Source organism: Xiphias gladius, chromosome 10 (genome assembly GCF_016859285.1).
Source record: "Xiphias gladius isolate SHS-SW01 ecotype Sanya breed wild chromosome 10, ASM1685928v1, whole genome shotgun sequence".
NCBI lineage: Eukaryota > Metazoa > Chordata > Actinopteri > Istiophoriformes > Xiphiidae > Xiphias > Xiphias gladius.
Window position 1 is genome coordinate 11,155,636 of NC_053409.1, and position 288,358 is coordinate 11,443,993.

Genomic DNA, 288,358 nt, shown 5'->3' on the forward strand with positions numbered 1-288,358 from the left:
TTGCATACACCATGTTCAGCAACACTCCGCACTGTATGTAGAGCACATGATGATAACTTCAAAGCTTAAAAACAAGTATCTTGTTAGGGTGTGATTAAATCTACAGTTTTTTTTTTTTTTTTTTTACCATTGCAAGCAAACTGAAAGACTGGTAATAATCTAGGTTAGAGATTAGAGATCTGGTTGCAGCTCAGTAAACTTCTTGCTTACAACAAATACATAGTTACACAGTACTGAATTTTTGAAAGTATGTAATGTATGTTTAAGTCATATAAAGTATGGCCAGTTCAAAGGGAAAATAGCTTACTAACAAATGGTGTAATTCTCTTTGTTAAAGGTTAGAGGATGCTAGATGTAGCCATAAGAATAGCATCGGATGTGTATACAAACATAGCTACTTAAACGGGCTAACTGGTAAAAGTCTACCAAAAATCTACCACCCATTGTCCTTCAGCATGATCTGACAACTGCGTGGATGGCTTCACAGTCGCAGTACCTGTACTGCTATATAACTGCTTGAATAGATAACTAAATCGATAACAAGCTAGCAAGCCACTGCTTTAAAAACCCAGACTGGTCACTAATAGGTTTTGATAATGTCATTGCTACTGGTTAAGGACTAACTAACCAAAAAAAATGAATTAGTTAACGAAATTTTGCCAGAGCTAATTTATTTAAATGCATTTTATAATATAACATGTGCTTTTGTTGCCTAGCAACACAATTATCGATCTTGACTGATGAAGTGACTGACCACAAGAAGATATCTGTTGAATGACTGATAAAACCCTATGTGAATACAAAAAAATGACAAGTTGGAGGCAAAAAAAACATGATCCAAATATATGAAAAGAGATGAAGTATAAGTGAAAGAAATCTTGACTTGAACAAAGAAACCAAAACTGAAAACTTTTTTCCTCTGATAACATTTCTAGTACTTTGGCACACTTTTCAGTTTCAACACTCACTTTCAATCTTTTTCAATTTCACAACTTTTTTTTTTTTTTTTTTTTTTTTTTCCAAAATCTTTCTCTACATGCCCTAAATTAAGCATCAAATCCTGCATTTTAACTATATATGAGAGCAAGGGATAGAGGGGGACTAGGGATAAGAGAAATTGGTACAGAAAGAAACAGATAAGAAGAGAGAGATGTCACAGGCAGAGAAAGAAAGAGTATGTGTACAGTCAGTTTTCTTGAGGTCTGGAGTCTTTGATGTCGGACGAGTAGTGCCCACATGTCCAGCCCCTCTCTGCCAGGAAATTACAACTCCGTCCCCCTGGAGCCCCTCTGACTGCTGCGAGAAACACTCTGTGTTTGATGTTCTAAAGAGGGATCTCCAATGCAATTTAGCCTTTCATCTCTTTCCTTTTCTTTTGTCTGTGATTCATCCAGACACTAGCAAAGTTACCAACATTTTCACAAGTCAGAAGTAATATTACACTGCTTTGTAAAATAAATAGCTTGTGAGACAAAGAGAGAAATGCATCAGTAAGCAGAGGGATATGGAGTATGTATAACCAGACATCAATAATAGTAATTTGTATCACTATCCCATTTATAGTAAATTAGGTAACTGTTGTTGATTTTTTTTTTTTTTTTTAAACTCATCCCAAGGACCATTTGGAAGCTGTCCTGGAACTTTCAATCAAATCAGAATTTTTTCAAATTTCCACATTTTTCTGGCCACTTGGGGGCAGCACAACAAACTGTATATATATGATTGAAAGCCCCTGAAAAGCTACTAAATGAGCACTGAGGTGAGAATGTGCTGTCAAGTGCCGTTTCCAGGTTTAAGAATGAACATTGCACCTAGGTTTATTGATGGATATCATTTTGGGGGCTGTATCTTTTGGCTGTAACTGTTCTTCACTTTGCTGATTTCAATCTTATTAATTGACTGGGGTGACCTTGAGGTAGCCAATAAGTTAGAAATGCAACATGCCCTTTCCCTTCCACCCTTTTGACAAGTGCAGCTTTTTTTTTTCCCTCGGAGCCTCTGTTTGGACCAGAAGCTGATTCAGCTAACCTGCCAGTGTACAAATTCAAGATCCAACATCTGCCTTATTTCTATTGTGGAAAGAGCTTGGCACTGGTTTGCTTTGGACAGGGTTCAGTTTCACATTTTATACTCAAACCAAAAAAAGAAACTGGCTTCTTAGGGTTCATAAGCCAGCGCTGATGAGTTTCATGGAGGCACCAACAGCTGTTTTGTGTTGCCCTCCATTTGCTCTGAGTTTTATTAATCAGCTCTTGGTGATTTATGATACAGGAACAGTCTTGCATTGGACTGAAAAAGGAGGGATTACATATAGACTGCAGACCCAGCTGGGGGTGTTTGCCTGTGCACTGAGTCGGATTAATGTTCAACAGGCTGTTGTTTGGCTAAAGGGAAGATTGCTTTTCAAATGTGGCACCGCCCAACCTCCACTTCATATCACCACCACATCCCTCTGCCCACTTCTCTGTAACTGGTGTTTGCTGCATTCATGAGGTTGAGTGGGAGGGCCAGGTGATAAAACCAACATTTACTGTTTGAACTTCTTCTCTGGTATGGTTTATTCCTTCTAATGTGACTCTGCGTAATCCTTTTAGCAGTGAGGCAAAATAAATAAATGCGACCAAAGCAGAGGATCTGATTGTTTTGAATAGAAGGAGACCTTTAATGACATGGCCAGAATGTCACCACCACTGTTGACAAGGTTTTATTCTGAGACTCAGGTTTTTCTATTATCACTGGACCTCATCCTGGACTCCTAAGAGTTAAGGGAATAACAGTCTGGCTCTGTTTGACCCTGGCAAGCATTAGACCCGTCCCCTCTGACTCTGGTTAAATAGCCTCTTTGTAAGTCTACAATCCCATAAAGCAGAATATATCAGACTAATAGCAGCGATGGACAATTCCTTTCTCTGAGGTGAGACAGCTGCCTTTGACTTCAAATGCACTCAAAAGTGCAAAGACTGGGCAACCTGCTTGTGTGCACAGTCACAACAAACAATGTAATTAGCAGGTCAGTGAGAGTACTGATGAATGATGACCAGTCTGACAATATTTGACAGTATGCAGGTATATCATCATTACCTAAGCCAAACAATACCGGCCCATCTATTAGTGAGTTGTACTTCTCCTAATTGTATACGATTGGACTGTGCAGTCAGGGGATTTGTTTTGAGTTAGCTACAACCTGAAACATATGGAGCACTATAATTTCTTGGCAGGCTAATGTGGCAAGTGCCTGACCTCTTCCTGTGCTTCTTTTGTTCTGAGAGGGGCTGAGAGGTATCAGGGGATTGCTTATCACTCTGACACAGGATGCCAGCAGGGGTTCATGGTGCAAGAGGGGAAGTGACAGTGTGGCACTTGCTTGTTTTCATAAGGAATGAGGCGATATTGTGACACACGGCTGTGCACCTCATCGAAAACAGGAACCGTAATGACGTCCCCAAAGCTTGTCAACTGCAATAGGTGTTGTTGCTTTCTGCTGCATATTTGTCAAACGTAATTGTGCTGAGTATGGCTTTTTCTTTTAATGTTGCTCATTGCATTTTGTCTTTGTCCTCACTTCGGTTTCAGTTGTCATTAAATAACTGCACAAGTTCATAAGACACTAGACTCTTAGAAGAATGCACAAGACTCTAGAAGAATGAAGACAGCAGGGATGGGGCAGACATAGTGTCATGTACTGGTTTTGGGTGTATGTGCCTGATGAGGGGATGTGGTTCTCAGGTCAGGCTTAGACAAGGGGGTTATAATCTCACTCTTTCACAGGTGCATTTCCCTCGAGTATCTGTGGTTTTACACACGACCCACACAGCTGTGTGTTTGTTCTCACTGTGTAACAAAGACACGCCAGCTGCCAGAGCTTCAGTAAGAAAAGTGTGATTACAATGACCAAACTGATTTCTAGATGCACAACTGACTTTTGGACAGGCATGTTGCTATTAACTGGTACATGGCCTTGAGTCTCTGACATGTTTTTTGGTTGATGCAGTGCTATTTACTGTAACTTATTTACATGCTGGAATATGGTGTAGTTCTGAAAACAGATAATTTACAATACCTGGACATGCTCTTCACTAGCTAATGAGAAATTGCAACTGTCTGGGTCAGTGGTGGAACAAGTATTCCTTTACTGCTCCTTTACTTGAGTAAAATCCTGCAGCCAGACTTTCCTCTAATCTTTGCTTTTTGTGAAAAATTAGACAATTTTACAATTTTTAGGCCCCAAACAGATATTTCAAGTGAATCATCTAAGACATTTAGAGGGGAAATGTCTCTTTAATGGAACTGTTAGACATCTGAAATATGACAAAGGGGCCCCAGCTAGACTGTGCTTTTTTGTTAAAAGTGAAAAGTGCTGTTTTACAATATATTGTTTTCATGAGCTTTCCGTGTTTTTTATGTAAAATCTCAACCTCAAGTTAAATACAAGTTCCTCAAAACTGTACCTAAGTACAGTACTTGAGTAAATGTACTTAGGAACTTTCAACCAATGATACAGGTGACTGTTCCAATGCAGACATCATCACTTCAGTAAATAATGTACTGATGTTCACACTCTCTGGTCAGTCAAATACATATTCAGCACATACCAGCTGCAACAAGATGAAACAGCAGCATAAACATTCAAAACTAGAGTTTTGCAGTGAAAGTTGCATTTTAGTTCACAAGTACTAAGTGGAAAAAGGTTAAAGACATAAATGTCAAGCCAGATAAAAAGCTGTCCATGAACAAAAGTATCAAATCATGTGTAAAAAAAAAAAAGTCAAAAGTCCATTAGCTCATAAATCATAGTTGAACATGTTTGTCTTGTGACTGGCCTCCACAAAAAGGAGAACAGAGGTTAGAGCTGGTCAAAAGCCTCCACCCCTGTGACCTCTTGACTTCTGATCCCCAGGTCCCCTTCAGACCTCAGACTGGGGGGTCAGGGGTCTGACCTCAGTCGCTTTAGCTCGGCAGGCTAATGGCCTGCCACTGTCACTGCCTGCCACAGTCTGACGGCTCTATGAGGCCTCATCACACTGAACGAACTTGAGAGCCGGGCCAAGGGGGAGGCGAAGGGGGGGTTCATCTGTGTGCTTCAGATCTCTATATGCATTTGTGTGACACAACACAGATTTCTGTTAGAAACACACATGAACACAGAAGCCATAGTTAAAGACATGGACACAGAGGGATTGTGTTTATAGTCAGTGAAAGCATGTGGAAGCATGTAACCCACAGAATATTAAAACAAGGGCGACTCTGGTGGTTACGCGAATGGCAATGCAGAGGGAGAATTGTGTGTGTCTGTGGTAAGAGGTCCTATGATGTCGAACAATGGTTCCTCTTCATCTGGTCATGTGGTGTGTTTGTGTGTGTATGTGTATGCACGTGTGATTTTGTATGCAACTGTGTGTGGTTTGGTCACATGAAAATAGTGCTAATGAGGGACTACTGTTCACAGCTGGCACCAGTGGTCAGACCTCTGCTGCACACACACTGCCAGAGATTAGAAGGTCTGCAAGGGAATAATGACAGTGACATATTTTCACTGGGCCTCATGGAGAAGGTACATCCTGTCGTCATGTGACAGAGGTCACACGTTTTGTGGGCTTCAACACACAGATATGGATGAACGATTAATTGTACAGCTAGTAACTGTGAATGCTAGTGTTGCTTTAAAGCTGTAATTCGTTTCTAGCCATGCTAATGGCTTGGCTCTAGTGATGGCAGTGGTGGGCTGGTCTGCTTTTGGCCCAGATTTAAATATCTCGACTACTATTAGATGGGTTGTCATGAAATTTGTTACAGATATTCATGGTGTCCAAAAGATGAATCCTTAGTGATCGTTTGACCCTTCCTCTAGTGCCACAAGCAGTTCAAAGCTTTTGTTCATTTACTGGATCATTTGGCAAAAAGTTTTTACGAGGAATGGTTCCCAGAGGAGGAAGCACACTGACTTTGGTGATTATCTGACTTTTAATCAAGCACCATCTTCTGGTCAAAATTTTCTTTTGTCCAGTATTTTGGTTTATGACTAAATACCTGCAAATTTTCTTTTACATGCAAATTAGCAAATGTTAGCAAGCTAACATGCAAAAAAAAAAAAAAAAACTAAGATGCTGAAAAGGTTAGCAACTAGCTTGTGAAGAATGTTAAGCATTTAGTAAGACTGTGAAGTTTGGACTTATATTCATCAGGTGACCAGACACAAGTGAAGGCTAATGTTGCTCTGTGAAATTTTTTGCTAACATGATAGCCAAAGCAACATTACAGGCCAGTGATAGGTAGTGGCAGTGTATGTCTTAGCTTGTTTTGGCCTTTGGCCCCCCTTTCTCTGCCCCTTAGTGTCCGAAAAAACATATTATGATAGAGTCAACACTGGAGAATAATAAAAATAAATAATATTAAAAAAAAACTAAAAAAAAACATGGCAGTTGGGTACGTTTCCTCTCTTAAATTGCTTAAACAAGTATCCAAAATGTTAGCAGTAGAAAATGAATCTCCCGAGGGAAATATGTGGCTCTTTAGCTGCTAAATACTACAATATGTTCACCAACTAGTCACTAATTTGTCTGTCTGCCATGTGGTGCTGAACAGGTATTGTATTGTGGGTTTTTAGAGCTTTTTTTCTGAAAAACAGCTGTCTGCTGTGGCTGGAAAAAGATTCTGGTAAAAGCGACAAAAGTGAACCAAAAAAGTGAAATTAGCTGAAACTCGCATGCATCTATGTAGAGAAATCTTTAGATTTAAGATTTATTTTTTTCATGTGGCATTTATGTTACTTCCATTAGTTATTTCTTTCTTCTGTTAATACACATATCCTTTTGTTTTGTCTGATGGCATTTTTATTGTTTGACCATTGTAGTGGAGGCTGCAGAGCATTATAGGAGCAGTCAAAAAAGGGTTTTAGTTACGGGTTAGTTCACACTGAGTGCATAAACTTAAATGTGCTCCCACAAGCAAACATACACACATGAGTATTCATTTATATTCATATGTGCGCACCAGCACATACAGACATACAGGCAGTTGAGGGCCTATTGTACCAGTTGGTAATCACTGTCGAAATTAAAAGGCTTTTGGCCTTAGGGGGTTGTTTTAAAAACCTTAATCCCTTATCACAGCAGGGGGCTTTTGCTGGCCACTTCCCATCCTCCAGGTAATACATAATAGGAGAGCAGTGGGTGCGATTTTCTGTGTGTGTGTGTGTGTGTGTGGCTCACACTGGAGTTTTCTCATTGGAAACTAGCCAACTGACTAGTTTCATTTGGCAGAGCCTGGCAGAGCCTGTTGAGTCTTTGTGTGAAAACTTTCCTCAGCCAGGAACCAAACGCACTGTGTAATTGTTGTTCGTGTCAGACAATGTGCAGTTATTGCAGCCAGATGAAGATGGATCTCCATGTTTGCGTTATTTCGGAAAACAAAGCATCTTGGGCTTTTTTTGTGTTCGTTTGCTCTGCTGGTGCCTAATTAGAGAGTTACATTAAAGCAACCAGCATGACTCAAGAGCAGCCATCTCATCCCGGCTCCTTTTGATGGAGGAGAGCCGCTACTTTAATTACTGGTCTACATTCACTCATGTTTCACTCAACGGTCACATGATGGAGATTAACCGCTACTGGTGGTCATAGTTGGTTGTTTGAAGATCACACAGCTTCTGATGCACTGATCACACAATCACACCAACTAACAAAACACTTTCCCTCATCAGCTTCGGCTCATCAACACATTATACTGCCTGATGCAACACGAAATGTTTAAGAAATCAATGCTACAGTATAAAAGATCACATCTTCATGCCATTTATCAAAGTGCATATTTAGGAATCCCTGGCTGGTAAATCAGTGTAGAGAAATATTCAACAAAGTTGTACAACAGAAGGAATAATGGAATAATTCAGTTACGGACTCTTCTGAACTTTGGATTGCGTCTCTGGATCCATGTGTGCTTCTGCTGTAGCTCTGCTGCTCTGTATGCAACATCAGATCCTGCAGGGAAACAAGATGCAGTTAGTCCATATAGCACACTGGTCAATACTAAGGAAACGTAGGAGAATGATTGCTCCTTGGCAGTATTTCTGCTGATGAAAACCATACACAATTCCTCCAGCCAGAGGGGAAGATGTGCAGTGGAAACAGTAGATGAGCCGGAGGCCATGAGTGATACATTACTGTCTAACCTTGAGGGACTGCTTGGCTGACAGTGGGATCAGATTAGTGCAATCAATGCCACATGCTGAAAGGAGTGGATGCATGCAGAGTGGGAATCCATCACATATCTGTGACAAGACAGTCTTAAAGTTATGTTTCTGTTAAGAAATGTCTTGATATGGGGTTACTGCGTGTGAATCTACACATGTGCGCTGAAACAGAAATACAAAACAAGCAAACCAAAAAAGAAAAAAAAAAAAGGGTTAGTGCAGAGGGGTTATTAAAAGCATGTGTTTTGGGCAGTGCCATGCAGCAGTGAGTGCCAGGAAAGCGAGATGGAAGGGTGATTTTGCAAAACTTTGCATTGGCTCTGGGTTTTAATCAGGGAGTGACAAAGGTTTAAGGCTTGGGCAGCGGAGATGCATGGGGGAGGACAGCGTGGCAAGCTTTGGTCATGGTGATGTGGAAATAAAGTTTTACATCCCCAGCTGTTTTATAGTGCCATTTACTAGAGAGCAGGTGCAAGGCTATTAAAATCTCTCTTTACTAGTAAAATCACATCAGAATGAATTACACAGCCGGTCTGTGTCACGACAAATAAGGAGTTGAAGCAGGGCAGTAGCAAGTGAAGATGAGAAGCGGGGGGAAGCATGGAGGAGAGGAGGAGTAGTTTCTGAGGGTTAGAGGTTAGTGCTGCAAGAGTTGAATCACCCCAAGTTCACAAACTTATCTGTTGTTCAGCTAAAAGTTTGACTCTTTGTCTGACTTCTAGTGCTGCACAGAGATGTGTGTAATTACTCCCTCAATTTCTTACACAAAACGCATGTGTATCTCCTCAGACACAAATCAGCGAGGCACGGAAAGAGAGGCACTCCCTCTCACGCAAAGAGCTGTGATTGTGTCAGTGCATCGGGCGTCCTGCCAAAGGGAGGGGGAGTGAAAAAGTTTAGGAGGGGGAGGGGCCCACAGGTGCCGAGTCTTAAGCCTGGGGGAGGAGTGGAGAAGAGAGGAAAAATCGGGGAGAGGCAAGTGGATGCACTAGGAGAGAGGAGAGACAGAGAAGGAAGGGAGCCAGCAGCTCCCCTCCGAACTTTCTCTCCTGGTCTTTGATTATCCTGAGAGGATGGATAAATGAGGGCCAGCACACATTTTTATGAGTATATAACAGCCAGTGGCTTCAAACAGGACAAGGAAGCCAAGAGCACGCCAAGGCCTGTGAGAGAAAAGCCTAAAAGGGAATAGCGTGACATCCGAATGTGTCAACAAAAGGAACTGAAGCGTTTTCTAAAGATATCCGAGCCATGACATATGCTTGCCCGCTGCATGATAAATGCTTTCCATGAGCTTTTCCAAAATGAGTATGAGAGAAGCAGGAATGACTCTCAACATGAAAACGTACGTGTTTTGAAATATAATGTGCGAAGATTCTGTATTTCAATACAAGTTTGCTCTTGCTTCTCTGTCCCCCATTCAAATACATACACACATGCACACACATTAAATTAACTCCTCCAAAAGAAGAAAGACAGAGGAGGGGGGGAAAAAACATGCTGGTAGATTGTATTTGCTCAGCAGAATTTAATATGAGCGAGCTGGAGGTGCTTTTCTTCTGGGGGCCAACTCCCTGGAGACACATCCATCTCTGGGAGATGGTTGGGAGGACAAAGGAGGACTGCCCTCAAGGCTCAGCCCAGGCGTGCTTAAACACACACACACACACACACACACACACACACACACACACACACACACACACACACACACACACACACACCCACACAAACACACACACACACACACACACAGCATGATCACACACGCAGATATCAACAGTTTCAAGCACACACATAGACATGCACACAGATGCATGTATTCACACAAGCGCAGTGCTCAGACAGAGACCGCCTTGTCTGACAACAACTACAGACTTGGTCAAACAGAAGAAGGAGGAGGGAGAACGGAGTAGAAAAAGAGTTGAAAGGGACACTGAGAGGTAGAGACCTATACTATAAAGTAAATGGATGGACTTAAGGAGAAGGCAATTAATAGAAAGAGACATGTTGGATGGAGGGATCTGAAAGGCAGTGGAGGAGAAAGAGAAAAAGAGAAAAAAATGAGAAAATTGACAGGAGGTTGTAGTCAGCAGTAATGCCCCATGACGGCCCTGTCAGACATAGGAAAGAGCATGAAGCCTTATTTACACGTAGAGTTGTGGCAGGCCTGCCAGGCTGCCTGTGCTGCATTTTGGCCCCAACACGCCACCTACTTACTCTCAGTAGCTGTCAGTCGTCTCGGACACCTGTCTGACAGCTGACGGTCCAGGTAACAGTGGTGCATATTCTCTGAAATATCAGATATACTGATAAAATGGAAACTAAAGACCAGACCTTGAAAATAAGCAACTCAAAGAACTCCAAATGGACACTCCTTCAAATGTACCCCACAAACTTACCTCACCATATCAAAACCAACTGCAACCTATTATACAAGTGTAATATGTAGTTTAGGGAATTGGGTAATTGTGTTTTGGTTAGTTGGTATAAAAAGTCGCGTAATCACTCTAGTGCAAACCCCTTGGAGAATTCATGCTCTGGAACAGCCCCTAGCCCTGCTTAGTTCATTTCCTGTTCCTGGCGGAGGCAATGAGGGATAATAAGCTCTACGCTACGCTTACTGCTCTTGATGATGTGGTCACACAGCTCCTCTAATACGGCAATCAGAGGAGAGTTAGAAAGAAAAGGCAAGACAGAGAGCTGTCTCGCTAAATCCCCCTGTTCTGTGATGGATGTGACGGATACAGAGAGTTCCTCCAGAGAGAACTAGGAAGACTGTGTTAAAAACATGTCATCAAGACCACAAAATGCGATGCAACCAAAAGGAGATCGCTCATCTTCTTGTCTGAAGTGACAGCTAGAGTCAACCACTCTATGTGGTGTAGTGTGGCATAGACAGCCAGTCAGATATAAAAGCATCGGTCCCCTTAGGAATACTGGCAAGACAGGCTGTTGTCGACAGAAACTTAAAAAGATCATATTTCTGGCCAAGGGGGTTCGACAGTGCTGTCAGACAATTGTGAAGAGAGACAAATAGGAGTATGCACTGTCAGTGACCAAAGCGTGTGTCCCATAAAGTCACACGCTAGTCTTTCAAAACAATTACAACAAGCTATAACACGTAAAATTCTGCTGCGGTTGTTAAATAAAAAATACTCCAACAAAGCACGATTACACAAAAACCAATAAAAACGGGGGATGTCAGTGATTCATATTACAGTCCTGCAGCTCGAACCAAACTTAAATGTGATTGCTACTGCAGCTCCACTCACATCCTCCCTCCCCCACAGCACTCCCAAAATCATAAACAGATCCCCAGCTATTCTACAAATGGTGGTTCCGCCTGGGTCACATTCACCCTAGCGGGGTCGCAGATACCCATGACCAACATTATTACACACTTACCCAATTACCTAGTAAGACTGGGCGGAGGGGGCATACACCACATGCATACATATAAGACCATAAGAGCATGCACACAGGGTTAGCAGGAGGCTACGGGGTCGTCAAGTGCACAGACAGTGTGAGTGGATACTGACAAAGTGCACTGAGTTGTGTCCAGGCCTGGCTTCTTCTTAGCTGGCTTTGGGCCACGATACAGGTGCCACACTAGATCACCCCCCCTAGAACGCTCCACCCTATACCCCCCTCACATATCGTTGTCCAGCCAGTGTGAGCCTCCACAACAGGTGCAGTAGGTTAGGCTGCAGGCCTCAACATGCAAGGAAACAGACTGTTATTGTGGGCCTTCCTTCCATCATCTCCTTCTCTTTTTTCTTTCCCCACCTCTTCTGTTCCGAACAGCCCCGGGGAGCAATCGAGACGTCCAACCTGAACATGTAACCTGAGCGCAACTCTTCTGTATTGTGCAAGGATGTTGAAAAGAGGAGGGGGAAAGTAGAGGATATGTTGCACATGCAGAGGATTGGACATCTTGGCAGTGTGTTCGTGTGTGGATGTGTGTGTTCTTGTGCGCGTATTTGGTGTATTTTGGAAGCAGTAAATACAAGGACCGTGAAATGATAGACTCCTAACCATGTGGCTGGCGTTGGTGCAGTAAGTTGCAGGATTAGACACACTGCTTTCACTTGCTGACATAAGACGGTAATTCATCCATCTGTCATTTTCTACCAATAGTAACAATATAAAAACTGTGTGTGTATGCTGTTTGTATGTATTTAATTGTGCGTACACATGTACTGTACATAAAGTTAACGGTCTAGCGCCAGTTTTTTTTTTTTTTTTTTTTAAAACAAGCCTTAAACGTTGCCATTCACAGTGACTGCTTTCTACTGTATTGTTGCACAGGAAAACTTTGCAGCCTACTGCATTTCATTATGAGAAATCCAGATGTGCTCCTTGGCTGCCAGTGAATGTCTTCAGCTGTGTATGACACTGTTGCTGGCCTCCCTGCACTGAGCGCAGACAGAGAAACGACGCCTCAGGGCAAGACTTTCTACTCTCTCTCTTTCTCTCTCTCTCTCTCTCTCTCTCTGTCATCTCTCCATTTTGCTGATCTCTCTCTCCTTTGTCTCTTTCTTTTACCCCCCACAACCTTTTCCCCCGTCTCACCTCTCATCTTTTTTCCCTGCCTTTGCTCTGTATTGTCCAGTCTTGCTTTTCACCCTTCTCCCTCATCTCCCTCTCTCTTGCTCTGTCTTTCATGCTCTCTCTGCCACTCTTATCACATCATCTGCCTCTGGGAGACAAAGTTGGTCTGACCAGTGACAGGTAGTCAGAGGGCATGCGGGAGCCGGCTCCAGAAAGTCTGCCCCTATACCTACTCTGACACTGGCTCTCCTTCTCTTTCTTTCTCCCCTCACATATGCACACGTTTTTTTGAAGCCTGCATGGAGGACCAGTCACGTCAAATGTCAGCTAACAAATTAGTCACATTCTTCAAAGAGAGCAAGGTGTTGCTAATATCTATCGAGCCAAACACTTGACATTTCATAGCTGTGTTATGAGATGAGTCCTAGTTTTGTTCTCCTTTTTTTTTACTGAGACATACACAGACAAGGGACATCACTGCAGTGACCACTTCACACCAGTGGAAAACCATTGTTCTTTTGCCCTGTGGGAAACACTGCGAGATATTCAGTAATGGTGTAAGTCTTAACACTTTCTCTGTGAAGTTATTCTGTTTGTTCTACTTTTTCTAGCTGATCAATAATCATCTCACTGTGCCCTGAAATTATATTCTTACTCACTTCTTTGCAGTTGACAGTGACCTCAAAGCAACCCACTGGACTGGATAGTTGTGCCATTGTGCCCTCTATTGATTTAAACACGCCACTGCAATATTAAATTAGTCTAAAGTGGTTGTTTTCTCTTAAGCGCAACACTTCAGATCATTTCAGTGAAGTCTTTTTTAGGCAAAACACAGCTCATCATCTTCAGCTAAAGCAATATATGACCGAAAAAGCACCTAAATCCACATGATCCTCAACGGGTGGGATGATGCTGGAAAAATGCAGTTCACAAAGAGCAGGATGCATCAGAATTCACCGAAGCCAAGCTTCAGTAGTCTTGTTGACCTCTGCTAGACAGGTCACTTGTCATGGCTGTTGTTGGGCTGCACAGTGAACCAGGTCTGATACAGCTGACAGACCACTGTCTAGACAAAGAGCAGACCCCTTCCTAGTATTGTTTGTTGGTGGTTAGTAGTGGGAGAAAAACAGGAAGAGTGCGTGACTAAGCCAGTAAAAAACCTGAGCCCAGGAGGAATAAAGGCTTCCTGCTTTTAGACATTTCTTCTCACATGAGCTGGGTGAAAGGCAGAAATATTGTCATCTTGATGTTTTATGTGATAAAATGAGCCCGAATACCAAGATGAGATGAGCCTCAGGCTACACTGCACTGCCTGTATTGAATCACATGGTGGCAGCACCACATTAAGAAACAACGAGGTCATTTCAACAATATTTCACCATCAATCACGTTTACACTTACGCTTACACAATACACTCAGCCCCCTTTCTCAAATTCAAATTGGCTTTATAGATTTGCTGAAGCCCAATGCTGTCAAAGCAGGATGTACAAGGTTGACAATTTGAGGATAATCAATCATAATAATTTAGTGGACACACAGTCTGGTGGACGTTTTATGCCTTTCCTAGAGTCGACATGGAATGAGGGGGAGAGAGAGATTCAGAGTGAATGTCCCTGGCAGGGCTCTAACCCTGCAATTGCATGTTTATCACCTTAAAAGAATAGTTAGGCATTTTGGAAAACATGTGTTTTCACTTTCCTGATGAGAATTAGATAAGCAGATCAATACCACACTCATATCTGTAAGGTAAATATTAGGCTGAGGCCAGTAACCAATTAGATTAGGTTGGCATAAAGACTAGAGGCAAGGGGAAACAACTAGCTATGTCCAAAAATAATGAAATCTACCGGCACCTCTAAAGATAACTAATTAACACATTATTGCTTGTTTGTTTAATCAGTACAAAAACCAAAGTGTAAAAATGACAAGTGGTGGTTTTTGGGGGGATTATGAGACAGACTAGTTCTAGGCAGGGCACAATGACTTGTTCTTGCAGTGTCCACTGGTTTCCTGGCAACCTCAAGGTGAAAACAACACTGCAAGGAGTTAATTAGTGAGGTCTGAAAATGTTGTTAGATGGACCTTTGGACAGAGCCTGACCAGCTGTTTCCCCGTTTCCTGTGTCAAGCTAAGCTAAGCTTACCGGCTGCTGGCTGTAGCTCTATATTGGATGAAAAGATATGAGAGCTGCATCCTTCTTCTTATCTAACTCTTAACAAGAAAGTAAATACATGTATTTCCCAAAATGCTGAAACTATTTCTTTAAAGCCTTAGGCAATCACAGTTTACCCTTCAGAATTTTAAAGAAAAAACACAACACACATGCACATTGCTACAACACTTACTACTAATCATCCTTTCCACTATCATACACGCCAGGAAGCACGGTTTAAACAATTTGAATCTCTGACGTGTGTTTTACATGTCAAGTAAACATAAAGTTTATGGATTTACAGAGTATTTATACAGCACATAAATTAGATCCCCCCCCTCTCATTTGACCTGTATCTACTTTCCTTTGGCCCAGGTGACTGCAAGTGCGCACATGCCGGGTATGGTAATGATGTCAACTCGTTGCTTCACCGTCATAAAGGTCAGAGTACTCACACATTTCTCACATTCTTGCTCTTGCCGCCCGTCCTTCCCCCCACAAAGACAGGAGTAAATCTGTGTTCCAGACATAACATTAAGCCGTAATCATTTTCACCTTGCAAGGTGGTTGTTTCACCTCAATGTTTGAGTTAGTGGCACTGTAATTATGTCACAATTTACAGCTGAAACACAGGTTGTGACATTCCTCTGCCAGCTGGAGGTCTGCCTGTAAATCTGGCACCTTTACCTGAGGATCCTCCCCCAAAGCCCACTGAAACTGCTAGAACCATCTATATACAATCACAGGTTTATGTTTGTATTTGAAGGGGGAGAGCAGGATTTAATATGTTCTAATCAAGAGGAAAGACTGCAAGGACACAGGGTTACTAATATTTTATGAAGAACCCTCATTAGCTTGATTGATTTTCACAGAATGAACACTGCAGATTTTTTAATGAGATAATGCATTAATATTTAATGACTTTGGTGAAGATTATTTACTATTGTGCGCTCATTTCCTTGTTTTTGTCAAGGTTGGAGAGTTCATAATTCAATTCTTATCACTAACTGGGTTAAATAATCTGTGAGGTTTGAGGTCTTAGACAAATAAAACATTTGGTACCTGATAACATGTTGATAGAACTGGGGATTGTAATGTAAATTCTAAGAATGAAACTGAAACATTAAACATGAAAATCTGAAAACCTAATCCCCTCTTCCTCCTTCTAGTTTCTCCATTGCTGCCAGAGAAGAGGAGATCAGCTCTATGTAATAGAAAGACACCATCTGAGAAATGGATCTCTAACAGAGAAGACAGTAACTCCAAAATAATTAGATGATGGAAAGAAATCAGTGACACATGATGAAAAGTGAAACTACTGTAATGTCCTAAATGTAATGTATTTTAAAGCTGCACTCATCAATATTTTATAATGAAAAATGGGTCAAATTATTACATTTAATGTGAAAGGAGTAGCTCATAGTGATGAACTCACAGAGAATTATTACCTGAATCTGCATTTCCCCTCAGCTCTACTGAGCATTTTAGTGTCTTTCAGCTCATTGTTTTGGCTTCCTGGCCCACAGCTTAACTGTTTTTGGTTAATTCTCATTGCTCTTGTCAGTGTTGTTTTGTGACCTATCTTGATATTTTTCTCGGGAACTGGTGAAGACCAAAACAGAACTAAAAGGAGTGTGAATATTAAACTTTGTCGCCAGAGTCATGTCCAAATAAATGCTAATGTTGCTCCGTGTCAGCCGTTAGCTGTTTGCTAACAAGGTGACAATATGTCAATAGTAACTATAACTTGCAACTATGTAACTTTAACAAGATCGCGGTACTATGACATAGATCGGCACAGTAACGTAACCAGCAGGAAGATGAGGGTTGGTTCATTTCCGACACCATGACCCACATCAAGCCACCAAATACTTTGTCTGTAAATTTAAACCTTTTACTTGTGGGAAAAGCAGTTCAAGCCCATTGAGATTCGTCTATGAGAACTGGACAGACATTCAGTCATAAGCACAGGACAGTTTCAGTTCATCTACATGACAAATACCTCCAGCTACACCCTCTCACAGTACCTTATGACCAACAGAAAATTTGGGTTACAGCCTCGCCCTCTACTCATTTATTGTAACCGTATACCCTTCAAAGCTCAGTAGCTCAGTAGTATCAATGATCCCATGTATGAAAGGGAAGATTACACTGGGCAGGTGTTGTGGGAATGGGACACAAGGGTTCTTTTAGGTCCCAATCCACTGAGGAATTCATCATCATCACATAGATCTGCAGATTAAAACTTCTGAGACATCCACTTAGCGTTCCGCTGGAGCAGGACAGAGGTGAGCAAGTATGCCACTTATAATTGTCAAACAAGCTGGTGGCCGTTGGCAGGATCTCACGGTAGAGGGGATGGGGGGAGAGTGAGAGGCCAAGTATAACCTGCAGTCATGACTGTACGAAGGGTCTGGGGCTGAATCATAATGACTTACGGTGCCAATCGAACTCAGAAACCTCATGTGTCATTACAGTTCTTTTAGAAAGTGTTGATGTTGTTGGTAAGAAAAAATGTTTTAAGTTGACACTGTATGGCTGTCTTAGACTTTGTTAATTTATCCATGCTATCACCAGTGCCAAAATGCAGATGTTTACCATATTAACCACCTTAGTTTAGCTTGTTGACATGCTAACAGTTACTAATTTGCACTAAATATGAAGCAAAGCAGAATATGGTGAGAATGTCATTCGTTTTGCATGTATTTCATAGTAAACCAAAGTATTGGACATACTGAAATTTGTCCAATATATTAAACTCATGGTGGTGCTAGAGGAAAAGTCAGGTGATCACCAAAGTTATTAGGATTTGTCCTCTGGGGACTGTGAATGTTGGTAGAACATTTAATGGCAATCCACCAAGTAGTTTTTGAGATATTTTAGTCTGGACATAAGTGGTGGACTGACAGACCAACATTGCCATCCCTAGTTGATCAATCCTGTGTATTCGTGGCACGTGAAAGGCTCATGCTCCAACACTTGTCCAATGAAATCTCATCTGTCTTGCCCTCCTCATGAAAACAAATGAGAAGAGATTCATGTTACCTCAAATAGCAGTGATTTACATGTCAATATCTATGATGTACTACTCACTAGATGACCAGGCATCTGCTTAGATTTACGTCCTCTCCCCATAATTTCACAGAAAACAGCCAATTCACAGGCTACAAAGCCAAAGTGGCGTACCTAACCCTCAGGGCTGTTTGAACTCACTGAACTCTTTAATGTTCAAGCAGGACTGCTTACAGCCAGAAGAAGAAGGCGGGGACTCGATGTGTATCATTGTGTTGCTATTCTGCTGCTGTGATGACTCTGGGGGTTCTGCAAGACAGAAAGAAGATGACTGCAGGAGACCTGACGGTGTCAAAACACATTATTATAGTCCCCGCAAGGACAACAGCAACTGGACCAGACCTCACAGAGAGAAAGAGAAAACACAGCAGTACAGAGAGAGCAGAGAGGCAAAAGAGAAAAAAAGGAGGACAGAGGGACATAGATCCCATAAAAAGAGAAGAAGACAACATGAATAAAGACCAAGAATCAGCTCTGATCTCTTACAAGATGAGTTACTCTTTCTGTTGGACTCTCACTATTTCCAAACTCTTTCTACAGAGGTCCAAACAAATGAAGAGTGCAAAGTGAGGAACAAAAGCACTTGTGAGTCCCTCTGGATGGCAGTAATGGAAAAGAAAAGTAATCACCTCTGTTGATTATTTCTTCAATATGCTGTACAGCTGTCTGTTTCAGAAGAAAATCATTGTGTTGCATCTGTTAAACGTTTTGGCTCATTTTCCGAAAAGTTTTGGTTCGTTCAGACCTTTTTGTCATGTATCTTATATTTTTTTTGTCTTATTTATGCTGCTTGTGTAAAAAAAAAAAAAAAGACCTAATCTGTTCTGAGTTTGAAACAGGCCATTCATTAGTATATGTGTTGATTAACCTCCACGCTAAATGTTACATATTTGCACTATTTAGTAGATGTCTGAATAGCTTTGAAACTCCTTCAACTGTCAGTATAGATTGCCATTATACCCCCTCAACCACCCCCGCTCCTCACCACTATCTCTTGGCCTGGATCTGAAAAGTATGGCTCAGTCCAGCACCCTGTTCCAGCTCAAAGATAAGCCAAGCAAGGGTGATAACCACCACTGTGCACTGGGGGAAAAATCCCCGAGCACATCCTGACTTGTAATCAGGTGTGCCGCACGCCATCCACTCAACATGCACTCAACTCTTTGTATCACACTCCACATTCAGCCCCGTGTCACCATCAGTCATGTATTGCTGCTGCCAGTTAGTTCACCTACAAACCATCATTCGCACCTATCGGCATCTTAGAAACACTTCCTCCCCACCAGCCTGAAGCGTCCACAGAGGCAGGGTGTAAATCAGCTGCCTGTGCTGCAGAGACATGAGATGCGACAGGAGTGGGTGACTGCGGTTGACTGGACCACCTGAAACTGTATCGCCAAGCCTGGATCACAATTATCACAACAGGGACTTCAGTGTAAGGGAGAGTGAAGCTGGCGCCCCTACTCCTGTATTTTCCAAGGGATCTGTGAGTCAGAACATTATTAGCACACACACAGTACAGTTATTAAGGCCCTGCAAATGCTTTTCACTGTCCAACCTTTTCCCTCCTGCTTGGGCCATTCAGAGACTCAACACCCAGGCACATGAAATAGCAGATTGTGCTCTGGTTTTAGTGAACATGGCACGATAGAAATCTTATTAGTTTTGTTTGGGCCCAATTTGACACTTATTTGAAAATAAAAACAAAGCCAAAATGATGGATAATCTGACTGTGATGTTTGACACCGGACTTAGCAATTGGGAGTATTTCCAAATACCACATTCATGCAACATTTGACAAAGGGCATATGCTCAGAGTGACTCTAATGAGGATGTATTCTAGTTTGGTCCCAGTCATTGTATTGTTTATTGTTGCCCCTCTGAGGGAGAAAGGCCCCCATTTATGATCCCGTTTGGCATTTACACATCTCATTACTAGTATAGATAGATAGAGGGAAACCAAGTGGTGCTGTGGTGACCTTTCAGCTGGCCAGAAACAAACCCTTGGTCCATGATAAAAGGATGAGGGGCCTCTGTTGGAAGCCAGCTGGCCCCCTTTGAAAGCCCATCGCCCAGGCAAATGGGTAAGCGCTGCTGGGCCACAACCTGTGCAAGTGAGTGGAAACCGAGGCTCTCCAAGGTCCTGGTCTGATCTGTTGTTAACCAGCAGTGGGTGTCCGTCCAGCGGTCAGCTGGTTGTCCCATTTGACAAGAGCTTTAAGGAGGGGACAGAGTGAGGGAGGGTGGAGGGAGAGCAGGAGGACAAGAGCTGAGTTGTGTTGCAAGGGCTGATTATGCGTGCCGTGGGGCTGGTTTCCTGGATGTTGTGTTTGTGTTGGAGCGGATGGCTCGGGGCAGATGTTGCAAATGAAGGAGGCGCTGTTGTGTGTTGACACTGTGGGGAAAATCATCCCAGATGACATCTGATTGGTGTTTGAAGAGGAATTGTTTCCAATGACAGTGAAGAAAAATCCGCAGTACTAGACCATCCTAATGCTTTTGATATTTGATATGTCTGTACTAACTGCTTTCCAGGTATTCTTATTAGTTGCTCAGAGTTGGCAGTGACCTTCATGTAAAGCAGGCTTCAGTGTTACCATCAAATGTAACTAGTTCTGAAAACTAAATGATCTGTCACCCAGAGAAAAACTGTCTGCTTTGTCCTTGCTCACTTGTGCAGCAGAAAAAAGGGAACAAAAAGCGTTTTTATATTTTGTTTTTTTCAAGCAGTATTGTTTTCTCTGATTTTTTAGTGGCACTGTCACAGTCAAGCCTCCAGCTGTGCCCACTGCCCCCCAACCCCCCCCCCCCCCCCCCCACATACACCATCCATCTGCCAATGTAAGCACACAAACACTGCTTCAACAAACATCAGATGACCCTTTACCTTCCCAAAGCCACCTGCATACACAATGTGACACCTACAACACACAAGTAGGCACACGCTCGCACACAAAAGGGTAAAGCTGTTGAGTGAAGTATGGCCTTGAAAATGCCTGATATGTTTGATTATGAAGCTTTGAGAGATTTTATGGCTGTATTGTTGAAATACGAAATGAAACAAGAACAATTAGTATAGTGGTGAAGGGACTGTAATTGCAATGTGTGTGTGTGTGTGTGTGTGTGTGTGTGTGTGTGTGTGTGTGTGTGTTAGTTATGTAATAGTTTAATATGCTGTAGTTTAACATACTTTTATTAGGTAAGTTCACGGGGCTCTAGGGCTTTAGATTCATCATTTACATAAGGGTAGGACCAACTCCATTCGTTTTTAATTTGGTTAACTTGCTGTGAAAGCCATACTATTTCTCCAGATTACAGAATATGAAGAGAAAGGGGGAACTTGCATTCAAGACATTCAAAGTTGCATCATTGCGCAACCCAGAGACGGAGATAAATCACTTCAAATCCTCCCTCCTTTCGCTCCTTCTGACTGGTCGGCGCCCGTGTCAGTCAGGGGGAGGGGTGCACCGCTAATTTCTATATGCCTGTATGTCAAATTAGGGCTCAGATTGCGTTCTCGTGTGTGGCTGTCAGCAGCAGCAGCGAGCCTCCGTGGACGTCCACAGCCTCGGTCTAGGATTTCTGCATGTATTTCATCAGATGAGACCCTCGGGACGTGCATCTACCTGCGCCTCTGGATACCGCTGCCACTTAAGACACACTTCAGTCTCGTGGTTCTTTTTTTTTTTTTTCTTTTCTTTTTTTTTCTTTGCTTTTGAAGCGAGCTGCTGTGTAATAAACAGCGCGCCCGAGGGACGTCCCATCACTAAACTTTGAAGAAGACTCAACAACTTTGGCAACATCTCGTATTGCACGTCGCTGTGAGTTCATGCGGCTTACCATCTGACAGAAGCGGGCCATTTCCCTGGGAAACTTACACACGGCTTTTGAAATATGTTCAGCAAGTGTTCCGTTGTGTTATTGAATGTCCTCTTTCTGGTGCGGGCGCTCTCGGCTCACGAGTGCACGCCGTGTAATCTCCGGACTTGTCCAGTCAAAGCCCCGCGCGGCTGCGAGGGTGGCCGGACCTTGGCCAGGGATCCGTGCGGATGCTGTGACCAGTGCACCCGGCTGGAGTGGGAGCCCTGCGGCGGACAAGACTGGACGCACGGCTACTGCGCCCTGGGGCTGACCTGTGCCTCTGTCAACAAAACCGGAACTGCCACAATCCCCGAAATTGGAGTATGCAAAGGTGGGTACAAGTGTGTCATTTGAACCTAATCTAAATTGTTTCATTTTTATCGAGTCATGAGCAGTGACCCGAAAAAGAGAAAACTGTTTATGCCGTTGCTGAGTGCGCAACAAAAGAACTGTAGGCAACCAGCCCCTTCATTTAAGTGGCTCGAGGGCATCACCATTCAGATGTCAGCGCAGTCCTGACTGCGGTGACTGTGTCACTGTTCACCTTGTCTTTGGCCGCCGGGAGCAGCTCCCCAGGTCTGAGGGGCCCTTGACTGCCAGGAGAGGAGTCGTGTTCAGCTGCTTCTTCTGCTCCTCAAAGCTTCATTCACTCTCAGCTCGGACGCACGACAATAGGTTTGGCAGCAGCGATTTGGCACTAGGCTACACTTCAGCTCTAGTAGGTGCTGTGCTTTTTTGCCTCGCAGCTCAAAGGAGACTTTCATTAGGAGACAGTGAATTGAGATAAGAAAAAAATGACAGTTTGAATCTGAGCGAGGGTTAAATTGTGATTACCCATGGCGTGAGCAACAATGATTGCTTTCTTAAACTTGGAATACACTATAATTTAATAATTAAGCTGCTCTTTTCTTGTCTGTATCGTTTGTGTCAGACCTTCAATGGTTTGACAGCACGATTACAAAATTCCCCAGCAGATTTTCATTTGCAGTCCTGTGAATCCACAGTGCTGTTCTCCTCTGTCCCTGCCGAGCAGAGCTGGGCTGTTATACTGTGGATGTGCTCATTTTACGCGCAATTTGAGCAACTTTCCGAAAAGAAATGTGTAGGGTGTCAGGTTGCACACAGTGAATGAAGTAAGTAGCAATGCCCCCCCGAGGAAGAAATAACCTGTGGGAGGACCCCGCAGCCCCTCCACCTGCACTCTGTCCAGCCTGTTTTGGGATGATTGAAGAGGACTGACAGGACTGTAGGAGAGAGTAAGCAGCTCTCAGTGGGTGTCTGGATCCCATGACCCTGCACTGCCATCATCCATCCGTGGGGTGGTCCGAGTCATGGCTCCATGAGGGTTTTTCCAGGGGTCTCCATCCCAGGAGACGCTGCCACTGATTGTGCCCTGTGTACAGGTTAGGCTTGCGTCTGGAGGACATCTCTGCAAATTAACAGCTTTGGACTGAGTGAGAGGCCTAATGGCTCCTCTGATTGAGTCGTGCCTCTGGTCCTGTGGCTCCAGGGGCCTCGGAGCATGCTGCTGCCCCCTAAATCAGACACATACACATGCAACCTCAATATCCCAGAGGGTCTAGGTGGGGGTAAATCAACACCTCCCAGTGTGTTTTCAGGGGCCATGGTAGGCAGGCTGCTGGAGGCTGATCCCAGATTTCCCTCCTCTAGCTGCAGGGGTCTTAAAGTGATTAGACTCCCAATCAGGAGTAGGGGGTAAATGTTTCCGCTTTCTGATCCGCTGGCTCTCTTCTCACAGTTTGGATTTTCTGGGTGGTCAGAATCTGTCAGTGTGGGGATGCAACAACCTTAAAACACAGGTGGCACGTTGCATATTATATGAGAGGAATACAGTCAGTCATTATATGGTTATTGTTCATTGGCTTAACAGGATTGAAAAACTCAACAGAAACAATTGTAACACTCAGGGTTCCTGCTGCCAAGGGGAAGCTGCAATAGTTATTGTATGTTGAGTTTTCCAGACTTGGAAATGTTATGTAAGATACTGATATCAAAAAGGAATTGGAAATGAAATGTTAACCCTTTTTTTCTTTTTTGTTTTATCTGGGGAAGTATTTAGTTCCATGTTTTGTTTCCCGTAATCTAACTATTTTGAAGGTGAAATAAACAAAAATAATTGCACGAGCCTCCCAAAAAGGTTTGTATCTTGCCAAATACAGTACATGGGTTTTTATATTTAATGTAGCAGCTTCAGGTTGCAAGTTGTGTCAGTTTCCTTTTGCAACTGTCCTATGAGCATTCAGGCTCCTGTTTAAAGAGCGAGATCTTGGCTTTTCACCTCATCGTTTCTGCTTCAGCGATCAGCCCGTCAGTCAGGTGAAATCATTCGGTCTTCGCAGCTAAATTATTTGTTCTGATGTTGTCATTGTATTTTCGTGTCTCTCCTCCCACACCAAGTTTCCCCAAGCTCTAGAGGCACTTAACATACCACGTAAGAGAGTGTCTGTCTTACAGGGACGCTATGTCCACTGCAATCCTTCACATGCCTTCTACTTCTCCCTCTGGTATTATCTAATGTTTCAAAGACTTCCTTTTTAGCTCGCTATCAGCCAGAGGGCCTCTAGAGGTCAGCTTTCCCATCCTGGCTCTGGATGCCAAGACAAGCAGTCTCAGTGGCTGAGAGAGGAATCCCCCTGGGACGAAGCCATAGACCTTGGCTAGAGTCATGCCAGGCCAGATAACAGATAACCAGGCTAGACCAGATCAGGCCAGGGTCAAGCTAAAGAATTCAAGGCTGAGACAGACCAGCTTAGAACCAACTGGGCTCACTGGGGTCAAGCTAAAATTAGTTAATGAGACAATGTTTTCGGTGCCCAGGCTTTCATTAATTGTTTTGACTCCTACCTCCTCTTCTATGTGCCAGATTTAGCACCCCACACAGACAACCACCATCTCAAATGAAAATACCCTCCCAGGCACAGGAAAGCCTTGGGATGGAAAAAATCTGGAGGTGAGGATCATTTAAAGGTGAAAGGAAATCACAAGGAAAGTTTTGGCGCGGTTTATCGAAAAACCAGCTTGTGCCAGTCCCGCTGGCCGTTGGGGAGAGCTATTAACAGCACAGACTGGCTCAGGTTAAAGGTAGTTTTACCTTCACTTCTTTCACTGGCTGCTGTTTACCATAGGGCTAGTTAGCATCCTGCATCACACAGGAGTCACCCACATTATCAACCCTAAGTTGGGGAAAGTGTTTCCAAGGATGTTTGCTTCTGCAGTCACATTGATTCACAGTAAAATTTATTATGGTAAGAGACTGGCTTTTTCCTGTGGTGGGATATCTGTTTTAAATGAATATGGATCAGCATATGTGTTTTATTATGATTTACCGCATTTAAAAGAAAAACATCAGCCTATTATTGTTTCTTCAACCCCTAACTGAGAATGAAAAGGATTCTCATTTTACATGGCTTTATTTCAGGTAGGATCACCACAGTAGTCAGGTAAATATACCATGAAGTGCTCATGTTTATCTTGGATAGTTAAACCTTAACACCTTTCCTCTTGTGCATTGTTCTGGTGCGTAGCTGTTTGGAGAAGAAAGGCAGAGTATTATGATAAGCTCCAATCACGCTTCCACACTGTTGATTTGAAGCCTGGGAGCTAAATGCTTGGGAAGGGGTTACTCAGTGTTACAGTTTGTCTCATCCTGTTTACTCTGCTGCCACTCTTACTGCTCTAGAACAACTATGAAGGAGGGTAATTTAGGGTTATATGTGTGTTTATTTATGAACGAATGTGAAAGGGATACTATGAATGATGTGTATTTTGGGGTCCTTTCATCCCAGGGTTTTGGTGGTTACTCAGCTCACATGGCACTAACGTGACACATTATACCCTTGCACATTCCTTCCTATCGTAAAGTTTTGTCCATATTGAGCTAAGTCTTGACGTGCCATCTCAGGGGGTAAGGCTCACAAGGCGAAGGCGAAATATGTGGGTATGGTGCAAGTGGAATTGGTACAGAAGAGGCGTTCCAGCAACGGGCAGAGATGGAAACCCTGGGAGGGCCCCATGCTGTGGAACAAAAGCAAACAAATTGGCTCAATGGCTCAAGTAGCGTGGCACGACGAAGAGGGAGGAGAGATGGCAGCTCAGAAATACACTGGTCAGTTCAGTAACTGTTGTGCCAAGGCAATGTGTTACAACAGAGGCTGTAAGCCGGCTAACCCTTCAGCAATTTTGGGAAACAAATCTCGGTTTCTGGCGCATTTTGCCTTGTGATTACACTTTACCTGTATCTTCGTCCAATGTCTGTTTATTCACAGTCAAAATTAGTAAAGTGGACAAACCTATCCTAATGTCCTCTCTTCTTGCTACTGTCCCCCGCAGTGCTCCCTGACCATCCAGAGGCAGGTCTTGAGGACGAGCGCTGTCCCCTGATGACGGGCTGTGACACAGCTGGAGGACAGTGTGTGTGTGATGCCCGTCATTCCTGCTTGGGCTCATTCACCTTCCCAGACCAAGAAACCTGCATGAAGGCCAGCAAGACAGGTGAGCCCACTCCTTCCATCGCACACACAAGCACAGAATCTGAGTCAGGGGGAATAATGCTGTCCATTGAGAGGAGCTAATCCATAACAGATGTGGCTCTGAGGTGACTAATGCTTATTACATATCATAGTGATGACAAACATGCTAAGGCTTTGTCTAGTGGTTCCCCACTCACCCTTGAGTGGTGCCATTCTGTGTGACTCACTGATAACTGCGGTTTTTGTGTGTGTGTGTGTCCATGGCTGACTTTCAGAAGGTCGGAGGCACGAGCACCGGGAAAGACACAGAGAGAAGTATGTGGGACCATCCAACCCGGCCTGCATGTTCTCTGGGTGTAACCTGACCGCTGAGGGCTGTGTGTGCGAGTCTCAGAGCTGCCACCACCACTTCGCCTACATCAACCGCAGCCAGTGCCAGGAAGCCGCAGGTAACCTTCAAATGACCTGCAACTGGAAGTGACAACCACATAGCAGCCGACCAGTAACTCTACTTAGTTCAAGTCATTAAGTGTTAAGATATGGAGATTTATACCCGAGTCTGAAATAGATTCCGCATTCACGAAGTTACTTTTACATAACAGAATTGATCTTTCTCCATGCTTAATATAAACATTGATAGAGCTTTGCTCTTCTCATGTACAAATCACCTTTGAGTGGAACAATCATTGTTCCAGTTCATTATGTTTGAAGGGAACCATATAGTCACTGGCAATGAATCTCTCGTGAGTCTAAATTTGGTCACCTTTGATTTTACCTGAAGGGACCCTTTGAAGTTCAAGTGCTCGATCAGTGTCTGATTGTAAAATCAGATGCAGTTTTTGCATGGAGTCACTTACCATCTATCAGTCTGGTACTACCTGAGAAAGCTTAACATGCACAGCGCTTTATAACGTGCAGAGGATGGGAAATGGAATGGAGGAGGAAGAGAGAGACAGAGCGAGAGAGCAAGATTGATGTCATGAGGAGAAAATGAGAGAGAAAGATGTTGATTGTGGTTACCTCTGCTCTTAGCTGGCTCCCTGATTGACACTTCTAAGTGAAAGATGCTATTGGCACCGTGACTTTAGTTTCCTCATTTGGATTGTGAGGTGTCTGGTAGATAGGCAGGCGCTAAGTGTCGGCTTCCTCCGGAGTGACATTTGCAAAATAGGACAGGACTGCCACTGAGTGAACTCAGTGAACCTCTATGTATGCTGGGTAAACCTCATCTTTCTGAACACGCTTTGTAAAGACAAAAAAATGGAAAACTTTGCTGAAACCTGGAGAACCAGTTTGGTGCTGTAGTCAACAGATTTAAGTCCAAAGCCTGCGACTGTGACTGCTTCTGTTTTTATCCACAGGTTGCTCTCCTGTAATAGTCAAGGTTCTTCCTCTCTTTGCAATTTGCTGATATTTCAATTGAAGAATGGCTGTTTAGATGGGCAGTACTGTGGCTGGCAATGCGCCATGGAGACATATTTGAGATTACTTAGGCTGCAAGTAACACAGAGGTTATTACAGTACATTTAAAGCACAGCTGTGTGGATGTTTGTATTGAGCCATTTACTCAGTAAATCCCACAGGAAGTGTGTTCATCAAACATTTTATTGTTTATACGCATCATCATTAAAGTCTAGTGTTCCAATGAAAGACATACTGTTAGTCTTCTGTGTTTTGTAACTGCCTCATCTCAAAGTCTGAGCCCAACGGATGACGGTTTAAACTCACACTCAGTGAAAACTGTAAACAACATTTTTCAGCAGCTTATGAGTTTTCACCACAGCACACACCCACCCCTTCTGATGGCCCCTCATTAAGTAAGAGACCAGGATGTGTGTGTATGTTATGTCTGTAAGTGTGCATGTGGAACGATGCACACATGCGCATGCTTGCATGTGTTTATAAATCATCATGTGTTTGAAATGAGCCTGTATTTGTGAGCATCTGAGCCTGCTTGTCTGCATCTGTGTTTGCGCATGCGTCTGTGTGTGATAATTATCTTGTTTGTCTAGATGTCTCGGCAGAGATTTTCCTTTGTCTGTCATCAGCCGGAGCTTCCTCTGTGACCAGACCGGGACACTGTGGTTAGGATCTTATTTGCTTATTTGGACTCCATGGTGACTCCATGGTGACAGTGTCCATCAACCCCTCGTTTTCTTTAGATGCAGGCAGTTATTAAGATCTGTGTTAGCATGCCCGGCTAGAGTGTGACAGCAAATGTATCCTGTAAACCTGCTCTCGAGGCACGAGAGCTCCACTGACTGCACTCGTCTTCACATGCACCAGGACATTAAAGAAGACCTTTGGTGCCAACAAGAAGCCTTTTTGAGTCATCATTAAAGTTGGATTCTCTTCTTGAGACTCCTAAACTCACACATTGAGGAAATAGGGCCATTCACTTTCTCTCTGACTCACTCAGTGGTCCTGTGAGTTCAGCCCTCCGCCATGACTCACTGGGATCTTTTAAAACTCAACATCTTTTCAGCTTCATCACTGTTGGTGCTGATCACCCAACTTTGCCTCTTGTAGTTTTAGTGGGATATTGTTCTCTGCTGGTATAAAGGACGCTGATGTAATTTGGCTGCAGACGTTCAATCAGAACCAACATGGTGCGCCACACATATCACCCGCATGTCAGGGAGTAAAGAGGATGAGATAAGTGAGGGAGAAGGAGGGGGAGGTAGACGCAGGAAGACAGGAAATCACAACTCAGGCCAACCATTTTCTTGAGGTATTTGTGTCAAGTCCAGGCCCCAGAGTCTTGGTAGGGTGGTGTATGGTAATTTTAAATTCTAGGATGGTTTACATATTTCATTCATGATAAGAACCCTAAATGCTATTTCAGAGGAATTCCTCTGTTGTTACTCACTGACAGGAACAAGCAACCGCAGTCTTCAACAGACAGAGAGGTGGTGCCGGCTATGATGTCATGACACAAACCGACTTGTTCCCACAAATCTACTTGCCCACCTAAGCCACCATCGTCCTGCCTCTCTCTGCCCTTGTGAAAGGACTGTTAGTTCTGCTCGGCTGCAGCCTCTTTGTGGCAGGGCTATTACTAGCCGAGCCAGACCGCCACTGCCTGGAAGGGACGCAAGACGTCTGAGCACCGTTTGTTTGTGCACCGTCTGCGGAAGCTGAGGCCCCTGTTGTACCCGGCAAGGTGCTGGTTTGCCAGTGTGTGCGTATTTCTATGTGTGTGGGTAGTGATTTCAAAGAGGAAACAAACCTCTTGTGTGACAATCAAGACAAAGAACTTCCCTTAAAGGCATGTTGGGATTACTGTCAACCCACTCACTACTCATGGTCAGCCGCTAACAGAACCAGCAAGCATTAGGCCAGCAGGAAAAGCCAAGACACACAAATGAAATCTTAGAACATTCCTGCGTGTCCAGCTCTAGCCTTCACCCCATTCACTAAATCTTGGTCTAAAACCCAGCTTAATGACCCAACCATAAACATTAACAAATCAAAGACGCCACGACCAAAGCCCAAGCCAGCTCCTGGTGTCCCCCAGACCCATTTCTCCTATTATCAGCTATTCTTTTCAGATACATAAGGCCAAAATTCATACATAACTCAACTGCCTGTTCCAGAATTTGTTCAAGGCCGTCTACCCCATAGAGTATTTTCTACATTTGCTACAGATTATGGCTGAGTTATTTTTTTAGCTACAGTGTCCTCTTTCGGACAGTACACATGACAACTGTTTAGTTTTGCTTTCCAGTGCTTTATGTATAGTATCCTGTAGCAGAATATGTTCCCCCTTTTCATACGCATTTTGTGCCAGATAAAGTGACAGAACATGCGTAGTGTTGCTCTCTGTCTGAGTGACAGGTCCTATAGCCTGATAGAGGTCCCGCACGCTCTTTGTCGTAGGCCTAATCTTATTGTCCATCTGATGTTAAGGAAAGGGTGTGTTTCAATGGAATAGAAAAATGCTATGCACTCTTGCTATGTACACACACAAACACATACATGAATACATCTGTACATCTGCAAATGTGCACCTACACGTAGACATTCTCATTACCTCACCCAAACATGCTCATTCACAGCTGCAGCGATGTTGCTCAGGACACTGAGATCACGTTTTTCATCTGCAAATATTTAGCCAAAGAGTGAGAGAGCAAGGCGGGCAGGCAGCAGATTCCAGCTCGCTGGTTGCTGTATGTCTACGCCTGGCTACCTCAAGCTTCTGACCATGGTGTGAAGTTCCCACCAAGTGTTTCTTCCAGGTGACCCTGTCTGTGCCTTTTGGCCTGGACGCCCTCCCAGGCCTGCTCCACGGTCCTTACATATATACTCACACACGCTGATACACACAGTCAACAATGGTGACTTTCTCAGCTGTAACTGCTGGTGAGCACTGGGCCAGACCCCCACAGCTTTACGTGAGAGACGGCCCTGATGTGTCCCCTTGCGGAGCAACTTTATAAAACCTTAGGATAGACCAAAAACCCACGGAGGGCAGCTGGACTGAGACAGCTTTGTTCACCCCTGACTTGCTTCCAAAGTCAGTCGGTGAACAGAACTCACATTGTGCTCTTTTTCCATGAGTAAACTCAGCCCTGTCAACACAGCGTCCTCTGCCTGTCCGAGCCGCTCCGGTTCAGATACTGCACTCCTTGTATCCGAGCTTAAAGGGAAGAAAAAAACCCATTTAGAAGGGAGATGTTTTTCTTTCTTCAATGAGCTGCTGAGATGCCAGAAATTTGCATTGTTTACAAAAGTGACTATTTTGTGGTAATGAAGCAATTTCCGTATCCCACCTCTTCCAGAGCAGCGTCAGGTGTGTGGAAATTGCTTCACCTGTGAGTGTGTGTGTGTGGGTCAGTATATTGCTGCAGGTTGTGCATTGGGGTCAAAGGTTTTCCATTCTTTGCTATCTTCCAGTTGTACAAGAGCACATGTTGCTTAATCTGCAGAGGGAATTTATCAAGCATACCAAATCAGGCCTTTTGTGTTTGTGCAAGCTGGAGTATGGCCACCATTGTGATATGAAGATTGGTTCTGTGGTTGCTGACTCACTAATTACAGCCATTTATGCTCTGAGTTAGAACAAACAGCACAGGATAAAATCCATTTGCTGCAGACTTTTTCCATCTTCTCTGTCTGCCTATTGTGCTTATAAATGTGCCCGCTGGAAAATGATATTAATTGGAGATGCAAGGGCTGGACCGTTTCCACAGATGGATAGAATTCTATTCATTTGAATGACAATGGTATGTCTGCCAGCTGCTTTTCCCAGCACACTCTAACCCCAGCCATTATCACAACTGAAAGAGTAATCAGCCTTCTTTGGGACACATAAGAAACACAGAAAGTGTTTTTCAGTGCAGAACATTGTGCAAGATAGTCCCAGGGCATTTTCTATGGCTTTAAACACTGTGAGGTTTTCATATGCAAAACCAGTCTTTAACAGAGCAGCAGCAGACTGCATTAGATTTTATTGAAAGTAAAACATTCGCCAATCAGGGCTTCCAACTGAAGTTTATTTAACTCCAGCATAGGAAATAGGCCAAAAACCGTTAAAAGGTTTGTAGCCTCCCTTAATTCAGGGGTTTTCCCCTCTTTTTCTATGACACTATTCAGCTACGAAGTTTATCAATGAGAGCTTTGTGGTGGCCCTCACTGTTCCCAGCTTGCTTGAGTAAACAGTACAGTACAGATACCTCACACTCCTGATCTATTAATCTTGAATCAGAAAAATTCAACATTTCCCCCATCCTCAATTTCATCTGCCAGAAATGTTACCCCCACCCACCAAAATACAGCAGTCACAGTCTTGCAACCCCTTTCCTCAGTCAGGTAGACATTAAATGGCTACTTAACCGCAAGGACAGCAGAGCATCAGGTCAGACCAGAGAGTTCATCTTATGAAGCTGGAATCATGAGAATATACAGAACGATTCAGAGGTCCTGCTGTAGAGTTGAGGACTGGCAGAACAGAACTATTATCAGGGGATTAGAAGGCTGAACCCCGAACTGCTCACCAGTTCAGTTTCTCCATCTGGTGGCAGAACCAAGGGGGATCCACTTACAGGTCTTCAAATGTCAGATATGAGGCACATCCTCTGAGAGTCTTGTGTTCCGCGGTGGAGCCAGCACCGGTTTGGGAAGACCATCAACAAAACTCAGCTTCTGGAAACATTACCAAGACCCCAAGCACAGTTACGCAACCCCAGCCTGTTTTATTCCCTTTCCGCAAAAGCCATATGTATGCAAAGATTGTCAAGTATTCCTCACGACTAAAACATAACCCACTTCATTTAACTTTCTTAGAAGGCAGGCATTTGTTGACATGTCTCCTCCTTTAAATGTCAGTGATGATTAAAACTAGATGTACAATGACCAGACTTTCCACATTCTCATCCATGATCTCTGCGCTAGTTAATGCTGCCTTTAAACTCTTCCTCCTAGTTGTAAAAGTGCAACCAAGTGTGTGTGTACTATGCTTTCAGCATCAGACCTGGTAAATGACTGGATGTGATACTGCTCTCCCCAATCCTTCTCTTTTGCCTGCACTGTATACATTACAGTGACACTAAGAACCAAAATAAACACGTCCCTTTGGTTTGGGTAATCCAATCTTTGTAAGGTAGCTACTGTTCTCATACAATGTCTGTACAGAGGGGAGCTCCACTTTTCTTTTCCTGAACAGGCTCCAAAATATACGCCTTAGCCCCTTGCCTAGATTTCCAGTACCCCTGCACCTCTTTCCCCCCTAACAAGGGGTATCAGAGCTATTATGTTGGCTCTGGCAAATGAATAGTCGAACACATCCTGGTATGCTAAGTGAAGGGGAGATTCTAAACTGGCAAGAAGAAAGGCTCTGTTGAAAGTTGGCTGGTATTAATGACTGGTTTTAGAGCGTGAGGGGCTGTTTGGATTGTGAGCCAGTCGAGCCAGGCTGGGTGGGATCAGAGGCGCGTAGACAGGATATGCAGAGAGCCTTGTCGTGTCTAGAGCGCCGCTCTCACTTCTCTGACAGGATGCTGTAAAGCTGTCACGGACTGAAGTGGGGATCTGATGACTGTGCACAGAATTTGTGTTGGGTGACTGTGTGAACTCAGCTTTTAGACCGTAACACAAGTAGCGCTGTTCTAAAGTGGCTCAACTGACACTACGAGGAGTAGGCAGACCTCACACACACACATATGCAATCCCTCCTTCCTCTAGGAGAACAGTGTGGGCACTGTCAGAGTCTAGAGCAGTTGAAGGAAGTGGAAAAATTAAAAAGATGCCAAAGCTGTGTCACTGTTTTTGTTTGCATATTCTGTTTTCTGCATAGCCACCTGTATCTTTGAATGGGAATGTGCATCCATATCCGTGTGTTTCAGAGGAGCTGAGGTGTGCCGGGGTGACATGTCCTGCTCTGCAGGTGCCCTCCTGCCCCCACGGTTCAGTCCTGACCAAGAGTTACACGCCACCTGCTGGTTGCTGTCCCTCCATACCTCCCCAGTGCACATGCGACATCCATGCCTGCCAAAAGCCCCAGTGCCCGAGCGGACAGCGAGCCGTGCCACTCAGCCAAGCCAGCGGTCAGCCAGGAGACTGCTGTGATGTCCTTGAGTGCCAGAAAGGTGATTACACTGAACTGCACACTACACAATCTGTTTTGATTGGTCTCCCGCTGGGGGTAGCAATGGCACAGTTGGTGTGAGATTCATCGCCTTTGAGGAGACAATTATTTTCTTCAGAGTAAGGCTTTCCTCCCTGCTGACCAAATGTCTACAGATGAAAAGGAAAGTTGCTGATTGGATAATTACTTTTGGGCTGTTTATCAGGCTTGGCCGATGCCTCCCAGGGTGGCATGGTTCCAAGATATTTTTTCAGGGGTGTAGCTGCAAATATTTATATTGCTTGAAGGGATATTAAGTATAATGGGTCTTCCAAAGAAGATTGCTGGTCTGAAATGAGCTTGTGCAAATATTTTCTCACCAGGTGAGAAAGAGACAGAAGAAATACAGGAAAAGAGAAGTGAGAGAGAGCAGATGTTGATCACACACAGGGAGACTTCAGCGCTCTCTGTCGTGGCCCAGAGGCAATCAGGAGAGTCAGGAAGGCAGGGAGGGGACCTGTGGTATTGGTCTGTTTACTCTGCGCTCCCAACAAATATTCGCTGTTTTACCAACAGAACAAATTCCCATTCTGGCCCCTCCACATGTATAAATGAGTGCCATGTCCCGGAATTAATGGACTTAACGAGCCCAGTGACCAGAAAAGTGCTTAGGCTACGAATTTGCTCAACAGAAGTGCAGTGTCAAAGGGTTCCTGTCTGGTCACACATCCAAAGGGAAAAGGTTCAACAGTTCATTGATGGGAATGCTTTTTATGTGCTCCAGTCTGCCAGTGGGGAGGGTAATCGAGTCCGGCAGGCCAGCGGGGGCTGAATGACAGCCGTGGGGGCCATGGGATCAGTGTTTTGATAACAAGTGTCTGCTGCTCTTTGGGCCTGGGGCTTGATGCCTTTTGTGCTGCCCCCACCGTCTGTTAGGCCTGCATGACTGCGCGCCGTGTCAGAAAGCTCCACAGACAGGGACATGGACAAGGACATGCACTAGACCCCCTAGTCACCTCCCCACTCCTGTAAAGGCCCCCAAAGTACTAGCTACAAATACTGTAACTTACAAATATAGGCTTTAAGTTGCTTTCAAATAACATACCATATCCTGTAATGGAACGCACTTTAAAACGGGCCCCCATTGTCTCTGAGTGTCAGGCTTGGACTGATTAACTTGTTTCCATTGCCCGCTTGGCGGTGGCCTCATATTTAGCCAGGGTCAGTGTGTGTAGTGACAATAAGCCCCACCTGTGTGTTTTGGCCTCCATCGATGATAGACTCTTTTCACTGTTGGCTGGAGAGCAGCTGTATCTGGGTGGCAGAGCAAACCTGGCAGCGCCGTCCTGACCTGACGTCATCTGATGTTACAGATGTCTCTGTTGGATATTGTTTAGCCGTGGTCTGCTGTTTATCAACACTTCAGCTGGCGCATACCCTGCATACAACCCCCGTAGTTTGCCCTGGATACAGAGTAGGTTCGGGACTGCACATGTTCTTTTAAGATTTACCCCTGTGTTAAGCAATAAGGCTGAGATCCCCACACTGATGGTCCTCCAGGAGGTCAGCTTTGTTATAAACATACAACAGCAATGCCCTTGGACATGAGTTAGTGGTTGTGTTAGTAACATAAGTTAAACTCATATTTCTACATTGCCATTTTATATTCTGAACTGATAAAAAGTATCACTGTAGAGTAAATCTTAATAAGTCCTTTCATTGTTCTTCTGTAAGCAGTGTCACGTTTCCCACTGTGGTTTTGCTTTATTTGCCTGTAAACCCAAAGAAGCACCAGTATGACAGTCTGTTGTGAATGATTATGACAGCCTTTGGGTCAGTGTTTTATGGCCCATCCATCTCAACATCCAATCCTCACCTCAATTTAGAGAAGACTGAACATCACAAAGCATGACTGGAATTTAGACTCTGTGCCGCAAGTTGTTTTAGGGATTACTATTAACAAACACTGCGGAAATCACATGTGAGCATCCCCTCATGTGACTTCCTATTGCTTCTGTGAGCGTTAAAAAACGTTGCCGTGCCTTTTGATTTTGGCCAGCTAAAGTGCTTATTGCATTTTCTCTGCTTGGTTTTGCTGCACGCAAAGCAGGGCGGCAGGAATACTGAGTGAGAGAGGAAAAGGCAGAAAGAATGGAACAGAAAAAGGGTGAGGAAGAGAACAAAAGATGAACAAATCCCCACTCTACTTTCAACTCAGTCGGCCCACCTGCTTTGTATTAGAGCACAACACTGGTTGTCGGGAGGGATGGGGTCATTGGCGCAGACACTTTGAGTCTGCACTCAAAGGTATGGTATACAGATGCCACTGTAACCTCTGCACTCATTTATAGAAACCACTGCCCCACATATACCTGCATCTACATTTACTCGTTTGACTAGTGTAGCTACTCCTCTATGATTCTGGAGACTTTCTTACATAATGACATTGCCTCACCTACCTCATGTTGGAGTGTGTTTAATGAGAAGTCACTGTTTGGTTATTAAAGATCTTATAATGTTGAGATGTCATGCTGTCATCTTCCTGTTCGCAAAACTAGCATCATTCATTTTGAATGACTGATCACATTTGTTTCATTTTGTAGAAATTGCAACTGAGGACGTTATTATAGCTATTTTTTAGCTTTTCTTTGTCTTTGTTTTTCTCAAAACAAACTGAAACACATACACATTCCTGCAAGAATTCAGACACCTTAAGTGTGCGATTAGCAGGTCAAGGTTTTCCTGTACGTGTATGTGCATGCTTTACTGGGCCAGTTGTCTATACACAAGATCAAAGCTTGGTTTTCCAACGGTGCTGTTACTAAGATCATTTTATTTCATAGTAGAAGGAATGCAGTTTAAAGAGGTTCTAAGTGCTTGGATGCTTTCGGTGAAGGCAGGCCAGAGCATTGATTCACTCCACCTGTCGCCAGCCTACTGAGCACAGAGTCTGCCAAAATCCGCAGACCCACTACTGTTTTCTTTTACTCGGCACTGCAAGAGTCCAACGCCATTTTGAGACTTGATAGATCCCTGTGAAATCCCTGCTCATAGACTTGGCTTTGTTGTCTGATAAATGCCATTCCACTCTACAGGCTTAACCTCAGCCATCAGTGTCTACCTCAGAACTATTTGGTTCAGATAAACATTTCCATCAATAGCAGAAAATAAGGGGATGTTTATGAATTGGTTGTATACAGTAGCGATAGCCTCTCACTGATCAAGCTTGACAATTGTGATGAAAACTGCATTTTTCTGTCGTATAGTCATGAGGTGATAGTTCTGGTGTTAATCCCTGCCAAACGTGAAGGACACCTGCAAAGTGCACAGTGCCCTCATTCGTCAGAGCAGAGTGTGTTTCGCATTATCATCCCCACATGGTTTTCAATTTAAGATTGAGAGCATCTGTCTGATTCTTATTCTTCTTTTCATTGTTCTTCTGCTTAGTGTCTCCCAAGTGTGTCCATAATGGGAAGGAGTTCTCCGAGGGAGAGGTGTACCGCATGGACCCCTGCTGGCTGTGTCAGTGCAGAGGAGGAATCTCCTTCTGCTCGAAGGCAGAATGTGTTGAGCTGGACTGTGAAAACTTCTACATTCCTGAGAACGAGTGTTGCCCTGTCTGCATAGGTACGTTTGTTTACTTGATGTGGCAACTTAATTCTTCATTTTGACAAACATGACACTGTTTAAATGAGGAGTTTCGGATTTACACTTATGTTTTTGAAGTTTAAGCCACTGGTGATATGGCAAACAGTGGGCCTGTGTGGCTAGTTGGCGGAGTGGAAAGCTGATGCAGGAAGTGTAGAAGTGATATCAAAATCGACCTTGCCTGATGCTTACCTTCAATGACCCTACCTTAATGGCTTCTTCACATAACCAGCTTCCACAGTTGTTAATATACCAGGCATACAAGGGGCACACGAATTTCCACTGGGGAGAGTTAAGAACATAAAAACCCTCTTTCAGGATGGGTGCCTTGGCTTTGTGATATCTGACTCTGGCTTAATAGTGGGGACCCACGCGCAAAAAACACATGCTCAAAGCCAGGTTGAGAGCTCTGATATGTGCACTTTAGATTGTTAAAAAATGGGGTTGCAGCACATATGGCAAACACATTACAGTATGACAGAAGCCTGTGGATGGAGACAGTAGCCAGCCTTGGCCTGTACCTGCGGGGCTACAGGTGATCGGGCATATGAGAGAGAGGGAAGAAGACAAAGAGCAAGTCTGCAGAGGAGATCATGTTATGTCAGTGTTGGAGGTACACCTGGAATGTGCAGGCATTTAGACGGTATGGAATGCTTTCATCTTTTTCTAATGGAAAGCTGCTCTTACTTACTGCATGGCTCACTGCAAAGAGCATTGGCTGTAATGTTCAATCTGGATTAAGAGGTGTATTAAAGGTTACCTGGTTGTGATTATACTTAAAGCTGTACTAATCAGTATTTGAGTATTACAATAGATCATTGTGAAGGGGTTGCTTGTAATGATAAACCCACAGAGAATTATCACCTCTCTGCAGTTCTCCTCACCTCTATGAAGCGGTTTAGCATCTTTTAACTACTGGTTTTGGTTTTAAAGCCCACAACTTTACTACTTTGGTTCATTATTACTACTCACTTCGTTTACAACTCTTAGGCAGCTGTTTTTAGCAAAGAACACTTTGTATGCTAAATGCCCGGCACCGAACATCAGACAAAGTTAGCAACTAGCTGGTGAACATAGTGGAGCATTTAGCAGCTAAAGAGCCAGATATTTCTATCATGAGTTGATTTAGACCAAAAACAGAGTTGAAAGGGATGTGAACATTGGACTTAGATTTATCTGGTGTCCAGAAACACAACACAAAATAAATGCTAATTTTGTCAAGTCTTTTAGATGTGTAGATGCTAACACATGCTAACTCATTCATCGTAACAAATTTATGAAGTAATAATGGATCAGTGCCCTGACCTGTGAAAATCATTGAATGCAGTTTTAATTAAGAAGTAATTACCAAAAGAAACCTGTTAGTCATCTATGACATCAATAGCAAGTTTGAAGTGGATTTACTTTTTTTACACTGAAAACTTGATAGCATCTTTCATACATGACTATATGACTTAGCCTGTGAAAATAGTTGTGGAGAAGCTTTGTCATGTCTTTGAGAATTAATGAAGTGTAATTTTGGCTTGGACTTGGAGACAACAGATTTTTAACAGAAAGCAAAGTGAAAGAAGCTATCGAGCTGCTTTATGGGAAGCGTAGGCTTTAGGGTGTTTGGAGGTTGACCAGCATTGGGGAGAAAAAAAAAGCAGGATATCTTGGTCGCTGCTGCATCAGTTTCAATCATTCTTTTTTTTTTTAGTCTGTCCCTTACAAGTCTCCCACTTTCATGGAAGTGAAATGCTAAAATCATGGACTGACACTTTAAAGTTTCAATGTAAGGGTAATGGTACAGCATATGTGAGATTTACGCAGTGAGAGAGAATGTGAATTGGAGAGAGAAAAAGAGTTCCTGTTCAGGTTAATCACAGCCAGATGGAAGGAACTTCAGCAGTCCAAACTCGGCTGGGATCAGATAGGGCAAATAAGACCCCTGTGTGAAGTATACAGCACCCTTTCTCCCTCTGACACACATTCAATAACGCACTGAACACGTAAACACACAGAAATAAGTACACACCTTCCTTTGTTTCACACGGACACACAGAGAGAAAATGCTGAGACCACCTTCTAACCTCTGCTGCCAGTAAACGGTGTAACAAAAACAATTAAACTGGTTATTGTAAGTGAATAAATTGCTTCCACAACTGGGCTCAGGCATGAGTAGAATGGCTGCACAGATCGGCTTTTAAACTGTCAAACTTTATTGTTCCTACTAATGGCTACAGATCTAACATTTTTTAAAGTGCTGTCTTTGCTTTGGAGTGAGATTTATGGTATCAAACGCTGACCTAGCCTTTGACCCTCATAGCTGAAAGTCACATGGATGAGTTCAAACTTTTAGCCAAAAGATGAGTGGACACTAAGGAGACTAGCAGTTATGAATGTCATCACCCTTGCTGTGTTTCTAATTGTTAAATCTCTCTCAGGACGACAGAGCAATATCCCAAACTTAATCTGTCTCATTTCAACTTAAATCCTTACATATGTTATTGTAAAGCCAGGGGCCTCTCCCCACTTATAAAAGTAAATAAGTCACCTAAATTTGAACATGTTCTCTCCATAGTTCTTGGTGACAAGCCAGTTTCCATATTTTGTTAGCTCCCTCATGGAGTATCCTACTTCCCTCAGCTCTGGTCTCACTTTGTCTCCTGTTAATTCAGTTACAGTAGAGGATGTTGCTTATGATACATTGGACTTTAGCTTTGGGCTTAAATTCCATTCATGGTAGCCAAACCAAACTATACATGTGACTTACCTAAGAATCAGATCAAAGATTCTCCTTTTCTCTCACTTTATTCCTTAACCTACAATGTGTATATCTCTTTCTTTCCTCTCAGATGTAGAGTTACTCTCGATGGACAGCACTAAGGCCAGTTGCTGGGTGAATAATAAGCTGCGAGCTCATGAGGAGCAGTGGAAAGAGGATGACTGCACCTTTTGCCAGTGTGTGGATGGAGAACCGCATTGCACAGCAATGGCCTGCAAACAGAGCTGCCAAAATCCTGTCAAGATCCCTGGAGAGTGCTGCCCTTTCTGTGAAGGTATAGAGAGTTATGTTGCACCTCAAACCTTATCTTTCATATTTATCATATCTGGTGTTTAGCTCGTATATATATGAAGTACACATTAGCCAACATACTACGTGTAGGAGGTTCCTGCGGCCCTGCAGCTTTGCAACACGGGCCGTATCGCCATGGGCTCATTAAAGGGGAGGCCACAGAGCATTCTTCGAGCTGCAGGGTTCTTTGTGTTCCTTTATTACCCTTGCCCACCAAAATGAGACCCACCTGTGTGTGTAAGACTGGCGTGCTTTTAACGCAGGAGGCTGCATAATTGAAGTGGATCCTTTTTTTTTTTGTGAGCGTAATCAGTTACAGCTCATTGGGCTGCTCCTCCCACTGAACGTGGCAAGAGACGTTTGACGGGAATGGCTACGGTGCATGTATGTGTGTGTTGTACCAAACCGTCCTCATTTATTGTGGCTTCTCAGTAAAGCTGGCCCTGATTCAAGATTGTCTGGGCAGTGCCAGAGCCTGACTTCACACCAGGGGTACACTCCATTATCGTCAATGGTTGTCCTAGACTTAAAACACAAGACACATTCAACTTATTAATGGGAGACAGTTCCACACAATAAGACAGAGAGGTATAATCCCCCTTAGAGTGTGACCCACCCTGGTGTAATTGCTCTACATTTATCTGTAATTACTGTTTACTCCAAAATAAGAGCAGTGTAAATAGGTAGCTATTACAGTTGGCATAAAAACCATAGATGAGGTATTACACCTGAGGGGATCCTTGCACACATATATAAAACCAGAACAAATTCATTAGAGGATGGTTTGTTCTTTGTTGTATACTTTGAATATTGTTGCACTCAACAGCAATTTCTCAACCTCATTCTTCTCTTTTGTTCTCCAGAGCCTTCTTATGAAACAGTGAGCCCCATGCTATGTCCTCCCCTGGAAAACTGCTCTCTGTCAGGGAATGAATGCCCCTATGGCTTCCAGCAAGACAAAAGTGGATGTCTTCTCTGCCAGTGTCTCAACAGTAAGTTTACTTTCCTCACATTTTGTTGTACCTAAATGGTTCAAGTTGCAGAAGCATGAACATGACAAATTTCCTTTGACATGCTGCTTCTTGCACTTTTGCACTTTTGCATTAAAGTGGTGTACATACAACACTGTGTTTACCTGTTTGCTCCTGCTGATGTCAAAAAAAATATTGGCAACCACTTGGTTTTGACAGCAGCAAAGACATGTCCATATGCATCCATGGCTACGGTCTTTGCATGGTTCTCTGTCACAGGAATGCTCCTGTGAGCAGCCCCATAGCAACTCATGCCTTTGCCTTTGATGGATTGTTGTGCCCATGATCAGATGACCTCCCCCTCAACTCTTTCAGATGACTCCTGCCCTGAACTGGGAAAATACTGCTCTCTGCAATGCCCATTGGGATACGAGAGGGATGATTTTGGCTGTGAGGTGTGTGAATGCAGCATCCCCGTGCCCAAGTGTCGACCTCTGACCTGCACTAAGACCTGCCCCTATGGATATGTGTGAGTACACCCAGTGACCCCGTGGGTTTCTCATCCCTACTTGTCATCCGTTTTTTCATTTGTCATCCGTGTTTTCAGCTTGCTTAAAGGCATCTGTGACTGTCAGTGATGTAACATGCAGATACATGAAGAAACTATACACCCTGCTCTTACAAACTCATAAGACAGAAAAATCTAAGTGGATAGTAGTATTTGGAAATTCTATTATGACTGTGACAAGTGGTCAGTTTCATAACGTACAATGTGGAGCAGTTTTCTCTTCTTACTCCAGGGAAAATGGAGATTGCCCCCCAAGTCATTTTCACCCAGTCACTTTCTGCATTTAAATTGCTATGGTTAAATAAGAAGTACGATACTTATATTATCAAGTGATGCTCAGAGGGGAAGTGCCCGATTGGTCATGTTCAAAAGGAAGCACAACAGACTATTGCAATAGTAGTTTGGCATCTAAGATCAAAGGGCCTACCTTGGTGGCCAGTCCCAGGTCTCTAAATCTGTGTATGAGAATCTGTGTGCATATTTGTGTGTGAGTAATTCACTGTGAGCTCCACACTGGCCTCTCAGCCCCCTGCAACTCCTCTCCTCCTAATCCCATATAACCCAATCAAACATCTGGAAGTGCTCTCTACTGGGACACTTGGTCCCCAGGCACAACTCTCATTTCATAAATCATCACCCCCGCCTCAAAACAATGATCAAAAACACGTCACAACAAAAGCAGCCTTTATGAAACGTATACAGTTGAGATTCTTCTGGTATCTCAACCATGCTCACTGGAGCCACAGCTCAAGATGGGCCTGATGTGTTTGCATAGGATGCCAGAGGAGAGGAGAGGAGAGGAGGATGAGGGGGATCCTGCAGGGAAAAGAGGAGCAGGAAGTCCTGGCTTTATCCTTCATAAGCAGCTGTTTAAGTCTAGCTTCAGAAGTCTGAAATCCTCTGAGAGCTTGCCAGCCTTAAAATGCAGATCTGTCTTCTCACACAGGACCCCTGCATGTAGCCACAGCAAAGAAACAAAAGGCACAAAGAATCATTGTGTTTATACTGGTTGTATTGATGACATCCCATGAGTACTGTAATGTACCTATTCAAAACTGAAGGCGCAGGCCTCCAAAGCAGGATGAACGTAAAGCTTGTAAATAATTTTCAACCAATTGTTGAACACTCCTCTCATGTGTTAACAGTCTAGATGACGGACATTCTCAGGGTGGTTCTTATGACTGAAGTTGTGTTTTTATGGGACATTAGTGTGTTTTCCATCCTTCATAGCTCAAAATCATCACTGTGACCACATGGGTCATGAATGGCATTCTTCTGGCCATCACGGTTGCGGTGCACTGGAAATTGTGCCGAGCCAGCAGTCCCAGGGCCGGGGCCCCCAGTGCCTCCCCAAGCCCCTCTATCCCCCTGGAGCCTAAAGTGCTGCTTGGCATTCCACACACCATCTTTAAACAAAGCCTTGCTCTAAGGTCGCAGCACTCACTGTCTCTGTATTTGTACAGTGAGGCACTGGCCAACCCCTCACAATGTTGTTTCAAAAGCTGTTATTGCTGTTTCAGCATAGATAGCGTCCCCTGTTTGCTGAGCCTGACATGCTCTGTCCAGTTTATGGAACCCAGCACTGCTCATGGGTTCAAGGGCATCTTTTACTTACATCGTCCTGGAGGATGAAGATTTATAGAGTAATTGGCCAGGCCAAATGAGGCCACTGCTTCATAAAATAGGTATCATCACTTACCTGGACTGTGAGACAGAAAGGGAGGCTATTTGTTTGGGAGAGGATGAATGAGAAAGGGAGGAACAGAGGGGGAGTCGAAAATGAGAGAAGTATAGATACAGGTCATTCTTTCATCTGGGTTTTGACAGTTTATCAACCTGCAGCTCATCTTTGTTTTATTAGGCAGATAATTGGATCCAACTGGTCTATTTCCAGCCTCTGAGGCTTCTGCCCTTTGTACTACTCTCCCCTCTGTATGTGAGGATATCCCTTTAACGCTGCTGTGCTCTGACAGCTGGACTCAACTTTCTTGTCTGGTCAGCTTAGTAAAATTGTCACTTTATTTTTACAAATCAGTGATCATCTTATACATGGCCATCATAGGGTGTGCTTTTCTGTACTCCTCAATCAACATGCTTACATTAGGTCTAATCTGGCCCCTGCTCTTGCGTGCTCTTATATGTCTGCCAAAGGCTTTTGAAGCAATAAGGATGGCAACAGGGTGAATTGAAAGCATCTGAATGGGCTTTAGATTGCTTCTTTCGGAGTCTTTTGGGTTGGTATGATGTGCAAACCACAGGGATCTCATGTGTTGGCCTTTTATTTGGCTTTCTTCAAAGGCAGCTAATATAGAGAGGGGAAAGCAGGTCCAGATGTTGATTATACCAGGCTTGAGCATCTGGGTCTCTGTATCACAACACCATTGATGCTCCATAGAACTATCTTCATTTTGGAGATATCCTCAATGTGAAGCAATTTCAAACTCTGTTTGAGTGGCATTGTTTTCTTTCTAACATTCTCTTTAGATAAATGAGTTTAATGTGTGTGTGCTTCATCTGCTGAACGCTTGTTGCTCTGCAGGAGGAACAAGCATGGCTGTGAGATGTGCCGCTGTGTCAAGTGTCCCCCCTTCACCTGCGACAAGCACTGCATCGACGGCTATCGACAGAACCGGAAGGGCTGCTCCATCTGCATGTGTAAAGGTAACTGAGCTCTTTTAGGCATCAGATGCTAAATTGAATTACTTAAGTGTAGTACAGCCTTTAAGATGTATTTCATGCATTTCTGGTACATGAAAGTGTTACCTTCAATAGGCCACTGCAATATTGAAATGCAGTACTGGTGACCCCATAACTTTCATCTAAGGCCTTCACAAGAACAAAATTTCAACTTTCTGCAAAATTCCATGGAAATTTACTCGTCAGATTTACTGAACTCATTCATGTTACACAGACAATATAAACCTTTTGTATTCGGACACTGCATTAGATTTTCTTTGCAACCTAAGGTCATAAGGTTTGATTGTCATTAAATTTCATGTGTGTATTCACGGTCCCCAGAGAATGAGCCCTGCTTATTGTTGCAAGCTCTTGACCTTTCCTGTACCACCAGACCATAACACACATTCATAGATTATCCTGACATTTACTTAACATGCTCCCTAAAGGATAAACCTTATCAAGATATATTTTGGCAGTTTAAATGGTAGCGGATGGAAGGAGATAGGAGAGCTCTGTTGGCAGAGTTGAATTTTTGCCACTAAGCTACAGCTTTGATTTCCTGTGACCTTTTGCTGCTCTTTGATGGAGACTTTTATGTCTGCTTGTTTTGGTTCTTGATGGCGTTAAGCTTTATCCAGGGGCTGTGTGTGCAGCTTTAATTAGATTCCCTAAACCCATAAGTTTAAATAAAGTATGCAGATGCCATATTTATGCTCTGCCACATTTTATTTGATGTGTTTATTTTGCCAGTTTAGCTGTTGTATGAATATTTCAGGTTCAAATATACTTAAGGTTTTCTTGTTTGGTGAGGTTATCAGTTCAGCTGGTTCCTCATCCCCGCAGAGGGAAATACATAGACCAGTACCTACTGCAAATAAACCGCGGTTTACCTGATTTTGAAACTCTTGGGTCAGACTCTCTGTAGACTGTTAAAATATTTAGGGATAGGAAACCTTTTTGGAAGTATGGTTTTTTTGTGTGTGTGTTTTAGAAAAACTTAAATAAGTGAGAAGAGACATCCAAACATATGCATGATCCGCGCAGCTTCGTACAGTTCACTTTGTTTGGCTTCGTTCAAGATCCCAGTGGATCCCTACAAGCTTTAAAAGTCATGCTGAGTTTAACACATTCTGAGGCCCAGTTACTGGCAACTTTGGCTCTTCATAAAGTGAATGTGTCCCTCATTTTCAAAGCTTTTAGTTTTTTGTTAGTTAACAAAAATTGTGAGAAAAATGATTAAGTTTTACTTTTGGCTGGATTATAAAATTATTACTGGGAAATAAAAGGAAGATCAAATATTCCTGACTGGTGAGTAGAACCATAACCACTGAGCTCTCACTTTAGCCTCTAATGAAACAATAAGGACAATGAAGTTTCCATATTGAATTTACAGGAGTTCTTGCCGTAGCAGGCTTTGTTGCTTTTTGAATTTTTTGCACAGCTATTCCACAAGTTCTTAGCCACCCCAGTAATGTCTGCACTTTTATGTTTGTGTCTCCAGAAAGTGCCCATGTCCCGAGCACCACCGTGCCGGCCCCAGTGCCCAACTATTGCCTCACCTCCAATGGGCACCGATATGAGGAAGGTGATGGCTGGCATGACGGCTGTCGTGACTGCTACTGCCACTCTGGACGGGAGATGTGTGTGCTCATTTCCTGCCCTGTACCCAGCTGTTCTCATCCAGTTGTCAGGCCTGACCAGTGTTGTCCTACATGTGAGGGTACGTCTCTGCAATTCAAACATGACTTTATGTCATATCCAGCATTAAAGGATAATTCCTGGTTATTAGGAATTGGATCATATTTTCATTGCTTTGGTCATCATTACTATTGGTAATGCTCAAAGGAAGTCTGATGGGGCAAGAGACACAAGACAATCAGACAGGTTTTAAACAATGCCCCAGGTCAGTCATACTTATTTGGACGAGTAAGTGAAAGAGAGTGCTACAGTTATTCCTCAAGCTATTCATCCAGTACAATAAGGGATTATGCCAACATCATGGGTGGACTCACTTTCATGACTTCATGAAAGCAATCCTGCCGTGTTTCCAGATCTCCGCATTTACATCTTGTGAGTAGGGTGTTATCATAACAAATAAAAATGATGTCCAAAACTAAGAAAATAAGACTCAAGTTTTAATAAAGTGGAATAATCCTTTAAAAAAATACATTCTACCATTGGTTTAAGATCAGTTTCACTGTTTTTTGCAGTTTGACTACTCAAAAATTCTAACAATATAGTGAATCAAGTATCAACATTCAATATATTCTTTTGTTTAAATTAAAATAATGCTTTAGGAGTCACTCAATTACTTACAGTTAGGTCACATGCTTGCGTGCGCACACACATCTGGCACTACACAGTATACAGTCCCCTAACAGCTCATTCAGCCAAAGGCTTGGGATCATTAGCGAGCTTTTAGGCCGTAGACTTGCCGGCCACTTAAACTCGCAAACGCACAGTCTCTGTCTGTTTCTCTAAAAATGGAAGGCACACTGATCCACACCAACACTTTTTTATCCACAACCCTGCGACTCATGCTGGATATTTATGGAGGAGTGGCTCAGTTGGCTGTTCAAATATTTAGGAGTGAAAGAATGTCTACAACATTAAGAAGCCGCACACACTTTGCAGTCAGGGGACAGCAAGCAAACTCGTTACAGATGTCTGCTACTCTGCTGGACAGAAAGATGTTTTCAAATAAATTAGTGTCAAAACAACTTGTACACTACACTACCCTACACTGCCTGAGGCCTCTTTTTAATGGATAGTGGACTCCCGTGCATCCTTATTCTAGTAACCTATGACTCTGTTTACTCCCTCAAGATCTTTGTTTCCTTTCATTGTGTAACGGTTATTGTTAAGAGCTGAATGAATTAATGTTTGTTTGGCACTGAAAGCAGACCAGAATTTGAATGTCATAGCAGAGCACACACATGACTCTCCTTTCCCCCCCCCCCTTTTCCTTCAGATGAATCAGGCAGTGGTCAGCCAGAAGGGATGGACATGGTGGTGTGCAGAGCACCTGGGGGAGAATTTTACGTGGAGGGGGAGACCTGGAACCTGGACGAGTGCACACGCTGCACCTGCAGGAAGGGACGTGTCCTCTGCGACACTGAAGTGTGTCCCCCAGCTCTCTGCCAGACACCAGTCAGGAACAAGGACACCTGTTGCCACGTATGCCCAGGTATCAGGAAAAAGGCCAGGCTATAGTGAAGAAGGGGTCATTTTAGATCAAAACATTTTAAGCTAATGAAGGGGTTGTCAGAAGTTGGGGAAATAGGTAGAGACGTATAAAGCTGTTTCGAATGTGCTATCAGCATGTGGGTTTGGAAGGTCTTCCAAGTTGCACTCTGTCGGGCAGTTTTATGTCAGGCACACAGGCTCATAAAGAAACCAGCCAAGACCGGTTGGGTTTACATAGTGATCCTCCAGGCAGGCAGCAGCACATGTGGACTGCTTTCATCCAGCGACCCACACTGGAGGTTCATCTAACTCCCTTACTGCTGGAAAGGCAAGAATGTAACTAATCTCTCTGAATGTGTGCTGTTCCTCTGGTTATGGGAATACACTCTGACATAAAATGTCAGGGCAAACACAAAACCACACACATATTTTATTTACAACTGCACCCAAACACTCAGCCTCTCTCATACACTTAGAAACAACATATCCCAAGCACTCCCAAGCATGAGGCCCACAAATCAGCAATGCATGACTGTGCCTGAGAGCTGCTCCTTAAGAATGCCGTCGTTGCCTTATCACTGCATCTCCCCTCACAAAAGCAGACTGTCAGAGGCCAGCCTTTGATATATGTATGGGCTTGGTCACAAGGAATGTGGGAATAAGACACATCTCACTGACAGGCCCTATGATGTATGGGTATACAGTAGGCTAGTACAGTGTGTACATGCTAAGTAAGTCTTTGGTCATGAGAAGGCCATAGATCTCAGGCCTGCGGGGGTTTCTTGGGAGAGAGAGATAAGATCTGAGACTGAACTGACATCGCCATATGGAGTCATTTATGATTGTGTTTAACATACAGTAAAGCATCTTATCTTGAACGCAACTCTAAAGGCCAAATAACTTTTGTGGATTGCGATGTTATACAGCAGGGCTGAATGCAGGAGTCATGTAAGAACAGGCCTCTCCGTGTAGTTGCATAAAACTCCGACTAAATAAGGTTTTTCCTTTGGAAACGGCAGTACGCTACAAGTTAAACTGTAGCTCTAACCCTACATTACAAAGTCCTATTAAGTTAGAAAAGAGGCTGGAACACAGCCCCATGTCTTACCTTAACCTTAGTGTGTTTTCGTGATTAACCCTATTTATACCTGTGTGCCACCACAGAGGAGACACTGAGCCCCTTGCTGCCAGTGAACAACAGCCAGCAGGAGTACTGCATAACCAGCGATGGAGACGTGCTGCTGGCTGGAGACTCCTGGAAGGCGAACGCCTGCACCAGCTGCACCTGCAACAACGGCACCATTCAGTGTTTCTCTCAGCGCTGTCCGGCTGCCAATTGCAGGGTGCCCGTCTTACGCAAGGGCCAGTGCTGCCCACACTGTCTCGGTGAGTATTTTGGTGTGTCTCAATAACGAGAATGCTGCCTTGTGCCAATGTTGCCTTTAGACTGGAGTCATTTTATTGCACTAAAAATAAATGAAAGTTGTAGTCTATACATACTAAATGTGGTTTATATTGCATACTAAAATGTAATGCTTCCACATACTGAGAGAACTGTCAAAGTTGTGCAAAACTACCATTCTTTATATAACAAGTGGTACCACTGAGACAAGGCGCAGCCTGTTGCTGGGAAAGTTCTAATTCATAATGCTACATGTCAAACAGAGGGAGTAACTGAGAAAATGCCAGTTTCCAGACCGCGCGTGTGTGTGTGTGTGTGTGTATGTGTTTGTTCATTAGACTCAGCCACTCTGGCGCTACACAGGCAAACACGATCATTCGCAACAACATTCCATGTGACATGCACACAAGGTCCACTCAGAGAGAAAACATTCCTTGAGCATCCGCACATTCACACGTGTTTCCTGTCTGCGGCTGAATCGGCCCGCAACACTCTCTCTGTGGCGGCACAGGAAGGCAAAGCTCCATGTCAGCTTTTCCTATAGAGGAAAACCTTAGCATAGGCTATCATTGTTCACCCTGACATGTAGCTGTTTCACCAGGCCTTTTGTTTTTGCTATTTGCCAAGTGGAAAACAGAGCTTTTTACGTAATGCCTTTACAAAGCGGTACCATGGAAGTTAAGAGGACAGTTCCTATAAACACAGCTTATCAATTGAGAGACTAACTCACAGTTAGACATGTTAACACACCGGCCATATTGGCCATACTAGTAATGGATCTTAATCCTGTTTGAACAGAAATTACAACGTCCGTGCCGGTGATGGTGTCTACCAATGCCCCCAAGACAACGGTTACTGCTACAGTGGAGAGTGCAGTGTGGCTCACCACTGTCACCATTCCGCCCATCATTGCTGATACAGGTACCTGCTTATTAAATCACCACCTAATCAGCCATCCCTCTGCACAGATACCCAGTCAATGTCTTCGTTACTCACCTCCCTATTCCCTTTAACACACTGCATAGTAACCCCATCCTAGTTCTTTGGCATCATCGCCATACTCTCCCTGCCAATCCCTGTGGGTGTTTATACTAATGGAGGGTGTTTGGAATTCCTTGATAAATGAGTACAATGTAAACTAACTAAAACAACAATGATAAATGGACATTGGCTAAACGTGAACTCTCTTGAGACCTCCAGTTTCAATTTTTTAGCGTTGAGTACTGAGCTTGGATATTTGCCGCTAAAGCAAAGAATTAAGCTGTTTGTAATTTAGACTTGGTAAATGGGCAGGATACAATAATGGGAAAAACTTTCTGTGTTGGGATGGATATCCAATATCAAGGTTGTCTGTGTCCCACAGATGAACCAGGTTTGGGTGAGAATTACCCCAGCCAAACGGAGATGGCCCTCATCTACCAATCAGCTGCCTGGATCCTGGCAGGTCTCCTCCTGGCGATTATCATCTTCCTCATCGTGGCGTTACTCATCAACAAGAAAAAGAAGTGGGTGCAGATGTCCTGCTACAGTGCACCAAAGAAGGTGAGAGGCCATCTGTAAATCACATGAATCATCTTATTATGTTGAAGAACTGGATTAAAAAGGTGCTAAATTATGCAGACTCCATCATACAGATAGCAGTGAGTGCAGTGTTAATGTTTGCGTGGGTCAGGGGGAGTTTTCCTTGATCTTCCACCATCTGCTACAACCAGTGCTAAACCTGTCATGACATTAGGATTAATGTAGTTTTCCTTTGCTATGTGCTTTCAACTGGAACAAGTTCATGTGTGTTGTAAAATCTACAACTCTACCACGAAATGAGATTGTAGTGTCAGAAAATGAGAATTTGTCAGGGACTATTTTCAGAAGTAATATTTAACGAGAGCAAGCTTTTATAAATTAGCAAGCTTTCATCAGTACGTGCTGCCTAAACTTGCATTATGAACAGGCTTCAATCTAAGAGTAGTTTTCCAATTTTTTTCCCCTCCTTAGACGGTGATCCTAAAAAAACATGTAAACAAGAACTCAGTGGTCTACATGGAGCCCTCCAAGGAGAACAAATTTCAGAATGTGAAGAACGACTGTGGCATCATCCACTTCTCTCCAGAGATGAGCTCCCCGTGTGCAGACAAGATGACCATTCCCAGGGCCAAGTTGAACATGGGCAACGACTGGACGTCGCGCTAAAAAAAACCAAAAAAACCCCACACCACTCAGACTCGGCCGATCAGAGCTGTCCGGCACCTCCCACTCTCTCTTACTGCTGTATCCAAGGTGATTTATGTAACTGTGCACACCTCGGGTATCATCATGTTCCCAACCTTTTCTCTGTGTGACAGTAAAACCGAGGATGCTCTACATGAGACAAAGCAAGTGACTTCTGTTTCTTTTATCATATGTCCATATTCTTCTGTGTTCGGACCTTTTGCTGGAGGGAGACGCTGGGAGGTGGATGGACGGGTGGACATGTAAAGGACACAGCCACTCTGGCCTCTGCTTTAAAACAGAGAAGGAGGCAGCCTGAGAGGCTCCTCTGTCAGAATCAGACTTTGACTGTGAACATTGTAATATTATTGCTTATTATTGCCTCTTTTGAAACTGGAACTTTGAGGCAGTAAGAGGAGCATAAAAAGCTTTAGGACAGGGGTTTGGGCTGTAGTTTGAAGGGGACAGAGAGGATCCTGCCCCTCCGAGTGCAGCAGTGCTTCATGGATGTAATCATTATCATCAGCAGGGAGGCCAAAGGAACTGATAATCCAGTTGGATCAAAGTGAGTTCAGCAGCCAAATCAAGTCAACAGGCTTTATATAGACCGCCAGATCCAAACCCCTGCTTTAGAATGTGTGGTTTCCATCTTAGTTTTTGTATATTTCTACAGTATTTGTACTAGTTGTAGTGTTGTTCTAGGCCACCTCATGTTTTTATCATGGGTGTCTCCATGGGGCCAGATTGAAACATTTTGAAATTGCCCATCTAAACATTCCCCCCATCAAGTTCAGGAAGGACACGCTTCCCATATAACAGCCTTGTTTCTACATTCAGTTGACCCGAGTCATTCCATTCAGAGAACCCCAATAACAAACCACAATTGTACGAAAAAAATGTGTGAATACGCTCTCTACACTGGTCCACCATGCTGTAGCCAATAATCCTCGTCTTTCCACTCGGCCTCATCTGAACTGGGCTGAAGCCCATCAATTGTACTTCATCTCAAAAATCGCAGTTGAGTTAAAGCAGAGTGATATTCATCCTGGAAGAATGTCATTTTATTGACTGCAGAGGAGGCAAAATGGTGCCAGACACTTCATCTGGACCTGTGAGGAATGGCTTTGATACCATACCACAGTTCATAACTTCAATCACAGCTCTCTCTCTCTCTGTGTTTGTGGAGCTACTGTTCTTACCGAATGTTAGTGATGGTTAGTAATAATTCTTTTTAAAGCCTTAATTCTATAGCCTTAATGCATTTTCTTTGTTGATATCTTGTTTTCATTTAATAATTGTGTTAGCCCATATCAAGAAATCAAAAAACAGTAATTTATTCACCCATTATTGAGATGAACAGATTATGTTTTACAGCATCACTGATGGTTCCCTTCAGCAATTATATGATGTGGGGACATTAGAGTTTAAGGGGAGCTTATTTGTAACTGTACATAATGGTACACATTACAACATCAGAGCATGTTAAAGAGACAAAAGCACTTTTCTTTGGAGCCAGTGTTTTTTAGAAAGCCCACTGCAGGATTCTTGGAGGGATAAAGGCCCTAATCAGGGATTTGATAGGCATATTAAGCACACCACTTAAACCACTCAAGTGAACACGCTGTTGCAGCTAGAGGCTCTGCACCAATCTGATCATTACGGGGAAGGATGGAATCTGAGAAGCATTACACAACAAACTGAGGTTTCATAGGAAAAAGGTTTTGTATCAGAATTCTCAATCCATTGCCAATTTCTCAATACAAAGACCATTCTGATGCCAAATTGGTCGGAGGACAATTAATATTGAAGTGTTTTAGTAACAGTAGATAATCTGTTTAATCATGACCATGTGCTTTAAAATGAAGAGGTGACTGTAAAAGCTTACACAATTCTTTGTTCTTCTATGTGTAAAAAAAAAAAAAAGTAGTTTAAATTAGTAGGACAGAAGAGTACCTTATTTATTTTTTCACATAGCTTTATTTATTAATACTAAACTATAGTTTGAGATTTTTTCTTTTTGAAAAATGAACTTTTGGTAGCCAAAGCTGCTGTACATTGTAGACCATTTACCATTTCTATCTGCTATATTCTATACAACCTTATTTATTTCACTGTCGCAGACCCTGTAAATATGTTTCCTAGATGATGAACTGTAACATTTACAACTATTTTGAAAAATAAATGTGTGAACCAAAGAGGCCCTCAATGATGCTTAAAATGGGTTGGAGGAGCAATCGCCTAAGTGCAGTGATGTCATCCAACATGGTGTCTGTTAGTGGTTTTTACTTCACTCGCAGAGTTGCAGACTCATGCACATCTGGTCCTGGACTTCTGCTCCAAATGGGAATTTGTCTTCTCTTAGTTCCTTTAAATCTGATTGTTTTCTCTTGCTTACCGTGGTTGTTCTCTTATCTCAATAGCACAAGAAGATGTATTTAATGTTGTTAGGTTGTTTCTGAGGGGTTCCTCTGAGACGTGAGTGCTAGGTAAGAGCAAGTAGACCACTCATCTATCAAATGGTCTAATAAAACACCGGAAAACACAAAGACATGCAGGCCAGACCTGGAAACCTGGATAATCCTCAGTGCAGTCTGCACTGTTGTTTTGACTTGTCCGTGAAAGCTTGCTCATAAACTTCAAGGTGAGGAAGCATCTCCGGAAGGATCAATAAAGCAAACAGTAAGGTCAGTTTCCCAGACCTTGAAAATGTAAAATACTACATAAAGCTTTTAGACTATCGCACACACACACACACTTAAAACACACACACACTTAAAAACACACAATAAACAACACAGAATGTGGGGAAAAAAGTGATTTATTCCAATTATCCATCATGTTGCTATTTAGAAATGTAAAACCGTTGAATTCATCACACATAATCTTCAGTAAAAAGCCCTTTCTTTTTCAAATCCAACCGTTGTATTAAGGCAAAGTCCATTAAACCTCTTGATTACTTTTGTCTTAAGGAGACAACAAAACACTGGAAACTTTTAGGAAAGTTATGGAGCTTGGGTGGAATAGCTCAGTTACTATTCAACTTGGTTAAAAAAAAAAAAACAAAACAAAAAAAAACCTGTCTTTGGGGCTTTCGCTTTCCAAATGGAAAAGGTATGAATCAGTCAGTCTTCAAGCAGATTCTGTAGGTCCAAGGTAAAAAATGGGCTGTGGGGGTCTACTGAGCCTTTGTCAAAGCGGAATGTCTCCCAGTCCAGTAGAACAACTTGGTTTTCATAGAAGGATCTTGTAGTAGTCATCCCTGTAGCTGTACAAGACCACTACAGCCACCCTGCAGAAAGACAACATCTGTCATTTAAATAATTAAAAAAAACATTATGGAGGACTTCCAAATGGAACATCTCAAAATGATATTCAGCTGGGATGTTTTCCAAGATCTTTGATTCCTCTTGGTTAGGAGGTCAGCCCTGTTGGATTAGGATTCAACCCTGCCAAGAGCCCATGTCCAAGGCAAGAAAGTCCTCAAACTCAGTGTAGGAATGAACACTACCTAAATACTTGAAATGTAAAATCACTATTATTAAAAATATTATTTTTTTAAAGTCAAAATTACTCCATTTATTTTCCATTATCACTTATTGTCCAGTTTTTGGCCAGGCAAGTGGAATGGCTCAAGGGATGGTGATGTCTGCCAATTGGTCAGTCAGCCACTTTGGTCCAGACTGAAATATCTCAACGACAATTAGGTGGATTGTCATTAAATTTACATTAAATTGTAATCACTTTGTGGCTTCCTTAACGGTTCATCTGGCAGCATCAAAAGGTCAAAATATCAATTTGTCCAATACTTTGGTTTATGACCAAATACCTGCAAACTAATGATATTCATCAGTGTCAGCTGTACTTTGTGTTTAGTACTAATTATCAAATGTTAGCATGCTAACATACTAAGATGGTGAACGTGGTAATTATACCTACCAAACATCAGGATGTTAGCATTATCAATGTGAGTCCTGTTAACATGCTGAATATTAGCATTTTGCTAAAAGCAGTGCTGTCCCTAATGCCGTGTTCATGTCACATTGGAATTGTCATAATTGAGTTTCTGACTTGGAAACAGCATTCGCATCCAAGTCGTAATTATAGCTGGGAAACTGGGATTTTTCAGAAAGCTCTGATATATCCAACTTGGCACACACAAAAAACCCCAAATATGGATGCCTCACATTAGCAAAAGCAAAAACCCAAACTGAAAAGATAAGGTGTTCTATAATCAGAACACAGTATTTTAATCCTTACACAACCAAATCTTTAACCATACAACCATCTTGATAACGTGAACCTTCAGAAGTTGTTGACATGGGAATCTTTCCCATTTCTACCATCCATTCCATTTGATGTGAACATGGCATAAGTAAATGTTAGCATTACTGTAGACTCTGGAGGTGGTGACCTTACAGGCAGCAGTTTATGGTGCTGCTGTCAGGTTGTACATGCAGGTCTTGTCCACTGTAGTTTTGGCTGAATGGAAGGTTCACTGACGACAAAGCCCCTGGGATAAGTTTAGGTTATGGTCTTGCTGTAGCCAACTGAATGCCTACATTTGACGAAAACAACTAAACAAACATATGCTACAAATGCTGAATATATTCATTGTTGCCTCCATGATGGCCATTTATCAGTAAAGTGCAGCACGCACGCACGCACGCACACAGATGGGAAGCCAGAAAGAGAGGCTCTGATTTTTTTGGTCACCATCTCATTCATGAAAGAGAAAATCCGTTGAATCCTTCACAGGTTTGCTCTCAATGGGCATTCAACACTGAGGATTTAGGCTGGGATTTAGAAAAAAACATTCAACCGCTTCATCCACAACCACAGTACTGGAAGACGTTACCCCCCCCACAATCTCAGTGTCAATCAACTGGGGTGTTAAGACAGAAACATCAGGAGTCCAAACAAAGAAAATCGTTCTTAAGATTTCACCTCAGGAAATGGGATCAGCTGAGGATTTAATGTTCTGCAAGGCAGTAGTTATCCGTCTAACAGCTCTCTTTGAAGGACTGACTGTCACTGTTCCACCTGGAGTGTGTGGGCTTGGTTGAAGCATTGGAATGGCAGCTGCCCGTAAAAGAAAGTGCCTCTTTTGCCTTTTTCGAAGTGGTCTCTAATGTATTCCACTGTTTGCCTCAGGTTTCATTTTAATAAAAATAACCTTTCAGTAGTGGAAGGAAACCTGTGGGAGTGAGCACAGAGGCGAGGCTGTGGGTCTCTGGCTCATCTTCCACGAGCGCTCCTGCTGAGACAAGACGTCAATAGCTATTTGTTCAGAATATGTCTGTACAGTATCAAGTTCCTGTTGTTTCTTTACTTTTGAGGGTAAAAACTTGAATGTAAAACCTCTGACAATAAAGACGAGGCTGAGCATGTGAAAAGAGAGATTTAAAAAAAAAAAGGTTTTCAGTGTTTTGTTTGCAATTTTCTTGTCTGCATTCCATAATTTCCTCATTTTTAATTCTTTGACTTGTCCAAGATTCATTTAGTTATTCTTACATATTAAAATAATTTCTTTCATTCATCAAAATCCTTCAGGGTAAAGAAGCGAGTAGCGCATCAGGCTGTGCTATGACAGTTGAATTAATAATATACTGCTGTATCACCACAGCAAACATTAAACACTGACAGACTTCTTTACCAATGCTAATGCTAATGCTAATGCTAAGGAGGACTGGTAAGATACATAGCTAAATGTGCAAGAATTTCTTTGCATATAAAGTCACACGTGCCAACACACCTTTTCGTAATTTTGTAATGGTGGATCTCATCACAGATGGACTTTAGGTAACGCTGCTTTGGGAGACGAGACAGCAGAGTCTTCACGCTGCTGTTGAACTGCTCCTCACTCTCAAACTGGAAAATAAGGAGAGAGGGCAGAGACTAAAACAACAGAATGAGTAGGAGTGAAGGCTATGTGACGACGTGCTGCAAAAACATACACCAAACTCACTGACGATGAACAAAGCCCAGCGCAGTTCAGCTTTACTGTCAGAAATGTTGACTATCCAACAACATGCTTCATAAGCTGTCATTTTCTACGTTTGTTCGGACTTCAGAATTAAAAAGTCGACTGCATTTTGCAAGAAGGAATGGAGTTTTTCATCTGCAGCCTTTAGAGTATATTTTTGCATGTCAAGTGTACCAGAACAGTGATGCTACAAAGCTACATTGGGTTTATAGATTTCCTTGGTTCCTTGTGTGACTTGCCATATATGAAACAGGCCTTTCCGTCACTCCTGGCTATACACACTGTGTATTGTTATGCGTTTTATATGCTAAATGTGTTTTCTTATGTGCTGTGAGGAGCTAACTATATAGGCTGCCCAATCATTCATGGAGTGGAGGCTTTTGCTTCCACTCCAGCAGTGTTAAGTGCATTTTTCAGCTTTTTTCATGTTTCTAAGTACAATATAATTAAAGTCTTTTTTTCTTTTAACCTACATCGAAGGGAACCCAGTTTTTTTATGAGTGCAGTCTTGGTCAGGAGTTTGGAATGTGAATATTAACACCTCTAAAGTGTGTCTTTTGTTAACCGTTTTCCGCGTCTGTCGCATAAGTGGGCCTTGTTAAAGGAGTGTGAGTGAGACCCTCTAACAGGTTTCCCTGGCTGTCGAAAAAGGCCGGGGTGTTCCCTCACCGCACTCCTCAGACAGGAATGTAAGGAAGGAGACGGGATCCCCTCTTCCTGTCTCAAATTCTGACCTCTATTGGCCGTTCTTTCCACTTCCCCCCTCCCTCCCACCCTTCATTATGATGCAGCCTTTTATTGACTCCGCAATGTTCTCGATGAATCCAGCGGGGCACCAACCTCCAGAGACAGGAAGTTGATCAGCGTTTCCTTCTGCAGGTCCACCTGTGGGATAAAACAAAAACAAGCAGGGTTACACGAAAACACAATGGAGTCTTATCTCAAGCTGCAACAATTCCACAAACTGTACAGAACACAACATATTACACATTTTGATAGGAAATGGCCATTCTATAGTCGAATACTGCAGTCATGATCAAACTAAATATCAATCCTGGCACCCGCTGCCAAACAGGTTGTGTAATTCTTTCAACATAAGATAATCCAGGCCACTCCAGCATCAGAAAATTACTTGTAATTCCACTTTCATAATGCTCTCACCAGGCCTGAAAGCACTCCATGTCCCTTTTCCTGGAAGGGAACAATGGTGTCCTGGATTTGTCATTGGAAACTGAATACTGTTGTGGTCCAGTCTGACTGATGGACAGGCATGCTGCTGACATGCACCAACGAAGAGTTACAGGCCTCTGTGACTGCCTGCCGGAATCAAGGCGATTATGCCTGTTAGGTTTCCATAACCCGTATTTACCGTTGCGTCACTGATGCAATCCAGACCCCAGCAGGGATGACAAATGTTTTTGGAATATGCAGCAATATGGTAAATAAGACAAGCAGAGATGATTTACTTTGAGAATATCTGGCCATAAATATAGAGCACAACCACAAATAAACTCAATATGGCAGCCATTTATATCCCCCGAAATGACACACTGGCTGCTGTCTTTATACTGTTCATTGTTATGTAGTGACTGGAATGGATTCTCAGCCATCTTACCTCCAGCAGGGGATTTTAGTGCAAGTCAAATAACTATAAAAGGACTGCTCCCAGTGATGTTTACTGTTCTAGCTATCAAAAACTCTTTCCTCGCTCTGTGATTTCACACATGGATTCAATAGATAAAGTGGGAGAGCAAAAAAAAAGGGGAGCCGGGATTGGGAGGGATAAAGGGGTAAACAAACAAATCACTTACCGCCAGAACCTCAATGTCATTGCTCTTGTTCTGCAAATTGCTACCGAGATTCTGTAATCTGGTTTGAATCTGAAAAAGAGAGAAACAAACGATTCGAAGAAAGTAAGAATTGTTCCCATGATCAAAATAACACGGCAGGAAAAAAAAATCATCTTCACATGCAGTCATTTTCTAAGCAAACAACAGGCGCTATATTCTTAATGACGAATGCGCCAATGTTTAAGACAGACACGCAGGGACACACAAAGAAGAAGAGAAGATGGTCACAGTGAGACCACTAATATGCAGAGAGAATGCAAATACTATATATCCTGCATCACAGCTTTCCCTTAGTGGTCTTCAATTAAGTAGTAAAACCGCTCTTCATATCCACAATAAACACTAAAGTACTTGAGTTTAAAGTCAGTTTTTACTTTAGAGACCTATTACACCAGCAAAAATAACTGAAACTGAGAGAAACATGTGTGTGTGTGTGTGTGTGTGTGTGTGTGTGTGTGTGTGTGTGTGTGTGTGTGTGTGTGTGTATGCATGCGCACGCATCACAAACCTGAGTCTCATAGCGTCGTCTAGAACTGGAGGAGACCTTTTCCGGGCTGATGACGTTCACATTCATGTTCACGGTGCCACTGCTCCCATGCTGCTCCGAAGAGCCTGGAGCCCAGAAGAAAACGGACCATTTCCACATTTTATCCAATTATAAGGCTTTTTACATTTCCAGTCTCTAACAGTTAATCACACCTCGAAGCCACAACGACAATGAAAACTGCCCTTGTTCAACTATTGTTCACTTTAATTAGAAAAGTTTGTTGGCTCCTGGTTTGTTTGTGCCAGAAATGGTGTGAAATTTAACACTTGAGCTTATCCTCCTATTTGTTCACCACTCGGGGTAACGAATCGGTTAAATGCCACAAGTGTAAATGCAACACTTGAATCCGTCATACTTTACAGATAGCACATTCAGTACAGAATTCTGACTCACAATTTAACACTTCAGCTACATGCAGCACTTTGGTGGAGTCAAAGCCCAACTGTACGAAAACAGAGGTGTGACTGTCTCCATGCTGCAGTAAGGCTTTAAAGTTACAAATATACAGCATATAGGAGCTGACTGTAAAGAGTAAGCTGGTAATCCGACGGGGCTGGATACAGTACCTGTGGTGTTGAGCAGTGAGGCTTTGGGGTTCTGAAGAGACATGCTTTCAGAGATTTCTCTGCAGGAGCACAAGGACAACATTTATAAGAACAACCCCTTTACGTTGTTCATAGACATCTGAGGGGCACATTAAACCGAAATTTCTTTACCTGATGTTTCTCTCCTCAAAGAATTTGGTCCGACATTTCTGAATGATGTGGTCCACCAAGTCCGACTCAGGAATCCGTTTCTCGGACTGTCTGTCCTTCTCAAAGGATTTTACCTGAGGACAGAAAATGACTTTAACATATGCTTCTGTACACAACAATCCCATAATTCCCTCTTATGAGACTGTCTAACAGAAAGGCTTTTTTCTTTAGTGAAGAGGGCTGTTTATTTCTTGTAAAACCTAGTTTGTTGCTGCCAAGTGTAGGCAAATTAGATTTAAGATGTGAAAGAATTCCTAGATAGGACTGAACTATACTTTGCTGCATTGAAATGCTGGTTTACCTTCACATAGTTTCCCTCCTTGTCAGACACCAGGGCCATGCAGGTGATGCCGGCCAGCCTGCAGTGCTCCAACAATGTCTCCTGAGACTAAACACACAAAAGAAAGGCTAAATTACTCACATACACTTTGAGTGGTGGTTTAAAGGTGTCCAATATAGTCACAACAGACTACACGCATTCACTGCTAGAAGTCGAGTAGAGTACTCCAAACTGCTGAAAGCTTGCAGCCCTCATACAAGTTTTACAGAGTTCTTCTTCCATTAATGACTAAAAGAATTACAGGTCAAGCTTAAAAACATTTCAAGCATTACAAGCTACAGGAGTTTTATAGTTGCCCATTTCAAATTGTGACTGATTTGGCTCCTGAAAGACTAAGAAAAAAAAGTGCACTGTTGAGATACCACTAGTCTAAAGCATGAAAGTTGGGAAAATCTCTTAAAGGTGAGAGCCCATTCTGGGAGAACACTGGTCTGGTCCCCCAAAAATTCTTCTATCGCAGCAGTCATTCAGCTTAAGTAGAGTTTGGCTTGGATCGAAAAGAGTGCGCACTGAGCTGCGATTCACGAACAAAACCGGTGTTTATTCAGGTAATGCATTCAACCATGACAGTGTGAATGTATGTATATGTTTGTGTCAGCCCAATTTATTCTCATTAACTTCACTTTAGCTAAACGAGCTTACGGTGGTGCAGAACAAACCTTGCTCTGTACCACAAGTGCGTGTTCGTCTGTGTGTTTGTCGCACTTTGCCACACCATAATTTAAGCCTTAAAACCTCCTCTTTTTCTTACAACTTTCTCATTGACAGAACAAATTAAATCAAAGGGAAGTCACTGCCCGGAGGCTAATGGGCAGCTCTGGGCTGTGCGCCTTAGCTGACCGCATGTGGAAGGGGTTTGCCAAATTTGGCTAATAAAAGCTAAAAGAGTGGAACCGTCTCCTGAGGTAGAATTAAAGCTGTAGATTCACTCTTTTAAGAGGCCAGCATGTGAAAGGTGTTAACAAAAAGTCTAGCGAGGAGGTCCAAACAAGGCGTTCTCACCATCTCGCCACTGGTCAAGGCACCAGCCTGCATGCAAAAAAAAAAAAAAAAAAAGACACAAACACTCCTGAAAATTTGGAACTTAAAGCTTCTGTTTTCAGCCAAACCCAACCTTTCCTAATTGTGTTTAAGGACTCAGGGGAAAAGAAGGCCACCAATCACATTTGTCCTGGGCCAGAACAAAAGACAATGAAGACCATTAAAGCAAACACTTAGCCACTGCAGAAGTAGAAAACTAAAACAACGAGAGGTTATAAAGAGTAAAGGAGGAAAAAACAAGGAGTCTTAAAATGTGGGCACAGGGCTATGCCAGGGAGGGCGTTTTACAAACACACACTCACTCACGCACTCACTCACACACTAACGTACACACACACACACACACACACACACACACACACACACACACACACACACACACACACAAACAGGGCTGACATCAGTTTGTCACATAAACATGAAGAATGTGACGGAGGAATGACATCTAGAGTTTTGGACTAGAGGATAAATAACTTCCCTCTGCAGGGAGCGATCTCAGCTTGTATGAACAAAAGTTCAAATAACTTTAATATTGGAAGCTTGTCTAACAGATGATGATGTGTTGTCCCAATGTGGCCAGTAAACCTCGGTCAAACCCAACTGCAGCTCTTTGTCTAGGATGTTCACTATTACTGATACCGACATGATGAGTCTGGTGCTGGCAGAGAGGGGCTTTTTCCTCAACAGCGGAAGCCGGGTGTTGCCCCCTGTAGGTGGGATGAGGTTACTACAGGACAGAGTAACCCACTCAGGAAATCACCCATTTTACACAATGGCCTATTCCCGTCATCTATTCAAGGATCTACAAACTCACAAACATGATTGAGTTTAAACATGCAACAAACATGAGGGATCAATAGTGGATGAAGAGAAACTCAATGAAATCCTTCAGCTTGAACTACTACATGTATAGTGCTGCCATACCTACATCCTCTTTGCAGATTTTGTTCCTTGCACAGATCCGGAAGCAACAGAAAGGGAGTGACTTACTAAGAGATGGACTCTGCTTCCGTTAGCTGAGATATATTTAGGCTTGGGCCGTAATGGCTCTTACTAAACTAGATTTTAAGTAGTTGTTATGCATTTCTACTGCGATATTGCATATATACATATTGACTGTCTGCACTTTTTGATCTTTTCAATTATGCTTTCTCCACCACAAACGCAGCTCCATCTTTTGGACAATCGGTGACAAGCCAAAAAATATTTAAAAAAAAAACAAAACAAAGATTACAAGCCTTTATGGCTAATGGTTTCACACTATTCCACTGATCTAAAGGTGGTGTTCACGTACTAAGAGATGATGTGATACACCAGCACCAGATACACCAGCAAAGAAAAAGACTGCTAGCAAGTGAAAACAGCTGCAAACAGTACAGGTTTCAACACTTTTTAAAGACCTGAAGGATATACACAGTGCATTTTGGTGAATAACACAGAATGTAAACATAATTTTGTTAGCAAGAAAACTCCACAGAGCACCTTTAAATCAAAACTGGCTTGATTTAGGTTCCAAACTGAAACATTTCAGACAGGACTACCAGACAGGTCACTAACCTGTGAGACATCGTAGGCGATGTCTGCAGAGACGCCGGTGCTCCACAGCTTCTGGACAACGTTGATGGCTTTGGACATTGAAGAATGCCCCACTGGGACCACGAGGACATCGCAGGAGCTCACTGATGGCTGATGTAGAGAAAAAACAGAGAAGGTAAAAAACAGTCAAATACTGAAAGATGTAATGAATTGTAGTAAAATTACATGTTTGTTATAAATGAGTACTTTCAGTGGTCGTCTCTGTCTTCAAACTATATGCAGTTTTCTGGGCACATCATTTCACAATCGGATTCTGAAATATAGAACACGATGCTCTTCCAAAAATAATTCCAGGGCGTCAAGAGTCAGAGTGATCATAGTTATTAACATGTTACTAAAAGTGGCTGTGCGGCAGCCGACTGCTGTCATAAGGCATCATTAAATATGAAATTCTGTCTGCTGCTCCTTCATTACGATAATAAGAAATGTCAGAGTGTGTGTGTGTGTGCGTGTGTGTGTGTGTGTGTGTGTGTGTCTCTCTCTGTCTCACTGGCTCCTCCATGATGGCCATAGCAGCACAGACTTTGTCCAAGGCCACACTGGCCCCGACTGCAGAGGGGACTGGCACTGTGGAAGCTGGCCCTCGAAACTCCAGGATCTAGCAGCAGAGAGAACGAAGCACATAAAGATACCAGGGAGACTGCACCACCAACACTGCATCATATGGAAATAATGTTATACAGACAGACAAGCTATATCTGAGGTGGGCAAAAATATGGCTCACATACAGAACAGTATGTGTGGAAGGAAACGTTTTACCCACATTTTTACAATAATAGCTGCAGATTTTTGTCATGACTTCAAGTCAGCTTATTTGATAATTTTAACATGTGGAATGTGGATGAAAGACTGTAAAACCTACCAAGTGGTCGTAGCGTCCTCCAGCAGCCACTATATCAGGAACAGTTCGCTTGCGTTTCCTGATGAAAGCCACAAACTGGAAGATGACACCAGAGTGGTGCTGCACCTTGTACACTAAGCCTAAGTTGACCACAACCTAGAGAGGGGATACATCTACGTTAAAAGGACAGAAAATGAACACATTAGCTCTTCTTTTAACCTTCATTTCCTCAGGCTTTAAATCACCTGCAGTTTAACTCCCAGTCTGCGCAGAAGCACTGTGAGCTCCTCCAGGTCCTTGAGGCCCTGCTTGGCCAGCTGGGTGACGGCAGTCTTCTGTTTGGTGAGTGATGTCAACAACGGCGCCAGGTCCTGCAGATTCCCCTTCTGTTCTATGTACTTGTACAGTGTCTGCAACTGGACGCAAAAGGGGAGGATGGATCTCGATGTTTATGAGCAAGTACAAGTGTGTTGATTGGTTCATACACCCGTTGGACACTTACGCTGTTGGTTGACAGTGAAAAGTTGCAGAACTTTGCCTCCACCTCACGTTTGGTAAGCTTTTCACTCTGAAGTAAATACACAAACAAAGGCCACAGAAATGTTATACTACCATACGTGGGAAAAACACTGCTGTATATGTTCAGGATATCAACAACAGACACGTAATGTGCATAACATCTGCGATGCACGTGTGACCTGCACTGACCATGGCGTCACACAGTATGTTGGAGGCCTGGCTCAGTCTGTCCTCAGGGACTCCGCTGTGGAGCAGGATGGCCTTCAACAAGCTGGTGTGGTTCAGGTAAATGTTATAGTTCCTTTCCTGCGGTCACAAAACACACGCAAACACACCTTCAACCCTCTCAGCTGCAATTACTGTCAAAACCAAGAATTTTACTGTACAATGAGCGCCTCAGTGAATAATGACCGTTGTGTCCGGCTGCCCTCTCATTCTATCTGACTCACGTATTCTTAAAAGCTTTCTCACAGAGAGCTCGGTAGTGAGGGATGAACTAGAGGCCAGACCTAAGGTTGACGGGGTTCATGTGGACAGGAAATGGATTGTACTGGGAGGGAGGGAAGGAAGTGGACAGAGCTGCACATAACAGATTTACTAGGTAAATAATAAATACAGTGTAAATCTATCAGGCTTACACATACTTTGGTATGTTAGGAATGTGAGTGGGAAGTAAAAAGGGAAATAACAACAGCAGAACGGATTGGGATGATGGCACTGTAGGAAAAAGAACAATGATTCATCCAGCCCATCCACACACTGTTCTGGGAATGTGAATCAAGATGAGGCAGTGCAAGCACAAACTGTCAGCTCACTGGATCATTTCAAAATACAGTCCGTTCATGTGTGTAACCTGAAGTGCAGGGAATTCCTGGACTATTTCAGAGATGGTGTAAATGGTCTCGGCATCAGGGAGCAAGCTGTTGGTGACGGGTGTGATGATATCAAAGGCACACTCCAGAAGCTCCCTCGGGTGTGCACGATCCAGCTTCCTGGGCCGGAACACACGTTCAATGCTATACCTAGAGCAAGATGAAGAGAAACACAGACACATTGTGTTTATTCTCAATATGAATGAAATGTGTCTCAACATATACAGAAAATTGATCACTTTTTTTAGATATTTTAGGTCAGATTTTAATATGTACTTGATTCAAAACATGCTCAGACAAGTGTGGTGAATGTACTTGACACTGTTTTGTTCAAGGTAGTCAAAGAGGCACTCAGGTGATGCCCTACTTAATCTGACCGACACAGGGCACCAGCCCTACTGGTGATGAAGCTAAAGATAAAATGAGTTAAACTGTCCAACATTAATACAATGAAGAAACCCTAAAGCTCTAGGTTTTATCACAAAGACATCACCTACTTCATGATTGCAACCGATTATATTAAAAGATCTTTTAAGTAAAAAGAAAAGAAAGAAACAAACAATAGAGCAGTGAATTTAGGCACAGCTGTACAGTTTTCCTAGTTTATACTTTAAAACAGACAGTGGCATTTATAAGTTACCAATAAATAAGTCAAATATAAATGAACTTGTTTGCAGAAGACTTTGTAAGGCCATTTTGAAAAGAGCTATTGCCGTACAAATGATCATTATTCCCACTAATGGATAAATAAAGCATGGCTTGAATAAATATGTTTTAAATCACAAAACTTTACCTTTTCAGATGAGTAATATTATTGCGGGCGACGAGTCTTGCAAACGCCATCTAAGGTGAAAAGAGATTTGAGACATTGGGTGTGCTTGTAAACTGACAGTGAAGTCAGTACATGCCAGGCTGTAATCAATCACAGTGTGGAAACTGCCATTTAGTCCTCAGGGTTTCCTGAGGTAGCAGGATCTTAAGGCGGCTGCTGATTGCTGCCTCACACTATGTCTGTTTGCATTTGCTGATGCAAATAGTCGGATAATTAGAGCTTGTGTGCAAGCGCGGATATGCACACCTGTGTGTGTGTCATGTGTGTTTGCGTGTGTTGGGCTCACGCGAAGGTCATAGGGCAGTGTGACCAGCATTCCACTGTGGTCCATGAAGCAGGCCAGCTCGCTGCCATCATACAACTTCCTGTTCCTCGGGAGGAGCAGTGGTGTCTGGAGACGCACCGCACCTGAGGACAAGCACGATGTATCACTGCAACATCTGCATAAGATAACATGACTAAAAGAACTGATGCATGTGAACAGATACAAAGTGAGATTAGAAAAAAAAGTACAGCTGGACATCATCAGCAGCGTGCACAAAAATAACACTCACACCTGCACGGAATCTACGCTGCAGAACAATGCACTTATTGTTTAGCTGCTGCTCACTGGAGCAGATGCTGGGGTCCTTAAAACGGGCTTACAGCGGGTCAGGAGTCCAACTGGTTTGCAGTGTAGGGTCAACAAAGGCTGATGTTCGCACGCACACACACACACACACTTAACAAGCATAGTGTACTCACCATGCTTCTTGAAGATCCTGGTGATTGTTTCATACACATGCTGCTGCAATTTGGCACTGTTGAAGCTGAAGTTGCCCTGGAGGGGAGACCAAACAAACAGACTCTGTTAGGGATCAGGAGACATTGATTAAGCACTAACAGGCCTTCTGCTGGTCTGTCATACACAGACCAGATGAGGGAAGTAGCATAGATGGGGTTGGTGCAGCCATTCATATGTCTACAGTGACATCTAAAGGCAGCGATGGGAAATAGTTGGATGTAATTTTCTCAGATTGGTACCCAAACCATGTTAGAGCTGCGATTATTGAGTGTGGGTTTGCTTTTTAACTATAATTAACAGTGAAGTCTCCTGTTCTGTTGGTTCCAACCCACAAACTCAAATAAACTCAATAATTGAGGATATTGCTGTGATGCACTCTTACCTGTGTCTCTAAGGTCAGTGGCCCATTAAATAAATTCTATCTTTACCAAATTCGAGTGGAACCCAACATTTTCAATGGCTCCTGGTTTTGTGTAAAATATGTCTAATGTTCTTCCTAACAAGAAAACTAACACCAGATATCAAGCCGAAACGACTTTTTAATAACAAATAAACCACACATGGTTTATATAAATAATGTCTAGCACAAAACTGGTGCAGTATGTCCACATATAAAAAACAAAGTCCACTATCAAGAGCGTGGTCAACTCAAGCAACAGCCATACCTTATGTAGGTCTATGTCGTAGGTGTAATCTATGACCGGTGAGGTGTTCTGAGCGAACAGCTGGCCCACCATGGTGCGGTAGGCCTTTCCATTGATGTTGGCCATGGTGTGCTGCAGCACCTCATGCAGCTCTGACTCCTCCATTTGGGGCGGAGGCAGCAGTTCACTCTTGAGCAGCTCCTGGGTGGTGGGCCGCAGAGCTGGGTCGTGGTTCAGCAGCCACTGGATCACCTTCCTCTGTGAGACGCAAAGACGGCACGGAGAAGTATTCTACTGTTAGACTGTAATTTCAGGGAGGGAAAAATATTCATATCAACTGCAGGCTACGGCCATCCTCACCTGTGTTCCTTGCTCAAATGCAGTAAAGTCCTCGGGGAAGATGATGGGCTCCTGCAAATGAGAAGAGATGAGTTGAGGTGAGTAAGAAACAATTTTTAAAGCCATACACATCTTAAATTACTTTCCCGGATTATTTCTCTGAATATGGACGTACCACACGTAGCTTGCTCAGGACAGAGATGCGCTCGGCCCCGGTGGTCATCGGCCGGTAGCACATCTCAAAGAGGATGATTCCGAGGCTAAACAGGTCAACTTTCTGAGGACAGAACAATAAAAAAAGAAGCATTCAAAAACTCAACGTGGTGTCAACTAACAAGGACAAACCAAAGCCACATAGCGGCAACTGCACAAGGTTCAATTATACTGTATTTGGCCAGATAACTTTGTGGTTATGAACTGAAGCAGAGAGGAAAATCAACATTTTAATTCCTTACTTGGTTGTAGGTGGCTTTAGTATTTCCTTGAACCTCTGGACTGACGTAGAGGGCAGTTCCAACCATGCCTGTCATGTTACCTGGAGAATGTGATGCAAAGGCAACACAAAGTGTTGAAACATTCATATCAGGCACTTCAGTTATCAAAGGTCAGTGATATGTGAATATGTTCAAACCTGTAGGGTCCGGTTTGGACATCACTGCAGAGCCACTCTCCTCTACTTCAAATTTACCTGCAGCCTGAGAGACATAAACTGTTTCTCCACAGGTTCAAAACATCTTAATCACTGGCTTTATACATCTTTATATAGCTGCAAAAGCTACAGTTTGGATAAATACTGAGTAAAGCAATGATACAGAGCTACACAGGTTCAATACTTCACAGAAAGTTCTTCAAATTAACTCCACACCGCAAGCAGTAGTTAGCCTGTCAGCAGGGTGAAGCTGTTGACTGCCTACCACATTAGCAGGATGGTCTGTAGCCAGGCCAAAGTCTCCAATCTTCACATGGTCCTGTGAGTCAAGGAAGATGTTGACCGGCTTCAAGTCCCTGTGAATCATCCCCTTGTGGAGAAGAAAACGAAAAGGGATGTGCTTGGTCATGGGTCATGAAAACCTTGCTTCTTTTTTGTTAATGTTTATGTTACTGATATACTGCACCTGCTCATGGATGTAAGCAAGGCCGTCCAGTATTTCCCTGAACAGTCTCCATAGCCGATTCTGGTCCTGATGCAGGCTGTGGTCTATTGTGTCTCTTAAAGTGCTCTTTTCACAGTATTCCATCTGTCAGGAACAGAAAACATGTGTTACATGTGGGGCAGAAACCTCTAGTGGTAAAATTGGAGCATGGAGGTGAAGCTTACTTGTATGTACAAGTAATGTGCTATGAGGAGAGGTCGATCTGAGTCTGTGCTCTCCGTTGTGTCAGTCACTGGCCTTTTGCTTGGCTCAAACTGAGGGAAGACACATCTACGTTTTTCACACTGTGTAAGATGCAGACACTAACAAAGACAAACAATAGAATAAATACTGAAGGGTCAGTATTCAAACCTGTGACATCTCGTCTGTGCTTTCATCGCCATTGTCAAAAATGATGTCACTCCTCGAGTCACTATCTGACGGCCTAAACGCAAAAGAAAAAAAAAAGATCCAAAAATGTATCAATAGTTTGAGCAGGAGTAAGTCTCGCCACTGGGGAAGAAAAAGAAAACTTACAAAAAAGAGGCACAAAACACATCTTCTTCATCATCATCATCGTCGTCGTCCTCATCGTCACTGGACTGGTGTCCACTACACTTGGCACTGGAGGACCTCTCGATGGAGGTGGACCACTCCACAGAGCTCGACAGGGCCGGAGGCGGCGCGATGTCCTCCACATTGTCAGGGAGGCCAAGTTCGTTGAGGCGCTGCGGAGGATCCCTGCCCAGAGGGGGCTTGTTGGCTGTGCTCTGAGGCTCGGAGCTGTCGGTGTTGCTCAGCACCCCTGTGGAGGGCATCTCATGCCGCTCGATCCACGCGTTGTAGTAACGGACAATATTCTCATGGTTGAGGCGCGAGAGCAGCGTCACCTCGCCTTTGATCCGTCTGAACTGCTTACTGGCTGGGTTGACCTGGATGCGCTTCACAGCGTAGTAACAACCATCTAGTTTGTTCTGGACCTGGTGGTGCAAGACAGGGAAAGAGTAGTGGACACTAAGAAAACATAGTCAGCTGTCTTGCCAGTGTAATGCTAGTGTAGGAAGTAAAGGTAGGTACCTTAATTACAGCACCAAAGGCTCCTTTTCCCAGAAGCTGCAGCTCCTCAAACTCATTGAAGTAGCGTGAAAACTGCCTCTCCACCCCGGAGCTGAATGGAGCATTGAGGATGTGACTCCGCGGGATGACCGATGACGCAAAGTCCTCAGCGAGGTCTGAGATGACAAGGAAAACAAAAACAAGTTGGACAAACTATTAAATTTGTCTCTTTAGAGTTTGGACTTTTAACCTACAAATCCCCTCAGATCTCTCTCATTTATTTATTTTCTGAGTGTTTTCACTATGACTTGTGCCACAGTATGATATCATAGATATCAGCTCTACTGATTGACCAGAAAAATGGAAACACCTGTAAAATTTAATGTGATAATGTACAATGAACCTGCAATAAATATTAAAATACTAAAACTTAATCAATTAATCTGTTATATGCCCGACAGGAAATTCACTGACAAACAATTTTGATAATCCAACAAAAATGCCACATGTCCTCTTATTTTCAGCTTCTCAATAGTGAGGATTTGCTGCAGTTATCTGTTTTAAATCACTGTACACTGCATACCTTTAAATTTTGCTATTGTTTGGGCCAAATGAGATATCAGACGTCCACCAATGCATATTTTTCACCGTTCACTGTGTATTTTAAAAACTAAATGGTTAATCAAAAAAATTGAAACGGATTAAAGAATAATAAAAACAATTAATTAGCTGCAGCTCTAGTAAAAACTACTTCAATTAAATTTTTAATTTTTGTACAAAACCTGTGCTTTACTTGTTTGTTAACAAGTCTAGGTCATGTGGAATCCCTTAAGGTGGGTTATACTTGGTGGTTTTTGTTGCACTGGACTTCTTCTCAAAAGGTTTTTCTACTATTTTGTCCACCTCATTTAAATATTGTACAGGGAGGTGTGTATCACCTTCTGGGCTGGAATCCTGGTACCGTGGCAGGTTTTTAGGTGACGGGGGCTTGAGGAAGGAGTGGTCCAACAGCTGCTGGGTTGTCCAGCGTTCAGCATCAATCAGGCAGACACACCTATAGCACAGAGACACATGCAGTATAACGGACAGTTCCACTGTACAGTGAGCTCCGGCATTGATCTGGAAAAATCCAGTCTGATGTACTAATCCACATTGTGCTTGCGGTCTGCTCACAACACAAAGCAGACATATTGTATCAAAAGTACGGAGACGGTGGCATAATCTAAATGAACCCAGCAAGTTAGTTTGAAGCCTCTATTGCGATGAATTCCATGTATAAAACAACTTAGTCTGAAAACCATTTTTAAACAGCCATTAATGTTGGCAGACAGACAGTCTATAAAACACTATGACCTGAAGGAGCAGTCTTTCTGCATGTTTAGCCTATTTACAACTAATCAGAAATCAAACAAATCAAATCAAATTACTGCTAACCACTTTCCAAGGCATGGTGCTCAGCAGAGTGTTCTGAATGTGTTTTTCCTCCCTTCCAGTTTCCATCCATTTCTGTGCGGCATGAAAATCATCTCATAGAGACATGAAACTTGCTTGAGTTTTATTCGATTAACCAATTAGTCAAACTAAAATTGGTCTTACACGGTGGTTCATTGAATAATTTTGTTAGTCAGAAGAAACAAGACATTTGCTGATGTCACCTTGGGCTCTAGCATATTTTGACGGGCATTTTTCACTGTTTCAGATGTTGTCTAGACTTGAGAAAATAACTGACTGATCAATCGATAATGAAAATAATCATTAGTTGCAGCCCTATGAAATTATGTTGAGACTTTTTAAATAAAAAAAAAGGACATTTGCATTTCACCCCCAATGATAAAATGACTCTGGAGATGATTACCTAGAAGAAGAACAAAACTGAAATCTAAAACATTAAGCTTTGGAAATTGGTTGGCACTAATGTAAAGTATCAGTACATGATTTACAGTAATTGGGGCTAAAACTCTGGTATAGTCGTTTAAGACGCTGGCAATGTGTCCATCCATACATACTTGTGTAGGAAGTCCTGGAAGTCAGCAGGCAGGCTAGCTGGCACGGTGACTGGATACTCCTTCACTTCCTTCCCCTGACTCAGAGCGAGCAGCATCAGCCCGAGGTTCCACACGTCCCCTTTTTTGCCCGTTTTCGTCGGCATCGCTGTATCCTCTGAGAAGCGCACGTGGGCTTGCTCGAAAATGTCTTCTTTGCAGATGTCAGCAAATCTCTTCGATAAGCTGTAATCAGTCAATCGAACGTTGCCCTCGGAGTCCAACAGCACGCTGGAGGCCCCCAGCAGCTTGTGGACTACAGAGTTGGAGTGAAGGTAGTCGAGAGCGGCCAGCAGCTGGGCCGTGTAATGGCAGAGTTTATCTAAAGGGACCGGAGTGTGGCTGACCAGACTTTGGTTCAAGTTGATACCGGAAACGTGCTCCACCAGCAGGTTAACCACGAGGCAGTCCTCCTTCTCAGTAGAGCTCAGTGCCATGTAGTGCACCAAGTTTGGGTGATCCAGCCTCAGGAGGGAGTTGAACTCATTTTCTGCCGCGTGGATCTACACAGGAATTCAAATGGAAGTAGCAATTTGTAATAGTTTTAAGCAGGTTTAGTGGATATGGCTTTCAGACGAATTAGGCCTGACTTTACTCCGTCTACTCTACTTGCCTGCTTCTTACAGGACTCAATCTTTCCTTTTTCCTGGCTGGTGAAGAACTTGCCCATTGTTTTGTTCCAGCACAGCGACCACTCGTAGATCACTGCAAAGTCTCCTGAGTTTGCCTCAAATCCATTATAAACATTACGGCCGAGCCTCTTGCTTCCACCTGTCACAAACATGAACACAGACACAAATATACCAAACAGCTTACTAAGGACAATATTAAGCTGCTTTGCATCATACTAGCTGCATTGTCTCAGACAGCTCTCACCTAAACTCTTCCCTCTGTGGACAACAAGTTCTCCAAAAGTGCTGCTGTTGAAGTGAAGAAGCTCCTGTGAGCGATGGTTGTCTTCATTAACCGTGTCGCGTCTGGTAAAACAGATGCAACTCTAAGCGTTATTACAATATTTCTTAAACATGCGAAGCATTTTACTCTACTGGGAAAGTGCTCAGTTAGCTTGCTGTATACCTGTGGCGTGTGTTCGAGGTAGTCCGACGGCGGTTACCGACTCCTTTCTTAGCTTCGGTCAGCTCAGGAGGAGCTCCGCCTGGACTGGGTGGGCTCTTCCCTAACTGGGAAGAGTTAGCAGGGACTGGCTGCTCCATAGTCTCGAGTCGCTCCTGTGAATATTAACGCCACAGAAAAAGGAACATTACAACAACAAGTTTGCGAGCTTTACTGCTTTTCTGTTGAGATCAGTAAAAATTTTGTGGCTCAGGCACCTGTTTGGCTATTTCCTTTCTTCTCTTCTCCTCTCGCTTCTCCTCCTCTCTTCTTTGGATTACAGCCATGATCTCTTTTTCCTAAAAGGGTGAAAAATACCTCAGTCAACATCCCATTCAATCAGAACTTCTGGCAGGTGTTGGGGGTTCAGTCATTTCAGGAGATACAAACAAGGTGCATGATGTGTCATGTCATCAGTATTTACAAGACAGACAAGTTAAAAAAAAAAAAGAAAAATATTCTATCATTTTCCAAACTCAGAGTTTCTAAAGTAAAAGCAATACAATTCAAAGTGGCACCGATGTTAATCTTATGACAGTTTTTTTTGCAAATAAATTATTATAAAGTGTGCAGCAAAAGTACATTACTCTGCTTTTTTGTGTGTGGTTAGACGAATAAAACTAAATACTAGATTTTCTGGTGATTTGGCTATATATAAATTCATTATTCATTGATTAGCTGATGTATCCTGCTTATTCAAAGTGTTAATGGTTTGGTTTAAGTTACACAGAAAAGATAAGATAACCTTTATTGCTCCTGCAGGAGTAAATTCAAGATCCTTTGTGAATGGGATTGACAAATCATCTAGAAATAAAATTAGCGCTCATTCCCTGATAAAACTAATCCAGCATGAACAGCTTTCTGTATCCTTTCCCCACCATCTCCTCCTCCTGTTTGCGCTGCTCGTCTATCCGCAGCTGCTCCTCCAGGGCTCGTTCCTCCTGCTGCCTCCGCTGGTTCTTCAGCATCTCCTCGTGGAAGGAGCGTGATGGAGGCTTGTTGTGCTCACTCAGGAAGCCCTGGATATGGTCCGCTAGTTCGTAAATCATCACCTAGATGGACAGGTGCAGAAGTTCATCGTAGGCTGTGTGTACGCAGCTAGGTATGTAAGTATTTGGAAAGTGTCACAATTTTCGTAATTGTGCCTTTTTACACCACCGCAATGGATTTGAAATGAAGCCATCAAGAAGTGATTGAAGTGTAAACTTTCAGCGTTAATTCAAGTTGTTTAACAAAAATATCATTTTAACTGTTTAAAAATCACAGCCATTTGTATACAAAATACTTCATTTTCAGAGGCTCGAAAGTAACTGGACAAACCAACATTATTTTAAATATAGGGATTATTTTTAATATTTGGATGAAAATCTTTTGCAGTCAATGGCTGCCTGAAGTCTGAAATCCACGGACATCACCATATGCCTAGTTTCCTCCCTGGAGATGCTTTGCCAGGCCTTTGCTGCAGCCACCTTCAGTTGCTGCTTGTTTGAGGATCTTTGTGCCCTAAGTTTTGTCTACTGTAAGTGAACAGCATACTCAGTTGGGTTGAGGTCAGGTGACTGACTTGGCCATTGAAGAATATTCCATTTCTTTGCCTTGAGAGGCTCTTGGGTTGCTTTTGCAGTATGTTTTGGGTCATTATCCATCTGGACCACGAAACACCGTCCTATCAGTTTCGCAGCATTTGGCTGAATCTGAGTAGAGAGTACAGCCCTTTACACTTCAGAATTCATCCTGCTACTTCTATCAGCAGTCACATCGTCAATAAACACCAGTGACCCAGTTGCATTGGCAGCCATACACAATTATACATTATATATGATCATGTATAAAAATGGCTGCGATTCCTAAACAGTTAATGCAACATTTTGTTAAAGCCCTTGAATTAAAGCGGAAAGTCTACACCTCAGTCACATCTTGATGGCTTTGTTTCAAATCCATCATGGTGGTGTATAGAGGCAAAATTATGAAAATTGTGTTACTGTCACTTGTATATTTAACTGTACTGTATGCGTTTGTTTGTGTGCTCATTTGTGTGTGTCTGTCGGTGTTTGTGTGTGTGTGTGTGTGTGTGTGTGTGTGTGTGTGTGTGTGTGTGTGTGTGCGTGCCTGCGTGCGAGCACTCAGCACGTCCTCACCTCCCCGCATCGCACCGCTGCCAGCTTGGTGAGTTCACTCTGAAGGTTCTGGAGGTTGTCGTTTGAGAGGCCTTTGGCATTCTTCAGCTCCAGCTCTGGAGGCCTGTTGGTGCCCCAAGGTATTATGCTACCAAGACTAAATGATCACGAGTCAACACTGAGATGACATTTAGAGCTCCACACTTGGTCTTTGTACTGACTGCCTCTAGATTACCAACAGGCACATGGGGCACTGGCCCTGGAACATTAAACAACACAGTTTTGTAGAGAAATATGCAGCATATTTCTCATTTCTTTCCTATCCATGTGAGCCCTTCCGGATAAAAGCAAAAGTAGTTGTTTTCTGGTTATAGGTAGAATAAAATATAAGTAATTGAAAAACGTCAATATTCATTTAGTTGTGACAGAGCTTTCGTTGACTCTTGCCCTGTGTACTTCAAGCCATATTATACATAATGTGTTCACTATATATATAATCTTATTAGATGGATATTAGATCCAAAATTTGGGTAACAATTTCCTCACATCTGACTGAACTATCTGATCAAAGAAAATGTAAACAGGCGTTTGGTATTTGACAGCTGTTGATTATCGGTGCTGCAGGTTCAACACCCAGCACTCTTAAGACACCTTACTGCCTGTATTAATTATCAATTAAGAATTTTTTTCTTTGCTTTATCTACTTCTTCCTTTTTCATGGGTTTACCGGTATTAAATTAGGTTGGATTTATAGATTTGTAAGAAATTCCTCTTAAAAACTGTTTCACATAAAAGACAGAAAATAAGGGTCTATGGCTAAACCAAAAAGGTTGCCAGAAGTATTTTCGCCCTCCAAAAATCCTGCAATGTCACCTAATAAAATCCCACACTCAGATAAATATCTCATGCATTTTGTGGCTTTTCTGTTGTTTTCTGAATTTCCACAGAGGTCAAATAAGTCGCCACATTCTTGAGATTGGGATTTTCTGAGGCACCTCATCTTATGAACAAAGACCTTGCCAAGAAAAATGTTAAGGTTTACAATGAACTGAAGTTTGGAGTTGTTTAGTGAGCATTAGATGTAGGCATCCCCAACACCGAGTTTCTCTGACAAGCAGTTTTCCAAATCTTTCCAAAATCTGTATTTTCCAAAAAGAAGTATTTGGACAGCTAATGAATAGTGCTCTGTCGGCACAGTCTCCACGTTACAAATGCTACATTCTTGTCTGACGTGAGGACTTGGAGATTTCGGAGACAGCTTCAGTACAGTGAAAGATTAATAGTGAAAGAGAGACTTATTTCAGTTCACTTTTTAGAGGTGCTGGTCATGAGCATGGATGCCTCGCAGTGCAGTGGCAATAATGGCCATAGAGAATGCATGGAAAAAGGTCAGGGGGTCAGTACTCACACGTCTGGGTATGTGGGAGGACATTTGACCTGCAAGTCCACATTCACGTAGCACTCCTGCCCATTGTTCAGCCCGTTGGGGCGCAGGCAGAGGTGCATCTCTGGGGGTCTTTTAACCTGAAAGTAAGAGTCAACGAATCCTCACTTCAGTTTATTGCCGGAAATCGTGGCACTAGTCAACTTTTGCCCACCATCAGCTCAACACAGGCAACGCTAACATCCCTAGCTACCTTCCACGGGTCCTTGTTCCGCAGATCCTGGAAGTCATCTCCGAAGATAGAGGTGAGGGCTTCTAGTTCATTTTCCTGCTGGACCGCGTAGTCGTCTGTCCCAGCTGCTGGGGAGTGCTGACCGCTCATTCTTCTGCCTCAGCTACATGGCAGTGCCCCCCTGTCCTGTCACGCTCACACGGCCGTCAGACAGAAGCAGGAAGAGCGTCCGCTCGGCGCGCCGCTCCTCCTTTCCGTGTCTACACAAACCCGAACTTTAGCAGACAAGACACCTCGCCGTCACTCGCCACTCAGCAGTCGCGACCATAACACTGTCGCGAACGGCGCATGGCTGCTGCAAGCGGGGCTGTGTCGCAGGTGAAACGTCACCACGTTGCTCGCATTCTCGGAAGCGGCCTCTAGGGGGCGGGCATTGTGCCAAACCGGTGCTGAGAGAAGCACTTGTTAGCCTCAGGTCAGATCCTTTACCTCCAGCTGAGACAGAACTACCGGACTGTAGAAATACTCCAAAAACCCCTGCATTAAAAAATGTTCTACAAGTAGAAGTATGTACGTATTACTGGCAAAGTGTACCTCAAATATCATAAGTAAAAACACCCTAAATCCTAGTAATTATACTGTAACGTACTGTATGTAGTGGAGTAAAAAGTACAATATACCCATCTAAACTGTAGTGAAGTAGAAGTATAAAGTAGCATCAAATGGAAATGCTCAAGTGAAGTACAAGTATCTCAAAATTGTACTTTTGTACTGTACTTAAGTAAATGTACTTAGTTACTCTCCACCTCTGAAAACAATTTTATAAATATGAGATGTGCAGGTTTGTTATAGACAAAACAGAATGGCTCCAAGGCCTCCAAAGGCAAAAGAAAAGAAACACTGATCCTGCATCAGTGAGAGGGTCAAAGGTCAAGATTGATGAATATTAGCACTACAGTTGTTGATGGATGTGTATGCTGACTAAATGTATTCCAGTGATGAAAATCCTGGCCACTATATTCCTGCATGAATGAACAATCAAAGGTAACACAAGTGTTTACTGTAAGGCTTAAAATGCAATGTGATGTTACGAGCGCTAGAGGATGGAGGCTACATAGCTGGAATTGTTGTAGCGCTTTGTGCAGGATGCATCATGAACAGGCCGTGCCATCTGACTTGTAAAGGCTACATGAAAATGTTCTCATAACTCTTTACAACTGCAAGTAACTTATTTAGTGCCTGAAAAATATATATTGTCCCTGTAGGAGCCAAATCAGGGTATGTTAGACCAAGCAGGTTTATCACTCGTCATTCTGCTTTGCTTTTGCTGTGTCATACGTTTCAGTGATATAGTATAACAATTTTTTTATAACAATTATGGGTTTAGAAATGGAAATTGTGTAATAAAAACCTTCAGCTATCTGAAAGGATACAGCAGCAATAATTTAACATTGTTCTTCCATAAAGTTGGGGGACTCGGAATAAAAAAAAAACGGATGGTTTGTTGGTCCAAGCAGAAGAGGCTAAGATAATTAACATTTAACCTTTAGCCCCCTAGTGTAGTTCAGGTTCTAAAAAAATGGATCCTACATTTCTCACAATGTAACCAATAGCATCGTTTCTCCCAATATTAAATGTGACGGCTTTCAAACCCACATTTCCACTTTGCAATCATACTTTCTGTTATAAATTTATAGTCTCCATGTCTAAATCCATATAATCCTGATTACATCATCAGGTGTATCTTGTCCGATTTGACAAAGATGACAGAGACACAGACGACACTTTTCAGTGGCATCTTTAGCTACGAAGCTTCAGAGAGAACGCTGTCTCTCACTGTTGCTTGGTAGAAAAGCGTGAACATGAATCACACCTCCCCCTTTTCATGTATCAAAACAGCATTAATCCAATCTATTAAAAGTATTCTTTGCCAAGCAAATAACTATGAGATACTTAAACTGCATCCAGCTTCTATCTGTGGAGATAGAGAGGAAATGTAGCTATAAATAGGAGGCACTAGTATCTGGTGTGGCAGTGTGGAGTTGAAGAATACTCTCACATACCTTCAGCTATGATATAACCTCACATATTATACACTGCTCTTCTACATTTGAGTCATTCTTCCTTACTATAAATAGGAGGCACTGGTATCTGGTGTGGCAGTGTGGAGCTGAAGAATACTCTCACATACCTTCAGTTATGATATAACCTCACATATTATACATTGCTCTTCTACATTTGAGTCATTCTTCCTTACTTGAAGGCCTGAATCAATACATATATTTTATCATTACAAAAAATGTGCAGTATTCCCCCTAGATATGACCATATATGATATTTTCTTTGGAAACAATGTTGTATTAACAAACAATATGTCAAATGTTTGTATGATTCCTGCATAGATGAGAGTATTACCTCATAAGGTACAGTGTACATCAGGGAAAATATAAGTTAAGTGGGTGGCACAAATATGGAGTTCCTCTTTGCAAACTCGCAGCGCATGAACCTCAGTGGCTGCACAATAATGACACTGCTGCTCACCATAACCCTACAAGGAGACAGCTGGGCCAATCAGGACGTAGCTCTGACACCAACAGGCCACTCAAACAGCCAGATCAGACACAGAGCCCGGCTGGCATTACCATCAGCTGTTCCACACATTGAGGAGGCTCAGCTCACATACCAGCAGCATGGTTCACAGACATATCCTATGTTTTCCTCTCCTTTACAAGACACCAGTGATGCTGTCCTGACTGGGTCATCATATTGGGCCTTCTAGGTGGTTATGAGTGTAGTAAAAACTCTTAAGAAGTAGGGAATATGTATCCCTGCCTGTTGTAGAGTCATATTATGCATCAGAGGAACAGAAATTACAGTATTTTAAAACACTTATTGCATGATATTGACACTATCTGGATTCTGACATATCATTTAAGGGCTATAAAGAAATTACACTGCAACACACCTGCAAGTATGCATTGTTGTAAGGCATGAAGTTATATATTTCATAAAGCTCACGAAATATGCTTTAATCTTTAAAAATGCACATTACTCTTTATGTTCCTTTCAGAAATGGTTTTAATGTTAATGTTTTATGAGATTAAATATTACAATAAATAATCAGAATGAGGACAGATGCCCGCATGATAAGGACCCGCACACTTCTTTTTTTTGCTGAGAGCTACCAAAAATATTACATCACATTATTTTTCTGAATTTTTTTATTCCTTGCCAATGTTTCATCAAAACTGTCAGTCAAGTGACCTGATTGTAGAGAAGTCCCATCCATGTATGTAAAACACACGTTCCTTTGACTTGTTGATTTTTGCTGGCAGCTCTTATTTGGACTTGTGTGAACCCTTGGCCCCACCCCTGGTCCCTAGACCCGGTCTGGGTCTTATTTAAGGGGCTCTCCTCACCCTCAGCCTTTGTCCCAGTGGAAGCATCCGTCTACCAGTGCACTTTGGTGAGTACATTTCACAACTTGTTTCACTGTGTTTATCTGTGTCATTTGCGTGATCAGAAGTCCATTAGTTGTGCTTTGAGCTGACCATACTTAGATGAATGAATGGAGGACGTAACTTCGGCTGACTAATGTTTTTCTCAAGTTGTAATTACTGACTGAACTTGTTGAGTACAGTTAAAACTGGAGTTACTGGTTATGCTGGCTTGATTGCCATGGACATGTTGAAATTAACACTGTAATTATTAGATGATGTGATATTCCTTGATGAATATACTCCATGGTATGTAAAGTTTCTGTGGAAAAGCATAGACAGATCTACATATATCTCAAACAAATCATAACAGTCCTCAGAAGCTGGGGAGAAGTTGGCCAAGTTCATTTATGCCTCAATGAATGAAGTTAATCGGCAGCTGGTGTACACGAGCCACGTAGTAAAACAAAAGTGTCACAGTGTGGCGACAGATGGCTGCTGCCGTGGCTCTCTGACAAACTCTCTCAGACCTCAAGTAGCAGGAGATCCATGTGTCAGTTGTTTCACCCTGTTAAGCACAGTGGGGGTGCTGAGCTTAAAATAGATCACAGGTCTCTCTGTTATGCCCCTTTTTGGTGCTACCTCAGCAGCTCTGAAACTTCCCAGGAACAATCATGGCTGTAGAGATACGGTATCAGTAGATGTACAACAACGTTAGGACCAAAATAACATCCAGAGGGATGTCTAATTAGTTCTCTATAGATAGCACCTATTGAGGTGGGTTGTGTTTGTGTTTGAAAGTGATAATACCTTAGGAACGTTACCTGCCAGATAGTGCTGGCAGGCCTTCAGAGGCACTCTGGATTACAGCTAATACACCTATTAATCATATGAGTGATTGACTGATTATGTCAGTAACTTTTCCAGATATAACGGGTCTAGTCACATCATCACATCATCAGTCACTTCAGTGATAAAGTGTTTGTGACTATTCAATTATAACAGGCCTTCATGCTATGTATTTCATGATGGACAGTTTAAACAGCTGCTCTTAACACCCAGCCTAAACCTTCTCTCCTTGTGTTTCCGGCCCTCCACCGCCACCCCTCAAATTTTAGACCACCCCAGTAAAGCATAATCATGTGTGACGACGATGAGACTACCGCCCTTGTGTGCGACAACGGCTCTGGCTTGGTCAAGGCTGGATTTGCCGGCGATGACGCTCCCCGTGCTGTCTTCCCTTCCATTGTTGGAAGGCCCCGCCACCAGGTATGCTTAAATCTGTCCCCTTTTAGAGTCCACAGAATCTTATTTTAGGTCATGAGTAAGAAAAGGTAAAAGTAGCTTCCTATATTTTATGTTCCTCTCATGCTTCCTCCCTCAGGGTGTGATGGTTGGTATGGGTCAGAAGGACAGCTATGTAGGTGATGAGGCCCAGAGCAAGAGGGGTATCCTGACTCTGAAGTACCCCATTGAGCATGGCATCATCACCAACTGGGATGATATGGAGAAGGTGTGTGCTGACAGTGAGACCCATTTACGACATTTATGGCAGCCGACCTGCCACATTCTTGAGAATTTACAGCCACCATCATTAAGGCTGCTTTATTTTTAGATTTGACACTTTGTCTAAAGACCTAGTTGTTATTTACTCAGTTGAGAGTTGTTTCAGCCCTGACATCAGCTGTTCTTTTGTCAGATCTGGCACCACACCTTTTACAATGAACTGCGTGTGGCCCCAGAGGAGCATCCCACCCTGCTCACTGAGGCCCCCCTGAACCCCAAAGCCAACAGGGAGAAGATGACTCAGGTACATTAGAGTCACTACTCTCCGCTCTGTTTTCACATATTCGTTCTTGAGTTAAGACAAACCTTTGACATTCTGCTTGCTTTTTCTTGCAGATCATGTTTGAGACCTTCAACGTTCCTGCCATGTATGTGGCCATCCAGGCTGTGCTGTCCCTGTATGCCTCTGGCCGTACAACCGGTCAGTGCTCTGCAGCTTTTTCACATGTACCTAATTTAGTTTATGGCCAGTTATGCAGTAACTGCAGTAACTAAAACAAAAGAGAATTGTTTCTCCTGCAAGGGAGAAACTGTTAAGCATTGACACTCTGAGGATGTCTGTCATCTGGATAGATTCCTGTCTCATTGTGAAGGGGAAGTGTTAATCCCTCTCCAACAGGCTGTATGCCCGGTGATTCCAGCAGCATTGTATAGTTTATGATGTGAGACATAGTTGGAGACGGCATATTTGTATTTAGCTGCCAATCCTCACCTTTGCGGGCATGCATAGCTGAATAACTATGGACCTTTTCTGCTCGCTAAAGGTATTGTGCTGGACTCTGGCGATGGTGTGACCCACAATGTCCCCATCTATGAGGGTTATGCTCTGCCACACGCCATCATGCGTCTGGATCTGGCTGGTCGTGACCTGACTGACTACCTGATGAAGATTCTGACTGAGCGTGGCTACTCTTTTGTCACAACTGGTAGGTCTATGCTGTCATGGTAATTTAGTTTACTGCGTATATGAGAGGTGTTCGAGTGTTGTTTCTCAATATGTGAACTTTCTGCTCCTTAGCTGAGCGTGAGATTGTGCGTGACATCAAGGAGAAGCTGTGCTACGTGGCTCTTGACTTTGAGAATGAGATGGCCACTGCTGCCTCCTCTTCTTCCCTGGAAAAGAGCTATGAGCTGCCTGATGGTCAGGTCATCACCATTGGTAACGAGCGTTTCCGTTGCCCAGAGACCCTCTTCCAGCCTTCTTTCATCGGTGAGTCATTGGTTACATGTGTTTTTTGATGGTTCTAAGCCATGCAGTATTTTGTCTCTGTGACAAAGCTCATCTGTTTTGCTTGCCCTCTACCAGGTATGGAGTCTGCTGGTATCCATGAGACTGCCTACAACAGCATCATGAAATGTGACATTGACATCCGTAAGGACCTGTATGCCAACAATGTGCTGTCTGGGGGTACCACCATGTACCCTGGTATTGCTGACCGTATGCAGAAGGAGATTACAGCCCTGGCCCCAAGCACCATGAAGATCAAGGTGAGAGAGCTGCAAATGTTATTAGGCATGAAGTTAATTGACTAAGGGCATTAACACTCAGTAAAACTTAAACTGTGTTTATTCCCTGCATAGATCATTGCTCCACCTGAGAGGAAGTACTCTGTCTGGATCGGTGGTTCCATCCTGGCTTCCCTGTCCACCTTCCAGCAGATGTGGATCAGCAAGCAGGAGTACGATGAGGCCGGCCCCTCCATTGTCCACAGGAAATGCTTCTAAACACACAACCAACCTCCTTTTGTCCATGCATTTGTACGTCGTTGTCTCCTGTATATATATCTGTATGTTATATTGTAATAAAGATAAGCCCTTGTGAGAGTATCTCCTGTACTGTTTTTGTGACAGTTAAAGAACCTTTGAAACGTGAGCAGGGACAGGTGGGGTATTTGAGCTGTAGCTGGAAAATAAACAAGTGATAATTTGGAAGCATGTTCCAAAAAGAAGGTTTGCTAAATTAAATAAAAAAAATTGAGTTCATTTTGCAAATGAAGTTGGACTACATGACTTTATTATAGCCAGGACAGAGGAACTATGAGAGTTATCAGTTTCTGGCTGAACTTCTTGTGCAATACACAATCTTGTTATCATTTATTGCCTCACAGTATTTGGTGTTCCAATCCATTACAACATTGAATTCGTTGGTCCTAGTATTTATTAGGATTGGCCCTGGACATCTTACATTTTTCAGTCCACTACAGTCCTCGCATAGTGTTTTATTAAACATGCGGAACGTCGTTGTCAAAAGCCGGATACTGGCTTACATTACATTTAATATCAGAAGGTGTACACAGAGAAAAACCACAAGTGCCATTAGTGCACAAAAACAGCGTGAGGGGAAAATCGCCAGCTAATAATTAGAACTTAAACTGGGCGGTTGTCTGTTGAAATGCATGTAACATGGTCGTGATACTTGCAGAACAGTTGCTTTACTGTGCCTGTGCATTTTCCATTTTAAAGGTGCGACTGGTTCGAATTACAGAGACAACCGGTTGAGAAGAAGCGTCCACGTTAACGTTCACCTGGCCCAACATAAAATCGCTCCGCCTTAGTGAGGCTGCCCTGGTTTATAAAACACGCGCCCCAGGGAGTGTTATTCGAACCGTTTCCAGCCAATCAGAGCGTAGAGCACGGGGAGCGCCGCTGTTTGAATGCTGTGCGGAAACAGGCAGCCTCGCAACCGAGTTGACTAGTGAACTATAGCCCAATGCAGTTAGCTAGCTAAAGAATTAAATGTGGTGCAATTCATGCGTTACCACGTTTGAGAAGAGGTAGACAGCAATTTTAAGTCGTGTGACGACGAGCATCTCTTTTGTTTTTGCTTTTTTCGACTGATACTCGTTAATGAGCTAACCTAGCTGGCTAACGTTAGTTAGCTAACTGCATTGCAACCGCAGATAGCTATTAGATAGGAGCTCCATAATGTAACGCTGGTCAAGCCGTTTGCATCTCTTTGAGACTGAGTGGCATTGCAGTTGTTACTGTTGGGGTCACAGTTGGTAGACCGTTGTGGAGAGCAAACGTCTTGAGAGCAGTCAAGATCCACGGGAGGATGAGTTAGCGTCAGACTTCTGAAGAAAGTGATTAGGTTAGAGAGGCTCGAGTCGGGACGAAGCTGATACAACCTCGAATGCCAGGTTACTTTGGTCCTGACAGGAGAGGGGACGGACTGTTGTAAAGTTAATTTGAAAGTACGCGATAGAAGTGTAAAATAAAGGTCATGGAGAGAAATGTGATGCGTCTAGTGGCTGTGCAGCACCTCCGCACAGCGTACGGGATAAAGACAAAGAACTGGAACAAAAACAAAGCAGCCAGCTGTAAGTCGACAGCCAGCAACTCGGTAAGTTTAAAGAGAACAAGTTACCAACGTAATAGCACGATTTACTTGCGTTTAATTCGCAGAGACTGAAACTTTTCGGCTTGATAAACTATTATGACAGGGCACGAATCAACGAGAGTTTCAGCCTTGGACGCACTATTGTTTAGTCTGTTGCATCGAATTAGCATATTACTGAAAGCATGTCCCCAGTGATGAGGCCCATTTGTTCGCATGCTGTTGTCACCCACGTCAGTCACTGCACGCGCTTTGTCTGTTCTCGTGGTTATTCACGCCGTACACTTCTTTACCAGCGATAGAAAGCCAAGTCCAGCAAGACACGAAAAGGGCAATGTTTTCTCCTAAATCGTCATGGCACGTTGTTATGATCTTTTTGGATGTTTGGGCGATAGAAACTTGTAATTCAGGCGGCACAGTTTCACCTCTACAACATATGCCATACTGAAATAACAGGCAGTTCATTTGAAAATGACCACTGAAGGCCCTCTCTCTCTTTGTTCACTGTGCTCTTGATTTGTCCACAGCAGTCACGAGGTTTGTTGCAGGAGATTTTGTGACTTTTCAGATGAACATTGAACTTCTGCATTTGCTTGATTATGCCCTAAAATATGGGGGGTGCGAGGCTTTAGCTCAGTGAGTGTGAAGAAAGCAGGAACTTAAATGAAGCAGTTCTGCTGCACTGAAAAACACTGGGCGGATTCAGACTATTGAGGTCAAAATGCAACACAAAGTGGCTATTGCTCCTTTCGTCATTGTTCTCTTAAACAGGAATGTTTGGCAGCCAGCAATCACACCTGACTGATCAGAGGTAGTAGAAACCCAAGCGGTGAAATTCCTGTCATGTGCCAGAGAGCTCTTAGTATTTTAATCAAAGTGGTTAGGGGAAAAAAAAACAAAAACAGTGCTTCCAAGGTTTTGGCATAGATGATGACATGTAGGACGTAATGCTACTGATAGGTTATTAATCAAGAGCTGACTGTAATTTTTCTCAAAGTTTAGCCTCCTTGTTTCAAATCTAACACTGAGCAGAATTAATGTCTTTTTTTTTTTTTTTTTTCTTCTCCAATTGTTCCCCCAGACAAAGGTTTTTGGGGTATCTCTGGAGAGCTTACCGTACTATAATATGGAATTTGGAAGCGTGCCCAGGCAAGTGGCCATGCCTATTTACTTATTTGTGAGTTGGCAAGTTGTTTCTTGTCTCCATTTTGTACAATTTATACTGACATTTTTCTGCCTTCCTAGCTTTCTGGTTGATGCATGTATGAAGCTGCTGGCACATGTCGACACAGAGGGCCTGTTCAGAAAATCAGGCTCTGTCATTCGCCTGAAAGCACTCAGGGTGAGTGATGGCTGAAGCTGACCTTTCTTTTAATTGAGGGACCTTGACCCTGGGAACTGTCTTAACACAACAGAGCTGTGTTCACTCTGTCCAGGCAAAATTGGATGCGGGTGAGGAGTGCCTGCCCACTGCGCTTCCCTGTGATGTGGCCGGTCTGGTGAAGCAGTTCTTCAGGGAGCTGCCGGAGCCTGTGCTACCAACAGAGCTACAGGAGGCCTTCCTCAAGGCCCAGCAGCTCCCCACTGAGGAGGAGAGGACCTCTGCCACCATGCTGCTGTCTTGTGTACTGCCCGAGAGAAACCTTTGTGTCCTACGTCACTTTTTTAACTTCCTCCATAATGTGTCTAAGAGGTGCCGTATTTACATTTAGTTTGATTACTTTATCGTTACATTCAACATCTTTGTCTGGAGTACGTACAGACATCCAAGTACTATTTTGGATTTTTTTATTCCTTTTCCTTCTTTAATCACAGGAGTGCAGAGAATAAGATGGATAGCAGTAACTTGTCTGTAATATTGGCTCCCAACCTCCTTCACACTGGAGATGGCACAGAGAAGATGAATGCCAACACTGAGAAACGCCTCAAGCTACAGGCAGCTGTAGTACACTGCTTCATAGAGAATGCCCTCAACTTTGGTATGACTCCAAGCATCTCACCTGCACATTCTCTGCGTGTCGGTCTACACTGTTGCTTTAAAGCACTAAAATGTTGTTGTTTGTTTGTGACAGGTGTGTTACCACAGTTCCTTTTAGCGAAGGTTCCAGCCATGATGGGCTGTGAGGCGGGGGTTCTGTCCCCTGCTCAGGATGAACTTGAGGAGCTGGACTTAAACTCAGGGATGAAAAAGAGACACAGACGCAGCTTCGGAGGTAAGACTACATCTTCAGAGATTTAGTCTCCCGGTGAAAGTTATGATATTAGTAGTGGAAATTTCTGTATTAAGCTGTAAATGAATAAAGGAAAAAATAACACAGAGAAAGTGTTGATGTGTTTTGAGTTAAATTGAATTGCGCAATAGAAGGAGAGAAGCCACAGTATACAATACCACATGTCTGGTCAACAGCATTCAGTCGTCAATGGTACATCTGTGTTACAATGTATTTATACCCAGCAAGCAGGCTACCAGCCCGCTGTAACACACACACATACTAAAACATTGTCAGTTTCTACATTCTGTCCTTGGTTTGTCTCACATTTCAGATATGGTCAGTGGTGCTCTGAATAAGATAAAAACTAATAGAACACCCACACATGCCACCCAGTCAGACAGTCTTGGTATGTACTGTGGTCAGATGACATAACTCTTGCTTGTCATGTGGCATGATGATTGTAATACACCTGCATTATCCTTAAAACAATAAGCTTCATGTTCCTCAAACAAAATCATAGTCAAATTATTAAGCTTCTAAAATGCATAAATTGTCATTGATTAGCAGCTGCCTAGATAATGAATAAGTGTCATTTAAATAATTTGAGATCATGCTTGTCTTTATTGCCTTTGCCTGCCTGCCTGTCATTTGCATGAATCAGATAATTGTTCTCAGTGCTTTGACTCAGAATCGAAAGAGTAAATCCAACACATTCAAGGACATTAATTCTTTTGTGATTTTTGCCAGTATTTTCTTCCGCAACTCCTGTGATTGCAACACCAGCATCCAAGCGAAAACTTCCTTTGGAATCTGGTCATTCTTTTGGATTCTCGAACAAGAAACGTAGATCTGTCAAAAAGAACCTTGGGATAGATTTACTTCCCAATACACTGTTCAGCGGAGTCTCCACTCCTGGATCAGGTATTGATAGAGGTTTGATCAACTAGGCATCGACTATTCTGCTATCTCTAAAACCTGTGGTTAAATTTACATGTTTTGTGCCCTTTTCTGTACTCTAGCTTATAGTGCTTCGGGAGTCTTGGATTCTTCCCAAAATGCCGTGTCCTCAGCAGGGAGGTCCAGAAGGCAGTCAGCTACCTCTGCGAGGAGGAAGAGTCGACGACTTAGTAACAGACATGCTGTCAACAGGTACGCACTTTCTTTGTCTTCAAATGATCATTCAGAATCTTCTGAAACTTCTGCTAGATAGAAATTACACTTATGATGCAGTAAAAGACATTCACTGAATAAAAAGAATTAAGACAAAGTCATGCCATGTTTGTGTTTAAAAGGTTAATTTAAAGAGAGATAAGAGTTTGTAAAATATTAACTTAAAAGCTATCAGGTATTCTTGACTTATCTTACTGGTATTTGAATTCATGTCCTTTTTCAGAGTTGAATCTGGAAGGGCTGGCTGCTTTTCTCCTAAAGTCAGCAAAAAAGAAGCACCACGCAAGTCTCTGCGCTTGCGTTTTAGCCTGGGGAAGAGCAGCAAGGACGCTGTAAGTGTGGTTGTCTGATAGACTTCACATTCCACTTCTCCGGTTCACAGAAAACCAGTGAAAGATGGTGTTAATCAAGTGAATTCAGGCATTTTCTGCAATTAATTGTATTAAAATTAAATAATATGTTTGCACATGGGGCGTGATGTTGGGGTAAACTGGTGCACAGTAGCACTTTCTTATTGTGTAACATTCCACACTTACTTTAAGTAGCTAACATGTTTAAACTAACGTATGCATTAAAACAAACCTGTTTTTTCAGAACCTTTACATTTGTAATGTTAGTACATAAGTTGTGTTTACAGTTGCATGGTACAAAGCCATAGGATATTTCCCCTGCCTGATTTTCAGTGGTTTAATATGTTAAGCACTCAGGTGAAAGAATGTTATATACTATCAAGTATATACACGGAAAATACTGTAACCTGTTTTCGGTTCAACGGGTGAACTGTCAAGGTGCATGGCTTTCTAATGTTCTATAGTTCTATGTACATTCATGACTTAATAAAAAGTTGTTGACCAACAAATCCAATATCTTGTTTCTTCTGAGTGATTTTTATCATCCTCTGAAGAACTAACCACAAAAGTCATGGAATTAACATATTAATGGTTACATTTAGGGGTAACATCTGTGGGCTCCTTTTTAACAATAATAATAATCTAAAGTTTAATCCTCTTTAAAGTTTCTTCCATCTTTCATTTCTCATTCCATGCTGGTGCTAAAGGGATCTGAGTCGATTGGCTGGCGACTTGCCACTCAGGAGAGTACCACCAGTTTTTGTTTCACCAAAGAGACAGAGTTCAGTCCATCAGTACTCCCCAGAAAAACTGAAAGCAAGAGTGAGTATCCACTAAAGAAATCAAATTATTCCTAATTGAAAATATTTTTTTAATTCCATGGTAATGTTGCAAAGTACAATGTAGTCTTCTGAATTCTAATACTTGCTAATATCCCACTTATTTTCAAAGGCACCAAGTACATCAGCAAGTCTGAAGACAACTTGCTGACCTCCCAGTGTGACTCAAGCGCCCACCAGACCTCATGGAGTGAGGAGACCCATGTAGGAGCCCAGGCTTTCAGCGGAGGGTTTTTCACAGATACACCCATGAACATGTGCCTTAAGAACAACTACGTGTCTGAGCCAGCCATTGTCATATCCAAGCCCCCAACTCCGATCAGCCTTCCAAAGAAGCTGTGTTGTGCTTCTAGTGCTGTGAGCCTCGAGAGCGAGAGCTCCGTCGCTGAGCCCCAGAGACAAACCGGTCCCACCCTACTGAAAATCAAAAAGGCCTTCACAGAGTCAGGTAGCGACCTCCAGGCTGTCGCACAGGACTCCTGCACCTCTGCTGGAGCAAATATGACAAAACCATCAGACAACAGCCAAGTCCGTCCACCTGGGACTCTTACAGTAAGTGTTTGTCCACTGTCTGTGGACATTGAAGCCTCCAGCTTCCCAGCTCAGCAGAGTCTTCTGGCTAATGAACAGAACATTACCTTTGGCCAGATTGAAATAGCTGCTTTGTCTCCTTTGCATATTGATAGTGTAGTATTTGAATCGGGTGCATACTGTAGTCCAGCAGTAAAGGCTGATAAAGGTTCTCTTAGTGTAGCTCCTATCAGTAGCCTTAATAGCTCCATGGTGGGAGACAGTGAAAGTGAGGCACAGCAGGTGAACTGCAGCAGGTTGATCCATGCGCTGGACATCCACAGTCCTGCTCACTTCAAACTGGGTGTCACCTCTGGGCTGCAGTCCACTCCATACGAGCCAGGCCTGGAACTCAGACATGAGCTTAGTACACCTCCTAGAGTTGGTACTAAAATCAGAATGATGCCTGAACAAGATGAATTTTCACCGGAGCTTGGTACCAGAGCCCAAAACCAACAGCCCCTCTCACCACAAAGCCTGGAGACTGAGATGTGCCGGGTGGCAGACCACATTCAACACTTCAATAGTCTCACCCTTCACTCTCCCAGAGGCTCCAAGGCCAGACAAATCAGGTCACCTCTCAAGTTCCAGCGCACCCCTGTGCGTCAGACCGTCCGCAGGATAAACTCGCTTCTGGGAGACAGACCCACTAGGACTGCAGGACTCGCCACCAGCCAGAGCGGTCAAGTGGTGAAGGCGGTGAGCCTTGAGAGCGGCCTCTCCCCTCACCCACAGCTTCAGCCTTACTGGGGAGAGCCACAAGAGGCACGGGCCAACAGCATGTGTCCCATAAAGAAACCACCTCCAGTCCCACCCAGAAAGTCAAGCACCTTGGCCCGTAAACCCAAGCCCTGTGCATTAGGCGATGTGACCAACACAGTCCAGCCAAAGACCAAAGTGGACTCTTCTGTCCTTGAAACATCAGGAGCACAGAAGCCTCTTGTGCAGCAGGTTGCAGAGAAAGACATGAACCATTACAGAGGTTCACCTAGGAACCCTCTCAACCAAGGACGACTGCTGTCTGCTACCAAGCCTGTAGATTTATAGTTCATATTCTTTTTGCCTTTTCTGTTTCCACTTCCTATGCAGGTCTTTGTCTGGTAAACCTACATGACATTAAACATTCCCTCTTATTTTATCAATATTTTCAGGGTTTTAATTTATTTTTAGCCACAGTAGATGCTGTTTGTGTTTTGTTAGGGCCTTATTGGGAGACATTCATATGCCTTATTTGTTTTACTCTAGTAAAACAAGTTTAAAAGCTAAATATTGTCACACATCAGCCTGCAAGATGATATGTTAAGTAGTGTTTAGACTGTAGTGTGCATGGCAAATGATATGACATGTGATTGATGGTGTGACTGGAAATGTTTTGATCAAGTCGTATGCTTTTATTTATGCATTTCATATCTTATCCATAGGTAGATGTTTACTGAAATTGAAGCTGTATCTTTTTTATTACAGAATATTTTCTTACGTTTTTTGTCGGGAACAGAGAGGAGGAAAAAAAACGCACCTTTTCTTGAATTTTATGAAAGGAGAAAAAAAAAGCCAAGCAGTATTGATCAAATCATCTGTCTATCGCAGTCCGTTCATTTCAAAACCATCAAACAGTAAAATGCTCTGCCATGTGTACTGCTTTAGACCAATAAAATCAAATGACATATGTAACTTTCTGTTTGGTTGATTTCTTCCGTTTGGAGAAATTATTGGCACTTGTTGGAGCCACAAGGGGGAGTCATACAATTACTTGTCAGACAAGATCAGAGTGACATGTTTGGTGAAACACCTTGTTCATACTGTAACAGGGCTCAGGAATTAATTTCTTTTTTTCAAAACCATAGATGTGAAATGACTATATGGATATAATGTATTAACAGTTTGTTTTTTGTTTTTTTGCAACGTTTCTTTGAACAAAGTTGGTTCTGGTACATGCAAAAAGATTTCTCTAGCATCTCTGGAGATTTCTTCACTAAATAGACGTTTCTATCTGGAAAATAAACTCCCAGCTACTAGTAGAACGGCACAATACAGTTTGTCAACCATCTTAAAGCTTCTGTTGACATGAAAGAAATATTTATTTTTTTTTTTTTGCTAGCAAAGAATCTGAAGTTTCCAGTGATGTGGTGAAGGTCAGAATCATTCCTTGAGCTTCATTCTCCGCAGCCCCTTTGGAGGCTTGTATGCTTTTCACGTGTAGCAGGACAGACTGAACTTGGACAAAATTTCATGTTCAAATCTTCCCTGTTACTGTTACTCCTCAGTATCACTGCAGTGGTCGTAAATGGACTAGAAGCTTGGGCCGAGGCCATGTGTTAAGCAGATGAGTTTCAGGTCAGAAAAGATGCAATGTTAGGCCAACAAGTTTTTTTTTGTTTTTGTTTTTTTTTTTAACCCTGCTGAAGCAGCGTGAAATATATGAACATTTATCAGGAATGTACAGTAGCCCACAAGGAAACTCCAGCAACGGACAATGTTTAAAGTAAAGGGTAATTACGATGCGGGGGAATTTGATGGTAAAAATTCTGCCCCTGGACCAACAGCAGTGTGGGTAATGGAGTTTTATCTTCCAGAATATCGAAAAGAAACAGATCAAACAAATCACATTTTCACTGATCTTGCTATTTTCAGATATTTAAACTTCTCTTTCTATTATAGCGCCCTTTGTAACTGGTTCATAAAGTGTAAGTGATGCTTTATAAATCGTTAATAACTCATTTAATAATCTTTTCTACATCTGTTAAAAGCCTTTGATTTTTAGTTGCCAGGTCGCGAAAAACCTCAGCAGCTGTCCATCCTACATCAGCAGGACACTTGATTATCTCTCTGGATAGTTTTGTAGTTTCTAACGTAGACATTCCGATGGAAAACGAACCCTCCGGAAAACCTGCAGAATATCTGGACCCCAAATCAGTTTGTCAACAGCTTTTTTTTAAATAACACTAGTGGCTTACTAGAAAAAAGCAAGTATTCATTAATAGGTTACCGCCATTTCTACAGAAAGCTCATCCAGTGGGATTTTTCACAACCTGGCAACCCAAAACAGCTACTCTTATTGACTGGTTAAACTGATTTATAAAGCACTGGTAAATGCTTAATAACCAACAAAAAATACCGCTAGTTACAATTTCTAAACCGTTTTTAAAAAGGTGACTTGTTAGAAAGTAGTACCAACCTTTTTTCTTTAATTAATTTGACCAATAAAAGATATTCACATCGATTTAATGACTGAGATCACTGATAACTCATTTGCATAGTGGCCCAATTATTTGAGAAATTTGAGAGTGCGTAAGTAAACGTACTCTTGTGAGCATGCGCAATATTTTAGAAGCTGTGGCTATCTAATGGAGCAAGGAATACTGTCTGTATACCACACTGCATTGCTGCTGCATGCGCCAGGCTCCTGTTTGTGAGCAAAAGAAGTCCGTTTTTACGAATGATGCAGGAAAAAAAAAAAATTGTCAAGCCAATCTGAGTTTCATGGATGCCTCAGTTGACCAGGCTTCTGTCATTCAACGGATCAGTGAAATGAGTTGGGGTCGCTTTCTTGAGTGGAGGTGTGTGGCAGACAGCCAGCGACCGGTGGCTGTGCTGAGGATTCACAGGTGTGCCGTGATGTGGGAGTCCACTTCGCCGGCTGAGCTCGCGCTCAGGGCGCATGCCTGTCCGGCGTTTGCTCGAGGAGCGTGGACGCCCCAGTTCAGTTTTCAAAATGTTGACGTATTTGATAGCATTATCATCAAGCTCCTTGTGATAAAAAAAAAAAAAAGTATCAACCGTTTTACTTTTTCCATGTGCGCCTAAACTTCAGGCCTGTCCGCGCGCAGCTCCCCCCCCCCCCTCCTCCTCCTCCTCCCCTGCCTGCCCTCGCTGTTCCTCGGTTGTCTGTTTTCTTGAAGTGGGTTCAGGGAAGTGTTGAGGGGGCGGATAGTTCTGATTTTCTCTACATCGTGCTTAGCCAATAATGTAGAGGGAACTGTTGTGCACATCTCAGCTGGCAGACATTTAAAAGGGAGACAGTCCGGCGCTGGAGCAATTTGTATTAAACCCCCCTGGCCCCTGTCTATGGAGCGGTTAGTCTCCCACCCATCCGCAGTCCCGCCAGAGTACAGTCGACAGCAGTAGGTGCCTATCACCTCGGAGGGTGCCTTACAGGACTGACAGGATCAGATCATTGCGCTTGTTGCAGTGGAGGCTCCAACAGGTGAGTGAATTTGGACTATTTCTAATCTTAACATCCACGCCGCTTCCTTTTATTTTATTTTTTAAAACTTGGTTTAGCTTTATTGATCATGGGAATTACAAAACTCCATGCTTGTTATCCGCTGCTGTGCATGTGTGGATGCGTGGAAGGTTTATTATATGCATGAGGTAGCTTTTGCTTTGGCTAAATATGGTAGCATTCTTTTGCGTAATGGACAATTTATAGCTTAACGAATGTGAGTTGCCTCATTGTAATTACATGTTAATATTTCTCACTCAGATATTTAGACTGCTGTAATTCAACCATACAGTGATCATGTTTTTGCACTTCAGCTTCGTTTTGCATGTGGTTTCAAAAAAAAGAAAGAAAGAAAGAAAGAAAGAAAAAGAAAAGCGAGCTCTATCTGTGCGTCTTTACGCAGCGTAAAAGCTCTGACAGCTGTGCGTAACCCGTCCAGAGTTGAAACGGGGTAGGTGATGAATTATTTTCTTCTTCCCCCCAAGGATGGCCAGCTCCACGCGTATCCTTTGCAGTATGGTTTTCATCATCGGGTTGCTGTCCTCTCCCGGGGATTCAAAAAGAAATCGGGGTTCGCAAGGCGCCATTCCTCATCCTGACAAAAACAACCCAAACGAATCGGAGCAGCAACCGCAGCCCCCGCAGGCGGGCTCCGGGTCCCGGCAGAGGCAGGGCTCATCCTCACCGGCCGACGAGGTGCTGGAGTCCAGCCAGGAGGCCTTGCATGTGACGGAGCGCCAGTATTTGAAACGGGACTGGTGCAAGACGCAGCCGCTCAAACAGACCATCCACGAGGAGGGCTGCGTCAGCCGCACCATCATCAACCGCTTCTGCTACGGACAGTGCAACTCCTTCTACATCCCCCGGCACATCCGCCGGGAGGAGGGAGCCTTCCAGTCCTGCTCGTTTTGCAAGCCGAAGCGTTTCACCACCATGACTTTCACTTTGAACTGTCCGGACCAGCAGCCACCCACCAAGAAGAAACGCATCCAGCGCGTCAAGCAGTGCCGCTGTATATCCATAGACCTGGACTAAGAACACGCCGCGATGTGATGTGTGTACGCGTGTGTGTCTCGTTCACTTATTCTTCGCGGACAGGGAAAAAAAAAAAGAAAAAAAAAGAGAGGCTGTCACACAGCCAAGAGCACGTGCCTGTCTCCACCTAGGGATATGCTCCACGTATGTGTGTGTATGTATGTATGTACATATATATACGATGATTCTCCTCTTGCACAACGTGCGAGCGAACTTGGACATGCAACTCACAAAACCGATGCTGATCTGCTTGACTTCACTCCTCACCAGTTTGCCAAGTCCGAAAACAAGCACCGCTGCACCGGAACGCTGACTTGGAGGGGGCGCGTTTTAGGCACGGCCTCCCCGACCCCCAGCGGGACCGCACCAAGCCCCGGTTTTTTCCGACAAGCCAACTGTTCCGGACACTCGTCGCGACGGGAACGCATTCCTGTCCAGTTTCGCATTTCGCGCGCGTTGAAATATGTTTGTTGAACTGGATGTTTCCACTGTGTGGAATTCGATGGCTGAGTGGGGATATCTGTAGATGGGGGGAAAATGCGATTTTGTTTCGATATTCCCGGAATCCTTCGGTTAACCTGATCGATTTCTGTGAATTCCGAAGAACACCAGTAAAAAAATGTTTTGGTTTTTTTTTTTGGAAAGTTGAGTGCCTATTCAAATGTAGAGACAACAGGCTTCTTTGTTAGTTTAATGTACGGTCAATGTACAGGGATGGTTAATACAGCATAGAGATGAAATTGTTGTAAAATGTAAAGCCATCTTTGATGTAACCGGTTTGTTTATTCCTTTGATTAAATGATCCAAACATCGAATAAAGGGATGACGGGATATTGCGCATATTATTTGCAACTTTACAGCCATTCGCGTGGGGAGATGCAGTTCACGATGTGTTGACTGCCCCCTGCCCTCCTCCTGCATGGACCCGGTATCTTCACACTCAGAACCTGGAATAAATTTCATCCTAAAAGTATTGGGTTTTATGAGATAGGACGCAGTTGCCTGTTGCAATTATGCAATTATTATTATCAAATGTTGATTTGTTTTTTTTTTAAATGAGAGAACGCATTATTCCTCAGCCATCCAGGCTGAATATCACCCTTATGATATATATATATACAGTAATCCAGAATCTGTATGATTATTTTGGTGTTTGAATAACTGGAAGGTACAGAATGACTCTTAGCGAATCAGCCATTAGGCTAAAACACTGTAATAATGTCCATCTCAATCAGTTCCACGTTTCTAAAATCTGACTTCTCCTAAAGCAAACTTCCCATGGCCTAACCAATTCCTTATGACTGATGTAATTCTGAGTCATAGTTTATTGAACAGCCCTGCAAAACTGTGAATGACATATAACATTTATTTTCTCGGCGGAGGCCTAATGGAAGTGTTGACAGCAGAACATTAAGAGAAACTGGTTTTACACGGATTCCAAAGTGCAAGGCTTCATCCAAAACGAGTCGGATTTGTTGCGGCATCCAGTTGTTTATTCTTGAAATTTAAAACAATTCCATAAAATTACAGAGCACCTATATGAGAGCTACTGAGGGTAACACGAACTGACACACATACATACAGTAGAGGCTACAACAATTCCTTGGTCAGTATCAGCTCAGTTTTTTGTTTCTCAAACCCTCTGAAGTAAAACAGCAGTTTAAAACTATATAATATCTCATTTTTATACAAAATAAACGGCACACGTGAAAGACTTTGGAGGGTAGAAAAAGTAATTCAAGGTGCAGATTTAATGTTACTCTGATAATGGAAGTCTATCTGAGGTATAGCAACTCGCATGGCTTCAGGTGATATGCTTAAATATTCTCATTACCCAAAGTACAACCCTCATCTCTCCGACATACAAGTAACATCCATGTGAAAATATATCTTTCATCTAACTGACGAATCAGGAAGCTTCTTGGTCGATTCAATCACAACTGAAGAAAATACAGCCTCAAAGGGAACAAAGCTGATAAATACATCTTTCCTTACATAAATATACTTTTTCTTGAATGATACAGGAGCGTGGTTACATCTTACATTTGTGAAAATAAAACGTTGAGCTTCATACACTTTATTAGAAATGAAAAAAAAAAAAAATCTAAAGGGATTTCATCATGAGGCAATACGATTCACGAAAGTTGTAACAAGGAAACGATACCCTTGCATAGGAAAAGAGGTGCGAAAAAAGTGCAAGACATCAGAAGAAATGCCGATAACATGGGAGTGCGGCCGATGGCGAGCTACAACATACAACTACTGCAAGCAGGAAAGTGCTTAAACCGGTGCCGGACATACAGCACTCAATGAGGGATTAACAATTTTGCACTAAGTACATTTCAATTCTCGGGTGAGCGGGTGCATGGCCAAAACTGGTTGTGTCCTTCTAATGGTGTGTGTGTGTGTGTGTGTGTGAGTGTGTGAGAAGGGGTCTGAGGCTAGGGGCCAGACTCGCTGCCAGGTTCTGCTCTTCTCTGGCCGTCAGTCTGGTTCAGTGAAAACACGCATTACAGTGAAAACTCCACATACCGATTATGTACGCACGCACGCACGCACGCACGCACCCACACACACACTAACACACACACACACACACGCACTGACTCACTCACACACACACACACACACACACACTCGTTAATACACAACATGTCTTCATCTGCACTTGAAACCCAGCGCAGATCATTTATCATACTCCTAAAACCCGCACGGTCCCTGACGATTCTACAACATGACATATTTACAAGACTTTTAATGGGCCATGGTGAATGAACAGCTATTCACTACAGCAGAGGACACTGTGAGCTGCTTTCCTACTGCCCCGAGAGAAAGATCTGTTTTGTCAACAGGGATTTTCCTCTGAGCAAAAATCAAGGGGAACAGCAACAACGTCTTAACACTTTGATTTTGTTGGAGCATTTTCAATACGCATGCCGTCTCAGGTGGCGCCCGCAGATTTGAAAGGAATGGGTTCTCAAGCTCTTGTAGATCCAGAAGGAATCTCGTGGATGCGTCAGCTGGCACTGTTGTGAATCCCACTGACCCACTGAGACCTTTCAGGAGCTGGGCACTGAGAGGTCACGCCTAGCTGGATGAATGAGGTCAACCTTTAGCCTCTGAGACTCTCATCACTTTGGCTGTGTCAGCCATGCATCCTTGGTGCAGGAGTTCTACAGAGAAGGCTCTACGTGAGGGTGGACGGGGATGGGTGGGGGTGTCCGGTGCAGAGATACAGCAGTGGGAGTAGTAAGAGTCCAGTGAGGTTTTGTTGTGAGTTCGTATGGGGCACAGAGGGCAGTCCAGTGTTTTTGAGGCAGGTGGTAAACGCAGGAAGAATGAGGCCTGCACACTTTCTCACCTGAGATCTCGTCCAACTTTATTACCACCACCACTCATTTCTTCTTCTGCTTTGTCACTCGTCATTTCAGCTTAAGGGCACGCTGGCTTCCTTCTGCCGCAGCCTCTCTTTCTGTTGGCAAGAACCACAAAAAGATCCGATTTACTGATTTCAGCGCTGACACAAAGAAAGAGCAGCTTTCAGGAAACTCCATTTCTCTGCTGTATGTAGATCAGTTCTTACCAGACTGTTGGCATTGATCTTCTTGGTTTCAACTCTCTTCTCCGCTGTGATCTTCTTGATGTTTTCTTGAGCCTCCTTCAACCTATGGGGAAAAAAAAAAATGCTCTGGAACAAAGAAAATGGTACTTGTGTAACTTGTGAAAATAATATAAAGTCAGTGGCCTGTCATCACTGTGTAACTTGCGAAGTTGTTTGTAAGAGCAAGATGTATAAGTATTTCCCTAGGGCACCCTGTCATGGAGCCTTGTAGAGACACAGACACACACACACACACTCACACACTCAGGAGTTTGCGGTCAGTGAAAGCCCCATGAGTGTGAAGCAGTAGAGAATGACAGTGGGTTGATGAGATAATGAGGCAACCTTTAAAAAACACTTGGCTTTTATGAGTGCGCAAACAGTATTTAAAATAAAGTTAATTGTACATAAGCACAGTCAGCTGTGAGTAATGTGGGACGCGATTACCTAATAAACAATTAAGAGAGAGCACATGGATCCATGGCAGCCAACTCGCGAGACAAAGGCTCAGTTCAGAGTGAAGCAGCTTTGACGATGTAAGCGTAGCGTAGGTGTCGAGTGTAAGCTCACATTCTTGATAGGACAACTTCAGAGCGTGAAGAGCCAGGAACGTACTGCATGATACTTAAAACTGCAGCCCAAAGTGACCATGCAGTTTGGCTGGACAGTACCAACAGCTTCTTCCATCGCTTCAGTACCGTTGTTGTCTCCGCATGTGCATCTCTTCATCCGTTCTTCATTCTCCCATAACGCACGGCCTGTAATGGCCACAGGCTGCTGTCCACCTCCTAGTAAAGCCAGGCGGCCGCCAGGAGGGTCTGCCTTCCCTCGGTGGAATGCCCCGCCCTCCCCCTCCCAACCCCCCAACCCTCAGGTCAGAGGAAACATCATAAATTCAGGCACGGGGCCGAGGCCTCAGCTACTCCCGTTCGCCTCCTCTTTGATGGCCCCCCTCTTTGCGTTTAATTACGACCCAGCACCAGAGCATCACCCTCGCACAATTAGTGCTAATTTGACCTGAAGTCCAGAGGTGTTAAGCATCTACCCAAAGGTGACAGAGACGAGAAGTGTAACGTGCGGATGACATGGTTAAGCCTTACGTTATAGGCCAAGTTTGCGTTTTGCTGGGGTGCATCCACTGACACAGAAAGAAGATACTTCACACAAATCTTTCTGCCAGAATTAAAAGTACAATCCTTAAGATTTTCATGTAATCAAACACAGTTTTTATACTATTTACAGTTGCCACTTTGTCAGCAATAGCCATTATTACATTCTGTCATTACCCCTCTATACATTCCTGCTCTGGATTCCAATTGCCTTCACATGCGCATGAAACAACACATGCATGCAATCAAACCCTGTTGTTTTTAATTTGATCTCTGTGATATCAGCCTCACTGTTTTCTGTTCACTCTCCTGACGTTCAATAAGAGCTGCGTTAAGTTACTGCTAATGCAAAAGAACATTTCCGGTAACTGCTGCTTCACACGGGGGGGCTTTTATTATTGACTGACTTCTTTATTAAACAACTTCTGGTTTTGCGTTTGATTACACCAGTTGATCTTTAGCTGCTCGATGAGTGTTTACTGTTGTATCAAACCACACTTGCTGTTACCACTGTAATGAAGGACGTCACCAAATCAGCCAGAGTGTAACTTCTAACAAGTCAGGCTTCACCAGAGGTAGCAGCCAGCTTTTCATGACCCTCACTGGATGGAGAAGTGAGAAATGGAGCAATCTCTCCAGAATCCAACTCACCTCTCCTTGGAGATGTTCTTGCTTTGTCGTATCCAGGTGTTCTTGAAGTCATTGCAAAACTCATACCAGAGCATAAAGACGTACGTCGGGGCCACTTCTTTCTCCCCGGATTTTGGCTTAATACCAAAGTAGCTCACCATGTCCTGGAAACTGTAGATAAAAACAGAGTGGCTGCACAAATACCGTTGTCTTATCATATATAAACACTTCTTATTATATAAGAATTATATATAAGTATATAATTATATACAGTTATATTATATAACAATTAAAGACATAAATTACAGTATGTTTCATTGAATTACTCTAGATTGAAAAGTCAAAGCTGTAAACTAGAAACACAGACAAACAGAGGGTAAAAACAAACACAGACACAGCACACACAGAAAAAGATGGATGGAGAGTCAGGCAGAGAGGCCAGAAACAGAGTTGGAAGGAGAGTGTCCACCCTGCTGGGCCACGGGGGAGAGCCAGTAGCGGCAGCTCCATTATCACATTGACCTCCACAGCCCGCAGGGGAAGACTGCCAGAGGAGACGGAGACTGCCAAGACCAAGCTGCTACTCCTCCAGACACAGCAACACACACGCACTCACACACACACACACACACACACACACACACACACACACACACACACACACACACACACACACACACACACACACACACACACACACACACACACACACACACACACACACACACACACACACACACACACACTCTCACTGTGAACTCACACCTACAGCTCCAGGAACATATTTACTGGCAGACGGTCAAAGATATGAATATGATACAATATGTGCACATGTGAGTTTGCTCAGACAGGTGCGCACACATTAAAAAAAAACAAAAAAAAAGAAAAACATAGCGACACATCAGATCTGTGTGAATAAACAGACCCTGGATTTTCTGTTTTCTGTTCACTAGGCCAGACTGTAGCACTGTTGTAGGCCTAATTCAATTGTAACCAAATCTGAACTCTTTGCAAAGCTCTCAGCAGCACACACAAGGCTTGAAAAGCAGCCTGCTGCTTCAGACTCCCTCCCTAACCCAAACATGAAAGACATTTTCTAGCCGTGGCCGTCAAAGGGTCAGTAAAAGTTGGCTATGATTCAAGGGATGCTCCCTGTCCCGTTGACACCCAGATAGGTTCTGACCTCCAGATGCTAAGTGGCTTTTCGCAACGCTAATCTAAGACATGCTCATGTTTTGTGAAACGGTGCAATATGCGGCCCAGACGGCATCCTAAAAGCTGTGGAGAAGAAAAAAATTAAAAAAGGGATCCTGCGTGAGCCTGCTTCCCATTTCCCAGAGATGCGTCATTTCGCTGGGATGCTCAAAAAAGGAGAGCGCTCTAGATCATCCTGTATGCCACAGAAGAAATCAGAGGCTCTTGGATGTTTAGATTGACCAAACAGACGAGCCGTCCTAAGTAGCTTTGTTGCAGCCAGCCTGGTCTGGCATGATGAACAGGGTCTCTTCTCCATCAGCTCCTCTCCTGACCCTGGGTCATCATGTCAAAGCATGCACAAATCAAGCAACAAGCTTTTCCTTTTAGCCCTCTGAGCATATGCAACAAGCAGATACACAAAGCTTCACTCAAAACAGATGCAAACACACTCACACATGCAAGGATACCTACAACATATAAACAAAATCAAGCAGAACTGAGTTCATGTGCGAGCACAGAATAATTACACTTATACATACATGCACAAACACACACACACACACACAAACTTTTGTAATTCATGCTATGATGCCATTGCCGTGAGAGGGTTTACAGCAGCACCCACAGCCAGCATTCCTCACTGACAGCTATAAAAAAAGACCCATTACAAAACCATGAGCAGCCGTGAGAATCGGGAAATATTTGGACAGGCAACTCTGCATTCCTTTGTTTCCAGAGTAAAAAGATTACAGAAGTAAACTGCATGTTGTTGGCCGAGTCAGCAGAGGCACTACGCCATTTTGTGCCATTGTCTTCATAAAATGCCAGAGAAGACTACACCAACTAGCTTCCATGAAACCATAACTGCATGGTGGCTGTCGAGGCGGCAGTCGGGCCAAATGAAATTGAGCATGATGGGGGAGAAGAGAACTTAATGAGACGGAACTGAGGACAGCACCAGAAAACCTCAATGGGACCAAACTTGAAGCAGACAAATTAGGGCTGCAAGTCGAGGAAAAGGCCTCAGTGCTCGTCATGGATAGGCTGTGCGCCCCAGATAATGGTTTTTACAAAAAGTGAAAACCCAGAGATGAACTTGATAGAGCTGTCTTTCTCATGAGAATGACACTATTGGTCATTCAGACGACTGAATTTTGTAAACTGACGAAAGGATGATCACAACGATCACATGAAACTTTCGCTCAGCCCGTACCGTACAAGGTGACATTTTCCCTGAGCTTCATTGTAAAACAAATCTGGAGCAAACTGTGATTAAAAATGAACAAGCTGAGCTTTTCAAGTTGTTGTTTTACATGTGGGAAATGTTTTACCTCAAGTAATGCATAAGGTCACTGCACCAACGTCAACTACATTATTTCATATGTGACTGTGCATACATTTGCCATAGACATCTGATATGTATCGATACTGGAATAAGGCTAAGAGCCCAGAGCATCACGAGTTGCTCTGTGAGGCTGTGCACAGCAGTCCTTTGAGCGAAATGGTAACGCAAGCAGGGTAACATGCTCACAATGACAATGCTAACCTGCTAATATTTAGCAGGTATAATCTTCACCATGTTCGCCGTCTTAGTTCAGCATGGTAGCTGGTTTTTGCAGGTATTCATTCCCAAACCAAAGTGTTGGAAAACTTAAAATTTTAACCCTGAACTCTGAAAAGTTATATTTCTGACAGACCAACTGAAATCCATACAGCCACACCAGTGGCATGGCTGAAAATGATTAGGGCTATATATACACATTTGATACGAGTGCCAATACGATACCCGAGTTGCCAATACTAAAATACTTTTTTCCCCCACTTTACTTTTGAGGAATTTAAAATTCTTTACCTACAAAACTGCGACTGAAAATCGTTGAATAAAAACACAAGCAGCCATGCAAAACCTTCACCTGAAAAAGACGGTCTTAAAATGGCAAAACTCCAGTTTATATCAACAAGTGTCCGATCAAATAGTGGAGTCAAGGCAGTTTTATTAATATTGCCCAAAATCACTCATGTCCATGGGTAAGGATAAGCAAGGTAGAGTAAAAATCTGACCTGACATTCAGCTTTTGGCGCTCGACGGTAGAGCTCAAACAATTTGGCAATTGATCAGAGTCGTACGATTGAAAATTAGTTGCCAACTATTTTGATAATCGATTATTCATTAAGTTATTATTCCAAGTTAAATTCTTAAGTGGTCATTAATTTAATATCTTTGATGTTTAGACTGGTGGTCGGACAAAACCGGCAATGTGAATTTTCGTGGACATTTTTCACTATTTTCTCTCATTTTATAGACCAAATGAGTAATTGAGAAAATAAGCAGCAGATTAATCAACAGAATAGTTGCAGCCCTGTTTAACAGTTTTCATTACTCTGTGCTACGGACACATTTAGGTCAGAGCCAAACATTACTGAGGTTTGACACTCAGCCATAATTCTTGTCCATATCCCGATGCCGATTCATATCACCCTGCCCCACTCACTCACAGGCGTCTAAACTCACTGACTCTTCTTGAGGCTGAGGTATTAGGTAGCAGTAAGGATGTGCTGTCTGTTTCCTTTATTAACACAGAGCCATAATATTTGTTTCTCCTGCTGCTGTTGTGTGTTTGTGTGTGATTCTTCCTCACAGCGCATGCAGATGTGGCCAGGGCCCCCAGTGCCCGCTGACGCCGCCATATTCATCAAGCACGTGTCTTTTTTTTTAGTGGCTCTGTGGTGGGAACCTGAGAGCGAGCCCCCCACCCTTCCCTCCTGCTCTACCTAGCGCCAGTCCGCCAGCCTTCGTCTTTAGATGAAATTAAAGGAAAACTTCATTAAAGGCAAAAAGGTGCTGTCAGCCGCGGGGCCCTTTTGATCAATATTTCCCCCCCAAGCTCAACACCTCCATTACAGTGGTGTCACTCGCGCACATGAGGGTGCACGTGGGGACACGCGCAGGTGTGCGCGCGCACACACACACACACACACACAGAGACACAAACACACAAACGCACACACGCCAGTCCAGTCCAGTGAACAGAGTAATCGCTATAAGGTGAGGGTGGCAGTGAGGGACCAGGACAGAGAGCGAGAGGTGCAGTCTCCCCTCAGGTGCCCTCTTGGCTTGAAAACAGCAACATGAAACAGAACACTTCGGAACCATTCACCGAGTTGTAGTGTTGTCCAAAGCAATCAACATCCTGATCGTTTATAGTTTCCATTTTCTTGCAACAGGCGTCTTTCCCTTTCTCCTTTATGTGTTTTCATGATTTACTTTGGAAGTGGGAGAGTTACGATATAAAGCAAACAATTCTGCTCTCTATCCAAACAAGGCAAAAATAATCTATTTGCTTTGTTTGTCTGCTCCACCATCTTTTTCCAATATGAAATGTTCCAGATATGATTTTGCTCGGACAGCGAACTCAGCGGCTGCCAGTGTGTCTTGCGTCTATAAATCAGATGCCTCTCAGAAAACTCTTTGGGAGTCTTCTGCACAAAACATGGCAGATAAGAATGATATGAACTGAAGGGGAGGAAGCACAGGGTGTTCAGTCTTAACATACAGTATGCCGCACATTATTTATGTGTAGAAATTCGTTGCTGTTTCTGTTAAGGACGGTCTCTTGTTTATTTGTCCTTAGACAAATTACAAAAGACCTAGAAGTTAGCACAGATGCATTTTATACTTGAAATATCTCCTTGTGCGCATAAAAAATTGTGCTAAATCCTTCGAAATAAATCACTTCATCCCGCAACTTTCCACTCAAGGTTGGACTTTCTCACCAAACCAGTGAAACCATGATACTGAGAAGCCCCTACATCTTACCAGAAACTTTATCAGCTGCCTCTAATAACTGTATACAACTATACAAATAGCAAGCATTAGTGCTGTCAGATACCAGCCATCTTATCTATGTGAAGCATGCCAAATAACTCAACACTGTTATGTGGTGTTTGCAATCCATAACACTTGTCTGAATTCCCTTGTTGAGCGATGAAATCCAAAGGAATTATAATTATTTTCTATCCAAACATGATATTTCATTCATAATTTCAAATGCGGCTCAACTTGGGTTTGTTAAAGTCGGTTTCCTACCTGTTCTGTGCTGAATTGAGCTGGTCCTCTTCAGCTGAATGCTCCTTTTGAGCTGTAAAAAGAGAAAATGTCAGATTAATACAGATTATGGGACATGTTATGGGGGCTTTTGGTGACATAGACGACAGCTACTGAAAACTCATCCCAGGTCACCAGTGGAGTCCAGAGGGGGGCACTGTGTTCATTAGCCATTCTTAGAGTTGTCAAGCGAAGGGAGGAGGAAGAGGAGGAGGAAGAAGAGGAAGAGGAAGAGTAAGAGGGGGCTTTGGGTTGAGATGTCATTGACAAAGCTAACATATGATCCGAGTGACAGTTAAGCGCATTGTAAAGTTTGACATGCGTCGGTGGGTGCTGACGCATGAGAGTGTGAGCCTGTGACGCCTGGGCTCGGGGCGGGGAGTGGGGGTCTGTTTGTGAACGTGTGTGTTTGTGAACGTGTGTGTCCACATACATGTGCACGCTCTAAGCAGAGCTGAAGCAGGGGCGCAGGGTTGAGCAGAGAGGCCTGGGAACTGGAGGCTCCTGTGGACTCTTGCCATGTAAAAGTGTCTAAATGCAAGGCAGATGTGTGCGGCGGGCCAGGCCGAGGTGCAAGAATTTATCTAAGGCCAGAGAGTGCCTGTGATCTCAGATTTATTGCATTTTTCCAGATTCATCCTTTTTACAATGATGGGGGACCTTTCCTACTTGAAGATTTAAGAGGGGGAAGTCTCCAAAAAATTGTTCAAAGGCAGGTTTGGGGGTCTTCTGGGAGAAGGTGAGCTTACGCCTCCGACCAATCAACCTTTTTACTTCTTTTTTTTTTTTTTTTTTTGTACATGTACGTGGGCAAGGGGGCGTTTTTTTTTACATGTATGAGGTAAACCTAATGAAGGGGGTGGTGGCCATGTCTGGGATAGAGCGAGGAGGGGGGGGGAGAGAGGAGAGGGGCCGTGACCAATGGCGTTAGTCTCAGTGGGGGTCAGGCTGGCGCCTGAGGTACCTCTCTGGTGCGACTGTGCAGAGGTGGCACTGGAGCCGAGAGGCTGAGGGAGAGAAAGAGAGAGAGAGAGAAAGAAAGAGAGAGTGGCCCAGAGTGAGAGGATGTGTGAAGTTTCTCTTCCTCCGCTCCCTGTGTAAACATGAAACCAGTAGTCGCTAACTAGAAAGTTATGAGACGTGCATGCTGAGAGGGACAATAAATTAGGGCTTTAAAACTCTGACACACTTTTCCAAACCGCTGCTTTACCTAGCAGCCAGATAACAGGGAGATAGAGAGCGATCTAAGAGGGATGCCGAGGATTTCCATAAAGCATCCTCTTCCATTTCTCTGTACTACTTCTGTTTAGGACTCAGATGCATCTTTAAGACTTCATCAAAAACAGGACCCTTGGAGAGCTGCTATCCGCAAATGTCATACGCGCTATGTAATTCGGTCACAAGTGGAATTTGGGTTATTGGGTTGCGACTTACTGACAGCAAAACGGATGTGATGATACACATGAATTTCCTAAGAGAGCCAGTGAAATGAGACTTGCCCAAGCTGAGATTAAAAGCAGGAATTTGTTTTCAATTAGTCATGGCGTGTATTCAACATGAAAAATATGCCGGTCAGAGTATCCCCAGAGGTTTCAAAGAGCTCCTATTAACAAGAGAAGGTGGTTGATTAGATGCTGGAACTACTGCATTCAGATCAGGGAAAGCTTTTTTCTCCTTTTTTATGAAACCTTATACTTTTGGATGAGAGAAACAAATTGTACTGGAAATACAAAGCCAAATTCCAGAAAGTCAGTGAGCGAGATCAGATCAACTATGTAAAATCCAGAGTATGCACACTTAATACAGCATTCAGGCAAATTCAAATGGAAGAAAAAGGGCAAATTCCAGAGCGTACGTAGGACTTGGCTTTTAAGAGGAGCAAAAACAATGATGGAGAAAGGCCTTACAAGATTTCTGAGGTATCCCTTGTCAGATCTGGGAGAGATCACACAGTCAAGTTTAAGCGGCAGAGCGCAGGGCGTTTGGGTTCACCTTGCAGGCCCCGCGGTGCGCGTCTCCGCAGCCTGGCTTACGGGTCAGTGCTACTCAGAAACACAACTCTCTTTGCAAAGTTCTGTCTCTATCTGTTCACTCTCTGTTATACTTTGCTCCTCACGTACAAGGAAGAAGTTATGCTACACAGTTCATTTCAATATCCAAAATCATGTGTCAAACACATGTGTCTGTGGTCAGCCCTCCTGAGTGTCTACCCAGGTGAGAAATTCACTGATTCGCTGATGAGTCAGAGTTTAAGAGTCTCCGATACGCTTTGATGTGAGAACTGTTGCTTTGTTTGCGCCTTCTGAAGTCATGGATTCATCACGAACGATGATTAAGACACCGTTCCTCCTAAAGCATGGGCAACAGCTCGAGGAATTCTGTTTATGAAAGAAAGGTTTACAAGTATTCCACTGGAAAGTTTATGTTCAAGATGTGCCTTTGCAAACCAATGCTGTTTTATAGACAGTGGCAACCGCAGTGATTTTAAAAGCCTTCAGATATTTTGCGATACTTGCCAAAGCTCAAGGGAAAACTTTAGCACTCAGAAGTAGTCAAGGTGGATAAACTAACTAGAACAATGTCATGGCACAGACCTGGTATGCAATAACAAACATCTTTTCAGGAATTATACAGCAAACATGGACTCAAAATTCTCACCCTGCCCTAGAAACGTATGGCTAAAATCTCCTGGCCAGATACCTCATCTGACTCTTTACATAGAGAGAGGGACTCTACTGTGCTGCACACACTGTGGGCAGCTTACCAACCTTTAATGTAGGCTACTTGTTGCATGATAGAGGCACTTGACTTGACTCTGCTGAGGACACACACTGTAAAAACATTAGTCTTTCACTCCAGAAAGAGAACTAAAGAGCTGCTTAGCCCAAATGACAAAAAAATGTATGTTTTAGTGGTAACTATTCGTGCAGATATTTTGGTTCTGGTCTGCCTCGAAGATGTCCGCTGCCGTCCCAATAAAATGGAAGTCAATGGAACTTTGTTTGTGGTGCTCATGACGCTGACCCTCGCTCGCTGCTGCTGAGTTCACTGTCGTCGGGCGCTGGAGCTCAGTGAGCATCCGATGTGCTTTGGCTTCGCTTTGACAGTGAATACTCGGGGAAGCTAACTAGCTTTATTTCAGCCTTTGGAGGGCACTGATGACGTGTCTGGTCTACCCTGCAGGCTTCTTTGTGGTGTGCAAGAAACGTTGAGGTTTTCACTCAGCAGCAAAGTAATCAGGACAGATGGTGGAAGTGGCAGGAAGTGGAGGTTTGCCTCCACCGCTTTTTTGGTGACACTTTTACTGTTTATTTATGCACAACTAGATCTAGTGATGTGACAGCAGGAGAAAGAGATGGAGCCCTCTGTGGCAAACTTAGACGCCTTAATGGCATTCACTCGAATACGAGGGAAGGTTTGTGTATAATAAAACTTGAAATAAGCATATGGGTGTCTAATGGGCAGCATGGACCATCACTTTAATGATAACGGAGCCATAACTCATGGAAATGTGTACATAGTCACTTTCAGTAATGGAACTACCATTGTACTTGTGTTTAAAAAGTAGAGAAGTTTGAGCTTTGAATCAGATGTGGTGGGATTCTGTGTTTCCTTTTTTTGTGTTTGTTTCTAGGGATTCTCATCCCTCCAAAGTGAAGTTTGTAGACTTGATTCTTTCCAGTAGGAAGGCACGAATTTAGGATATTTTATCAGTATGTTACAAGTGGAAGCTACTACAACAATTATATAAAGGTGGGATGGAAGAAGGTAGGAGATCGCTTGTGTCTTGGTCAGAAAGGGGACAGACGGCAAATGATCAGTGTGTCGGGGAAGCTCTGCTCCTGTCCCGGTGGTCCCCAGGCCTGATCCACTAAGGCCGGCCAGTCTTTACAAGGCCACAGCCAGAGATGTCCTGCCAGCTTTATGGCAGCCGAGAGTACATGAGAACCATGTTAGAGGCAATGTGATCCCTTCTACAGGCCTGTAGACCCCTGTCCTCATGCTGTCTTACAGCGCACTGAGACGCCCTCTCTCAGCAAGAACACACACACACACACGTACACACACACACACACACACACACACACACACACACACACACACACACACACACACACACACACACACACACACACACACACACAGATCCTGCACCACCCAGCTGACATGGCAAAAAAAGAAAAAAAAAAAACAAACAAAAACTAAAACATAATTATACCTTTTGCTTTTTAAAAGGTCCCATGCTGTGTGGCTCGGTGAATAAGGGGCTTTTCTAGTTCTGTGAGCTCAGTTTCATGACTATCTCCTCACTCACTAAGAATTTTCATTACAAGTTTACATGAGTCAGGCCAGCTTATAATCAGGACTCGGGGCAAACATCCATCATCGCTATCTGGCTATCTGGCAGTCAGGACTTCATTGTGTGTCACTGTCCATGATTTGGAGGGATTGGGAGAAGATTAAACAATTTATCCCTTGTGAGTTGGGGGGAGGAATAGAAACTATTTTGGAGACAATCAGAAAAAAATGTAATGTAAAACAGAGCTACAAAATTAAAGGGACATTTATTTGAATACATTTAGTGCAATTTACATCTTTTAGGAGAAGAACCTCCTTATTGTTTATCGTGGAATTATAAAAGTAACTATGAGGTGAAGAACAAAATTAACAAGTTTTTAACCAGCGTACCATATATGGAATGATGTTTCTCTGATTACTGTTGTCTACTGCTATGCAGAAAAAAAAAAAAAAAAAAAAAAAAAAGACGAATCTTAGCTTCATTCACCTGCAGAGATAAATCCCTTCATCTTCTCCTGGAAGGGCTGGAGGTGTTCCTCTGACGAGTTGGCACACACCTTCTGCACTTCCTTCTCACAGGCTGGAGGAGAGAATAGTAAAGAGATGGGACGGACATGATAAATGACCACAAAGGCAGAATAAGATTTAAAGTGGGAGGAAAAATGAGCCGAAAGTGTTAATGTAAAAGTCATTCAGGGATATTATTAAAAACTGGAAAAAAGTAATTATTAACATGATGTAGTTAAACACTGTGAAATTAGGGTTCATCCAAATGTGGTGAAGACAAAGACATGATCACTAAAAACGAGCTTGGTCTGTCTTTTAAGTAAGAAATGATCATTCCAGTAAAAAAAGGCTAAAACATTTAACTTGATCTATAGCTTATTCCCAAAAATAGATTTGATTTGATACATGATTTATTGCTATTACCCTCTCTTTCTGTAAGTGTCTTCTTTCTCCCTTTTTTTTTTTTTTTTTGGCACTGTGGATTAGTGCACTGAGAAACAATGTGGGATGCACTCCCTTACTTAAATGAATAGAAAACAAGAGGACAAAAAAGGAAATTTCAGGTCACTTAAAGTGTAAACAGTGTGTGCTTTCGAGTGGGATTTTAAAAATGAAGTTGTAGATTTATTTGTATTTTGGTTATTTAGTTACTCTTCTTCCCGCTTGGCGGGGAGCATCCCATGGTTTACGTATCAGTAATACTTGTGTGTTGTTTTACATGTTTTACACTGCAGTGGACAATAAAGTTGTGTTGTACTGCACTGTATCCAGCGCCGTCTGTACATGTGAGTGCAGCAGATGTGTTTGTTGTTTGTGGACGGGGTTTTTCTTCGCGGTGCCAAATGACGCAACTCGCATGAGCTCAGACGAAACGGCCGTGACTGAGTGTTTTCCTGTAAGCCTGGGTTACTACACTATACACACATAGACGCCTGGTGAAGTGACTTTTTGCACATTCCTCTAACCTCATTATTGGCTGCAATAAATACCTAAACTTGCTTATGACTGCATATCTAAATTGTCCTGCAACACAACAAGAGCATTAACCGGTCTGGCTGCTGTCTCACTTCACTGCGTCGCTGCTTTTTAGGTCTGAGTTTGGCTCTCATGTGTTTGCATGTGGAGCCGCTGCACCTGCAGTTCAGTAAACTCACTCTATTACATCTTGGACGTCTTTATAAATCAGACAGGAAACACAAGGCCTGAGCATTAAAAGTGTGGAGTAACTACGTGCAGCCTCACAGTCTGGATTCCAGGACACTTTTTACATTGAGGGATAGTGAGAGCCAGAAGTTATCAAAATAAAAAACAGAAATCAGCAACCATACAAACATCACAACCAAAATATCCTGTTTGGACAAACCACAGAACCGTACCAGAAATCCCCCAGTGCAAAAGGACCCATTAAGACAATGTTTAAAACACAGAGCCTACAATTTAGAGGCGGCCCTCTTTCAAATGTGGTCCAGACAGCAACGGCCGCAAGGAGGAAGCCCACAAAAACACAGCAGCTGTAAAGAATGAAAACTAAAAGCTGCGGTTTGAGACATTGTGTTGGAGTGATAAGACATTTTTTGAAGGTGCATTCAAAAGGCGGATTCTCCTGTATCAGGCTAAACACAAGACCTCAGAACTTAAGGACCGTTGCTAGAGATGTTTAAAGTTCTTCCGTTGTCACAAACGAAGCCAAAATGTGTGTTAATGGAGCAGTGAATGTTAATATGGTCCTCTTTTGCACAAACAGAAAAGTACCCATCTCACAAACTTTGATGGGACAAGCCAAGAGAAATCCGATTCAACAAGAGAGAAAATTGTTGTACTGCTGTATTATCTTTTCATTTCATCTATTTTTACAGTATTTTCATGTATATTTTGCTTTTAGAAATGTTTTTGTAAAAGCTTTTATTAAAGTAATTACATACATAATTATATGTATTATACGTACATAATCTCTGCTTGGATGGGCTGCATAAATAAAAAATATCAATATTTTTTTATTTTTTTATTTTCTGTATTCCTTAACATTTGGACTAATAGCGTAATTTTGACTGAATGGTTAATAATTCACAGGCTTAGTAAGATTTTGCTTAAAAATGCAAAATTAGCATCTATCTATGTATATATCTCCAACGACCTGACTGCTTAGAACTCAAATCTTACATATAATTTAATCAGTGGTAACTCCATTTTGGATTTTTAATATCACAGTAAATGCATAACCATTTGTGTCAATAATAAAAAAAAGTGAGAATTAAATAATTCAAACTAAAAATAATAATTAAAAGGAAATTATATCTTGGATTAACATCATGGCTATTATTACAGTAGTTATATACATTGGTAAATATTTAGAAATGATACTGACTCATCATAACTGAAATGCACGTACAGATGTAGTTTGACTAGTAACAATATAATTTATATGATGAAAACATAACTATCTGCAATCAGAGACTGAATGGAAGTCAATGGTAGTTTTGTCTCTAATAATTCAATTAGAGACCAACAGAATTTATATTTTGACTAATCCGACCTGAATAATGCACATTTATAATTCATATTTCAATTACAAATTAATTATACATTATAAAATACACACACACACACACACACACACACACACACACACACACACACACACACACACACACACACACACACACACACACACACACACACACACACACACACACACAAAAATAACAGTTTAACTAGTCAGATAGGATATCTGGACGATTTTTCTGGTTAGTGTAATGTTTTTTATATTTTTATTTTTTATAAATTATATTTACATAGTATAAAGTGATAACAAAAATCTGATACAAATATCTAATAATCCAAACTTTCTCACCCCTATTTGTTAAGTGTTAAAATAGCTTGTCATACATTTTATCAAGGGAACAGTTCTGACCCGTAATTTCAGTATTAAAGGATATCTCGTAGTTGCTTCTCTGTTCGTGATCAGTGGGGCAGAGACATGGTGGGAAATTTGACAACAGCAACAGCTACAATGCAGTCTCGACTCTCGGCTGCTGGTGGCACAGTTTGCACCATCAGACACTCTGTCCCGTCATGCAGCCACAGGGGGCTAGTTTCCCAGCAGAGACAGACAGGATAACGGTTGGAGACAGAGCTCGGATCTTTAATGGCCTTACACTATTACTACAAATGAGATTACAGGCAGTGGACTCGGCATCTTTAGAACTGGGGTGCTAAAGAGTCAAGACATTATTCTAATAATTGATCATGGATTTGTGTATGGCTGTAAATCACTTATTTAACCACTTATCTAACCTTTGTCCCGATGGGCATTAACTGATTGATTGACGAGTGTTTTATGGATGGCGTTAAACCAGCAAAAAATTAGAGCTTTGATTTGAACAACAATGTGCAAAATCATCCAGTAAGAGCCACAGGTAAAGTTGGCCACACTGTGGGGATAAACAGACTGTATCAAAGCCGAGGCGCTCGAGCAACACTTACAAACATGCATCTACCGTATATCTCTGCGACCATAGGACAAGCCGTCATATCTGAACGGGAGAGAGTCGACTTGCCTTTGCATAATGTGAGGGGGTGATAGTGGTGGGAAGAGAGAGCCTTCTGATCCAGGATTTACCCACTGTGGTCTGTAAAACGGGTGACTTTGATGTCAATATGTACTTGTGATTTTAGTGCAGTGGACAACAGACCCCACTGCATCCACCAGGAAACACATCAAAACAATACTGAACTGTGCGTGTGGATTAGTGAAAGTGCTTAAGCAGTGGATGGGGAGCCCTTTTTTTTGCACCTTGTTGTAAAATCAGCTGGCAACTGATCTTTTCAATTTTACAACTACCTGTAGGTAGAATCAGATGGTGAACATCTTAGTCCCTGCTGCAAACAACATTTTGGAGGTGCTTGGTAAATATTTTATATTTTATCAGAGGTTAAACCAGTGCACTGTTCCAGCATGGCATATTCTAGTTGTTTCTACCTGGAAAGTGAATTCTCTCACTGATCCCCAATTATTTTCAATGAAGCAGTTTTCAGTGGGTTTGTAAAGCAGTTAAAAAAATTATATATTAGTTTGAAATTTGATCAGACTGGATGTATAAATGTACTTGTACTGTTAACCTAAAAATAATGAATATAAAATTACTTTTGGATATAGTAATTAGTCCGTTTTAAAATGCATACTGCTTTTAAATTTCATTAATACACTTACTGCCTAACAATGTGAATTCATTTGTTTCCTGTCTATAGATTATCAAGCTGCTGGATGGGAAGCGTTCACAAGCAGTTGGCATCCTCATATCCAGCCTGCATCTGGAGATGAAGGACATTCAGCAAGGTGAAAACTATTTTCTGGTGTCAGCCGGCTCAACTTTTCTAGAGGCTTGTGCACACCACAGTATGATATCAATTTGATCTCTTTCAAGGAATGAGCTCCTATTTAGATTTTACAGTAGTAAACTGGATTTACAGTCCCATTCAACAATAAATTGTGGATGACTCCTGATGAAACGCAGATGGAGTTATTTTTAGAGAAGAGATAGTGTGGAGAGCCCTGCAGCAGAGCGTTATTTCCTACCAGTTGACAGCTACTAATTTGTAGCTATAACTAGAGACAATTTTTTTTTTTTTTTTTTTTTGGGGGGGGGGGGTTAATTTGTGTTTCAAGGGGAATATGGATGATTTTTCCAGTTACCATGGTGGGAAAGAAAATGCCTTGATTTGTCACAATGTGAGTAGCATGAAAGCAGCCTTTCACTTTTTCTGTCAGGCTGCTTGAAATCCCTCACTGGTGAAAATCAAATTGGCATCTCTTTCATATGAAGAACTGTATGGGCTGATTGCACTCTTGGTATTTCTGTGGAAAATGCAGGCGTGTTTGTGGAGGTGGCTGTATGTCTGTGTAAACATGTAATATGTGTGTTGGGGACAGTGTAGATGGGCCAGGAATTGGTCCTGTCCTGGGACTGTGGCAGAGAGTGCCTGCCGCCTGCTAGTCTGAGCATGCGGCCAGCAGATCTGTTTATTGTAGCCAGTGACGGTTTCCACAAGCCTAATGGGACTGACACCCCGCTAATGATCTAAGCATGTACAAAACCACCTTCTGCAGTTAGCAGACACTGCCCTACCACATAAAAGCCCCTCAAACACAAGCCGAACAGCTCACAGCACCACAACGCCCATTTTGTTTAGACTGTTTTTTTCCCCTTTCCATTCAATCCTTTACTCTGTTTGAGTGTCAGTTTGTAGAGGTGGTTTGGTAAAAAGGCCTGATCACACCCAGCGTGAGGCTGCTTCCTTGTGCCTTAATGGGAGGTGAATGTGAAATGGACAATTTGGATTTGACAATGGAGGACAGTACCTTAATAAGCACCTCTAAGGGTTCTCGTCCCTTGCCTCGCCTGCTTCCCAGCAGACTGTCAGATGTCCAGATCTTCTTTCCATTGGGATGAAGTCTACTATTCCCCTTCTGTGAGGCCAGCCAGGACACAGCCTCAGCAGGAGAAGGTAAGACCCTCTCTCCACTTTCCATTCCTCATAAATCAAACCGTATCCCATCAAACTCCGAACTTCTGAGGTGGAGCTGGGGCATTAACCCTTGTTTGAATTTGAATGCGGGGAGCAGCAGATTCACGCTGGTGCTTTATGGTTGTGATTACAGTCACTCTGCTGCATTTATCTATATTCGTCATATGAACTTGACAAGTAAAGAGTTTTGTTTGGTAAAGGACCTAAATACAGTCACATTTGATCAAACTTTTAAATAAATTTGCAAATAATATTGACAGATGTTTGAATTAAAATTAAGAGGCAAACATTTTTGGACATTTCTTGCATCAACATTTGCGACCAATCAATGAAAAGAAATCCCTAAAATTTAGCAGTATTTATGCCATGTTTTGTCAGACGGGCAGCGGCAGTACTTCAGCCCCTCCGACTTCACACATGGCCCTTCGAGCGTAGCCTCCATCGTAAAACAGACCTCAGGGTAGAGGCCCTGCCTGAACCTGACATTAAAGGCCATTTAAAATCAGGACACTGTCTGATTTGCCACAGTGATGAATGCCTGACCCGGGCCAGGTCTTCTGTGAAACACTAAACTCCCCTGAGCAGCAAATGAGCTCTGACTGTTTCTTTTTATTTGATCCTATTTCATTCGGTTGCGTCCTTGCCTCTCTGTCAGGTCCAATTAATGCGGCAGTTAAAGGGATCTTTATGTAGGTACTCACTGGTCTTAAAGTGGTAATCTTTTAATGTAACTTCAAGTATGATAAGAAACTCAAAGATGTACAGGGTTTTGAAGATAATAGTAATCTTGGGTTTGGCTGCTGGGTTCCAAAGCTAACCGCACCACTATACATGATCTGAGACATAAACAAAGTAGAATATATTTGTCTTTATGAGAGCTGAGAGTCCTACAGTAGGTTTAGGTGCTTTAGCATTCCACTCATCACTCTCAGAGAGCAAAGAGAGAGGTCCTCACCCTCTCCCCAAACAGGAAGCCCCATCAAAAGAGGATCATGTTTCTGCACAAGCCAGTGAAGGAGAGGGCAGCCAAGCGGCTGGAGACCAGCTCCAGAGCATCACTGGTGACTACACACTGCACACGCACACGCAGGAAAGCGAAGAAAGTCATTTCGTCTGCACACCTCTCTTTGAATTAAAATACAGTACACAAAGATTTGTATGTGAGAGGCAACCACGAATCCAGATAGAGAAATTCTGTCAAAGGAGGGAGCTAAGCTAGGTCATCTGAATTTCTGACTGCTAGCATCAAGTCTCCTGACCTTTGACCCGAGGCTGGAGGGCAAGACACAGTCAACCACTGCAGTCGCCACCTCGGGATCAGGTGAGGGGCAGGCGGCCTTGCTTGCCTCAGTCAAATCAAGGTGTGAATCAGTGTTAGCTTCTCAGTGTCAGACACAATGTGGATGGAAGTGATCTGTGTTAGCGTTATAATTAAGACCAGTTGCTTTCTTTAGGCTGGTTTATAATAGCCAGGCATAAATATTTATTCCTGGCGGCTGGAGAGGATAAAAATGGTGGGAGTCATAGGTGGAGCTCACCAAACATCCAGAATCCAGTGCTCGCCCTGTGATGCTAATACCCCGAGGACTACTGTGCCAGACTGCAGAGATCAAATACAAGGGCCCTTATGTTGCATTTATTGTCTTCGGGTCTTCCATTTTTCCTAATAAATGAGTGACAGCTTGAGGTAGGTCTGGGTATTTTAGTAGACTCTTTGTATTTTTCCCCCAGGTCAGAGAGGAGAGGGCTTTAACAGCGATCAAAAAAACATAGGGGAGAGCTGTGGAGCATATCTAATTGCTTTCATATGCCATATTATTGGTTGATTTAAATAACCACAGACACCAGGGGCACTGGGGGGCATCGCCTTTAACCTCCGCGTGGCCCTGGCCAAGACTGACTGGCTGGCTTGTTGGGTTACTGAGTGGCTCGACGCCCACGACACTTTGAGCACAGAACTCCAAAAGTGAATTTATCTTCCTGTTGTCACTCTGGTGTTCCCCCAGTGAGACATGGCTGTGACATGGCTGTTAAGATACAATGTCTGGAAACTAGGAAATGGTGCCTCAGGCCAAACAAGGTCCTGAATACACCCACAACCCACTCTGCTCGGGGTAGTAAGTGTAAATAGGATGCACATTAACATTTAAACTGCTCCGGTGAAAGATGACAATGTATGCAATTACACTGACTGATTTACAATGAAACTGAGCAAAAATAAGCAAAAATGAGTATACCCATACAACAGGGTCTGTCTTACCAGTTAGATCTCTCTTCAGCTTCCTGATGTCCTTGGTGATGTCTTCAAACTTAACCTGAGCAGCCTGGAAGAAATCCTGAGGCTCTGGCAAAGGGAACACACTCTTTTCTGTACCGGCATGCTAAGACAATGGAACAAACATAAAAGTGTGTGAGTGCTGAAAAGCAAAGTTTTTAAGAGTTTTTGTTTATTTGTTTGACAGTACTTACCTTGTCAAAGTTACGTAGGTAGTATAAAACCACATAATCCACCAGATTGATACGATTATCCTGAGGGAGAAAGAACTGATGATTAAGACAAGACTGCAACCGATATATCACCATAATTGTATGAGTTTACTGAGCTAATATTTATCAGGAATTCATGGCAGTTTGGGAAGATTTTAAGCATAAATTTATAAGATGTGTTACCCTGCTCTTGACGTCCTTTAGTTTGGGGAGGATCTCAAGTCCAAAGCCATCAGCCTGACCTCTTGTCCTATTCCCTCCGTTCATATAGTTCCCGAAGGCCAGAACAAGACCTATTATTTCCCGCAAACTGTTGCACTCTAGCAACTCCTGACACAGATACACACACACAAACACAGCCTTTGGGTTAGTAAACCTTCACATAACCTAATGACACCTTTCAGACGCGGTGTTTGTTGATGTGATGTTCTTACTTTGCAGACATTGGAGATAATCTCCACCTTGCGACGGATGGAGGAGATGGTATCGAGGAAGACTGACTGGAAGATGATGCAGTGGGCCCGACCCGCAAAGTCAGGAATCTGGGAGAGCTCATAGAGAAACCTGGAAAACAAAAGGGGAGGAGGCGCAGAAGGAGGAGGATGGGGTGTGATGTGTTATGACAGAATTAAACAAAATGTCTAACAGGAAGAACTATTTGGGGGCCTTTGGCAGGCCGAGCTTCCCCACGCAGGCCGGCTGAGTCAATGTTGGTGTTCACAGGCAGGCAGAGGCAGCTGATAGTCATGAGCGGTGCTGCTCGGCTGGGTTTGAAAGGTCCATGGGGTCGGATGGAGGGAAAGCAGCGAGCAGCGCACAGAGACTGATCAAAGGTAGCTCTGGCCTGATGCAGGATGACTTATGTAAACAGTGCCGTGTCGGAGGGGAGCGGATTGGTAACATCCTGTGTGATTAGGCCCTGCTGATGGAGGTAGACACTTAGTAGGGATGACTCAGGCAGCCTTAGTGACAGCCCTGGTCAAACATGGAAATAGGTAGGCCAGGCTGAGCGGCACCGCTGGGTCCAGGCCTCGTTAACTGGCCTGGAATACTTAACCCTGACAGTAACTACTGAACTACTGAAGCAATGTTCAATAAAGCATATGTTTGCACACGCACAACATTGTAGAAGATTACATTCCGAATTTAGACGTTGAGGGACTAGCGAACAATACCCCAAAGTGTAAATGTTAGCTTTATCCAATGTGTGTGTTTGTGTGTGTGTGTATATATAACATAAAGAGTATGTTTGTCGTTTGATTTCTTTGACCAATAATTCATTAAATAATGAATTATTAACGATTAAATATCTTTATTGCACAAATATGAACAAAGACCTAAACCTCTTATTAAACTAATTAACTTATGCTTGAATTATTTTGTGTCATCTTCCATTTATTTATGTGTTAAGTGAAATCTGAAACACCCATGTTAATTAAATCAATTTAGCTACTTTAATGGTTGCAGTATCATGCACATAAACGCAGATAGCACTAAGCTCAATACTTGAACTCCCCTTAATTTCAATAATACAATAAAGACGATACAAAAAATGTTGGGACTTTTGGTGGAAGTGATCTTACTGTTCAGGTTTGTCCAACAGCTTGACTTCTTCTTCTTTAGAATTCTGATAATGTCTCATTATCTTGTCCATCTCATCAGTGGTGGCCCTCTGTCAAGAGACACAGCACACAGTCCACAATCAGCTAAATATGTTCAGTAAAATAACGACACACAGGAGAAATCTAAGTAGGTACTGCAATTGTTGCAGTGCAAGATGTTAAATAATAACAATTATTTGCACTGATAACATATACAAATACCTTAATTTGTAGTAAACAAAATAGTTAGGTTTTATCTATTTTCCTTAAAGCTCTTGGGTAACTTTAAAGCCTCATCCTCCTCACTACATCATAAATGTCACACAGACGTCTCCACCATACTTACATTTTCATATAAAGCTTCAATGGTCTCCAAATCCACTACAGAGTTGTCCACAGTAAGAACAGCTGGAACAGTAAAGATTTTCATTATAAACAGTCAGTCTTAAAAATGGATAAGATCTTAGCCAAAGCATAGTGCCTTTTAAGTGCTGCCAGTGCTTGAGGAACAAATTTGATTTTTTCTCCTGTCTAAGGATGTAAACTCATGATAATACTCATGCCCTGTAATTTTGTTGAACATTGGTTAATACGACTTTATATTTGTGCCAAACTGTATGGAAGACATAGTATATATTGTAGAAGAACAAAAGAGTGACGGCAAAACCAGAATATGAGAGCAACATTTAACCAAGACCAGGGTGCTACTTGTGTCCACTCGCATCTACACTGCACCACACCTGCAGTAACAACCAAAACATATCATTCAATTACCATGTAGTTGAATTATACACCTGATTTAGACTATTAGCTTGAGGTGGTGAAGCTGGACGTGTGGCCAGGCTGTTGGGGCAGAGACATGGGGCAGACTGGGTCTCAGACCACACTGAGCCAACACTCATCTGCTTCCTCAAGAGGGAAGGAGACGAGCCCCTCACTGCGGCTCGAGGCAACAAGCTTAAAAATGCTTAACCACTCGGACCACATGTAATGATGTTTAGATAGAGGCAGGAGAAAAGGAAAAGAAAAAAGGAAAAGAGGGAGGAGGAGAGAGAGAGAGAGAAAAGGGTAAATAAATGCTGGCAAAGGTCATGATTTAGACACTTTTCCCTACAGGCTGTTTGTTTAGCTTGACTCAACGAGTGCAAACCAAAGTGCGCATGGAAGGCAGAATGCAGAGGACGGCACCAAAAGAGAAAGTGACTCCTGTTCTGTGTCTGAGAAGTGTCACAGGTTTATAGCTTGGTGAGGGACGAGGGGAGGAGGATACGATGGATGGCTCCAGTGCTCCTGGATCAGCTGACAGTTGCCTGGCCTTGGCTGGTGTCAGCTGAGGAGGGCTGTGCTCCACCTACTGGTCCTAAATCAGTTACTCAATGTGACAAACCATCACTATCAACAAGACCAAGCACATTTCAGGATTTCAAAACCAAGAAGAGCTGATGCAGTGAGAACCACACAGCAAATGTATTCAGTGTTTATAGAGTCTTATTCAAAGTGTCAAACCTCCATATTTTTCTGAGTAGTGACCATATTGTGATTGTGAAAGGGTGAGCAAGAAACCAACAGCTCTCTAAAGCAGTTTCAACAAAAACTGAACATTATTACCTACATAAACGTAGGATTTATTGCAGGACAGCTGTATTAGACTGCATTAATTTTAGCTCGGTGTTCCTTAATAAACTGCCAAATGAGTGTATGTAACATTTACTAAATAACAGCCACTGTGGCCACAGGTGACACTTACATGATGATGGCAAATGTCAAAACGTTACTGGCGTAACATGAGCTAGTTACACGGCATCGAGCTAATGTTTGCTGACAATGGGCTCCTTAACTACTGGCCATACCAAAACTAGTAAGACTGTAGTAAGAAAACCCCTGAGTGTGTTGAGCTGAGAAAGCATGTGTTTTATTGCTTATGAATTAAAATTTTAATTTGTAAGGAGAAGAATGTGTTTTTGCTTCTTTCTTGCTTTATTCATTCTTTTGTCTCATGTTAAGTTAAATTAGGATTAAACCAGAATTTTGTTGCTTTTCTATTTATACAAAATCCATGGAATTTCAAACACAAAGGTATTTGAATTTTGGAAAAACAGTTTCAGACAGAAAAACATGTAAAAAAAAGGTGCAGTTTTTGGCATCAGTACCATGTATCATGTATTGTACCGCCACAATTTTAACAACAACACAGCCCTAGTTTATTCAGTCTCACTGCTTCCAGATTAAAAGGTAATACTTTGCATTCAGGTTCCCAGCTGTTCCTGTTGTGGAGAAGCTGTCACTGTGCTCCCAATGTCTGGATCAGAGAGAACGCTGGAGGTCCATTTCCTACATCTTATTAGAGTGGATTATTCAGTCCCTCAGCCATGCAGCCGTCAATCACACACCAAAGGGGGGCCTACTCCAGTGTGCACAGGAGCACTCTGATCCGAGGGGAGCCGGATATCTCTCCACACCGACAGATCAAAGCCTGCCTGCCAACCCGCCTCACACCCTCTCCTTCCACTTTTCACTCATTGGCTTTGGTATGGAAGGGCGTGTGTGGTGTGTGAACATGTGTATGTGTGTGTGTGTGTGTGTGTGTGTAATTGCATGCGTGTGATGAGGTGGTGTGTGGGGGACAGCCTCCCTTTGCCCTTGAACCATGGTGGCCCTTGAGGTCCCCCAGTTACTCCAGCGGATGCAGTTGACCCCCTCTCTCCCTTAACCAGAGTGCTGCCTTCTCTGCTCCCCTCCTTCTCACTCTCTCTCCCTCCCTAGTAGCTCTAATTACATTACATGTCCCATGTCCTTTTAATTTGGCAACAAAGGGGAGGCAAGCAGGCGAGGCAAGGGACTAGAACCCTTAGAGGTGCTTATTAAGGTACTGTCCTCCATTGTCAAATCCAAATTGTCCATTTCACATTCACCTCCCATTAAGGCACAAGGAAGCAGCCTCACGCTGGGTGTGATCAGGCCTTTTTACCAAACCACCTCTACAAACTGACACTCAAACAGAGTAAAGGATTGAATGGAAAGGGGAAAAAAACAGTCTAAACAAAATGGGCGTTGTGGTGCTGTGAGCTGTTCGGCTTGTGTTTGAGGGGCTTTTATGTGGTAGGGCAGTGTCTGCTAACTGCAGAAGGTGGTTTTGTACATGCTTAGATCATTAGCGGGGTGTCAGTCCCATTAGGCTTGTGGAAACCGTCACTGGCTACAATAAACAGATCTGCTGGCCGCATGCTCAGACTAGCAGGCGGCAGGCACTCTCTGCCACAGTCCCAGGACAGGACCAATTCCTGGCCCATCTACACTGTCCCCAACACACATATTACATGTTTACACAGACATACAGCCACCTCCACAAACACGCCTGCATTTTCCACAGAAATACCAAGAGTGCAATCAGCCCATACAGTTCTTCATATGAAAGAGATGCCAATTTGATTTTCACCAGTGAGGATTTCAAGCAGCCTGACAGAAAAAGTGAAAGGCTGCTTTCATGCTACTCACATTGTGACAAATCAAGGCATTTTCTTTCCCACCATGGTAACTGGAAAAATCATCCATATTCCCCTTGAAACACAAATTAACCCCCCCCCCCCAAAAAAAAAAAAAAAAAAAAAAAAAATTGTCTCTAGTTATAGCTACAAATTAGTAGCTGTCAACTGGTAGGAAATAACGCTCTGCTGCAGGGCTCTCCACACTATCTCTTCTCTAAAAATAACTCCATCTGCGTTTCATCAGGAGTCATCCACAATTTATTGTTGAATGGGACTGTAAATCCAGTTTACTACTGTAAAATCTAAATAGGAGCTCCTTCCTTGAAAGAGATCAAATTGATATCATACTGTGGTGTGCACAAGCCTCTAGAAAAGTTGAGCCGGCTGACACCAGAAAATAGTTTTCACCTTGCTGGATGTCCTTCATCTCCAGATGCAGGCTGGATATGAGGATGCCAACTGCTTGTGAACGCTTCCCATCCAGCAGCTTGATAATCTATAGACAGGAAACAAATGAATTCACATTGTTAGGCAGTAAGTGTATTAATGAAATTTAAAAGCAGTATGCATTTTAAAACGGACTAATTACTATATCCAAAAGTAATTTTATATTCATTATTTTTAGGTTAACAGTACAAGTACATTTATACATCCAGTCTGATCAAATTTCAAACTAATAATTTTTTAACTGCTTTACAAACCCACCGACAACTGTTTTATATTATTTGCTAGGTCCTTACTCTTCATACCTAGGCTCAATATCAATTAAATTATGCAAACACTGATAGAAAACAAATGGAGGAACAGACAATGAATAAAAAATTAATTTCTGTAATGAGAGTCACTTCCCCAGCTGTGGAAGCAGATGATAGATGATAAGTTTGACAGACCGCCTGAAGCCCCAGTTAGTTTAAGTAGCCTGGGAATCATCTGGTGTGACCCAAACGACCAGACTAATCGACACACATTTTCACGACCCATCATCGTGACGCAAACGATTGGGTAATGCGGAGCACACACGCATAGCCCGGGCACACTTTGTCAAGTTACATCAATGAGGGAGCAAAGTTAAACAGAAAAGCACCTCCTCCAGTTTGCCGAAGAACATGTGTGAGATATAATCCAAAAATATCAAGTCGCAGTGAAAGTACAAAGGCAAAAGTGGCACCATAAAAGGACAGTCTAGAAGAGCAAGGCAAGGAGAAGCAGGGCTTTTATAACAAACTATAAATTCACAGGATTTTTATTTCTGCCTACACATGGTCACAATTACTTATGACTGAATTAGCCGTAAAGCCAGAGAGAGTTTTGGCAAGGTAAAGCCCCGCTCTAAAAGTTAATGTGTCAGGCTTCTTCATTAGGTATTATGGCGTTGTCGGCTACTGGGCTGTCTAGTGGGAGCCGGAGAGCAGAAGCCTTAGAAGTGGGTATTGCATTACAGGGCGTTAGTGGGTGCCATGCTGCTTCCAGCTCTATTACCTGGATCACTGGGGATCTCCCACTCTGGGGACTTGAGATGGCTGAGTACCAGGATTTCCCAACACCTCTAATTAACCACTTTGGACGGGCCACACTAAAAGCAGCCCAGGAACCCTTCCCGCTCACTGTGGCTGCAGAACTCGCCAATTAGCCTAAATAGTTAAGTTAATGAGAAAAGACAACTGATGCTGGATGCTTGGTTTCAGACACGCAAACAGTTTGGGTAAGCGGAGAGAGCCATGCGATGCTGAGGCTGGGACAGGTAGACATCCATAGCTAATGGCTCCCTCCTGCTCACAAAAAGAGAACTAGAGCGGCTCCGAGGATTTCATTTGAAACTGCTGTGGATACTCAATTAACACAGACAGGTCGAAAGAAAGAGCAGAAGAAGAGCCGAGAGAGAAAGCGAGCAGCCTAAGAAAATAAACTAAATGATGGAAGCAGAAACTGGGAGTGTCAGCGTTCTGAGCTGAAGCAGGTGGCTGATGTTAGGTGATGTGGGCAGGGCGACGCAGGTTTGGAGCCGAGCGGATAGTTTACACAGCCACGGCTGAGCAGCTAGCCTGCTCCGGGTGACTGTCTGTCTGACTATCTGCTTGGAATCACCCAGGCAGATGTTACAATAACAATTGGATCAAGACTTCCCATCAGTAACCACCTACAATACACTCAACAACCCCAGTCTCACCCGGCGGTGTTAACCTTACACCCACTCTCCCACGTCATAGCCACGGCTTCAAATATGTCTTTAATAAACGCAGTATGATTGCTCATAAGTCATCCCCATAAACCAGTTAAAGCTGCTGTTTGTTTAAGGAGATCAGCTATGTATAAACTTGACACATGTTTGATTTATATGGGTAGAAGAAATTGCAGTTTTTGTGTTTACCGATGAGCGTTTTTTCACAGCTACAAACGCAACAGCCCATTTAGCTCGATTGATTTCTTCATCCCCGTCGCCCTCCCTCCTCCTCCCTCGATCGAGAATGCACCAACATGCCCATTCTCTGCTCCCCCGCTCCTGTAGTCGCCCTGTCTTCATTGCCTCCTCTAGCCAGTGGAGTGGAGCCACATGCCTGCAATTATACCCCTGGTACAGTCCGGTCCGGTCTGTTCTGGTCTGCTGGGGCGGGAGAGTTTTCTCTATGTCATGTCCTCTGCTTTGATATGCTAATCAGCAGAGAGAGAGGGGCTCCAGAGTAAACAAGAGCTTTGATTTTTCTATGGCACACATGATAAAGATTAACTCACTCATGTAGGCATCGGCCGCATCCCCCGAGTCGAACATTTTGGCGTGAGGAGTTTTTGGAAAGCGGGGAAGTGGCTCATATGCATAATGTACACACACATTCCATTCCCTCCCACTCATCTCCTCTTGCCACACAGAGCCCCCCGGGGGCTGTGGTGTTAGCCTGATCTGGCAACACTTTTTGAGCAAGTGCATAATGACTCATGAGGACGTGCTGTCATCACACACGTGCGCTCGAGCGCCGGACGCTCACACACAGAAAAATAAACACATCTCGGCATACAAATATACACGACGAAACAAACACAGTAAGTGAAACACACTCCCCCTCACAGTGATCCATGAAAAAGATTCACTGGCAACATTACATTCTCTCCAGACGTGGAGTGTGTGTTGACACAGGCTGGAGGCGGGTAGTCATAGCTGACACTCAAACCACTCTATAAACGAGTTCTTTACTAAAATGAGAAGAGTAAAACAGATGTATCAAGCAAACTACTACTACGTACAGAGAAGTGATTGGTCACTTGGATGGACCAAGGGGAATAAATCATCAAACATAGTGATTTCACCTATATCCTTCACATTGTCCAAAAACATCTAAGTAAGTTATTCTGAAAAACTTGTAGGATCTTATTTAATTTAATTAAATCCTAGATTGTCAGAAAATTGATCATCACTATTTTTTAAAAATCACTTAATCTATTAATGGTTGCAGTTTATTTAAACAAATTTGGGGGAAAAAAAAGCTTCAAACATCTGAATATTCTACGGTTTTCTTAGTCGTCTTTGATAGTAAATTAAACATTGTTTAGGTGCCAGACTGTTTGTGGGACAGGACATTTTAAGACTTCACCATGGACTCTATTTGTTGACACTCTATAAACCAAATGATTAATAGATTAATTAAGTAAATAAACAACCATGGAAATAATTCTTAGTTGCAGCTGTGAAACGTATTAATCGGGACAAAATTACTGGAAATTGGCTGAAATAGAAAGAAAAAGAAAAGCAGACTGGAGCAGCTTGGAAAGTTTCCAACTGGGATAATATAAGGAGAATATAGCAGCAAAATGACAAGTGCAGTCAAAAAAGATGCATGAAAAGACACAGCAAACAAAATCAATGTTATCTTTACTATTTTACACCTCAGAGCAATGCACAAAGGTGCGATGGGACATCCTAACAAAAGCGTGTCTGGAAGTAGCAGCTCACTGGAAAGCAGCAGCAGCTATAGGCAAAACCAAAAACTGGTATATTCTGAAATACACGTAATGCTCTAGAAAATGTACTGTTCATGACCCAGTGCATTACCGTGCAGTCATTCCAAAATATGACTCAGAAGGTGTGTGCCTGCCTCTGTCTCTGTCTCTCATCCGCCACCAGGACCCTAACAGGCTCCTTTTAACTTTTAAAGAAAAGTATAGTTTTTATTCTTAAGTTTGCAAATTTGAGTCAAGGAGAAGGATTTTAACTTTTAACTTTCAGTAACACCAAAAATTTTACTTCCAATAAATAAGGACCCTGGATCTCTGCCTAGCGTCCGAGTGAGCCCTACACGTTCTCTCCATTTTCACCATCACATTGTTTTTTTGTTTTGTTTTTTTGCTTGTTCTCTTTCTTTCCAGTTCAGTCCACCTCAATGATCCATGCCTCCTCAGCTCAGTAGAAACTAATCCTCCACGCTCCCAAAAAAATCTGTTTCTCTTCACTCCATGCCTTCCTTCTCTGCTGCCTCTTACTTCAAGCAGCTGAACTTCTTGGAAGCCATCATCAGCTGGTGATTCCGATGATTTCTCTCTCAAATGATTCTCTCTCTTTAACTCAGAGTATAAACTTTTAGGGATAAAAAATGATTACATAAACAAGTTTCTTTTATTTTGACGACTGTTTCAGTGAGCTGGAATTCTAACCGGGTGGAAAACAACCATGCCTTCACGTATTCACTTTTCCACTTTAATCATAGAGTTGGATTCTGACTGCTCTTCCTGGCTCTAAACACAGACCTTTATATTAAATGTTAGACTCCTGTATAATCAAAGTACTGTGTTTAAACAAAATGTCTAAACATGGATATAAACCTCAGCCAGTCTACCATACAGGTACTTCTGTCATAAATTATAATTAAAAAAAAAACAAAACAAACAAACAACAAACCCCACCAAATCCTTTGTTGGACGTGTTGTTTTTTGATTGATATGAATTTGTTTCAGAAGTGTTTCCATCAGTGGGGTCAAACATCTTGCAGGCTTGATGTAAGCCCAGACAGGAGGCAGTTGGCAGGATTTGTGTCTGGATGTGGCCGCCTGACTTGGATCAAATGTTGGACAGTTTGCCGCTTTAGAGTGACCAGACTGAACGGAGAGATGTAAGGATGGAGATCAAGGACAGAAGAACACGCACGCACGAAAACACACACACACACACACACACACACACACACACACACACACACACACACACACACACACACACACACACACACACACACACACACACACACACACACACACACACACACACACACACACACACACACACACACACACACACACAATCTGTTGCCCTCTGGAGCAGAGTGGAGCCTTAACAAATTGATCAGAATGGGGATATGTATGGATTTAGAGGGGACAGACTAGGGCAGTGGCCGGTTTTTAACTGCTCGGACGCCACAGGGAAGACCACTAGGCAGCCGGGATGCTGACGCGGCAGGAGGTGCAGAGTTGCAGCATTTGACAAGACATCAACAAGTGTGTCTTGGTGGGTAGGGGAACGGTAGATCAATCTGGCAGCAAGCACACATTTGCTAATTGTTCTCGTTTCATCTTGAGCACAAACTTTTTAGGAAAAAAAAAAAAACGTCATCCTGAAACCCTACCTACATCACAATCCTAGACAGTTGAGGTAGTTTGCCAAGAGGTGAGAAAAAGAAAAACTCGAGGGAGTAAACTCACACACTGATAGCCTGTGATGGCCCAGTGCAATACCTGGCAACTGCAGGCAGCAGCCTGGAGGAGGACCCGATGAAAGTTTCTTTCTGGGGTTCACCTTTTGTTATGTCTTCCTTTGATTCATTATCAACCAAAAAGCCTTTTTCAAAAAAAAAAAAAAAAAAGCTAGGTAGGAAAACATGCTAAACAACGCCCTCAGGTGGCTGAAGAAAGAGAAAAAAAGGACAACTGCAACAACGTCCAACGTCCAACGTCCAAAAAAAAATAAATAAAATGAGACAATAGGAAAACATAACCCCAGCGTAGGAGGAGTGAGTGGAGGAATGGAATCTACCTTCTTAGTTTTGGTTTTCTTCTCATAGGTGTCTGACAGGGGTTTCTTCTTTGGCTGTAGCGTGGCCTTAGAGAAAAGATCCTCAAACTCATTGGTGTTGACGATGTTCGGTTCCTCCAGAGAACCCCACAATGTGTTGTTGCTAGAAAAAGAAGTGAAGATTTTAGTTTGTATCGTATTTTATTATATTTGAATATTAATGAATGTATCAAAGCTAAGGTTATGGGGTGCAAAAGATTTGATCTCAGCCACAACGATAGGCTAGTGGCTCACAAGGCAGGCTACAAACCTCTAGGTTACTTGAGCTAAACAAATTGTGGGTTCTATTTGCAGAAGGTTATTGGATGTTTATTCAACCACACCACTGTTTGCCATTTTCCATTTCGCTGTCAGACAAACACTTGGCAGGAATGGCGATATATCAGCTTTAAAAAGCACTGTTTATGAACGAAGTGATAAAAATAACAGAAGTTTAAGACAAGCTGGTTTCTCTAATAAAGGACCATTTCCAGCAAATGGACAAGAATACGGGAGGCACTCTTGTGTTTCAGAAGTTGCTGAGTAACATAGGAAACAAACAGAGACAGAAATAAGAACAAGAGGTGTCTAAAGTCAAAAGGATGTTCGGTACTTGCACTGTGTTGTTACCAACTTTTCTGAAATCTGTCTCTGCTTTCCCTAAGTCTGTTAATAAGAACGTCAACAGACACAGTAAACGGCTTACTAACAAATAAACTTATTCTAAAGAAGGACTGTGTTTTGATGAGCTCTATAATACTCTACGTATGCCTAATTACTGGTTTACGCTTTCCCCACTATCTTTTCACACACTGCCGTCATCAATGCAAGTCATAATTTAATGGCATTACTCAGGTCAATCTCGCCAAGTCAAGACTCCTTTACAATGAGAAGGAGAACCTGGAGACAACACACTAACACAAATGCTGGTTGGCTTGTCATGGCGTAAATATCACAACTATCAACTGCGTTGCCAGTGACTCAGTAAGGGTCAAGTAAATCCAACTCTTTCTGCATGTCGTTGCCCTCTTGTTGCAATGGTGAGAGTATTTACCTGGGGCAGCCAAGACATTTTCTGTGGAGGATATAATGGTACTGTCCTGAAATCCTCCTTTGATTTTGTCCTCCTTTCTGAGAGACCGAGGAAAATAAGTCCAGTGAACAGTCTCTGTCTGTGAACCCGACGGAGCAGGAAAGTAGCTTGGAAAAGAAAATTACACCCAAAACCCAAGAAATCTTTCCAGGCAACACAACTTTCTAATTGACCAGATGATGACTATAATTGAATTCAAATTCCCCCTTAAAGTTCCCTTTTTTATGCAGCTTTCCAAGCAAAGTCTGTCCTGCATGCTGCCAACTGTACTTTGTGTGTCAGCTTACATTTTTAGACACCTGGCATCCTTTCAAACCTTGCACTGCCCCCACTCATAACTCAGAACCTCACACCATTAACAGAGATCACACAGCTGATCCAGCTATAGTTAAACATCTGACCCATTTAATGCCCCTCAACCTGGCCCTTTACAGTTAAATTTATAGCTGACATGAAACTGCTGTAGTTTAGTCAATCAGTGCCCCAGCACTGGCCAGGGCCAGAGAGAGAGTGCGAACCACAACTCAGCTTCCCCCGCTAACCCAGCCATGGAAATACAAGGCCATAAAGCTGGAAGCCTGGCACTCGGAGGCAACAACCACAGCCACTGCAAATGGGCTGGATAATCCACTTACAATTGCAGAGTATCTCAACAGAGCCTTTAAATGTGGGAGTGTGGCGCAGCAACCATATCTCCGACATCTTTCTGAACAAACATGTTCAGATCTGGACTAAGACCCCATTAGACCAGGGTCAGTGAAGCGTAGAACTTCATTAGCCCCGGTATAACGGTAGTTCAACTCAAGCATCTTTGAGTATTAGAAATGTCCGTCTCAGCCAGCCTCTAAATCCCACTTAAATGACATACTGCAGTAATCCCACGAAACAACAGGTTATGAAACACAGTGTCCTTGCACAATTATGACATGTAAGGCAAATCAAAGTACAACTGGGAAGTTGGTCTGTAAACCGTTGTTTTCCCTTTCTAATGCTAAACTGGAGGCTTGTTTAAAGCCTGTATGATGGTCATACTGCTTGTGTTTCTTGCCCAGTCTGACTTCTCAGCAATATTTCTACAAAACCATGTAAATAAGATTCAAGTTTTAAATCACAGTGTTATACGTACTTATTGTCCTGTATCTGTATCCGGGTCCAGTACAGAGGCTTCATGGGACAGGCTGGCTCGACGGCAGGCTTCCGTGGGGCCTTCTCCACTTTCTGGCCAAAACCGAACCCCCCCATAGGGGGAGGAGGTGGAGGGCCAGAGCCTGGAGGAGGGGGAGGAGGAGGTGGACCAGCTCCAGGTAGACCAGGAGGGGGAGGCGGAGGCGGGGGTGGTGGCTGGCCACATCCAGGGAGAGGAGGTGGTGGAGGGACTGGTGGTGGTGCTCCCGTGTTGCCTGGTAAAGGGGGAGGGGCTGGTGGTCCTGAAAGGCCTGGTGGGGGAGGAGGAGGAGGAGGAGGAGGAGGGGGTGGAGGTGGCGGGGCTGGTCCAGGAGGCCCTGGGGCCATTTCACCTTTTAGATTCAGACCGATTACGTCTAAGTTGAGTTTCTTCGGCACGCTCTGGTTGGGGCTTTGAGCGAGCCCGCCGCCGTCCCCCTCGGGGCTCTTGATGAAGGTCTCCCTATCTGTCTGGATACCCACGGTGCGGCAGGTCTTGGGTGTCGGGTCATCCGCAGTGGACACAGCGGCATCGCGGACCTCAAGATGCTCCTGACCTGCGTTGTACGACTTGTCTCTTTGCATCTTCGCGACGATTCCCTCCAGGTGTGATATTGAGACAGCATGCTCACCTCGCAGTTGGAAGATCTGAAGCTCAAAGTCAGACTGTAAGGAGCAAGAGCAGTTAAAATGTCGGATACAAAACAAATCCAGAGCACCACAAACTTCTGTTGTTTCCCATCATATAAAATGATAAAACCATATTAGGTGACTGACAATGCATTTCTTTAAGTGAACTTTGCTTCAAGTGTATAATTATTCTTCCAAGGGGCCTAATGTACACAAATGTGATTCTTGGTTGAAAAATAATCATATTCATTCTTTTCATCTGTGTTTTAAACTTAATCCCATTAAATTTTTCCCCAGTTAATATCTGAATTTTACAGTGAAAATCTGGCAACTGCAGTTCTCATTTGACATTTCTAACAATGAAAAACAATCCTGCCAATGCAAAGTATTGATTTGAGGCAGCAAGGAAATTGTTTTGCAATGAATCTTTCACATGTTCCTTATTAACTCATGTCAGTTTAGAAATAGCATAAGGCACGTTCCCAGCCTCTCTTGTGGGCTGACTCAGCATTCGTTTTTTTTAAGTTTGAGATCAAATTAAAGGCTTTAAGTAGACGGGCTGAGAAACCAATTCTGAGGTCATACTTTTCAAGGAAACTGTCCATAAAGCAATTTATCAGTGGTACAAATTATGTAACATGGCCAGAACTATGTTCCCAATGGCCTGCCAAGGTTATAATACAGTAAGCCTGCAGTCGAAAAACACCTGTGAGACACTGTTCCAAACCTCTGCTTTTGATGAATTAAACACTGACACCTTTAAAACGAATCTGGAACGAGCCATTTTATTGGAGACGAAAGAAATGTCCAATCACAGAGCTATGTGTGGAACATTTGGAAGTCATAAGATCACAGACAATACATAAAATATAAAATTCTGGTGGAAAACCTTTTTTGAATTTATTTAAATTGACGCAGTAAAGGTTTTGGTAAGACTTTACCTCTGTTTTGATTAATATATCTTGTATCATATCTTTTTTTATTTATTAAAAAAAAAAAAAAAAAAAGACTCTTTTTGTGTCATTCTGTGCCTCAATATTATGTATATTATTACAGCTGCATGTGATTTTTTTTGTCCTTTTAAGCTATCTATACTGTTTCTCTCAGTTTTGTAAACGTACAATTAGAAGAGAATGACTTTTCAACTTTTAAAATTAAATCTATTAACAGGTTGACTAACGATTTGCGTTTGAAAGAATTTCAATAAGAATACCTGGCAATGTTAAAACCTGTGGCATCTGAAAGCTTGTAGTGCTGTAAGTAAATACCCAGCAGAGCTTATAGCAGATAAGCTGCTGCACTTGAACATTTCATGTTTGCTTAGTGCCATCTTGTGTTCAGGAGAGTTAACTGCTATGGATGACTAAATATTCACAAGGGCCTCATTAATACAACTACATTTGCCGATCATTTATGTTGTTTGCACACGAATTATCGTCACAAATGTACTGCTAGACTCACAAATCCCTTATGTTGATCTATTTCGGTTTAACATTGTATGTCATCTCTCACTTTCTTTAACCACTCTGCCCTCACAGGGATGTCTAGTCTAATTTTCTCCAGTGCACAATATGTTTTCAGTCAGTCTTTGCTTAGGTCATATGACAACTTACATGCATCCTCTCCAGATCCTCCTTGCACTCTCTCTTCAATTGCAAGAGGGCAGCCTGGTGCTCTGAAAGAAGGCAGAACAAGGACAGTGGCATGGGAACACATACTCATTCTGATGGCAGTTTTGAATAATTACACTCACACTGTGTGAGTGAGTGTGTACTTAATTCAAATATCACAGCGCATTGCCCGTGTTTTTGATTTATGGATTGAGAGAAAGGGGTTAGAGTTATGTTTTTCTTGAAGCACTGCCTGAAATATTTGCGGATCTGTAAGACAAAGGACATAACTACATGTACTGCTGTTCTTCGTGGTTAAATTCTACAGAAGGGTGGGTCACTATATTTACCACTTAACCAACCAGTTTAAAATTATACTGCTGGTTGAAGTAAAAGCCAAAACAAAACATTTTGTCAAGTCACGACACAAACACAAAAAGGCTTGTCTGTTGGTACTGATAAGATCAAGGCAAAGAAGTAAAAATGCCCCCAAATTATTCAACCTCATGTCTGTTACAGTAGTACAGGCAACAATAGATACCACAATACCACTTATTCTATTTATGGAGGCTAACTTTGTCAGCTCAAAATATTTTGATCTTCAGGATATTTTCACCTCACAGTTTGTGATGAGCTACCAAAAAGACTACACCCATAAACAAGTGACATAATATACACCAGCATGTTGTTGACTCCATAAACATGTTCTTCAACTGGTTTCAGTTTATTTGAGGATTAGCTCTCATTTGCGTCCCTTTTTCTAAAGTTGTGAGTCTTTATTTCCACTTACATTTGAGACTAAAATCAAGAACACACAAGGAAGATGATCCCGTTTGCTCGACCACTGACAATCTTTAGATCCCCCAATTACTTGTTATGAGTAACACTATACTGTGGTAATGATTAATCCAAGTCATTGATTAGCATCAGCTAATAAGGTAGGCTTGATACTATGAAGCCTAAACAAATTGTTCTAAATAAACATTTACACAATGTCATTAGCACTACGATATAAAGGTCTTTAAATAAATATATATTTGAAAGATATGTATATGATATTGGTGCATCTATGCGGCTCACAGTTTGGACTTTGGCTCTGTATCTCAAATTCCACACACTATTTTTTTTTTTTTTTAGACAAGAGCAAAGGCCGATTCCTTGAGTGCAAATCACCAGAATAATCCACAGTTGCTAATCTGTTCTCATGGGATGAAGCTATACCACAGAGAACATCCAACAGCTGTTGCAACATAGATTCACTGTACCAAGAACATGAATGGAAAGCTTTTTACTTTGTAATTCAATCGGTCCGTAGACAGCCATGTGTGCTTTTGACCTTATTTGTGTGTCATTACACCTTTAGAGTACAAGATGGGCCCCACATGGCATGGGACCTAGAGTATACTTGATTCCATTAAAGGTTTTTTACCACACTAACACACACACTAACACACACACGCACACACACACGCACGAACACACACACACACACACGAACACACACACACACACACGAACACACACACACACACACACACACACACACACACAAAAGCTAACCAGTGGTGCCACGAAACAGCAGGCACACAATCAGCAGCATTACGGTACGGTTTTGGTGTTAAGACTCAATCAAGGACAAATACCCCATACAAGGGATCCATTCAAAAGATTCTAAGATATCTGCAGTGGCCATTATCCACAGAGCCAATCAGTGTGAGGTGTGTCAATGTGGGCTTGACTGGCATGATCCAATGCCCGCATTCGTAGTCTTAGATGTAAATACAGGCAACAGTATCTAAAACAACACGCCTGAGCTTCTTACCTGCCTCGGTGTACTTGAGCCCCACCTTTTCCTCCTCATCTTTAGGTTTTGGGGGGGGCCACACGGCCTGCAGCCGCCCTGGAGTCCGGTCTTCACTATCTGCAGGGGACGTGACCTCTGTCTGTGGGAAGAACACACATGCATCAATATCGGTATATATGTGGGTAACACAATGACACTAATGTTCTGATTTAAGAGTGCCAGTTTATATAAAAATACATTGTTGTTCTCATGTCGTTGTACTAAATACAAGGCACTTGCCCAACTGAACTTTCCAAAAAGATATGTTTTAAAATGATTTAGGGGAGTCATTACATACATTAGCTTCTGTGGGACTTTTGACTTCCTTCCCAGGAGATTTGGAGGATCTCTCAAAAATCAACCTCAGATTTTCCTTGTCGTTCTTGATTTTCTTTTTCACTGACTCCAGATCCACATCTTCTGTTTTATCCTTTTTGACAGTTTTGGGACCAAAGATGCTCCTGAAGGTTTCATAGGCCAGATCTGAGGTTTTCTTTTTTTCAAGTGTGGATGTAGGACTGACTGGGCCTTCAGTTTTATCTCCCGCAACCCCCTCTCCATTCTCAGACTCTTTCTCCCCATGTTTATAATCGGCATCCTGGCCATCATTTGACTGTTTGGTCTTATGTTGGCTGTGTGGCTTCAGCAGATGACTGAGCTGTCCCATTACCGTGCTTTTAGTATCTGCAGCAGGTTTAGGCTCTGAATGTTTTTTAGGGGGAGAGGCTGTCCTCTGCTCAGGGAAGAGCTTGGCTTTGTTTACCGTCTTCTTCAGGCTGAGCAAGGCCAGGTCTGCATCCTTCTCCGTCTGCTTGATCTCTGACACCGTCTCCCTGTCTTCACCCACCGCTCCTTTCTTCAGCACCCTCAACCCACTGAAGAGGGCCGGCATCTGAAAGGAAGGAGGCAAAGAGAGTGCCTTGCCCCTAGATGGGGATGAGGTGGAGGAAGTAGAGGAGGGTGCAAGAGATGATACTGCAGGTGGTGTATTCGTTTCAGGTGTCTTTGGATCAGTTGTGCACTGTGAAGAAGGACTGGCACTTGGCTGAATGTCAACCAGGGGCTCCTCAGGTGCAGATGATGGTGAAATGGGTTTCTTAAACCCTGAATTTGTAATACCAGCAGTGTCTGTCTGCTCCTCTGGACTAGATGATGATTGGACTGACACTTCAGGATTTTTAGGGCTGGAGGGAACAAAGGAGGACACCTGACTGGAGTGAGGTTCTTCAGTCCCGTCCTCAGCCTCAGCCCTTTGCTCATGTGTCTCCTCCTTTTTTGTACTATCTAAATTCTCCGTTTGCTTTGATGCAGAGTCCGTGGCAGCATTATGACCTGAAGCCTCCAAAGCAAGATGTCCAGAAATGATGGAGGGAACAGATTGAGAACAATCTATGCGAGCATACTCATCTTCTGTTTCCACATTTTTGCTACTATTCTCTTCTTCATTCGATGCGTCGTCATCCGCACACACTGTGGTGGTGCTCTCCGTGGCAGGGCAGACATCTGTGTGTTTGGAAACTGAAGAGATGAGAGATGTCCTAAGGCTAGTTCTGTTAATGAACCTGTCTGAATACAGAATAGCTTCTATGGGGGATCTCCCCTTAAATTTGTGTGTTCTAAAAATCGGCACTTCGTACTCTGTCTCTGCCTCTGTGGAATGTTGTATCTCATCTCCTTCACCATGGTCCACTGCATAATTCTCCTCCTCAGGTAGGATGGGCTCCCTGATCTTGGCAAGCTTCTCTGACAGACTGGTGCTGCTGTGGGAGGCCTCCTCGTCCTCATTTTCTGTGTCACTATACGTTTCCACCTTGGTGACCTGGACCAGATCTGGGTCAACTGAGGCTCCAGCTGTTCCTCTAACTTGTTCACCAGAGTCCTTGCAAGTTTCCAGTGATTCCACCCACTGCCCCGTATCACAGGAAGCAGTCACATTATCCCTCCCTTTTAGCTTGTTCTCGCTGTTAGCTTGACAATCTTCAGGAAGAGGATTCTCACCATCTGACAGATCCTTGAAAGATATCAGCACAGCTGACTCCAAGTCTGAGGAGGCAGATCTATCCTGGGTGAAGAAACTGCTGCAGACATTCAGTAAGGAACTAGCAGGCTGCTTTCCCTGTTCCACTGAGTTATTACTTACACTGTCCATTTTTGCTCAAAGTGTCACACAAACTGAGCGTAAAGAGAGGCAAACCAAAACAGGACGCAGGCCTAGCAAAGTGTCCATTGAAAATGTCACAAAAGGTTCATCTCCCCATCTCCAGTTATCCAAGCTGCTCCTATTGCACCTCTACCGTTGGCTGGGAACAAAAAGCCTTTGTATGGACAAATCTCCCCAGCTCCTCTTACCTTCTTTACGTGGGTGCCAATTGTATCAAAACTATCCTGTAATCTTGTTAAGTGACACACAATCCGGTTGCATATAGTAGACTTTCATTCTGTCACATTAAGACTACTGACTGTATGTTGACAGTAGTACAGTCCAGTCTCCTCTGTGTGAGTCCCATTCCCATGACGCTGCAAGCGTAGTCAAGCTGCTCAGTGGCTGGAAGCACGTCCTGCTGTAATCTTCCTGGGAGAGCAGGAGAACAGAGTTAACTTGCCTTTCACAAAAGCATTTCCAAATGTTTCGACAAGCTGAGCGCTATTATCCATAAAGTTGTGGTTAAGCCTTCTCTATTTGGACTCCATTTCTGAACTGTTCTTCTAGGAATGAGTCTGTCTTCCTTAGCACGTCTGTCTCAGTTTACAGGAAAGCCCTGTGTGCTGTTGTGTGAGAAAAAAAAAAAAAAAAAAAAACTCTCAGGTTGGAAAAAAAAAAAAAAAAAGTGTCTCACTGGTCTACCCAGTCTGGGAACGCCTCCCTTCAGGTCCCTCCCTTCCTGGGAGGGGACCTGCAGAGCCCGGCACCACAGGTGTCTGATTACCTCTGCTCACTTCCTTAAAATGGCTGCCGAGGTAACAGAGTAAACAAAGAGGAGAAGTGAGTCTGTGGTCAGGTGGAGAGCTGCAGTGGTCCAGTAAACCAGCATTGCATCATTAAGCGATGAGCTAATGCAATACAGGGCTCCAGAGGTGGTGGTTAGGCAGCCTGGCTGACAGGCTAACTGGCTAACATGTGATTAGCAGCTCATAACCTTAAAAAAAAAAGACATTTTGAATCACTTACCTTAAGTGTGAATGTCAACATTCTCTATATATTGAGCGGTGACAGTTTTGATTCAACCTGCAAGTTCAGTTTTGAGGACACGGTTTCTAAGGAGGTTTAAAAGGTTTACAAGCTAACAACAGGCAATACAATCTACGTGGGAAAGGGGAATACCTAAATAGTTCTTATGAGAAAATCGAAAAGCAGGTAAAAATAAGTTCTGTGATGTTTCCAATATCTTTTTAGCCACTCTTTGATTTGTCAAGCTCTATCCTTCGATTGATTTTTGTATAAACGTAAGTAAAATGGTTTGCATTCTTCAAACTGTGGTTGCCCTTAGCAACCAAAGGTCACCCTTGTTGCATGCACTCCTTCAGACTGCCTCACTGAACACTCTCAGCGGGAGCCAACAAAGAACACATTTATGAAAGAACCCTGTTTTATATCGTGTTTTAGAGTTGTTGTTTTTTTGTCCAGTCTTATGACAACCCAAATTAAACAAGAAATATGTGACAAATGGACATTTTTCGAGACTGGAAATGGAAGAACAAATGAACCCAGCAAAAGGACTGCATGAATAATGGGAACATTATTGTTGTTCCCGTTAAACGCAGATCCGGAGGCTGATGGGATAATACAGAACCGAGGGAGGAGGGAAGAATGATTTCATTGGGCCTGGCAGGCCACTGACTGGGAGACAGGAAATTTGGTTAACTTCGCTTCAGTCCACTGGTGAGAAAGCTACTCATACTAAAAATGTCCAAAAGCATGAGATGGGACATAGTTGACATTTGCCAAGGTTCTAATGTAGCAGAGTCGTTTCTGAAAGAAAAAAAAGTGTTTTTCTAATGACATGGAAAATGGATGACATTGACAAAGAAGCCATGCCACAGCCAAGTATGTGAGATGGCTGTCACTTTCATAACAATGTAGAGGGCCTATTTCTGTACAGCATGGCCTTTGTAATGGTATGTCAAATGATTATGCACACAGTTAGGCCACTTGTTGTGTCTTGGGAAAACAATGCATGGCATTGCACTGATACACTACCCGCCTAAAACCACACCCAGGTAATCTGCCTAATCTGCCAAAGTAATGAATGCCTTTGCCAGACAGCATAATGGAAACTGGACAGATTTACATAGATGGAAACACTTTTTCTATCAGATGATTTACAAGGGCAGATTGGTAGTTCTTTAATCTTACTACTTATTGGCATAATTAAATCCCACAAACACATGGAAACAAACAATGCATTGTTTTCTGCGGGACCTTTGGAAGGCCTGCATACAGTACAGTAGGATTACACAAGCCACATGCTCTGTGGCAAACATATCGTGTGTCGCAATTTCAGCCCAATAACAGGGAAATCACACCAATTACTCTCTATGGCCTAAACCATCGCAAATAAGGTTACAAAATGTTCAAGAAGGGCTGTAGGAGAGGTAATATTTTTCTTTGTTTGCTCTGAACAAGAGAGGAATGATCTTTTGGCTTAGGACCCCAGTCTACAGATTAGAATCTATGACCTGTTAATCCATCTCTAAGAATTCATGATCAGGTGGTTGAATACCCGAGTGGAGAGAAATCCCCCATGAGTCCCATGAGGGGGAGAAAAGAAAAGACTGCCATGGTACACTGCTCTGGGTGGGAAAATACGCATTACAGCTAATTTTGATCTTTAAGAGTTTGTGCTGCTCATGTTTGAGGGCCCTCACCGTGCACTCCAGTTTGGGATAGTAGGGTGTGTCCCCGATGATGTCATCCTCGGGTGGTGTGATGCGTAGGAAGTCCAGGTGATCAGGGCGTGGAACACGGGAAAGCGGCTCCTGAGGGTCATCGCCATCTAGCATCCAAATATCATCCTGACGCAAGAGAGAATCCTCTACAGACACACGCAAACAAACACACACGACCACAGGGTAATTAACGCTCTATGTTTTGCAAGGAATCATAATATGGAAAACACAACAGCGCAACAGGTGTGATCAGGTGTGACAAAGCTAAATAAGCAACACAGACTGAGGCGAATTATTTTCCTGTGTAACCTGCATGGGTTACAAAAGTGGAACGAGGTAGAACGCAGGCATCAGAATCTATTAGCATCAAACAGGCAGCAAGAGAGAGACCCCTGTTTAGCTGCAGGCTCGACGGCACACAGCTATTTTTATCTGCACTTAGCCGGCCCTGTTCCAATCGTCAGCACCAAAAGGAAGCAACACTGATCCAATAAGGGAAAATGGTTGGAGAGCACTGGTCTAAAAAACAAATACCACTGTATAATATAGATTTGCAATTCGAGACATTTTCGCTGCAACAGAGCAGTAAAATAAAGTTAATTGCAAGTGGGGGTGAGTGATTTGTGTGAGCCTGTGTCAGTCACTCAAAGGCCCTGAAGGAGTGGAAATACAATACTTCACCTTAATTTAGATTTGGAGAGACTGCCCTCTCGCATACACTGCGCAATTTAATGCCACAGGTAAACTTCACCCTAAAACAAGGCTAAAACTGGATAAAATTAAAATTCCAATAGGAGCCGCCCCCCACTGTGCTGCTTTTGCCGCAGTGTAATGGGGGAGTTTGGATTCATTCTGTGCATTTCTGAGCACCTGGCCCTTTAATATTTACTGCTCGCTGACACAATGCAGACACAACCTGAGCCTACACAGCCTTCCTCATGTTATGGCCTGAACAAATCACATGGCATTAACTTCAGGAACCAGGGTATTGCTGCGAGTTCCAACACAGAAGCAGAAACGCTATTTCAGCAACTTCTCATGTGAACAGAAACATGATATGTCACGCCCTGATGCATGCATTCACTGTCTCACGAGAGTCTGTCATGCAAGAGAAACGGAAGAAAAGTACAAGTTAGGAGATATGGGGCAGGCAAAGTGAGGTGAAAGAAAAAGAAGGTGGCGAATAGAACACGCTGAGGGGTGGGGGGATGACCTCAATTTCCTCCAGCTGTAAGACAACACCTTGACCTGTTAGGGCAGAATTATGAGCTGAAAACTGAGAAATGCACATCACTTCCTCTTCAATGAGATGCTAAAATATCCCATAACCTCAGTACGTAATGAATGTCCTTGAACAGGGCATGTGGTATTAATGTATTGCAGCCCAGCAGCCACATCTAAGGACTTGGAAGTCCTCCTGAATAGATCTCCAGAATCTGAGTCTCAGCCAAATCCTTTAATTTCAGTTATGAGAGGCCACACACACACACACACACACACACACACACACACACACACACACACACACACACACACACACACACACACACACACACACACACACACACACACACAACCAACTGGGGGGGCTTCACTGAAAAATGGAAGCATTGAAATTCAGCTTCTGTATTCCACCACATCAGTCATTATGAGACAGCAGCAATGCCTGCAGTCCCTCCAGTTAGGAAAAAGTAGGATTAGATTAAAAACTTTTCATTATGATAATGCTGCACTGCATGGCCCCGCAGTGGGAACTGCTGACTGTAGGCTGGGACACTTCCAAGTGCAGAGTTAAGTCCAGTCTGTGCCAAGGAAAGAAACTACTGATCAGAAACAGCTCTCTCCGCAATTCCTGGTTCATTTGTATGTGTAATATCCACCTGCACCAAACTATTAAATATATGAAACAGGCAAAAAGTGAACACCTATCAATATGTTTGCTATGTTGCTTCATGCCTCCAAAAACATAACGGTTAAACAGTCTCGAGCGCTTGCTTGTGCATATGTTCCTACGCTTCCCCTGATTGACAGCCAACCAGTCACTAAATTAAATATGTATAAGGCGGCCCACACTGCCACCATCTGGGCAGGCAGAGGAAAAGGCACGTCTTCCTCCTTGTAGTCAAACGCACTGCAGTGAGGTCCTGATGCCACAGCTGTACGATAGAAATAACATATACTGAAGTAATGCCCTGCTAACTGGATCAAGACAACGTCAGTGCACCAAATATTGTCTGCATCTACACAGAGTCAGTGTTGGCAAAGTCAGTGTGTTTAATAGAGACTTAAGTCTTTCAGAAATCTACAGTAAATACAGGCGTTTTCTTAATGCAAACCTGCAAGTGTTGACTGACAGGGCATTCATTTGACGGTGAAAATCACAGTGTTGTGAGTGAGCAGCTGTCAGGCAGCGTGGCCGCTTCGGTGGTAATACAAGCATTAGCACATTAACGATAAAGTGTCTGTCTGGTACGGCTCAGAGGCCATCTAAAGTCAGTGGTGATGGATTAATGCACCTTTCACTCCGTCAGCTAGTCATCACTCATCCACTGGTCAGAGAAAAAGCTTTGTTCAGGCTGTATAGAACACTCTGAAGCAGACACGAAACCACTGAGACCAAAGTTGGCCTTCATTACCCTATAGGCAGTGACAAGCAGCAATTACCTGCAGGCCAGGCCAGGTCAAAATATCTACTGAACCTTTATAAATAAAGAGCTTTGACAAATGAACACTACTTTACCTCCTCCCACAGCACTCTCTCTCATTCTTGTTAAAGACACTCAAACAGCTTTGCGCAGTGTGTCTAGTGCCCTACTTTATGCACTAAAAATCTATAACCTCATCATTCAAAGTAAAAGAACTGGGCCATGTAGCATGCTGAGTGCATCTGGCAGCCTCCACCCCCCTCCATCACTTTTAACCAGGAAGGAGGATCATAGACTTTTATATAAATAATGAAAAATGCAGGATTTAGAAATCACTTCTGCGCCTGTCACGGCCGTTTTTCCACACTGGCTTGTTGGCTGTGCATAGCTGTCAGGCTGGCTGACTGACTGACTGCTCTGGCTGTCAGTGCTGACGTCCATGTAAAGACAGCTACAAGTGGAAAGGCAGGGAAGAGTGCCGTGGTGCCCTGAGGGCCAGAGCAGAGACGTAGCACGACATGCTGCTCACAGAGTCATCATCACTCATTTGAAATGCAGATCCGGAGGCTGATGGGATAATACAGAACAGAGGGAGGAGGGAAGAATGATTTCATTGGGCCTGGCAGGCCACTGACTGGGAGACAGGAAATTTGGTTAACTTCGCTTCAGTCTACTGGTGAGAAAGCTACTCATACTGAAAATGTCCAAAAGCATGAGATGGGACATAGCTGACATTTGCCAAGGTTCTAATGTAGCAGAGTCGTTTCTGAAAGAAAAAAAAAAGTTACGTTATATGAGAAAGACCTTTGTATGTAGAATGCAGCTAAGAGAAACAGTGTGAGACAGACTGAGATAGAGGCTCTCTTAGCCTGTTTTGGCAGAATGCACTTCATTATCTGAATAGAGCCGGCCCTTGTCCTCATTGGGTGGAACAATGATGCATGGCACTGCACTTTGTGTTGAATGCGGGCTAGGAGGGAGAGCAGGGCGATGCACTCTTGCTCTGCACTGATCAGTTTCATATGACCTTGCTGGAACGTATTGGGTGATCTCATTATGGTATTGCCTGCCATATGCCAGACAAGAAAATAAGTAAGGACTTAAAGATGGGCGGGGTAAGGGGAGAGCGAGTGGTGACAAATCAGACCCGAGTAACAACCGTGGTATCTGTGTGAGCAGTTGTCTAGGTAATTTACTCTGTAGTATTCTAAATAAAAGAATACTAGATTTCCTTGACAAACACTCCATCTTGAGTCAAAATCAAATTGGCTTCCTCCCAAAATATCAAACCGCCGACCTTGTATATACCAGCCATGTACACCAAACAAAAAATGTGAAGATATTCGCATATTATTATTGATTTCAAAAAAGCTTTTGACTCCATGTGGCATGGAGGACTCTATTACAGACTTCTACAATGTGGTATAGGGGGCAAAATATATGACCCGATTAAAATCAATGTATTTGGAAAACAGATGTTGCTGTTAAAATGGGAGACAAAAACTGAATTCTTGACCCAGAGAAGAGCTGTTCGTCTAGGTTGCAATTTAAGTCTGACATTATTTAATGTGTATATAACTGAACTTGCTGTTCAGTTGGATCAATGTGCTGCTATTATATCTCCTACTTAACAAGGATAACAGCAACAGCTGGACATAGTAGAAAAACACTGTCAGAACTGGGCCCTGGCAGTAAATATGGAGAAAGCTAATGTCATGATTTTTCAAAAATGCCCCGGATGTCAGGAGAACAAATGCCAGTTCACCATACCTACCTACCTTGGTATAACCGTAACAGGATCAGGAAGTTTCAACGTGACAGTGAATGCACTAGAGGATCCTCGAAGAGTTCTAAATGCAATTAAGAGAAAAATGTATAACTTCCAAATTCCAATTTAAGTCTGGCTTGTTATCCTGCCCATTGTTCTGTATGGTAGTGAAGTTTTAGGTCCATAGCTACACCCAACAGAGTCTCGACATGCAGAATCCTGCAGATACATTTTACATGTACAAAGAAAAACACCAACAAATGCCTGTTGAGCAGAATTATGCAGACACCCACTGTAATTAACATTCAAAAGTGGGCACTCACATTTTTTTTTAAGCACCGTAAATCCAGACCCGTAGCCACCCTCCACTCCAAAGCCCTCAAAACCAAAGACCTGAGCCCAGAAAAGAGTCCCCTATGTCAGTTGGTGCTGAGACTAACTGCCCCTTCTCAAACACACCCTGACCAGTCTTACAACAACGCTGCTTTCCAAACACCAATCAGAGTAAACCAAATTATAACACAATGTAAAGAAACCTATTTGAAAACACTGGAAAGTAGAAACAACTAGTCAAAGTAGACCAGAATGAGAATGTCCTTAAACAGAGATTATGAATTGGTAGAATGTGTCTGTCAGAGATAGAAAACAGAGGCAGATCCTGACCAAGTACAGGCTCAGTGACCACAAACTGGCAATCGAACAGGGAACACACAAGAAAATCATGGCAACCGAAAGAAAACGTGGTCACTGCTTGACAGCTGGTGTTGAGACAGAGATGAACTTCCTCCTAAAATGTAAATCATTCAATGACATAAGCAACATTTACTTGAACAATTTAAATTCTGTCATCCCAAATTTCAATGAGCTAAATGACATCTCAAAATCAAACATACTCCTTGGAGAAGGAGAAAGGGCAGATCTTGCTGCCCAATGTGTATCAACATGCCACAGCCCAAGGGACAGTGAATGACCTAGACACACACACAGACACACACGGGCATATAATACACTGTAAATCTAAAATTAGTATATACATGTTTAAAACTTTTATGCCAAGAAAGCATCTTTGAACCCAATTGAATCGAGAGAGACACTATCAGTACTTTTTTAAGGCAGCTATAATCAATATTTTTATCATAACTAACAAATGACTATATGAAATGTGACAGGGTTCACTTGCAGTGAGACAAGCGTACAGATTGCTATCACCCAAGGCGGCGGTTCCTCTCAGCTTTACAGAGCTTTACAGCATCTTTTAACTCATTGCTTTGATTTTCTGGCCTGCAGTTTTACCGTTTTGGCTGTTGCTGCTCTCTTCACCGTTTTTCGAGAGCAAAACTCAAGGAACTCACCGTCTAAGAACTAGCTGCCCGGCACCACGCAGCAGACAGACAAAATTAGCGACTAGCTGTAGCCATTTCCACTCAAAAGGTGAAAATACGTCAGTGTTGTGTTCACAACTTGTTTGTATTGAAGGTTTAAAGTTTCTTGTGCAGCTTTAATATGGTGTTGGGGTTGACTGCATTTAGAGCATAAGACAACAAACAAAACAAATGCTAACATAAAGAGAAATTAATGAAAATACATTACACAGATATTTTGTTAACACACATAAAACCACCACATACACAGTATGTAGTAAATGCATAAAGTATTCTGTTACACAGACTAGCATGTAGTAGCATTAGCACATGAAGCAGAATTTGCTACTTTAGAATGACCATTGCCGTCTGCATAATCACACTCATTAATAAGCACTGAACTTCAATTACAGAGCACAGATAAAAGAACCCGGATGATAATTAGTTCGACATTTGCAAACCATGAAAGGCCGAGCTTCACACTGACCCACTTAGCCGTTTTGGCTGGACTCTCTGATGTTCATTTATCTGTGTTAACATCTGAAGTGTATTCAATTATCAAGCAACACAAGGGCGATCTAGTAAACAGCGAAGATGCAACAGAATTGACGGAGGGATTTGGTTTAAGATTAAAGGTTTAAACCTTCGCTCTGGCTGTGCAGCATGAAACATGCGGACGCATGACGCTGGCAACAATGTTAGCGTATCTTGCTCTTTCAGATGTGTTATAATATCACAAATCTGATGAAGATTTTGGATATTTGCCCGGGCCAATGCTCAGGAAATAATAAACAATGTTCATAATACAGTTGAAAGCAAATGTCGATTCTGACAGAACAGTAGCTTTAATAAAAAAAAAAAAAAGAGAGGTAAAAACAGTCTAATGCCAGACACTGGTGATTATGTGTGCATGCGTGGATATTAATGTCTGCTGAGTGTGTTGTATGTGTGTGCATGCAAAGGTGTATGACAACACACAGGGACAGTGTCATTTCAGTGGGAATCGATCCAAATTATCACCGCATGAGTACAGCTGGGTTATTCATTTCCCTATCCACTAGTCTATGATGTAACAATTCAAATACTCTGGAGCTTAGTCAAAAATGCAGCGTTGCTCTTAAAACAGGGATAAAACTGTCTACCCTGACATTAGAAAAGGTCCAACCATTATCCACAGTCTATCAGTAAATTACATAATCAATGCCCGGACATCTGTTTGCTGCTGCAGATTTAAGCAAAGATTGTATTACACTGACTGAAAGGGATGATTGACCAAGTTACAGAGGGAGCTAATGTAATAATAATAATAATAATAATAATAATAAGGCCTCGCAAAATCCAGTGGGCTTGTACAGTTTAGAGGGATTCTAATAAAGGTGTATAAACTTTAAACCAACACGGAGAGCTCTTCTACTGATCAAAGGGTAAGAGGACACAGAAAGGCCTGACCAAATGTGCTAAATAGAAGCTGGAAAGAGAAGAAAGACTGGCCAGTGGTCACTGATGAAAAGTCACACTGACACTCCTGAACTAAGCTTGTGACATTATTGTGGCTTTGCAAAGATTATGTATGTTGTGAGTTTTTAAATCCATTTATTCTGTCATTGCAAGCATGACATACAATAGGCCAGATTATAAAAAGAGGAAAAGAGTTCTGCAAATAAGGAACTTCTAATCCTTTTTTCTGTAACCCTTGTGCCCACTGGGTCCCTGATCCTTTGTCAGCTTCCTGTGAAAGGGGCTAGGATGTGGGTTTAGGGGAGGGACAGCAGATCCCTCAGAGTCCAAATTGACAATGCTTTAGCTAACACTGTGGTCACGAGAAGCCTGGTCAGGTCGAATTTTGTGTCAACTTTGAGCCTTTGATCTGGGACACTCCCCCTAATCTCTGCCTTCCCTGCGGCACTGAGAGAGTTAAAACGGATCCTCAGCGAAACTATTCTCAGGCCCTCCTTGCCCCTTGTGCAACTCTGCTGGGTAGTTTTTAATTTGTGGTCACATGTCAAGGCCAAGATGAGAACACAGCAGTTAAAAACTAACAGGACTAACATTTCGGAAAAACAAAGCCTATTTAGTGGTTTAGCGAATTTACTAGAGTGGCAAAGTAAAACTCCCTGTGCGAAAAATGTTTGTCAGTTACAATTGTATTGTCCAGTGTAATTGCTGGAACATTTCAACAACGAGGGCTGTGGATTTCACGCACACACATGCACGCACATGCGCACGCGCAAACACACACACACAAACACCTTGCCCTACCCTACACCTAAACCGACACACGCATCGCACGCGCAAACACACACACACAAACACCTTGCCCTAACCCTACCCTAAACCGAAATCTAACCTTAACCCTAAAATAAAATGAAACTGTGACCAGCCAAAATGTCCTCACTTTCCTGAAAAGTCCTTACTCTGTAAGGTACATTAGTGTCCTCTCAAAGATAGAAGTACAGGTACACACACACACACACACACACACACACACTTGAATCTCTCTCAAGGCGTCTTTTTCTTCTTTGAAATCCAGCATCAGCAGTGCCAGATGAAGGGCATATTGCGACAAACATTTCATGCTTCTGAGAAGATAAACGCACGGATGTCAGCATTAACATCAAGGCACGGAGGGAGTCTGAGCATGAATCAGTGTGTTCAAAGTACCGTAGTAGCAGTGTGATTTCTAATAGCTCACCTGTTGTTGTGAAGTTGCCGGAGGAATTCCACTTGGGGTTGCTCGGTCGCCTGCTAAGGCTCAGATCCAGACAGGTGACAGTCCGCTTGTTGCCGTTCTTGTCGATGACTTCAGTCAAGATTCTGGGCTCGTCCGTGTGACTGGAGTTGTCTCGATCTGGGTCTATGTCCTTATCTGATAGCAGCACAATGCGGTGGTTGAGCTGTGGGCTTGCCTGCTTAGAGGACATGGGGGACAGGACTGGGGACATGCTCTGTAGGCTGTTTGAGGGAGGGAAAGATGTGTTGAAGACCCCAGCGAGAGAAGGAGAAGAGGGGCTCTTTATGTGGGATTTGGCCGGGGGTGCAGGATTGGTAGTATTGGACAAGGGCAACCGTAGCCCCTCAGAGCGCTTGTTACCTGTCTTTTCTCTACTGACTCCCAGCAGGTGCTCTCTGTTTGGCCCTCTCCACTCAGCTGGCCCTTCCCTATCTGGGCTTGTATGGCCGACGTGCTGCACATTCCCCTCCACATCCTGGACTTTAGTCACCACCTTGACCCCTGTATTCCTCTGACTGATCTCGCCATACAGCTGCTGGGCGGACTTGACCGTTGGTGCATTTTCAGATAATGTCTCGACCGGAGAATCAAACCTTTTAATTGGGCGAAGGTTGCTCCCACTTTCCCGTCGGGTCAGTCCTTCTATCAGGCTACAAGAAGACGAGTCAAAACCCAGCTCACCGTCATACTCTGAGAAGTCATTACAGAAATACATGTCCGGGTCAAATGTCCGGTTGTCCTCCATGAAGTCCCAGCCCTCACGAGCGATCTGGAAGGGTTCCTCCATTGGCAGGATGGGATTACTGACCGCACTGACATAAGAGCCAGTGACCGGGCTGTCAGAGACGTGGACGGAGGCTGGGGCACCTGGGATGTGCTCCACTGCTGAGGCTGAAAATATGGACACACTTTCCTGAGCAGGACGTTTAGCAGATGAAGTTCCACTCGTAACTTTCTTTTTCATCTTACTGTGTAGGAAACCCTCAGCACTGTCAAGCGTTTTGCTTCCGAACTTTTTCAGCTTCTTGCTCTTGGATGCAGCTCTCTTATGCTCCGGGGACACGGAGAGAGAATGGTTGCTGCTGCCGCCGAGAGCCTGACCTCCAAGGTGAACTTCCTGACCCTCCGTGTAATCTTGGAGTTTCCCATCCTGGTTACCCATCCTGACTTTGTTAGCGCAATCCCTACACAGGGATAAGAGATCTGCCAGTAACTGGTGGTGCTCCGCCGCCAGCCAGCAGAGCTCCGCAACAGCTCCCTTTGTTGCCTGCTGGGAGTTGAGGACTTCGCCGGAGGAGTCGGAAGACTGGCCTCTTTGTTTGGACACTGCGAGATCCTCCTTTCCCCAGTCATGGGCATTACCGGCCCTTTCTGAATGAGGGGCGCGGCTCTTGTACTTGAAGCTTGGGGCCCGCCTCTCGGGGAAATACAGTCTGACGGTGCTTAGCTCACGGATGGGTGCGTACAGGAGCAGGACGGTGTGTGTGCCCTCCATGACGGGTGCCGTGTTAATCACTGAAGCACTCTGTGTAAGTGGTCGGTCCACAGACAGAGTGACTGGGCTCGGACTGCAGAGGAGGATTTCTGGCCATTCATCACCTGGCCTGTCCAGATGCTGTCAGGGAAAAAGGGGAAAAGTAGCACACAGCGATAAATCTGACTTTGCAGACACAGGATGGCCAATTCTCATGTTAGTCCTGCTCGGGACATTTCTTGACTCCTAATGCCAGACTTTTTGGTACACTCGTAAGAGGTCAAGCTTTGACTAAAATATGATCTGTAAATCTTCAACACAGATTAAAATTTCCCTCGCAGCTATGGCACTACGTACCATCTTGGTGCCAATGCAGAGCCTCATAGTTTTGAGGCATTAAACTACAAACTGCTCCTCTCACATCAGAGGGCCCTCCATATTTCACCGTCAAACACTTTTGTTAATTAACCCCCCCCCCCCCCAGAAAATCCGGACTAAAGCTGCCTCTACTTTCCACTTACCTTCCCGACCTTATCTCATCTTCATCCCCCTCTCCTGCGTTGTTACGTAAGTCGACGAGACCTCTCTACACCGCATTTCGTCAACATTTCACAAGCTGCCGCATAAAACCCTGCCAGTGTCACACGGGGCGACGGCACACGCAGAGCCCCATGCTCGACTGCCATCGGAGATGTTTACAAGCACAAAAAACAAAACAAAACACAGGCGCACATTTCACTTGTGCGCCGAGCGGTTCCCTCGGCGTTTCGCGACATCTCCCAGCTGTTTACATCCCAACACAGGCGACTGTAATCCGCTGGGTTACTGTCACCTTGCAACAACCACGCGTGCAACTGCCAGCGTTAAGATGGCAGCGCAATTACACTGGCCCGTCGGGCTCTCGGGTTACCGCTGCCCACCGCGACTGGAATCGAACCACATTTAGCTAAATGTATCATTCATTTAAATTGAATACATAAAAACTCCGCAGTAGCCTCGCGTCCGCTTCAGTTGGATGTTTTGTCTTGGAAAAAGAAGCCGAGGTTAGGTTAGAGACAATTGCACCTGCAGCAGGTAAAAGCGCAGCGGCAGCTCGTCAGGGATAAACACTTACTCACCCGGTTTAGTGGCACAGCAAATATTTCTTCACATCTCTGTGCCGCAGCCAGCCACCGCTCACCACTGCCTCGCCGGGCTCGGCCGCCGTGATCGACGGGCGGTTTGGTCCAATGGGCATGCTCAGCGCCGGCTCGCTGCCCCGCGATTGGCGGCGGATCACTTACCCACAGCCCCCGCGTTTCGGGCCAGCGCAGCTGCGGCTTGCAGGTAGGACGCGCGACGGGTCCGAGCCTGTGCGTCGGGCAGGGGAGGATGGAGGTCAGTCGGCGGCGAAGTCCCTCCCTCCTGCCGTAGCAACGCCCACGGCTTCGAGGGCTAAAGTGAGCGTCTTGTCCCGCACGCAGGCGGATAGGCGCATGTCAGGGTACGGGTACCTGCGCCACGAGGGCCAGAGGTGAAACCATTCCTTGCAAAGAAGAGACACCCAGCGGCCAACACGAGCACCGCCGCTGTTCTCTACTAACGCGCTCCCGCTCATAACAAGGTTCTCTGGAGTTACATAATAATCTCCACCAGGGCCCTAAAATTTTCAGTCCAGTTATAACGGTATTATAAGGGGCAGAGCTACTCAGAAATAAGTAAGACATTTTTGTTTCGTCAATAATACTTTGTAGAATTATTTGCATAATGTAGCGATTGCAGTGACTTAAAATCCTACCAAAAATATAAAAGAAGGAAAACAGAAAGGGGAAACGTATGCAGACATATATAAGCAAACATATACTCCAGTATCAATGGAATCCGGTTGAAAGTTAGGCTTGGAAGTAAGATGAACATTGAGGCGCTGGAGACCCTGCAGTAGGCTTCAGAAATGATTACCCTTGTTGATTTATTAGTGAACTCATAAGCTAAGAAATACCCGCTTGCTTTCACCAACTTCCAGATTCATACAGGCCTGTAGCGCTTCAAGGATAATCCGTTCATATATTAGTGATGAAATCCTATTAGCAATGAAACACAATTGGCAGTTCTCACAAACACTAAAATCCTCTTGATAAACTGTGACCCCATCATTTTGAAATATTACTGCTTTCTTTTTTTTTTTAACAGACTGCGGCAAATAAAATAAATGCGGAGCATTCAAAAGCAGGAGTAATGGAAGAATAAAAACAACTGACCGAAGAGAAACGAAGGAAGTGAGAAAGGAGGAAAGCGATGAAGGAGTTATGGAAGGAAACGTGCAGTTACTGTCGGTAGAGCAGGTCTCCGCATCTCCGCTGGAGGGCAGCATCGCATCGCGACAAGGGATCATTGCGTGTTACTGGAGCTGAGAGACGGACAGGAGTGGGCTTCATCGTGCCCGGGCGTTGAGGCAGATGTGACCTCGGGTCATTATTATCACCGTTTTGTCCAAAGGAAAAGCAAAAGCCTCGCTTTGCGTCCACTCAACTTTAGCTGAGTTTAATCACACATAAATACATGTTTTTACGGTGGTCCATCCAATCGAAATAAACAGTTAAATACAGGACCAATAAAAGGTCAGTTTTGCAGGGCAGCATGGGTTCTTCAGCGATTTTTACAGGGTTCTGTTCATAAAGTGAAGCCTAAACCAACTAAAATCAGTCACTCAGCTTTTTTCACACCCACTTTTATTCCGATTTTCTGGCACAGTGCAATAGCAGAGATGCATCGTAGCAAACACCTATGGTTTAGGGTAAAAGCAAAATCTCAAAATATATAGAAATACATGTATGTGGCAATTCATGCCGAGCTATGCCCAGCTTTCCTCAGAAAAAAAAAAAAAATCACAGGAATCTAAACTGTATAGTGGATATAAACCAAAGTCCTAAATGAACAAAAGACGCCTAGTGGGAACATTGGATGAATCCAACCAAAACTAAAAAAAAAAGAAAAATGAATTGCTATCTGGCCTTAAACCATGAATATAAATTGGCAGAGTATCGCTTTTTACTGTCAGAGATACAAAGCAGAGTCAGATCCTGACCAAATACAGACTCGCAGACCGCCACAGAGAAAGGATGGCAGAGGAAGTCCTGGCCACCAATGGAGGAGAGAATGTGTGGTCACCGCAGGACAGGCGAGGTGGAGACAGAGACGCCCTTCCTCTCACAATGGGACAAACGTGATGTTATCAGAGTGGAATACTTCGAGAAATTTGAACTTTTGTTCGTCCCAAACTTCAGAGAGCCAGAGCACCGTGGAGAGCAATAGATTCTATTAGGAGGGGGACAGGCAGCAGACTTATACATTCATATACGTACATAGCTGCACAACGTGTGACCGAGGGACACACACACACACACACACACACACACACACACACACACACACACACACACACACACACACACACTTGCCCTTCTCTCTTTGTGAGGACTTCCAAAGACATGATGCATCCCCTAGCCCCTTACCCGAACCCTAAGCTAGATCTGATTCTAAGCTGAACCCTTGAACCAAGTGAGGACCGGCCAAAACTCTGTAAGTTCTAAAACTCAAACCGGTCCTCACGGCGATAGGACACACACACACACACACACACACACACACGCGCGCGCGCGCAAAACACGTGTTTGCTGTACTTGTTGTTGTCTTTTTCTCGTTCTTTTCGTCCGTTTATTTCCTTTATTCATATCCTCATGACTTCCGTTCTACCTGCCCCCCCCCCCTTCTCACCTGGGTATGGGACCGTGTTACCCCCGTCGCTGGGGCAGCACTTTGTCACCTGACGCTCCCGCCGGTAAAGCATGAACGTCCGAGGTGAGCGCGGACCAGATGCTGGTCTGCCGGGCTGTTTCTCGCGCGCGCTGGGGTGCTGACCATGGTGCTGATCTGGACCAGCGCTGGGAACGGCACGTTCCCTGGGAATCCGTAGCTAGGGAGATAGGGCGGGGGGGGGGAGGGTGGCAAAAAACAAAACTAATGACACATCCCTCAGACAGCGGTTACTTGGCTTTACACGACACACTCCGGTTTGAATGTTGGCGCTCGGGCGGCTGCATTAACACGGTCTGCCGGTGACGTCGAAGGGACAGACCCCGCTGCTGTGTCTTGGCCACACGACGCGGCTTCTCCCCGTTTCCCCGCCACGCCGTCCCCAGTCGCTCCAGCCCACCGATGCTGACACCCACTCCTCCTGCGGGCGGCGAGCGGGGCTTGAGCACGGGGGCCTGAGTGACACATGCTGCGGTAGCCTGCCCGCCGTATGGTCCGCGGATTAGCTATATGCTAATATCGACAGGAGAGAGGGGCCAGCGGAGGCTTGCCGAGTCTGAACGGGCTCCTTTGCAGCCATGGCTGAAGGTGGAGAAGGAGAGGATGAAATCCAGTTCCTCAGAACTGTGAGTACCTTCCCTGCCGCTTGGACTTCGGGCGCTGCTCTGGAGGCTGTGGAGATATGTGTAGCTCTCTTTTTCACCTCGTGTGCGGGATTATTACTGTCGATTATTGCCTGTCAGTCGGCGTGCTTCCCAGTTGTTATTTTACCCCAAACCCCGTGGTAGCCCCGTGTCTTCTTGCAGATCTTAGAGGCGGTGATAGTGCCCCATTGTTTTGCGCATCGCGCTCTGACAGCTATTGTCTTTTCTGCAGTCTCCGTCTCCAGAAGTTGACAGCACCGTGTCCCCCGCCTTGTCAAACTTACATGGGCACCTTCCTGCGCCGTTTCAGTTGTAATCGTCTACAGTTTGCCAGTAGAAACACTGGGGTTTCAGTTGGTCCTGAAATAACTCACAGAATTACAAGGCTGGATTGTTCTTGTAGCATCGCTTGATTCTCTTCGAGGATAAGGGGAGTTTTCAGCCAGTGTGCATGCTGTGTATTATATTCAAACGTGGTAGCCTGGTAGCGTGGGCTGCCTGTCCAGACACTCACCCCAAGGTTCCCGTGGAGCAGCAAAGGTCTATGAAAATGAACAAACGAACCAAGGACAACATTTTGTAATAGATACGGTGTTGATACACCAGCTACAGATTACTAATGCTGTCTTACTTGTTGGACACCAAGCCAGGATAGACAGACTCAATTGTATGCTCGTGAAAAAGAGGCTGTATTTCAGGATTAAACGGGCTGGAGACTCTCTGCTGCATCTTGGCTCCAGCACCACGCTACATTGAAAACATTTTCCGATCAGTCAAAATGAATTTCTTTAGCTCGAGATGAGCGTTGAAGCCCGGAAATATTTGGCAGTGGTTGAACAGTTTCCACCGCTGACAAAGATAGATGATGGCATGATCTGCTCGTCTATGGTAAAATGCATTGAGAGGCATATCATGTCTGAAAATACACACTGGTCTAGGATAGATGAAGGAGTGGAGCACTGGAGGTCTTCCAGATAGACCCCAAGACAGTAGGAGGTGTTTGGTTGCACATATCACTGGAACTGCTGCTTGTGGTTTCCCTTTATTAAACTGCTCCCAGATGCACAACCGGCCGCACTTTGAGGCAAACGGAGCAGAATTGTTCTTATTGTTATGTAAATTATAGTAACCCAGTCATATATAGATATCTATTTTTAATTTTTCTCATTGATGTCCATTTATTCAGGCTTAATTGAGAAGCTTCAGAACACATTTTACAGAGTAACCATAATTCACCCGACAAATAACCGTGTCAAAATCCAAGAAGACACAATGTAGGTCCACGACACAGCCTTTAGGTATCAGAAAAGCATAAACAATATAAGTGATGGCATCTTGTCGAAGTCAGTGTTTGGATTGTGCTGGAAGGCTTTCCTAGCCCCAGGAATGGCAGTGCTCTTTAAAATGTCCCTTCCTTTCACTCAGAATAAGCTGAGGCCTCCTCCCGCTGCAGAGCCCCCAACCTTTTAACCACAGCACATAGAGGTCACCACATCAGCATGCCTGCCACTCCAAAAAAGAGCTGACATTTCAGCAGCACTTCTCGTCCTTTCTGGGGCTTGAACGTAAATACCACCGATCCACCGTCAGGACGAGCTTCATAAGCACTGGGGATTTTAGTGGTATTAGGATACTAGTAGTTTAGTAGCGTTTCGGTACCATGTGTTGGATTCACAGTGGACATTTTTTTCCTCCAGATGTAACTGTGGAAGAAGAAGTGAGATGGAATTGACTAATAGGAAACTGCTGTAGCTTTAAAAAGGGCTTAGCAGCTTGTTGCATCCGTCCACACAGGGAAGCAGCTGACAGGCTTGGATGGTGTTGGGATGGAGGCACAGTGAGCGAGCTTGGTGTTCATGAGTGTAAAAGTGTGTGTGTGTGTGTGTGTGCGTGTGTGTGTGCATGTGTGCGTGTGCGTGTGTGTGTGCGTGCGTGTTTGTGTGTGTGTGTGAGTGTGAGTTGAATGCAAATGCAGAGCTGTAGCTGTGTGGTGCAGTCAGGCTGCACCAGACGTGCCACAGCAGAGCACAGTGCAGAAATTATTCATCAGTCCAAGCAAGACACAGCTGAACTACTCAGTGTAGAAGAACAGAGCAGATACACACACGAGTATGTACCTGCCCACACATATGTATAGAGACACAAATTTACCTAAAGTACATGTCTAAAGTCAGTCCTGCAGAAACAAATGCTCAAATCGGATACAAGTATGCCACTTCAAACACATACATACACACACTCTGGCTCTAGAACTGCCTTTGCATCATATCACTTACTGGCGAACAGTCTGTTGGGATATGTAGAGGCTATATATCTTGCTGGCATCCAAATGTTGCCTGTTATTGGAGTCAAGGAGCTTGATAAAGCAGTTCACAAACTGCCTTTTCTCTAACAACACAAAGTAATTTCCCTGGAGTGGCAGCAGAAATTACCCCTGCTGGACTGCTGCTGCATATAAACCCAACTCAGTGGGAGGAAAGGAAAGGAAGAGACGGAAAGAGCCAGGATATCTCAGCCATCGGTAATTTGATGTTACAGGAAGAGGTACGGTGCTGATTGTGAGGCAGGAGACTCAGAGAAAAGCTTCCCCCAAACTGCTGTTTAATGTCATAGGGGGCAAGGGGCTGAGCAGATAGTTTAATAAGGCTGCACATTGTACAGGAACTTTACTTGTCCTGTTTGGAAGTGTCCTCAGATGCACCAGCTCTAGCAGCAGCAGTTTCATAATAAGCAGAATAGTCAATAAAATGTTAGCGTATGGTTACAAGGCTCAGGCTGCTCATTATGTAAGAGTAGTTTTCCAAATGAATTGCTTGACGACTGTGTGTTGTGTCACTAGAGCAGATGGAGAGTAGAGAAAGAAGAAGAGGGAATGGTAACAGGAAAGTTTTGTTCTTGTTTCACTCCGCCCTTTTTTGTTTTAATTCATATAACCATCCTAGCAGAAGACCACTTATTACTGAAAACATGATACAGCACGCGGTGTGATCATCCACGCACAAGCAGACGAGCGCAACTTCTCTGTTGCGACGATGCCTGCTAGGCGGATATCAAATTCTGGTGATCTATTAGCAGTTTGAGTGGGAGTAGCGACTTTGAAAAGGCCAGACTAGGGCTGTGACTAATACACTGTGGCAGCGCTCGGCTTGTTTATGTGAAGGCACCGGTCTCACTTTACATCCAGGCGATGGCTTTCAATGCGGCAGCACAGAAGAAGTAATGCAACAAGCCAAAACAAGCAGGCAAAAAAAATGCACCACAGCAGAAAGAAAAAAAAACCTAAACAAAACATAAGACCGTAAAGCAGTAAAGCGCTAATTCTGGCTATGCTGTGTGCCTGTGGCATCGGTGCCAGAGCTCGCTGCCTCGTCACCCACTCATGTCTCTGTGAACACCCTGCTGGGTGTCTCTCTCATTTCCTTGTTGCTATTGCTCTTGCTCTTGTCTGCTCTGTATTGCTCTTTCCGTCTTTCACTTTCATCATATTTCCCCTTTCACTGTCTCACTTTTTCCTGCTCTCAACTTTGATCTCATTCTTTTATCTCTCCTCTTCCTCTGCCTCCTGTGCTTGTCCTACCCATTGCGACCTACTGTGGCTTTGCATGTTATTGACGTGTTCTGGTATGTGTATCTGTATGCTGTGTTGCAGTTTGAAATGGTGATGTGAGAGGTCCTGGGAGGGTGGAGGCTGTATCTAACAGCTCTATGCTGGCCCAGAGGCAACCAAAGGTGCCCTTGATCTGCGTGAGCAGTCAGAGATAAATTACTTTAAAACTGTATGGAAGCATCTTTAGTTAGGCCGCATTACTTTAGCAGAGAGCGTGAAGAAACTTGGAAGTTTTCCAGCTTTTTGCTGACCATTCATTAGATGCCTAAAAAACTGTTTTCAGTGTGTCCTATATCTAAGTTGATACCATGATTTTAGCGCCAAAAATATGCGTGACTTGCTTATTGTTTGGCTCCTAATTCTAATCTGTCACTTTCCTTGTGTATAATTATTAGAGATTACCATGAAAGTATTCTCACTTATGGGAATTAAGTTCAGCACATCATTGCGTATTATTTGACACTAAGGAGGGGAGCTTTAATGTTATTATGATGAGGTTTGCTGTCATTCCATGGTCGGATTAAAAACGTAATTGCTCAGTTTCATTAGCGACCAAAAGGCATTTTGAGCATATTGGGGCACGGAGATTCACTCCGAAATAGCTTTGTAAAGAAGTGATTTCATGAAAACAAGAAATTTTCTTCTGAAGATACAAATTGTCAGAAGGAGTACTGCCTCGTCCAGTGTGTTTGGCATATGTTTTTCCCAGCTGTTACTGGATGCGTTCTGAGGAGCAGAAAACTGATGGCGCACGTGAATGTTTCACTTTCTTTATCTTTATATAATTTATTTATTTCTGACATAGTGTTTTGGGCAAATGTGAAAGTGAATTGATTTATAGTGGTACTTATCCTAGATGAGTTGCATTTCAGCTACTTAAAGTGCAAAGTTATGCCATGTATAAGGCATGGTATTGATCAAATAGATACTCTCTTTTTCTGTGCTGGGCATTACCTATATCCCTACTGCAGTATTGATTTACCTCATATCTCACATTAGCATCACCTGAGACTCATTCACAATTCTCAGTATTCCACTTTCCAAACCTCAACTTGGAGAAAAGTAAGTTGGTGTAAGGTTTAAAGTGGAAGTGTTGTTCAGCACAAGGCTGTTTCTCTGCGTTGCGTAATGAAAATGGACAGATAAGATAGGCCTGTGATGTAGAGGGGATGAAGCCGGCAGTCCTGCCCAGAGACAACCCAGTGTAAAGCTGCTGTAATGAGATATTGATCGTGCCACCAAATGAAGAAATTTCCTCAGTAATGTCAGTGGCATGCAGTAAGCGGGGCCTGATTGATCTGGTGTTTCAGAGCATGAATATTTAATAAGGCAGTGCAGGCAGCTTCCTCCTAAAGAAAACCCTGTTGTTATTTTTGTCTTGTTTGAAGACCTGCAACATGCCTGGCATTTATGTTCTCAGCTATAGTATCAGAGGGTGTCAAGCCTTGATATGACAGTACTGACTAATGTGGACTTTTGTCTTATATCTGCTCATTGACATGCTGCTCCCAGGATGCATTTGGTGTTGGGTATCATGTTGCAGAAGTTTACTGCTGCAACTATTTATTGTAATTATTAATAAATGTGTCTATACTTTTTTCAATAATGGACTTAAATTAAATGTTGGTAAATGAGTAAATAATAGATACACAGATCAGGAGTAAACACACAATACACCAAACACAAACAAAAGGTAAATAAAGTCAGAGATGTGATGCATAAACCAATTTTTAATACTCCACAAAACTCCACTTTTTGTATTTGAGGACACTTCAGCATATAGAAAGTGTCCTCATACACAACATCTACTTTGCATCATGGATGTGGTAAAATATCTATGGACCAGATGAAATTCAGTGCATTTAAAGTTTTTTTTTCATGTAGCCAGGATCTAAATGACTTAATTATTTAAAGGATATTAAATGATCTGCATCCTCATGCTCTATATATAGTATATATAGTGTATTATACCTTTACTGTACAAAGTATCAATGATGATTAGAGTCCAGACATCTTTCAGAAGGACTTGAATGAATTTATCCCATACATTATAGTGTGTATATCTAGTTAGACTCTAAATGAAATCAATAACCAGATTAATGAAGTGAACTGTATGAACAGTACATGTCTGCTCACCTATAACCAGAGGTGAAAATTTAAAATAATACACATTTGATTTGTCATTTAAGTACTTTTCAAAATCTCATGGATATCTATGCTCAACAAATTCCTTATCAAAACTCATTAAATTAAATTAAATCTAAAAGTTTCATTATAACATGTGTTGGCATCCATTTAAACATACCCGTTCCAATGTTCTGTACGTTTCTTACATTAAAAGAAATAACATCTACCTATTTGATTCCCTAATTGCTGTCTTTGTGTTGTTATTCACACCAGGAATAAAACATTTTTGTACCCTGACCAGTGCTTCCCTGGCAGAGTTCACTTTATTCAGAGAGAAACTATTTTTTTCCCTTATCTTCACAAATACCATTGATGTTGATGAGTCATTGCCCTTTTGGTTTTCTGTAACTTCTTTTGTGCTTTGGCCACCTCCTGATATCCACAACTGGCTGCTTTGGACTGACAACAGTGCAGTGTAATTAATCCTGCAAGATCCACTGTCAGCATACAAAAAACATAGAAATATGAGATTGCTGCAAACCACTTCCGTTACTTTCAAACATCATCACTTCTGCTACTTTTAAGCAGGTCTGCTATATTAGCAAGTTGTTTTGGAATGCTATCAGTGGTCTGTATAATGTCACATAAGCTAATAAATGTTTGAAGATGCTAGTATTTGCAGGTTAGCTCCATGTATCCCAGCAATACTGATTTGGTTCTGTTCTTTATTCCCTTTCCCCTCTTGCCACCTGTTTAATTTTAGCCTAAAAAATACTTGATTACCATAAGCCTGAGTGTACATTTGCCACATAGTCTCCACCGCCACCGGGAACTGTTAGCCTGTTGTTAGCTGCTGCCTCCTCCATAGCTAGCAGGGCCATTTCTCATCTCCCATCGCTATCGCTGCTCCGCCTTGCTATTGCTTCTTGGCAGTTAATGTTGGCTCACACATAAAAGGCTGCATTTCTGAATCTGCTAGACTACAAAAAGCTGTAGCTATCCATTAGTCACTAGTTGTAGAAAATCTGTGCCATCCACAAATTTTTACTGGCATGTTCCTTTCTCACCTTTCCCTCTAAAATAATCTTTTTCTTTTTTTCCTTTTTATTTTTACATTGCTAGCAGTTGAGTGCATGTAGGTTAATAAAACCTAGCATTGCCTTTGCTGGTGTTTTAGTTGTACTTTCAACATACTGCATGGTTTACCTGGGTGATGACACAGCCTTTGATCAATTTCCCTGGCCTGACCTTACAGGATGCAGATATCTCTGCAAGGCACCCCTTTCTTTACTTTGTCTGAACGAGAAGTTTGACGGCTAGATGCTTGGTAAAGGAATAGTTGTTTGCTTATTTGCTTTCTTGATTGATACCACTCTCATATCTGTCCTTTACATACCGTATGTAACTAAAGCCAGGAGACAGTAAGCTTAAATTAACATAAAGACTGGAAGCAAGGGGAAACAGCTAACCTTTGTCCAAAGGTTAAAAAGATATGACATATTAATATGAAAGCTTTAGAAGCGCTGATAGAAAGATTTTTATTTAGACGGAACTTAACTAACAGACACAACACTGGTATCGATCTTCTTGTCTAAATTCTTGTTTCAAGCAAATGAGTGTATTTAGGTGGGTATGGCAGAAGTACAATAAGATGAAAATACAGATGCTACGAAGGATTTGCTTATAGTGGTTCTATCTTTGTTTTCTCAATCATTTGATGATGCCTTATTACCGCAGAAAAAACGTCAGTGTTTCTATCGTTTTCCTACATATAAGCAGCTCTGGTATCTGCCGTAATTATGTCCAATGTTCTGTCTCCCCACTGTGCCCCTAATAAGCCATTTCGAGGAGTGTTTACTGTTGCAATCTGCTGCTGTTTAGGCTCACTTTATAGGAGAAGGTAGGTTGTCTTTCTCTGAGTTTACTGATTTTTTAAGCAAACCTTGACAGTCTCTTGAAAATGTAATGCCGGATAGTTACGCTATGTGCAAAGTACTCCCAGTGCCACCAGTGCATGTTAGCGAGGAATCTTATTGACTCAACTGAGAGTGTGTAATTGAGTAATTTGCAGGATCTTCACACCAAAGTGCATCCGTTGCTACAATAGTTGTTGTGTTGAGAAAAATCCAGTGATGTTCCCCCCTTCGGGCGGGTGCCAAAATCGGCCTTTTCATCTGATATTGACAACGGTGGCGTTTCCCACCTCATAAAAGATTCATACCTCTTTAACAACCTCTGCGTCGCACCACGCCAGCACAGACAAGGAGATATCAGCCTCTTTATTGGGCCTTGTTACTGCAGAGTCAACTATGTGTGTTATAAAGAAGTGCACTATCCTGCCTTGCCGGCAAGAACAAGAAATTCATGGGGGTTGCGTGTTCATCTAATATTCTTATAACTGCACACACATGCATGCAAACACACATTTGACCCACTTTATCCTCATCAGTGCTTAAACTATTTGCAGTTTTCAACGGCATTCCCTGCTAACATGGCATTATACTCTAGCTTTTTTGTAACTTTCTACTTTCTTCTGGCACTCTGTCGTGCTTCTTTGGAGAGGAAGCTTTTATAGCTAGGTCTATGTCTAGCTCTGCAGGTGAGGGAACGCATAGAGATGGGGGAGCATGTTTTATCCTTCCATTGGGCTGAGTATCTCTGCAGCAATGCTCAGTTTTTCCTCTGGAGCGCTCCCTCCCAACTTAGAGAAGTGTTACTATGGCAGTATAGCTGAGGAGCTGACACTTCAAAAGTACCTCACCAAGCTCTTAATGGCCTCTTCCGCAAATGAATGACAAAGCAGAGTCGTGCAGGATGATATTTGATGCATTAAAAATGCCCTACAAGAGGCTGTCTTCCGACCCGGGTGAGGTGAGATTTCTGTTTTTCAGCATCACAGCCTTTCTTTTTCCCACCTGCTGTTTTCATGGAATGTTGCTCGGGGAGATATCTCCCTAAATTTGGCAATTGTCACAGTCAAACTATCTCAGCAGTCTCTCTTTTTGCTTCTATCTGCCTTCTCTTCACTTCTGTGATCGTTTTCTCTGAGTCTCAGCTGTGCTTTAGCTTTAAAACCACAACCCCTTCACCTGGGCATCATCACCAGTCCCTGAACATATAGAGTTTGACACAGCGATGCCTCAGGTGTAGTTCAATCTCAGCTCTCTCTTCTGTGCCAGGGGCCCAGCACAACTACACTTGCAAGCATATGGATCAGCGCTCTGTAGATTTTTAGTCAGGTCAGGTCATAAAGGACAATGGATATTTTTATCCCAGAGAAGATGACATTGCGATCACTGTTGTTGCATATATAGGGAATAAGTCTAATACTATTACACTGTCCAGGTATTTGCAGAGCAGAGTAAAAGAACATATTTTCCTACATTTTATTTATCCAATCTATGAACAGATAATCCAGTTAGAGTATAAAACTCTTTCTTGGCAAAAGCCGAGTGTTGAGGGCAATGTTTCCTTTAGAGCTTTGGAATTGTGGGTTATACGGTGATTGGATACATCTAGCTTAAGTCTAGCTTATCATAAAGACTTAGCTTCGCAGGGGAAAAAATGGGACTCACAGGCCTGACCAAGAAGTAGTTCAACGTTTAACCCCCTGTAAATGAATTCAAATTCAATTGTTGTTATTTATTTTTTATGGATTAAATAAATTAGATGTAATGTGCAGGTATTTCCCCCCACTTTGAGAAAGGCTTATTTGCTTTACTGAGACTTAAGCAACTGCTAGCAGCTTGTTATCTGAGCTTAGCATAAAGTGTTGGAGCAGGGAGAAACAGCTAGCCTGGCTCTTTCCAAAGGTAAAAAGAAAAAAAAAGTTGATCCTTCAACCAGCACTGCTGAAGCTAGCTAACTAACACGTTACATCATGTTTTTTCAATTTGCACAAAAACTGGCTTGGTCACTGTAAGTCACTGCTCCTGGCCAAGAAATAGTTGTCGCAGAACCCCAACCACAAGTTTTCAATGTTATACTTTGTTTTTTTGTACAAATTAAACAAGGCTAGCTGTGTACTCCATTTCCAATTTATGCTAAGCTAAGCTAATTGGCTGCTGGCTAAAGCTTCATATTTACCGTAAAGACATGAGAGTGCTATCAAACGACTCTTCTAACTCTCAGCAAGAAAGCACATAAGCTATCCCTAAATGTCAAAACAATGGCAGGTAGACATTGAACTACTGTGTTTTATATAGCCAATGATATAACATCCTTTCTTTGTAGATAAGGCACAGGCTGTGGCATCTGAAATACCTGCAATCAATACTTCATTTGATGTTCTAGGTCACATTTACTCTATTTCCACTTTCTTGACCTGAAAGCAAAGTGTAATCTCCATCCCTATGCCATCTGGGTCTCTGTAGCGTCACACAGTTGAAATAGTGAATCAACATTCATTCTCTACTTCCTGGACACAGGATGCCTACAAATGTACCTGTTAGTGCTCTTCTCTCTTTGGACCTCCAAGAAGACTCTACCCATAAAAATACAACATATTGCTTGTCAGAGAGTAGAAGCAGCCTCTTTTCGCTTCTGCCCCAAAAATTCTCAGTTCCCTCAGTAAATAAGGCTACTTTTCAGAGAGGAACGAGAGGTAGTGGAAAGAAATTTGTTCCTTTTGTTCCCTGGTGCAAGCCCTAGCTATGGTATTGTCCCACCTTGCCCCAGAGTGTCCCTACTGCTATCACGTAGTTAAGGGAAATATTGCAATACCACCCCAATCTTCTCCCTTAATCATTGTATTGCCTCATCTCAAAGCAGATAAAAACATTGCAGAGATGTTCCATTCCTGTCTTTTCCTTTCTTTGTTCAATAGCCTGGACAGTGGAAGCCTAAAGCAAGGGAGTTGAAAGATGAAAATGCTTACTTAGCCTTTCACATGAAGGCCACTGCCAGGGAGGCAAAGCAGTGCTGCAAGGTGTAGTGAAACACTTTAGAGCCTCCCTCCTCTGCTCCTTCGGTACTGAGGCATGAAGACAGGCTTAATATCTCCATACCTGTTAGGGGGTTGATCTGCCTGCAGAGCTCACTTAGTAACACTTGTTTTTTAAACTTTCTCCTCAGATGACCAGTAGAAGCCCTCATTCTTTATGGATTTGGACTTTTTCGTAATATCTACACTCTAATATTGCTCCTATATTGCAAAGCTAACAGCAGCTACAAACATTAAGTGTCATTTAAGATGTAGCCATTTTTCGCCCCAAGCTATTTGGTTCACAGTGATCACCATACCTGTCCAATCTTCAAGATGGATTGCTTTGGTCCATATGGTTGCTGCTGTTCACGGCTGTATAGTGTGAGTGTATGGTGATTGGGTAATTAGATTGCCTATAGTGATTAGACAGTCAAGGTCTAAAGCGCAATATGTGCCAGATGACTGTTACGCACACAAACACAAGCAATCCGAGAAGATCAAATATGGATGGGATTATTGAACCACCACCGATTAAGTTATCATCCGGTGCTTTGCTGGTATTTTCTAATTGATTTATTGGACAGAATAAAGGGACAAAATTGTAGTTTAGCTATTATTATAGTAAAAAAAATCTGCAAAAATCTGTTGGTACGAAGAGTTGCTATAGATATTGATGTAGAGAGATTGACCTGGCTCAGGAACTGTAGCTGATGTGGGCCTGGAACATCCATGGAGACAGTGCGAATGATATGAACAAATAAACTTAACTTATCTGACCTGTTATTGCAGATTTTAAATTTACATCCAGAGCACACAGTGTACAAATGGGCAATGTCTTTAATGATTCTCCAAACATAGTGTATTCAGGCCAGAGCAGTCCAGGATGCAGCTGCATGCATTTTGTGCCAGGGACAGGCCACAGACACTGTTCAATAACAAGCTGTAAAGCTGTCATCCTCAGCAGCCTTAGCAAAGCCTATAAAGGCTGAAATTTTAGCTGGTGTCAGGATTAATTTATGGTGGTACACTGGCCAGGGGGTTTTAACTATGTGTATGTGTATATGTGTGACTTCCTCCTGCTCTCTATACCTTTGTTTGCCTTTCTTTCTGTCTGTCCGTCTGTCTGTCTCTCTCTTGGTCGTTCTATCTGTGCTCTGGGGGCAGCATGTTCAGCAGCTGGGCTCAAGATGAGCATTAGCACTCCCATTTACACAGCAACTCTGAGTCATGAGAACAAAGCACTCGCTCCTTTTGTTCAACTTTTTTTCTCATTCTTTTTCCATCTCTACTGGTGTCATACCACAGTGTGAGAGAGCATTAAGCTACGAGTCTATGAATCACTGCAACAGTAAAACAGCAAAGGGCCTGTGTAATCTCCACCACAATATTATATCTGACACTGCTTCCTTTATTAATGGGGGACCATTATAAGAAAAGATGGTAAGTGTCTTATAATTATTGTCATGTAAATAGTCTCGGTCCAATCATTGGCACTAATAAAGTCACCTTGATGTGATCCTCATTAAGAAATACAATACTAGGGATCTTCTATTCATAAATCTAATAATAACTTTGTTTGTAAAGTCTTTGATAAGTTCTTAGTAACTTTACAAACTAGTGGTTTTCTAAATCAGGTTGTACGATTGAAATGTAAGCAGTGTCTTAGCTAGTAAATATATGCGTAAATTGGTTGCAAGGAAACGCCTGTAGTGCCATGTAGTCAAAAGGTATTAACTACGTAAACAGGAAGTTACTGTAGTGTCACAAGGTGTAGCATAACTACCAAAATTAAGTTTAAGTGATACATTAAAATTTGTTTAATTTACATGTGCATACATAAAGAAATATGTGTTTCAGAGTGAGTAGTGTTCCTGCAGTGTGGAATGGTTGTGGAACGTCTGATTACATTAAGCTAACCAAGCTTATTTATTGATTTAGCTAGTTACTAGTATAACGTTTCATGATTGGAGGTATGTTGTTTTTTTTTTTTTTGTGAAACGTAATTTAAAATTTTACCAGTTCACTTCATTTTTAAACAAAAATTTATCAAGTCTTGGGTCAGCTGTGTCAACTATATTTCATATTACCCTATGGTCTAAATGGGTCAAGCTAACATTAGCTTTTATAGTTTGTTCCATTAGCTACGCAACACTTAGTATGTCTAAATATTTAGTAATAACTAATCTTTACATAACAAATAGTGTGTTTAATTCAACCTGTTTTAATTTAGTGATATGTAAATCTAAACACTAAGCTAAGTTTGAACTTACAAAGAACGGGTGTAGCTGACTCCAGGGTCTGATCCTCCTAGATACTCATAATTAACAGGTAGATACAAACATTTATCATCCCATAGTTCTTCCGCTGACACTACAGGATCATTGTACTGTGGAAAAAGATGGCAAGAAAAGAATATGGTATGGACCTCAAACTTACTGTATATAATTTGTATATAATTGTATATAATCAGTATGATTACTAGTATTGATAAAATAATTAAGTGCCCTTGATTTGGTCTGAAGTGACAAATATAATATGGTCAAGTCCTAAATCCTTTTGGATTCTGACGATTCAGATGATGCTCCTCTTAAAAGGAATACTGTACATAACATTAAATCATTTTTAACATGCAAAATCAACACTTAACATGACTGGGAGGCATTAACAGATGGTTAGACCAACAACTCCCCTATGTTTTAATAGTGCGTCATTATAGACTCCAGTGTAGTATCCTCTCCTCTCCTCTCCTCATGTTACTGCTGTGGATACCCTACTAATAGGCCTGGGAAACACCTGGTCTTTTTCTGTACCTGCACTGTATGAGTGGGTGTGTGGGAAGAAGGCCAGCGCGAGTGTGCGCTCGTAGGGGGTGCAACCGCTGCCCAGCTGTATTTTGTTCTGCAGTGCCCGACCAGCTGTATCAATCTGTCGAGAACAAAGTCTCGGCATGTGAGCCAGCCTCTGTACAGTGTTGACTGGCAGCAGGCCCCTGGTGATGATGGAGACATATTACCTCGTACACTGTAGAATGGTGTCACATGGGGACAAAGGCAAGTGGAAGCAAGTGCTGTGGTCTGCTGTGTGTGGTCCATTTGGCTTTGTTTGCCTCTGTGAACAGGATCTTTTCCATTGTTACTCTATCTACTTCTTTCCTCTCCTTTCCTTTTTTGTTTCCTTTCCTTTCCTCTCCTCTCCTCTCCTCTCCGCTCCTCTCTCCTGCGGTGTTCTACCTTTCATCCCCCTCCCAGAGGGCCGCTCGGTGCCACCCTCGGATCAATTTGCTGTTGATTCACCAGATTCTTTGGCACAGGATCAAGCTGAAGAAGACAGAGCAAATCTGACCTCAAAGAACGAGGCAGAGAGCAGAAAGCTCCTGCAGCTGCAGGAGTGGAGTCTGGATTTTATCACCAATTGTCTTTACTTTGATGGAATATACTTAGCAATGGCAATATCTCCTTAATGGGAAGTGTAATTGTCTTTTCTTTATGAACCTCAGATATTTATACACCTACTAGTGACAATGTTTTTTGAAGGAATGCCCACAGAAAGTCGGCAGTTTGGGTGAATGCAGTTTTTGCAAATAAGCTTTATGTGCAAGCTTTTTATGTATGGCTTGTAGCTCTGTTGGATGCCAAAGCATCTTATGCTAAGTTCACACTACAGGATTTTAGCCGTGATTTTCCACTGGCCAACAGTTTTTGGAAATTGCTGAGAAAAGCCCCAGATCAGAGGCAAATCAGCATTTCATCACTATTTGTGAACTCTTCAAAGCGGCGATCCGAGAGACTCGTCGATGCATCGCAGACACCCTAAAGATATCTAGCGGGCTGAATATCTGGACCTGTCGGGGAGCCCCAAATTGAGTAGCGTGAGAACTGTTGTGACCCAGTTTTGACTGGCAATGAGTACGGCAACACGCTACAGCCAATGAGAGCACAAGACACAGGGTGAGGAGAAACCTGGGGGAGGAGGTGTACCACATCATAGAAATAAATAAAATAAAATAATATCAAATTAAATTAAATTACATTAAATTAAATTGACAGAGCAAGCTCTTCATGGTAAAACATGGAATACTGTATTTACTCTCCAATTCCATTATTTGTACATATATTTCTAATATATAAGACAAATGCTCTTTCTGTAATTATATGGTGGAAACGCTAGAACATCTGTTTATTCAGTGTGTACATGTGACAATGATTTGGGCTGATTTTCAGTTGAATCTTAAAACATATTTTGATAAGGAAATTTCACTTAACGAACATGATTTGTTATTAATATTTAACAATCCTAATTTCTCCAGCAATAAACAATATGTCATTAATTTGCTAATTGTTTTAGCCAAATCTTAAATTCATTTATAAAATTCTTGAAGAAGGTACCATCTTATATTACATTTAAACAAGCAGACCTAAGCATATATTTTCAAAAACTATCACATTTTAAAGTAATAAAAAAATTAAACAAAACTATTCATTTATGTAAATTCTTAAATATTATAACTGATTAAGTAAAGCTCTAGTGAAGTTCATATGTATGTTATTTTGAATCTTTTCTTTCTTTCTTTATGCATATTTCTGACATGGACCTAAATTGTCTAGTCTTTTTTTTTTTTGCTTACAAAATGTGTTGTTCAAAAAAACATTTCTTCATTAAAATTAATTTAAAATAAAAAATTGCACATGATATCGTGTGATTTCCCGTGTCACTACTCTCGTGTGGTTTCCTGACATGACATTGTTTGGAGACCAGACAGACCTGTTGGGGATTCCGCCTGGTGAAAGATCTTGTAATTTGTGACCCCCTGTGGCTGATCAGTCATGTAGTGTGAAAACCACAGCGATTTCAAGATTCCCGAATGCAAGACAACAAGTTGTGTAGTGTGAACACTACAGCAATCCGATGACTTTGTCATGTAGTGAGTACATGGCATTAGAAGCCAAAATCTGCTTCATGGTTTCAAACAGGAGACACGTTAATGATGACACTACTTGTCATGTTGTTCCTGTACCTTGGGAGGTGTAACTCTGTTCTCCCAAAGTGTTTATCATGGGGTGTTTGTTATTCTCTCGGCAGCGCCGATGCTTTAAATTTGAGTTCGAGTATCTCACATGAAAGAAGATGAGTGATGCTAATGTCCAGAGAATAGTGTGCTGGGTGTAACATAGTGTAAGCTGTGGTAATACAAGTCTCGTGGGAGGCACTGGAGCAACACATGAAATACTGGAGCAACTTGGTTGCCATCACACCCGGGATCTTTGTGCTCGAACACAGGAAACATTCCGTTTCACTGCAGAAAGGTACTTTGCTCTTTTCCTCTCTTGCTCCAGCTTGTTTGTGTCTCTAAGACATTTTGTGACTCCACCTTTACAGTAGCTATTGTAGTGCCTCCAGGATGCACTTGAGAATACATTGCCAAAGCTCTGCAGCCCTGCGCAGTGCATGATAAGGTTTAAGAGTCTGTTTCCATGAGCTGATGGCATACACTGGACCGCACTACCTGCTGAAATGCTGGAGACGTCTCTTCAAACCTAAGGCTTAGATACTCTAGACTCCTCCTTACAGCGTTTTGGTTTGGATTGCTTCAACCTATTTCTTTGCTTAAGGGGAACAGAATAACATCAAGTTACACCCCATCAAACCCAGGGCTTCTCATCTTTGTTGTCTGGAGGGTTGGATTCAAAACTGTCTATCGGTGTACATAAAAAAATGCCAGGATTATTGTTTCACAAGCCATAAAAACCCAATACGTGCCCCTAAAGTCTGTAATCACACTCTACTATCATCAATAATGATAATTTATTTAGAGGCAGTGTTGTGCTTGTATGAATAAGTGCAGTCCCTTGTAGTGCCAGCAACACTACAAAGTCTGGCCTTTGGGGCAGCACTGACAGTGTTATACGCTCAGAACTTTGATGTTTCACTGGAGAAAATGTCTCATCTCAGCCTGAATTCATGTCCAGTTCAAAACGGTTATTGGCTTACAGCAGCTCTGTTAAGGAGACCTTTGGCATGCCTACCTGTCACTATGCAAAAATCTCCTCCAATGTCATCCGTCCCCCGTGCATCAGCAGAGCACGATTGGTTGAAACCGAGAAAATAAGCGGAGTTGTCCTCAGAGCCCACTCATTGTTATGCTACAGTGTTACTCACACAAGCCTCAAAGGAGCAAGGTAGAGTTTTGCGCTATTGTAGGAGTGCATACACACACATATACAGAGTGGAGATGACAAATGCATGGATTTACACAGAACAAAGGAATAAGAGTGGGAGACCGTGAGAGAGGGAGTATTATGATACAATCAATTCAATCTCAAGGTGCCTTTGGAGACTCAGGTCACTTCCCATTGTTTTAAGAGAGTTTAATGAATTAGGTTTTCTTTACTGACATATATAGCGAGCTGAACTCCTAACATCACATTTTGGCTATTTTCCACTAGCTTCTGTACTTCAATACATTCTCACTGAGGGTTATTTAACCTCGGTAGCCTGGCGTTGCTTGAGGGATAGCAAAGTCAGTAAACTGGTCGGCTGCCGGTCTCCCAAGCTGGTCCAGACTGAAACCCCTCAACAACTACTGGATGTCCGGAGGATGAATCCTAATTACTTTGTTGATGCCCTGAGTAGTGCCATTTTTAAATCGAAAACGTAATTTGTCCTGCATTTTTTAAAACAAAAATTCTTACAAAAATAATGAAAAGGGGCCTGTGGGAAATAGTGTTTGTTGGCTGCCAAATGAACAATGATTATACATCTTTTTTTTTAAACGTACCTTTTCTGAACTATATGACATTCGCTCTCTACACAGCACTTTGACTTGGCGCTCTGACCTTTTTAATTTTTACTATAGAGATGCAACACAGAGATCTTTCTATACAGAAAGCAGAGTCCCCTAAAGTCTGATGTTCTATTCAGATTTTGTAAACTGAGCCATCCTTAATTGAGGAGAGCATCTTTCCTTCCTTCCTTCCTGACTGACATAACTTAGTGCTTCACTCTATGAATGATTGATAGCAGTGAGGGCCCCTTCATCTTCTGTTACAGCCAGGTACCCTTGAGGTTGAGCGAGGATGTGGTAGTGTACTTCAGTGAGATGGGGGGAAAGGGCCAGTTGTGAGCTAGACAGAGGCAGAGACAGTTAGCCTCTCTGATTAAAGAGATACTTTTGTGTGTGTGTGTGTGTGTGTGTGTGTGTGTGTGTGTGTGTGTGTGTGTGTGTGTGTGTGTGTGTGTGTGTGTGTGTGTGCGTGCGCGCCCACCTGTGTATGTGCATTTTGGCAGTGAGACAGCCGGGAATGTGATGCGTGGATCGATACTGTCCTTGTATGGCCCAAATCAACCCTATGCCGGCTCCCTCAGCAGGGAGACTGATTGTATGTTCCAAGTCAAGTTCTAGTCAAGTGTTGATTTGCCATAAAGAGCTATTAATTTCCAACTGCATCTGAGCTGAATAACATTTTCATATTGATCCAAGACTGTTGTGTGCATTATCCAGAGTCTTTGCCAGAACAGTCCCATGAAGGAAATGAATCAGTTCCAGCATTCAGTGCACGTGTATACCGTACTATACATTGTAAAGACAGACTGTATTTATCACTGTAAATATATGGAAGGACTGGGTGATACCGCCAAAAAATAACATTATGATATTACAGGCTATTTTTTATGAACGATATTCATGAAGACATGATTAAAAACTGAAAAATAATTTATGATTCATTCTATTATTTTTTTACTTTATTAGTAAAACAACATGCTAATGATTCTGCAATGCTCCACTAATGGAAAATTCTCCAATTTTTTGACAAACTATTTCCAAGGTAGTTTGGCACCCTTATACACACACACACACACACATATATATATATACACACATATACAGTTATGCAGTCTACATATCACTAGACTTATCCTTTAGTGTCATGATATGACGTGATATAAATTGTATCTCATCAAAAATTCTACTTGCGACTTCCTTTTCTTTTCTATTGACGTTAAAAATCTTCACAGACCGAGGCTCACAATGTGCTCTGAATTAGAATCTCTCCCTGTACCACTTCTGAGGCACACATGAGCATCAACACAAAATAAAGTTGTGATGCGTTCGTTGCGAGGGCCCTGAGGCTTGTCATATTGATTTTCATGTAGTGATTCGAACACACACAAACATTAAAAAAAAAAAAAAAAAAAAATCTGTATATGCACATGTACGCAGATGCTACTCATCTGTAATGCTCTCGCTCTTTCTCTCTGGCATAATGCTGCACTGTAATGGAGTGCTTTACTGTTACTACTACTACTGCTGCACTCTGCTCTCAGCACAATCCCTCTAACATTAAATAATGCAGCTGTCCATTGTGCAAGCAGCCCCTCCCCCTCCCCCGTCCCATAGCAGGCCGTATCAGCAGATTTCCGCTTGCTCTGCTATTGCAAAGAGTAAGTATGTCCAGTTCAGCGTTTACAGGGCTAACACTATAAACACAATCAAACCATTTACACAACAGCAGCATCAGATGTTTGTTTTCAGCTGCTGTGCCGCCAAAAGAATGCATATTGGAAGAATTGCTAGTTACTACAACTGCCCTTGCTGATGTATATAGTTGCTGTAGTTGACACGCCTTCACAAGACAAAAAGCAGGCTTAATGCCCATGGCTCCTCGGCATCAAAGATTTACACCATTTATTTATTTATGCTGCCTTTTTATGACTTTTTGACATAAACACAGTGTTGAAAAGCTGTGGAAAATGCTGTCGTTGGTCACTGATGAAATACTTGCCTTACAAAGACCCTCATTAATATACGAATTTGCCGCTGATCCTAATTTTGTATTAAAAAAGCTTGTCTAATAGCCACTTACTTAGCATACTTGGATGCTAGACATCCAACAGGAAATTTTTTTTAGATAAACACATCCAGAAATATAATAAATATACATGCTCAAATGTATGCAAACACAATCTCACACATATTTACTAATGCAGCCTCAAAGCCATGTAATTCCTCGCCTTTACATACATAAACGCAATCATTCACTTAGGCTATTATTGCCTTTTAAAACGTTGAACACTCCAATCAACCTCATTTGTACCATATAAACCGAGTAAACAGCCTAAAGGAGATTGGGTAGACTCAAAGGGATCAGCTCTGTTTGATCGTCACATTTAGAGGAGAAAACACTCCAATTAGCTGGGCAAAGGCAGAGAAAAAAGGATAACTTGTATAGGAAGAGAAGTATATGTTAGTTAATAGACTTAACCGTTTGTGGTGAACGTGACTGTTCAGGTTTATAGTTTTAGTACAGCATGGTATGTTACTTAAATATTACATGTAATAGTTTACTGATCCTCGTGTGATAATGTTAATGGGAGATGTATCTGCTCAGGTTTCAGAGGCTTTGCTGAAGGACATTTCCTTCAGCAAAGCCTGTAGTCTAAAATGAATTATTGAAAATACACTGTTTGTTTTAAAATAAAGGAGCTGGTCATCAGTGTAGCTATACCAAAGATTTCTAGATTTAAAACATGTACAACTTTCGTAGCAATTTACATAGCTCTTCATTTGTGGCTGCAGTTTCTCTCTCTTATTTTGAAAGTACCTCATTGAAAAAACAAAAAACACAATAAGTAATAGTGACATTGCCTTAGGGATCACACAGCGGTTCTACAGTAGTATAACGATGATATTTTGAAGTAGTACTTTGATGGGCATGTTTGTGCGGATGAAGATGTTCCGGTCTGTTCAGGACTTGACACCCACACCCACGGCGTCTACACTCGCATGCACAGACACAAAGACTGAAGTCTGTTTTGTCTCGACAGGATGATGAAGTGGTGCTCCAGTGCGTGGCCTGCATCCAAAAGGAGAATCGCAAGTTCTGCCTGGCTGCTGAGGGACTGGGCAACCGGCTGTGTTACCTGGAGCCCACATCTGAGGCAAAGGTAGGCACACTGACTCCACTGTTGCACTGTTTGATTCTCTCTGAGCTGAAAAACATTCAGTGCAGCACAGAAATGCATGTTATTTTGGCGTGGGATGTATCTGCTCAGCTCCTTGATCAAAAATCATCTACTTCATTTGATGGAGTTTGTTTTCCCTGCAGTTATATAATCAACTCTGCTTTCACACACACATGCACGTACAGACACTAATACGCTCAACAAATGTCACATAAAGCAGTTTGCAGAAAAGTGAACCAGATGAAAGGATGCATTCACCCAGGCGAGAGCTCCATGGAAACCAAACATCCATTTAGTTCTTCCTTGTTTAGGTCCAGAAACAATCAGTGAAGCCAAGCAGGAGACGCACAGAAAGGCAGCTCAGCACGTCATAAAAGCAGGAGCAACAGCTCACATCCACCGCAGTCTCCTTGATGAGCTTTTCTTCCAAGGGTTCAGGGACAGCTCTGTGGGCCCGCTGTCAGATGATTATTCCCTGAAATTACGCCCCTACACACGTTTGATGGATTGTTTCATAAACAGTGCCGTCGTTGGCAGTAATTGGCTACAGCTTTATTGTAGCTGAGCAACACGGTTATAGCTGTGGACACATTTGCTGGTTTTTGCAACTAAGTGCAAAGTTTTAATGACCTAAATGTAATTGTTTGCCTTTGTAATCAGTGGGCTACGACTTTAATGCATTTTTGAGTGACAAATCTAGACTATGAAGCACATCCTCAACCCTTTTCCTTCAGCAGGTGATCAAGCTAATTATCTGAATGATGACTGGCTCTTGGAGAGAATCATAACAATCCCAAGATACTCTCACCTTTCCCTCGCCCCTGTTGCTTTGCTACTAATCTGACATTTTCCTGAAACACCGACTTTCGAAAGCATTTGTAATGGGCTTTTTCTGCATTGATTGTCTTTTAATCATAAGCTATTAGTATGACCTGGGAGCTAGGACACCAGGCAGATGCAGTGTGTATAAAGACACACAAAGATGCTTTTCAGGGACAGAGGGACAACATGAGGAGGCTCAGAGCATAAGAACGAACGGCGTACAGCAGAATTTGTTTGTGTATGTGAGCAAAGATCTGTGTACTTTGTCACTCTGCCCTTTCAACAACCCCCTCCTGCCCTCCAACGGCTCTCACAAAGAGTACTGTATGTGTGTCTTTGTTGGGGGAGGGTGGGGGGTATTGTGCGTAGAGGGAGGTGAGGCTTTCACCCCATATTGGATGGTAATTATACCTGACAGGTGTGATAGATGCTCTCCCTATCTGGCACTTTGTCTTCATTGCCTGGTGTTTTTTATGAAAAGCCACCACCCCACCTTTGGGATCAACGACTGAGCGGTGAAAAAGCCCAAGATGGCAATTTAGAAGTGGGCCCGGACAACTGAATAGGATGCCTCCTTACCTTGGTGAACTAGTCTAGTAATGGGCATAGCGCCAGGACAACAGGATGAGGTTGATTTACAGTGTGCAAAGTTTAAATGGCAACATCAATCAGCTTGTGAGATGCTCTTTGATTGTGATATATGACCAGCAACTCTCACCAGTAAGCGACTCGATGTTATGACCACTGGAGGGTAGATGCCCACATATCATAATGGCACACTTTGTTGTGTATACAGTATGTGAATCAAAAAACTAGCAGTGGCCAAATGATATTTGTAAATCGCTTGTTTTAGCTCCTTTATTTATCTCATCAGTTAACAGTTTTAGCTTTTCTAATTAAGCTGAAAGGGAATTGAGAGGTCACCTCCTCAGGGCAGTCAGCTTAAACCCTTTTTGACCCTGTCCCTGGAGACAGAAATAAAGACGTGATCTATCCTTGCCCACCGTGTAGCTACGCTCTTTCCCTCAACACACGATTGGTCATAAACCAAACGTCACCGCACGGCCAAGCTGCTGTAAATCTGTTTCCCTGCTCTGCCTTGTGAGAGGACATCTTGACAGGGCTGGACACACATCATCCTCTCCAGCTCTTCTGGACCTTCATTTCACTTCCCAGCACTCTGAAGGCAGCTCGCCTCCCCACCAAATGTAACAGTCCTGCGCCTGGAGAGAGCAAAGGTCAGCCATTATTCACCCAGAGAGATGAGGGCAGGCGGGCGTGGATTGCTTCCCACCAGACCCTTTATTATGATTTCTCTACAGTGACACTGCTGGAGAGAAGGTTAGCTGGTGAGGAGGCATCCCAAACGGCATGCTGCAACATGTTTATATTGCATATATACAGAGAGAGCAGGATGTACAAGTGTGACCAGTTTGACTTTTGGGAAATAATTTGATTCTTGCCTAGATTCAGGTGAGATGGTCAATACCACTCCCATATGTGTCCATTAGTTTGAAGCTAGCCAGCTCAGCTTAGCACAAAGACTTGACACAGGTGACATTACCTGAGAGTGAACCAAAACAATAAAGCTGCAGGCCAGAAAACCAAAACTATGAACTGCAAGTTTCTGTAAATCTTCGTAGAGCTGAGAGAAAAATGAGCCAGCCCTTTTCACATACTAGTAGTCATGTGTTTGTTACCATAAAAATATTGAGTATAGCCACTTCAATTTACAGATATCAGAGTGGTATCAATTATCAATCTTCTCACTTAACTCTTGGCAGGAAAGCAAATATAAAGTGATTAGAGTGTCGTTTTTTTTCTGCATGTTTGGACAAAGAGGGCATAAATTTGGGAGATGTAATTTTAATCCTAGTAATTGTGTCTTCAGTGTGAATCTATTGTTACTTCAATCTGAGACTATGTTGTGTGAAGTTTGCAAATGAGGTTCGATTTACCTGTCTGAATGCTCCAGTTAAGGAGAAGTTGAGATACTCAGTAAGGAGGCCAGGGAGGGTGTTCAGGTTGGTATCATTTAACTTGCAGCAATACCCCACAAAATCTCCATCCCTGCTTCCCTCATTCTGTTAGGGAATTTCCCCTAACCTCTCTTGTTCCATCCGGCGCGGCCCTGATTTGGGATGCGATTTGGCATCTTCTTCATTTTTCTCATAGTGCTCTGTCCAAGACCTGTCTTATCTGAGCGCGGACTGACCTGAGTGCACTTAATCTGTTTATAAAGTACCTTTTAATGAATATCGCCTGCTCGATTAGGATGAACTTGGTTCAAGTGCAGCAAAAAATGCAGCAGACAGCACAGACTTTTATAAGTAGGCGTCTAATCATAATATCCCTGTAGATTCAGGGAGCCGTTTCAATTTTTCTAGCTACATGTGGATGTTTTGCTCATATAGCAAAAAGTTCTTAACCCATTAAATCAAAATCGGTGGTGATGGACAGCGGGACAAGTTACTGTGGTGATCTTTACACTGATGGTCCTTTGAATAGGGAGGGGACAGTAGTGGGTTGATGTAGGTAGGGATTGTTTTCTGAGGCAGCTGCCGTCATAATGATAGTCTTGGAGGAATTGATTCACACATCAGTTGACTTCAGCACTTCATGCTATACAGCACATACTGCACTGAAGATGGTGCTTCACTTTCCCTGTATTCTTTGCACAGCAAGACCATATACCAGATCCAGTCAGTCATGCACTAAAACTTTAAAAGAATAGTTAGATATTTTGGAGAATATGCCCTTTCTTGCCAACAGCTAAATGAGAAGATACCACTCTCATGTCTGTACCACTCTCATGTCTTTTAAATATAAAGCTACCAGCCGCAGTCAGTTAGCTTAGCTTACCAACTGGAAACAGGGTGAAACAGCGAGCCTGGCTACGTGCACCCAGGTACGCAGTGAACCGTAAAACAGCAAAATGTCCTTTTTGCGCTTTGTTTTTTTATGCAGATTAAAAAAACAGCATATAATGTTTTATGCAAACCCAGCTGTCTACCCCTTCTTCCAATCTTAATGCTTAGCTTAGCTGAAAGGCTGGCTGTAGCTTCCTATTTACCATACAGCACCAAACACCAAATCTGGCTGTGATATCCATTTAAAGCTGCACTACGATATTTAGCATTTTGGTGGTGTCAAGGACAGTATGAGATAACAGTTTGCAGCTTGAGACTGTTTAATGAAGATAACCAGGAATACTGTATGTAAACTAAATACAAGTGACCTTAGAAACTCCTTCGTGAGAACTTTCAGCTGTGTTGATTTTTGACCCGAGACCCACTTTTCTGTTGTTGTAGTATGTTCCTCCAGACCTGTGCATCTGTACCTTTGTGCTGGAGCAGTCTCTGTCGGTACGGGCTCTGCAGGAGATGCTGGCCAAGAGCGGACAGAACGGTGAAGGGGTAAGTGATGGTACACACAAATGCTATCACACACACACACACACACACACACACAAACACACACACACACACACACACACACACACACACACACACACACACACACACACACACACACAAAGATAAAAAACACAATCCAAACTTCAACTCTTCAAAAGCCATCCCTGAGTCGTTTAGTGTAATGTTGCCACTTGCACAGTCAGCAAAGTTGAATATTCTCAACTTGTTCAGTCACTATAAAGAGATTAACAGGGAAAATAGGCCCATTACAGTGGCCTGGGGACCCCAACTGCAGAGTGGTTTGGGCCCCCTGAATATCAGTGAGGATGAAGGGGATACTCTGGCATTGATGCAGCTGTTCCTCAATTGCATCAGGGCACTTTTGCTCATTTGATTAACATCACGCCTAAGAGGAAAACAGCATCATTTAGCTACATTTTTTTTTTCTAAAATAAGCATCCAGAAAGTCCACACACGAGAACAGCTGACGGTGGATTTGCTTTTTTCAAGAATTTTTTCAAGAATATAATAAGAGTAAAGAGGAGTGTCTGGTGGAGGGAATCTGCACATGTAATCAAAACTGTGTGGCTGAATTGGTAATCAACACTCATTCATCACTGTATTTTTTGCTCCCGATGTTGTTGTTTCAACTGTCCTATTGCAAGTGTGTTTCCTTCTTTTTCTCATTGCTGTGACAGATGTGTAATTTTCCCATCTTTATCTTCTGTTTTCTGTGTATAATCTCCATCCTACGCATGATAGACACGCGGCCCGGACCGATGGGTATGTTCATCACTCATACCATTCCCCAATCATTCCTTAATGCATATTGCAGTAGATTATTCACAATACCTCTCCTCAATTAGTTCCCCTGTTATCCCCTCATTGGCCTTCTATTGCTTGTCTTCTATAACACATCACCACCCAACATTTGTCTTTATATCAGAAGTTGTTGGAAATCATGGTTTATGCAAACACCAAAGCCCATGCTTTGAAATAATGGATGGTCATATGGATTTTTTGTGAACGCTTGGTGAGTAGATTGTGTCTGAGCTCTCACTGAGCCGACAGAGACAAATAGAGTTTGGTATAGACTTCCCAATATGATTTCCCACAAACATCAGTTCTCATACAACTCACCTTCTACTGCTGGAGAACTAGAGCGGCACCAATGCTGGATTAGTGTCAGATTAACATTAGTCTTGTCCTCGGGGGATTCAGATGGATGTTCGTTGCAGTATCATTTGTTTTATGCAACCCCCCACGTAGGATAAGCTCTCATTTGTCACAGTATCTTCCTCTGCTCGTATTGGCTATATGCTTTAAGATACATTGAGATGATGCAAACAGCTGAGACCAAGATTTCTGCAATGAGACAGAAAATGATCATGAGTGATTTAGTTGAAAAAAAAAAAAAAGAAACTCCCAGCATGATTTGGAATAATTTCTGCTTTAGGGAGTTCACCTTTTAATGGCACATCGCAAATGATGGTGAGAATTTCCATAAATCCTCATTTGTTAGGGCTCATATACATCGATTTGACTTCTGAGATAAATGGATGTGTCAGAGCTGGAGCTCTGTGGCAACAGCGGGTTATCTGTGCAGCAGAATGATGGAAGTCAAAACCATTGGTTCCACTGGCGTTGTGGGGGGGTGTAAGAGCTAGCTGGCAGGGAATTAAGAGCCGCAGCAGAGAAAAAGGGTGCGAAAAATATTAAACGCTTAATTAAAGCTCAAATGGACATAGTTAACTGTTAGTCCTGCCTCGTCCCTCTTGCATCAGCACCTTTTTAAGGACATAAAATCACACTTGAAGTTTAACTCAAATTAAATGGCATGATTTTTTGTTTCTGCTACAGCGTACAAATCTGCTCCGTCAACCCAGTTTCCAAGAAATTACATGTATTATATACATTACTAAATTGTTTTCCCAGTTACATTGCGGTGTCCAATGTAATTGCTGTCTGGATTTAGTTCAGAGGCAACATTTTTTCTTTTTTAATTATATTGAGCTTTTTATTTACTCCACCACAGTCGCAGGGAGGATGGTCAGAGTGGAGAGTGGCTGGAAAAAATACAGGATTCAGTTTAGGTTAAATGTTAATACACCAAGTGCTTTTATTGCCTAAACATAACATTAAAAGGCTGTTGTCACTACAAATGGATTTTGTACTGCAGGATCAAATGTTTTGGTGGAAAATAAACTAAAAACATTGTTGCTGAACATTTTACTGATACATTCAAAATCGTTTTTGCAACTTGCTAATTGATCAACAGCATTTCCACATTATGTTAATAGAAAATGTATTCCGGTTGGCATTGTGTTTTCTTTAAAACATATTTGCTGTTGCAGATTAGTTTGATATAAAAACGTACTTTCTAGGAGAAAGGGTTGGCTCTGTAAATCACGTCCTCTGTTCTCCTTTGAGAAACCAAAAGGGAGAAATCTATATGTTTTTGGTTTCATTATGGTGCCCCCGGTTTTTGCATTAAGATTGTTGGTATACTCTCAGTTCTTCGTCCATGTAGACGGAGAACTTGCATACAGCCAATCACATCGCTTCATTTTGAGCGATATTTGCATAAAGCAGAAACATCACCCTTCTATCGTAGACAGACGGTCACACTCAGGCAGACAGCAGCCGGCCTCACAACACAGGAGGCACAGACTCCACACAGGCACAGTGTTCTGCTAACCTCAGTTTTTCAGGCTAGCTGCATAGCTGGTCAGCTGCAGCACATTAAACGGCATTAAAACATGTCACTTAGGTCGGCTTAGACCTAGTCTTGTTTATGTGGTCCTTACTCCTCAGTTAACACTGCTAACAACACACTGTCTTCCCATTACTTGTGAGCTACAGCGCAGTATTGCTTACTTTAGCCTCTTTTAAACAGAGATCGCACTATATTGCTGTTAAGAAGACCCCTCATTATCCCAGGTTTGCTTTTTTACACTGAACCAAACAAAGCCGACATAATGCCACTCCCATGTGTGCTTTGAGATAGCATGCCGGCATTCTGGAGTCAGAGGCGTGATGTGTAAGACAACAGCGTCCACGTCTGTCCCGCCACACCGGCTCTCCCTTTTACATAGACGACGATTCGGTTCCACCTCCGCTGTTCGTACCTTTTATGCCGATTGGCGAGGCATAAAAAAGCCACAACATTCCCACCTTGAACCGGCTGTATAAAAGGGGCTTTTTTTCTCTCGTTCCTCTGCCAAAGCTCAGCCTGCCAGCTGCTTTCAGTCAAACACAGACACAGACATGCCCTTTCAGTGGCTGAGAGGAAAGGGCCATTTCTGATATTTCCCCAGAAACCCTTTTTCTTCCTTTTAGTAATAAAAGCAGTACATTTAAAAAAAAAATGTGATTTCGGTTAGACTATCAATTGTTGGGTTTCATACATTCTACAGTTGGAAGATTTACTCATCTCATAAACTTTTTTCTTAACCTTTCACATCTTTTCTGCCTTTGTAGCAAATACCTCAGACACTTTTAGATGGCTTGGATTGGCCATTTTAACTGTGTTACTTAAGTGCATTCTCACCACTCACGTTTATCTGTTTTCGATATTATTTACCTATTCGTCATTCTTTGCCTGCGCTGAAATGTCACTGGAGGAAGCACCATTAAAGGGGAAATGGAGGTTGAATATGTCTCGGCTGAGTCTCTGAAATCAATACGTCTTTGAACAGATGGGCTTATCGATAGACAGTGGCTTGAGCAAATGGGTAGTTCAAGCTGTTTTAGCCAGAAGGCACAGATACACAGGGAGGACCTGTAAAGACAACACACTACTAAGAGCTAGTGTAAATTCCAACCCCCATTTAGCAGTGTCCGCCAGTGACCACTCTATGCGAATTGGTCTTCATCTCATCCAAAATGCGCTGACCCGTTTGATTTGGGGGTCGTTGGTCAAAAGGACAAATGAGGAGATCAGTCAGTCAAAGAGACAGAGCTGCTCCGACGACCCCTGGCGTGCGGGCGTGGGTCTCTGCTGTCAACGCAACCTCTTTTTCCTTTAGCTTGCTGTTAGCTTGTGGCTCTTCGCATGGATTTTTATTGAGAGAAACTGCAACACTGCAGCCACGGACACATGTAACCTGCTGCAGGGCTCACACACCAGGAGGCTGCATCCGGCTAAATGTCATGTCTTTAAATTGCTATGAAGATGTCACTTGTGGTCAACGGCTGGACCAGTGATAATGTTCATAGCATGTTTCTTCTCTTATACCTCTTTGATCCAATGGTCTTTTCCTTTATTGTTCAATGAGCCTAGGGTAATACTGTTTACAGTATTACAGTATTAGAATCATGGAGTATTGAATTTTTGCTGCAAATTGTCTCCACATGTAGAAGATTCTTTTTCCCACCGATATGAGCCACAATTACTCTCACTGTTCTCACTCTATCTGTGTAACGCACTGCCCAGCCACGGGGTAAGGAAGTGAGCAGGAGACTTGGGTTTATTGGTTGAGGTGATTGCAGCTGGATGTGCCTCACCGCATTAAGCTCAGTACCTCAGCCAGCATATACTGTAGCCAACAGCAGAGAAGAAGCCTGGAAGCTGGTGCTGCAGTGTGCACGACACAACTGCATCAAATCACAGGCCAGCTATTGTCCCAGTAGCCAACCGCGGGGGGATATGAGAGAGAAAGAGAAAAAAGAGAGACAGTGAAACAGAACGAAAGAGAGGCTGTGCATGGTAGGGTGTTTTCTTGAAACACTGCCATGATTTTGACTATAATGTTTTAAAGACCTACAGAATGGACATAGCTTTGTTAGATACATATCATGAATGTCCTGCAGAGCTTGTAGTTTCAGATTAATGTGACATTTTTATGGTTAAACTTGGCTGTTTGGCATTGTTTCAGAAATGATTTCTGGATCTTGTGCCAGTAGCGTTGCTTTGAAAAATGTTAAAAAAATGTCCGTCAACTTGTTTTCCTTAATCCCTGTCAAAAAATGACTTCTTGAAAATCATGTGTGCCCCTAGACGTTTAATCATTTTTACCAAAGATTAAAATAAGACAGAGGCAGGCAGAGAGGCTAAGGAGAAAGAAGAACAGCTCTTTCTGAATAATGACATTCTTTCTTACCTTAATGCTTCCTAGAGGCTCATAAGGAAGGTGAGTAACATGGGAGTTGCTTGCCGAAGGAAAACAACAAAAACTCCTCTTTATCCCCTTTGCATCTCTACCAGTAGAGAGATCATTTGATCCCCTCCTGCATCTTAACCCAACCCCATAAGCGGTGGAGTCATTCCCTGCTAATGTTGACATTGCATTGGAGACTGACAGTAGTTGTGCATCCTTCCCACATTCCTGTAGTCGGAGTGCTGGAAAGATGACCCCGTATCCTGTTTCGCTCAAGGATACAGGAGCCAGAAACACCATCTCCTGTGGCAAGTCAGATTGCATGTCTTCATTGGCGAGATGGGTTCTCTAACCCACCCCAGGAGATATGTGCCCCCGAGCTTGAGGTCATCATGGTCGGCGAGGAGGTCCTCGCTGAGGTCAACATTGAGTGCCAGAGGTCGGGTGTATATTGAAGTGGTTGGAGGTGCACCACTGGGGCTTCTTCTGTCAGGAGCCTGAGCTGATATGTATTTGTGTGCATGTGTGTGTTTTTGTGCGTGTGAATGATCCCTCTAGGCAGCGCAGAGCGGCGGACACAAGACTCTTCTGTACGGACACGCCATCCTCCTGCGGCACTCCTTTAGCTCTATGGTAAGAGATTGCAAACATCAGTGTATCCGCCCTTAAAAAAAAAAATTCAAAAAGGAATACCGCACTAGCTGGATTTAAACATCATTAGTAATAAAAGTATATCACAGTCACATGAACAGCAGCATGTGAGCAAGGTCACCTGCAGAGGAGAGTGTGTGTACCAGCTCTGTCTCATGCGGTTTGATGTGTGTGTTGACCACAGTACCTGGCCTGTTTGAAGACATCAAGGTCACAGACAGATAAGCTTTCCTTTGATGTCGGCCTGCAGGAAGACTCAACAGGTAAAAGAAGAGCTCTGGTACAGTTTGCTTTTATCCTCCTCTTTTCTCTCTTTCATTCACTCTGCCTCTGTCTCTCTTTGTCTGTCTCTGTCTTTGTTCCTCTGTGTCTCTGTCTGGTTCTTCCCCTGTGTCTGTCTCTCTTCATCTCTCTACCTGCATCTTATTTGTTCACGATTTTTTTTTCACCGTATGTCTTTTCAGCCTCACTGTTAATATTCCCAGTGGAGCACTGTAGACGTACAGTCTGGTTCCTTTGTCAGTGCTGATTACATCTCTGCAGCTCATTTGATAGTCTTGTTGGGTATCCTGAAACCTGGATCCACTTCTTATTTGAATTTTTTTTTTATTTCATGCCTTGCAGAAGATTAGCAGTCACCTCAATGGCGCATCCACGTTAGTCCAAGCTCTCATTTCAGCCCACTATGGCCTTATTACGTTATTAGTAATAGCAGATGGGAGGCTGTGGCTCAGGAGGTACAGCGGGTCGTCCACTAACCAAAAGGTTGGTGGTTTGATCGCCGGCTCCTCGGCGCCGAATGTCGAAGTGTCCTTGGGCAATATACTGAACCCAAAATTGCCTCCGATGTATCATCGGTGTGTGAATGTGTTTGAGTGTGTATAATAAAAGCGCTGCATGAATGCATATCTGAATGGGTGAATGTGGCAGCAGTGCACAAGTGCTTTGAGTGGTTGATAAGACTAGAAAAGTGCAATATAAGTGCAGTCCATTTACCATTTGGGCAGTGACAGTGGGGTGTTCTCACAATTAGTTCATTTATATCAGAATATGGAGACAGCATATATACGTGTTTGTGTTTCTGTGTACCATTAGGTGAGGCCTGCTGGTGGACGATCCACCCAGCCTCCAAACAGAGATCAGAGGGAGAGAAAGTGCGCATCGGCGATGACCTCATCCTCGTCAGTGTGTCCTCAGAGCGATACCTTGTAAGTTTATTGTTTGCCATTTGATCCTTGACGCTGCAGCTAGTGTGTGTGTTTGCATAATGTAGAGGTCTTAGTAGGAGAGCATCAACTCTGCTTCCCCTGATGTGACAAAATTTCAGATTATCCCAAATCCTATTACCGCATACTGCACTCTCCCCATGACCTCTCCCCTGCAGGAGTCTCAACGTCAAAAGCAGCAGTGGTTTCCCTCCGAATGACTGCGAGACTGCTAACAATAACACTGAGCAAAATTTGATCTGCACTGGAAATGTTTGGGTCGGATTAGGATTTTTTTAGACTGCTGCCAGAGCCATTTCAAATCAACTTCTCCTGTTATCATGCTCGTCACATTCCCACTTCCTGCTGCTGTTAACAGTAATTATGTACCTATTACACGTCTGAGCTGACCTTTTTTTTTTTTTGTAACTTTTAGACCATTCTGCCCTCTAAGCTTAGCATCACGGCAGTGTCCAATGTTAACCCCAGGAGACATGTTCCCTGTGATCCATGAAGTTGGTGACAGCAGCCAGGCAGTGTTTAGCCCCCCCATGGCGGAAGGGGCATGGCCAGATGAACACTATTGCTTTACATTCACCAATGTCAATCTGGTAGTCTGTCCCACCCACACAGTTGCAATGTGGGGACGGGCAGCACTTAAGGGCTGCAGAGAGACTCCGGGGAGCGAGGATGATCAGGACACAGCTGCCACAAAATATTTTTATTTTTTTATTTATTTTTTGACAGAGTCTGACACACAAACACTGTGGATAACACACCAATGCACACGCATACACACATGCACAGCATTACGGCCCCCAAGACAGTATAATTCCCTAAACACTCAAAGCATCTGTCAGTCAGTTTTATGGTTCCCTCAACACTCAAAGACAAACTGGAGTTTTCCTCTGGATCAGTGATCACGGAGTGTGTCAAACTTTAGCTGAACCCTGCTGGAGAAGTCACTTTTCATGTTGAATCAACTATGTCGATCTGTCCGTAGAACCCACATTTAGTTGTTGTCACATTATTGTCAAGACTGTCAGCTAAAAAAAATCTCTTATAGCCTTATTGTGACAGGTTCGTGGTTATAAATCATTTTATCCTGTCAATCAACAGCTTTAATGATCAAAAGTAAAATACTGCAGTAAAATTTCTCATAAAATCAATTTAAATTCTCCATCTTTGCCTAATAACAGTTTTTGAGAGTTAGGTCTCAAAGACTATGTACTATCACTTGTATGGATATACACAAATAAGTTAATGGTGCATGTAATCTTTCCTTGTGTCCCGCAGCACTTATCCATCTCCAATGGCAATATCCAGGTGGATGCTTCCTTCATGCAAACCCTGTGGAACGTCCATCCCATCTGCTCTGGTAGCAACATAGAGGAAGGTACAGACTTCACACAATTTCTTCACAAATTTCTCTGTGATTAAACACTGTTTTTTCAAGTTTGAAAATTTCATAAATCAAAAGAAAAAAGGCATGTGAATTAGCAAATAAGTCTTAAGATGGGTTTGAGTTTCTACTAATTATTCAAGGAAAAGCCCCCAAAGATTCAAAACACTTCTCTTACATTCATTTAATGGCCTCAGAATTAAATTAATGTATTTCTTTCATTCATATAATAAAAAACAACCCATTTAGTTGTTTTTTGAAGCATGGATCTGATTATTTCCAGTCTAAAAGCTTATATTTTTGCAGCTTTGACCATGCCCAGCATTAATGATTTTTGGCGGATATATGGGAAGCACTTTGTTGGAATTGGATCTGGATTTCTTTCTTGAGTCTTTTAGAAACTAACTTAAATGTAAAAGTGCTCCCTAAATTTGTAACCCACTTCTGTGATCAAGATAGTCCTACTTTCCAGACTTCATCTCTGAGATGACAAGTATTCCCACTGGAGGCAAAAGCAACAGCAAAACAGGAAATTACATGTCTAGAGTCACCATATCTAAGTCCTTTGTCCTTCCTCTACCAATAGGCTACCTGCTGGGTGGTCATGTGATGCGGCTGTTCCATGGACATGACGAGGTAGTGACCATCCCAGGATCAGACCAAAGCGAAGAGCAGCAGAGGTGCGATACAGAGCAAACTAGATTACACTGCAGCAATGGGGTCACACATTAGTGAACATAGCACAAGAGAAGCTAACTGACCTGTGAGTCACCCATGGTGCCTCAGCTTCCACCTCGCTTCATGAAAATGCCTGCAACCAGCGTGAAACCTGGCTCTCCAGGGAGCCAAAATGGTGGCTGTGTTATTTTTATCTGCAGTATCGCTGCTTAGTGCCAACGCAGATAAGGTAGGCCGCAGAAAAATGGCACATTGGGCTTGAAGTGGGTCAAAACAGTGGGCAAGGTCCATACGCACTCAGACAGGTGCCAGGAGATGTACGTACACACACACACACACACACAAACACACACACACACACACAGAGTGTCTATTTTTAGAACAGGGCACGGCAAGTAGGGGGGTGGGATTAGATATTAATTTCAAGCTTTGGCTTTTTCTCCTAGTGTTGCCCTTGAAATTCAACAGGAGCATGCTTTTTAGAGGTCCTAGATTTTTCTGGGGCAGATCAAACACTCTCCTGACTGTCAGAAGGGAAGATGATGAGCGACTTCTTTTATCTTTGGACCCAGTCACCCATATCACTGATAGACAGTGTAGCTACGAGTTATCAGGACGCACATGTCTCTGTTTGAAGGATGCGATGCCTTAGTCTGCAGAGTAAATACAGCCCTTCCTTCGGTGTGTGTCTACGTGTCTGAGTTGAACATCCTCCCAGTGAATATCAGCGTGACAAATGAGAGTAAACAAGTGGTGTTCTTCTAAGCCAGGATGAATGACCTTGACAGTATCAGTGGTGGCTAGATGTTTAAAGCATCCACAGACAGACCACCCACTCATGTTCCTGTGGCATCCCCAGGATAGTCAACTATGAGACGGGTAAAGCCGGTGCCAAGGCCAGGTCCTTGTGGAGACTGGAGCCGCTAAGAATCAGGTGGGCTGTGTTTCACGTGATCTGTTATCTATTCTCTTCCTTTCTACCTCTCACTTCATATTTTATTTTATTATTTTCATTTCCATCATCCTCCTTTTTTCCATTTCACCTTTTTCTTTCTGTCTCCACAATCTTTTTTTGCTCTGTAGACCCATTTGTCCTTTTCTTTCTCTCCCCACCTATGATTTAATGCTGCACTGTGGCCTCTCTGTCCTCTTTTTCCTTCTATCCCCCTCCCTCTTTCTCTTTCATTCTGTCCCTCTCCTGGTCTCGTTCAAGTCTTTGTTCCTGGCTTTTTTACAGCCTCACAGTGATGCAGCCTTTCCTTTTGCCATTTCGCTTCTTGTGTAAAATATGATATTTGTCACATTTTGAATTTCTTGAACAGACACAAAGACAAATGATTAATTAGAGAAATCTTTCAGCTATTTGTTAATTACTATACCAAATGGAATGATAGATAATTAACAGCTGGCAGCAATGTTTAGATCAACTAATTAGCAGATAATAGGCTTCCAGGGCTTATGAAATACAACTTTTTCTCCTTGTATGTTTACACGTGTACTTAATTTTAATATGTGGCCGTGACCTTGACAGCTGGAGTGGGAGCCACATTCGCTGGGGCCAGCCTTTCCGGCTGCGGCACCTGACCACCGGTCACTACCTGGCCCTGACTGAGGACAGGGGGTTGGTGCTGCAAGACCGGGAGAGGTCCGACACTGTCGCCACAGCCTTCTGCTTCAGAGCCTCTAAGGCAAGGACACAGTGATACAAGGGCACAAACACACATAAAGATGAATGTACTTGACTCCCTGCTGTTCCTCAAGGTGTCCTGTCACACGGGATCAACCGCACACTTCCTCATTAAACTCCACTGAGAAGGTGTTACAAAGGATCTCCTCCGAACCTTTACAAATCAACCGCCCACTGTCCTTGGACTGGAAAATCACCATTTTTTTTCAAGGACAATGAAAACTCTGAGAATTTTTGGACTGATGAAAGCTGTGTCATAGAGGTTAATTTAGCTGAACTTACCGACTCTGACCTAACCAACCATTTAGCCATACTCTGTGCAAAGGAGTTTTCTAGATATGGCCAGTGATTGTGAGCCAATTAGTGACCCTCCCAATGTGGATTTAAAGCATATATTATAGAATATAAGTGAAGTCATTTATCATTTGACTCTTCGTGTCGATTTTGGGTTGCAGTGATCCTAATAGCAGAACTAAAACCATCACTTTGATGGATAGAGCCATAAACAGCAGATGCAGTTGACATTTGGGTTTTGGTTTGATTTAGAACAAATCCACATGCAGTATCTCTCTATTTAGACGTGATTGTATTGTATTCGTGCGCACAGACAGCTTTGACATGTTCATTTTGTCCTCCCCTGTGCAGGAGAAGCTGGAGCAGAGCCCCAAGCGGGACATCGAGGGCATGGGGGTGGCAGAGATTAAATACGGGGACTCGCTCTGCTTCATCACGCATGTGGCCACGGGACTCTGGCTCTCCTATCAGGCACCTGATGTCAAATCTGCTCGTCTGGGTCCCCTCAAGAGACGAGTAAGCAGAGGCAAAAACAAGCACACACCGCTCTGTCTTCAACTTAGAATGCAAAGCGCACGCAAAAACAAACACAATTAAAAAACCAATGAGATTCCTTGGAGCCGATTATCATTTTCGTGGTAATGAGTTGATTGAGTTAATATGATTGTCTATTAGTTCGAATGTCTACCTCGACTAAAAACTAACCTCATCCCTTGGCTACTGTGGCAGAAGTGATAGAGGTGTGCGCACAATAAGGTGCGTGACAATGTGTCCGCCATGTAAACACAGCCAGATAGCCTGTAGTGTCAGCACCTGTGTTCCAGACATTGGGGCTCAGTGCTGGCTGAGGACGACTGGAGACTTTCTGTCCATTAAATGGTTTCCTCTTCCCTTTTTTATCCTTCCCCCCCTTTTCCCAATATCGTCCCATAGCAGTGTCTCACATTATTTTCTCTCTCTCTGTCATGCCCTCTCAAGGCATGCCTACACACTGAAGGTCACATGGATGACGGGTTGACCCTGCAGCGCTGTCAACACGAAGAGTCCCGCGCCGCACGCATCATCCGCAACACCACACTACTCTTTAACCGATTCATCAGGTATGTTGAAAAAAAACAACAAAACGCTGCTAAATTCCTCACTGGTGCACACAGTGACGTGATCTCACAAATTGCCCAATAAAACCACATTACAGTCCACATTTTTCTTGGGCCACTTTATTAGGGCAATAAAGTGTCCTGTCACTGGTGCAAGTTACGTAGGTAGCACACTGATGATGGTACAGCATAATTAATACAGATGATAAAACAAAGAGGCGCCAACGTCACCACATCACCACTATAGTTGAGGTATAAAAACCAGGTATCTAAAAGCCCCACACACTCTCAAACAGTCCATACAATCGTGAGCACACCATTTGGAGAGTTAAGCTCTGGACCTATGAATTTTGACTGAGTGGGGTGCCAGAGCCCCAGACAGCTCACTCAGTGGTCCAGTCATGTGTTTCCAAATGGAAAACACTGCAGCAGTGTCATGGCTACGCACAGCCAGTGGGTGCAAGTGGATGTTTCCAGTACCCTTATTTGTTATCAAATGGCCTGCTGTCCCCTGGGTTGGGTTCAGGGGCACTCATAGCGGGAACAATTTGAGAGTCTGTCAGCCTCCCCTGCGGCTGTGACACATACATCTCCCCAAACCCCTCCCACGCGAACGACAGGAGCTATTTTTAGCAGGCCAAGCGGAAATCAGCATTTCAGCCCGGATAACCCTGGGCTAAACATTGTGTTAGTCATCACAGCCTCTCATCAAGTCTGCTCAGCCTCCCATTAGAGTGTATTTACCAGAAGTTAAATGCAATTGTGATGAATGGGAGCATTTTGAAAAATATACATGATCACAAATGTCAGTGGGGACTGCTGTCATGTCTGAATGAGAGGTTTTCTTGTGAATTTTGATGTTTCTGCGCTCTGTCTGTCTCCCCCTCCCAGAGACCTGGACTGTCTGGGTGTTAAGAATAGGGCACTGGTCGCACTGCCTGTCGAGGAGGTGCTCCAAACTCTCAATGACCTCATCACCTATTTCCAGCTCCCTGACTCTGAGCTGGAGCATGAAGAGAGGCAGATCAAGCTGCGCTCACTCAAGAACCGACAGAACCTATTCAAACAGGAGGTGAGTTTCACCGTCCAGTAAGGTGTGGCAAACTATCAGTCCATGAAATATCAATTACTAATACCATGAGCTGTTCTGCAGTGCAGCAAACTATTAAAAACCTGGAGTGACGGGCTGTGATTGAGGCAAATTTGGTAGGCGACTGCACATATGAGTGAGCCAAGAGCAGCGGCGAAGTTGCAGAAGTGAAAGGCTAAAGCAATTGTATTTCAATGCCATCTTGTATTTGGAGGTATTGTATTTGTAGGTGTCAGCAGTTTTGGTGTTATAAGTTTTCCCCAGGCTGGCACAAGTGCACTGAAGCTTTCTGCTAAGCCTCTAGGACCTAAATTGCTTTCATCAATTATGAAATGTCAGTTGCCTTACTGAAAGGGGGCCTATGATGTCAACTATCCAAACTCTTAACTCTAACAGGCTACAACAATGTGTCACCATACCCTCCAGCCAAAATACAGGAATGTGAATTAGCTTTACAAACGTTATCATCAAATATGTTGGTTTTAATATCTGCAAATTATGCATATTTCATCAATTCATCGTTAATCTTATTTACCTACCTTTCTATGTTAATATACCAATATAGCACATCTCTCTCCCACCCCAAATATATTACATTTAGAAGGTCAATTTGTCATTGCAGACAGCTGACTCATTTTTCCTGACATTATAAATCATCAGCAATTTCCATTTTGTCTTTTTACGCCCTCGATTTAGCATATCTGATCTCTATAGATATTTCTCTGTAGTATAAAACACCATGACAGAGCCACCAAATGGGACAGGAGATAGCCATTGGGCTGCATTCAGGATGGCCAACTAATTTAATACTGCAGAAAAAAATTTCACCAAATTACACTCTCATGTGTAATGACAGCTTGTTATTGATATCAGATGTATTTCAATATTTAAAATGCATATATTCAATATGTTCTTTTCTGTGGATATGCTATAATTATACGTTGGATTATTGTGTATTTCCAAGGGCATGCTGACTCTGGTGTCCAACTGTATCGACCGTCTGAACGTGTACAACAGTGCGGCCCACTTTGGGGAGTGCGCCGGGTTCGAGGCCGGAGCAGCCTGGAAAGACATTCTGAACCTGCTGTACGAGCTGCTGGGTAAGAAGCTCGTCTACTACACACACATGCTGGAGGCATGTACGTACACACACACTTAAAAACATTGCCTACTGTAATCAATCACAGGGATGAGAGTCGTCGTTTGAGGATAAAGTAGCTGCAAGTGCGGTGGTTCAGTGGTGATGAGGAACTGTGCTGACCGGGTATTTAACCAGCCATTTACAGACGCTTCAGACCGTATTCTGTGGCTGCCAGAGTTCAAACAGCCTAACAAATACACAGAGACACACAACATACATGCACTACCTACACAAATTCTCTCATTGTTGGGGAAAGACTTGGTGGCATGTGGCCCGCTGCACACAAAAGAGCTTTCTAGTTTATGTGATGTGCTTCCAGGGCATCAGCCCAAAAGATCAGTCGTCGCACACCCAGACACACAAATACACACACAAAAAATTGGATGTCCCCAATTGGCCAGATGGCTTTTTGGCCACTGAATGTCAATTCTCATCACTGTCTATGCTGTTTTCTCTTTTGTTTACTTGTTCTTGCTGTGCTCTTTATGTTCTTATAGCCCAAATTCATCAGTCCCGGCTTTTTAAGCTTGTTTTAACTGCTTGCACGGAAAAATCCATATATATTTTTTGCTCTCCCTCTCTGTCTGAAAATCCCGCTGTCCTTTGTCTGATGAATACAATGTTTGGCTATCATTTCCTTCACGTGTGATTACATAAAAGATGCATTTCTGTAAATAGTAAGTAGGTGGGATTTTCTCCCTGTCATGGTCTGGATATGTCACATTCTCCAGAGAATCTGGAAAAGCCTTATGTAAAGTTTATCTTTCATCCTGCCTTGCTGAAGCTCCTCTGCCCTCCAAGTGTGTCCTTCACACTCTTATTTACACTGATTTCACCTTCTGGCTCATATTAGAGTTCCAGCCACGTCTCTCTCTTCCCCCGTACCCTCCTCCACACACTTGCTCCGGTGCAGCGCTAAGTGGATTTGGGATGCCTCCCTCCTTTCTTCCCCGTCTGTGTTGGGTGACCCTGTCTTTTTTTGCTAGGACAAATGTGGGTGTGTCTGTCCACGTGTTTTAATGTCTTTTCTCTCCTTGTGTTGTTCCCTCTCTCCATCTTAGGCATCTTCCAAATTAATATGTATAGGGGTGTCAAAGCAGAACCTCTGCTTGGCTTTGGGTGGCAATTTAAGGTGTCCACCTTTAGGTGACATTGTTTTTGCTGTTGTGGAAGAAGTGAGATTTGACAGTGCACTGACGGAGATCCATCAAACCACTCTGACCAGAAACATTGTCATCTTTTCTACAAAATTTGAGTCATGCACACTTTCCTTTGCCCTGCAGCGGCGTTAATCCGAGGGAACAGGAACAACTGCACCCAGTTCTCCAACAACTTGGACTGGCTGGTGAACAAGCTGGAGAGACTGGAGTCTTCTTCAGGTATGCTCGTTATTATTCTCACACACTTATCCTCCAGTAATACAGCATTATGAGATACCCTGCATTTTCTCTGACTGAGACATCACAAAACTATAAAGTTCCCTTGATGCCAATCCAGTTCTGTTCAATAGGGACGTGAGTTTAAAAGATGTAAAAAGATGACAGTGCTTCCTTAAAAAATTATATAGTAAGGAATGTACCAGCAGGACTGAGTGGTCCCTGTTGATCTACAGGTATGTCTCTTTGACGAGTGTCCTCTGTTGTGTCTTTCTCCTCTGCGGGCGTTAACTAATTGATGAAATTGTGGCTGTGCAGGCATCCTGGAAGTTCTGCACTGCATCCTAATTGAGAGCCCCGAGGCCCTCAACATCATCCAGAGAGGACACATCAAGTCGATCATATCACTGCTCTACAAGCACGGACGCAACCACAAGGTGAGCAGCAAGTAGTGCTGCAACAGTCAAGTGCTAATGGGGGGTACTATCTCTGCTGTGATGGAAAATAATGACACATCTGGGCTCCATTTTTGTGGTTGAGCTAAGGAGAATGCCGTAATATGGAAGGCCACACTTGCAATTATTTCTTTAATGCCGTTATCTCAAGATCACAAATTAATTATTTCATATCTTCAGATAACAAAGCTCGTTTTTCTCATGAGAACAGGTTAATTTATCTCGTTATCTCAAGAAAACAAGCTTTGTTATCTCGACATAGCGAAATTATTAATCCGGGTCTTAATTTGTGCCAGACCAGCGAGATTAGGACCGGCACCTATTTGGTTGGATCCGGCAACTCCTTTGTCACTATCTAAATCTGTAAGTAAATTTTGTGTGATAGTTATTGTTATCTGTTCTGTCACTCTTTTATTGCCCATTGAAGTTACTCGTAAATTGCTTGTTTGCCTATTTTGGAGGAGTGTTAAATCTGATTTTAAAAAAAAGAGAAAGAGATCTCAATCACGCAGGTCACAGTGACGCCTACTGTGATAGTACTTAAATGGAGCGGAGGAGATCGATAGACAGGAAGACAGAACATGTCACTTAGTTTTGTTTCTTGCTTTTCATGGTTGTAAATAGAACTTTTGGCCTTAATTCCATTTCCCCCCCGTTGTAGCAATCCACAGACAGAAGGGAAACGACAGGGAAGTGATGAGACTGTCAATGAGAGAGAGAGAGAGAGAGAGAGCCTCTCCATGCTGATTTTGAGCGATTATTGTGAGTGTAACAAAATAATGCTTTGTTTGTGATGACAGTTTTTGACTGTCTGTCTATCGATCTCCTCTGCTCCGTTTAAGTACTATCACAGCGCAGCAGGCCTCATTTTCTATCATGAGAAAATGAGCTTTGTAATCTCGAAATAACGGCGTCAAAAAATAATTGCCAGTACGTACTTCCTCTGCTTCCGTAGTACAAAGAACCCGAGTTGTAAATAAAGGTGAGCATTAGTTCAGTGTATTGGTGGAAAGAAACCACATAATGAAGATACAGTACTATAGTTGGAAACAGCAAATTAGGATAAGATAATAAAAAAACAAATATATTTGTAAGAAATACGCTTATTGTCTTTCTTGCTGACAGTCAGACAAGAAGATCTATGCCACAGACACATCTGTAAGGTAAATATGTAGCTGGAGCCTGCGGCCGGTTAGTTTAGCTTAGGATAAAGATTTAAAGACTGGAAAGAGCAGTAAACTAAGCTTGCTCTGTCCAAAGGTAACACTATCTGCCAACCAGCACCTATATCTTGGTCAGGACCAGTGTCTTCCAGGAGTCTCAGCTGGTTGCCTAGCAACTGTATATTAGTCTGGTACATTACCCACAGTTAAATGGTTAGTAGTGGTTGATACACTTTGGTGTTTATTCAGATTAAACAAATGGCATATAAAGTGTTAATTAGTGAGCTTTAGATGTGCTGGTAGGACGATTTTGTTGCATAATTTCAACAGAGCCAAGTTAGCTGTTTCCCTGTGCTTCCAGTCTTTATGTTAAGCTAAGATAACATGGTGCTTTGCTATGCAAAATAGACACACAAGAAAAAAAGGAGAACAAAGAACTGCAAAAACAAAGACTAAGCCAGGCCCTTTTCTGCCCACCTGTGGAAAAAAGCATCGGTTTGACCTGGTATGAAATTACAATTATTACACGATGGACATGTATCGAGGTATCCGTGACATCCAGCGCCCTCTTGATTTGTCTGAGAATCCTAAATGAGGTATTCAGGATAAAACCTTTTATCATTCCTCTCAGTCAGGTTTTGAAGATATAATAGCTGACAATGTTGATTTTGTCAAATCTACAGACTTTTGGGCCTCAGTTACAAGCCACTTCAGGGATACAACAATCACGTCTACAACAAGGAGCCCAGATGCCAAAAAATCACAGCTCTTTCATTGCAAGCCCAATAACAATGACAAAACACTGGAAGCCCCACACTGCCCCTACTCTCTGGGTTTTTGTAGCAGCAATTTCGTGGGCTTTATATGCCCAAATAAAGGGCATGATTATGGAGTCTAAAGTCTTAAAAAAAAGAGGATTCAAGAAATATGGGTAGATTTTGAATTTTGACTTTTGTATTTAGGGAGTACAACCAAGTTTATCATATTTACCCGACCTATCAGGTAGAGTGGATAGGAGTTTCCGTTGTCCAATATATTTTTGGAGCGTTACAGAGTTTTCAAGGCAGTTGAGCTTACATAAATGCTTTCAATTACTAGAAATTTTTAGCCCCAGATAAGATTTTAAAGGGCAGAGTGTCAAGATAACTTGAGTTTGAATCATCTGTAAGAGGTATCAAAAGACTTTTGCACCAACTAATCGAGAGAACTGGCAGTTTGCCAAAGTTTTTTATCTGATGTAAGAGAGGGGTGAGAGAAGTCTGGATATTGGAGATAGTTAGGATCAGTTCACCTGTGCATAGACCAATAAGGGATTTAGTAGCACCTAGCATTATTCCTGTTATTAGTGGATCCTGATAGGAAAATTGCCAGAGGCTCAAGCCCTAAGTTGAAGAGCATTGGTAAAAGGCAGCATCCCTGCTTGGTCCTTCAAGTAATGGAAACTGAATGGATTTATTACAATTGGTTAAGAGATCAGATCTTGGAAATGCATAAAGCATAGTCAGCAGAGCCATGTATATCTCACCGAATCCAAAGTGTTTTTTCCATTCAACTTGATCGAAACTTTGCTGAGCTTCCCAGGAAATGACAGCAGAATCAGGTTTTTTTGGCCGAGAACATTAAATTTAACAGGCAGTGAACGTTTGAAAATTAATATCCTGAAGCCACTGGTTCCAGGGGTTTTTCCATTAGGAAAGGAATTTAGTGTGGATATGATCTCCTGAAGAGTGAAAGCAGTATCCAGTTCATTCCTGGCATGATGCTGAGAGTTGGCATTTTCACAGATTTAACAAAGTCTGCAATTTCTGAGTCTGTAGCTACGGACCTGGAGGAATACAACTGTGCATAATATTCCACAAACCTATCATTTATTTGTTTAGGATCTGTAACCATCTGCAATCCTACGGCTTGCCCTTTCAGACTGCAAACCTTTGAGATGTCGAGAAAGCATGGTTCAAAATGTCTCTGTCTTAGTTTCTTGTGCAGGTGAGCACAAGAGATATACTCACCTGCTTACTAAGAATGTGATTAAATTAGCATCTTAACTTCAATATTTCATCTAGAACATCGTGTGATCCAGACTCCCTTGAAGACCACATTGAGTACTGGAAGCTGAGACTGTATTTTGGTCAAGCTCTTGTCTTACATATCGTCCTTAGCTGCCATTAGGCTAGCACTGGTCGATGGTTTCCGAGGCTTATCTTCGTCCTCATTAGGTTTCAAGGTCGGAAAATACGATAAGCATACGCTGGTTTAACTCTGTGCTCAGACAAAAGATAAAAACTGTTGCAGCAGTTTAAATAAAGCAAATAAAATAAAAGTAAATAAGTGTATTTCCCCAAACCTCAAAGTGTTCCTTTATGATGCATGCTGAACCAATACCAATTACCAATAACTTGGATGTTGTCAGAAATTTTTAGTCAACTAAGAAAGCACACAACGAACACTGAAAGTGGATTCTGCCTGTTTATCATGAATCCAGTCATCTACAGTTCTTTCCTCATTAGACTCACCAAAGCGGTTCACTGGCTGCACATTCATTTCCATAACAGTTCCCTTTGGGCCTCTTTGTCACTGCTTCTTCTCTTTAGCTACTAATTTTTTGTGTTTATCTTCTACCAGCATACAAACTTACCTCCTTGACAGAAGCCTCCTGGGGTTTTGCTTGCATAACGTCCCCATCATGAATCAATCTGCTTAACAGTGAAATGAGATCATGAGCAGACAGTCAGCTGGCCTGGATCATAAATCAGCCTAAATGTATAATTTTGCCATGGAAGCAGGAGAAAGGGCCAGTGATAAAGTGAAGGTGCTCTGGCCTGTCACCCTTGGCTGAGCTTCCCAGCCCATTTAATTCTATGGCTTTGTTAACCTAACATCAAAGGGATATTATTGGACATGTTTTTGCCCCCAGTAAGCATCTCAGAGTAATTAGGCAGTGGTTGCATGAAAAGAGGCTGTCCCCATAGCAGCAACCTGTACAGTGATTCGGGACAAAGATAATTAGTAATTTCTTGAAAGGTATGGATTCGTATCCAGGGTTTAATAGGGAAAATTAGGTCAATGTGTAATCAGATATTTGGAGGGGGGGTGCTCTTCCTCTTGATATTATTGCTTATTTTCCTCCCTGGTGCCTTCACTTTCTTTTTCAGATTCTGGACGTGCTCTGCTCGCTGTGTGTGTGTAACGGCGTAGCTGTTAGAACCAATCAGAACCTTATCTGTGATCACTTGCTGCCCAAGAGAGATCTGCTGCTGCAAACCCAGCTGGTCAATGATGTCCAGAGGTTAGACAGCCAACCACACACCATACTTTCAACATTGTGCTCCTCTGATATTTACATTTTATTTATTTATTAACATTTCAAAATTGCTCTTGAAAAAAGCAGTTGTCAAAGTATAGAAGTAGAGTCTCTATTTGAAGAAATAACCATGTTATCAAGTTATTAAAGGACTAGTCTGTAGTTGGTTTACAAGGCAAGTTCTTAGTAACTACTAGCTACTTTCCAACCAGTGATTTACTATATTGGGTTGCAACATTAAAACTTAAGGAATGTTTTAGTCAGTAAAGACAGATCAAAAGCAACCAACAATATGAACAGAAACTCACTGTAGCACCACAAACTCCAAATATAATATCTAGCGGGTCAAGTGATATATTAAATGTATTTATTTCTTTAATATATGCTTTGTAAGTGTAGGGATTGTCTGATTTTAATATGCATACAAACAGAAATACGTGTGTTCCAGAGTTAGTAGGATTCATTAAATTAAGAACTAATGGGGAATATTTTTGTCAAATATTCCCAGTTTACATCATCATTAAACAGCATTTGTGTCAGGTCAAATGTGACGCCCATATTACTTCTTTTACCCTTCAGTCTAAAAGGGCCCTATATGAGCAAGCTAACATTAGCATGGTCATTTGGTTCAGTTAGCTATGCATCAGTTTTACCTGAGAAGTACTTATGTAAATATTTAGTAACAACCAATTTCGGTGTAAGAACTAGTTTGCATAATGCTAACCATTTCAATTTAGTGATGTGTAAATCAGCTACCGTTAGGCTAAGCTTGAATTTACGAACATCTGGTGCAACCAGCTGCAGAGCGCCAACCTTTTTATTCCGGCTGAGTGTACAATCGCCATTCCCACCTTTGGTCCATGTAATTGAGTGTACAAGGTACACATCTAAAACTACAAGTCAAGTGTGGACCGTGTACACTTAACAACATGGTCTTCAAATTGGAATGTGGGCAATGTACACTCAACCATGACATGATGGTACAGACAATGATGCACTGTATAGTGAGACTGCACTGGGCCTTTAAATCTCCTATTATCCTTCAACTTTTAGTCTTTGTACAATGAGAAAAAGCATTTTGGTGAGGGTGAGATAATTTTAACTCAGATTTTCTCTCATTGGATCGTTTTTTTTTTACACTAGTGAAGTAATATGCTTTACTCTGCCTTGTTTCAAAATACTTTTTAGAATCTTCCTGAACCAAATACATTAGAAGCAAATAGAATGATATTATCCTTAGGGCAGACTTTTTCATTAGTTTTAAGAAAAAATAACATATTACAAATGTATATGAGAATATCTGAGAATATCTTATATTGCTCTGAGGGACATCTAATGATTTTGTGTTTCACTTGATTGCCAGTATGAGACCAAACATCTTCCTGGGTGTGAGTGAGGGCTCAGCTCAGTATAAGAAGTGGTACTATGAGCTGATGATCGACCAGGTGGACCACTTTGTGACCAGTGAGCCCTCCCACCTGAGAGTGGGCTGGGCCAATGCTAAAGGATATGCTCCCTACCCTGGAGGAGGAGAGGGCTGGGGGGGGAATGGCGTTGGAGATGACCTCTACTCGTATGGTTTTGATGGACTCCACCTCTGGTCAGGTCAGTATGAGGAGGAAAATTCTATTTTTTTCTGTGTGTAGCGGAGATCATAATAAGCTAATGTATTAAAGATGAGTGGTAACCCAGGGCTGTGGCCAGGTTGTGTCTAGACAGAAATCAGTACCCTGCAGGGACGATCCCCCTGCCCAGAGTGTGTGTAACTGCGTACATATATATGTGTCCTCTGTGTATGTCTGTTTGTATGTGTGTGCAAGAGAGAGACGTGATCTGTGCCAGCATCACTCACTGGGTTATATTTCACATAATTCTGCGTGTGCGCGCGTGTGTCCTGAACAGGTCGTATCCCGCGGGCGGTTGCGTCCATGAACCAGCACATCCTGACCTCAGAGGATGTGGTTAGCTGTTGTCTGGACCTGGGAGCACCCAGCATCTCTTTCAGGATCAACGGGCAGCCCGTCCAGGGCATGTTTGAAAATTTCAACACAGACGGCCTCTTCTTCCCTGTCGTCAGCTTCTCTGCAGGGGTCAAGTGAGTGTTTATTTGTCACTCTTGTGTGTTGACTGAGACGAGCAGAACCTGAAAGGCCTCGATGATGAATGAGCTACACACATAAGAAGAGACAGATGAGACAGACAAGCAGAAGCCAAAAGAAATACATATATATATAAATATACACACACGCATATATTTTTATATACCAAACAAGCCTACAGTCACACAAACACTGCCTTAAAGTCCATCTAATCCTCCTACTCCTTCTGGTCCAAGTGCATCAATCCTCAAGGCCTTGAGATTGGACACAGGTAAAAAAGGCTGGATTCATATTCTTCTCCGTTGCCATGGTGACCACGGATAGTGTGATTGACAAGACTTTAAAATGGAATTTCAGGCTCCAGCAGTTTTCCCATGATCCATGATTCCATGATTGACTCTGGCTTTGTAGAGCAAAGCAGCATTTTGCATTAACAACTTTCACTCTTTGAAGCTCAGAGACACTTGACGCCAAGAGACTGGTCCGATTTCATTTGGTCGTGTAAGCTCTCAGAGAGTGAATTCATTTCTCACTGCCTGATGAAAATGAATTCTCAAAAAGTAATACCATACCTGATAGAGTGTGTGGAGTAGAAAGAGAAGTTTCGTCAGAGGTGTTAAAGCGACATGTCACTTTTTTCCCCCCAAACATTCTGAAAATGCCCTGGGTTCATCTTGTTTGCCTGTTTGGTGTTTGTTTTCATTTAGATGGGGATGGCGAAAGAAAAAAGGATTACAGCTGTGCATTGCTTTCCCCTCTTTGCTATCACTTTCACATCTTCTGTTCTACAAACTATTGCACGTTTAATAGCCTCATTGTTCTCCTGCAGTATATATGACTTACAGAATAGATTTTTATAAGCAGTGTGCATTACTCATCCACTGTAGGCAAAGCTTCAAGAGCTCTTGATTCTCCTAAAGAAGTGTGTCAAAGCTCTCTCCAACGATAGGTTTTTAAGTTTGGAGTCACAGATCCAGAGGTGAAAGATGGTGCTCAAGTGTCATTCTGCACTTCATTTCTCCTCTCACTTTATCCTCCTGCTTTGGTATTTCCACTTCCCTTGTACTGCAGTCCTTGTCACTGCTAAATCCACTGTTGGCATAGAAATATGAAGACAATTATATGCCTCCTACAATACCCATGGAATCACAAGAGGCTTGTTTTCACATGTCAAGAAACCAAGTAAGCACTTTACATAACCCTGAATTCTTGATGAGTAGCGTGCTCCAGTCGTGGTTTATTTTTGGGTAACATTATTTAACCGATGCCTAGACGACAGTAATTCACCCATCTTCACTCTCTCGGGGTTCACATGACACTCTTGACTCTACTCTTTTTTAACTGTTACACTCTCAACTGTCCCCATAAAACAACAACAGATAGCAACTAAGATTACCCTGAGGCAAGGGGGCATGAATGAGCCACTTAAATATTACACAGCAGCACCATGGATTATTCTTTGAATAATTAGATAGTAACTATGCTAAACCTCATTCTACAACAGTCCAAAATAACACAGTGGAAGTATCCCAACTAGACATATGTAATTTACACAGCTCAATTCCACAACATAAATTACTAGACGAAGATGTAATGTATAAAGGCTACTTTAATTGAATTGATTAATTGGTGAATAGGCAAAATCACATGCAAAATTACCCCATCATATTGGTCAAAAAAGATCTTGAAATAAACCTAAGATCTTAACAAGTATTACAATACCTTAAATACAGTCATTAGAGAAGTTTACTTTTGTAGCATGTCCATTCTGAGATTTACAATACATAGAACATGTTCATTCACATTGTTATTTGCTGCACTTTATTTACTTTACCCCACACAATTTTACTCAGTATCTTTTTCCTATCTGCCTGTATTTCACACGTCTCTTGGAATTTAGGATTTTCAGAGTTAACGCTCAGTATTTCATGTGGACAGTGCCACCTCATAACCACTTTTGTGTGGGCTTTGACACCTCCGAGCTTGTGCTCGAAACTGACCCAGTGAACAGGGTGGTCATCTCTGTGGAGATATAAATGTGCGAGAAAATGACAGCCACACATCTTCGCTGCTCAATAATTGAGGGCTGCAGTAAGAATGGGCCTGGTTGCGTCACCACTACTACTTGAGTAGCTATTTTGGGCCGCCTCAGGAGAGTCTCTTCACAGTGATGGCTTGAGACGTTTTTTCAGTCTCAGAGCTAAACTTGTCCCTGTTAGAGCAGAGGCTGGAACTGATTGAAGTGGATTAAGAGGAGGAAAAGTAGTTCCTTTTAGCCGCATGGTTGGTTTTCTTTTCATTCGCTGCTTCTTTCATTAATAGCTGTCTGATTATCACTTATGATTAAATATATCATTTATATTTACACACATTTCCCTCCCCCCATTAATTAACTTTTTTCCTCCTGCATTCTGTGTGTGTGGAATAATAGAGTAAGACAACAGATGACCAACATTTTATCTTGTCAGGGTGCGTTTCCTGTTGGGTGGTCGACATGGCGACTTTAAATTCCTGCCTCCATCAAGTTATGCTCCCTGTTATGAGGCTCTGCTGCCGAAAGAGAAGATGAAGGTGGAGCCAGTGAAAGAGTACAAGAGGGATGTGGACGGAGTCAGAGATCTGCTGGGCACCACCCAGTTCATGTCACAGGCCTCCTTCATCCCCACACCCGTTGAAACCAGCCAGGTAAGCTAACAGGAGTAGAGAAGAGTGGTGATTACTGACACGAACGCTTTGGTAACTTAACTTTTCGTTCGGATTCATACTTTACCTCTTTCCTCAGATTGTGATGCCACCTCATTTGGAGAAGGTTCGGGACAAGCTGGCTGAGAACATTCACGAATTGTGGGGCATGAATAAGATTGAGCTGGGCTGGTCATATGGCAAGGTGAGAAATATGCAGATTGTTCCTTTACTTATAACAAGATCATCACTCTGGATCGAAATGTAAAAAGCATAATCCATACATTTTGCCATGTTTGTGGAGAAATAAACATCACAAATACACATTTTCTAAACAAATTTAAGTTAAAAACCAGCTTGAAATGCATTAGTCGTTAGCAGTGTTAGAATTTAACCATCACAAAAGCCTGTACGTCATCTTGCTTTCTCTTTTATAATTTGCGGTTCACACCAAAAAGAGGGTAAGTGGAAAGAACACTCATTTTCCATGTTCAGTGCTTTTCATACCACTCATTTAGATGCTTCATTCCAGTTTGTTTGTAGGTAGCAGAGTCATTGTGTTTGTGTTTTAGTATACAGTAAGTCATGAATTACAAGGTATTGTTTCGCCCAAGGGGCAGAACAGGATGTTTTGGCAATTTCAGTGCGCGCAGCAATAGACCAAGAGGAAGGCCTGTATTTTAATTGTCTGCATTTAGTTTAGAAAGAAAAGTTAATGGGGTGTCATACCGATTTTTAAAGACGTAATCCTTCATCCAAATGTAAAACCAAAGACAGCCCACCTTCAAAATTCAAACCGCGAACTGTGTTTTTACATTTTTACATAAGTCTCAGGTCATATCTTTTCTGATGCGGCTGAAGCCATAAAAAATTAAATTCATTGGTTTTACGGAAGGCGTTATACCAGACTATTTCTTGGCTGGGCCCAGTAACTATCAGTCTGTGCGCTAACTACGGAGGTAGAGGCAGGAGACGGTCAGTTTATCTTAGCATAAAGACCAGAAGCAGAGGGAAACAGCTGGCCTGGCTCTTTCCAAAGTTCAAAAGTAAAGCCAGCAGACACTCCAGGGAACCAAAACTCCAGGAAGTTTCTGTTTATTTACAGATTAAAGAAACCGCATACAGAGGGTTTTTGTTTTTTTTTACTTTGGACAGAGCCAGGCTAGCTGTTTCTCCTGCTTTCGGTCTTTATGCTAAGCTAAGCTAACCATCTCCTGGCTCCAGCGCCGTATACTGTACTTAACGGACAGACATGAGGGACATAACTCTCGGTAAGAAAGCTAAGTAGTGTATTTCCCAATATAGTGCAATTTATATAGAGAAAAGTATTGATAATTTTTGTCTAGAAAAGACTCAGTGATGACTTTTCTTGGTTTATTGTATATTAGCTAAAGGATAATGCCAAAGCGACCTGATTTGCCCTTGGAGGAACAGATAACAACTCAAACAACAATATGAGCACAGCTCTTATGTCTATAATACAAACACACATATGAGAATCCTCCCACCCTCACTAATACCGCCAGCTTTTATACAGGCCTTCACTTTGTCCAGCTCCTCAGCAGAATCTTTAATTTAGCATGAAGATATCTGTAAAGTGTGAGACCTGTTTAATGAATTCAAATCTGGACCTTAACATTTATTGTCAAGAAGTTTTCTTTACGTAAGGTGCGGGGGTTGGAGCACTGACAATCTGTCAAATAGTGGTAATAACTGTCAAGAGCTAGCCATGGCACACATAGTATTAAATGTGTAAATAGTGGATGTGGTTCCACTGCAAATTACTCTGTGCTCTGTATCTGTGTTTAATTACAGCAGCATTGACAGTAGATGTTCTACGGCAGAGGGAATAAACAAAGTATTCTCTGTTATTTAGTCCTGGTTGCATATAAATACCTTTTTCATTTGTTGTTTGTTCCACAAATATAATTATGTAAGAGGAAGAACTGCCAGAGAAGAGATTTCCCACAGAGCTCTTGTACTATTCACAAAAGAGCTGGCTGGTGTTCATTGGACCCCCCCCCCCCCCACACACACACACACACACACACACACAGCTGCATATCTGTACATAGCCCTGCATGTTTTTTTGATAAACATCCACCATTGCCATGCCGCCTCCTCTAAGCAGCATTGCCAAGGGATTAATTGGCATAAAGTGCAGCCTTGAGAGAGGTATTACACCTCTCACTTGGTCTTCCAGTTGTACACCTCTCTGTCTTCTCTAAGAAAACATGCTCCCTTGTTCCTCTTTCATTACATATTCACTAGAGTAGACTGTCTTACCACTGCAACCAGTAGCACCCTCTGCTCAGACCACATTCCCATTCCCTTGTTAGTTCACAATGACATTGATTTACGAGGCTGTGAATTTCATATGCATATATTTAGTAAACTTTCTAACATGGTGCACATACATATGGAGCTATGGAAGAGCAATGTTGGAGGCTACGGAGGAAAGTTGAAATATTATTTCTGTGACTGTTCTCTGTCTCACAGATAAGGGATGATAATAAGCGGCAGCATCCATGCCTCGTGGATTTCTCCAAGCTACCAGAAACAGAAAAGAACTACAATCTACAGATGTCAACAGAAACTCTGAAGTATGTCGAGCCTCATAGATTGATTTTCTCCACAGCATATACTTCTGTGTTTGAAAAAAAGAAGAAAGAGAGTGTGGGAAGGAGTCAAATGCAGAAGCAAACAAATTAATTACAGACAAGTTGTTTTGTTTGGTTTAAACAGTTGTTTATGAGCATTAATTAGGAGCATCACATACATCATTAGAGGCAGATATAGTATAAATCCTAGTTAAGACTAAAGTAGGTCACTCAGCTCAGTGAACTCAGCTCTCATGGAATACGTTATTATGTCAATGGAGAAAGTGCACAGTGTTGATGTTTGACGTGCACGTTCTGAACCGCAGTAGCAGCAGCGATATGGAAACAAAAAAGGGTCAAAAGTATTGTAGCTGTTTATAATTTGAATGTATTCAAACAAAACGTTTTCACACATTCAGACATGGTGATACACAGTTACAATACTTCTGACACTATTTTATTTCCACATGCCTCCCGCATCTGTGTGTATCACTCAATACTTTGTTCCTCGCAGAAACCTAGTAATGATTCTATGAAGACCCACCTGTGGGGTGTAGAGCAGCATCCTTTTCATTCTGCCCAACTGGAAGAGTCAAGGACAAAATGATGAAGTAAACATTTTTTGGAAGGGTTATATTATATTTTCTTTACGATAACAATAAATACAGTCATGCCTGTGGTCAGGTAGGTTCCTCACTTTTTTTTTAGTCTAGAAAATTCCCATTTCCATTTTCATTGTTGCACCACCAAACAAGTCTTTCTCCCAGTCTGTGGTCGTTTTTCACTTGTCAGTGCTCTGCACAACATTTGGTTCTGCTCGTTGCAGTCCCAGTGAGACCTATTACAAGTGGTTTACATAAATGCTCTCTAAATGATAAAGGAGAACGTTGACATTTGCTGTGATTAATCTTGATCTGCTGCTGCGGAAGACACATCTGGGTGACACTGATGCGTTTCTGGGCCACATCAAACTAATTTTTACCGCCACTTTGTCCTCTCACAAGGTGTGAAGAAAATCTATCAAAAGCACTTCACACCCAGTTCATTCCTCTGGGTATTCTTTGGCCTTTTTCTCCTGACAGATTAGGACATGCACAATTTAACCCATCACTGCTCCCAGCCCTTCTGTTGCTACTGTTAGATCTATGTGTACAATGTCAAATCAAAAGTAATGTCAAGGTATGGTTTAAGCACATTCTGAACTGTATGTTGTTTTCCCCCACAGGACCCTGCTGGCATTGGGGTGTCGTGTGGTTCAGGTGAATCCAAATGCTGAGGACTCCCTCAAAAAGATAAAACTCCCTAAGAAGTAAGAGTGCATGCTTATATTTATTGTATAAATTTCACCAGTATGCACATTTCGAATCTAAACATAGCTCATTGAAATGAGCTAAACATATAATGCACCAGGCTATCTACAGTAAGAGCAACTATGAAATGATACATCAAAAGGTGTGTAAACCCAGTCAATGATCATCAGAAAACGTCCAGCACCATGGGAAAAAATGTACTGTTAACATACTATATGTAAATCATAATGTGGGTCAACTAGTTCTGGTGGATTTACCCTGTGTTACAGCCATAACTGAGGGAATTTTTTTTTTTTCCTTTAATATTTTCCTGTAGCTACATGATGTCTAATGGATATAAGCCATCCCCTCTGGATCTGTCTGACATAAAACTGACTCCGGGTCAGGAGCTGCTGGTGGACAAACTGGCAGAGAATGCACACAATGTGTGGGCCAAGGACCGTATCAAACAGGGATGGACCTACGGCATTCAGCAGGTACACTGGTGTATACATGTACAGTATGTTGGGACCAAAACAATTATTTTGTCTAAAAAAAATCTCCCAACATGCTTTTTAAGGTCTAAGCCTTAGTTTTAAATACAATTATAGAAACAAGCTATTCTCTTAATATATAAAGAAAAAGAGGCAAAATTTCCATCCAGCTTTGGTTTTGTCTTTTTAATGTACTCAGTTTCTCCTTCATGGGTCATTAATTTACCTCCCACGCAGTCTATACCTTAACAGTGCACACGTCAGACAGTTTGTTCAGTCTAACATATCCGAGCTATAAGTCATTATGCAATGCGCAGCAAGATATTCTGCAATAAAGGGCAACAAGCCACAGAACATATTGTACAGAACACATCGGATAGAGCGTGTTCCTTCTCATCTGTTGAACGCACAAAAGCTAAAACTGTATAGACTTTAGGCGAGTTACTCAGGTTTTTGGTGCATTTTTGCCAGTCTTGCCATGGATCGGACACAGTGTCCTGAAATGATACATTTTCCAATGCTGCGCCCCCATTAAAACAAGATATTTCAATTAAATAAGAAATAAATCTTTTAAAAACCAAACAAGTTTATGATACGACCTGAGCAGTCCCAGTGTAGTTGGTATTGGAACAAAAGTTGATGCTTTTTACTTAAAAGTCTTAATTTACTACATAGATAAAGAAATGATGTGATGAATTTTGCAAAATATCACCAAGTACAATAACTCTTGCTACATTAGGTGAGTAAGAGGCTCATCCATTTTGCCTTATTTTGGAAATAATGTGGGAAAAAAGAGGCTTTCTATTTGAATGCTGGTCCCTGAAAGCAAGAGAAAGCTTAGAGTAAAGTGAAAATAATGTACCATTTAGAAAGTACTTGAATAATGTTTGTGTAAACCATTTTTCCATTTGTCCCTGCTGGGAAACATTATCCAATATGGCTTATGTTACACCCACCAATATGCACTTGTCAGTTTGCACAGTAAAACACTTTAGCATCTACCCAAAAAAAATTTCTTAAGGCAATGTACGTACATTATAATTTATGTTAACACTTGATGTGACCTTTTAACTGTATATATATATATATATAGATATATATATATAGATATATATATAGATATATATATATAGATATATATATAATATATTATATATTAATTGCAATATAGTTTACTGATTAAACAATCATTGGCAAAACGTTACCCTTGGGAAACACTTTAAAGCTGGTGTTTTTACTGTTTGTAGATCAAAGGTCGTAAAAATGTCACAAGGTTTTCCATTAAGCCCTTTAGTAATGAGAAAGCTGTTATGCCAGACTAAACAAACAGCCTGTGATCTTAATGAGCAAAGCAGGATTTCAAATTAACTGCTACTACTAATATGATATCTCCATGTTTTCACCTTGGCCTCCACTGGGAGTACTTCGAAATGGGAAATGACACAGGAAACCTAGGGGAAAGTGATGAGCAGCCATAGCCCAATGGCAATAAATGGCCAATTAATTTCTCAATTACTGGGATTGACAGCACAGTCGTAGCAAAACACAACAGTTGTACGACTGAGCTGGCTCCCCTTTAGCTTGCCTACAATTAATGAAATAAGCAGGAATAGTTGGGGGAGGGGTGGGTTTGCTGCATAAAATGTTCTCGGACTGCCTCCTCTCCCTGCAGGATCTGAAGAGTAAGCGTAACCCTCGCCTGGTTCCCTATGTTCTGCTCGATGAGCGCACCAAGAAGTCGAATAGGGACAGCCTGCGGGAGGCTATCCGCACTCTGATTGGCTATGGATACAACATTGAGCCCTCGGACCAGGAAGGCGGTGAGTTTGACTCATGGATGTATGCCTTTCAAAAATCACAGATGTTCAAATTATACAGTAGTAAAATTAGATAAAATGCTTGTTACAAAGAAAAACATTATGTCCTGACAAGTGTGACTTAATTTCCCAGTCCAGATATCTGCCTCCCAGCCTCTTTCAGGCTACATTGAAAAAGAGTATAAAACAATTGCCTTAAACCTCACCAAGTCTTTGAAATCAATGGTTCCGTTATTAGTTTTCTTATTTGTTGGAGGGGATTCTGATGGTTCTGAAGCAGCGATCCACACTCTGACACTGTGGCTATTCTTTCCACCCTGTAGGACAAGTGGCTGAGCGGCTCAGCATCGATAAGATCCGCTTCTTCAGAGTAGAGAGGACATACTCGGTGAAGACAGGGAAGTGGTACTTTGAATTTGAAGCTGTGACGGGAGGAGACATGAGAGTGGGTTGGGCCAGACCTGGATGTAAGCCAGATGTGGAACTTGGAACAGATGAGCTTGCTTTCGTCTTTGATGGGTACAGGGTACGCTATATCCAACCTAACCTAACTAAATTCTTAATATTCATTCGCACTGCACTACACTACAGTTGCATTTTTCTGAGAACTCTGGAGGGCTGCACTGATGTTGAATCCAGTGTCATTTTCTTTATACTGTCGAGCTGACTTGTCTTATCCCTTTATTTAAATACTTCTTGAACTTCATGAAACAGATGAGACTGAAATGAGTGGAACCCCATGGGTTTTAAAAAACAGTAACTGATGTTAAGAATAAATATTTTGATTCAATTACATGTTATATTGGCCATTTTTGGTTGTCTATATGCTATAATCTATTTCTGAGGGTCTTATGTGTGCTTATATGCATATAGGGCCATTGTCTGAACATGGGCAGCCGTTTGTTCGGGCGGTGCTGGCATGCTGGGGACGTGGTGGGCTGTATGATCAACATGGAGGACAAGTCCATGATCTTTACCCTTAATGGAGAGATCCTCATCACCACCAAGGGCTCTGAACTCTGCTTCACTGACTTTGAAACTGAGGATGGTGAGAAAGTGTTCGTGTGTGTGTGTGTGTAAATGTGGATACGATGCGTGTGGTTACAGAGCCAGTTATAGAAGCTGAAGGTCAGGGAGTATCTGACTGATAAGGTGATTGGAGAAAGAGTTGTTGGTCATATGTCCTCGACCTCCCCCACTCATCTTCAGATAAAGCCTTCACATGCAGGGCAGGGAGCGTTAACCTGGAACGACCATGCTGGGGACATAAGTGAAGTATAAGTGGCTCCCTGTAACGAAATCACCCTTATTTAATGTGGCACTTGTAAACTGCTTTTTTGCAAAAGCTGGATTGATTTTCCCTCCCTTCCTGCTGCCTGTGTTCTTAGAGGCTTTTTATTCTCTCTCTCTCTCCTCTTCCCTCTCCCTCCTTTACTTCCTCTGGCTGTCCTTCAGGGTTCATTCCAGTGTGTAGTCTTGGGCTGGCTCAGGTGGGTCGTATGAATCTGGGCAAAGATGCTAGCACCTTCAAGTACTACACCATGTGTGGCCTTCAGGAAGGGTTTGAACCCTTCGCTGTCAACATGAACAGAGAGGTCACCATGTGGTTCAGCAAGCGTCTGCCTACTTTTGTCAATGTGCCGAGGGACCATAATCACATCGCAGTAAGAGCAAAAGCAGAGAAACGCTTATTTTTTGCAGTGACAAAATTGGTGATTGGATGAATACAAAGACTTTCTCAACTCTTTTCAGGTAACCAGGATTGATGGCACCATCGACAGCCCCCCGTGTCTTAAAGTCACCCACAAGACGTTTGGCACCCAGAACAGTAATGCTGACATGGTGTTTTGTCGTCTCAGCATGCCTGTAGAGTTCCACCCCTTCTTCAAGTCCAGTCCAGTTGTAGACATGAATGGAGTGCATGAGGAAGATACCCTTAAAGTCAAACACAGGTGCTCACCTCCCCAAACTCATGGATTTAAGCTAAGCTGCAAGCAACTCCGAGCTGCTTTTTTTGCATCATGTTTTTATTTTGCTTTGTTCATTGATCCAAAATAATAAAAAATCTTGACATTTAGTGGATCATTCAAGATGAGTTTTACTTAGTGTGTTCGATTTGAAATAAACTTTATCTGGTCAAAGGTGTTTTTTTTATCAGACATTTTATAATGGCTTCGAACATTACTCGGCCAATCAGATCAGAATTGCAAAAAAACTCTTAACCTTACGAGATGCAAAAATGGGCCACACCCTCAACACCCTGTAGTCAAGGTTCATGCAGAACACTCAATGTATATTTATCAATATCTATCAACTAGATGTACTTGAACAGTATTGTTTATAATAATCACTTGCTAATTGTGGTTTCTGATGCCATTTATAACTATATCCTTAAAAGGTATCCATTGAGGTCTGTGAGGCACAGTGATGAAAGCAGACGAGTGGACTACAGCAGCATCACTATGGTACTGACTAATTTTTTGTTGGTTGAATACATTTAATTTGCAGCACGTACAATATTGCCTAACTCTGATATGTGTCATTACAGTACTATTATTCAGTGAGGGTCTTTGCTGGTCAGGACCCTGCCGGTGTGTGGGTTGGATGGGTAACCCCTGACTACCATTACTATAGCAACAATTTCAACCTCACAAAAAACCGAACGGTGACTGTAACCCTGGGTGACGAGCGAGGACGAGTCCATGAGAGGTAGAACCATTTCTGGGAAACCTTTGCAACATGCTTCTTCTTTTCTTTGAACGAAATGCAGCAATCTGTGTGTAGCTTATGTCTGCTCAGCCGTAAAGTATGAGAAGACATGATTAATGGCTTATATTTGCACTCCGATAGTGTGAAGAGGAGTAACTGCTACATGGTGTGGGGTGGGGATGTGACCAATGCTGCTCACACCTCCAGTCGCAGCAACGTGGACTTGGAGATTGGCTGTCTGATAGACCTGGCAACCGGCCTGGTAACATTCACTGTCAATGGCAAAGAGATATCCACATCCTACCAGGTACTGAATGCGTATGTTGTATAAACTAAAGGAATAAATCTGGCAAAATCTGATTATGTCTGACTAAGTATAGCTCAAATCAAGATTCTAATGTTTAAGAAGACGATAGTAAGTCTAATAGTCATAAAGCCAATTTTTTTTTTAGCAAACTAGACACAGCGTAGTGCATATTTATGTGAATAACCATGTTCTGTAACACTGCACATGCAGCAGAAAGAAACTTCTCCAATAGACCTCCAATAACTGTATTTAAGATATTTTAATCCTTTTTAATATCTTGAATTAATTTCAGGGAGTTTTTAGACTTTGTAGCAGTAACAGTTGCTTTGTAAGGACTTGCAGGATATGCAGTTTTACTTTTAAACTTGCTTGTTATTTTGCTACCTCACCGTTCATTTGTACCTTCCACCACTTGTTCATTTACTGTGTACTTCCATCCACCAATCAGTCATATCACAATCACTACCTGTCTAACTGTCAGTCCTTCTGTGGTTTATTCTGTTGACCTTGAGAATAAGTCATCTTCTGTGTTTGCATATTTTCCAAACAGAGCAGTGACGTCTGTATTGTCGAATTTCAGACTTAGAATTTGCCTGTTCAGTTGTACCATGTGAGATAAATCTTTCGGAGGGTATAATCTTCTTATGTTCCCCTCACTGAAATTCTGGAAGGCTTCACCCAGTGCTGAGTCATCCCGCCAGCCAACAAGCTTGAAAGATCATGCATACACACAAGCCGACATCACACACACACACACACACACGCACACACGCACACACACACACAAACACACAAACACACACTCTAAGTAGTGTGGTTTCATGACACATAATTAAGCTGCTTTCCACAAGTCTTGCTCTCTCGATCCTGCTCAAGCTTTTGATGTGTGCTTCCTGTCTGGACCTTTTTTTATTAACTTGCTAGTCTTTTTTCTGCTCCAGGTGGAACCGAACACCAAGCTCTTCCCTGCTGCGTTTGTGCGACCCACCAGCCCGAACCTCTTCCAGTTTGAGCTGGCTAAAATAAAGGTAGAGTCCCCCAATTGCTCCATTACAACAGGCGCGTTGCATGTATGTTGGTCTATAGTATCATAACAATGTACAAGAAGGAGGCAGAACTCCTACAAGTACAGAAAGTGAGTATGCAGAGCTTTTTTACCCGCTTGTTTGGCATTGAATAACTCTGATATTCCTGTGATCACTCCATCCATCCGTGTTTGTTTGTCCTATCCAGAATGCCATGCCTCTGTCATCAGCCATCTTTAAGAGTGAACATAAGAATCCGGTGCCACAGTGTCCGCCCCGTCTAGATGTCCAGACCATCAATGCAGTGCTTTGGAGCCGCATGCCCAACTCCTTTCTGAAGGTGGAAACAGCCAGGGTCAATGAGAGACATGGCTGGGTGGTCCAGTGTGTGGAGCCCCTGCAGATGTTGGCTGTACACATACCTGAGGAGAACAGGTACAAACAAGAACGCACATACAGCGGAAATGATCTGTTGATTATCTGATCCACAGAAAACTGATAACAATAACTCCAGCTTTGACCAGTTAATTTTTGTTAATTTTTCACATAAAAATGCCAAAAAGTGAAACCTTTTTTTTCTGATTTACATCTTTGTAATCTGAATATTTTGGATATTTGAGACAGGTATTTTTCACTATTTTCTGATATTAAATTAGCCATTGATTAATCAAAAGATATTAAAGAGGTTATAAAATAGTGAAAAAAATCCTTACACACCAGTATGGCAAGGTCTATTGTGATTGCAATGTGAGGTACTTTGTCATGCACAAAGCTAAACAGAAATGGTTTTCGTCATGACAGTGCTTGTAACAGTATGTTTTACTATCCTGTCTAGTAACCAACACCTGTCAAGCTTCTGTAGGTTAAATAATAACATTAAACTGTATTTTAAAACACTGTCTACTTTCCTTCCAAAGGTGTGTCGACATCATGGAGCTGTCTGAGCAGAAGGACATGAGGAAGTTCCACTACCACACCCTGAAGCTCTACTGTGCCCTCTGTGCTCTGGGAAACACCCGCGTGGCCCATGCCCTCTGCAGCCACCTGGACCAGTCTCAGCTCTTATACACCATCGACAATCAGTACCTGTCAGGCATGTTGCGTGAGGGCTTCTACAATGTCCTGATCAGCATCCACATTGAGACTGCCAAAGAGGCACGACTCATGATGAAAGACGAGTTCATCATCCCCGTCACGGCTGAGACGCGCTCCATTCGTCTCTTTTCTGATGCTTCCAAAAAGCACCTCCCGCCGGGGGTGGGGCTTAGCACCTCGCTCAAACCGCGCCTCAACTTTGCCCCGCCCTGTTTCATCTGCACCAAACGGGAGCAGCATCTGTATAGTCCCCAAATCCCACTGGATGCACTGAAGGAGAAAGCAATTTCAATGTTGACAGAGGCTGTTCAAGGTGGAGGGCACCACATCCGAGACCCTGTGGGAGGAGGTGTGGAGTACCAGTTTGTGCCAATCCTGAGGCTCATTAGCACCTTGCTGACTATGGGCGTATTAGGGAGTGAGGATGTTTATCAGATCCTACTGCTCATTGACCCAAATGTGTTCAGAGAGACACATGAGGAGGGAGCCACGGGGGCCACAGACAAAGAGGGACTTACAGGGGCAGAGGAGAAGGCGGTGGAAGCTGGAGAAGAGGAGGCAGCCAAGGAGGCTAAGCAGCCAATGAAAGGACTGCTGGAGAAGAGGCTGCCCGAGCCTGTCAAACGACAGGTAATAATGAACACACATGAAAAGATCCAGCAATACCTTAAATGTGTTAAACCTTAATGTAAAGCACTGAAGGTATATCACCAAAACATGTAAAATCAATGAACATCTTCGTCTAGTGCCACTTCACTCACTAAAGACTAACACAGCTGTGCTCTCAATCACATGCTCCATAACTGCTCCACTATAATAGACCTATTCAGAAGTCAGTCAAACATGAAACGGCTCTGTCTTGGTATTGAACAAATGATCTCTTGGGTAAAAATGTCGCTTTAATAAATGAGGTAATATGAAGCCATAAGACTGTTTCTATGTATCCCTAGCAGACTTGCTCGTAATAGCTGCATCTAGGCATGCAACAGTGATGCAACACCATTTGCTGTTGGTCTCCTCCCCTCGTCTGCTCCCCAGATGTGCGAGCTGCTTCACTATTTCTGCGACTGTGAGCTGAAGCACCGCATCGAGGCCATCGTGTCCTTTTCTGACAGCTTCGTGTCAAAGCTGCAGTACAACCAGAAGTTCCGCTACAACGAGCTGATGCTGGCCCTCAACATGTCAGCCGCTGTAACTGCAAAGAAGACCAAAGAGTTCAGATCACCTCCGCAAGAACAGGTGAGATGAGGTGATAGTCACCGCTTTAAGGGATTAAAAATGGTCGGAAACACTGATTTACACGAGTGAGTTTCAGGTCACCACCTAGTCAGTGCTACTGGCTACTGAAATGCTAGTGGTTCCCACAGTGGATGCTCCAAGATTTGTTTCCATTTTTTTTCAATGTACATTTACAATACATTTTTTAAAATGTTTAACCACCTCAAAAATCCAGGCGACATTTACATTAACTACATTTTTATGTTGTACGATATGGATTTTATGTCATGTTCTATTTTCAAACATCAATAAACATCAATGTCCTCATATAGGTTAAGCAATTCAAATCAGTGCATGATGCCACGTGTGTCTTCTGCCCTTAAATACATTAAATTCAAGCTAATTTTCTTTTAAAACGGAATGGAAAAAAAACCCCATAATTCTATGCTGCAGGTGCACCGAAGCTAACTGGAAGGTTAGGAAGATGTCAATCAAACACAGTCTGCATACTCCCACACGCTCCTGAGCAGAGCTCTAATCGTCCAACACAACTGAAATCACCTGCGTGGGTGTATCACGGGTGTGCAGGGCCTTTAATTTTTATTCACTGTTTAGTGTTCAATTTATTTGCAGAAATGCACAGAAAACTAAAACAGCTGACATATTTTTTGAAGGAGAATAGGCCTTTAATATTTAATATAATATTGATATTATATATATCAATATATACATATATTTATTAATATATAAATATACTGTATATATTCTATACAGTATGTCATATGTGACATAATCACTTTGAAGGGGTGTCGTGGTTTGAAAAAGTTTGCAAACCACTGATCTAATCTAAGATGACAACGCTGCCCAAATGACACCCATGTCATGGCATCTACACTGCCTGCTCCACACTGTCATGAAAACCACATCACTCACTCTCTTATGTATTAAATAATAATAATAATAATCTACTTCTGCTGATGCAAACTGGGTGGAATGTAACACCACTTTTCACTAACTTACTGCTCCGCCATGACATCTTTACCTCGGCGGTTTAAGAAAAAGTCGTACCTCCGTTCATGTGATGCTGACAAAGCTCACATCTGCCGTGTGACTTTGTTGATGCTCATGTGACATAAAGGTGCGTGTCAGCCACAGAGGGTAAATGCTAGGAACTGTGCATCATTCAGAACTGATGAGTCTCACAGTAAAGTACACATTAATCTAAAATGACTGACCACAAAGAAAGCCTGCAGGCCCCGCTGCTTCAAATGACGCATGTAACTAGATACTTCTTTACATAACTTCTGTAATTTTCCACATACATGGCTGATTTCTTTCCCCTTCCTTAGATTCAGTTTTTGTTTTTGTATGCTGAATTCCCTAATTTTGCTCAAAGAATGAGAGCTGGTCCTTGCTTCAAAAGTTCCTGAAATCACTCTCTTTGTGTGTGATGACAACAAGTACAGCAAACACGTGTTTTGTGTGTGTGTGTGTGTGTGTGTGTGTGTGTGTGTGTGTGTGTGTGTGTGTGTGTGTGTGTGTGTGTGTGTGTGTGTGTGTGTGTGTGTGTGTGTGTGTGTGTATCAGACAAAGCCTCAAGGCGAGTTCAACGTTCTTGTCTGTGGTGTCATTGCTGCAGGGAGGTTGCACTTGCACGCTCACCTTTGTCATGGTGTCCTTCAGTCTATGAGTACAACTTCAGCTGTTTTTTCTCTCTTTGAATCTCATCACACCGTGTTCAGATTGCTTTTGAAACAAAAGAAAGGAAGAATTATCAGTCGTGAGACAAAGACCATTTCATTACTTATGTATGTCTATACACTTCTGTGATTTCATATTTGTTCATATTCTAGATCAACATGCTGCTGACCTTCAGTATGGGAGAGGACTGTCCGTGTCCAACGGACATCCAGGGTGAACTCTACGATTTTCACAACCAGCTGCAGCTCCACTGTGGTGAGATGCATTAATAATTACATTATTCTTATATTGCTCCGATTGATTCTAAAGTTAATTACAGTGTTTTTCAAATGAAAAATATGGAACATATACAACTATTGTGCTTTTTTGCTGCAGTTGCTTGAGCCTCCATTGTGTTAACATCAGCTGAATTGTACTAGTACTTGCACTCAGAAATGCTTTCTTTTTCGAGAGGCACTGAACTATAATTCCTCTGCCTCCAGAGGAGTTATAGTTCAGTGCCTCTCGATGTTTTGATAAATAATTGAACTGTCCAACTACCGATCTGATGGCAGTTTCAGACACACACACACACAGCGCCGACCTGTCATGGTACCCTCCACACAGAGAACATTTTAAAAAAAACAACTTGAAAATTGCCTCAAAACAGGAGAAGCTGTATGTCCCATTCGCATCATACACGTGACATGACTAACCCCACGGGAAGCCAAGCTCGGCAGAGATATTGCTTTAATATTCTCCATGAATATAGTGTGTCTATCTGTTTGTGTGGTACAGGAATCCCTATGGAGGAAGACCAAGACGAGCAGGATACATCTATTAAAGGTCGTCTCCTAATGCTGGTAAACAAGATCAAAGGCCAGTCCCACAAAGCAGAAGAGCCCACAGAGAAGGAGCAAGCCGCACCATGTGAGGAAATCAATGTTTTTAATTCAATGCTTAAATGTTAATGACTAACATTTAATTTCTACTCAAAATTCGTATTCTACTCAGAAAGCACCAAACCAAACCATCATGGCCTTATAACCGTAGCAACAGACCAAAACAGCAGCAAGCTGGGATTGGCGAACGCTCTCTTCATAAGCTTTTCACTTCACAATCCAAATGTCCAAAACTTGCCAAGACATTGAAGTTGTTGTGATTTCTTTCTATAACTGCTTTCACAACATTTGTTTCTTTCCGGTAAAAACACTAGCTCTGAACTCACGTTATCCATTTACAACCCAGTGCATTCTGCTTGTTTACAGTCTCTTTCACCTCTTTTTGCACGAGCTCCCTCCTCACTCAAAGGGAGGGGAGAATTAAAAGCAGCTCTAGCACCCTCAGTCTTGCCTCAATTCGTCTGCCGGTGTCATCTGGACTGAGTCACTGGGTGGCAGTCATTTCCATTTCAATTTCTTTTCAATTTCATTATGGTAATATGGAGTCGGTTGGAGCAGAGTGAAGATCTTCCGTCAGCCGCTCTGGGAGACAAGAGGGAAAAGAAAGGAAAAAACTTTGTTGATAAAACCAAATCCTTCACCTGATAAAGTCCATAGACACATATGGGAAAAACTACACAATCATGAGCGTGCACACACATGAACAATAACCATTTGAATCACAGCGCACAACAATGGAGGGGGGCCAAAACCGAAGAAATGCAGAACAAGTACTTTCTAATTTTCCATCTCAAGTACCACTCTGTAAGGGATCAGCAATCAAATTGCTGATTGCTAATTATTACCGTAAAAACACACTCTACCTTGTTCTGTTGGCCTTCAGTGTAGAAAGCTGTGTGTTATTCTGGGCTGCTGCTCACAGTTGGATGTTTCGAGTTTTATCTAGCGGCCTACATTATGTCTCCTCATATATATGACCTTTCCTCAGAATTACGCTGTGCGGGCGATAAACCAAGACACGTGTGTCTGCCGTTTGTTGCTAAGATAGAGACAGGAACAGGATATTTTATTGCTTCTGAGAGCCCTTCAGAGAAAGCCTACCACTGACATACCATCCCTATCTATTCTTGAAAGTGATGCCGGAAACAACAAGTGGCCAATTTGCAGACGGATAAACTTGGGCTAAACTATCAATCTCTCCACTGCGATTTGGTGTGACCCTGACGTGGAGTGTACCAGACGAACGCACTGATTTTCGAGGAGCAAGGCAAGATGAAAATAGAGGAGTGTGTGTTTTATCCTGAAGAGAGTGCTTTGGGTGATGGTGTTGGTCGTCTTTGCAGGGTGTTGTGCAAGGGCTGATTGATTAGAGGACTGCTTCGTGGTGGCAGCTGCAGTCCGGGAGCATCGCTTCTACTTCTGTAACAGCTGGAGGCGTCAGAAAGCGAGGGAAGGGAATGGAAGAATAGAGTGAGAATAAAATCTCTGCAAGCAAATTCTCTTATCTGTTAAAATGATTCTGTGAATGATTTTCTGATTATATATCTCGGTAGTAAGTGTTAGAGCTTGGTTTTTTTTGGGCATTTTGCCTTTATTTGATAGTTGACAGTCTACAGAGAGACAGGGAGGAAACAAAAGCAGAGAGAGGGGGGTATGACAGCCAAAAAGGGTCCCCCAGACCGGAATCAAACCATGGACGTTGCTGTTATGTGGTCTTGCCAGTGCATGGGCAGAGCATGAACATTATATATGTTTCTATCTTATTGGATGATGTGTTTGGGTTGAAGTAAAGATAACCAATTGGGACTAAGTTCTTTGTCTCGATAAACACTATAAAGATGATTTTAAGACTCTATTTTGAGACTCTCCTTTGACTTCTTGTGATGAGGTTTGTTTGTCTCCTATAATGTAACAATATATGTCACTTGACCCCCATCAGTGTTTTGTGTGTTTAATTGAGTTCAGAGTCTTTTGTAGAAAATCTTCCACAACAGCGCCTTAACCATTAGACCACCGGACGCACCTGGAGCAGTGTTTTCACAAGGTGGTCGCACACGCATGCATGTGAACATGTGGAAGAAAATACAAAATCACGGATACACACAATGCCTTTTGGTGAGAAAAGCTGAATGTCAAGATTTGTTTCTTCATAAGAAAACTCCGCACAACCCCTGGTATAGTTGATATAGTTTTTGTTTCGTTTTAGTTTGTTTAGATTGGATGTATTTTCTTTCTCGGTGCAGTATGTGTATGTGACAGTTGATATACAATTTGAACATCAAAATAAAATCTTATCACAGGAATAAAATCTTATCTTAAGAAGATGATTTGCCAGGAGCCAGGGGTTTGGCTAGAGCGGAGAAGATATGATGTATTCTGACCTGTTACTCCAGCTGTAACTTCTCCTCCTCCTGTCACATCATCTTGCTCAGTGAGACCTTGAAGATACAGAAGGTGCCGTCGCCTTTGCCATTATTTCACATATCACATATCATCTGATGAATAGTTTATCCACTAGAAGCATTTAATACTCACACTGGTCTTGAAGAAATCTGTGTGTGGGTGTGCGTGTGTGTGTGTGTCTGTGAGAGAGAGAGAGAGAGAGAGACCACAGGGCTTGTGTATGAACTCTCAAACCATGAAAACTGCTTGCCTCTATCAGTGTAACTCTAGACAGGTCAGATTTGTTTGTTGGGGTGTGGTGAAGGGAAAGTGCTAGAGGCGTTGTATTCAAGACCCAAACAGACAGACCGAGGGGGGGGGGCGATTGAGTGTGTTTGATAGTGTGACAGAATGAGAATCAGGTGTTGTGAAGCATGTTGGCTGAGGGGAAGAAATGTCACCTCTCATTTTGGAGCAAGCTGGTGCTTCTGCCCTTTCTCTGACACCCACGCAAGTCTCGGCGGCGGGATCGGTTACAGCTGACTGTGACATTCTGCTTGCTCCCCGCCCATCACACAAAACACACACACACCCTTACATTGATTGACAGCCTGGTGTCAAATAGTCTTTCACAAACCAACAGATCCGATCAACCAAATAGACACAGAGGCATTAAAAACACAGTCACCTAATTGCAATACTTTTAAGGAATTCAATTGTGTGCAAATTGCTCCATCTTTCATGGTTCAGAGTTGTTTAATTGATGTCTTTCTGTCCTTTTTGTATTCATACCCCATGAACAGACACAAATATGCTCACACACCCTCACCCACACAACCTATTGATCCGGTTTTAATGAAGCCATAAGGTAACCTACGTACGGGCTGTCCAAACCAATGTCTCCGTTTAACCACAGAAACAGAATGTCGCACTGTACAAAACTATTAATACATCGTCCACTTCCCCTCCCTTGTTCTTTATGTAACAGGGCTTTCTTTCCGCCCCACCGAAAATGTCATGAATGAGCTCGCAAACTGTGTTTTCTTTTCCACAGAATAGAAGAAAATAACTCTGACATTGTTGAAACACAGATGATTGCCTCTCCTTTAGAAGCAGAGGCTTGTCAAGGTGGCTGACACACGCCTACAGTCCTATTTGCTCGACTGAAGCCACCTGAAACACTCTGAATGAGCTGTCTGTCTTTTTTTTTTTTTTGTTCTGTGCTCAAGGTCTTATTTGCATCACTGAGCCAGTTTGGGAATGCAGCGTTTGAATTGCATCTTTTTTTTTGAAGTGTTCCAGCATTGGCTATGTAAAAATGAGAGCACCCAGTCAACTGGAGGCCCTTTTAACATCAATCCAACAGAGCTTTGTGTTTGGGTGCGTGTGATAATGTGTGTATAGATTAGAAGAAAGGAAGTGCCTTGAGGAGGATTGCTCAGCGTTGGTGTGACCCCAGCTAATGGAAGGAAGGTTTCAGTATATTTTCCTCTAAGGCCAGTGGTATGCAGTAATGATTACAAGACAATGCAGTGAGCCCTTCACTGCCAGGGCGAGTCCTTCTCTGCCATTTAAAAGCAAATCTTATCTTATTGTTTAAAATTAGAAAAGCCTGTATTATGTTAATCAATCCCCTTCATAATTAATATTTCCATATCCACACACAGCTGTGCTTTCTTTATTTTAATCTGCATTATAATTTTAGGTTAATAATGCAGTTATGATGATCTCTGAAAGCAGCACAGTGAAGGCGGATAGTTTAAAATAATATTAAGCCCCAAACAGACACCCCCATTTTTTGTGTACTAGCCCAAAAATAATGTAGCCAAAATAAAAAGGTTTCCTTTGAAAGGTCGCTGTTTAAATTGTACAACCCAAAAGTCTGAGTGAGATAAGAGATATGGAGCCAAAGTTACAGACACACAAACATGGTAGAAATGTACGATTGTTGTTTTGGTTTTTTTTGCATTCCCTATTTTTTTTTTTTCTTTGGGAACAGGGAATATAAGGCCTGTAGTAGTACTTTTTGTGTGGAAAACACTTTGTATCCATAGCCACAAGTCTGAACCAATTCTGCGTCATCAGCATGGGGATCCTAAAATACTTTGCCGAGATAGAATCAGGACGCTTAGAGCAATGACGTTACAAGAGAAGAGACAAACCACTTAAAGGATTTTGAATGGAGAAGTCTGTGATGACGGTTGTATGACACATATTCTGCCCCTTCCCCCCGAAATTCAATCATCTGCCTCATAACAGGCAGATGGGGAACATACAAAGCCAAGCATGTTGTTGCACTGACACAAGCAAAACTGTGCGCATTTGTAGTAGAAGTATAACCTGTGGGAAAAAAAGCGTAGACCTTATTTTGTAGCGAAGACACCAAACCTTTTGAGCAGTTTTTATCAGATTTTACTAGTGACTCTATACATGCAGTTTTTTTTGTCCCGGTGACCATTGAAAGTGAAGTTATTGCTCTTTCTCCATTCATTTAGATCGGAGCCTGGTCTTTTTAAGTAAAAAACAATAACAATGTGTGTTAAATAACTGCCCAGGGCCGTTGCCATGATGGCTGCCGAGTGGCGAGACTTGCCCATAAGGACATTGCTTAGAGCTTTCAAGCGATGTATAATTTGTCAAGGTTGTGTGAGGATTGAGTCAGGTACAGACCAAAAAACACCTAAAGTAGCCGTGCCAAGGTGTATTTTCAAAGGTTAAAGCTGTACTAATCAATATTTTATTTTGACAATTGATCAGATTACTGTATGCAATGTGAAAAAGCTCATTCGTATTGATGAACACACAGAGAATTAATATCCAACTCTGCAGTTCCCCTCAGCGGTACTGAGAGCTGAGATTTTAGTGTTTCACCGCTCTCATCGGCGTCGTCTCCAACAGGAGAAGGCAGCTGTGTTCAGAGACAAAGTTCTGATGTACCCTACTTGCCCAACACCAAACGACAGCAATACAAAGTTAGCAACTAGCTAGTGAACACAGTGGAGCCAGCCACAGCCACAACCCTTTTTTTTTAATGGAAAATAAAAGCGAAATGTCAATCATCTTCACCTAACTTTCTTTCCAGCCAATCTGAAGGAACTGATCTCTCAGACGATGGTAAGCTGGGCCCAGGAGTGTCACATCCAGGACCCAGAGCTCGTCCGTAAGATGTTCAGCCTGCTGAGGAGGCAGTATGACAGCATCGGGGAACTGCTCCGGGCCATGAGGAAGACTTACACCATCAGTGCCGCCTCGGTGCAGGACACCATCAACCTCCTTGCCTCACTGGGTCAGATCAGATCTCTGCTGTCTGTCCGCATGGGGAAAGAGGAGGAGAAGCTCATGATTGATGGACTTGGGTAGGTCGCTAGATTTGTGGCCAACTTTTCTTGATTCCCCCAAAATCCTCATTTTAGATTAGAAAGTAAATTGTTTGAAAAAAATTGAAACAATGCATATATATTTTTTTGTCTTAGTTAAGTTTTTCTGTTTCTGTCTTTTTTCTCTCCAGCGACATCATGAACAACAAGGTGTTCTACCAGCACCCGAACCTAATGAGAATACTGGGCATGCACGAGACTGTCATGGAGGTCATGGTCAATGTGCTCGGAGGAGACAAATCCCAGGTTTAATAACATCTATCTCTATATTTATCTCTGCTTCCAGAGGCACCCACAACACTCCCTGCACCACCTCGCCAGAAATGATGTCGTTCACTAAATAGAAAGTTGTGCTTTAGTCCTGTTTTGTCGTGTGTTATCATTTGCCTGTGAAGTGTGGTCGCAGGGTGAATGTGCGTTCGTGAAAACTTGGTCCAGGTACGTGGACTTTCTCCTCAGGCTGAGTCTGGGGGTGAGGGGAAAATAGGGCAGAATGTGGCTGGTTGGCAGCGTGTTTAGGTGTCAGGGCTTTTAGACACTAATTAGGAAAGTAGACATGCGGGGGAATTATAGTAACAAGCCTGGAGAAAGTCATTACAGTAAACTCAGCCCCCCAGAATAAAGCAACAACCTCTCCAAAACCATTTGTTATCAAACTACTGTTTTTTTTTTTGTTGAGTCATAATTTGTTATATTTGTTTTCACTGTTCATAAATGTGTGAGCGTCTGTCTTGGTTGTGATCTTACTACAATTCTCTTGTTTTAAAATACAACCAGGTCAGATGTTTGACCCTACTTAGTCTGTGTGTGCCACCCCACAGGAAATTGCCTTCCCAAAGATGGTGGCCAGCTGTTGTCGCTTCCTGTGCTACTTCTGCCGGATCAGCCGTCAGAACCAGAAAGCCATGTTTGACCACCTTAGTTACCTGCTGGAGAACAGCAGCGTGGGTCTAGGTGGGTACAGCTCTCTGTGTCTCGCTATCTGTCATGCTACTTGGTGATTAGCCCGATGAATGCTGATGCTGAGCTACTACATCATTTTACTGGATGAAGGCCACACAGTCTAATAAGGAATCAACCAAAACCCGTTTTAGAAAACCTCACACCTTAGAGGGCATATGTGTAACTGTGGGTCTGAGCCCCAAGAAGTCTGTCAGCAAAGAGAGTGACTCATCTACCATTCTGTTAGAAGATCACACTGCCACAGTCTTAAGACAGCGTCTCCCCTGGATGAACACACACATGCACCCAGTCATGAAGGCGCGCACACACACACACACACACACACACACACACACACACACACACACACACACACACACACACACACACACACATACACACAGATTTCTCGTTAAACAGTGGACACTGTAGCCAAAATAAAAGTGAAATCTAAGAATAAAAGCTTTAATACTTATTAAAAAGCATACAAGATATAACCATAATATTATAGATAATGTGTTGGTAAGCACCGTGCTACATAAACTGGTTCCCATTACCCCTGTGGAACCTAATATGACTAAAGTTTCTGTTGAAAATTGGTAGAGGAATCTTTCCTTTAACACATTAACCAATCAATATTACCGTGCTGTTGGCAGATTCGCTGCTAGTGATATTTGGGAGGAGTGTGTCGTGGGATGAGAAGGCCTTGGCCCCTCCACCACACAGCTTTATACCTCGTTTAACAAAACCTTTTAATCAAAGAAATACTAAAATGAAATCTCTTGGTCTGATGTATTTTAGTTAGATTTATTGCATATAGTTGAAATCACACAATAAACCGAGCTGGTCCCGGGAGCAACTGAATCCTAATGTGAAAGCACTCATATTTATATCGTGTCCCTTATCCTGCCCTTTGTGGGGCTAACAATCTTAGTTCGAAGAACAATGGTGTAACATTTCAGTGTTGATCCATAAAAAAAAAAACTTTAATGATCATTTGACATTTGAATGATTATGATCACTGCTTACATGGAGTTACTGAATAGTTTAAACAGGTAAATATTTCCCACAAGAGGAAACACCACCCCCTGCTGTTTGTACACCATTTTGTTGAAACGTGAACAGACACAAGCTGGTTGTCTAGAGATATTAGATAAGTTAGACTAGACCGTAAGCAGTTGACCCTGTGTGTTTGCTTTGTATTGCAGCTTCACCAGCTATGAGGGGTTCCACTCCTCTAGATGTGGCTGCTTCATCAGTGATGGACAACAACGGCCTGGCTCTGGCACTGGAAGAACCCGATCTGGACAAGGTATGACTTTTTTGTTTGGAGATACTATACAGTCTTATCTGCTTGATTTCAGGGACAAAGTCAATTGAAAATTGTAGGACACACATGCAAAATTGTTTCCAAAGAAGGAGATACCAAAGCTAAAACTCCCTAAGATGAATGGAGTAGATAGGATGAATAGATTAAAGCTGCGTATAGGTTGGGCTATTTGTGATGTTATGTATGTGCCGTATCTGTAGGTAGTCACCTACCTGGCAGGATGTGGTCTCCAGAGTTGTCTAATGCTTCTGGCTAAAGGCTATCCAGACATTGGCTGGAACCCCATTGAAGGAGAACGTTACCTTTCCTTCTTGCGGTTTGCCGTCTTCGTCAACGGTAGGACTGCAGCTACCCTCCATTCTTGCACTGTCTCACTCTCTAAACATGTAGAAAAAACAAGCCCCAGCTAAGACTTAAGGCAAAGTCCACATGGAGTTTTGCCTGAGGCTGTATGTTAGAGCTAAGAAATGTGTATGTGCTATATTTTTCTGCTGACATTAATTATGTATTTCCCTGCTGGTCTGTATTTACTCACATCCATCCATATTATCTGTGTTCTAGGTGAGAGTGTGGAGGAAAACTCCAGTGTCGTGGTCAAGCTGCTCATCCGTCGTCCGGAGTGTTTCGGACCTGCCCTGAGGGGAGAGGGAGGGAACGGCCTGCTGGCCGCAATGAAGGAAGCTATTAAGATCTCTGAGACACCTGCTTTGGACCTGCCGGGCTCTGTCCAGGGAGTCAGCTCTGACGTGTAAGCCACAAAGATCAGGCAAAGCTATTTAAATCAATGCTGCGGACTTGCGGCTAAGATAAGCTGCTCATCCCCCTTGCCTTGTGTCTTTGCTATGACGCCCTTCTCCCGCTCTCCCCTTTTTCCACTGTTAGGTCTGCGGATGGTGATGACGAGGAAGAGGTGGTTCACATGGGCAATGCCATTATGTCCTTCTACTCTGCGCTCATAGACCTTTTGGGACGTTGCGCCCCAGAGATGCATGTATGTTTGTTTAAAAATTGTGAATTTTCTTGAATTGCCATTCTTGCACAGGTTTTCCTCATTTTCACTTCTTTTTCCCTTCCTTAGCTCATAAACAAGGGGAAAGGTGAAGCTCTGCGTATTCGTGCCATCTTGCGCTCTCTGGTGCCTACCGAGGACCTTGTGGGGATTATCAGCATACCACTCAAAATGCCCATCATTAACAAAGGTACTGGTCAGGGTGTTCACTGTAATAACTCACAGCAACAAACTGTACAGCACACCTTTTCACTTCCATCAGAGGACAAATCATATTCATTTGCATGCTACAAAAGAATGTCTGCCTCACATGCAGATACAGTGGCTATGAAACTCTGCACATTCAGTGCAAGGCGGAATGTTATTGATTTCATTTCACTGCTCATGCCCTTTTAATCAGCACAACACTTTACTGCACACTCCCCTAGCTCTGACTAAGCCAGATCATTTCTATAGCGAGCTGTCTTGCGCTATTGATTGATCTGCATAAGCATGGCAAGACTCGGCTCTGAAATTTGCTGCTGTGAGCACCGCCACACATGCTCTGTCAGTAGGCCAAAAGTGAAGACAGTGAGCCATGCCTCCAGCACCAGAAAACTCTCATCCTGTGCTGTGTGCTGCCTAATGAATACACATGAGTCCCCTAATCAAAAAAGACTTGCCATTATGTACTCTGGGTATTTCACCGCTTCACACCTACATGGATTACCCAGTTGAAAACGTTGTGCCTTCCTTTCTCCGTCTCAATCTCTCTCAGATGGGTCAGTGACAGAGCCGGACATGTCAGCCAGCTTTTGTCCAGACCACAAGGCCCCCATGGTCTTGTTTCTGGACAGGGTGTATGGTATTGAGGACCAGGGCTTTCTGCTTCACCTGCTTGAAGTCGGCTTTCTCCCTGACCTGAGGGCTGCTACCTCTCTGGACACGGTAGGTGGAGCTGACAGCAACACAGGGTAGAAGTAATAAATGTTCGGCCTCTGTAACATGAACTTCATCAGGGCATTTCAGGATCAATAATATCGGGCAACCTTTTATACTAATGAGGAGCTCCTCATTAAACCACGGCTTAAGTTAGTTTTCAGGCGATTAATGTAAGTGTTCCTTGCTCTTATTTACCAACAAAAAGTTTACATGGAGCTTCAAGTATTTTAACAAAATCACTCAACAAAAAGCTCAACCCTGAACTTTCAAATCCATCTGCTACAGACTTATGGCTAAAATTAATCAGTCATCACATAATATTGAAAAATATTTAAAGCACAGCAGTACACAGGAAAAAAAACAACTTTTCAGCAACTGGCCTGCGAGGATCTCAGCTGTGCTGTGAGGTAGAGTGTGTGTGTGTGTGTGTGTGTGCGTGAGTGTTTGTGTGTGTGTGTGTGTGTGTGTGTGTGTGTGTGTGTGTGTGTGTGTGTGTGTGTGTGTGTGTGTGTGTGTGTGTGTGTGTGTGTGTGTGAGTGCGTGAGTGCGTGTTTGTTTGTGTGTGTGTTGTGTAAAATGTTAGCTTGAGTTTTTTTGCTCTGGCAGTCCCTAAGGCTGCTGTCTGCCCCGGTCAACAGTGTTAATGTGGCAAAAGCTAAGAATGTCACTCAACCCCCAGCTGTTGTGTTGGACGTGAGGCAAAAGGCTGTGCTGTTTGCGCTGACAGATATCATGCTAATTTAATCTGTGTAGTACGTGCGACAAAAAGGTAATGTCGCAACTGTCACAAATCTCATGTGACCTGTGACCCTTTCTTTCTTCAGGAGGGTCTCTGTACCACTGAGACAGCCCTGGCCATGAATCGCTACATCGGCTCAGCCATGCTACCCCTCCTCACCCGCTGCGCCCCTCTCTTTGCGGGCACCGAGCATTACGCCAGCCTCATGGACTCCACTCTTCACACCATCTACCGCCTTTCCAAGGGCCGTTCACTCACCAAGGCCCAGAGAGATGCCATAGAGGAGTGTCTGCTGGCCGTCTGCAAGTGAGGAGCATAAGAAACTGTCCGTTAGTGGAGTTAAAAGTTTCTCTAGCTAGTGATAATACATAAAACACTTGCGGTATCTCAGCCGGCAGGAATAGCAACGACCAACAGTACATTTTATCAGCTTTCTTGCAAAATTCTATTATAACTCAGAGCCTTGTTTCCCTAAATATCCCTCTAAGACAGTGTGACAAAAGTGGTCAGAGCCTGAAGATGTTATGGTTAAAGGCAGCCCTGGGTAGCAGTGCTCTTATCTCTCGCTCACCTTATTCTGCAGACACCTTCGTCCGTCTATGCTGCAGCAGCTCCTGCACCGACTCGTCTTTGATGTGCCCTTGCTGACTGAATACTGCAAGATGCCTCTCAGGGTGGGCAACAATTTCTTCACTTTTTTTTTTTTAATTCTTTTTAAATCCCTTTGCTATCCCTTATCTTGACTTTATCTCATATTCCTTGCTGCCCTGCCCGCATGCCTCAGTTTTAGTTCTTTCCAGTCTGCCATATTATCAGTTGCTTACTTTTAATCTCTGACTTTTCATTCTTTTTCTTTTTCTTCATAACCTAACCTTTGTTTTGGCTGTGTGGTCGCTGCATGGTCATGTTTTACTAACTCTGTTTATAAGATTTTCACCTTGGTGGGGAGCTACCAATAGCTTATTTCCGCCAACTCCAGTGCAGGTGTACTTTTAATGTAATAATATTGGTGTTCACCCCTCTCGCTCAGAGACACACACACACTCACAGGTGCACAGTTGTAGCACACTCGTGGCGTTAATCATCTGGCGTGGAGGAGGTGGGCAGCTACAGGAGGGAAACCAAGGGGATGAAGTATTGGACTGCGTGATTACAGGCTTGTTGGCTCCACTGCTGCACTCCATCCGTCTGGCCACAGGAGAGAAATACTGGAGATGTAATAGGTTGTGACTGGCCTGTGAAATTGTGGACACACTTGTTGTTTACTTTCATGTACACATTTGGATTTCATTTGTGCTGAGTGTAGGAGAACTGACTTCCTTCGAGGTGCTGTTTACTATGCATGCCTGGCCTACTGCCAGTGTGTTGTGAGAACGTATAAGGGCTGCGTGCTCGTTGTCTGTCACTGAAAACACAGTTAACTGCCCTGTCCACTAAATGCTCTATATTTATTAACCACCGTGTCTTGCCCTTTGCCCTCTCTGCATTCCCCAGCTGCTAACCAACCACTATGAGCAGAACTGGAAGTACTACTGCCTCCCGTCGGGCTGGGGGAGCTATGGCACGGCATCTGAGGATGAGCTACTGCTCACCAAGAAGATCTTCTGGGGAGTGTTTGATTCTCTGTCCCAGAGGGTGAGGAGTCAGTCATGTGTTGCGCAAAGTTTTTTTTTTTTTTTCTCATAGAGGGTCCTTTGCAATTTGGTTGTGACTTCATCACTTCCTGAACGTAGGCATCAACATGTATTTACCTCTTGTTAGAAATAGTTTATAAGAGGATGTATTATAACAAATGCTCTGCAAAAGTCATATACATTTAAGTAAAAGTCACCCAATTTGTCACGGCCTTGATTAACATGCATGTATGCAAGGAACTCATTGGCACAAATATCTACCACTAGTTGGACTCAGCACATCTCATGAAAGGAGGCTGTGCAAAGGGCCAGCCTGAAAACATCAATATCTGGACGGCCATCATTGATCCAAAACCTCTAGCACACTGATTCTTCGGCTTTTAGAATAATTCTCTATCAACATCTCTTCCACAGGCCCCTGTTACTCTCAGACTAGAGTGACTATTTAGCCTTTCTTTTCTTTTTTTAACTCCCAGCTTAAATGAACAACTAAAAACATAAATAAAAATACTATTTGCAGAACCGTACTATAACTTTAAATTTTAGAAGATACATTTATTATTCAACTCTGTAACTTTCTTTCCCCATGCAGAAATATGACCCAGAGCTATTCAAGATGGCCATGCCTTGCCTCAGTGCCATAGCTGGAGCTTTGCCGCCAGACTATGTGGATGCCTCCATTAGTACCACTGTGGAAAAGCCTGTTTCTGTCGACGCTCAGGGCAACTTTGACCCCAAACCCATCAATACTGCTAAGTAAGCCATGTCGGAGCCAGATGTCCATGAAATATATATGTACAGCCTCACTTATTGTATCATACCTGTGATGAAAAACACAGCACATGACTGTACATGACTTCAGTAACATGCGTTTGCATACTCTGACAAATTGTCACACTCTCTCTGCAGCATTGCTCTTCCAGAGAAGCTTGAGCACTTTGCCAACAAATATGCCGAGCATTCCCATGAGAAATGGTCTGCAGAGAAGGTAAGGCCAAAGATAAGAGTCTCCACTTGGGAAATGGGTATTAAATGGTGCATTATTGGACTTGGAGCAGGTCTTCAGCATTGTAAGAAAATGAGAGGACACTAAAAATGTCTCGCCTTGAAGAAATACTGCACACGACAGTAATCAGCTGAAAAGCATTTCTGCTACATGAAAGTGAAAAAAAATCAATTCAGATCAATATTCTGATATAGTTCTTTTTCCAGTATCATAGCACTGTTCCTGTGGTGATGCCTCCTTTTTGTTATAATTGAAAGAGATACTCTGGGCATGCTGACAATAATTGCGCTAGGCTCTGTGTAGAAGGCCCCTGCTCTCTTTTGTGCCAACTGCTTTGCCTGCTTTGTTTCATCTGTCAAAAGATTCTCAAGAGCTGAGAAAAGCAAGAACTGAATGTACAATGGCTCCTTAATGTGTTTTGCACAGAAATCTCTTACCCAGTCTTTCAAATTATAAAGCATGCCCTTAGGGGACTCTGAAGGCAATGAGGATTGCTTTCCCCCTTGTATATCCCTCTGCCCTTGTGCGTCAGGTGCTGCTGGGATGGAAATACGGAGACTGTGTGGATGAGAAGGCCAAGATTCACCCTCAGCTCAGGACCTACAAAGCCCTAACAGAGAAGGTACAGTATGTCGAACGTGAGATTTGTGAATAAGACGATCACGAAGAGATAACCTAAAGATTGAGGCTTCCGGGTGTACTCCTTGTTCCCCATTTCTGTCTCTGTGCTTTAGGAGAAGGAGATTTACAGATGGCCAATTAGAGAGTCCCTGAGGAGTATGTTGGCAATGGGCTGGAGCATCGACAGGACCAAGGATGGAGAGAGCATGTCTCAACAGAGAGAGAATGAGAAATTGAGAAAGATATCTCAGGCCTCACAGGTATAGAACAACGAAAATGTCCCAGACAAATGCTAACATCAAATATTGATGTTGTGTTGGAGACACAAAAAATTTCATTGCTGTTGCACCAGACCAGGGCATTAATATTGTGTTGTAAAAGTTTCAAAAATGTACCATGTCTGAGCTACAGTATGCAATGAGTAGAATCGTCATAAAAGCAAGGCTGTTTCTCCAATAAAACTGTCCGGCATGAAATATTATGATGAATCTCTTAAACAAGCAGGTTTATATAATCCATTAAAATAATTTAGTCTAATGGGGATTAAAAACTGGGTTGTACTGTATTTAACACTATTAATTATATAAAAGTCCATATTGTTACACTATGAATATTTTTTGCACAATTGAATTGTCAGTGTTTAGGTCAATGTTTGGTCAACTTTGCATTCATACTACTACCACTTGGAGTGGCAGAAGCTGGATGTATCAAGCATTTATCCATCACTACGCTGCTGTTAACTATCTCAGAAGTTTATTGTTTCGCTATTTACTTTTAGCTAACCTTAACTACTTCAACTGTTCAGGCCTTACTTTTAGCTAACTATTTTAAGTATTTTAACCATTACGTCTGGCTGACAACTTCAACTATATATTTAGTTTTAGCTAATGACAACTATTTCAACTGCTTATCCATTACTTTGCAGCTGCAGCTGACTAGTTCAACTTCTCTGCTTGATAACTAATTTAAAACTAAACTACGTTAGTTTTCATGCATTCTCAATAGCAGCATGTGGGGTTATATGTTACAACTGACTCAGGTTGATGGACGGGTTACTGGTTATTGTAAATGTTAGTAAAGTTCACCATCACACCAATTTGTAGTCTTATTTGGATGTCTCATTTCCTCCTTAACACAAATGTTTGGATATTTTTTAACAATCGTAATTTCTATTTTCAGTTGAGTTTAGAAATTGCTGGTCTAGGCTTACACCTGCCATCAGTAAACATGCAGATCAAACAGGTTTTAACTGAGGACACAAAGTTGATTTTGTTGCTAATCTCCTTGCACTTGGCTTGACTGAAAGCCTTAGGATACGGAACAATCCATTTAACAAATGCTATAGAAGCAGAAATCTTGTGTTATCGAAGTGTTGATTTATAACTAATAACACAGTATATCTCACTGTAAATCTTTTTGAACAATTCCAGGCAAATGGGTTCAATCCAAGCCCGATAGACACAAGCAACGTGGTTCTATCCAGGGAACTGCAGGTGAGTGACCCCAAATTTGTTCTGTTGTACTTTTTTCTTTTTTTAACATCAAATGGTCTCTCAGTCTGAATATGAAATGAATGTGGATGAGTAATGTGGGCGGGACGCACTCCTCGCTGAGATGTACTGTTTGTCTCTTTTGCCTCCGGACCAAGGGGATGGTGGAGGTAGTGGCTGAAAATTACCATAACATCTGGGCCAAGAAGAAAAAAAGTGACCTGGGAAGCAGAGGTGATTTGCTAATGAAGGCAATCATAAACTCACCAGCAAAACAAATGTGTGTGTGTGTGTGTGTGTGTGTGTGTGTGTGTGTGTGTGTGTGTGTGTGTGTGTGTGTGTGTGTGTGTGTGTGTGTGTGTGTGTGTGTGTGTGTGTGTGTGTGTGTGTGTGTGTGTTGGTGGATGTTAAATGCCACTTGGTTGTTGCGGTGTGCCCGTTAGCATATGCATATGTCCGTCGTTCTGGTCTGACTAAATAGGTTCAGCTGAGTGGTGACTCCATTTCACCATGTGCCTTCAGACACACTCAGTACGGACCCGCGAGCGATCAAGTCTTCCTGAACGCTGGGTTGTTTGTGTTTTCAGGTGGGGGAACCCACCCTCTGTTGGTGCCCTACGACACGCTGACAGCCAAGGAGAAGGCCCGTGATCGAGAGAAGGCCCAGGACCTTTTTCGCTTCCTGCAAATCAATGCCTATAGCATCACAAGGTCAACACACACACAAAGGATGTCGCTGAATTTATTATCATATTTATGCCTTGCAAAAACTTTTTGTGACCTCCTAACGTATGACTTAATAGATGACAGTATCAGTGGTCAGTGGAGTCTTTTTTTTAAATGCTATTAAAAGAGAATCAAGAGTTATTTATAGCCAATATCTTTTTGTGCTGTAGAGGTTTGAAGGACTTGGAGCAGGATTCTTCTTCCATGGAGAAGAGGTTTGCCTATAAGTTCCTCAAGAAGCTGCTCAAGTATGTTGACTCAGCTCAGGAATTCATCTCCCATCTAGGTATGATAATATTACATAGGACATTACTACAAAACACATATACTATATGTAGTTGTCTTGTTACTCAATATTCAACATACATTTTTCATTTTTCCAATCCAGAGGCCATGGCTGCGAGTGGAAAAACAGACAGGTCCCCTCATGAACAGGAAATCAAGTTTTTTGCCAAAGTAAGGATGTGATACAAATGCAGCCACTATACACGTATTAATAACTTTTAGACTTTATTACCATCGACCTGATCTGGTCTTGTCCTTATCACTGTCCTCCTTCAGGTTCTTCTCCCTCTCATCGACCAGTACTTCAAGAACCACTCTCTATACTTCCTCTCCTCCCCCAATAAGAACCTGAGCAGCAGCGGTTACGCCTCCAACAAGGAGAAGGAGATGGTCACCAGGTACCCATTCACCAAATTACACGCAAAAACACAGCATGACGATAAATCTTTTTACCATTTTTTTTACATAAAATCTTAATCTCTAACAATCTTTATTCCTTCTCTTTTCTCCAAGAATTTACTCATTGTGATTTTCTGATTTCCTCCCCTTTTCTAACCTTCACACCTCCAGCCTGTTTTGTAAACTGGCAGCTCTTGTCAGACATAGGATTTCACTCTTTGGTAAGAGGATTACTGCTGACTGGTCAGGAATGTGTGTACGTGTGTGTGTGTGTGTGTGTGTGTGTGTGTGTGTGTGTGTGTGTGTGTGTGTGTGTGTGTGTGTGTGTGTGTGTGTGTATGTCAATGTGAACGTGAGTATTTGTCATTTTATCGTGTCTGAAGTTTTTTAATATGGTTTAAATGCACAACAAACGTCTAGTTTAACAGACATTTTAACACTGAAACACTTATCTGTAAAGCTCCAGAAACAACAACAGCAGCTTGAGCCGCTGAAATGATGATTCGTTAATGGGTATTTTTTCTAACCAAATGCTGAACATACAGACTTGACTGTATGTTCAGGGTTTGAACTCAGCGCTGCCATTAAAGGCTCAATTCCGATCAAAGGAGTACTTAACAATGGGTGACAGTATGTACATTCACATTATAGTGATTGCTTTTGTGTTCGTGGCGTCTTGTAGGGAGTGACTCCACCACCATGGTGAGCTGTCTGCATATCCTGGCACACACTCTGGACACCAGGTGGGTACAAATTTGGCTCGCAAGGAACCTGGCACCTCTTAAGTTTTCTTCCTCAAATGAAAAGTTTAAAAAATGTTAAATGAAAAAAAAAAATGAAAGGGTTAACATAAGCCCTTAGTTTGAGAATGTCTGCACTTAAACGTTAATTGTTTGAGAAGCCAATTACGGTTTTAAAGTGTAAAGTTATGATTTAGGATCTAAACTCTATTGAACCCTCAAGAGGAGCATATTTGAAACACAAACATTTTCTTTTAAACAGTTATTACTCCACTGTCTGAAGGGAGGCACTGGCATTAACAAAGAGCATCCTCTGGCATTTAAATAAGCAAAACAAATTTCATGCGGCACATGTTGCCCAAGGCTTCTAGTGTTCTTTAGAGACAATGTAATGTTTGTTAATGCAGCTCACACCCAATGAGGCTAAATCGGCAATGTATTATTGTGTCTTGTTTGTGCTGAAGAGCTACAGCTGATGCCCACAGACTGTCTTTCATTTCTCCTTCCTACTAGGACCCATCAAGGCTTAACAATGGGTAATTCATTCAGCAATGCTATGGACTGTGAAATGTTGAAAATGGACAGACTAATCATATTAATGCATTCTGTTATTTCAGCGTGTCCTACAGTATTTCTAAGCTCCAGTGTTGGCACACTCACCCCGGATTTAAATATGCACCATAATTCATTAAATAAATACATTTTTGTTTCAGTGTATGGCTGTTCAAGTTGATACTCACGTCTCATATTTCATGACTAAAACCTTCAGAGACTGAGTGAAGTAACTGCATATGTGAGCGTGTCCTGCTGTTGGTAAACGGTGTTGTCCCTTGCATACCAAGATGTATCAAGTGGTTTATTATAACCCTGCCTTTGCATTTCTCCTCATTTGCTCTCAGTCGTTTATCACGCTCTCTTTCACTCTGACAGGACGGTGATGAAGTCGGGCTCAGAGATGGTGCGGGTGGGGCTGAGGACATTCTTTGAGAACGCCGCAGAGGACCTGGAGAAGACGTTCGAGAACCTCAAGCTGGGGAAGTTCACTCACTCCCGCTCGCAGATGAAAGGGGTGTCGCAGAATATCAACTACACCACTGTGGCTCTGCTCCCCATCTTAACCGCTCTGTTTGAACACATCACTCAGCACCACTTTGGAGTCGACCTGCTGTGTGAGTCCTGACGGCGAGAGGATGATCCAGCGTGTTGCTTGAGAGGCTGATAAAAAACTGGAGTCAAGTGTCAATGTTGTCTAATATAATACAGTGGTTATATGCTTTTTACACCCTCACACATTGAATTATTGTGTTATTATGTCACACACTTATTTACACAAATGTACATCATAGGATCCCCTTATAAATAGAAATAAGCATAATAATGAAGGATTTCCACAATGCTTTAGAAAACTAGTTAATATCTGCTAAGCCTATTTATTTAACTTGTGCTGTACTGTATTTTACAATACTGTGCTAAAGAAGTCCTGTATGAAAATATGAGGTAACTGAAGCACGTATTAGCTTAATTAATGAAAATGTTACCACTGGTAATTGGGTCTTTTTTTAAACCGATTTTGAAAGATTTTCTATTACTTTGAAACTTATTACATAATACAACATGACATAACTGGGTATGGAGGTACAATACAAAGCTTAGGTTGTTTTTCCATTTGTTTTTTTCCAGTGGATGATGTCCAAGTCTCCTGCTATCGAATCCTGACCAGCCTCTATGCACTGGGCACTGGAAAAAACATCTACGTAGAAAGGTATCCGAGCATAACATTAATTATAGTTGATTAAAACCTCAGTGAAGAAGCCCGCTTATATTCAGTGCAGCTTTCACCAACTCGCACCCTCTCTGTTACCTTCAGACAGCTGCCAGCTCTTGGTCAGTGTCTGGCTACCCTGGCTGGGGCCATGCCTGTGGCCTTCTTGGAGCCATTGCTCAACACGTACAACCCCTGCTCGGTTTTTAATACCAAGACTGTCCGGGAACGAGCCAGTGAGTCATATGTAATTTCTCTAAAATAAGAGTTCATAATAAGAAGTGGTCCAAGGTGGCAAATCAAACAGCTATTATTATGGAGAATGAACACTTCTCTCAGCACATTTACTGTGTTTTAATACTATTCAGCCTGCGAAAGATTCATCTCCTTCATAAAACCATAAAATATGTAATAAGAAAAAAAACTTTGATGACAAAAACATTATTGTAATTAGATATAAATCTTCTGTGGTGTTTTTAGTCCTAGGCATACCAGACTCAGTCGAGGAGATGTGTCCCGGGATGCCGCGGCTGAACGGCCTGATTAAGGACATCAATGACATGGCTGAGTCTGGGGCACGGTACACAGAGATGCCTCATGTTATCGAGGTGGTGCTGCCCATGCTGTGTAACTATCTGTCCTATTGGTGGGAGAGGGGGCCTGAGAACCAGCCAGCCAGCGGGGGCAGCGTCTGCTGCACCACCGTCACCTCAGAGCACCTCAGCCTCATTCTCGGCAACATCCTCAAGATCCTCAACAACAACCTGGGCATCGATGAGGCCTCGTGGATGAAGAGGATTGCAGGTGGGCATGGGCTGCCATATTAGCTCACGATAATAAGGAAGAATGAATGTGGTGGAGAATCATTTCCTGGCCACACACCTCACACTGCGTCATTTCTTTACTGCATCTATAGGATACAATCCTTATTTTTAAAACTTTTTGTTGCTGTACCATCTCACAGGAGTCCTGCATGAACCAAAGGACCTGCAGAATTACCAGTGAGATGTCAGCCTGTATTGGCAATTCAGCATTGTGAGGACAATGCTAATGTCTTTGTATAGCGATGAAGGCTTTCACTGCTCCTACTGATTACCCTGTTTTCTTTTATTAATTCCACAAAATAGTGTTGCTCCAACTAGAAACATTAAATGCCACAGAAAAAAACATGTGAATAAATATATACTGTTATATATATACAGTAAACTCTTGTTTGGAAAAAGTGGAATAATAGGCACTGCTAGGGTGAAAAAATTACTAAAATACTGGCAACTCTCTGATGTACCTACACATTTTTTTTTTAAATTGAACAACTGTAATAAAGTGGCTTTCTCTCTCTCCTCCACTGTTCAGTGTACGTGCAACCCATCATCAGCAAGGCTCGTGCAGACCTGCTGAAGAGCCACTTCCTGCCCACACTGGAGAAGCTAAAGAAGAAGACGGTGAAGGTGGTGGCTGAGGAGGAGCTGCTGAAGGCGGACAGCAAGGGAGACACCCAGGAGGCCGAGCTGCTCATCCTGGACGAGTTTGCTGTACTCTGCAGAGACTTGTATGCCTTTTACCCCATGCTTATCCGCTACGTGGACAACAACAGGTTAGCTCACTGAGTAGCAGACAATGGAATTCTTTTAAGGTGTATTTAGGGGGAGATGGGGCAGATGTTAGTGTTTGCAGAACAAGTATAAAGGGTGCATTAATCTCTCTCTGTCACTGCAGGTCCAGGTGGCTGAAGGAACCAGATGCTGACTCCAATGAGCTCTTCAAAATGGTCGCAGAGATTTTTATCCTCTGGTGCAAGTCCCATGTAAGTTCTTTCATCTCCAATTCATACATATTGAAACACAAATAGCAGGAGGCCTTTATTAGTTAGATCACTGATACAACATATTTACAGTGTCTTCCTTTGGCATTTGCCTTTCTTCAGAATTTCAAAAGAGAGGAGCAGAACTTTGTGGTCCAGAACGAAATTAACAACCTTTCCTTTTTGACTGGAGATAATAAAACCAAGATGTCAAAGGTAGGTCCTATATCTACACGTTACATCTCACCACTGTCAACTTTATTTCCTCATTATGGAGCTTTACCGAGCTGCATCAGGCAGCAGATTATCCCCCTTTTAGTCATGTGTAATCGTAGATCCAGAAATAAAGAGATACATGATACATGATAACTGTTTCTCTGCCATGTTAACACATTCATTTTTTTGTACATGTGCTAATATGTTAAAATGTAAAATTGTATGCACACACCTACACACATGTGACAAACAAGACTATTTTATTGAAGCTTGCCAGCATCAAACTTGTAAATAAGAAGAGTAGACAACTTCTTTGCAAATAGCATGACTATAATAACATGGATTTTGACTTATGACTGTGTGTGTGTGTGTTTGTGTGTGTGTGTTTGTGAATGTATGCATGCATGCTTGTTACATACATTCCTCCAAACCTTCAGCCCTTAGCATTACAGGGGTTACTAACTTTTTTTTCTTGTCTGCCTGGTTTAACTGTGTAAAAGGCAAACAAATGGTTTTTCATTGCAGTGCACGTCCACGTGAGGACTGTGAGCCTCCATTAACTGCCCTCTCCTCCTTTTCTCCTATCTGCCTTTCTCTTTCTGTCTCTCTCCCTATCTCTCTATCTCAAACAGTCATTTAAGGAAAAGGTAGAGTGACGCAGTGCATGAGCTGTTTACCCGCCAGTTTATTGGCTTATATGCTCCCGTCGCCAGGCAGAAAAGCCAATAGCTTGTGCCGCTGTGCTATATAGTAGTCTATAGTGTAGTTATATATTATGTCACCTGATTATTTGTGGCCTCTCTTCATCACCATATGTGGCATGGTAACTTTGTCCATTTCTCATTGTCTTATGGGCGGAACACATCTCATCTGGAGTAATGAAGCCCAGCCCTTCTGTAGCAAATCATGTGATCACATGCCACCGGTGTGTTTGCAGTTGATGGATTGCGGTACCCTGATGTGTTTGGCCAATAGTTACCTCAAGCTGTTTATATTTTGTTGTAGTTGATGTGTCGTAAGGCTGTGTGTGTGTGTGTGTGTGTGTGTGTGTGTGTGTGTGTGTGTGTGTGTGTGTGTGTGTGTGTGTGTGTGTGTGTGTGTGTGTGTGTGTGTCAGTGTATACATATATATTAATATGCAAATGATTGTTTTCACTGGGACAGCTGCTTCAATTTGGCTCAAAAGCGCACCCCCCCCTCACTGTTAACATCTCGTTGTTCTATCAGAGGGAGCCTGCTAATTCTGCTTTTCAGCTTAGGTGTGAGATTTTTTTAATGCTTCAGTAGCACTGATTTAGTCTGGTTACAGATTCTGCCTGGGCTGAAAAATAAATGCCTCAGTCGCCTCAGGCTTTTGTTCAAATACTGTAAGAATGCTCCCACCGTGAAATAAAATACTCTTAAGGTATCAGTTTAAATGTTGAAAGGATGCGCTTTAGTGCAACATTAATCTCAGCAAAAAGGGAAAAAACAGTGTGTATTACCTTAAAACAGCCAGCTTATTAAACCCTCATAGCTTTTTTATTCAACATTGTGACTTGTCTGAGACTAATAAGACCTCTTTTTTTTTCAGTCTGGAGGACAGGACCAGGAGAGGAAACACAAGAAAAGGCGTGGCGAGTTTTACTCCATCCAGACCTCGCTGATTGTGGCTGCTTTGAAGAAGATGCTGCCAATCGGTCTCAACATGTGTACCCCAGGGGATCAGGAGCTCATATCTCTAGCCAAGACCCGGTACCTCCTGGTGAGACAACTTTTGTGTGACCTTGCACTGGCCACTCATTTCACATGGATCTTATGACACTCAAACAACAACACTTATTTTAAAAGAGATACGTAACCAGCTGCATTTCAAAATGAGAAAGCTTTACATTTGTGTCCTATTTGTTGATCATAGCAAATTGTTTTATTTTGCCTCCTGTTGTTCAACAGAAAGATACGGATGACGAGGTCAAAGACCACATTCGGCAGAATCTGCATCTTCGAGAAAAGGTGTGCGAGTATAGATCAATATTTCGGTAAGTGGTTATTAGCTTCCATAGGCTATAGGCTGATATTTGACATCCTTCTTCATAAAACACTCCCAGTCAGAGGACCCTGCAGTGAGGTGGCAGCTAAACCTGTACAAGGACATAGTGATGAGGAGCGAGGGGCATCCAGACCCTGACAGGGTGGTGGACCGTATCCAGAGGATCTCCGCTGCGGTCTTCAACCTGGAGCAGGTCAGGCCTAAACATTTATCGATTCCTCAGCACATTACGAGCTGCAAATGAAACTTGGGCTGCTATTTTAATTGAGCAATTATTCATCATGCAGAGCGCATCAAAAGACATATAGGGAATGTGAAGGTACAGGATCACCAAACATACATGCACAGTCTGGTTCATGATGAGTCAACAAAGTACAAAGCACTAGTGCTGAGGAAAAACCAGTGTGTGCCTGATGACAATGCCAGATCTCAGTTTTCAGCAGTGATTGTTTTTCTCTCCGGTTTGCCTGGTAGAGAATGACATCCAATGCACTGATCGATAATCTTAACACTGACTTCTTTCTACTCCCATTAGGTCGAGCAGCCACTGAGATCCAAAAAATGTGTTTGGCAGAAGTTGCTGTCCAAGCAGAGGAAGAGAGCGGTTGTAGCCTGCTTCCGCATGGCTCCGCTTTATAATCTACCAAGGTATTAGCGTATACTGTTACATCTGCAGAATGTCACCTCTTCTTCTTAAATGATGCTAAACAGCTTTATAATCCTGAATCAAGGATGAACTATCTGTGGTGCTTCTAGCAGATGTGACATTGTGTAGCAAAGTGCTGTAGCATCACCTCTATGTTTGTTGGCCAAATGCCACCACACTTTCTTCTTCTCGTGTCTGACTCGAGACTCTCATTTCTCTCTTCCTTGGTTTTGACCCTGCATTAATGCACAGCCCCCCTCCCTCCGTTTGTAGGACAAATGTCTGGCCCGCAGCTGTTATCAAGGAGTGGAAAAAAAGGGACACTAGCAATTTCATGCCCTGCTGCTCTGTAACTCAATCACTAGAAGTCAGGCAGAAAGCTACGGTGGGGAGGAAAACAATTATGAGGCCCAACCTGGGGGTGGTCATCTTCAATATGTGCTCAGACGATGCCACCCGCCTGCCTGTCAGCATGACTCATTTATTCAGAGTTGTTGACGGTGAAATATAACACAGTATAGCTAATAATTATTAGACTGTATTTAAAATGCAGGCGCAAGTAATTGTTTTCATTTGGAGTAATAGATTTGTGTTTGAGGGAAGGATGTGAAGCTTCTGGGTGATATCAACTCTTTCTGACTTTCAGGCATTCAGATGTCATATTTTGTCTTTTGTCTCTTTAGTCAGCCTTTGTTCTCTTCTCAGTGTCACACTCTATTGTACCTTATCCCCTGAGGCACAAACATAATAATGACTTCCTGAATGCCTACCGACATATTTGGCTGGAGATATTGCATGGGAACACAGACTATGACAGTCTGCTCTCCATGCTGATGGTAACATAGTGCTGATCCAATGTCGCTACTGTTTGACCACGCATGCCTTTCTTAACTGTCTCTCGCTTTCCTTCAGGCACGGTTTATACTACAAAATTGAACCCCCATTCAGATATTTCCACTGGTGTTTCCTGTGGTCCATATCTGTACAATAATGCATCGAGCTGACTCTAGAACAATTGTTTTAAAGGAATAGTTTGACTTTTTTACCATTTTGTTTTTTTGCCCAGAGTTAGATGAAAAGATCAATACCACCTTTGTGTTTTTACACTAAATATGAAGCTACAGCCAGCAGCCAGTTAGCTTAGCTTAGCATAAAGAGTGGAAACAGGGGGAAACAGCTAGCCTTGGCGCTGTTCAAAGGTAAAAAAAGTAAAAAAAAAAAAACCAGGACCTCTAAGGCTAACAAATTAGCATGCATATTATACTGGACAAAAACCAAATTGTAAAGACAATAAGTTTTGGTTTTTGCATGGGTTTATGTGCTGAACTATGTCTTGACCATGTTCAGTGACTTCCTGGAGTCATGTCCTCATTGTGAGGTTGCCAGGCAGACAAACAATGCAGACTCTGGGAGCTGTTTCGCCCTTTTCCAATCTTCATGCTAAACTAGGCTAACTGTCTCCTGGCTCTAGCTTCACAGTTAGCATACACTGAACGAGAATCGTATTAATCTTCTTTCTCAGCAAGAATCTGAATAAGCATATTGCATTAAAACGCCAAACTACAACTTTAACTGTTGCGGATGTGCAGATACATGGCTACTTTATGTACTCATTGCACAGAAATGTAGTAATCTCTTCTTGAATTTCAATTTCTGCCTGATGATGAAAGTTGGGCACTAGGTTTTTGTTTTTTTTTTTTAAATTTGTGACTAGATCAACAAGTATGGCAGAGAGTGTATACGTCACAACTCTGTATTTATAATCACAGTGATAGTTTCCCTTAAGGTGACCGGTTGGATGTGCCAGTAGCCTAAACTAACCAGTATTAACCTCTCCTAAAGGGACTTCTCCAAACTATTGCTATCTAACCCAGGCTAACCTCCTCTCACCCTTCCTTAGGCATCGCTCTATTAACCTCTTCCTCCTGGCCTATCAGAGAATATGGATAGAAACAGAGGAGTACTCTTTTGAGGAGGAGCTAGTACAGGATCTTGCAGTAAGTACCTGTGTTATCCCCAGTGCCATCTTGTTGGCCGGGTAGCTGAGCGGCGCCCCTACCACTCTCCTTTACTTGTGTCATCGTCAAAAGTGTCAGTTCCACCGCGTACCAATGAGTCATCCATACGGTGTTTTTCACGTGTCAGTCAGACGCCTATTTTTGGCAAGCATGACATCAGCGCTGATGTCAGAGCCCGATCTCGTGAAGTGTTGTGTAATCTGTCCCAGAGCAGAGGTAAGAGAGCATCCAGTCGTGATGCTTTGACGCACTGATGAAATTTATGAAGGTTGTGCTGCCTTTCCTAAATTTTCACAGTCTTGAAACGTCACAGTCATGCATTGAATATGTTGTAGTCAAAGCAGAAGAAATACAGCACGTACCATAGCTGCTTTCCTTACAGCTTTATTTTACATTTTGTAGCCCATGAGAATCTATGACTTACATAGACTGATCAACAGTGACTTACAGACTTAATGAAATAGACTTTAATTAATTCTGCAAATGCAGTTATCTGATCTAAAATAAGAGGCTATGATGAAGGCACATTGGAACTCAACAAACCCTACTGTGCCAATGGGTGTGGTTTTGTCTTTTTTAATAATTTGCAATAATTAAATGAGAATAAAATTTGAATTAATACAACTTTTGCAAATCTAATCTTCCTTTAGCCCTTTTAATAGTTATATCTTTTGACATTATTTGAAAATTAAAACCAGGGGGCATCACAAGAGAAGTTAATGGTGTAAGAGATGAAGAACTTTATGATCCAGCCAATCAAACACACATGTTTTTGTAGCAAGCCCCAAGAAAAATAGTTCCAACGTGTCTGACATCATGAGTTGTCTCTGCTCTGGGATAAAATGACAGGAAATGATGGAGAGCAAACCTAGAGAGTCACCCTCTGTATGCATGTGAGTGCTCGTGCCTGTGACTGTGTCCGTGCTTGAGCTTGTGGTTATTGTCTGCATGCTGTCAGTGTATCCAATCAATCCAGTCTTTTTTCTGACAGTTAAATATAACCGTACCTACTCTTTGTACAAAGTTTTACAGTACAGATTTGTCCGTTTAGTAGCTTAAGCATTGAGAGTACGCGCCTAAGCTCCAGTGTTGTGTGACTTTGTCCAGAAAACGCAGCCCAAAGTGGAGGAAGAGGAAGAGGAGGAGGTCAGAAAACAACCAGACCCGCTTCACCAGCTCATTCTGCATTTCAGCCACAACGCTCTGACTGAGTGCAGGTAAATAAACACTCACTGTCACACACCTGTCCACCTGGCACCAGAAGGCTTTACTCCATCTGTGCCACATAATAGTTTTGGCCTCCCTCTTAGCTAATAAAGAGCTGCATCAAGCTAAATCACTGCCATATATTTTATTCTAGAAGAGAAATATAAGCAGTTTTATGTTTTGTTTTTTTGTTTTTTTGCTGCTTACTTTGAATACATTGCAGTGGCTATAAATATAATCACCGCAACTTCCTTATTATTTAAAGATGAGATGTGATTGTGAGGTGTACAAGGTTTAACCACTGGCTATTTATCTTCCTAGTTCTTTGGAAGAGGATCCCTTGTACATTGCATATGCAGATATGATGGCAAAGGTATTTCATTTTCTAAATTGCTTTTACTGAGATGCTGTTCAGCAAACTTTTGCAGGTTTGACATTCTGTTTTCTCTTTCAGAGTTGTGCTGAAGGTGAAGAAGAGGAAGATGAGGAAGGAAAAGAGAAAACATTTGAGGTGCTATTGATTTCTCAGGAATATTGTTCTGCCTTTCACTTTTGTCTTTGAATCATATTCAGTACGGTGCTTACTGTATTATCATTTCAGGAAAAGGAAATGGAGAAGCAAAAGATGCTGTATCAGCAAGCCAGACTTCACGATCGAGGGGCTGCAGAGATGGTTCTCCAGATGATCAGTGCCAGCAAAGGCAGGAAAACACACACTCAGCTGTCTGCCTTCCTACCAATAACTTCTTTGGTCTAACTGTGGTGTCTGATTTGTGATCATCAGGTCGACTAGGTGCTATTGTGACGTTCACCCTCAAACTGGGCATCTCCATTCTGAATGGGGGTAACACACTGGTCCAGCAGGTACACAGCCCTCTTCATGCAGGAATTGTACAGTTAACAGCATCAACCCTTTATTAATTATTCTTTTGTTTTAATGCAGAAAATGCTGGACTATCTGAAGGAAAAAAGAGATGTTGGCTTTTTCAAAAGTTTATCTGGACTGATGTTTTCTTGCAGGTAAATGGAGCCATCAACCAATTATCATTCTCAGGACATGACTTACTTTTTGTTTCATTTCTCAAATGCAATTTAAAGGGGGCTGAAATGAAATATTGGTTGCATTTTGGGAAGTGTAGGATCCTCTCTTTTTGGAGCTTCACCTATACTAGGGATTAGAGGTCAAAATATCGCTGACATTTTCTGACCATCATTTTTTCTCTTGTGAGTTCCCCAACTTGTTGGAAGTGCAATACTACATTACTGGAGTACCTCTTAAAAATTCAAAGTGCTTAAATACAGAATATCGAAATGCAACATATCATAGCTGAGTCTTTGTCTTTCATCTCCATCAGTGTCCTGGACTTGAATGCTTTTGAAAGGCAAAACAAAGCTGAAGGTCTGGGGATGGTTACTGAAGAAGGATCAAGTAAGTGAGGACAATAAACATGGTAAACAGTCTGTCCTGTTTGTTGATTTACCAACAATATGAGTGATTGATTTGTCCTCTACCAGGAGACTTTTAATCATGCTGATACAAAAAGCGATTCACAGTATATTGAGACCTTAATGTGGTGCTGCATAAAAAACGCACAAGTCAATATCTGCGCATTAGTATAATTTTAGAGTTTGCTTTGTGTCATTGTAGAAAAAGTGCAGTATAGACAGAACCTTAACACTAAAAGTTCAGCAATTTATGGGCTACACTCTGTGTTGTTGCTAAATACTGATCTGCTGCACATCTGAGTGTCTTTGTAAACTGACAATGAAACAGAGCTTGTGGAATTTATTGCTTTATTAGTAGAGCAAACTGATCTTTTCCCTGAGCAATAGCGAGAGTTTTCAGCCACTCAGTGTTATGGTATGCGGTCAAGATCCACAGCGGCACAGGTGCTTTCAGTACCTCACCTTAGTTCTATGATGTCTCCAACAAACATGTACAACTCTTGCTGTGACATGATGTGTCTCATTCAGGATCATGGCGTTATTGTTCTTTAGTCAGGCTTGTAATTGGCCTCAAGACAAATGGAGCAGCATTGGCTTGATGACACATTTTCTCTTTAATTTGTTGACATACGAGCCCATCTCCATGTCATGTGTGTCTCTCGTGGGAAATGTTGTGCGTCATCGTCATGCTGGTAAACCTGTGCTACTGTATGTCCTGTCTGGGCCCTGTCTGCCACTTAAAAGCTCACAGTCACAATTACATCCACATAAAAATCACATACAATTTTAATCAGAGGTCTCTATTTAATCTGATGGAGAGCATACAGTACATAACTATATTTTTCTCATGCACATTCCAACTCATTTTCACCCCATAAGCTCAGGCATAAGTGATGGTAACTGTTAGTCTGTTACTCTGTCTAACCAGTAGTCCAAACACCTGCCTAATGAGCAGACTTTACTTTACTTTAAGACTTTGTTTAACCGCATGTCAATGTCGCAAATCAATGTGAGTATGTAAAGATATATCTGTAGCGCTATCAATCTCTCTTGTTCCTACTTCTTCTGATTGAATCTTGATGTCTTCTCCTTTGCTTATGTCTGCTTTTGTTATGTTTGTTTGTTTGTTTTCCTCTGATCATGTTTTTTATCTCATCGGTCGCAGTCAACGTGAGTGAGCGGGGTAAATACATGGTTTAGATTCTACTCATTCTATGCAATGCTGACATCTTGATTGCTCTCCGTTCAACTCCTACCTCCCTCTCCTCATTCCCTCCCAATCCTTCTCTCCCACCTCCTCCTCCTCCTCCTCCCTTGTCCTGAATGCAAAACAACCACCTTCTTTGTACGCTGGACTGAAGAAAACGCATGCATGCTCTTATGACATCTGGATAGATTGTTCAGTCCATGGTCAGGTGCCTCAAACTGACTTAAATCTCTCTACTTCTTTTATAAGAAGTCAGTGCTTGTCATTTCTGTGGGAACTTTTTATGTTTTTTATTTTCATGATACTAACCAGCGTGTATTAAGAAATAAATATCCCAAAGCTTTGTTCATAAGAAACAACAAAGCTTTGCTAGTGCACAACAACAAAGCTCAGTTTCATTCTTTTTATAATAAACCTTATTTTCATTTGTGAAATGATGCACTATACTTTGTGTCTCAATATAGTGCACATAATTTTATGCCGTTCGACAACTAGACAGCAGCTTTATGAGAAGTGAAAGCTATGCAAGCTCTGATGCCTGTGCTGACATTGAAATTATGGGTCTCTGACCTTCTTATTGCTGAACGAGAGAGTTAATCTCATTTCCTGTCCTCAGGTTCCAAGGTACTGCAGAATGATGAGTTCACTAAGGATCTTTTTAGGTTTCTGCAGCTTCTCTGTGAAGGCCACAACAATGGTAGGTGGACTCTTTTCCATACAGAAAAATAAGAAAGAAGTTACCCTAAGCTGCATGTCTCTAAAAAGCACAGGTGTGAATGAGCTCATCTGTAACCAATAATTGTTTTAGATTTTCAGAACTTCCTGAGGACTCAGACAGGGAACACAACTACAGTTAACATCATCATTAGTACTGTAGACTACCTACTAAGACTCCAGGTATGATATTAAAGATTTATAAAAATATATTTCATGTATTCATTCATCTTCTTTAATGTGCCAAATGTATCTATTTTTTCTCTATCAGGAATCCATCAGCGATTTCTACTGGTACTACTCTGGTAAGGATGTCATTGATGAGGCCGGTCAAAGGAACTTCTCCAAAGCCCTGGCAGTGGCCAAGCAGGTCTTCAACTCTTTAACTGAGTATATACAGGTACAATATCACAATGCACTGCAACACAAAAAGAACTCATTATAATCTTAACTACACTATATGAACGATCTGAACTTAAATGTGCAGATGAGATATTTCTGATCCTGTGATCTACTCTGTTCTGTTTGCTCCAGGGTCCATGCATTGGGAACCAGCAGAGTCTGGCTCACAGCAGGCTATGGGATGCTGTGGTGGGCTTTCTGCATGTTTTTGCCAACATGCAGATGAAACTATCCCAGGTATCTACTATTTTTCTACATTAAAGCGATGGCATTGCTATGTATTTGTCAGTGATGGAAAGTAATGAAATACATTTTCTCAAATACTCTGCTTTTGAGGCACTATTTTACTTGAGTATTTAAATTTTATACTACTTTATACTTCTACTACATTTCAGAAGGGAAATATTTTACTTTTTAACCTACTACATTTAATTGACAAATGTAAATAGTTAGTATTTAGTTTACACATTAAGATTTTCCAAATAACCCATGTAATCATCCTGTATAATATGATGCAGTATTACAGATTAAAGTTCCCAACGGTATATAAGGTGCTTAAAATGTGCACCACTTGATCAACTGTAAGATAAAATTTTATCTTAGAGACGTCTGTCGCTAAGTGGTTAAGACTTATTCTATATAAGCAGTTTTATGGTATGTGTCTTAACCACTTGGTTTGAATTCCTTCTTATATATCAATGCTTCAGGTATAATAATCCCGTCACATAAAGCATTTATTATAATAATGAACACTCTGACAGAGTCAATTCTGCATATGAGTACTTATACCTTTAATACCGATGTACATTTTCCTGCCAGTACTTCTCTACTTTTAGTTCAGTAAAATTCTAAATATGGGACTTTTACTTGTAATGGAGTATGTTTATATGATAGTATTCCTTCTTTTGCTAAAAGCTAAAATCACACCACTGGTATTCGTCTTTGTCAGCAAGAGGCTCATCTAAAATATCTATTGCCACTAGAGGTCTCTCCGGGCTAAAGAATTACCCCAGGCTACTGCAGTACAATTACATATGTGATTCCACACAGCTATATGATATATGACCTCATCTATGATATTTCCTCCATGCCCAGTAAGCCGGGAGTGGGATGAAATCCAACCATTTAACCTTATCTTGGTCTGACAGTAGAAGCCAGGATGAAGGAGAGCACAGGTGGAGGGCCATGAATTGAGCACATCAAAGTATGCCTCAGATTTATGGCATGCTAAATACAAGCTCCATTGAGACCCTAAATGAGTCAGACTGACCTAGCCATCTGCTCCTAGACAGTAAAATAACATTAACCCTGGTACTGATGGATGGATCTTTCCTAGAGGGGCCTCCTGGGCCTCAGAAAGGCCATTGTGGGTGCCCACAATCTGAGGCAGCCTTGATCGCTCCAAATGCAACTCAGGGATATTAGACAGGGCGGCAGTGCCTTCACAGGGAGGCCATCAGAAATCTGTGTGATATAGTGTAGTGTGTTTCACAAGGTTTCTCTTTGCTGTCCTCTTCTGACAGGACTCCAGTCAGATTGAATTATTGAAGGAGCTGCTGGACCTACAGAAGGATATGATCGTTATGATGCTCTCTCTTCTCGAAGGTTGACTTTTAATGACTCACTGACACCATTAGAGCTCTGCCAGCAGCATTAGTTACAAGGATATTGACCCTTTTTCATGAATTTCATTAAACAGATTTGTTTGCTTTGGATTTAATCAAATATTTACAGCAGGAACTTTGCTTAATCTGAATGGAGAGTGTTTACTGACAGACATTGCTTTTGACACTTTCTCCATCACTTTCACAGGTAATGTTGTCAATGGTACCATTGGCAAACAAATGGTGGACACTTTAGTGGAATCTTCTAGCAACGTGGAGATGATCCTAAAATTTTTTGACATGTTCCTCAAGTTGAAGGACTTAACCACCTCAGAGAGCTTCAGGGAGTACGACCCTGAGAGCAAAGGGATCATCTCAAAGAAGGATTTCCAGAAGTCCATGGAGAACCAGAAACAGTACTCCCAGTCTGAGATTGAATTTCTTCTCTCTTGTGCCGAGGCTGATGAGAACGACATGTTCAACTACGAGCAGTTTGTGGAGAGATTTCACGAACCTGCCAAGGACATTGGCTTCAATGTAGCTGTGTTGCTAACCAATCTCTCTGAGCATATGCCTCATGATGCTCGCCTCTCAACGTTCCTCGACCTGGCTGAGAGTGTTCTCAGCTACTTTGAGCCCTTTTTGGGTCGTATTGAGATCATGGGTGGAGCGAAGCGCATCGAGAGAGTCTACTTCGAGATCAGTGAGTCGAGTCGTACCCAGTGGGAAAAGCCTCAGGTGAAGGAGTCAAAGCGGCAGTTTATCTTTGATGTTGTCAATGAAGGTGGAGAGAGTGAGAAGATGGAACTGTTTGTCAACTTCTGTGAGGACACCATCTTTGAGATGCAACTGGCTTCTCAAATTTCCGAGCCAGACCCGGTGGAGCGCCCGGAGGAAGACGAAGAAGACAACCAGAGTGTGGTGGAGAACCAGGACGAGGGAGAGGAGGAAAGCATGATGTTGGAGTCTTCCTCTGCCTTCACAATCGCCTGCATCTCCTTGAGAAAAAGCCTCTGCCACTTTCGCCAAATGCTAACCCTCAAGAGCATGAGGCGGCAGTACAGGAAATTCAGGAAGATGAGTGTGAAGGAGATGGTGAGAGGCTTCTTCTCTTTCTTCTGGATGATCATCACAGGACTCTTCCACTTTGTCTACAGCCTTATTTGGGGTTTCTTCCATATCTTGTGGACCACTATGTTTGGTGGTGGCCTTGTTGAAGGGGCTAAGAATATGAAGGTGACAGATATTTTGGGAAACATGCCAGATCCCACTCAGTTTGGCATCCATGGAGATGTGTTAGAGACGGAGAAGATGGAGGCGAGTGAAGCGTCAGCGTTGGCAGAGATGGGTCAGATGGCTCAGGGGGACGCAGCAGAGGCAGACCTGATGGCTGAGTTGCTGAACATACAGCCCAAGAAGGAGGGAAAGCATGGGGCTGAGCCGGGGTTGGGGGATGTGTCTGAGGTGGTGGTGGGGGATGCTCCATCTATTGCCAGTGCCGTCAAGCAGAAGAAGGCACAGGTCAGTAATCATATTAAATCAAATGGAATGAGGATAGCTCTATTCCTAATCATGCCTTAACTAATAGACAGTAAAAACAATACAACATTAGTACGGACCGTTTACTTGAAGCACATTTGTTATCATACCAGTACAACCTGTTAAAGTAATTGATGGTTAAGCAATGTGTCTGATATAGATGGCTGCAAAGAAGAGGGCTACAAATGGAGACTACAAGTCTGATTCAGAAAAAGGAGAGTGAGTGCTCTTAATTTGTTCATTGTTCATCCTCATTGGAGCTGCAAGTGATGTGATTCCTTTGATACATTTTTTATGGGATTATAGCATCTTTAAACATTGCTGTATGCCATGGTATCTTTTTTGATGGTTAACAATGTGAGAGTTTTTCACAAAGGTAAATATGAAGAATGTCAGATATTTAGCAGTATTTACTGTAAGTTAAGTCCTGATGGGATGGGAACTGAGGAGTAGACTCTGGGTATATTTCCAAGTATGTGTGTAAACACACATTATTTGTATATATGAAGTAATTATCTGTATCTGTAAAGAGAATTTATTGTTGCAGTTCAGAAGACGGTGAGAAGAAGGACCACGACAAAGCTAAAGACGAAGCCCCCCCAGAACACTCTGCGGAGGAGAAGAAAGCCCCCAAGAAGCGGCTCGACCAGAGGAAAGAACCACCAGAGGCCTTCATGGCCAGCTTCTTCGCTGGCTTGGAAGTCTACCAGACTAAAATGCTGGTCTGATATTTCCCTCACAGCTGTCCTAAAAAATAAATCTGATGTTTCAGCTGAAGCATACTAAGAGAGTACAAATAAATTGCATATATACAACTTATATCCAAATTATTATTTTCACAGAACTACCTTGCCAGAAACTTCTACAACCTCCGCTTTCTGGCACTTTTTGTCGCCTTTGCCATCAACTTCATTCTGCTCTTCTACAAAGTAAGCTCGTAGTGAAGCCATAATACTGTAAATAGAGTCTAAGGATTACAGATTGCTGGAGGTGCTTTGGTAAAAATGTCTCACTGTCTTTCAGGTAACCGGTGATTACTCAGATGATGAAGATCCCTGGAATAATCGAGGTAGAGCTGGGGAGGAGGAAGATGAAGGGGCGCTTGAGTACTTCGTCCTGCAGGAGAGCACAGGCTACATGGCGCCAACACTTCGCTGTCTAGCAATACTACACACTATCATATCTTTCCTGTGTGTAGTAGGATACTACTACCTTAAGGTACAGTAACAGCCACTGACAAAAAAACAGACATAATTTTTAATTAGTTTGCGCTGTAGATTTTAATATTCTTGGTTGGGGTGGCTTTTATTAATGGTATAATAAGTTTAGCCAAAGAGGATTTAATTTTCATACATTAAGTTAGCATTTACGCACTTGAACAAAAAAAACTGAACATAGAAATACTGCATTTGACATTTTACAAGATTTTTTTTTTTTAACATTTCTTAAACCATGTCAAGAATGATTAATAGAACTTAGTGTAAGTCTAAGTTTTATTTTTCAGCAAGTACACTTCTGTGTTGTGATAACATACATACATACACAGTCCTGCACTTCCCGTCAGTGTCAGCAGTAAACAGGCTGGATATGCAGCATCTTGTGATAAACCCTACGTTCCTGTATGTGCTTTCCTGGACCAGTGATGCAGCCAAATTCTCTGTCTGTCAAAGGTGCCTCTGGTGGTGTTCAAACGTGAGAAGGAGATAGCGAGGAAGTTGGAGTTTGCCGGCCTCTACATCACTGAGCAGCCGTCTGATGATGACATCAAAGGACAGTGGGACCGACTGGTCATCAATACTCCGTGAGTCAGCTACAGCAAAGTTATTAAACTCTGAGTCATAATCTTCTATAAAAAAAAAAAGACTTAATGTTCATTTGTTTTTTGTTGTTGTTTTTTTATTAGTTCCTTCCCGAACAACTACTGGGATAAATTTGTCAAACGCAAAGTAAGTGGGTTATGTAATTTTGTGTGATCTGTTATGCACACAAAACATAAACCAAATATGGCGATATTCACTAGATGTCAGTTACAGTGTCATCCTCTCTGTTTCTGCTTTGCTGCTGTTTGTAGGTGATCAAAAAGTACGGAGACCTGTATGGGGCAGAGAGGATAGCGGAGCTGCTGGGATTGGACAAAAGTGCCCTGGATTTCAACCCTACAGAGGAAACTGTCGCCAAGGAGGCTTCACTGGTGTCATGGTGTGAGATCAGACTCATAAAGCGGGCTAGACAGGCTAGAAATGCTTGAAGCAAAAATAGAGGTGAAATGGAAAATATGAACCTCACCTATCAACCTTTTTTTCTGTTGCCAGGTTGAGCTCAATCGATACAAAGTACCACATCTGGAAAATGGGAGTGGTGTTTACAGACAATGTAAGTTTCAACCCAAGTTGGGAAGATTAATTGCTCTGTTTTTTGGTTTTATAGATGGCTGGGTGAATGATTTGATGGACAGATGGTTGCACAAGTTGACTGACGATATTATGACTGTACAGATCGAATCTGATAAACGTCTCGTTTTTTTTCTTTACCAGTCTTTCTTGTATCTAGTATGGTACACCACCATGTCCATTCTGGGCCACTACAACAACTTCTTCTTCGCCGCCCATCTCCTGGACATCGCCATGGGCTTCAAGACCCTTCGCACCATCCTCTCGTCTGTCACACACAATGGCAAACAGGTGAGGGCGAGGGTTAGGATGCAGGTCTTCGTCTAAGCAGCAGGGGTCACTGCAGAGTCAGTGGATGAGGTTGGGCGCTTTAGTCCCTAATGCGCAACCACAAGCCAGTTGTACCACAGTTTCACGTTCCTGCCCCACTGATGGCATCCTGGGTGATACTGGTGTCAAGCCTGTGCCAACCAAGCTTTAACATGCTTCTGGCTTTACGAATTGTTATGGCTGACGTATTAGGAAACTGTAACCTGTCTACACATTCACCAGATACAGAGCAACATGCCGCTGCATTTGTGTGTCTGGTCACCTGTATAATCTTACTCAACCTTTAACTCTGATATGGTCCACCAGCTCCTGGGGAAAATATCTGTGTCACCACTTTCTGTGCATCGTTGGCTGGTATCATACAATTGACTTGTGTGACCTTCCGCGCAACATGTTAGAATGGAGGATGGATGTTAAAATGATGCTTGGTTGTCATTGTCAGTAAATACTGTATGTGCTGTGTCGATCCCCTTGCCTCTCTTTTTCTTGAGATAATTGGAAGAAGTTAATGCAAAAGGAGGAGATGCAAGTGAAGGAATTGAGGATGCATACAGTACACTACGTGGGCCTTTAAATTCACTCAGTATCCTTTGACATTTGAGTTCAAATGGCTCAAATGCCTTCATTTAAATCTCATTTTGGGCTCTCAGTTCTTCCAGGGATTCAACTGACCAGAGGCAACAGTGGTCAATTGACCACAGGCACAAATCAAAACTTAATGTCACCTCAATCTCCAAGGGTGGAAATACACCCAAATGGTGAGGCATCGCCATTTGGAATCGCCTCCCACACCTCCCACACTCCCACACACTGCCTGTTGGCAGATCAATCGAGCTGTCAATCCAAATGTAGTTTACTGCTGCTTCCACTGTTGTTGCTGTTCAGGCTCACAAGTAAATCAATGTGGGAGCTGTTTCAGATGTAAAATAAAAAGCTGCAGTTTATATTTATATTATTTATTTACTATAAATAACTGAACTTTCCCATCACTTCTACTGATTCCCTTCTCACAACCTGCTCTTCCCCTCACCGCCAGCAATCCCATCATGTTCCTCGTGAGGATTTTGTCTCTTTTCATCCAAATTGAATGGGAGCCAGCACCTCTGCTCCGGCTGTGTCCAGTGCGTTTCTACGTTAAGTTTAAATTAGACTCAACTGACTGATTCCTGTGTTTTTCTCCATAGCTGGTGTTGACCGTAGGCCTGCTGGCAGTCGTGGTCTATCTCTACACTGTGGTGGCCTTCAACTTCTTCAGGAAGTTTTACAACAAGAGCGAGGACGATGATGAGCCGGACATGAAGTGCGATGACATGATGACGGTAAATATTGGTCACATATTTTTGCAGAAGTACCTGTTGTTTAAAATTCATCCTCAAACTGAGGATCCAGCTCGGATGTGTACTGACACTCCCGCTGTCATTGCACAGTGCTACTTGTTCCACATGTACGTTGGGGTGAGAGCAGGAGGGGGCATCGGGGATGAGATCGAGGACCCGGCTGGTGACCCTTATGAGCTCTACCGCATCCTTTTTGACATTACCTTCTTCTTCTTTGTCATCGTCATCCTCCTGGCCATCATCCAGGGTGAGCTCAGGCACTGCACACACACTTTTTTTGTGCCTTTTTCCACCAGACAAAACTTGAAACTTACTATATGACTATTTAGATTAATTTAATCTCTTGATATTATTTTTATATTATATTATATTTTTAGGAAGTGAGGGGTGTAAGGTTGTGGTTGCACTGATTACACGGATACTGTACAGTATATGGTATGCTCACAGCAGTTCCTTTGTGGCTGCAGGTTTGATCATTGATGCGTTTGGAGAGCTGAGAGACCAGCAGGAACAAGTCAAAGAGGACATGGAGGTGAGAGGAGATTTTACTCTCAGCCATTCTGCACTGAAGAGGGGCAGGGGAAGCAGGGGTGAAATGAGGATGGGAGTTTTTGTCCTCTGAAGGAAAATAATCAAATACATTGACCTCATTAACTGAAAATTAAGCAAAAATGCTATCACATACCTATCATATCATGTAATACAAGTTCATTTGTATATGCAAATTTGACTTACCCCACCATAGACCTACATAACGAAAACAAGGGAAGGAATTCATCTTGCATACTTTGTCTCAATCACAATAATATCATACTCAGTCTGGTATATTTTACAAAAAACATTCCCCTGTAACTTTAACACTGTTTGCTAGAAAACTAAATTCCTTTCCTTTCTGGACATCTGGAGTTTAGACATGTGGCCTGCTTTTGTTTTTTGAGCGCTTCATCTCTCTTCAGAGTCTTGTAAGCAACAGTCAGTCAGGCCCAGGAGGGTCAGAATGCACTTTTGGCTAGTTTTTTGGTCCTTAAGAGATTGCATTGACAGGAGATTAGTAGAATGGCAATCAGTAGGGCGCATTCCTCCGCCAAGGCCAAATACTGACGAAAATGTCGTAAAAAACACTATCCCACAATGTTAATGCCCCTTCAGGCAGATCCACACTAAAATTGAATGGGTTCTTCCCTGGGCCATGCCCCAGCCCTCCACGGCTTTGGTTGAAAATTGGCTCAGAACTTTTTGCGTAATCCTGCGGACAAATAAACAAACAAACAAACCAGCAAATAGACATTGGTGAGAACATAACCTCCTTGGCGGAGGTAATAAATATTTCGTTTAAAATATGAGTTAAGGAAGTCAAATTTTGGAGAAATATATACACGAAAGGCTGAAAAAATGATGACGTTCCTGCTCTCACTTGGCGCAGATATCCGCGATGATGTCATAAGCGTTATTTTATCAGACTTCAGAGCGCATCAGAGACATTGTACAGCTGTTCACGGACTGAGCAGTACTAACCAATGTTGTGTAAACTGACCTTTATGTGTAAAATCAGCGGACTGCCCCTTTAAAAATAACGCAGACTGTTCTGTTGATTACTATGTCTCATATCCTGAAGCATATGAAGAAAAACAAAAGACATTCTGTGCTGCAATCATCTCTTTATTTTCTTTCCTCAGACCAAATGCTTCATTTGTGGGATCGGTAATGATTATTTCGACACAACACCTCACGGCTTTGAGACTCACACCTTACAAGAGCACAATTTGGCCAACTACCTGTAAGTATCTCACTTTAAATAATTTTACATATCCTTTAACTACAAGTATATTAATCAGTATCATCATCTTCCCTGAACGTGTGTTGCCTGTTTTCCTGTAATTTAACCATATGATTGATGGCTTCAGCACATTACCACAGCATTAGGGCCAAAGTCACTAATAGCCGCAATGATCCAGAACACTACATCCCTTCAGGTACTCTTTCCATCTGTCTCTGTGTTTCCCCTGCACTCTCTGCTTATCTCTCTGTTTTTCCATAATGCCTGTGACAATAGAAAGTCTCAGACCATTTGCGCTCACAGTCAGCTGGCCAGAGGATACGAGAGCGACCTAATTATGTTGCTTCATTACTATTTAATGCCATGAACTTAATTGGAGAATAGGTTTGTAATTGCGTACCCCAATGCAGTATTCATCATGATTTGGCATGCTGTGATGCCCACAGAGATACCGTGGCCCATTGCCATTTACACCTGGTTTGGGAAACAAGAGGCGACTCTGTGACGGAGATGGAATGGAGTTAATTCATTTAGCTATCTGCGTCAGAAATTGTGAAGCCTTCTAGTGACACAGAATGTGACATTTCTTGTGAATATAGCGTTGTAGAAATCTTCGGTAAGGCTTTTCTCTTCTCTCTGTTCCGTGCGTTTAGGTAGGAGAATGTGAAAGCTTGCTGTGACATTTTCATTTTGTCTCATTGGCCTTGGGTTTTTTTCTAAAGGTTTTTCCTGATGTATCTTATCAACAAGGATGAGACAGAGCACACTGGCCAGGTACGGTATGATGCTACACTATTGACCTTTCTCTGAGGAATCTTCAACCAATCAAAAACAATGAAACGATTATTATCCTCTCAGTGTTGGAGACACTGTCTGGGTGTGTGTGTCTAGATATCACATTTTACTGACCAGTATTGTGGTTCAATTTAAAATTCCATTATTTCCTTTTAGTTAAACTACAGGCCTGTATTCGTGGTCTGCATAGTGTGGGATATGGGATATGATTGCATTATCATTAACCTATCTTGTTTCTACACAAATAGAATTAGATGCAATGATGCAGTAGCTTGCTCTTTCAGCCCTCCCCGAGTTCTATAGAGACACCGACCAATTTGGCTCACATTTATCAAGATCTTACATTAGTGGCAACCTTGACATTAATATAATATTCATATATATTCATGACATTCAAAAGTGCCATTATATTTATTGATAACAACTGCATGGACTGCTGGTAAGTCACATTCAGCACGGTTTTGATGTCACACTAATGACATCTGAAGGTGACAGCTTTGCTTTGTTAGCTTGACAGACCGACAGGACAAGCTGCCTCAAAGCCCTGAATCCTGAAAACTCTCAGTTCAGAGCTTAAGACAATATAATATGAAGTGTTTAAAAGTTGACTACTACTCACCAGCTGTCTGTCATTTATAATTGACAACTGCTGAGCTGCCTGCCAAGCTACATGTCTGAAGTCGATGTATAAAAAGACGAGGAGCACAAAGACACAGTGCACTCCTTTTTCTTCAAAAATCAAAAAAAGATACATAGTGGGGTTTCACCTTCCACAGGACCATCTTTGACCAAACATCTTTTTTTTGTTATTTTGCCAACTCCCCGAATTAACATTAATTAACCACAGCTGAATAAATTTGACATAAACTTGGCTCTCATTACAGTTGTCATTATATTATCATGTACACTACCTCCACCGGCTTAAACTTTCCTGTCCTGCAGCAGGTTAAGATGGTGTTAATTATGTAAATTGGAATTAAAATTGCGACTCTTGCTATTTGAAAATTACACTTTGAAATTGCAATTAGGACAGTTTGGATATAAAAAAGATCGCCCTTGTCCGTGCATGTTTTGTATGCATGAGAATTTGAATAACTTTTTTTTTTTTTTGAGTAACACTCGGATGGGTTTTCATGTGTGTGTGTGTCCAGGAGTCATATGTGTGGAAGATGTACCAGGAGCGATGCTGGGATTTCTTCCCAGCTGGAGATTGCTTCCGCAAACAGTACGAAGATCAGCTTGGATAGAGCAGATGCATCCTCTTTACCTCTATCCATAATTAAGTGGGCTGCTGGAATATGTAGTCCTACATGCAGCTGCTGAACTACAATACCACACAGTCATCCCACCAATGCTTTGGACTGGGCTGAAGAGACAAGGCAAAACTATCTTTTATAAATAATAAGAGAAACGTCTCCTACCCATGTCAGATGTACCTTTGTCACCCTTGGTATAGTGCCAGTCTGTGAGGAAATGACCTGTAACTTGCCCAGACATTTAAATTTTTTTAGTTTTGGGAATTGTTTTTGACAGCGTGTTGCCTTTTACTCCACATAACCCCAAATCATTGCACAATTTTGTTTTTGTCTTTTTGAAAAACACTGGGTTGTGTGGGGTTATGGGACAATGTGTCGGTCACATTATGCACAACAACCCAACTTCGATATTTTGAGAATGTTGAACTTGAGACTTAATGCCAAAAGAAAAGCAGAGGAGTATAGTAGATTTATGTAGTGTGCAAAAATGTGATATGGAAAAGTTGTTTTTTTTTTCAAATGTTGTTACCTTACATATTGAAATGAAGTTTTAGAACGAAGTGGCAAAAAAAGGTTTATTATGTAGGATAAAAAAAAAAAAATGCCTAAATTTTTTCATGAAGTGCCTTACTGTACTGTATCTACATTACAATGAAGCTATGCAAAACTTTTGTTTTTTCTTTATTGTATGTAAGTACAGTAATTTTCCTGGGGCAGTAACAAGTAGCTGTCGGGATACGTAGTTAGTGGCTGAGATTTTTCATTTGAACATGGAAGAACAGCATTGGTTTGATTTATTTTTTGCTGAAGGCAGAATAACTGCAAACAAACAAGGTACGATGTGTATAAATGACACATCAGACTTTACTGAACACCTTCAAACAAGAACAAAAATTAAATTGCTATTGTATGGCCATTTGTATGTAATAGCTTTGCTGATCTGTGCATTTCTTTTGATGGAAAAAATAAAGAAATCAATGCAACAAAATGTTAATATTGATGCTGTTCCTTGGGATCTGTAAACACTACAGCCAGGCCGATATATTGGTCAGACGATTTCATCGGCCGATGTTCGCCTATCACAGTTGTATTGGTATCGTCATATATGTTGTCCGATGTGCGCCTATATGAAAACTTTTTCTTACAAAACATAATGCGGAAATAGATGCTCATAGTAATTGAGAAATTGTGAAAATACATACATGCAAGTGTCAGGGAAAGTGGTCTCATACTTTTGGACCCCACTGTAAATAGATTCATCTAAAATAGAGAGAAAAGATGCTTTGTACTAAATTTAGCTACAAGCTAATTTCCATTTGTAGTCCCTGGGCAGGTGAAGAGAAACAATGAAACAAAGAGCGAAACTTCATCTCCACTACAATGGACCAACATTTGTGTGTGTGTGTGTGTGTTTGTATATATATATATATATATATATATATATATACACACACACAAACATACATATATATTAATATAAGAATATCAGAATACTCCCTAAAATCGGTATCGATATCTGCCCTAAAAATCCAGGCTTTAGTTGACACATATTTGTTATTCCAGATACACTTAACAAAAATACATTTTAACTTGCTCCTCAACCTGTTGACTGAGGAGAAACTGGCATTGTGACATAGTAAGTGTAAAAGCTGTGAGACGGTGAGTCATTTCAGTCCCTAAATCAGCAAGATGCAACATCTGTCTCTGCAGGTAATACAGATCTTTTCAAAATAAGATACCTACTGTCTGCAGATAGCCTTTGGCATTAGTTCTAATTTAATTTGACTGATTTAGCCTCAAAGCTATATTATAACTGTGACATTCCTGCAACCTTTAATTACAGTTTGGTAAGAAGAAGTGGCTGAGATTTGCACTCCTAGTTGGTCAGAGAGGTACGACAGTGCCTCAGCAGTCTGCCTGACGGGAGTTTTAACCCTATTACCTATGGTGCCACCTATCAGCTCGCATCATGTCACCAAACCCAATTTTTTATCCTACCCGAGGTGGGTGAAGACCCGCCCTACTATGCCTCTGATTGGCTTGATGGCTTAGGTTTAGCTATGAGATGTGGTGAGATGGTTAGGGTTAGAAGAAAATTCCAGGGTCAGAGCCAATCAAAGGCAGCCTGGGGGCAGGTCTTGGCCCACCTCGGGTGGAAAAAAAAAATAATGCTGTCACCACACCTCAGACACTCCACAGTGCTGCAGCCTGCTGCTCACAGCAACTCTGCCTCCTCAGCTCTTCAACTTGCGCCTGTAACAGCTCTGGCATGTTGACTGGTTTTTATGATCCTAGCACATAGTGAGTGAATTTTTTTTTTTTTAATTTAAAAGTGACTCATTGCCATTATTCTTCCACACAGTGAGTAGTAGCTGAAAGATTAAAAAGCCACATTTATCACTGATTGTTTTAAAATATTTTGTAAATATTGTTTTGTGTACACTGGGTAAAGCAAAGGCAATATCAGAAGAAACTCAATTTAAAGTTTCAGATATAATATTGTATGCTCCAACAGCAAAGGGGCTCCTGTGATATTAAGTATAATATGTGGAAATGATGGCAACAGGAGGAAACAATGTGGGAAAAATCACTGATATGATCAGTCTCAGTAATTATACATAATGAAAGCTGTGCTATTCTCAGCATGAAATAGCAACTGGTAAGCCATCAAATAACCAGTGGGGGCACAACACAGAGATTTCTGAGAGGTACGTTTTACCCATTTTGCTCTCTCATCTTCTATCATGACTCAACTTACAAATATACGAAAATCTCATGTCTCTAAAGGAATAGTATGACATTTTGAAAAATATGCCTATGTTTTCTTGCAGAGAGTAAGATGAGAAAATTGACACCACTCTCATGTGTCTCCGCTAAATATGTCGCTACAGCAAGGAGGTGTAAGCCTAGCCTAGCTAAAGACTTGAGGCTGGGGGAAACAGTTAGCCTGGCTCTGTCCAAAGGTTAAAAAAAATCTGCCAACCAGCACCTAAAGCTTACTAATTAACATTTTAAATCTCATTTGTTTAGAGGCTGGAAGGTGTTTATTGTTTACCTTTGGAAAGAGCCAGGCTAGATGTTTCACCCTGCTGCTAATGTAGAACCAGACCATCTCTTGGCTCTACGATAGCTTCGTATTTAACAGAGAGATATTAAGGTGGTATCGATTTTTGCTTCCATCTTGGCAAGAGAGAAAATAAGCATAACTTTGCAAACTGTGGAACTCTGCTTTCCAGGTTTTTTATATATATATATCGACAATAATTTAACAGTGTAAAAAATGTATTCCAATCAGTCAAAACCTGAACAGAGTAAAGAAGAACTCCCCAAAGAAGAAACAACATGTACCTTTACACAGATACACCATTATGTTACCTGTAGTAAATGGGACAGTGGGCGGCTTGTTGCTAACAGCTCTTCACTCACCCAATATGCTCCACTGGCTTGATCTCCAGCATAGAGCCATGATTAAACAGGACACGTGACCAGGGAATGACACAACCCAGAGGACATTTTACACTTCATTCCACCACTTACCTCTTCAGGTGGAAAACCAGACAGCTTTTTACAATTTATATGACTCTAAAACTAAAACAAAATAATAATTTTTGGTTTTGTTTTTTTTGTTTGTTTGTGGTAAACGTGTGGTATACTATTAGACTGAACTTGGAGGAGGGTTAATTTGGAGATATTGGCCCCCTATCTGTGTCACATTCAGTATCAAATATTTTTTGTGTAATCTTACAACAAATGCCTAATGATTTGCTTGGCTGTGATGTCTGAACTCTGTTTTCCTCGCACTATGATTCCTGCAAATAACCTATAGCTGATGTAATGCTGCTGAAAGTTGTATCTGGTCTGTCATCCCGGGCTCCATATGGTGCATGGTGCTGTGGAGTGACAAGATAGGTCGGGAGAAAAAAGAGAGCAGCTTGAGTCGCAATCCGTGCTGTCACCTGCAGCTGGCGACCTGCGGAGAAACCTCCAACTGGTGACAAGACACTGCATATGGTCCCGTTGACACATCCTGTCAGTGTTTGAGCATTTTATGCAACATCACACAGCAAACAACGCCTTAACAGCTGAACCAGGTATGTCGAGAGACAAGAAAGGGGCTATTTAGATCATTTCCGTTTTCATTAAAAGAGCTTTATCACCTCTGATGACACCATTAATGGACAACCAAATTCCACTTTGTCTTATGGATTTGTAGGACAGCATGACACTTACCTTCAACTGACAGTTTAATTATGTCATAAAAAATACCAAATGTTGTGTGTGTTGTCTGCATTAAATGATTTCATAGTGGTTTCAATTAGCTCTTGACTTTTTTCAGTCTCTAGAAAGCATGACAGAAAATGCAGATCTTGGATATAGTAGTGTGACAACACATTCTCAACTCAAGGTCCACTTATTTGCTCATTCCCGTGCTTTCAACCATATCACACATCGACAGAGAGAGTTTTCTCAGTTGTCACTGAGATGGATCTGTTGATATGTGAGCTAAGTAGCATTATGATTTTACCGATAGCACTTTAGGACCCTCTGTGTTGCCTTAAGGCTTATTATTTATCATTCACAGTACAGCTGAAAAACAAGGGTCTTTGTTTTGTTTTCCCAACCAACAGTCCAAAAAGAAATTCAGTTTGAAATAGTATAAAACAGAGAAAAAGTAGTAAATCTTTGCAATGGGGAAGCTGGAGGCAGAAAATGTTAGGCTTAAAAATCATTTTAAAAGTGACTTGATTAGCAAAATAGTTCAGCTCTAATGACAACTGATGAACACATGTTGAAAGCTCCAGAAAAAGCTAATTATTGGACCTTGAACAGGAATTGTTGGCATGATATGCAATCAGTCTGGTCTGAGTTTTGAGGTTGAAGTTGGCTGTCAAATCATCTGACTGAGGCTTTATCAGTCCCCTGAAGATCTATAGTAAAATGTTGTTTTTATTCAAGTAACTACTTAAAACAATGTGATAGATGACATTGTTTCTCAGATACAGTAAATGTTACTGTTCATTTAGAACACTGTCTTTTAAGAATCCTTGTATTTGGAAGGTACACCCCCCCTTAAGTAGTAACAGATGCGTATTTACTGACTCAGCATTACACAAGTAGTACAGTGCACACAGGGGGCTAAATCAGAGTGTACTTCGAACAGATGGAAACAGCAACACAAAGCTGAGGTTTCCTCTGAAACATGATAAGCACTTTTACATTCGATAAGTTAAATTACCCGAAAATGTTTAAAATTTCTGTGTGGCTGTTGTTGTGTCTGTGTGTGTGTAGCTAACACTGTGTATGTGTGCGTGTATGTATGTGTGTGTGTGTGTGTGTGTGTGTGTGTGTGTGTGTGTGTGTGTGTGTGTGTGTGTGTGTGTGTGTGTGTGTGTGTGTGTGTGTGCTTAGCTAACACAAAACCCTGTGTCCTAAGTTCAAACACTGCAGTACTGGCATCCACATCTTTGACAGATGTGTTCCTCCCTGAAGCACACTCAACATCGATAAAGTTTATATTCAGTTTTATGTGTGTGTGTGTGTGTGTGTGTGTGTGTGTGTGTGTGTGTGTGTGTGTGTGTGTGTGTGTGTGTGTGTGTGTGTGTGTGTGTGTGTGTGTGTGTGTGTGTGTGAGACAGAGAGAAAAAGTCAGGCAGATGGAGATTGAGAACAAAGGCGAAAAATGAATTGGCAGTGAGTGGATTTAAAAAGTCACCAGCAGGAGTGAAAAAGAGAGTTAAATGATTAAACCCTTTGAGGTTTGAATTTTCGTGACCTTTTTTCATTCTCACAGGCTGTAAATCGTGACATCTGTCAGTGAACCTGTAAGACCTAATTGAATTGGACTGTAGCCTCAAGGAAGCTTTGATAAGAAGTCAGTGTGATTGGGGTAAATCATTATTTAGTATTTACTGGCGTCACAGACCCTTCACTGGCGTTTGACAACAGACATAATGTGGCCTTTATAATGGGAGGACTGCAGTTCTCGTCACAGCCCATTTGAATGACACATAAACCACTGCTTCTCCTACTATTGGACTGATACATCTGGGTTGTTTAAAGTGACCAAGTCTAAGGGCCAAAAACACATACTTAAGTTTCTTCTGTTTCTTTCTAGGACACACATGCTGGACTGAGGCACTTTGCAGAGTGTTTTGGTTTAGAAAGCATGGCTGGGTATCCCTTCACTCACTGTTGTCTCAGAGAGAAAAGAGCTTCTTCTGTCAACTCCTATTTCAAAAAGTAGATAGACAGATTGAGACATAAACCCTACAAGAACTAACATGTGTCTTACGTGTGTGGACATCAATGAAAGTATGTACTGCCAAAACAATGTTCTACATGAAAATGAAACCACAAACCTTCTTGTTGTACTGAAATCCTGATGGATTATCCAATCCATTTATATTTCCAGCACCTCAAAATCACCTGAACATCATCTCTGCTTTAATGGTCTGTCTCGTCCTTGGATTTCTGCAGAGAACCAGGTCTTAGGTTCTTGTCTTGAGGATCTGTTACATGTCCAAGGTCAAACAGAGGTACTTCAGCCTGCGACTGTTGAGTAACTGAATGCTGCTGGGCCAGCAGTGCAAACAGACAGTGATGTGAGGTGAACGGTGCTGAGCGAGGGTTGAGGTGAGCTGAACAGGCTGCTTCGTACTCCACGGGTGTTCTATTGCGCTGATAGGGCAGGGGACAAGTCAAGTACAGATCCAGCTCTGACACCAGGACGAACATTCCTGGAGAGGGCGAATGAAAAATGAGAGGGGTGTACAAAAGTTACTTTTCAGGCTTGTACAGTATATTATGTCTGCAACTTTTGATTAAAGAAACAGGAACATCTTAACCTTAAATGAAAAGGTCTTCATTTTAGGAAGTACTTTTTTTACCCACTTTTTGTTGAGAGTAAGATAAGAAAATCATTACCTCTGCATATCCTGTGTCTTTATGAATCTGCCTCATAAACATAAAGAGACAAGAGGAACATGGTTGGTGTGTCTGTTGCTAGCTAATTTCAAGTTATGTACCAGAGCCAGGCTAGCTGCCTCTGTTTCCAGTCCTTGTGTAAAGCTAAGCTAAAAGGCTGCCGGCCATAGCTTAATATTTGACAGATATACAAGTTGTATCAATCTTTTAGTCTGTCTCAAGAAGACAGTGAATAAGTGTATTTCCAAAATGTTGAACTATTCCTTTAATACATCTCTTTAAAAATATGCATTTATACTCCATAATCTTGATCCTGATTATGCCACAGTTTTCAGCAGGCCAGAAATCCTTAGATATGATCCAAAGATAGGTGGGCTTAAGCCTGCAGAAGAATTGGAGTGCAGAGGAGAGGAGGATGGGAGCACCACAAAGAGGATCGGACCTCAATATGAGAAAGAAACAAAGAACGTGTGTGAGGCAGGGAAAGTGGCAGAAGGCTTAAAACATGTCGAAGATATCAGAGTCTTACTTTTAATCTCATCTCACGCAAGCTCCATCTGCTGTTGACCACCAAAGACAATTTGTGCTACAAAGGGAACCATGCAAAACGTTAAAAGTTTTGTTCCAAGTAGTACACTGAGCCAAAAGAAATATGTTAGAGTTATAGCCTGCCTGGCACAGTCACAAATGGATGGCTCCAATCAAGGCAATCGTGCAGGATGTTGTAGTCGATGAGTGTAAACACATACTTAATTAGCCATTTCTTTTCCGATCACCAGGTTGTCATTCAACATGCCGCAAGCTTCCTGAACATAGATTTTCAAAGCAGGATGCAACCTCTTTAAAAGTTGAACATAATTACATTTCAATCACCCCATGTGATTCACATTCAGTTAATAGCAATGAAATACTGACAAGATCATTTGCAATATCACTTAACATAAGCTAAATCAGATGATTGATGATGCTGAAGACAGTAACTGTATAATTAATCTCGAATTGTTCCTCCTACCTATGAATAATACATGTTATTAGCGCACAGAGTATGAATGGTGTTGACACAGTTGCTGACTACTGTGAGTCAAGGAAGGACACAGTGGTAAGTCTCTCAGAAGCCTTTCAAGATCTGCCTCCATTCTTCGGAGCAGTTTAAGTTTTCCACTTGATGGCCCATTAACTCTTCCTTGGATGATCGCCAGAATCAGCTTGTGTCATTTGGAGCATCAGAGTTGAGTGTATTGAAGGAGGGAAATGGGAGTCCCAGTGGACCCTCTGTCATAGGATGTAGGCTGCGCATAGCAGTGGATAAAAATGTCTGCCCTTTGACTGCTCATTCTTATAATGGTAGTACACAGAGAGAGCAGAGAAAGTCTGGTAGTTGTAGACTAAGCATGTCACTAATCCTCACATACCAGACAAAGAGCCACTGTAGCGCTGCACTTAAGCACAGCGGTGCTTTAGCCAAATGCTAATATCGGCATGCTAACATGTTCACAATGACAATGCTGATGTTAAGCATGTTAGCATGCTGCCATTTGCTAATTTCCACTAAACACTAAGTGCAGTCGATGGTAATGTCATTAGTTTTGCAGGTATTTTATCATGACCAAATATACTGGACAAATTAAAATGATGATGTAGCTAGATGAAAAGTCAGTACATCACCAAAGTCATTGGGATAAAATATATGGGAACCATGAGTGTCTTAACGAAATTTTGCGCCAATTCATTATGTAGATGTTGAAATATTTCACTGGATAAGTAAAAACTTTGGCCTGCTGCTGGTGCTAGAGGAACAGTCAGGGAACACCCAAGTCATTGGGATTAATCCTCTGTGGACCATGAATGTCTGAACAAAATTTCGTGGGAAACAGTCCAATAGTTGGTGTGATATTTCCGTCAGGACCAAAGTGGTTGGTCAACTAACACTCCCATCCCTAGAGCCACAGCATTAATGTAGCTAATGAAAATACAAGCACCCCTATAGCAACATTTAACTACTGTACCACCAGCCCACCGCATCTTAGTCACAATCACCGTTGTAACCTTTGTCTAAACATTTTCATAGATTTTAAACATGTTTGTGTAAAAAAATGATTTTAATAATAATAATATATTTTATCTAGAGCCTTTCAAGACACCTAACGACAAAGCCAATAAGACATTCAATACATAAGAGAGTAGATGGGCATCAGAGGAACGTAGAGATCGAGTAGGTGTGGAGGGATGGAGAAGACTGGATAGGTAGGGAGGCGCCAAGCCATGGAGAGATTTATAAACAAGAACTTTTTCTTTAAAATACATGCGATATTTAACTGGGAGCCGGTTAAATATTGTTGAAGGTCAGAGGTAATGTGCTCCCAGCACCGTGATTTTGTAAGGAGTCGCAGTTGTTCACCCACCTGGGGCATGACTGGTGAGTGATGTTTGAAGAGAAGCTGTTGTAGCAGAAGCTGGCAACCTGGACATGGAGTGGAGCAGCTGCAGCACACGGCACATGGCAGGCCTCTATATCTCTTTAGTGCCCTGAGGTTAATAAAGAGGCGTGCAATTGCGTAATTTTGCTCTAGACAGTACTGAAAAGGGAAAACAGATACAATAATGTCATTTGATCCCCTTGTGGAGTCCTCAAGTGCGTTCCACAGGTAATTTCAACATGACATGAGCTTATAAAGGCAATTTACTGTTGTTTTTCACTCAGCTTTATTAAATTTTGTGCCCCAGGACTTGGCTGTTATCTTAGACAGCTTTAGGTTATTGTGCACATTAAAACAATGCAGGCAGTTGTCATGAGATTGCAAAGCCAGTATTGTCTGTTATGGGTTTTATGTTGCCACAGTTATCTTGCTCTGAGATATATGGAACAAAAAGTTATTGATTAAAGATATTTTATGGCTGTATGATCTACCTTGTGAATCTTTTAATGATATTATTTTTGACTGCAGATGAAACATTGAGATTGTTATACAACAGAAACCATGAAGATGCAATCATTGTTAGAGATGGGACTCAACGATTGCCACTACTTCTCTGCAGTTGATAAATTACCAGCTTTACCAGATTTAGCTTGTAATAGCAGCTTTTCTGGGTCCACTGCTTCTGATTTTGACCTCAAGTCTCCTCGACCCGTACATGCGGGGTGAAAGGGAGACTATGGTGGCCATGAGTGTCAGCCACATAGTTTGAAAACAAACTGGAGCTCCATTTATGACCTCCATCGCTTTTTTGCTTGCACATCCAGCTGTAACTGCTGCATGTTTCATACCTGAAATACATTTTCTATACACTGGGATCAGAGACAATGTGTGTGTGTGTAGTTGTGGGAATTTTACTTTCAACTTCTTCTAAAGATGTCTGAACAAAGCCTTCCTCGCTTATAACCATGCAACACAATGCAAGACCTTTGAAGAACAACCTGTGTAAGTTATCCAAAGTGCTACCTTGGCTTTATTCTCTTATCACTCAACTCCGGAGCTTAGTGCAACTTCAACCATTTAGCACACAGCACCACAGGAAAGTGAATCTCATCAATAAACCATGGCACATTATTTAGGAAGGAAATTAAAGATTCATGCTTGAGAATCCTAAAAGAACAAGTATGGCACATCAGACCATCAAAGTGCACACTATGAATTCAGCTTGGTTCATCCTCAAACTTTTGAAGAGATGTCACTTTTAATATTTACTCAATGGCCCAGTTGTATGAGACCATACTTCTGACATTTCATGCGTCAGGAGCTCTCAGCAGTTAGGGAGGCCATCTGTGTTTATTTTCCATTAAGAGTGGCTCTCTCATCTCTCTCTTCGTCAATGATACACTTTACATTTTATGTATTAATGAATTATTCAGAGATATTGAAATGGCATGATCTCACGACGAACCTCATGTACTGTACTTATTGATTTATATTATCTAGCATGCCAATACACAAAACCAACAACAAGTATTTCTGACTCATACATGCTCAGATCATCTACATATAAGACAAACCGATAAAGCTGAAACAGTGTGGAAGGACTTGCTTGAGGCGAAAAACAGAGCTGTTCACCCAAACGGGATATGAGCCGGGCTTGTGTGATTTAATACCAAATTCATGAGATAGTTTGTGTTTGTGAGAGCAAATCATTTGCTGGTGTCTTGTGGGATGCTAAATTGTCTGTGTGAAGGATGAGGGACCACATGATGGGCACTGGCTGTACGCCCAAAATAAACACTTTATCGGAGAGTTAGTGCTGGGTAAATGGCCCACAGGCATCAGCCCGCTGAGGACTCCTGACAGACATCTCACCCAATTAGAATTCGACACCTTGCTTAATGCTTTGGGCAACACACACTATTTTAATGTAGCGCAATTTTCATCAAGAACAAGCAGGGTGACTATTGCCAGTGCTAAGTATAGAGAGAAGTTCAGCAAGTACAGGCATGCCCTCAGCACGCACACAAACACACACACCGACAGTCAGTTTGGAGATATTTCAGTTAACTCCCATTAAAGGTCTGTAGATTTTCAATACACACAAGAATACAGCTAAAATTACGTCTTAGGTGGTATAATTGATTAAAGTAACAATGACAACCTTCAGGATGGATTAAATCAAAAGTTGCAAAAGTCTCATTCAGGAAAGTCTGAAAGTGTTCTTAAGAGTCTGCAGGTGCATGTGGGTCAAGGAGCTTCTACCCCTACCATGGTGTCAAGGACAGGTCCCGTCAGGTATGAAGTGACAGTGTTACGAAAAATGTCTCTTATGGTGCCCATGCAGTACAAAACTATTAATGACTATTTTCGTGCAAACATATATATTCGTCAAACATGATCATACAACTGTGAACTTCATTGTTTTGACAATTCTGGTGTTCTGGCATAATTTAGTTGTGAGAAGGGACTGCTCTGAAAACCCCGACTCTCAAACTCTTGGTAAGTAGTGTTTGCTCAGATGACAATGTGTAATGTGACAGGTGTCGCTGGTGACTAACCCACAAAGAATAAAATCCAAAAGACTAATTGGGAATTTTGAAAAGCAGTTTTTTTTTTTTTTTTACATTAAACTTATGCTATTATGCAGGTGAATCTCAAATGATGTTCAACGTGATGAGAGAGTGTCTTTAAAGGCACCAGTAAGTATTCATTCTGCCTGCACTGCATTCCCAACAGATGATAACAGAACTCTCACAAAAATAAAGTAGACTCACAGATCTCTGTGATGAATTACCTGTCTAAATGTTTTATGTCTCTAGTCAATCTAATAGCGTACGTTCTGAAAAATGCGCATCAGTAAAATAAATGACACAATTTGTAGGTAAATGTATAAAACATGCAAAATCACTGGTACTGTCTGAAGGACAGAATCAAAGGTAAAGCTACTAGATGTTAATGGTCAGATCACATGGAAATTCCTCCGATGTCTGTGCAGTGAACTGGGCAGGAGAGACTAGGAAAAGGTATCAGTAGCATCTCACAGTGCAAACTATAACATCTTCTTTAACACAAACACCACAACCCCGATTTTATTGTCAACAAATATCCTCCACCTTTTTCCTGACAAACATGGAAGTTATTTCATCCCTTTTTTCACTCATTGACTTAATCTTTTACTCTCATTCAATCAAGTAGACTGAAGAAAAGTAACAAATAGTCGATGTTCATAAGAGAAAATGATAAAGAGAATATAGAGAGGGACATTGGATTGCATAAAAGATTGCATTATTCTTTGAATCCAACCCTTTTTTGGAAAAATTTAATTGTAAGTGAATTCATTCTTGGTTAACAAATTATGAGCAGGGTTCATTAAAATGTTGGTGTAAAGAGCTTGGGAAAATAATCAGGTTTAAACAACAAACTGATATTTACATGTTAAAGTTCATCCAAATTTAAAAAGGTCAATAAAAGCAAGGAAAGCAGCAGAACAGGTAATGAAATATTGTTAACCTGGTTTTAACAGACTGTGAGGCATATTAATTTGACTCTGCTGATGATATTTCCATCCCTGCTGGGCTGTGCTGTTTTTGAGCTGTCCCCAGGTGAAATTAAAATTCGGCCACAGTCTTGGCATGACTGGGAAAACCTTTATTTTCAGATAACTGTGCCGGGAAACTACTGCCAAAAAAAAATGAGAGAAAAGTCACAACAGAGGCTGTGCTTGAAGTAGAAACTGCTGCCTTTTGTGTCACAACTTACTGAATATTTCCACGCAATCGATAGGAACAACGTCCTAAATTCAAGCCTCACATTTCAAACTTTCACTCTAATGGGACTGACAAAGGAATCGCCTGTTAAGCTAGTTTTGGCCAAACATATGTGTCCGTACAATTCTGTGTCCCTCGGGTGCCATTAGAAGGGGCAACCAGCTTGGCCTCTAGTCCCGGTGAGGGGCTAAGCTGCTGTAATTTGTGGCTTTGGAACAGTGAGTAGAGAAAGTCCCACCATGTGGCTGTGACAGGGCCTCGCAGAGCTCCGATAATGAGGCAGGTTGCCTCATTAAAAGCCATGAGGCTTGCACACAAAAGAACCTGACATCAAAAGCTTCCACGCTTCCTTTAGTATGCCTCTGCACACATGCTTCTGACCACAGAACTAACGCCACGAAATTGAAGTCGCGCAATAGACCTCTCCACTGCTGCACCCACTCTCTTGCTGTTGTCTGGTTCCCAAAGGCAGCTGTGTGCTTTGCTTCTGGAAAGAATAAATCATTCTTTCATATTAAAAAAACAAAACAAAACAAAACTAAGAGAGCAAAGATGGGCTCTTATGTTGGGCATGCCAGGTTAAAATTGCCACCATGCTTTCTTAACTAGCTGTGAAGCTCTAGGGATGGCACTGTCATTTGGTCCACCATTTTGGTCCATACTGAAATATCTATAACTATCGGATGGATTGTCGAACAATTTGTTGAAGACTTTCATGGTTACCGGAGGATAAATTGTAATACAGTTACTTTGGTGATCCCATGACTTTTCATCTATTGCCATCATGAGGTCAAACTTTAAAATACTCCAATGCTTGGTAACGCTTTATTTTATGGCTGTATGTAATATGTTGGTAATAATTTCCTAATGATTTACAGGAAGTTTCTTGAAAGAAACCATGTAATTAAGTTCTAATAATGGCAAAAACAGTAAATGTTCAAGTAGTTTATTCCCAATTAATTATTGATATCCCAACCAAGGAAGTATCTTGGTCAGTGCACAGCAGGTAAGCTGTATATTCAAAAATATGAAATTTGTCTAGGGACAAGCACAACATCCACCTAATATGAAAAATAATGTTTCAAATGATATATTAATATTGTATGAATATTTACTTGGGATTCAATGGCTCGGATCTTTCAAAGTCCTATATAGCTTATAATACCAGACATAGGTCTGACAAAGACATAGGTCTTTCCAGGAAACTTCTTAGGAAATTATTAGAAAATTACTGATATGTAAAATAGTTACCCCATATTTTAGTTAATGACTAAATACCCGCAAAACTAATAACATCCATGCTTGTTAGCCCAGAGTGCAGAGTTAGCTGTAAGAAGGAAGTGGATCTATGACTCTTTTGAACTGAAACTACAAGAATAAACACCAGTCTTAAGGTAAGACAGTTTGAACTGTGACAGTATGTTTAAGGCTGTTTAATGAATGTTTTTCAGGCTCTATTTGACATGTGTTTAGAGTTTCAGTTTGAGAATCACTGACAGTGTATAGAGGAGCAGAGTGATGGCTTTGGATGGAAAATTTGTCATATTGTTATGCTTAAATTTTACAGAGAATAAAAATATACAGTTGATCAGAGTTTCTTCTTGTGACCCAGTGTGGCTGATCAATAACACAAATTAAATCCTGTAATGACATAGTCTCACTGTTTGTTTTGTGTTAATCAAAGCTGACAGATGTCTATCAAAGGTGGCATGTGGTTAATAAAAAATAGCAAAAAAAGTTAGGCAATGCATAGTCACACACAGCTTCCCTCCTGAACAGTTATTGTACCAGCACGCTGCTCTATTTCAGAACAGTGAAAACTGTCTTTATACATGGGAAACCAATCTTTACAACTTTCTTTGTCATGTTTTTAGTGTCTCCACCTTCCTGCAGGTTTTTTTTTCTAATCCCCATGCAGTTAAGTTGCCCAATATTATATTTGTGCTCAAGAAAATCTTTCAGTGGGCAGTGTAATGTATGTAATAATAATATTAATGAATAGCAGCTTTATGACCACTTCAGTTCTCAAAGTTCTAGAGTATATATAACATATATAAAACAAAAATATTTTGATGGCAGCAGAATTTTTTAAGTACTTTATAATACATGGTTTTTAGGAGTTGATCAGGAGATAAAACATCACCACCAGCCATTCAAAAGAATTAAATGTATGTGGTGGTTTGGAGTCAGAGACATTGTAATTTCAATTATATAGTGCGTTGCATTGCTGGAATTCCACACTGGTCATTTAAAACTGGAAGCAAAGACTCTCACTGTCATTGACTGAGCCATTAAATCATTACTCCTCCTGTCCTTCCTCTGCAGGCATTTTGCCATTGAGCCACATGGAGTGGGGGATTGATGGTGTGTGAGTACGACAGGGATCAGATGAGATGCCCTCTGACAACGCCGCTCCAACACTGCTGGAGAGAAAATGTCAGGAGGCAGACAGCGTATGTAGAGACAGGAGTGGCAAAGAGGAGTCGTGGCTCTGTTTTATGGGTTGGACAGTGTATACGTCTCTGTGTCTATTATCTGTCCGGGGTTTTGAGCAACAGATGTGTACACACGTAACTGTATAGTATGATGGAATATCCAGCAGGGCTTCAGGGTTGTCGTTTCACTGTACTTCACTGCACACTGTAGGCGCTTAAAGTGTGCTAACCATCAACACATGGGTCCCCAGGTGCATCAACCTGTCTTGAGGTAAGCCTAAGTGGGTCTGACACAGGAAACATTCAAAGCTTGTGGACCTCAGGCCATGAGGATGGCAGTGAGGTATGGATGAGGATAAGCAGATGCTCAGGCATGAGATGCCCTCCATGGAATGTGGACAGAGATGCAGAATGACGTGTCGCTTGATTTGCCAAGACTAATTTAGATTTTGACTATATTTCTACATCTTTGCAGAATGTCGATGATCTGTGGAGCCCAGGAGGCGAAGAGTTGCAAAGCGTGACAAGGGCCCTCGGGGCAGCAGTATAGTGATGAGTCTCCATATAGCTTGTGATATGGGATTTCAGCACAAGTCTCCACTGACTGTTGCTGTAGCTCAACATATCGCATTCTTGTGCCCTCGGGAATTTTCTGGCTTACCAACAGCGCTACGACCATTCATATTGTTCACACAATGGTACAATGTGATTGAATCTTTTAAGGTTTTTCTTTGAATAAAGTATATATCTGTGGTCAAAACACAATGTAAATCTTACTTTCCAAAGTGTATGATTCAGACATACATGTTATGATGCCTATGAGCCTTGTATTTTTTTTTTTAAATTGTACTGTTTTGTTGACTCCAAAGGTTTGCTAATGAATAATGATGCTCCACTGCAGGTAAAAAAGCAATGCCTGAAGGTGGATCTGAGCCTTTAAATTAAGCAGCCATAATTGCCCATGCCTTGCCATTTTCCCCAGGTTGCTTCATGCTGAGTTGAATGGCTGGTGCATAGCCTTCTGTGTTCTTTTTTCTTATTAAGTAAGTTGACATTTAGTTGAATAAAATCCTCGCTTAAGCAATGGTGCCTTTTAGTGAAAGCCTGTGTAAGACCTGCCTTATTTTACAGTACTTTCTTGGAGATAAGAAATACAGAAAACTCACCACTCCCACAGTGCCCAGTCGGGTTTGCGGCATCAACTGGAGCTGAAGTTACTGTGCATTGCTCGCTGCATTCTGGTTTCAGTATCGTAGTAACTTATTAGCCAAAATCCTTTGGAAGCCTTTTCTGCGTGTATTTTTTCAGTTTTAATCACAACTAGTTATATTAGCTTAGTCTGGGTGTCACTGAAATATTAAACAAGTAGTTCTTGTTAGCACCGAGCCATAGCAAACACAAATGCTTTTTGACTCTAGCAAATCTCGGCTAACAAGAATATGTTTTTTGCCAGCATTTCAATTAGCCATTCAGACTTCTGTTGAAACATTGGAATTGCCTCTTATCGAAAAGTGTTAATATGCATGCTGGTTTAACTGTAAATAAGATGCTATCTCTGTATTAACTCTACAGGCTAGCTGTAAATCATTTCCAGTTAGCACCACATGGTTTATGTTTGAGTAAGCTTTAGGCTAGTATGGGTGTGTCAGTTTTGGGGGCGTCTTTTATCAGTCTGGCATGGGTCTGCAAACCAAGCATGCCGAGTTTAGCCAAACTATATTGAATTTGGGGGAAATGTGTATAAAATGTGGCACAAGACATCTACAATATTTTCACTGATGTGCAGGCATAAAAAAAACACAGTGTCTTGGGTTTAAACATTTCACTCAGTGTAAGCATCACATAATTTCAAAGCAATTAAACATATTGAATGTCATATCATCATACAGTATCGATTTTTCTCTACAGTAAAATAAATAACCAGAAAGTCAGAATTAGGGGGTAACACAAGAGTTTTCGAGATAACAACACTAGAAACAGGATTTAAATTAGAAAAATAGGCACCTTGACAGAAGAAAAATAATAACAAAAAATAAAGCTAGACAGATAATAAGAAAAGTAAAAGCCAATAAGAGCCAACAGGCCTTTCTCTAGAGTAACTTTGGATCTAGCACAAAATATAAATTTAAACAAGTTTTAAAGTAAGTACACCATATGGCAATGTATGGCAACAACATACTGATCTAAGCAAATGGACATTCTCCTCCAATGATCAATATGCTTTTGCTTAGACTGAAAAATATTTTACAGGAAACAGTCTCTTATTAAAATGATCTAGCTGTCCATTTGAAATAACTGGATCTTCCCAAATGTTGTACTCCTGGCAAGAAGCAATCCTTGCTCAAGTCATTTCCATTCCATTTCCATCCATTTCCATTTCAAATGGATTCAAACATCTGATGCACTTAAAATTCTTGCATTCCTGTTGCTATGGGAGGTTTGTTAAGAGGTACATCACTGTTGGATGGGCTACAAATGTGCCAGAAGGAACAAACTCTGAAGCACTTACAAGGGATCTATGCAAGTGTTCTGGCCTGTGAACTCAATGTGAGAATGTCCTCTTGCCTCCCAAAATTGTTGTTCTGTTGTCTCCACACGGCTGAATATAGACGCTATTCATTATCAGTGATTGAAAATGGCAGATGATGAATGAAGAATCACATTATCTCTTGCAGTGCAGTTCAGTATTGGTTGACTCTTTGATTACCAATCTCATTTTAAACAGTTCCCCAAACACATCAGAATCAAGATAATGAGATAGTTCTTTGCAATCTGACAAGCTCCCACTTTCATTCAGGTTGTAATGTTTCTGCTTGTTGCTTTAGCTGCTATACTCAACTGCTCCTGGCTGTGTCATTATTACTCCCTCCACCACCCCGAGTCCTATCTTATCACCATACCTCATTTTATGCATGATTTTTAATCTATAATTCAGTAATATGTGTCTGTATATGTATATATGCTCTGTATATTCCTTCGGGGGTTGACATAATAGTGTATTATATGCTCATAGCGCATTAGAGAAAAAGCAATTCACCCAAATGAATGTGTGAAACCATTTGTTGCATTATTTTTTCACTCATATACATGGATTATTATCTAGAAAATTTTCATTCTTTATTGTTTCATAAAGTTTACAACTCTCTAAGAACTGCATTAACACAATTTAATAATGCTTTTTTTTTTTAACCAGTGGATCAATACCCATGTATTGTAATTAGAAAGTGTAAAGATAGCTAATTGAAAATTTGACCCTTGTTGGTCAATAAATCCATTATAAAGGAATTAAAAGGAATGTTTGTGTGTGTGTGTGTGTGTGTGTGTGTGTGTGTGTGTGTGTGTGTGTGTGTGTGTGTATGACAGTGAGCGGTGTGCAGCACTGTGTCAGTATGGGTTTGTTTTTGTAAAGAGTACAGTCCCAGTAGGTGGAGGGTGGACCCAAATGAGGAGGACAACAGTGTGTTAGAAATCATGAAAGTTGTGAAAACTTAATACATGTAAATGTGGGAATACAGCACCTACATGCATATAGCCTTCCCTGCATCCCGGGATACGGTATTTCATATCCCCTCATAAGGTAAAAAAATTCCTGACCCTACACTGCACGGCACAACCTTCCCACGTATCTTTTCGACTTTTAAACTTACTTACTTACATATTCCTTCAGTTGTCGGTGAGACATCTGTTTGTCATGCACATCCTGCGTGCCCTTCATCCGAGTCACGATTGCGAATGCAGCTGGCGCAGAAGCCCGTCAGTTGTGGTGAACAGGTAAGAGATGGCCACTGAGCAATGCTCTTTTATGTCAGTGGTGTCGAAACAAGAATAATCACAGGTTACTGGAGCACCACCACTTATCAGTGAAGCCAAAGGATCTCCCTTTCTCTGTTTCTCTCTGACTCTCACCTTAACAAAGCACCAGGTTACACAAAGCCATCACAGGTTTTACTTGCTGCTCATGTAACAGAAGGTTATATAAGCAAACCAGAGATTTTAAGTCTCTTCATACTGAACTAGGCCTATGGGTCAGCAGGTGCTCTCGTTGCTAGAGGCAGAAGGCTCGATGTCAGTTGTTCAAACCCACATACCAAACTGGGTCAATGCTGTTTTTGGTAGCAGGATCTAATAGTGTCTTTTGCGGGTGAATGTTCAGAATGAAAAGTTTTATCTATGAGAAAGCAGAAACCGGTGTGTGAAAAGTTCTCTCTGTTAAACTGATGTTGAATAGGAGTCTTTGATTTAGTTACAAGTAGCAAATGTGGAAGTGCTTTGATGTGATGTGTGTCCTCTTACTTCAGAGTCAGGATGTGTTCCATCTTTGAAGCAATATTTTATATCATTTTAACCAAAGACATTGGTGGACTATTTGTGTTTGCTTTGAGTGCATGTTCTTTTTGAAGTAGACATGCAAGGTTTTCATTACACCGTAGTGGAGTAAAAATGCAGGAGGGTAAAATTGACTTCAACAAGCTTAAATGTCCAAAACAGGAGCTAAAAGTTGCATTTGTAACTGGGTTGGAAGATACACTGTCGATGTAATTGTGAGCAGAGATGTGCTGAATTGTATGATCAACTGATTTAAGTTTTGATGTCATGCAGTGAAAAAGACACATACGATAAAGGTCCTAACGGGTCACATAGAAAAAAACTGACATAACATCAAATTTAATTTCAGATATAACCTCATATTATCTTCATAGCTGTTCTTGTCATCATCCATTTCTTTCTGAGCATCATGAAGGTGATGTTCATAAAGATAGAAAAGCCACTGGACAAATGTGTATGACATAGGTGTACTACTGGCAATTACAGCATGCTTTTTTTGCTAAAGCATCTTTAGGCAAGACACTTTCAACTCTAGGAAACCTGTTTGTAACTTAAGAGTATATGTGCTTATTCGCTTTCTTGGAGCGAGTTAAATGAGATGACTGACACCACTCTTTTATTTGTCCATTAAATACAATGCTACAGCCAGGAGATGGTTAGCCTAGCTTAGCATAAAGTTGGGAAACGGGGAAAAAACTAGCCTGACTCTTTCCAAAGGTAACAAAATCTACCTACCAGCACCTCTGAAGCTCATTAATTGACACATTACATATTATTTGTTTGGTCCATTCAGTAATGGAAGTGTAAAAACGACAGGATGTGGTTTTACAGGGAATTGTGTGCTGGACTAGTTCTAGGCTGGGTGCAGTGACTTCCTGGAGACTTGTGGTCCCTGTGAGGTTGCCAGGTTTTTAGTCAGTTGGTGAGCTTTAGAGGTGCCAACAGGGGGATTTTTTACGTCTTTGGACACGCCCAGGTCAGCTGTTTCCCCTGCCCCCAATTTTATGCTAAGCTAAGCTAATTGGCAAAGAGGTAGAAATAAAATAGCAAAAACATAAACAACTAAAATCAGAACTAAAACTATAGGACAATGACAATACTCTTAATGTAAATAGTGACAGTGCCTGATAATATGTTGTACGTGGTCATTGCAAGTCTACTGTGTATTTTATATTGTTGCATACTGTATACTGTATCTTGTTGTTATGCCAAGGGGTTTCATTGGAATTGCAAAGATGCATAGTTAGAATAATTATGCATTTATTTAGTTATCTACAGGTTTGTAATAAACAATTATGTAGGTATATAATAGAACAAATAGAAATTGCAATGCTACAATATTCAATACAAAAATATTAGATATTAATATCAATAGTATAAAAAAGTAACAGCAATAAAGAAAATATTATTGAATAAACAGGTGCGACATGGATCGGGTTTCACAAACTTTTTGTGATCATCTACATTCTGTGCTCCAAAATGGTGTAAACAATACATCTTTTTTCACAACTGACCAAGCAAAGGACACAATTGCAAAATTTTCCCTCATGGAAAAAAATGTCATCTCTTATTAACAGCAATAGCAGAAACTGTGGCTGCTGGTTTATAGATTTTCACTCTGGGAAATATTCATCCACCGTAGCGTGTCTCATTGAAATATACTATACCTCGGGATACTGCATGAGGAATCGGCCCTCCTATTAGAGTTAACGTTGCATGTGAATAAAGCAGATTAGAACAATGTCCTGGGGATGGACACATAAACTCAACTCACCAGGGGTGATAGTGACAAGCTTTATAATCTTAGAGTTACTGGAATGAACTATGCGAACAAATATTTTTCGAAAGAACAACCTCACTCCTGTTTTTCAGCTTGGAAATAAAGAAATTTTAATAGTAATCGAGTTCTCTTTGTCCACAGAGTATTATTATCAATATGATAGATACATTTCACTGCTGTTTGGAGTGTTGAATGACGTGCCTTCTCTCTCAGCTCAGAAAGATGCAGATGGAAGCATTCAGCGGGTGGTTCTGAAAAAAGACAGTCCTGAAAAGCCAGCCCAACATGAGAGCAGGGCTGTGCCCAGACAGACAAGCAGAGTCAGAGAGACACGGAAAGATCAGATATTGAGCACGCTTGATCAATTATTTTCACTCTGTTTTCTCTCCTACTTTTTCCCTCTGGGGTCAGGCGGGGGGTAGCATTGTTGAAAAAGGTTTTTATTTTTATTTTTTTCTCTGCACAGTGGAAATTTGGCTGCTGCTGATAAGACTCTGCAGCATTAGCCAAGCTCATTTGAAGCCTTGAAACCCGTTTTGGCGATCAGTAATTCAGACGGATGGCAACTGGACGACCTGATAGGGAGGGAGTCTGGACATCTTGTACACAGTGTCCACAACAGCATCTGCATCAGTATGCACATGAGCGCATACACATATAACACACCTGCATAAACAAGGTCAATTTCGACTCAGTGATGTTAGTAGCGTGAAATGGGAGAAAAACTGTGATTCAGCTGTGCTTATTTGTTTTCTTTTTGCCAATATGCCACTGTGCAGATATGTGTTCACCTATGCTGTATATAAGTTAATTTCCATTATTCTCTCTGTTATCTTCCCTATTTTTATTTGTTCTTTGATTGCATTCTTCAGATATAGGTAAACATGGCGGTAACGCTTTAGATTACAGCCTAAAAATTACATTGCAATTATTTGGAATATATGAGGTACCAGGGAAATACTTGGTAATACTGGGTACCCATCAGTAGAATCAAAATACCATTACTTGATACATATTGTTACTTGATAGATGTCAGGGATAGCCTTAGTGGCTTGCTGCTTGAATATCCTTGCATTCTGGTTGAGGATGGTAGCTATGTTATTGTAAGCTATGTCGTTCCATGCTAATGGAACATGGGGTCTTTGACATGAAATGATTGATACCACTTTCATATCTGTACGGCAAATATTTAACTGGAGCCAGCAGCTACTTAGCTTAACTTATCTTAGCTTAGCATAAAGACTGGAAACAGATGTGAACAGCTACTCTGACTCTGTCCAACGGTAAAAAAAACAAAAACGTGCCTGTATGTGGTTTTACGTTATGTACAGGACTGTTTCCTGATTAGGTTCAGTGACTTCCCGGAATCTCCATGGCTCAAGAATTAGCCCCACACGCAACCCCCGATAAAACCACAAATTTTTATTAATCATTGAGCTTCCAATGTGCTGGTACACGAATGTCCTTACTTTTGGACAGAGTCAGGCTACCTCTTTCCTCATGTTTCCAGTCTTTATGCAAAGCTAAGCTAACTAGCTTCTTGCATTAGCTTCATATTGAATGGACCGCCATGAGAATGGTATCTATCTTCTCATCTAACTCTCGGACATCTAACCTCCCTCTGGAGATACCATATTCATAAAGTTTCAGTTTTACAAATTGCTAGGATTATTTTTGATCGCCTGCTTACCCCAGCCTTACACTGTAACAAGGGACACATATTTCCGATGGTTTGTCCTGAAGGTAGCTCACGATCAGTAAAAAGTAATGGCCATTATCTAAGATGGCACTACTCAGGCAAAAAGTTGATAAAAATATGAACATGAGCATGTAATTTGTGTGTGATTAATAGCTCACCACACTATTCTATACTGTGTTTTTGTCCAGCGTACCTTATTAAGTTCGCCTCTTAGTGTACATACAGTATTTAGTTCCTAAATTGTGGTGATCTGATGAAAGGGCGGGGCATGCATTACAGTATATAATAAATAATTACATTGTAATTTGTGGGCTGTATTCTAAAGCTTTGCGTAGGTAGTGCTTATTCCTTTCATAATACACATTCATACAAAGGAACATGAAAGCTAAATCCAGACAAGGTCATTGTTGTTGACGCGAGAGTGTCTGAAGAGTCGGTGTTAGATGTCTTTAAAGGAGTGCAAACCACAGGTCCACAATAACAGCTTAATCAGAGCTCCCTACCACACAATCTCCTCTGCCGAGGCAACATTAAAGTTGCATTGTGGAGAGGAAGAGCTCATGTGCTACCCAGCCCCAGCTGATTGGTACCTGGAGGAGGTGCACAAAGCTGGTGGTTCACTCATTTACTGTTTGGTCAGCGACATGGATACTGCTTCAAAATATTAATTTCAGTAAGCACTTGCGTATTCGTGAGCCTTCAGTAGCTTTGATCAAATATTGGGTAACTTTCTTAAAAATCGCACAATTATAAATAGGTTGCAAACATGTTTTTCAAGCAGCAAATTGCTCGGAGCAGGAAAACCCTGTGCATCTTATCGTCTAGCTCAAAACAAACCAGTCTTTTCTATTCAGGGATGAAAGTGAGCTCCACAGCAGGGGGACTTGTAAATCCACTGAAACATTTCAAGGTATTGGCAAATCATTATGTCAAAAAGGAGTTGTTGCC

The 288,358-nt window shown here is 42.3% G+C and overlaps 7 protein-coding genes across 11 annotated transcripts; 5 read left to right on the plus strand and 2 right to left on the minus strand.

The window, feature by feature from the left end:
- Positions 1–21,488: 21,488 nt before the first annotated feature.
- On the plus strand, positions 21,489–53,778 carry crim1 (cysteine rich transmembrane BMP regulator 1 (chordin-like)). 3 transcript variants are annotated; one of them, XM_040137181.1, is made up of 15 exons: positions 21,489–22,156; positions 26,176–26,337; positions 26,591–26,764; positions 33,659–33,901; positions 37,327–37,506; positions 40,365–40,568; positions 41,449–41,577; positions 41,932–42,085; positions 44,664–44,785; positions 46,305–46,523; positions 47,775–47,990; positions 49,154–49,375; positions 50,190–50,312; positions 50,755–50,933; positions 51,384–53,778. In XM_040137181.1, the coding sequence occupies exons 1-15, from the start codon at positions 21,859–21,861 to the stop codon at positions 51,576–51,578; spliced, it is 2,820 nt and encodes a 939-aa protein (XP_039993115.1). In that variant the 5' UTR covers positions 21,489–21,858; the 3' UTR covers positions 51,579–53,778. The 3 variants fall into 3 exon arrangements, with proteins under 3 accessions (XP_039993115.1, XP_039993116.1, XP_039993117.1); XM_040137182.1 differs by having other exon boundaries at positions 26,594–26,764; XM_040137183.1 differs by lacking the exon at positions 33,659–33,901.
- Positions 53,779–54,407: 629 nt separating this feature from the next.
- Positions 54,408–78,002, minus strand: eif2ak4 (eukaryotic translation initiation factor 2 alpha kinase 4). 2 transcript variants are annotated; one of them, XM_040137177.1, is made up of 39 exons: positions 77,638–78,002; positions 77,409–77,524; positions 76,022–76,124; positions 74,762–74,935; positions 74,102–74,182; positions 73,848–73,999; positions 73,647–73,747; positions 73,384–73,541; positions 72,735–73,273; positions 71,667–71,782; positions 70,750–70,904; positions 70,210–70,652; positions 70,045–70,117; positions 69,858–69,947; positions 69,655–69,777; positions 69,454–69,558; positions 69,171–69,234; positions 68,995–69,074; positions 68,715–68,816; positions 68,561–68,611; positions 68,222–68,458; positions 67,517–67,592; positions 67,059–67,180; positions 66,734–66,783; positions 65,922–66,090; positions 65,258–65,374; positions 65,052–65,117; positions 64,795–64,965; positions 64,571–64,705; positions 64,199–64,306; positions 63,670–63,798; positions 61,033–61,119; positions 60,693–60,805; positions 60,543–60,601; positions 59,938–60,041; positions 59,391–59,459; positions 58,420–58,464; positions 57,349–57,464; positions 54,408–54,885 (listed from the first exon to the last, which is right to left on the minus strand). In XM_040137177.1, the coding sequence occupies exons 1-39, from the start codon at positions 77,764–77,766 to the stop codon at positions 54,828–54,830; spliced, it is 4,986 nt and encodes a 1,661-aa protein (XP_039993111.1). In that variant the 5' UTR covers positions 77,767–78,002; the 3' UTR covers positions 54,408–54,827. The 2 variants fall into 2 exon arrangements, with proteins under 2 accessions (XP_039993111.1, XP_039993112.1); XM_040137178.1 differs by lacking the exons at positions 54,408–54,885; positions 57,349–57,464; positions 58,420–58,464; ... (3 more) ...; positions 60,693–60,805; positions 61,033–61,119 and adding an exon at positions 63,895–63,961 and having other exon boundaries at positions 63,686–63,798.
- Positions 78,003–80,979: 2,977 nt separating this feature from the next.
- On the plus strand, positions 80,980–84,446 carry LOC120795337 (actin, alpha cardiac muscle). The gene is made up of 9 exons (XM_040137188.1): positions 80,980–81,082; positions 82,172–82,322; positions 82,438–82,566; positions 82,753–82,863; positions 82,956–83,040; positions 83,384–83,545; positions 83,638–83,829; positions 83,926–84,107; positions 84,201–84,446. The coding sequence occupies exons 2-9, from the start codon at positions 82,194–82,196 to the stop codon at positions 84,342–84,344; spliced, it is 1,134 nt and encodes a 377-aa protein (XP_039993122.1). The 5' UTR covers positions 80,980–81,082; positions 82,172–82,193; the 3' UTR covers positions 84,345–84,446.
- A 783-nt stretch (positions 84,447–85,229) lies between these two features.
- On the plus strand, positions 85,230–92,769 carry arhgap11a (Rho GTPase activating protein 11A). The gene is made up of 11 exons (XM_040137995.1): positions 85,230–85,962; positions 87,038–87,105; positions 87,202–87,298; positions 87,393–87,649; positions 87,772–87,935; positions 88,029–88,169; positions 88,917–89,090; positions 89,189–89,318; positions 89,563–89,671; positions 90,397–90,511; positions 90,641–92,769. The coding sequence occupies exons 1-11, from the start codon at positions 85,843–85,845 to the stop codon at positions 92,143–92,145; spliced, it is 2,880 nt and encodes a 959-aa protein (XP_039993929.1). The 5' UTR covers positions 85,230–85,842; the 3' UTR covers positions 92,146–92,769.
- Positions 92,770–95,009: 2,240 nt separating this feature from the next.
- On the plus strand, positions 95,010–97,171 carry grem1b (gremlin 1b). Its single transcript, XM_040137584.1, has 2 exons — positions 95,010–95,302; positions 95,806–97,171. The coding sequence occupies exon 2, from the start codon at positions 95,807–95,809 to the stop codon at positions 96,353–96,355; it is 549 nt and encodes a 182-aa protein (XP_039993518.1). The 5' UTR covers positions 95,010–95,302; position 95,806; the 3' UTR covers positions 96,356–97,171.
- A 664-nt stretch (positions 97,172–97,835) lies between these two features.
- Positions 97,836–152,565, minus strand: LOC120795361 (formin-like). 2 transcript variants are annotated; one of them, XM_040137238.1, is made up of 19 exons: positions 152,497–152,565; positions 150,627–152,280; positions 142,140–142,306; positions 137,253–137,373; positions 135,434–135,495; positions 133,153–133,856; positions 130,916–131,057; positions 125,311–125,398; positions 121,764–121,825; positions 121,400–121,488; positions 120,251–120,380; positions 120,000–120,146; positions 119,799–119,858; positions 119,590–119,710; positions 111,784–111,876; positions 106,980–107,031; positions 101,717–101,866; positions 99,939–100,020; positions 97,836–99,827 (listed from the first exon to the last, which is right to left on the minus strand). In XM_040137238.1, the coding sequence occupies exons 1-19, from the start codon at positions 152,521–152,523 to the stop codon at positions 99,783–99,785; spliced, it is 3,996 nt and encodes a 1,331-aa protein (XP_039993172.1). In that variant the 5' UTR covers positions 152,524–152,565; the 3' UTR covers positions 97,836–99,782. The 2 variants fall into 2 exon arrangements, with proteins under 2 accessions (XP_039993172.1, XP_039993171.1); XM_040137237.1 differs by lacking the exons at positions 142,140–142,306; positions 150,627–152,280; positions 152,497–152,565 and adding an exon at positions 137,572–139,726.
- A 3,944-nt stretch (positions 152,566–156,509) lies between these two features.
- On the plus strand, positions 156,510–264,992 carry LOC120795452 (ryanodine receptor 3-like). The gene is made up of 102 exons (XM_040137394.1): positions 156,510–156,557; positions 177,056–177,175; positions 181,327–181,431; positions 187,089–187,163; positions 187,366–187,444; positions 188,277–188,389; positions 189,683–189,782; positions 190,375–190,468; positions 191,326–191,400; positions 191,998–192,154; positions 192,799–192,963; positions 193,426–193,547; positions 194,436–194,616; positions 195,599–195,734; positions 197,059–197,154; positions 197,470–197,588; positions 201,922–202,055; positions 203,434–203,675; positions 203,973–204,165; positions 206,638–206,854; positions 206,952–207,056; positions 209,351–209,454; positions 210,677–210,760; positions 211,078–211,237; positions 212,907–213,054; positions 213,375–213,577; positions 213,925–214,099; positions 214,507–214,715; positions 214,804–215,003; positions 215,450–215,516; positions 215,600–215,760; positions 215,902–216,067; positions 217,009–217,095; positions 217,301–217,527; positions 218,010–218,817; positions 219,226–219,426; positions 221,259–221,361; positions 221,884–222,015; positions 227,452–227,725; positions 227,878–227,992; positions 228,568–228,700; positions 229,897–230,000; positions 230,219–230,354; positions 230,580–230,766; positions 230,901–231,009; positions 231,097–231,217; positions 231,785–231,954; positions 232,773–232,993; positions 233,271–233,361; positions 234,182–234,322; positions 234,914–235,077; positions 235,231–235,309; positions 235,860–235,949; positions 236,062–236,208; positions 237,379–237,441; positions 237,597–237,672; positions 238,026–238,149; positions 238,335–238,450; positions 238,553–238,620; positions 238,726–238,847; positions 239,020–239,069; positions 239,531–239,591; positions 240,519–240,757; positions 241,269–241,350; positions 241,456–241,586; positions 241,831–242,154; positions 242,704–242,944; positions 243,067–243,154; positions 243,275–243,367; positions 244,940–245,110; positions 245,299–245,358; positions 245,454–245,588; positions 245,931–246,043; positions 247,942–248,038; positions 249,167–249,276; positions 249,587–249,638; positions 249,720–249,776; positions 249,867–249,966; positions 250,050–250,129; positions 250,209–250,285; positions 250,621–250,694; positions 252,535–252,615; positions 252,727–252,815; positions 252,904–253,032; positions 253,167–253,271; positions 254,558–254,639; positions 254,847–256,159; positions 256,338–256,396; positions 256,725–256,899; positions 257,020–257,106; positions 257,201–257,395; positions 257,848–257,978; positions 258,081–258,123; positions 258,249–258,376; positions 258,490–258,550; positions 258,712–258,858; positions 260,082–260,216; positions 260,325–260,481; positions 260,702–260,766; positions 261,911–262,011; positions 262,734–262,785; positions 263,958–264,992. Exons 1-102 carry the CDS (start codon positions 156,510–156,512, stop codon positions 264,051–264,053), a joined length of 14,628 nt encoding a protein of 4,875 aa, XP_039993328.1. The 3' UTR covers positions 264,054–264,992.
- Positions 264,993–288,358: the final 23,366 nt, after the last annotated feature.

What these genes read in the sequence shown, in the direction of transcription:
- arhgap11a (XM_040137995.1), top strand. Translation starts at nt 85,843, where the DNA reads ATGGAGAGAAATGTGATGCGTCTAGTGGCTGTGCAGCACCTCCGCACA. An exon ending in AACAGACATGCTGTCAACAG is followed by an intron (nt 89,319 to 89,562) that starts GTACGCACTTTC and finishes GTCCTTTTTCAG; the next exon opens with AGTTGAATCTGGAAGGGCTG. An exon ending in GGAAGAGCAGCAAGGACGCT is followed by an intron (nt 89,672 to 90,396) that starts GTAAGTGTGGTT and finishes CTGGTGCTAAAG; the next exon opens with GGATCTGAGTCGATTGGCTG.
- grem1b (XM_040137584.1), top strand. Translation starts at nt 95,807, where the DNA reads ATGGCCAGCTCCACGCGTATCCTTTGCAGTATGGTTTTCATCATCGGG.
- LOC120795361 (XM_040137237.1), bottom strand. Translation starts at nt 139,422, where the DNA reads ATGGACAGTGTAAGTAATAACTCAGTGGAACAGGGAAAGCAGCCTGCT. An exon ending in TTATCTCCAATGTCTGCAAA is followed by an intron (nt 120,147 to 120,250) that starts GTAAGAACATCA and finishes TATCTGTGTCAG; the next exon opens with GAGTTGCTAGAGTGCAACAG. An exon ending in TAAAGGACGTCAAGAGCAGG is followed by an intron (nt 119,859 to 119,999) that starts GTAACACATCTT and finishes TTTCTCCCTCAG; the next exon opens with GATAATCGTATCAATCTGGT.
- LOC120795452 (XM_040137394.1), top strand. Translation starts at nt 156,510, where the DNA reads ATGGCTGAAGGTGGAGAAGGAGAGGATGAAATCCAGTTCCTCAGAACT. An exon ending in GGAATTCATCTCCCATCTAG is followed by an intron (nt 238,451 to 238,552) that starts GTATGATAATAT and finishes TTTCCAATCCAG; the next exon opens with AGGCCATGGCTGCGAGTGGA. An exon ending in GAGGCTTCACTGGTGTCATG is followed by an intron (nt 258,377 to 258,489) that starts GTGTGAGATCAG and finishes TTCTGTTGCCAG; the next exon opens with GTTGAGCTCAATCGATACAA.
- eif2ak4 (XM_040137177.1), bottom strand. Translation starts at nt 77,766, where the DNA reads ATGAGCGGTCAGCACTCCCCAGCAGCTGGGACAGACGACTACGCGGTC. An exon ending in CATTTGAGCAAGGAACACAG is followed by an intron (nt 68,459 to 68,560) that starts GTGAGGATGGCC and finishes TGCGTCTCACAG; the next exon opens with AGGAAGGTGATCCAGTGGCT. An exon ending in ACGACATAGACCTACATAAG is followed by an intron (nt 67,593 to 68,221) that starts GTATGGCTGTTG and finishes TCTCCCCTCCAG; the next exon opens with GGCAACTTCAGCTTCAACAG.
- crim1 (XM_040137181.1), top strand. Translation starts at nt 21,859, where the DNA reads ATGTTCAGCAAGTGTTCCGTTGTGTTATTGAATGTCCTCTTTCTGGTG. An exon ending in CGAAATTGGAGTATGCAAAG is followed by an intron (nt 22,157 to 26,175) that starts GTGGGTACAAGT and finishes TGTCCCCCGCAG; the next exon opens with TGCTCCCTGACCATCCAGAG. An exon ending in GTGCTGCCCACACTGTCTCG is followed by an intron (nt 49,376 to 50,189) that starts GTGAGTATTTTG and finishes CTGTTTGAACAG; the next exon opens with AAATTACAACGTCCGTGCCG.
- LOC120795337 (XM_040137188.1), top strand. Translation starts at nt 82,194, where the DNA reads ATGTGTGACGACGATGAGACTACCGCCCTTGTGTGCGACAACGGCTCT. An exon ending in ACAGGGAGAAGATGACTCAG is followed by an intron (nt 82,864 to 82,955) that starts GTACATTAGAGT and finishes TTTTTCTTGCAG; the next exon opens with ATCATGTTTGAGACCTTCAA. An exon ending in CAAGCACCATGAAGATCAAG is followed by an intron (nt 84,108 to 84,200) that starts GTGAGAGAGCTG and finishes TTCCCTGCATAG; the next exon opens with ATCATTGCTCCACCTGAGAG.